Here is a 285,029-nt window from a genome sequence, read left to right as displayed (position 1 = left end):
GAGGAGGAGAGGGAAAGGTAGTGAAGCAAGACAAAGGCAGCCCAAAATCTGTGGCATTTGAGATGACGGTCCATAAGGTGAGGAGGGCAATGGGGCTGACTTGGACACCGAAAATGTTCCATTATGTTCCAATTACCCCTTGAAGATGACTGGTTGCCACAGAACTGGATCCAGTCCTGACAATCAGCTCTGTGGAACATCGGGGAAACGAAAAGGAGGTAAAAGGATTTAGAGGCTGGTTCCTGAAGTAGTTTTTAATGTAGAGCTATGCAGATTCAACTAAAAACAGGGAGTACACTTTGATTGCACCCATGAAAGTGTCAAATGTAGACACTTAATGCTGACATATGCCTCTAAATGCAAGGATAGTTTGTTAAACCAGCACTACCACCATTTGACAATGTTTGGAGTTGCTAACTAGGGACTGTAAACTGGTATGTTGCTCTTATAATGCCCCTCGGCCTTGGCAAAGGAGAGATGTAGGGGGAGGAAGAAAAGACTCAGATCATGGCTGTTGGATGTTGGCCGTCACTTCTCTGTGTTTGCGTCACATGACTGGCTCTCTCATTATGCCCCAAAATAGATTTATTTTTGTGCATGCATGTCTATTTATAGCCCTTAGTGCAACATTGATGTCTGATCTTTATTTCTCCACCTTACTTCCCAAGCCAGTTTGCCTCCTGTTCCTCTTTCCCCCCCCAATTTGTCTGTCTTTTAAACTCCCCGTTTTTCTCCAACACAAGACACATCAGATTTGGTTTGGGAGTGCATGGCTCAAAAGTATGTATTTGTGTAGTTCTGTGTGTGTTTTGGGGTTGTATATTTTTCATAAATGGAATCTATCTCACATAGGTTCTTTGAGGTAATAAAACGGTAATAAAAGTGTAAAATAAAAATATATTGATCACGAATAACTTTTTATTTCCAGATAAGTTGGTATGGGGAGAGATTAAAGAGAGAGGGGGAGACAGACAGAGAAAGGGAGAAAGGGAGGTGGAACATGATGGAAAATATTGGGCCCTGCAAAAATCCAAACCCGCAGCTGGCTTTTTCAAAACTCCTTCGTCTCCAGCCCGGCCCTGGCTTGCTGTGAGTGTGTGTGTGTGTGTGTTAGTATGCATGTGTGTGTATGTCTCTGTCGGCTTTGTCCCTCAAAGAGCTTTTTTTCTCTCTCTCCCTTTCTCTTTTTTTCCCGGAGAAAGAGGCTGGCGCCAGCAGTCTGGAACAAGCCTGACAGGATTTGAATTATAGAAGCAGAGCGGGAGAAGGAGGTGAAGAGACAGAGGGAGAAAAACGGGGGAGGGGCGGTGTAGTTGTGTGTGTCAATTTGTGTGTGTGTATGTGGTAGAACACAGCATCGAAATTGTTGTTTTTTCAAAAGCATAAACCAAAATGTGAGTGATTATTATTGATGGTATTCTCATTTCTTGTGAGGTTTACCTTCTCAATTACAATAGGATTAATAGAGTATAATAATTGAAAAGGGCATACAGTTTGTTAATGACTATTGTTTTGGTGCCCAAATGATTGTTTCACAAGTAGGGATCAGTGAAAGGAATCTTTACAAATTATCAAGACTTTAAAACCGCTTAAGGGATTCAGGAGGCAAAAGCATGGGGCCAAATGTGGAAGCTCCAGTTATTTCTGCTACAGTGTTCAGTAGGAGTTGCATTGGAGTTCCAACAAGTGAACAACTGAACAAATGACTGTGGACTTTTCTCAAAGGTGTTCAAAAAGTACACATTCAGACTTCCAATATAAAAAAGAACTCTTGTATAAAGAACTACACACAAATCTAACCACGTTTGGCAAGATAATCAAAACTAATCAGTCTATTTTTTCCATATGTTTTGTATGTGGAATTATCTAATCACTGGATAATTTCTAGCCCTTGTGGTGTCCCCCATGCTACAATTGCTTAAGTATGTAAGAGGTAATCGGTCAGAGGCATACTCTCATTCCCAGTTCCATGCCATGGTTGGTGAAACAGAACACACCACTCCAACTGCAACCAACAGGTTCTGACATTTGAGTATTGGGCTGTATCAGTTAAAAAATGTTTGTGCAGGCATTAACCAATGGGGTGGACACACTGCACCAACAGTTTGTCTGCTATTCATTAAAACAAACCGAGTAAAACTCTTCAAAAAGTATTTCTTTCTGTGGTCTTGCCTTCAGCACTCTGAGAAGAAGAAACCTTTATTGATCATGTGATTGACACACACATGCGTGCAAGGAGTGGCAACACAAACACACACTTAGACACAAACACACACTTACACACACACATGCTTGACAATCCACCGCTGAAATATCATCTGTGCTTTTCTCCCGTCCTCGTGTCCTTCCTCCGAGGGCAGCCAGGAGCAGCGAGCGCTCACATCAAGGCAAATGTGGGCCAAGTCCCGTTGCTCCCCATGTCCTGACCATGGACATGGGCAGGAGAGTGATCTTGTTTGCCAGTATCATAGAATGGAGATCTGTTGGTGTGATCTCTCAGCTGTTTGAGAAGTCTGTCTGAGCCACAGTTCAAATTGGTGCTGCAAAGCTTTACATAACAAATGCTGTATCTAAACATTTTGAGCTGTCTTTTCCATTAAAACAGGACCCAAGTGCCAGGCTAGCCTTGACTACAAAAAACAAATACATCGCCAGCAGGCCTACTGACATTCCATATTGTTTTTTGGCTAACCACCAGATGAGCGTGTGCCTTAAAAAGATATTCAAAAGTTTTACATTCAATGGTCTGTAACATCTGAAGACATGCATACCTTCTATACATTGATGGGATGGAGATTGGAACTGCAATTGAGAAGTGCCTTATGCTTTATGTGATCATCTTACCATCTCAAAGCACTTCACAGTAAGAACATGATCAAGTTTTTCTTTTCCCTAGTCTCTGTGCCTATTGAAGTAATGTAGCTCGACATCAAAATAGTTAGTGTTATGGGATATAATAGTTTGTATTTTCTCTACAGCACTACATGAATATATACATATATTTAGTTATGTACGACCCAACATAAAAAAAACTCACAGTTGGTTCTCAATCTTTATTGATCTAGTAATTTTGTATCTTTGTGGGGTAGGAGGAAGTCGAAACAGATGCAAGGCAAAGGATGTTCCCAGATTAGACGTTTGGAACGCAGCACAACTCGTAGCCTAGCGACATGGTCTGGTTGTCAGGGACTCACAAAAACAGTTTGGTGCTGGTAGTGAACAAGAAGGAAAGAAGAGAGGGAGAGAGGGAAAGAGGGAGTGAACTGGGACAGAACAGCATGTGCTTGCATGAAGAAAAAAAACACAGTGTTCCTGTATGCATTTGGATGTGTGTGAGTGTGTGTGCGCTTGTTAGAGACGCCCTGGACCAGAAGTGATTCCAAATGTTGAGTTTTGACTTAACTCGGCACACAGACCAAAGACAAAAAAGCAGACAAAGATATGAGGAGAGGAGAAGCAGACATGAGTAACAAGAAAGAGAGAAACAGACGGGAGTAGCAAGAAAAAGAAAGAGAACAGAAAAACTTAAAACAGAAAACACGGGAGCAAGAGAACAGATGTAGAGAAGAAACAAGAGAGTGAAGTAGAAGCACTTCATATTCTTAAGAAAGTAACAGACAAAAATAGTAAAAACTGTATTGGGTATGAGAAAGAGAAAAAAAGGTTTTGACTTGCAAATTACTGCAAAAAGACCTTCAACAACATGGAACAACATAAACAAGAGGAATTGAAAATATTTAGAAATGGCTACCATGTTGCGTGTGTTATTTTCAAACTGTCATGCGGTCAGTCTCAATATAAATGTGTTTTATTCTTTGTTATACCTAACAACTTTGACCCTGACTATTTATGCTATTGATTGCTTTATACTAGAAGTCAGAACTGCCCTGGTAGTCCTGTATCAACCAATAACATCTGTTCCAATAAAAAGGGGTTAATTGTCTTTCTGACTCCTTCCCCCAATCCCTGGGTACCGCACCTGGTTGAACCAGCTGTCTCTCTCACCTGGTTGAACCAGCTGTCTCTCTCACCTGGTCTCAGAGGACCTCCAATGTGGTTTCTGATGGTTTGTGGTTTCTGACACGCACACACACACACGCACACGCACACACGTTTGTATGGCTATTCTTGTGAGAACTCACTATTCAGTCCGATTCCAAATCCTGTTTTGCCGAACCCCTTACCTTAACCCATATCCTAACTTTAACCCATAGGGGGGGAACACGGGGAACACAATGCATAAATTCAATAGAGTTATATGCTGTGTATTAAAGTATTCAGAACTTCCTGGCCCCACAAACAGTAAATCTCTGGCATTGAAGCATTAGACTCAGAGCATTATACGGTATACTCACTTCCAACACATGCAAACACACACACACACACAAACCCACACACACACACACGCAAACACACACACTCTCACACACAGACACACACACCACTGGAGTCTTTCCATAAACATACTGCATTAAGGTGCTTGAGGTCAAGTACTCAATACGTTTTTTACTAGCTTAGCCCTTAATGGCCCTGTTGATTTTTGTCTTGTTATTTGCCTGATTGGGTCTATGAAGTGATTTTAACCAGGTCTCTATACATGAAAATTAAGTCTTCACCTCCAACAGCGAACAATGGTGAATGGGAAATTAAATATTAGTTAAACATTAACTTAAATACCACTGTCCTGTGACTTACATTACATGATATTAGTGACATTGACACTGGACATGACATTCAATTCTGAGCCATTCAATGAATCAGACTGGATAGAATACCAAATTGTGTAAATAACATACTTTTTAAATCATACTTTTTATTTGGGATGAAACCAACATTTGGTATTTAGTGGTGTTGTTTACAATCTGTGAGGAGAAACAAGATTTCAGGGTCTGCTCGACTGTAAGGTCAAAAGTTCAGCTTCATGGACGTGAATCAGTGATGGACTGTTGGCTGGCATAATCTTCCCTGCTTCCATCCTTTCTCTCTCTCCCTCGCATACCCCCCCACCACAATCCTTCCTCCCTTTGACAGTTGACCATCTCAAGCGGGAGTGGGAGTAAGCGGGTGGATGGTCGGTGTTGGTGAGGGGGAGGTTTTGTATGGTATAATCTGCCACCGTACTCGTACCATGAAAACCAGTGAATCATGCTGAAGTTGGACTAAAAGTGTGTCTGGTTGTTTACCACCCGGAAGAAGAACCTTTGACAATCACAACACACACACACCCGTGACCTTGTTGCACAGACGGTCACACTCACACACGTCTAAGGACTGTAGTTTCTTATAGTCCACCGGTTGTACACCATCCAACATAAATTAATGAGATTTTCAGATTTTCAGTTTTCTTTTCTTCCTCATATTCTTGGGTATTTGGCTGTACTTTATCTTTCTATGTCTAATTAGCTTAAATAAACAAACTCCAACAAAACAGATGAAACAGTTGTCCACAAGGACGACATTTTGTGCTGTTTGGCAACAAGACTTTTGTGATTGACGCCAGGCTTTTAACAGGAGTGTTAAAATGTATATTACCTTGACTGTGAACACAGATAGGTCGGTGGATAAGGAACCCGCTAGTTCTATAATGAATAGCAGAGTGGGGGAGGTTGCAGTGCACATCTTACAAGGGGGAGGAATACACACACAAGCACACACATACTGTACCTACCCACCCACCCTCTTCCTGTAAACACAATAACGCCTCACATGATGCATCATGTGACCGGACATGGAGGCTATGATGCATCACGTGACAGCACATAGAGGCTATGATGCATCACGTGACAGCACATAGAGGCTATGATGCATCACGTGACAGCACATAGAGGCTATGATGCATCACGTGACAGCACATAGAGGCTATGATGCATCACTTGACAGCACATAGAGGCTATGATGCATCACTTGACAGCACATAGAGGCTATGATGCATCATGTGACAGCACATAGAGGCTATGATGCATCACGTGACAGCACAGAAAGGCTATGATGCATCACGTGACAGCACATAGAGGATATGATGCGTCACATGACAGCACATAGAGGCTATGATGCATCACTTGACAGCACATAGAGGCTATGATGCATCATGTGACAGCACATAGAGGCTATGATGCATCACTTGACAGCACATAGAGGCTATGATGCATCATGTGACAGCACATAGAGGCTATGATGCATCATGTGACAGCACATAGAGGCTATGATGTGTCATGTGACAGCACATGGACGGCCGGGCAGTATTTACTTGTATCAGAAATCCTCTTTGTTCATACAGATGAAGGTTATTTGTTTTAGTTTTTTTTCATGTTTTTGATACTGTAATTTTCAAATGTATTATTCAGTGTCATCATACGTTTACTGCATCTTCCTGGCAACCGTCTGTCAGATATATTCCAGAAAGATATAGGAAATGTTGATCTGTGTTCACAGAATGTAGTTGTGTGGATAGAATAGAATAGAATATCTTTATTTTGTCATTGCACAAGTACAATGAAATTGAGGTAGCAGCTCTCAGACTCAGTGCAGTTGAAAAGTATCAATAAAAAGTAAAGACTCGATAGCCGTATCTGGAATGGATGAGTGGAGCCAGGTCTCTTATCAGCAGAATGCAACAGTCCTGTACAAGTCAGTTTGCTGCCATCTGTAGCTTCACAGCTCATCCATTTTATTCACGATGGATATCGTAAATAAAATACAGTATGTGCATTGTGTTTGTGCTTGTTTTATTAACTCTTACTTCATAGTGAATACACAGGAGAAGAGGAGATAATATCTAATATTAATGTGTACATTTCAGAATGAAAGTCTTGGAGTAATTTTCATTTCCATTTCACCTCTTTGACATTTAACGGTAGCTGTTGGTGGGCGTGATTCTCATGGTGAGGAGAGAAGAGGAAGAGGGACAAAGAGGAGAGAAGGAGAGACAGCAAGATGAGATGTACTGGGACATTGAGGGGGTGAGAGAGGGAGGGAATACATTTTTTCCTGGTGAAGTCACAAAGTCTGCGGTAATAGTAGTGTCTTTCTCACACACACACATATCCTTGTGTGTCAGTTTGTGATGTGGAAAAGGAGAGAGAGAGGGAGAGAGAGAGAGAAAGTAAGTTGAAAAGTGTGAGTGGCTCAAACGATTGGAGAATTAAGTGAGAAAGAAATAGTCTAAGGAAATAAGATAGATGCCAATGGATAGAGAGAAAACGTAGAAAGAGATGGTGACAGAATTGAAGAGAGATGAAAAATGGAAGACTGAAAGAAACAGTAAAAAGTGGAGATTGTATTGCTGGAATGCATGCTATCTTAAGGAGGTGGAGTACAGAGGTAAACCCAGACAAAAAAAGAAAAAGTAGATAGGCCAAATAGACTTGAGGAGTAGGTGGAGTAGGCATTCAAAGCCACTATGTGTGAACATTTTTCAATTTTCATTCATTTTCTGTAGTGGAGCGGACTTCTGAACAAATAGTTTTCTCGTCTTTTATAAACAAAATAGGGGCATTGTTTTCTTGGGGACAGTAAGCTCAGTATTGTGTATATTTGTTATTCTTGGGTTTGTTCAAAACACTTTCATAGGGTATCTTCTTATGTCTGAGTCAAAGGCTAGTCTGTTTCTGTTCTGCCTCAGATATTTAGTAGGGGAGTCCCACAACCTGTTCCCTACAGTGCTTCCTAAAAGGGAAAACAGGGGGGAGAGAAGAGACTGAGAGAAAGGGATGTTGCATTGGATAACCCTGCTCAGTAAACCCTCAATGTAGCTTTCAGCTCTCCCTCGTTCACTGTGCCTCATGTTCTTCCTCTCTCACTCTCTATTTTCCTCCCTGTCTGATCCTACTCCTCTATCTCTGTGTTTTGGATGGCAACGTGGTGAATCCCTCAAAGCACCGGCAGAGGCAGGCGTTTAAGCGTTGTCCGTAATTGCCTCAGTCTAGACACTGTCTGGAATGGGGGAGAACAGACACACACACTGAGGGGGTGATGGGGGTGATGGGGGTGATGGGGGAGGGGGGGTTGGGGTTTTAACTTATTTTCAATTGAGATCATTTTGAATTGCTTTAGAACAGAACTACAGAATTCGTTGTGGAGTTATATTTAGTTGTGCATAGTAAGGAAAAGTGTTTTTTGGTCGACTTGGATATCTCTCATTGCAGCTTCACACCTGTCCTGTGTATTTACAACTACAGCCAGTACCTGTATGCATGTATCAGTGAGATATGGCGCTATGGCACCCGTCATGAACATAGGGAACTCTAATTGAAATGATTGTTATGATCATATTAATGAACCTTGTCACTTGTGTTTCAAAGAACAAACTCAAATTCACCTCTAACCCACAGCGACACGGGTAAATACTTCACTAGTTCTTTTACTGATAAGGATGAATTGCTAATACAAAATTACCATCTGATTTTTCATTTGTTAAAATACCTCTTTTTTCTATTTTCTTTTTACAAGAAATGCATTTCTATCATACTCCCACTCCCCTTTGGAAGTAACAAGATTTCTTAACATGTCTTAACTGCGCATAGTGATACGCAAAATAGTTTTATTTCTTTATACAAAAAACTTGACTGTAGTGCTTAGCTGCTTAAATTCCCTAATTAGTCCCAGGGTGAAACACAATTTCATCACCTCAAAGAAGGGGGCTGATATTAGCCAATAAAATTCATTCATAAAAATCATTAAAAAAAATATAGAAGCCTACAGTGAAGAAATCATGGAAATCAAAGTTATCCACTTTGCTGGGTTTTTACACTAAATAGCTTCGTGAAGGCCCTTTGACCTTTTGTTCAATCTTGTGCTGCTAATGTAACTTGATTTTGGTACTGAAGCAAGCTTGTCTACAAAGGGAGATGGAGATGTTATCCTTCAGTATGCATGGAGATGGAGATGTTATCCTTCAGTATACATGGAGATGGAGATGTTATCCTTCAGTATGCATGGATATTCATCTAGAGATCCACCAGGTGTTTTGGGATGTACAGTACATGATCTTTGTTTATGCATTGCATTGTAGTTACATTATGAGTTCAGGTGCCAACAGTGTTTGCGATTCGCATGCGATTGCGATTAGATGATGAAAATATTAGCAGTCAGATATCCCAAATTTTGAATGCAGATTGAAGAAAATATAAGCAAAAAGTACATTATAGGTGTACAGGTTTGTGAACAGCATGAAATATTTATTTGGTAAAAAAAAAGGAATGTTTTGGGATTCATAAATGGAATGAAGTATGTGGCCTCCTAACAGTCTGGTAAGGATCATAAAGAACAGAGGAAAACTGAGATAAATAGTAACGGAAGATTTGAAATGATCTGCATGGGGAGGCATCAAGAAACAAGGGAAACAGAGAGAGGAACACAAACTACAACAGCAGTGGACCTTTTCCTTCTATAGTACTAGTAACTAGTAAGTGTCTAGTAATCTCTCTGTACGGTATCTTTCTTTCTCTCTCCCAGTTGACTCTCAAACTCAACAACACATTCAGATGGAGAATAGATTTATTTGCCGATGATTACAAACCACCTCCATTCTCTCTTTCACTTCCCATTACAACCCTTTAACAAATCTCATATCTATCTATGTATTTGCTTTGCGCACACACACACACTTATACATCCATGTAGAGACACAAGCATTTGAATAGATATGAATACCAAAACACACACACTGACTGATGTGCACACAAACACACACAAAAATGTTTATGCTCCCACGGTCACAAATGCACGGACACACAGACATACACACACACCTCGACACACATAAAACTGTCCCGTTTCACACAACCTTCTCTGTCCCAAAGCTATCCTCACAGAAAACCTTTTCATTTTACAGATAGAGAGAAAGAGAGGGTGAGAGAAGGGAAGGCCGAAAGAAAAAAAAGGGATGGGGTGGGGGCATTGCGGGGGAGGGAGAGTGAGGGATGGGAGGGGGGGTTTAGACAGCATTGTAAGGATGGAGCGCAACTCGATACTCTCGCATGCTGAATATTCCCCCAGAGGGCTTTTTCCATTACCCGAGCACAGCAGAATGGTAGTCGTTTAGTTGAGCTGTCTCTCTCTCTCTCTCTCTCTCTCTCTCTCTCTCTCTCTCTCTCTCTCTCTCTCTCTCTCTCTCTCTCTCTCTCTCACTCTCTCTCTATCTCTTTCTCTCTCTCTTTCTTTCTGTGAACCCTCACCATTTCCCCCCACTCCCTGCCTCCCTCTCTCTCCCCCTCTTTCCCCTATCCCTCCTCCCCCTCCTGTCTCTCCTCTCCACGCTCCCTCCTTGTGCCGTGTTTTTCCATAGGCACATTGTGTAAATGTAACCTTTCGTGAGGCCCCTCCCCCCAGGAAGTTTGCTGGCCCCTTTGCTGCCAGGAAATATGAAAAACTGGCAGGCTGCCCATTTAATCGGCAAACAGAGAGAGAGATGGAGGGAGGACGAAGGTAGGGAGGGAGAGCAGAGTGAAGGTGAGGTGGAAGAGAAGGAAATGTTGCAGCCGCACTACTGTAGATAATTTTTATGTGGATGTTCTCCCAGGCACTGACAGGCAGCACACTGCGATCATTGAAGGCAGGGACAGAATACATACACACACATACACACACACACACACACACATGCATTCACACAGCATGTATTTCTTCTCATGAATTGGACACACCCTTCTCAACTATTTCATACACTCCCAGGCACACAAGTAGCCACTACCATCGATACTGCTTGGATGGGGAAGTGACAAGCATGTTCCACAGCCTCAGTCCGTTGTCAGGGGTGATGACTTGATTATAAAAATGTCCACGTCACAAATTTGCTGGTACACAAGCAACTCTTGGCCAGCTCGTACACAAAGGCTACCGGAGGTTTGATTAGCCACCAAGCTAGCATTGTCGTTGTGTCATAAAACAGCCACAAATCACCAATAACTGCTGAATGTTATTAATAATGGCTCTCGGATTGTTTACTCCACCTCATCATCTGTCAAGGGCACCTTGGACTGTTTCTCACCACCTAACAAAATACAAATCAGTGTTTTCCTTTTGGAAAAAAAACTCTTGGGGCTGTCTCTTTAAGGTTTCTTGCTTCAAATGTACTAACAAATACACAGTCACATTTCTCTCTTGGTAATATGTTCAAGTAACTAACTTTAGTGTGTTAGTCTGATGCCCAAAGGGAGTGTGTGTTCATGTGTGTGTATGTGTGTGTGTGTGTGTGTGTGTGTGTGTGTGTGTGTGTGTGTGTGTGTGTGTGTGTGTGTATGTGTGTGTGTGTGTGTGTGTGTGTGTATGTCTGTATGTCTAAATGTATTATAAAGTACATTTGTGGGATTATGACTGCAGCAGATGTAGAAAGCTTTATCAATGTGTATATACTGCATGTGGACTTGTGTGTGGTAGCAAATATTTGCAGAGGTATATTTTACGTATGTGGATGTGTATTTGGAACTATGAACAAGCCTGACAAGGCTTCAGAGCATAGACCGGGCAGACTGAAGAGTGTTAGTCATCATCCCCCTTTGCACCCACCCACACACACTCATACACATGCATATGGACATTCAGGCAAACACACCCCTGCACTCACACGGTCCTAAAGGTGGTTTTCCAGTCAGTAAGCTAAGACTTTACTTTTACAGGCTCCACAGTAGACAGGGTTTGTATTAGCAGACGCTGCAATTTACGTGTATGGGAGTGGAGGGAGGGAGGAGGAGAATAGACAAAGTGCATTTACCTGCAGTGCCACCTGGTGGATATGTTGAACAAATAACATGTACTGACTGTCAATGTGGGAACAAGTGTTTAGCACCTCCATTGGAGAAATAATATGTTTTGAAAAAAGGATGTGGAGAATTAAGGAAATATATTTTAACTAGCAAGTTGCTGCTTTATAAATCCGACCATGTTGTTTAATTTCTATCATACGGTCTCAAGACATGTAGTTTTCCAGTGCCTACTTTCACCGGTCAATGTAAAGTTGCCTGTCTCTAAAATTACCCCCAAAACATACACATCCAATATGCATCCAAACAACCCCCCATATCCCAGACGTGTACTTCCTGGAAGCTCAATGTTCCAAATGACGCATTTCCTCTTTGTTGCCAGGCAATGGATATGGGGGTGAGTGGAACATGCACCAGACAAGCAGAAGAATGGTGAACCTAAAGGGAAGTGGAATAATACTGGAGTGTGTGTGTGTGTGTGTGTGTGTGTTTGTGTGTGATAGCACGCTTTCTCCAATTGTTCTGGTGCACCATTGTGCAACAGAGTGTCTCCTTTTAAAGGGTTAACAGTAAGTCATGCCAGTTAAGAACAATGTCAGATCATACTGCTTTCAACCATCATTACTAAACAAGAACCAAGGCCCTTAATTGCCCTCTTTGAGATTTGAGACAGATTACTATTGCTAGTGATCATGGTGGATGAACATGCATCTGATATCAACACTTTTTGGAATTTGTGCTGTGGATAAAATCACTTCAACCAACGGCAGTTGAATACAAATCCATTGTTCTCACATTCTACCACTCCACTTGCTACCTCATAGATCTGGTCATTGCACTCTTCCCTATTACCATTTTACTTTGTTCACATTTTATACCGGTTTGCAAGCCATTGTTATTGTTACTTTTGGTTAGGTGCCAACTCATTGGATCTGTACTATTGCAGTGCACAATGACAATAAGTTGAATTGAGTCTTATTTAATTAAAAGGATGATGGCATTAGGTACTAATAGCAGTCTTACAAACTTGCAGTCTGGGTTGTGTGGTAGTTGCTTACCTACCTCTTGCGTACTGCTTGGTCATGGTGCTGTTGTTAAACATACAGATCTGAATGGGGATGTTTCCAAGCCTAATTGGACACAGTAAGGACTGGGCATGTTGCTATCTAGGTTGGTTACCACATCATTCCTAAATCCTATAAATACATAAAATACACAGACACAGATGCAACAATGGTTTGTCGTGGGAGGGTGAGGTAATCTTACTATGTTGTCATAGCTATGAGAACCACATCATCAATTTGTACTGGACACAGACACACACACAAACACAAAGGCACTCAGTCATCTCTCTCCCTCCCTCCCTCTCTCATACACACATACTCATTTCAGCTAATATACGTGACTCACCTCCACCTGAACAGAGCAGATAACCCCTCCCCCTTTCTCTTTTGTCAGAATCAGAAACGGCTTTATTCCCCAAGTACGTTTGCACAAACAAGGAATTGACTATGGCAGGAAGGTGCACCCATACAGAATAACCTGCAATCACCATGTATGTACTGTAACAGCTCTCCTTGCAAGGCACGGAGGGTGACTGGAAGAAAGCAGGCGACAGGCTATGTTAAGGAACCAGTAGGACAATAGAAATCGCTCACAGTGCATACACACACAAGGCAACACATACACAGCAACGCACACACACATACCTATGATTAGTTCATTGGTGTGTTTGAGTGTGCTTGTTCACATCTGGAACAAAAGGCTAAGCTCTGCTGCTCTATAATGAAGGAATGGAAATGGATCAGACCCCATGTTGTGTCCGCAATATATGAGGGTCGATAGTTCCATCCCCAATAGGTGAGCAGGTGGTGGAGGGTTGGGAAGGGCTGGGGGTTTGGGGCTTGGCTGTCTGTGGGGGTGGGGGTGGGGGACCTATGTGATTGTGTAAACACACACACACCCTCACACCAGCCCCTATTTGTCAATTGCAGTCTGTGAACGGGCTGGGGTTGCAGGGTGGCTACACCCCCCGCCACAACCACTCCAACCCCCAAGCTGCTTTTACAGACACGTAGTGGGGGGAAGGCTTTTTTTGTGGGTGTTGAGGGGGTAGGGCAGGGGGACGTTAGCAGCGGGGGTAGTAGGGCAACTAGGGCAGCAGAGGGAGAGCGAATGGGGGTGGGCCTATGGATGGGGAGGGGGAAAGGGTAGCAGGGTGGGGGTTATATTTAAATTCCTGCTTTGTTCCCTAAAAACCCCATGCCCCCCAACACATGCACTCTTTCTAGACCCTTATCTTTCTCCCTCCCCAGCCCCCTCTTGGCTCTCCCTCTCTCCCGAGGAAAGAGAGAGAAAAGCCAGGCGGGTAGGACAGGGCGGTCAAGGCAAAAGGGTGGAGGAGGGAGAACGAAAGGGAGAGAGAGAAAGTTCTAGAGAAACAGGGAGAGGACACAGCGATTGCCATAGGTAATGAGAGAGAGAGGAAAGAGAGGAACGGAAGAGAAGAGACATAGGAAGAGCAAAAGACAGAATGAGAACAGGAGTGAGAAGGTTCCGGGGAGAATGATAGATTATAAAGAGAGAGAAGGAAAAGGGGGTGCTTTGGAGGGATGGGTCTATAGCGTCTGCATCCTGTCTAGAGACCAGAATGGGATTATTCTTTGGACCAGGGGACAAATGTACTCCTGAATGGATAGATCTACAAACTCATGGAATAGAGAGATATAAAAAGGTGTAGATAAGCAGGTATAAAGACATAAAAGATAGGCAAGTTGAGAAATGAAATAGTTGAACAAGGAAGACAGAATAAAAAAGAGAATTTTAGAATTTTGTCATTTTATAGATTGTAAGAGAAGAGCATCAATCTACAAAACAAATACATTAGACTGTCCTGTGTCTTCTTCCTTTAGCACACCATATCTTTTTATCCACTGAAAACAGAATGTATTAGCTTAAATCATAAAAAAATGTAGGCCTATCACAATAACTTTCACAGTAACTATGCCACCAATCAAAGGATGAAGCAATACTACTTAGTGAAAGCAATCTTGGGTAATGGAGTTCTTAGGAGATACACAAGTACCACAGTTGGTTCTAGGGTACATGAGGCTTACGGACTAGCAGGGTGTGCGCTGTTGTGGGTATGATACCACGTAGAGTGCATGTGACCAGTTAGGAATGGCCTGGAGAGCTGCAAACACACACATTCCCTCCCTCCCCCACATACACACTCAAGCTGTTTCGCTCCCTCTAGATGGGTGTGTGTATTTTTGTGGATCTTCTTAGGCTGCCCTCTGTTGATTATCAACAGTCCAGGGCACTGTGAGAAGAAAACTGCTAGATAGAAAGATGGAGAGAAGGAGAGACAGGAAAAGAGTAGAAAAGACAGGAAAGAAACGATATAAGGGATGGAGAAGAGATGATGACAAGGGAGGGAGAAAGAAAGAGGGAGAGAGAGAGAGAGAGAAAGAGGTGGAAAGCAAGAAAGAGAGACAGAGAAAAAGGAAAGGAGAACATGTTCATAGATGGGCAATGAGAGAAAGGTGAGAGATAGTGACAGAGCGAAAGAGAGAGAGATGAGTTGCTGTTTCATAGACACAGTCCCTGCAGCCATGCACAGGCTAAAATTCATTAAAATTAGTTTCTCTTCAGGGTACACACACATACTCACCACATCATTGGCGCAGGAATTCACAGTTCTATTACCCTACTTAGAGGATAATAGTACACAATGTAGTCTAAGTTTCTGAAATCTGTCAACTATATACTGATTTTCTGTAAAACATCTGTAAAATGTCATTGAGGTAAGAGATAACATGGACAATTTCTCACCACAGGATAACGTTATCTTATTTCTCCATGGAAATGTAGCAGTACGTTTTGTAATTACTAAACAGTAGCTATAATGGACTTAATCATGGCCATGCTAAGACAAAGCCAAAACATTTAGTCCTAGAAAAGAGTGAGGTCTACAGCTTTCACTTGCGCTTATAAGAAAGATGTGCCAATTAATTTATTTTTCTTTTGGTGAACAAACATAACTGATTCAACACTTAAAGAAAAGTATTCCAACATAATTCAAAGTTGGTTTGATGAGGATGAATAGTAAGGAGAAAGTTTGCTTTCATTGACTTCAGTCACTTCTGTCATTCTTTTTTTACCTGCTGCGCAGTGCCACCTGGTGTGACATGGAAGAATAACAGATCATAAAAATGACAGGTATCATTATTCTGCCATGAGGAAACTACAACACATGTACTTCCTGCATTTATGAATAGAAAGACATACTACCCTACTTAATATTACAGTACCTTCAACTATGACTATTTGCACAACATTTGTATGGTTCTTTATTTCAGAGTGGTTTTAATTTTAATTTGGTCATGTAACTTACAAACAACTATCTTGAAGAACAAGTTTCTCTGATTAAAATAACATCAACAGAAGGTGCTATGTAGTTTTGTCCCCATTGTATGACTATCTGTCCACACATACTACCTCAATACATAGGCTACCATGCCAAGTGCACTTATCCAGTTTGTTGTACACCACACCAGATGTAAACTTTACTGTGAAGCATTAGAAGAATGTTTGGTGATACTGTGTGAGCGTGTGCTGTGTTCATTTTATTTTTTACATTAATGCTGCATGTGAATTGGTGTTTATTTATGGATCCCGATGGTATTTACTCATACCAACGGGCTCCAGGTCAAAAGAAATTCACTGTCTTTCTTTATGCACCAGTATAAAATTATTAGCGCTGCCGCGATAGCATCTACTTCACTCTTCTGCTCTCCCCTCCCTGTACCCAATTACCGACACATTTATCCCTCAGCCTCCCCAAGCCTATACTGACGCCAACAGAACCTGCAGCCTCTTTGAGTTACAGCAGCTGCTTGTGGGTGGCTGTGGAATTGGTACAGCTGAAAGCAGGAATGAAGGGAGCAAGGATGAGAGAGGGAGAATGACAGGCAGAATAAGAGAAGAGAGGAAAAAATGGGAAGGGGGGGGGAGAAGGGGGAGGAGAAAGAATGGAGATAGGTAGAGGGAGCTCGGAGTCATGTGGAGGGGAGGAGGGGAATTAGGAAGAGGAGTGACAGGTGGAATAAGAGAATGATCGAGGAAGGGAGAGGAGGGAGAGAACAGGGGATGGTGTGGGGGAGGCAAAGAGTAGAGAAGGGTTGGACAATAAAGAGTGATGCAAGCATGGGGAGCCGGTATATAGATGAGAAGGAGGGAGAAGAAGGAGATGGGTGAGAAAGAAAGGACTGAATCAACCGAGAGAGAGAGAGAGAGAGAGAGAGAGAGAGAGAGAGAGAGAGAGAGAGAGGAGAGAGAGAGAGAGAGGGAGAGAGAGAGAGAGAGAGAGAGAGAGAGGGGGAGAGACACAGAGAGAGAGAGAGGAGAGAGAGAGAGAGAGAGAGAGAGAGAGAGAGAGAGAGAGAGAGAGAGAGAGAGAGAGAGAGACGGTGCAGACAGAAAGAGAGAGTGGGTAGATGGCGAGGAAAAATACAGAAAGGGATGGTGGAAGAGGAGAGAGAGAATGACAGAGAAGAGAGAAAGACGAGGTAAGGCTGAGAGATATCATGAGATGGTAGAAGTAGAGAGAGAGAGAGAAAGAGAGTGAGAGACAAACAGAGAAGAGAAAGGAGAGCGAAGGAGCAAATGAAAAAGAGTAGGAATCAGCAAATGGGAGTTTGCAGTCCCCTAGCTTGGGGGTGAAGGGGGAGGGCAAGAGAGAGATCAATAACTAATTTCAGTCCTGAGCCGCAGTCAGACTGTTTTCCAATAAGCCTAGGACATAACGAGTTAGTTTGAATAGCTGTATAGTCCTCCTCGCCTCCCTTTCTCCTCTCCCCTCCTCCCTCCCCGACTCTGTCTCCCCAGACCCCAGCTACCTCTTGCAGCAGGATCAATACAAACGCAGGCCTCGACTCTGAAACTAGACGCATGGGTCTCGCCTACCTGCACTGCCTCCTAAGAGGCAGGCATCCACTGAGTAGACCTCTCCGACACTACAATGTTTAATCCAAGTTGGTTGTGAATAGTAGTAAGTGGTTTTTGCCATCAGCAATAGAGGGCTAAAGAGGTTCTGTTGTGTGTCATGGCCCAGTATCATTAGAAACACATACTAATCTGACGCTTGTGTATGTTAAGATTTCATCAGCATTGGGAGGCCAAACCTATATATTGAGTTTAATGGGCGGTGAGTTTTCCATCACTCATGATGACGAAATATATTAATGTGTACAAGAGCTAAACATGCTTCACAAAGTGGTAGGTTGTGTCTTAATCTTATATGATCTACTATCGCTAACCCTAGTTTAGGGTTTGTAAGGGCTAAGGTGCCCCATAGTCCCCCCCCCCCCCCCCCCCAAATCAACCTTTTAATTGTGTCAATTGAACACACACTCGTCCGTGCATCCATCTGCTACTCTGTGCCAGCGAATCGGTCTAATCCTCTAGAGACAAGAGGGCAAGGCATGGTGCCAGGCCCTTGCCAGCCACTGTGAGGCTCCCAGTGCCCAGAGAGAGAGAGAGAGAGAGCCAGCTGGGGTGCCTGGCATTAGGGGCACAAGCTCAAGAGGAGTCGGAGACCAGCCAGGATTGTGTCTCCATTGGCTCCATTCTGAAATGAAATCCTTTCCACTTAGATGCAGACCGACTTGCTCCCCAAATCAAGTGTTTATGTTACATGCTGAGAGAGTAGTTGGTGGTTTTTAATCTTTCCAGTGGGAGTACCAAACGTTTACTGAATTTGTCTTTATAAAAAGGTTTCTGGAGTTGAATGGAATGACTCACCAAGATAATTAAATTAATTTTGCCCATCATAGTTTTCCTATATTTCAGTATAGTATTATATAATTCTGATTGACTCACTTTCCCATTGCATTGATCAGTTAATAATGATAATAAAAAAGTTATGGGAATTTGATTGAGATACACAATAATGCTTGAATGATCACCCAGAAAGTTATGACAATTGTCTGACTACTATGCCTGTTCAGTGGAAATTTCCACCAACTGAAGCAGCAGAACACCACTACCTGGAACAAACAAAAGCTCTGTAGAAAAAATGATTCCTTCAGGTAATCGGTCATTCAACATAACAAGACAGTTCAAAGCATGGGCTCGTCTTAAAATTCAACCAATCCAGTCATGTCAGATGATTTAAAAAATAAAAGGAGGAAGAAAAGATTCAGTATTTAAGCAGGGCCACCATCTTTGATTTTTTTTTTTTTTTTGATTGGGCTGGAGGAGAAGAGTACGGGGGGGTTGTCAAAAGTGGGGGGACAAGGGGGTTAGGAGGAGGGGCAGGAATGTGGATCAGACACAGACGTTGCCAGAAACCTTGGGGCATCATGTCTGTCTGGGAACATGCTGGCATTCTCCCACCCTACTCTGTATTTACCATAACAAAATGGCCCATAGAAAAGGAGGTTGGAGCTTGTGCTCATCCGTTACAGACATGTTGAATTGACATGAAGCTACACAGGGAGGTCATGAAGCTACACAGGGAGGTCATGAAGCTACACAGGGAGGTCATGAAGCTACACATGGAGGTCATGAAGCTACACAGGGAGGTCATGAAGCTACACAGGGAGGTCATGAAGCTACACAGGGAGGTCATGAAGCTACACAGGGAGGTCATGAAGCTACACAGGGAGGTCATGAAGCTACACAGGGAGGTCATGAAGCTACACAGGGAGGTCATGAAGCTACACAGGGAGGTCATGAAGCTACACAGGGAGGTCATGAAGCTACACAGGGAGGTCATGAAGCTACACAGGGAGGTCATGAAGCTACACAGGGAGGTCATGAAGCTACACAGGGAGGTCATGAAGCTACACATGGAGGTCACAGGCTCAGGAAACTATCAACTTGGGGTTGTTTGCATTGCGCAACAGCTTTACAGCAATGTGTCTAAGATAACCAGGATGCTAGCCATCGTGAAGTGCTAGAAATGTACCTTTGTTGAAAATGGTAGAAGATGTCCACCCCAATTATACTGTTTTTTTTATTAATTGTTTTACCTTAGAATTTCAGCGGTTTGGCAAGATTGTTTTCAATACGTAAGAAAATCTCATTTGTACTTTCCTTATTGAGAAGTTGCTTTTGTGAAGGGTGTTTGTGCTACATCTTAGCAAAGGCTTTGCCAAGATAAGGTCACCTCAAAGAGGCGTTATTATTCAATCTTTAACAGCTGATACATCAGAAAGAAGTCTTTTGGCATAGTCTATTCCACTTTCCATCACACACTACACAAATACAGCTCCCAACCTTTGATTACAATAAGCCACAATACTGGAGCATTTAGAAGCAAGGACCCTTGTCAAGTGCCTAAGGCCAAGAAAAGGTAAAGGAACAGACAATGGCTGCACTTCTATTCCCATACTGAATTTATGAATTTCACACTGAACACAGAAATCAAACTAATAACCTGTGTTCAGTTCAGGGTTGTGGCATTCTTATGAGAGTATGTGTGTGTGTGTGTGTGTGTGTGGGGGGGGGGGGGGGGTTGAGGGAAATAGCTCAAAATACAGGAGTTTCAGCAGCTGCCCTAGATCAATTCCTCCTTCACTGCCTCATTCACCAGAAGTAGGTTAGCCATCTACAGCAAAATAAGTCTATTTTGCTGTGGAAAAGCCATTCCTTTCCCCTCTCTTTTTGGGGAAAATAAGAATGACTGTTTTTCTCCATACAGTACCTCAAGTTGTGGTAAAATTATGGTCCTCCTCTTGCACTATAGTTTTCTTCTCTACCTTTCTTTCTCTTCTTGGCTTTCTCAAGCTAGCTGTCTTGCTGCAGTCGTGCAGGGGGGCTACTGAGTGGGAGTTTGCCTCCCTGAAATATTAATGAGAAAATGGGCCATGCATTTTTAACCATGCACCAGCCACCACTGAGGCCCCAGCTCTCAGCGCTCTCCAATCTCTCTCTCCTTCGCTCTCTCTGTCTCCCCTCTCTATCTGAGCCTCTGTGTCTTCTTTCATTTTGTCTTCCCTCTTTCTCTGTACTTGTGCTCCAGCTCTTCTCTCCTCATCTATCTATCTTTCTACATTTCTATCTATCCATCTATCTATCTAATCACTGTAGCATGAAGATTATTAAATGGTCAAAAAAGATTGACATTACCCAGTAGACCTGTACCTGCGTAAAGTAGATGTGTATGTGTTAAGGGGCATGGATCTGGTGCATATTATCAAAAAGGAAGTCAATGACATGCAACCAAAATCCCTAACCTTACCATCCCACTGACCTATATATCTCTCCTCTCCATTTCTTTCCTTTTTTCTCCCTCTTACCCCTACTTCCAGTTCACCACTCTCTTATGCCTCCCTTCATTATTTATTTCTCACACTTCCTCTTCTTTCTGCCAACTATCCATTTCTGCTCTCTCTTCGGATTTAAGTCCCCGGTCCTTCATGAACCTGGTTCTTCTTCATTCATTCTCCAGCTCCTAAATCCAATCTCTTTCTAAAGAGTGTGAACTGACAAGCTTCACGAAGGATGTTTTTAGCAGAACAAAATAGCACAGGAGCAGAAGTGATGGTTTGAAAGAAGGGTCAAATCCCAATAAAGTGAAAGGCAACTGAAAAGGTAACAAAAAAAGCTCTTCCTGGTTAGGGTTTGTCTTCCTGGGATTGAGTTCTCTCTGTCCTCCTCTGTCACTCCACGCTACGCCAACATCAGTGCCATTCCTGGCCCCAGAAGAACACAAAAACATAATCAGGGTGTTGCAATGCACTGATGTTGGCCTTCACCAGTGGCCAGCATATGACCAGGGAAGTAATGGCCTTCTATGACCCTTTCCAATTTTGGCTTTGGCTTGTTGGGTGTCTGCCTTGTCATGCCCATGGGGCACCATCATAGACCCAAGCCACCACACACCCTCCTCCTTAGCTCGAAGCAGTCATGGGAAGCGTCGGCCACGGGACAATCCTACAGACCATAAACTGCCTATAATATCCCACCAATCCTAGTCATTATTTAACCTGTTTCTTTGTTTGCAACCAGGGCTAGGTCGCTATGGCTTCCACCTACTGGGACCAGGGTTTGAAATTTCCCGCCCCGAATGCAAATCCCAGGTGTGCCCATCTGCCTCCTGCCTGGCTGGGTGATATTTCTTTGGGTTGGCGGTCAAGCCTGAACTCCTCAGGGCCTCCAACACTGCCTTCAGGTGGGTTAGGTGAATCTCCCAACCCATGCTGTGGACAATGCACAATGTTGTCAAGGAAGGCGGCTGCGTATCTGCGATAGGTCCAGAGTATCTTATCCATCAGCCTCTGGAGGATGTCCAGGTCTGCATTTAAACCATAAGGATGAACCTGGTACAGGAAACAATTGAGGATGCACTCTTCTCTTTGGCCTAGGGAGTCAAGGGAACTTTCCAGTATCCTTTAGCAAGGTCCAATGTGCTGATGGATCTGTCGCTATCCCATGGGATAGGCATCAAACAATGATATCTCATTCGGCTTCCGGAAATCATTGCATTCTACCATCCACCTTAGGGAGTTTAGCAATGGGATTCCTTGATTACTCTGAAGGTCAGCATTTTCAACACTCTTTCTTCCTCTTAGATGGCTTTCCTGTGGGCTTCCAGGATCTGGTAGCTCCTTTATCTCCTGTTGGGGTTCTGTGACAAAGTCATGAGCTCTCTGCATGGTCTTTCTTGGACTGTGAAGACATCTGTGTTGGTTCACCAGGTCTTTCAGGTCTTGACAACCAATTACAAAGCCCTTTGACACATCAAGTCCACAGACAAATTATAAAACAAATCTGTGGGGAAGTCTTTAAGGTACACATGACAACAGCCGATTCAGCAACTCTTACTGTGAGAAATATACGTTGAGTACCTACCTTTGAGTACCTAACTACAATATGTTTACTTTAAATTTGATTCCAAACATTTCTAAATTACCCGTCATATAATTAAAGCGGTTAAGTATTTTGCTACCCATGCTAGGATTATTTTGATGACTAAGATTTCAAAAATTTTAAGAACAATGGAGCGATTTTTTGGCTGCACTGTTGTGGATCTATGTTAGTTGGCCCACTAGCAAGTGTTTCCCAGTCAATAAGAACAATTCAGAAGCTATGGTACTGAGATGGATAGCCAGCTAGTTACATTGAAAAAAGGATTACATGGCTGTTATTCATCCAATGCATTACTTGACACTCTAACAACTAAAAATAATTAGTTCATGTATACCAACTCAAGCTTTACATTTTATGCTGTGGTTGAATCTTTTATTTTGATTTGTATTTAAGAGGCCTGAGGGAGTGCAAGTGTAACGTTCTTAATTCAGTGCCTTAGAAAATATTTCAAGAAAACCTATTGATGTAAAAATCATGTGAAATACACAGAAATATGTGTATCAGTTGGCGGAGGTAGTTCTGGCATGGCACTCGGGCTGCGAGTCACGTCGCCAGCTGATGTCACTCATGCAATCAACTGCAGGTGTGCTAATTGAAGGTCCAGGCCTTCCCCTTCAGAGGACTTGAATACTGCATGCATTCACCTGACACACATACTCATACATCATGTGTTGCTGTGTATCTGCATATTGTGCAATTGCTGCCACCCATCCCCAGCTACACAATACTGTCTTCTGTATTGTCACTACATGATGTTGTCAATGATCTGTGAAGCAGAAATGACAGAAATGCTAATGCTAAAACTAGCTAGTAGTTTTAGCAACTAGCTAGCTAGTACACACTAGTTACAGTAGCCAGTGTTAAAAGTAAAAGTAAGTATGGATACGTTGTCCTTCCTCTCCCCCCCCCCCACGGTATCCCTTCTTCCTTTCTTCCTCACCTGTCAGTCTCCCTACGAAAAGATCCATACCTCTTCTTCTGTTTCCTTTTGTCTTCTTCTCCATTCCACAACTCTTTCTGATATTTATTCCTCCACTCCTTCTGTTTCTTGTCTATCAGTTTCTCTCATTTACACCTTTGTTTACACTTTCTGGATCTATTAATTTCTCCCTGGTTTAATTGTGTTTTTCTCTTTTACTCCACTCTCTCATTTATCTCTTCTGACTAGTCAGCAGTTTCTTTCCCCCTTAACATCTCTCTCTCTCTCTTCGTCACCCCTCTCCCCTCCACACATCCCCCCACGAACACACACACACCTGTGCCTACATTTCTTTATCTCTATCCCCTGTTCATTTCACCTCTCACCCTTTTCTCCATCCATATCTCTTTCAGCCTTCTCATCCTCTCCCATACCTTCCTACTTCACAACCATTACCTCTCCCTTTTCTCTATTTCTCTGTGTGTACACCTCTCTCTCTCTGTCTGTCTCTCTATCTCCCTCAACCATCCTCTCCCTTCATCTTATTTTCTCTCCTCCCTCTTTCATTGTTTGGGCTGTAATCAGAATGTGCTGGGTAGATTGGAGCAGACAGGAAAGTGGAGCATGTGCTCAGTCCAGCCTCTCTGCCTCTGCCTGTGACCTAGAAAACAAGAGCTTCAAGCCTCAGAGAGCGAGAGAGAGAAAAAGAGAGAGAGAGAGAGAGAGAGAGAGAGAGAGAGAGAGGGTATGGTAGGGGCAAGGAGGGACTGAGGAAAAGAGGGGGCAAGAATAGATAAAAAGTCACTGGACATGGCATTTAAAAAATTTGGAATGGAATCCAACAATTATAATTATACAACAAACTTCATGAGCTGTATACAGAATTACTAAACATCTTTACCATTTTATCAATTTAATTTCATAATTATGATATGTTTATTAGGCTGGTATAGATTTACGACTGAATAATAGCAAGCTTTATAAAAAATAAACAGTGGTCACTAGAAAAAAAAAAAAAAAGAAATGGTGTAAGAGTGCATTGGGGCAAAGCAGAGAAATCAGGGGAGAAAGAGAAAATGAAAGAGAGAGCTAAAGAAATGGGTTAGACAAGCATGCTGGGTTGAGGGTGGGGTTGAGAGATTGTATAACACTCTGTCCTATTTAATCCTGTAAACACACACACAAGCGTACTCACACACTATTCTCACACAAACCTGACTAGACATTGATCTTGAATGCACCAAATAACGGTTTTAATAAGTTGTGTTCAAGAGCAAATGTTGCAAATTCATGCCACATAAATAGATGTTCAGTTAAAAATGTCACTTAACATTTAGTGCAGCAATTAGGAACTTCACAGTTTATATAATTCGTTATCTTTAGTAACAATATATAATCATGAACACAAAATAAAAATTAAATAACACACCTAAGGGACGTAATCATGATTTAATTAAGGCTCAAAAAAGCACAATTATCACAAGAAAGCCGTTACTGTGATTATTGATACAGCCGGATGGCTGTAGTGACGACCACCGAACAGTCAAAGGTACCATAGGTTAAAAAAAAACCTTTAAAAAAAAAGGTTGTCCTCCATCAATGTTGTGTAAGCTAACGAGGCCCTCTGAGAATTGCTTAACAACACAGACAACTCAGTGCCAGTGGAATGTGATGTCAGAGCGGCCCGAGCACTGTTTGGACTGAGTGGACCGCTACTTTCCAGCCAATTAGGTACCAGCGATCTTCTTCTGTGAGGCACCTTTGCCCATTTTGTGACACCACTGTCAATCAAACTTGAGCTGCAAGGAAAGCGCAGGATTTTGACAAGAACAGGTGCTGTGTATCATATTTTATTTGTTTTATAATGTTACCTATTGCAGATTTAAGTTGAATCCCGTTCACATGAAAAACCAAGATTAAACCTACAATACATGTTTTTGTGGTTCACACAAAATACCCCTTCAGTCAGCCACATAAGTCAGCCTGGCATGGCCTTTTCCCGTCCTCCATCCCCACCCACACATGCCATCCCCCCGTCCTCCATCCCCACCCACACACGCCATCCCCCCGTCCTCCATCCCCACCCACACACGCCATCCCCCCGTCCTCCATCCCCACCCACACACGCCATCCCCCTGTCCTCCATCCCCACCCACACACGCCATCCCCCACCCCATGGCCACCCTCCAACTACCTAAACTCACTGTCTCTCCTTCTTTGACACGCATACATGCACACACATGTCCTTCACGGATGTTTTTCTCCTCCACAAGCAAGCAGCCCTAGATACCCAGCTCTCATGTCCCACATACCTAAGATTCCTCCCCCCTTCCTCCCCCCATGCAGAACTGAGGCCAGGTCTCCACCCCCCCCCCCCCCCCCCCCCCCCGCCCCACTCAACACACACACACTGCCAGGCTATGATGTAATGCAATAGTAATGCTGCACATCAAACAATCACTAAGCATCACAAACCTGCCCAGGCCCTGTGTGTTGGGACATCTGACACACACACACACACATTGGAAGGATTGTGGTATACAGATACTGACACGGACATGCCTATACACTCCCAGACTATGACAGGAACAAAGACACACACACATCTACACACATTTACTTTTACAAATGTACCGTTGATGTTGAGTACTACCATGCATGGGCAAAGCCACAGTAACATGGTAGCTACATCAAAAAGCTAGTGAATAAACCCTGATAAAACCTGCGGGAAGGTTTGGTGGATGTACTGAGGTTAATAGTAATGAATTAAGGACCTGAGAAAACTGCACTGCTATGAGGTACAGCTTCACATTTAGGTGGAAAGAGGTCAAAGTTTTTGTTGGAGTAGGCACAATGTTAAATAATTTCCCAGGGAACTTGAGGTAGGACGAATATTTTGCTGTTCATGCTTGTACCAAATTGCCAAAAAAAAGACTGCATAGAAATTAATTTATAACACATAACATTATGAATCAATATATAAATTGTCATATTAACAATGTTGACATGCTGTTCCTTTTTCATTTTCCAAATATGGTCTGGGTTGATCATGAGAAATTGATTGATGATTAGTGATTGACGGATTATGTTTTACAAATGCACACACATGAATGCACAATATGAATGCACACTAACTAAAACAATGTACTGCACAACACCTTGTTATGGATAAAAAGTTACAGAGAGGGGAAAATGTTGAGATAATGTCTTAATATCCAGTTTAATTTCATGGTGTGTCTTAATTTTCACCGTATAATGTGAGCCCCGTAACTAGTGAACCTTCAGAGACGGCCCAGCATGGCTTTGGATGTATGTGTGGGAAGATAGAGAGAACATTCTAGACTTGCAGGCTGCTTGTGTTTGTGCTAGACTATAAATGGACATGCCGTGTGTGTCTGTGTACGTGTGTGCAAATGCTAGTGGATGGAGGATACACATTGTTAATTGTGTGTGTGTATGTGTTAGTGTGTGTTGTACACACATCTATCATTCTGTCTGTGCGTGCATGTCGGAGTGGGAGGATAGCAGTGCCTGGTGTTTCTTGCCAGCATCCTTGTGTGTGAGTACTGCTTTGCATGTTTGAGGCATGCAGGTTGTTCTCCAATGTCTGTGGGTGTATTGTCCATGAATCCATAACATAACTTGATTGGCTACATAAGTATGTATGCATGAACTATTGCAACCTATACAGAACAGTGTACATATATATATAGACAGAGAAAGAGAGATAGAGATATATTGATGCATAGACAGATATAACATATTACACATTTGAAACCCATTGATTTAGTTTCTGTAATAACAACCTTATGTTAGTGTCTGTGAAGTGTAAAGGTTGTTTAGAATTGTGGGTTGATGGTTATTGGAGGAAGGCAAGTGATGGGAAGATGTATCCAGGAGGTCGGGTCTGGGTATGGCAAAACTTCTAACTGGAGCTCAGAATGGCACCTGGAAAGCAGACAGAGAGGAAAGGAAAACATGAGATTGGGAATGGGTGTGAGGCAGAAGAAAAGTCAGCGAGGGTAAAGGAGTTGTGTGTTCTAGCATCCTTTTGTTTTTCATGTCCGATGGCTGAGCGGTGAGGGAGTCGGGCTAGTAATCTGAAGGTTGCCAGTTCGACTCCCGGTCATGCCAGCTGACGTTGTGTCCTTGGGCAAGGCACTTCACCCTACTTTCCTCGGGGGAATGTCCCTGTACTTACTGTAAGTCGCTCTGGATAAGAGCGTCTGCTAAATGACTAAATGTAAATGTAAATGTCCAACATTCGAATTATTTCCCTTTACAAACCCAAATTTGATTAGAATTTGGTCTGGGGTGGGGAATTCAATTAATATATTCTGTGCCTTGTCAGTCCTCAAATTGTCCTGTAGTCTTTTTATTTTACAAATAACTTCACATTTGGAAATACAACATTCACTCTGAGGCAATCCCGGATCTAATGTTATTGGATAGGTGAAAGCATGTACCTTTCTACTTGGCTGATACCAATCATGTTACTGTATGTCACTGCAGGTCTGGGATTTTCCGAGTTTGACAGGAAGCACTCTGCTTACTCAATCATTCTAACAGGACTATATAGAGCAGTGACAGTCACTGTGAATGTGGGTGTCATAATGTGTAATTTCCTTGCATTTTAACAGAGCTACCTAATTTGCTATTATATTTTGTCAGGAAAAGGTTGTTGATGAGGAGGACTGTAACATTGCAGTATGTCATGGTTCAGGCTGTATCTTCAACCAACAGAGTAAAGTCATAACCTTGAAGTATTACACTGCCCTCCCCTGGCCCAAAGTTTAATGTATCTTTAAAATATTGGAGAACATGCAGTATATATCATAATCATATATATATCATATATATATATATATGATATATATATTTTAAAGAAAACTCAAATGTTCATGTTTTCATTGAGCTTATTTTATTTCAAATGCTAAACAGTACAGATAATAGTCCTTCTTGTTTATGTAATCTAGTGTTGGATAGAACCTGCTAGTTTAAAGTCTGTGTCCCAGTCTCCCAGACACAGGCTTTAAAACCAAAGGGATCTTTTTTTATTTTATGTCTGTCTCCAAGTTTGAACCAAGTTATAATCTCTATTCAGCCAAAAGCTTTTGTCAGACTTTATTTACGATTTAAGATAATTTTACAGTCAAATTCACTAAAAACTGGTCAAACCAATCTTAAGTGGGCTACATATTAACTGTTGAGTTTATATTCATCTTAAAATAAAGGTACTCTAACTTAACTCATTCACCTGATTCAGCTTCCAAGTTGGGGTGGAATAGACAACTGTTGATACTTTCAGCTTTAAGTGATTGTGTACTGAGCCCAATAGACAGAACTCCCCCCCCCCCCCCCCCCCCCCCCCCCCCCCACACACACAGAATACCAACAATCAAAGCACAACATTGCCATCTATAGGTGGGATCTCAGAATGGAACTGATCTTGTTCTTATCCGTAAGCAACCGTCTTGTTTCAGTACCAGCTATTGCCTCACATAACGCCAGCTCTCTGACTTGCATTCCAACACACTCAGTTTTTAAATGCCATCTTCCACAATATTACGGATATGACAGACAGTTAAGAAATGTTCTCATCACACTCGAGACATTCATATGCATTCCTTCTTTTGTTCTGTGTGCTTACATATGTTATTCTTCACAGAGATACTGTGCAATCTTAACACATCTGCTGCCATCTGAACAAATAAGATTGACAATAATGCTGTTAAGGGTTTAAATCCATGGTCTAAGTTACAGTTACCACAATTTTTGCATTGAATTAGATCTCGGTTTGAGCCATTTTTGGAAAAAGATTGTATATTATGCTTCACCGATCAACACCAGAATCTTTGTAACCTCAATACAAGTGAAAAGGATGAATGTTGTGTGAAGGTTTTCCATTTCCCAACCTGTTACTCTGCAATCGCACCCACAGTCCTTTACATTTCACTTTGAGTGGCTTGCAGTTGCCTCCCCTCCTCTAATTGGACAGTCTCCAGATCTTCCAGCAACATGATTGTCGGCGGTCATTGTAATGAGTTTTTTATAGGTGCGAGAGACAAATAACTGTGGCACTACTTCATGCCTATTTCAAGCACCCCATTGACAGTCACAGTTGAGCAGGTATCATTTGAGCTATATTTCTTCAATATTTCCCATCTCAATTCAATGCAGTAATTGGTCATTCCCTTGGCTTTGAAAAATAATGACTAATATTTCAAATTCATATGACGTTCCATATTATGGAACGTGGATTTAAATGGGGTTGTGAGATCATGGGTTTGAGACACAGTGATTTATATGTGTAGAATTTTATCCCTCATATAAACTTTAACATTAATAACATAAATCGAGTCAGATGAGGGTCAGTGATAGGCATGTTTTCATGTGTACATTGTCACATTTGTTTGTGTAAGCATGTGTGTTATGTAAGTGGCCTTCACTATGTGTCCCCTAGTTTGACCTCCAACTCCCCTTTCCCGAAATAGCGATTCACCCATTGTGATGCAGACCCACCTATGATTACATACAGTACATACAAACAGACACACACATGCACACACAACCTCCGCAGTGTGTTCTCCTAGCTGAACTCCAATGCATGTGAAATGCATTATTGTTAGTGTTGCTACCGAAGAGCTTGCCGGGTGTGTAGGCTTTTCCTCATTCCCAACACCACAAAACAAGCTGCTTACAAAGAATCGAGATCCCAGTAAATTACTTCTGGTGTATTTGGCCTTGTCTCTTGCTCTGGGCAAGAGGCGTTATGGAAGTGACGTGGAACAACTGGGAAAACTGGGTTTTAAATTTGGCAGAGACACGATAAACTGAGAAGAACAACAGCAGTGATTGGGAGCTAGTTGATAGCTAATGCTAGGCTCAAAGGGTGTTTGTTTATAGTTTCTCTATTTATCTATACATTATTTTATGTGACATTAACACCCACTTTTTTCAACAGAAGCAGGGCTTTACTGTATGTCTACAGTATTCATGTATAGTATGACTTGTCTTCATACAGTGATGAATGATAAAGGCCAATCTATCTACTGCATACTGTTTTAAAGAAAGCTTATAGTTATGTAGAATGTTGACTTTTTGTTCCCAATGCATTCCAATATTTGCCCTTACCCCAACAAACTACATAAAGTTACATGAAGTAGAAAGCCTAATTTAATCCTAACCGTAATGATGACTCCCAGGAGTTGAATGCAAAACCTGAATTGCCATTGATTAAGGCTATCAAATAATCAGTTTGTCTGTGTTTCTATTAGTTGTGTATAATATAACATAAAAATATAAAAAAAATGCAACTCAATGTGCATATTTGTAAAGATTTGTTTTCCGTTTGTAATATGCATTTTGCAAAAGATCAGAAACCATCTCAACTGTTTTGAGAGAATCTTGCTTTCATCCTCATTCTTGGTCAAGCATAATAACCATGATGTGGCCTTGGACAAGTCAATCAATCATGTTTGGACATCTGGCAGTCAAAGTAATGCAGTGCCAGAACCAATCCCCAAAATGTGAGAAAGTGTACATTTAGTCTGCAACAACAAACAGCAGAGAAAGAACACGCTCATAGTGGACAGGAGGTTGACAGGAGAACAGAGGGGCAGTGGAACAGTGGAATGTAGTGAAACAGAGTGAGAGGGGGAAGTGTAGAGCTCTCTCTGTAATTGCTGACTAGGGGCTGTCTGAAAAGTGTTGATTTTCTTTCAACTTCACCTGCTGTTTTGTAATCCTAAACTAGTGAGGGAGTGTCAGGGAGGCAGGGACATGTCAGATTTGGTATTGACTGGACTGGCATAAACCTCATCAGCCAGTGAGTCATTAGTGATCTTTGTTAACAGCTCCTCAGAACAGAGAGGCAAAGGAGGAGAGGACAGAGGAGATGAGGAGAGAAGAGAATAAATTATGTGGGACATGATTGTCATTTGAGAGAGGAAAAGGAATTTATAAAACAAGCTGGATTATAAATATTGTATGAACAATAAAGGGTAACACTTTACATTCAAGTTACATTACACTAATTTTGAGTTTAGTTAAGTACGTTATTCAGAATGATAAACAGCCACTGATCACTACGACGACCTTACTTTGCTGGAAAGGAAATTACGTTGAATGTGTTTCCGGGATGCTTTCAGTGGAAGGCACGGATGGCACAAAAAGCACATTTTTTAAATGTATGACATGATCAAGGTGTATATTATTTAGAAGTGAAACATATTCTTTCTCGAGGTAAGTTGTCGCCTCTCTTTTCTGTGTTAAGGTTTCCTGTGGTAGGACGTGTCTGTCTGTCTGATATGGTTTAGGCACTTGAAATCCTAGCCTACCGGCTAACTAGTCTGTTAGCACGTGCAACTTCTTATCCAGCGTCAGTTTTCGTAGACTATTCTGTTGATGCATCGTACAGAAATGTCTAAGGAAATAAGATGTCTAAGATATACAAAGTATTGTTGTTAGCTCGTTCGTAAGTTTGCTGTTAAGTTCGCTTGTTATTGGTAGCTTTTGACATCTTAATGAGTTGTGGCCAGTTGAACTGAAAAGTTGATTTTATTAAACAAGCCAATGTGTAAAAAAGAAGCTAAATTAAATCACTGTCATGCCTCAACTTTACCCTGGTGCTAGTCACAAGATGAGCGTAGTTCTGTACTAGGGCCAAGTAGGGGCAGAATTGGCTGTTACATACTTAGCAGGTGATTATGAATGGCATCCAGCCCATCCTGACCTAGGGTCAGGTTACACATAGTTTCCTTAGGTTTCTTTGGGAAGGCAAAATATAGAGTGACCAAAGTTTAGTGCAGCAAGCCTAGAGAGCTTTTACTTACACATTTTCTCTATGCAACTATCTGCATGAACAATATTAAACCTATACAGTACTTGTTTGGGGTAGTTAGTCAAAAGCATACACATCCAACCTAAACAGTGAAAGGTAGCTTCATCTTGTATAAGAGAAGTTTTATTTTCAATTTAGGTTTATTTACCCAAGACATTTGTGCTATTCAGATAAGATGAGTGACATTGTGGAGAATGAGACCATATTCTACGCCAAGGCAGAGGAGTATTGGAAGGATGTGGCGCCAACCGTGGACGGGATGCTTGGAGGCTATGGCAGCATCTCTAATATAGACCTCAATGGCTCTAAGACGTTTCTGCAGAAGTTCCTTGGCGTAAGGCATTCCCTCACATCAACTGAAACACATTGAAATGTACGTGGGATAAAAAATAAAAATAAAGTTATGGTAGCATCTAGTATAAATCTAGTATAGTTTCAGAGCCTTAATGAATCCCACAAGCCAGCTCATGTGTACTGGCTTTATGTTTAATGAGGATAGTCTACAAAGTACATTGTACTTGATTACCAATTGCAGAATCTGCCTTTTGAAGAACACAAACCTTTTCAAATGTGAGTTGCCGATAAATCAGCATGTCATGAGGCAACTTACGCTACTCATCCACTATCCGATCTACCCTTGCTTTAAAAGGAGGGTGAAGGAAAAACTGGCATGGGCTGTGCCCTGGACTGCGGTGCCGGCATCGGGCGGATCACCAAGCGCCTGTTGTTGCCTCTGTTCCGCTCGGTAGACTTGGTGGACGTGACGCAGGAGTTTCTTGATAAGGCCAAGGTATACCTGGGTGATCAAGACGGCAAACGGGTGGAGAATTACTTCTGCTGTGGCCTGCAGGATTTTGTCCCGCAGGATGGACGTTATGATGTCATTTGGATCCAGTGGGTAATCGGTAAGTCTTAAACAAGGACAGCAAGTGGTATTTGAAACTGCTTGTGGGTGAAACAAATGGGTTTGAGCCACTATGTTGATTTGGTAGTGGTTAAATGATTAGACAAGCATCGAGTGATGTTTTTGTATTAAAATATATACAATAGATCATATAATATAAACATCCTAGTAAATCTGTTCTCCTCTGCTACCTCTCAGGCCACTTGACTGACGATCACCTGGTGGAGTTCCTGCGGCGTTGCCGGGGTGGCCTGCGGCCCAACGGGCTGATCGTAGTCAAGGACAATGTGGCGTACGAGGGTGTGGTGCCCGATGAGGTGGACAGCAGTGTGTGCCGGGACCTGGCCCTCCTGCGGAGTTTGGTGGGCCGTTCAGGCCTGCACATTGTCCACGAAGAACAGCAAATGAACTTCCCCAAGGAGATCTACCAGGTCCACATGCTGGCCCTTAGATAGGGGCTGTGGTACTGAGACTCAAGGGAGGATGGAGGGTTTATTGTGTATGTTGATTCTCACTCTTTGCTAGCCTTTAGGATCTTTGTGTCAGCCGAATGGGAAAGGATTGGATGAGTTCAGAATTATGTAATGCAGATGAGATGACTTAAAACTAAAGGTCTCATAGAAATTGCTTTATTGCCCTCACTGGCTATCCCATCCGGTCCTTTCAGTTCTACACAAGTGCCAAAGGTCAAGGACCTACTGTAGCATTGAGCCAAAAGGATGGATGGTGATGCCAAATGCTGCTTTCGACACGTCCATGGAAGATGATTGCATCCAACCTCCAATAGCCCAGAGTTGGACTGTCCTGCCTAGTGGCTGTGTGTTTTGTCTACTTGTATTTAAGTAAGGTTTTAGGACATCACTATATTTAAGACTTGTATGTATGCATTGTGAGACTTCTGGAAGACCATGAATTGTAGGCATCAACTCCACATTTCAAGTCAAACATGTTGCTGGTTTGCCAGTGCTTGTTATGGAGTGTATTAAACAAGTGGCCATTGGTCCTTTTTATATTCCTGTTTTGATCATATTTACACATATTTGACCATTTTACATCCCATTTCTGAGATTCAGCCGTTATCTTGACTTTGTTAGGTATCTTGCTGTTGAATGCTTATAACATGATTGTTTTTGAAAGGCAGGAGTGAATTAAATATATATTTACAGAAATATAATCAGTGTTGTGTATATTTTATCGTTGAGTTTAGATTTAAACTGACATAAATTTACCTCTGCATTTTCTGATCTGACCTACTAGTTCATTACTGTTGTACAATATTGATCACAAACATTTCTAAAGGCTTAAATTGGCACAATAAATAACTGCATAATTGAATTGCATAAACTAGGCAATTATTTACACAAATGTACATACAGCATGGTCATGTCATACTACACGTTATACAAAGCAGCAAATATGTCCTAATATTCAGATCCTTTCAACCATGCAGCTCACAATTAACTAGAAATATTAATTTTGTCAATCAAAATCTGAAAAATATTAAAATCTGAAAAAGTGTTATTTTATGGGTAGTCCATAATTTCACACCTGGTTAAAGTATAAGAAATGTTATAGAAGTGGGCCATGAGGGGTATAGATAATTTAGTTGTGTTTGGCAGTTAAAGAAGTTACTTTTGAACTTTTATCTGCTTGAAATAAAGTATTCAAACATTCAAAATACTCTTAAAGTACTCCAATAAACAGTGGATATCACAACTCTTCACAGCCTTTCAAAACAATCCCCTTTGTCAACATTTTAAGGTTGGCAAAACCTAATTTGCAAAATGTAGTAAGCATACACAAGACCAATGTTGTTTTGCCATACAATAATGCTACTATTGCCAATTAAGGTAGATAGGATCCCCAATCTGAACACAGTGGTCAGGAAATTAGGACCAGGTTTCTCTCTGGAGACGGCCTGCTTTCTCCATGGCAACCAGCATCTGTTCAGCCTCCTCTGAGGACACACCCCCTTCGCTCTGAAAGACCATCTTCAATGCGTCACATACGCTTGATGGCATCTGTTTGGCATTGCTGCGAGAGGGACATAGTGGAAGGTCATCTATACATCCATAGTATCGCTAGGTAACACTGGATAGGTTGGCATGCCCACGAAGGACTGATTTCTTCTATTGAAAAGTTACCAGTGCAATTGAACTCAACTCAAATCACAGACTAAGTGTTTGATACCATTATATGTGCTGCCAGTAATACTTTCTTACGGACGTATGTACATAAACCACATACCACAATTTTAATCATTTTGACTTTGTACGCCACGTCAATGGATTTGACATAACTATCACTTGAATATGTTATAGTAAACAGCTAAAATTAGAAAACTTATATGGACCTAACTGTATAGGCTCACCCAGCAATGTAAAAGTAGGCATTCTTATTGGCAATCAGATCCCACAGAAGTTTGGCCTGGTCCTTGACACGATGTTGTACATAAATCTTGTCCTCCTGAAGACAAAAAGGTTAAGTTGAGTTGACAGTAACCATGACATAACTGAAGGACACATGATGTGTGCGTGCGTGTTTGATTAACCTGGTCTCTTGAAAATGCAGTGAACAAAGTGAGGTGCCCGGCCCTTTCCATCTCCTCCCATTCAGTGCGACAGTAGAAATCTTTGTACTCGGACCGGCAGCCAAAAAACAACACATTAACTGAAACCAAGAGGAGGGAGAGGACATTTAGCTTACATAAGTAAGCACATACCCCTTTTACATCTTTACAAATACTACTTACATTTGTCTCGAAAGGCTAAACGTGTACATTTGTCTCACATCTGTGAATCACTTTCAGACATCCTTTCCATCAGGGGAAGATAAACAATGGAGTTGGGTGTGAACAGGTTCTCTCACCTGTCCTACACTGGGCTGCCCTTTCCTGGACAGCAGACCTGAAGGGAGCCACCCCTGTCCCGGGACCAACCATTATCACAGGAGAGGCAGGGTCTTTAGGAAACTTTAGACTCCCCTTCTTCACCCACAGAGGCACGTATACGTCCCCTGAAATATGGTACAACCCAAATGTGACCACCATTAAATTGTATTGATTGCCATAATCCCAGATCACAATAAAGAAAAACGATGTCTGTAACATAAGCGTCCACCCTGCAAACCTGTAACAATATACAGTAAAGAGAATGTAGCAGCTGCAAATACTTCCTCACTGTTTAACAGACCTGACATGGGATCCAAGGAGGCCAGCCAAGAGGAACAAAGGCCTCTGCGAGGTTTCTGCATCTTGGTCTTGTAGCACACCACAGCTAGTAGGATCTGGATTATATTGGGATGCAACTGTAGGAGAAAGGGGGGGTTGTTTATTCAGTGTTTCCCCTACCATTATATTAGGGGGGCGCCCCGCCCCCCCAACGGCACCCCCCAAAGCTGTAAACCTAGGGGAAACACTGTTATTGATTATTTATTAGGAACTTTAACTTTAAGTTTTACCCCAGGTATGACTGTTTATTGGTACAAAAGCGACTTTGTGTAAAAGTGTAGCACAAAGAGCATAAAGAGTAGCAAAAGCTGATTCAACTCCAGCTGCACCTTTTGGGAAGAGGCGATGGAGAATGAGCGAGGCTGGATCTCAGGGAACAGGTCCAATAGGTAGTCTGGCTTTAGCTCTGCAGTAGTGTGAGGGAAGTCTGTTAAAACCTGCCATGGAGAGAAAATAAATATAAAAAAATAACTATGCTGCTCTCTCAAAAGCCCTCTCTCTCGTATATATTATACACACACACACATGCGCACACACACACACAATACATACAACAATGGTGGTGGTGTTGCATGTCAGGTGTGTAATATGCTTTCGACAGACACCTCTAGAGCAGTGCGCCGGGGCCTGTTGCAGTAGCCATGTAGTTCATCCTGACCCTGGGCGGAGCTAAACTCAGTCAGCTTCTCAAGCTCCAGCTCGTTAGTGGCAAAGGTGGTCAGCTGCTCAAAGAAGGAGCGTCGTGGCACGGCGGCAATGTCCAGGAAGTTCTCAACAAGGTAGCGCACCGTGCAGGGCTGGGGAATCTGGGACGGGACCGGGGCTGGAGGAGTGGAGAGAAGGGAAGGTTGAATTACAATCTTCGTAGAGCAAGAGAGTAAACTCATTAAAGGCTCATCAAAAAGTGTGTTGAGTTTCTTAGCATTGTATGTACAGTGTATCAATGTTTCTTTCAGGATAAGCTTTCCAGGTCAGCTTCAACTTCAATCATGACACACGCACACACCTGAACTGTCATCTGTTGGGACAAGTGTAAACTGGGTGTCAGGGTTCAGTCTTAGTAGCTGACAAAACTGTTCTACATCCTCAACGGCATTACAGGGACGCATCATCACCACGTCACCAGCTGTGAACCTGAAACATGCACACAAGGACACACGCACATGCACACATGGACCTTGGTGTGGCCAACACAATGCAGTCCAGAATGTTTTATAGCTGCATAGTCTCAATTCAAACTCAGAGCCCAATGTATGTCACATTACTGAATTGTTTACCTTAAAAGACAAAACCATTTAAAGAGTGTTGATATCAGTCAGAGTGGCACATTTTGCATCCATGCAGTCAAGGCTACTCACTCTATATTCGAGCCTGTTATGTCAAACTCCATGTGCCGGACATCTTGAAAATGAGAGGTGTGGGTCACTCTCAGATTAGACACCATCCTAGCCGGGAAGGGGTTAGACTGAGAAGGTGTGGTCTCATTCTCTGGCATCCTCAGCCTGTCAGAGGCCTTCTCTATAGAATTTCCCAGTAAACGGAAAACGTATCTTGGGGGGAGCCTGCAAAACAGTGTGTGGATTGAGAGATGGAGTAATGTAGAATCAGGGGAAGAAAACCTCAAATTAATTAATTTGAATGAGTTTGTTGCTCTTCTTGAGGAAGAAGGCTGGGTCAATTGTCAGGTACAAAAACCTATACTAATGTCGAGACAAAAAAATAATATATATATATATATATTTGAGACGGTAAATATACTCAAAATATACTAGTATATACACAGTAATGGTCAACCTGACTTACGGCTCACTGTCGCTGAGCTGTCTGGTACCGGTGGGAAGAGGATAAAGGGCGAGAACCTTCTCCCAGAACGATATGAGCCAGGGGTCGATCACACCGTTTGCACTGTTGAACACAAGACATCCATATAATTCAGTGATAAGCATTTTTTTTTTTGCATTAGCTAAACTCTGCAATCCGATTTCTGGTTTACCTAAAGGCCAACATCTCTATCCCATGGTTTGTCACTTACCCCAAATCATGTTGGTCATCCGCCAACCCCACAGGCAGTAACACATTGGCCCCCAGCTGCAAAAGTCGCTTATAAAGCTTCTTAGCTACAAAGTTGAACCTTCAAATGAAAGGAAAAAAACAACATGTCTCCATCATTCACACACAGGGCTTTTCTTACTTATTGAATGTTGGTCTTCAATTCCGAATTAAGCGTCCAAACAGACATCTAGTCTTGTGTGTGTGTGTGTGTCCCTCCTTCTAGTGCCAATGTACAAGTGTAGGAAGTGGGTTATCGCTGTGTATGCTCGGTATGTCAGTCTCACTTGGAATATGATGAGTCTCCCAGACCCAGCACAGCACAGTCAAGGCGACATAGAGAACCAGCTGGAAGTGATTTCCTAAACAGGAACCGCCAGAAATTCTTTATGGTAAAAATAAATAGGTAATTTTAAATGATTATCACAATTAATAAAACAATGCATCTGTCTAATAAGCATACAGAAATGTCAAGGTTTTCACAACCTGTACCTTCATATTGTCTGGAGGATCACCTTCGCCAGAAGTAGAGCACACAAAGACAACCAGAGACTCAGAGATGAGGTTGCACTGTAAATTTTCCAGATTTGACAGAGTTAATAGCATTCATAGTAATTACACAAACCAAAACAAATCTATCCATGTGAGTTTGCTTTTCACCCCTTGGGAAATGTATACCCTGAATTGATTAGTACCTAGTAAACTGGCTGGCTAATGAGTATACCTGTTCATTGCACAATAGCATACTCATGTAATACACTAAGACAGTATTTATCTTTTCAACTGACCACACTGTAACTGTCGAGAGCTTCCACTCTGACTAGCATCCGCCTTCTGAGCGCCTGTCGACCAATCCGTTCTGCTGTGTCCTGAGAAGTTCCAGTCTGGCTCCCATAGAGTATCAGTAGAGACGAGGTCGACATTCTGACGGAGAAAGACACTTCTGAGACAGCAGTTCACTCAGCTCATAATATATTACAAAGCGTATAATATGTACAACATGTAGATTAATTGTGAACTATCCACCAAAGTTATAAGGAAACATGACAGACCACATGACAGCTAGACTGTCAACAGACAAGGCTGAAAAGGCTAGGTGTCTAATCCGTGTCTTAATTGCAATAGGAACTGTTTAATCGCGTTGGATCTTTAGCCATTTATGACAGAAATGAAATATAATGAACATCTAACGAATCTGCGAGTAAGAAACCCATTGAAATCAATGAACAGGTTAGACACAGCACAGTGAACAATATATCACAGGAACCTAGCCAGCAGGCCGTCAAGACCAACTTGCTTTCAGAAGTCAGAAACTAGATACACTGGGGTATCTCATATTGCATATATAATTAAGAAAATATAATAGACAATATATTTAGATGTAGGCTAGCTACCTGATAACCTGTTGAGCCCCCACCAAATTCAAGTGGTACACAGGCAGTTTGCTAATCAAGCGATGAGAAATACCTCGTTTTTTGGTTTTGAGGCAGACGACGCTTGACAGTGTATTACTGCCCTCCGCAGGTAAGGGGGTCACATTACAGTATGGCGATAGAGTTGGGTAGCCAACGGTGTAGACCTGGAGAGTTCAGTATGCTGATCCTACATGGGGAGGCTGACGCCAAGCCTGGCGAACTCACCACATATTCAATTGGATTCCCAGCGCCTGCTGGTTAAAAAAGAAGACCCTGCTGCCCTGGCCTCCCTACTTTAGTACAGAATGCGAGCCTGAGCCACTCACTACCTTCCTGAATCCACAAACAACGTCGTCCATCATGCCTCTTCCATAGATGATTTTAGGTACACTTTTTCTTATGTTTTATTTCACAATAATACATGAAAATGAAATCTGATCAACTCATTCATCTACACTATGAAGTTTACCATGATGAAATTGGTTGGAAAAATTGAAGCAAAGACATGGAATGGGGAAAGCACATTTATTTTCCTATAGCAGGTTTTCACATCACACAAATAATATAGCCTACTACTGAAGAAAGGTGTCAACAACATTTAGTTTTTTATATCTTGCCATAACATCTTCATCAGAGTGATATAATAGCAAATAACAATTGTGAAAGGAACTGATTTTTTTATAACCAAATTAATAAAACTCATGACATATACAGGGCTATTTTTAGAGTAGATAAAATGTAGATGTACTCAGCATTTAAGGCATATCATAGTCTGATGGTTAACACAGGAATGCATGATTCATGCATTCATGATTTCCATTCATGTCGTAAAGAAAAATAGGTCATTTAACACTGTCTGTTTGTGCAGTGCTTCAATAATTCAACAATTAGTTTAAATTTCAGCATACTGTGATAAATAAATGCATATACAATACAGTACATATGTGTGGTAATAAGTGATAATGCACAAGATACAAGCTCAGGAAAGATAACTGTATGTATGTGTGAGAAAGATAGTGTGGTACTGGTTGGGTTTGGTTGACATTACGCCATCTTATATATATAAACAAATTACCCGCCTCCTCTCTCCCTTCCATCTCCCTCATCAACTGCCTTCAAGATATCAGAAACTGGATGAACATAAACCTTCTCAAACTCAACAGCAAAAAGGCAGAGGTCATTCTCATCAGCGCCAAATCCACACTCTCCAAACAGCAAAACTTCTGCATCACCATTGATGACTTTCCCAGTTTATATATTTGATCTGTCCCCTGATTTTAGGCTTGTTTTTTTTTTACCTCCACTGTTTTGAACCTATACAGGCTCATTTTCTGTAAGATGTCCTTGTGGCCTGAAAGGCACCCCCAAAATAAAATGTATTATTATTTTTCATATTCTTGGACTTGAAAGTAACATTCAGAATAAGACACATTTACATGACCACATAAAAAATAAATAATAATCTACCATATTTCACAATTAACACTATTCAATGGATTGCAATCCTGCATCTATTTTTACACAGATTGTTCTTTGTCGACATTACATACAATATTAATGTCCGTTATTTCCTGCCGCATGCCAAGTTATGAATGACTAAGCGCACTTGAATAGTGACAGATTGAAAAGTGCATACAAATAGGTTAGCGACTGACCAACGATATAGACAAAGCATTAAAGGGTGCAGCGTTAGATGTGACAGACACACATACACACTTTCATTTTCGACTGAAGGTGTGGTAGGATTAATGGGGAAAAGGCACGCTACAGTTAGGTCCAGGTTTGTGACCTAGGCATAAAACAGTCAAACAGATGCCAAATAGTCACAAGACTCTATCCCTTTGAAGTCATAAATTAATCAAAATTGCATCCAACAAAACTAATGGATCCACTGATATGCTACGTGGCCAAAAGTATGTGGACACCTGCTCAGTATGTGGACACCTGCTGATGGAACATCTCATTCCAAAATCCTGAGCATTCATATGGAGATGGTGCCCCATTTTACTGCTCTGACAACCTCCACTCTCCTGGGAAGGCTGTTGGGACTTGAAGTTGGGCACGGATGCTGGCCGGTTAGACATAAAAAGGCAGCTCTAGCAGGGCAGAAATGGACAAACTGACATGATGGAAAGGGAGCATCCTATGATGGTTCCACATTCTACCGTCTAGATTGCTTGGCAGTGTCCTTAATTTTGTACATTGGTCAGCAATGGATGAATCTAGAATAGCTGAATCCACTAAGTTGAAGGGGTGTCCAGATCTACTTTTGGTCATTAAAGTGTCTTGATGTTCTATAGAGCAACCAAAGTAAGTACCCCTTATTTGACCACCATTGGAGTTTGGCATTAACCAGTGATTTGGTTCACGATGATGAAAGATCTTTTAACCAAGGGGTAGAAGAATATCCTCTCAAGCTCTCCCCTCTCTCTTCACATTCTCTCTCGTTCATCCCTCTTTCCTCATCCTATTTAATACTAGATCACAGAGCGACTACAAACAGTCATGCATAAATTATTGTTGTATTTGGAGAGAAAGAGTTAATAAGGTTACATGGTATAAGTCATGTAATATAATAAAAGTGCATCCATTAAGCAGATGCTTTTATCTAAAGTGATCGGCAGTCACTGACCTACACCCAGATTCCAAAATTTTGTAGTATATTATTCAAAGGGATTCTCAACAGGTGAAATCTAACTACTAGGTATATTTATAGTGATATATTTTCTGATGCCCCTAATTTAGGCTGGCACGTGACTGTCAACATACGATTCAGACCGACTTCTTATGCCATATTCTCACTACGCAATCTTTTTACAGCACTATGAAACAGACCAATTCATAGTGTCTGTTATATGGATTACAAAGTTCAGAAAATTCATCATCTTTCTAACCTGTCCAGGTCCATGGATGTTTCAAACGTCCTGCACAGTGGCTTTTCTGTTTATGACACAAAAATGACGAGCATATTGTGCCACAACCACCCATGTCTGTAGAGTTACGTGTAAAGTGTGCAAATGCGTAGTCTTGACGGATCATATTTGAATGTGTACCTGTCGGGTTCAGTGCCATCAGCATCGTTAGCGGGCCCTGGAGGAACCTAACTGTGATAAATGCGTACCCGCTGGGAGATGTTACTGCGACACAGAGGGCAGTTCTGGATGGCTTGGTTGCACGTCTGGCAACAGCAGACATGGCCGCAGGGCAGAAAGATGACCCGAGACTGGAGGAAGAGAGAGAAAGAGAAAGGATGAGACATAATAAAGTGTTAACAACTAGCCCGAAACACTAGTAGTGGACGCAGCTGTGGACTCTTGAGCTTGAAACACGGGCCAGTATGTGTATGCATCTTCCATGTGCACGTTTCAGTATATATGGTGAGACCCCCCCCCCCCCAACACCAACCCACCCAAACACACACACCGTACCTCACTCTCCATGCAGACCACACACTCTGAGCTGCCTGGTGCGTCCACAGGACAGGGGGCTGAGGGGGTAACAGGGGTCCCAGGGGTGCCGGGAGTCAAGGGAGGGGTGGGGGTCTGGGTGGGTGCCCGGGGGAGGGGAGGGGACGGTCCAGGCTCGTCCTCAAGTTGGACTGTCTTGGAGGCGCCTGCATGAAGACACAGATGAGGTTGTAAGGATTCATTATATTTAATATTTGGACGTCCACATCACCAGAGGAACAACAGTGTGTGTAAAAAGATTGTATTGACCTTCAGGGGGTGTGGCAGGCTGCTCTCTGACCCAGTTTAGAAGAGCTTTCTGGACTCCCACCTCACTGATGCCCAGCTGTCAACAATACAGTGAGGTTGTTTATCTCATTCCATTGTTTCATTCGTTCATGCATGCGCTTAAACAAGTTCATTCAGAAAGTACGGCATATGTCTACACACCCATTCTACTACTTAAAATAAGCACCACACCTGTGGTGCTGCTCATTCTGTCGTTATCTCGGTGCCAACACTAACGTACACACACAAATACAGGTACTCGTGACAGGAAGCATGCTCTCAAACACACACCCACCTTAGTGAGGTCTCTGTCGGTCATGTGGCGCAAGGCCTCTGCGGTGACTCTGTGGTGGGCCATGATGGGGAGGTAGTGCTGGGCTGACAGCTTGTACAACAGCGTCACCAACCCCTTCTCTACACCCGCCTCCTGGTTTAGGAAGAGAGAGTAAGGGAGGTAGAGAGAAAAAGATTGAGAGAGTGGATGAGAGACAGGGTGAGAGAGAGAGAGAGAGAGAGAGAGAGAGAGAGAGAGAGAGAGAGAGAGAGAGGGGGGGGGGGGGGGGGGGGGGTGAGTGGAGTAGACAAAGAAGATGGTATCATTCAGTCTGCTGGAGTGAGCGTGGAGGGAGGGAGCCTATGAGAAGGGCTGGTAAGAGATGGTGGACTATTGAGCACCTGCAAGCGCAGTGACAGAGGTTTGGTGTCCAGCAGTCTCTGATATTGGATCATCCAGTAGTTCTGCTGATTTGACTCGCTCTTCTTCTCCATCTCTGCCTAAAAGACACAGACACACACACACACATAATAGGGGGTTGGGGTGGACACAGGTCTCCCCTGAAGATATAGAAATGGGTTCAGTGGTGCTTGGTTCAGTCTCATTCCCAATGTAGAAATGCTGACCCCAGGTGACTCACCAGAACATGCTGGAGCTCCACCTCTCGTTGGTCCTTTTGTTTGAGCAGCTGCTGGAGCAGGTCACTGAGAGCAGAGCGTTGATCTGACAACACCTCCTGAACACACACACCCACCTCTTTAAGAACAACCTGTGCATATTTCAAAAACATCTCTCTCCTATCGATGTGATACCGAATAAAGCAGCAAAATGTGCTGGTTTTAATTACTTTTATCAGTTAAAGGACTAGTTTGATAGACAAAGACTGAGGCTCAGCCTGTGACCAATAAAACATTTGAATGGACATTGACTGTATGGATTCTCTTTCCTCCTTCTCCACCCCCCCCCCCCCCCCCCCATCTCCCTCTTTTTTTTTTCCTCACAATGGCGTGAAATGTTCTCATGGCGTAATAATGCGTAATAATAACAAAGGCAAATCTTGAATACAAAAAGGGGCACATTCAGGGTAAATGACGTGATGGATGAGGATTTTTGTTTTCAGCTATTTGTCTCCACACAAACATACCTGCAGGTTGTCAGTGTCCAGAGTGCGTCGCTTGACCTCCAGTTTAGTCACTCGCATTAGCTCACCTTCTATTAGCCTGATCTAAAGACAGAGATAACATGGGGTTTGGGTGAAAAGCGATTAACTGAACTGGACTGAGTTTGTCTTCTGCTACAGCTGATTAAATAAAAGCTGCTTATTTCATGATAATTTTCTCTACATAACTCCACAGTTTGCTTAAGTTCCTCAGCTATACGTGGAACAAATATATTATCTCCCCATGTACCACAAGATCTTGGTTAATCCTGTTCAGGTTTTTGCTTGGAATAACTACCTTTTAGTGATACATTTTATTATATGTTTGAATTTATATAGTCAGATATTCTTTCAATATTCATTTTTTTGTAGACCTTATTTCCTGAAAACCTATTGGAGGTATTCTTCCATATTTATAGCTGATAAAATGAATTTAAAGTCAGATAAATTAACTTGATACAATGGTGTGTCAATCACACCGGTGTAAACAAAAGAAATTCAAAGAAGCTAATTGGATGAAAGGGGCAAAGGGGGTAGTAGGGGATTGGCTGTCTCGTGGCTAAGCAACGAGGTGAAAATGACATGGTAGAGGATGTGCATGGCTGATTTGGTCTGAGTTTCATAGTCCCATTAGAAACCTCAGGGTATTTGCTTTCTCTACCCATCAAATGAGACAGGAAACTGGAGCACTGAGGCCACAGTTTACCTCACCCGACAGCCACTGAACAGCCTTCGAAAAGGGAAAACTGAGGTCAACTAAACGCACATGAAATATTCGTGGGTTTTAGTGGCGCTAAAATCAATTCAACCGAGACTGATAGGGATTTGTTTGTGTTGATGTTTTTTTTCAGAGTATTTTAGAAATGAGTGTGTGTCAGCTGTCCGGTGTACCTGCTGGCGGATGTAGCCGTGCACGCTGTCCTTCTGAAGCTGCAGGGCCTGGAAGGCCGTCTTCTGCACCTCCTGCTGCAGAGGGCCACAAAGAGCAACGTTCAATACCCAGCAGAGATGGAACGGAGGATCCTAAAGGGATATGTTACCATGCTCCTCTTTTATGTTGGCTAACGGTCGCGGGTGTCTTTTTTGTCGCAGGTGTTGACTGCTATATACAGCCTGGTCGTCGTTTGAGGTTTTATTCTCATTTTTTATGTTTGAGGCTCTGCGTTTGTGTGTAGGCATACATGTACACAAATGTGAACGTATTTGTGCCGGAGTGTGTTGTGTATCTGTGTGTGCGTGCAGTGTGGGGTGGGTATGTAGTCACCTCCTGAAGGATGTGGGAAATGGCTTTTGATTTGTCAAGCTGTTGGAGCGAGAGCACAAGATCACACTTCCTGTCCTGATTTTCCATACTACAAAAGAAGAGACAGAGAGACAAATTAGTGCATGCTCACTAGCAATGACATGTTAGTCTCTAGGCAGCAAACTTAGTCTACTGGCATAGAGAGGCTGTGGACACAAACAGTTATGCTGCATGCATGCCTGTGTGTGAGTGTGTGTGTGATCTGACCTCCTGCAGGCTTCTGTGACCATGCTCTGTCTGCGCGAATCGCTTGCCTGCTGTAACAGACGCACGGAGCAGCTCTCTGATAGCATCTTCTGCATGGCCACTGGAGGGAATGAGGGAGGAAGATAAGAGAGGTCAAAAGCAAGTGAAAAAGAGATGGGGGCACAGGGGGCGGTGACAAGGTCAGAGGTTAAGAGAGGATTGGGGGAGACACAAGATAATAGAGAAAGAAAAAGTCCAGCCTCTGCCACACAACAGAACTAGTAAGTTTACCTGCCACTTCCTTCCTCCTCAGACAATCAGATTCTTCCTGAGTAATAGCAGCCAGGTACTCCATACGCATCCTGTAGTTAGGGGGGGTAAATATTATTCCATCCTTTCAAGGACTTTAAAATGGTAATTTCCTCATGGTGACAGCCATAGTGGTGCAATGACAAAAAGTAATTTCTTTAGCGTTTACTTTGAGTGGTATCATATTACTATACTGCCAATCACTAATGCAAGCTCTCCCAGTTACCGATTCTCCTCCAAGGATTGGAGAAACTCTGCACTCTTGATCTGCCTGGAACAGAATACACACACAAGACATTAGTCAAATAGCACAGAAAGTCATTTAAATTACAATTACATTGTTTGTGTACTGTTTTATGTTTGATTTCTCTACTTTTATCTATATTGTTTAGGCTTCATTCTTCAGCAATTATTATTTTTACCTCCTGTACAGCACTTTGGTCAACCATGGTTGTTTTCAAACGTGCTCTATAAATAAATATTGACTGATTGTTTGATTGATATGTGCAATACCATAGCACGCACACAACACACTGTGTGCACACAAACACATTACCCTCACCGCTTGTTATCGAGTAGCAGGTTACTGATGCGGCTAATGACATCTGTCTCAGCTTGCCTGACTTTTCCCAGAATCCTTTGCCTTTCCGCCTCCTGGGACCTCTGCTGCAAGGATACGCCCATCTCAAGACGCTCCTGTTCCTGCAGGGAGGGAGAAAAGGGGGTTGGACAGACTTTGGTGTAACCGTTTCTTTTGGGAGACAAAACATCAAAAGGTGAAAGCTTGAATCCAATACTACTGTTAGTCATGTTTAACCACTGATTTTGAACATAAAGATGGCAAACATCAACTCACGCCTTCAACTTTGTGTATTATGTGTGTGTGTGTGTCTGTTGGTATACCTGACGGACTGACTGTAGGATGCCCTCCTTCTGATTATTATTCATCAACAGTAGGTAAGTGTGTTCTTTTTGCTTCTCTTGCAGCTCACGCTCAAAGGCAAGCTTCTCCTGCTGCTTCTCCTGCTGTGTGTGTGTGTGTATGTGTGTGTGTGTGTAGGAGTGTGTGTGTGTGTGTGTGTGTGTATGGGGGGGTGTGACAGGAGACAGAGACAGGGAGAGAGATTGGGCAAGTAATCTTGGTTGGCAACCATTTTAAAAATACATCGAACATGGATCCAATTTGAATCATTTTTCTATCCTTTCTTGGAAATTACAGAAGTGGTCCAATCCATGTAAAGGAGCAAAGTATTTAACCTATTCAGTCATGATAAGATTAGAGATACTCTAAAGAAAAAGAGGTAGGAAAGGTTACATTTATCAATATTCAAACACAGCCTGGTAAACCGTACAGACCTCTTGAGCTCGCGTTCTGTTTCAGTCCCTAGATCTGTCTGGTCTATCTACTATAAGCTGTTCTAATATCATATAGTGTGTTGAGTTAATGTTAATGCCTCCCCCGACTGGGTAAAAATGAGCTTCCTGAGCCATGCAAAGGCAAAGCAGACGGTTCCACTACAGCATACCTGAATCGCCCCGGTTAAGCTAAGCATGTTTGCACTTACTAAGCATGCTAGCGACTACTGGTATGTGCACAACTGCATAGAGTATATTTATTTTTAAATTGTATTTAATTCAGCATAATAATAAAGGAAGTGAAACAAAACTTGAGCTCAGATACAGGTCTGGATGCCATTTCATGAAAAGAAAGTCTCTCTTCCTGTACCTTTCTCTTCTCGTAGTCGTTGAACTTGCTCTGTAAAACACAGAGGGGAGGAGAAGTAATTAGATTTGATTCAACTTTATTGTCATTGCACAGATTACAAGTACTGAGATAACCAAATGTTGTTAGCATCTAACCAGTAATCTGCCATAGGCTATCATTACTTTTGATGTTTAATGAGATTACTCCTGTCATGCTGTCCTAGGTAAATAAATTACATTTGAAGCCAAATAGAGAGTGTGAAATACTGTGTGAGAGAGAAAAGTGAGTGAAAGACAACAAAAGTCAAGTATTGGAGTGACTAGTTGAGTTAACCAACCTGCCAGGCCAGGTCCAGACCATCCACAGTGTCAGAGTTCTGGTTTCCACAGTCATTTTCCAGTACAGGCAGCAGGTACTGAGACGGCGGAGAGTATTCTTCTCCCAATTCTAAAATGCAAATGTGTGAAGAAGTCCATTGTGTTCCATTAAGTAGAATGTGTAAGCATTTAACCGTATTCAAAATGTAGGTAATACAATTAATTTATTAATAACTACAGATAATACATATAATAACTAACCACTTTAGATTAAGCTTAAATTATGTAGCAGAAAATGAAAGTGATTTTCATTGCTTTCCTAAATCAGCTAACCAGATAATCCTAACTCCATTCTTTCTTGAAAATGTCCCAGGTTTATTTGCAATATGTAAACAACAGTTCAGAGAGAACAGCTTGACTGACCAGTGCAGAGGAATTGTTGGATGTCTGCCGTTCCCCTGATACACACTGAGGCAGGAGGATAGGACATCCCTGCAGCATCCAGCGTCAGGCTCTGACATGGAACACAAGCAAATACACACACATCCCCCCACAGCTGTTACTTAAAGTTATAAAGTATTAGTAATAAAACAAGGCAACTCCCTTGGATAAACAAACAAACACACACTTCCAGAGTACGGACGCGGGCCAGGATCTGAGGCAGCTCCCTTATGGTGTTCTCACTGATGTCCATATTACGCAGGCTGCTCATTTGTCCAACAGAGATGGGCAACTCACTGAGGTGGTTTCCTGTACAGACAAGCAGTGAGCAAAACCTTTCAACACCAACACACAGCCGCACATTTAAAATACAAAATGGTTCCATTTCTCCCTAGAATAATTGTGAACTGTGTTTTCTACAAAAGTTGACTCAGAACGGCTTCCAGGCCCTATTTTCTTATTTAGTTGCAAATTGTTACTTACAACATACTGGAACGCAGGTCTCTAAATAAGTGAAAGACATCAGTATAGCCTGGATACTGTACACCAAGCCAACAATCAGATCCCTCACCTTTAACGTTGAGCGTTTGCAGAAAACGGAGATCCCCAATGCCCTCCGGCAGGGCCTTCAACAGATTATTCTCCACATTAAGCACCTGGGAGGACAAAATGCCCAACCACGAGTGTCATTTACCCATGAAGATCCTTTTATTTTGTGTTAACTGTTAATATTTATAGTTCCATGTCAAGTGCAGTCTTGTTGATTAACAATGTAGAATGCAGAATACATTTAAGAACCATGTATAAAATGGAAGTATCTGTATATTTAATACCATGCCTACCACTGCTGTAAAACATTTACTGTTGCTATATTAATTAAACTTTTATTTTACTATTAAACGTGTTTGAAAAAATTAAACAATGGTATAAAAAATTACGGCAAAAATGTGTGGGGTATTTTGTGTAAATAAACAGCAAACAATCCAATGCCTATTTAACAAAGTCTATAATAAAACAAAATGTGGAAAAAGTTCAGGGGTCTGAATAATGCAGATGGCATTGTACCTGTAGGGATGACAGTTGACCAATATCATGAGGCAGAGAGGTCAGCTGATTATCATGTAAATCTAAGACCTGAAAGAAAGAGAGGGGGGGTGTGAGCGAGAGAAGGGAAAACATTTGGTTATTCACATACTATCAAGCACTTAAAAGCCTTTTACATGGCTCAGTCATTCTAAATAATACCCTCCTTTTGAGTTTCTCTACATAGATGGTGGCTGATTAAAACAAATCTGAATGCACTGTAAATAATGTGACATATAGTTTAATATGTCCTTTTTTCGATTATTTACTTTGTTGTGTTTTATTGTATGAAACTGTGGTTTGGCCTCTTTGACACAGTTTAACACTTTACCTACCTTTAGGGTTGCAAGAGAGTTGATGCAGCAGCCTTTTGGCACCAGAGATTTCAGCTCATTGCCATGGAGAATAAAGACCTGGGTTGGGAATAAGATCACAGTGATGTCAGTGCCTATTGCCTTATTAATATGATGCTTTTGTTCAGACTTGCCACCATGGAATTGCATGCCTAGAGGAAAAAATGATATTATCTTGTCTCAACATTTATTTTTACCCGTACAGAATGTCTGCAGCTGCAACTAATCTGTAATGTCTACATATTGTCTAGAAGTTGTAACTGCACAGGACAGTACCTTTCATTAACACGTTGCTATATTTACCCATCCCATCTTGAAAGAGATTTCAAAGAACATACCTTCTTCTGTAGCACCTTGCATATGGAGATGGCACTACTAGGAACCTGCAAAGGATACCCAAGCCATTATTGTTACTCTTTTGTCCAAGTAATTTAGTTTATTATTATTATTCTGAAAGACAAATATGATGTTACCTGGCAGGGGGCAATACCTTTTTTCACTTAAAACATGCAGGCTTCATTACATTGCACACAACAACCAAATGAAACTTCTGTGAATTATTGGTCCTTTTTTTTTTTTCTTCTGACTCCTTTTCTTTCCAACCAAATGATATGTGAAAATGCACAACAAACAACCTAAAGGTTCATAGAGGGGGAAAATACATTTTAACAGCACTGTGTGTACATAACAGAAGCAGGACTCACCTCAGAGAGTTCACAAATTGAGATGTCAAGAATGTCATCAGCCCCTGCTGCTTTAGACTGTCAACAATTGGAAGACAAAGGTATTTTTAGAACATAGAAAGATAAACCAGCACCCACACACATTTTCACTCTTCATTTCAATCTCTCTCTGTCACACACATACACACCAGAGTTATCTGGTACTCCAGACGTTTTTTGGAGTCCTCGCTTGGTTTCCTCTTTCTAAAGAATAGAGGCATTTTTACATCCGCCTGATCCACTGGCGGGCTTTATGTGTCTGTCAGCCTGTCTTGGTCGGCTCCCTTTCCTTTGACGGTCAGTTCTGCTTAGGTTTAGAAAATGTCATGGAAGTTTTCTCACCAATACTGTAGATAAAGAATAACAACACAGCAAAATTAAGGTTTGTGTTACCATTGCCATTAGCCTATACTCTTTTCGCTGGTAGGCCTAGGCTATAACGTTTTAATTTTTTTCTGGAGCCATCCTAATAGTCATTTGACTACAATGCATCACATTAGCTACATAATTGAAATAGCCTAGATGCTAGCAAGCAGCACATTCTTCATGTTTTTCATGTCTTCGTGATATTGAAAACAAGTGGTCGTGTAGCCAGTATGTTGGCTCACGGCGTTCAAACAGATTTGGTGATACATGTGTTTGTAATCACAAACTGTCCGCATGCAAACATTTCTATAAGGCTACAGACAGTACAGTAGAGGTAATTTATAATTTTTTAAGCAAAGAGATTGACAACCTGGGAAGATAACTAGCTATCTTGTTTAATTTGTAAACGTTGGCTCGTGGAATATTATATATCTAGCTAGATTCTAGACTAACTATCTGGTCTAATCTGTTTTACCAACCTTGGATGTCTCTTGACAGGAATGATGATAGGACGTTGTGTTTAGAAGCACGTCGAATACATTGACATTCAACCAAGCGTTTTATGATGACAATTATAACTAGCAAAATAGTTAGCTTATACCATCACGATATTATTATGGTTATTCTAAATATTTATAAACCACTATTGTTTGTTCCAAAACTTCTTCCAACTTCTCTCTTTGATAGCTAGGCTAACAACAACTGTACCACTACCCGGAAACTAAGAAACATGTTCCAGACGCAGGAGGAGACGAAGAAGGGAGGAGACGGGTTAGGTACTAGGTAAGCTGATGTACAGTACAGTAGGCTACCTATGCGGCAGAAGGGGAAAGCTAAATCAAATTTCCTGTTGATTGCTTCCAAATTTAAAAATAAATATCACGAAATTAATATATATGTTATTTTTTACAATTTAAACCCACTGTATGCCCCATCAAAATGGGTGAGAAGCAAACTAGCAGGACTAAGCTACATGGGATTTTAACGTCGTTTTACTATTAGCTAACAGTTGGTGGCGGTAATGCCCCAATAACGTTGAATGTCGTTATGCAACACCATAGAATAAGAAGTAACAGACGAAATCTCGCGTGACTTTCCGTTCTTATATTACCAATTATGTCCCTCCATCTTTCCTTTCTTTTTCACTTTAACGGTGAAGGTGCAACAGTAATCGGTCGTCCCGAATCCGGGTTCATCCGACACCCTCACTTATTCAAGCTGAACTGAACTCAATTTCTACAAATCCAACATGCCTCCCAAATTCGATCCCACCGAGATTAAAGTTGGTATGTGTGGAATCTACTGTATAATAGCTTGTGTTTCAGGTCGCGTCGCAAAATGGAGACGGTTCTTAGTTTTGGGAATCCATCGTCATCCTTTTTTTGGAATGTGTTCCATGTTTTTTTGTTGTTCTGGTAGTATTTGTAAGCCAGTGATACTGGTAACGTTCCAGCTATCCCAACATGCTGTCATCCACGTGGTGCTCCTAAGTTTAGACTGAAAGCATCATGCGTGGAGACTTGAGTCTCCGAGACTTTTCGAAGACTGAAATAACCAAATGCATATTTAACTTTTCGGTTTGCAGTTATTTGTTTAATATACATAATTCAACTTACATTGTAAATTGGCTTAAGGCATGGATCCATATATACCATCATGACTAGACTATAGAAAATATGTAAGTTGCGGGCATCGTTTAGTCCTGTGTCCTACTGTAAGCCTGAGGCATAAAGGACCTGTAATGAGTAGTATCTGTTGAAAATATTACCTATACTAACTATATTTGTTGTGATTGAGAGGGAGCATTGTATTGAAGTTATAAAACGATTTCTACTAAGTGCAGTTTTAGAAAATGTGTTTCCTCATTGACAAAATACAGCACGTAGAGTGAGTATGCTACTGTTTATTGTAATCCAGAACATGGATTGTTTGTTAGCTGTGTGTCTGTCTATGCACAATAGTGTTGTCAAGGAATCATTTAAAGAATTTATTTTGACAGTGTACATGAGGTGCACAGGAGGAGAAGTTGGAGCCACTTCAGCGCTGGCCCCCAAAATTGGACCACTTGGTCTGGTAAGTGAGAGATATTCAGGAGATTGTAAGATCAATGTTCACCAGCCTCCTGCCACTATGCCTGTCATTTTTTGTGAATTGAGTATAGTCCAGTGGAAGCTAAGACGGAACCAGCTCTAGGAAGCAGGTCTGCCCACACTAATGGGCAACTCTGTGCCGGAAGGTCTGGAACATCAACCACTTAAGTACTAATATCAGTCAGGTTTATTGCCAAGTGAGTTACACAAACAAGAAATTTGCTGTGGTGGGTTGGTGCATAAAATGGAGGTAGAGATATGGGAAACAAGTACTAAAAGATAAATATTGTGAAATAAAGACTTGCATTTAAATTGTTCACCATAAATTTGAAGTTATGTTTATATTGGTCACATATTAAAACCAATAAGATTCAGTATGCCGGAATTGTACTTGGGTCTTAATGAATGATGTCCATTTTCTTATGATTTTCTTCCTGCTGTGCTCTAGTCTCCCAAAAAGGTTGGTGATGACATTGCCAAGGCAACTGGTGACTGGAAAGGCCTGAGGATTACAGTCAAGCTGACCATCCAGAACAGACAGGCTGCAGTATGTCTCAAATATTCTTGCTCGTTAAAATCCCTTTTAGCTTGAAGAAATTTTCAGCCTTCTGGTCTCAACATATTTTTCTGGTGTAGGTTGAAGTGGTACCCTCTGCTTCGGCCCTGATCATCAAGGCCCTGAAGGAGCCTCCTCGTGACAGGAAGAAGGTTAAGAACAGTAAGTCACCCTAAAGTTCGGTCAGTAGGAACCACCAGTTTTAGTTGCTGTGAGGAGTCTTTTATGGATCAACTTGCATTGCCTCCCGCCACTAGGCTCGTCTGCTTTGAGTGATTGAGTTTAGTCCAGTGGAGGCTAAGAGAAACCCAGCCTTAGGAAACAGGGCTGCCCAATCAGTGGGCAACTCTGTGCCGCAAAGGTCTGGAACACTTAACAAATGTAGATGACCTGTGTCCACTTGCTAACTAGTGTTAGTTCAGAATGTCTAGCACCCATCCAAGCAATTCTTATTTTTCCAGTTAAGCACAGTGGCAGTGTCACTTTCGACGAGATCGTGGGCATTGCCCGTGTGATGAGGAACCGCTCTATTGCCAGGGAGCTCTCTGGTAAGACCCCTGTCATTGTTGGCACATCAGTCATTTATACAGTAGTCTTCAACCCTGGCCTTACATGTTTTAGATGTTAACCTGTTCCAACACACCCGATTCAAAGGAATGTTTGCTATCAGTCTTCTGCTGAGCTTCATAATCACCCATTCCTTAGAATCAGGTGTGTTGGAGCAGGGAAACATGGTAAAACATACAGGGCAGGGAGTGCCTGAGGACCAGGGTTGAAGACTAGTGGTCTAATGCATGAGGGGACAATTGGCAATTCTAGGCTGAAGCTCTTCAACCATACATTGGTGTTAATTGCTTTTGTTTTATTCTCAGGAACCATCAAAGAGATTCTCGGTACAGCCCAGTCTGTGGGTTGCACAATTGATGGCCGCCCTCCCCATGATGTCATTGATGACATCAACAGTGGAAAAGTGGAGTGCCCATCAGAGTAACATCAAATGAATAAAGTTTTTCTAAAATGAAGTGCAAGTTGTTTTGCATAATTCTAAGGTGATGCTTTATTTAATATGATAATGGTTCAGTAAATACTTAGAGGGTGTCTAGGAGTTTACCCGTGTACATTGTGCGGTAGACAATTGACTGTTAAAAAACTAACATTTAATTAACATTTTTATTGAAAAAGAAATTGCATATTATATGCTACAAGTACAAATGTATTTCAAATTGGTATGTACATCAAAGTCAACTAAGCCCTGTGGCAAAGTTAATTGTCCAAAACTTGAAGCCTTTGGTTTGACCAGGTGGTCCATAAGGTCAGTTTAACCATTTTCCCTGAACTGAGTATTTCCAAATGAGCCATCTCTGAGAAACATTGGTAAACCCATTTTTTTGGCAACCATTTTCCAAAACTTGCATTTGTACCACTTAAGTGAAAAATATAGATTGACAGGCTAAACTTAATTGAACAAGTCAGACATGACCCAATTGTCCTTGCCTACATAAACTTTTGTAGGGACTTAAGCCCATCCCGTTAGTGGTGCAGGTTCTGTCCCTTGCCTAATAAGTTGTCTCATTAGCTGTAGCAATAGTTTACGGACATCTGGTACTTATGGAAAACTATGGTATACAGAAAATGTGCACTTAAATGATTTCAACCAATACTTCATCACTGCTGGTTGCCAGTCTTCAGTTTTCAACTTCTTCTGCTTCATTCTCAGCTTCCTGCTCTTCATCCATGTGCTCTTCATCATCCTCCTCTTCCCTACTCTTGTCATGCTCCTCCGTGTCAGTCTTTTTCTCCTTGTCCTTGCGCTTCTGTTCTGATGCTTCTTTCTTTCCCTTCAGACCCTTCTTGTGAGCTGCATTTGAATATTATTTTTTTAATGTTGAGTAGCAGGTATGCACAGGACTGGCCTCTACAAATGGCAACTTATCAACACAAGAAGCGTAACCCCCTAAGTACCTAAATGGTACACTTCAAACCCAGCTAACTAGAAGTCACAAAGTGAAAAATTAAGTTGTTTGATTAATTAAGTTATGTTGATGTGTCAAGAATCCTTTGAAACACTCACCCTCCAAAGCTTCACGCAGAGGCTGTAAAAAGCGTTCAAACTCCATCTCCTCCATTGCTGCCATTACGTCCCCCGCATTTAGAGTTTTCCTCTTTGCTTTCATAGCAAAATTGTTTGCACTGTAAATGGAGAAACAAATGTTCAACAAAACGTTTATGCATTCATGGATATGCTACATTTTGTCAAAATATATTGTCACTGTTTGATGAGGCACTTTTTGTTACCATGATGTCGCATACAGGACGAACACACTAGCAGCTTGAGAGATGGCTCGTCTGGCTTCTTTAGACACATTTACTCCGTCTGGAAGCTGTTCAAAGGAGTAGCGTGGGTACCATCAACCAAACAAGATACAGACTGTACATAAGACAGCTAGCTAGCTAGCCACCACGGCACACAAGTTGTCAGTGATGCCACATGTATTTGTTGCAGGCTCATTGCTCATAGGTTGAAGAAAGGCTTCACATGTATAGATGCTACGTTTTGGGACCTTACACGTACCGACTACAATCAAAGTGAACTCACCGCTTCCTTGATAATGCGGGTAATGACGGCGTTGGGAAGATTGAGGTCTTCGGGTCTCTCTGCCATCGTGTTTCAGTGTACTGTATAATGCCTCGAAAAAACTCAGTTGAAGTTACAGCCTCTGTAAAAAGCTTACAAATTGATAGCTAGTTACGAGCCAATTTGCCCGTAAAGGGTTTTTGTGCTAGCTATAGTAGCCTATAAGCTCGACCTCGTACTAGTATATACTACTTCACAGCATTAGCAAATCAGAAAACCCCTTGAAAATAAATATGAACCTTATTTTAGCCGATGCCAGTCTGCTGCAGTTACAATATGCATTCAGTTGTTTAAACAACCAATTGAAACACAAACCAAAATGTTGGGTTTGGCTATCAAATTCTGACAGTCTGTTGGATTTGTTTATTATAGCTCGTTCCCGCGAAGCTTCTAACCATGTGGCTGTTCTTTTTTACGTGACGTTTAACGACGGTTGGCCACAAACAAACAGTTAGTCGCCACCTACTGGGTTGGAGTGTGATCCCGAGTGTCTCGAACCTCGTAAACCTGTGTAGAGTTTACATTTAGTCATTTAGAGTTGCAATCTTGTAATTTAATCCGTTTGAGATTTAATTCATTTACCCTTGATATTGTTATGGCCGTTCATTCTATGACCTATGGAACTAGTTTGTTGTTGTACCAAGAGTTCCCCGTGCGTTTGAGTGGAATTCCAGATCTTGTCTTTTCAAATTTAGCCACAAGATGTCACACTATACAAATAGTTTAGCCTACATGAGATTAAATGTGAGGTTTAAGCGACATAGACTAGCACTAATCTATGGTTATGTACAAATGTATGTGTGCAATCAGCCCAAATAAAGCCCAAAACCAGTGAACAAGTGGTGTACATAAAGACGCCGACAATCACAGAATTCTCAACTCAAAGTGCATCTATGGTCAAAGAGGTCAAAATGAAGACCCGCCCCACAACCCCAAACATGCTCCATCGAATGCATCCTGTAAATTTGAACCATATTAATGCATGTGAAGCTGTTATTATAAAAGTGAGACCAGATTTTAGGAGGCTAGAAAAAATACTTTTTGTAGGCTATAAATTAGGCAAATTATGTCAACTTGCTCTACTGGAATATCTAATATCTAAGTTTTTATTCCATTCGCTTAAGGTTATGTAGAATGTTCAGGTTAAAGTTCATGAGCTAGTGAATGTGAGAAGGACGCTCAAATCTGTCCTGGTGGACACCAGTAGGCTATTTTAATTGAGAGCGCTAGCGACTATTTCGGCGCTTATTTAAACTGGCTCCACTGTATTTCTGGGGGCTGAACCTCATCCACGTCACAGGAGGAGTGAGTTAAATGTGTAAGGAGGAGTAGCAATAGCTTTCCACACAGACGGAGAGCGTTATGTCCGTAAGGAAGTCGTGAACTCGTTTGCCGCAACATCAAAATTCATTATAGGCTACAATACAAATCTATTTAAAAATGATTATATTTAGGCCTAATATGTAATGCTCATTGTTTTTTTTAAGCTGGAAGTCTTGAAGTCTGTTTAGACTACCTTAGTGCGAAGAAAAGCAAAAGGAAGAAAAGGTTAGGCTACTTTCTGGAATAGGATAGTTTGCATTCTTTTCATTTGGAATACACAACGGCTTAGTTGTTACACCCAGACATTTTTAATCATCTGTCGTTGAACTTGGCAAGAACACACGTCTCGTGGTAGTGCGCACCAGTGTCAAGATCATTTCTCCGCGGTGGCTTCTCAGACACTAGCACAACGGCAAGGTGAGCGATTTGGAATTAACATGCTGCATCACGTAGCTTTTTACTTTTCTCAATTAAGATGTTTCTCGAATTCTGCACTACACAGTGTAAAACTGGCGCTTTAGATAGGTCTCGAGCTGTTGCCTCCAGTTTCTAATACAATTCTTCCCATGCTACACTGGAAAGCGGGCTACCAACCTAATTGCGTTTTTTCTTTACAGAAACGGGACGTGACTCACTTTTACGACTCAAATGCAAAATTTATTTGGGGTTGTAATGTCGTTACATGGAGCTACAATATATTGTCCAAATTCAAGTCCTTACATTGCGGAGTTGTGAGCTTGTTAAACAGACCCGGTGTAATGGAAAAAAATCGATGAGTGTAGCCAACTGAGCACGTTATTTTGATAGGATGTTTTGCTAGCCTGTGACGGTGCCAAGTGGGTCTGGTCATATAGTTGTACTTTTGGTACCATACCACTTCTGACTGCACCATGCTGTAAAATGTTTTCTTTACAGTAGTTTTTCTTTTAGCACAAGTAATAGTTGCTAAATGACTAAATCTGCTAAATTACTAAATGTAATAGGAAATAAGATCGGACCAATCCTCCTTTGGGAGAAATGTGGACTTGTTGATGCACATCAATTGATGCAGAAGTATGTACAACTATGCTATACGAAATGTTTTAGGTGATATGCTACATTTGATGAAACATGTCATTGTATTTACCAGAACAATTAAGTTATTCATTGGGGAAGACTTATACACTTCGGTTTGGTGAGTGAACCATCATTTGGTCTGTCAACCTGAAACCTCATGCAATCCATCAGTCTCTTGTCTGACAGCGACGGTATTGTGTTCCTCCTCATTAGCTTTTGTTTTTAACGGTTATTTCATCAATCAGTCTATTACCAGAGCAGAACAGAGCCATCCCTTCAATTCAAGTAACCTTTGTTTGGGCTGGTAATTAATTAATTATGGATGTAAAGGGCTTATTATAAGCTTATTACAAAATCCAAACCCACTGAAGTTCATCAGTAATAGTTCATCAGAAGTAGTTTATCAATAGTGTAAGAGTCGCTGTGGCAGACTAAACTTGAAACTTATGTGGACAAAAATGACTCCCTTCTTGATGTCACCCGTACATGCAAACACTTGCACATTCTTCCAAACTTTCAGCCACAGTTTATAGTCAGTTAATGGGCTCCTATTTATTTATTTTTCTTCCTGGCATGATTTCATAGACATTAAAACTAATTTAATGCCTTGCATTCATAAAGCCAAGATGGTTTTCTGCCAGCAAAGGCTCTGTGTATAGTGATACAGTTTGGTTTCAACATTACATTTTTAAACATAATTCTGCACGAACCGATAAGGAAGAACAGCAAGTCCTTAAAACCTTCTAAAATATGTAGTCCTCTTGTGTTTTCGGCAACGTGAAGGATAAGATTGCATGGGTATTGTATAGGATCATGTAATTGTTCAGGCTTTTCTCACCAACAATAAAACATAGGATTAGCATTTCTTTGTTTTTTACCTTGTCATATAAAAGTTATTTGGTAACTCTGAGCACAGGCTGGTTGTTGGTCCTGCAGGTGTGCTACACTATTTGCATTCAATGTGCTGCCGCAACTTGTCTCAGGCATGGTTTGGAATGCTGAAAGTGAAGTTTCGATACATAACTTAAGCACTTTGTTTTAGGTGGCACCTGGCTGCTACAGGACAGCAGTCAGGCCTCTGCATGTAGACTTAAAGGGTACCCATCCCAATATAAAAGTTTCTTTTTGTGTACACAATTAACTTCAGATTAATCATATTTAGCAGAAAGCTCTGATTCATTTGGGTTGAACTTGGTCCACTGTGACTGTCATGAAAAGTGTTGTGATCTGTTCAGGGTGTCAAGGGAATCAAACTGGTCTGAATTGCCACTGACCTAGTAAAAGGCCTGAGGCATAGAACTTGCCAGAGGGAGGGAGAGAACTGAAATAAACGGAAGGTCAGATTTGAGCCTCTGTTCCCCAGTTTGTACCAGAATTCGTTGTAACTTTCTTTTTTTGTGATGGTGGAGGCTTGTGTAATGAGAGTATAGGCTTAGTAATTGATTTCACACACCTAATACACTGCCAAAGGATTCTAGTTTGAGACAGGAAGTGGAGGGGAAAACACAGGCACGTAGCGGCTCTTGTGCTACATAATGGCTTCATTGGGCTAACATTATAGACCTTTTTTATAGCTGTATGCTATGATGGTTGCCCACGGTTCTGTTGCAACATTTGTTTCTATAAAACCATTGCAGCTACCCTTGCGTTTATTTGTTCCACCTGTTTTGTTTATCCTTTGCTGTAAACATATTACTTTTTGTATGATTTGCATTTTAAGGTCCTAAACACACTTCATAACTCCAAGCATACCTGAATATTGTCTTAACAGCTGCAGCACTTTCCCCCAGGACCTTCTAGTTGACCCTGACCAGGGGAAAGCACACTTCCTGGTGATATCTATAGTCTGATGGTAAAGGACCTGCATTGAAGTCCTTCTCCCCAACCAGCATGCCTGCTTGCTGGTTGGGGAGAAGCTTGTGGCTGTGCCAACCTCTGCCAATGCATGGTTGACCTTCCCCAATCAGTGGCCAAGCTGATGATTTTTATACTCCCTGAACTCAACCGGGGCATCTCCATTCTGGTGCCTGTTTCTTACCCCAATAGAAGAAACTGAAAGAGGAAGCAGCTGATTACTGTCTCAGTCTGTTGCCATCTGCTTCTAGACGTAAGACCTCTATTTCCTCTGCCATATTTTACTTTGAGATTTTAGGCAACAACCTTCCTTTGTCCATTGATCTTGCAGGGTTTAGTGGTTCTTCAACATCCACAAAAGGGTTAGTCTTGGGGGGGTAAAGGGATGTGGAAACCATGCCAGTGCTAGAACGTATGTTGCTTATAATTCAGAAAGATGTACTCTGGTTATGGTTTCCACATAAAAATCGACACAAGTTGGCGAGACTCAGCCCTTTTCATTCCAAGAGGGGGTGACAGTTGTAGACCGCAGGCAAACATTCCTACAAGGATGGAACCTCCGTAGCATAATCTATGCCCGCCCAGTTTGTAACTTCAATGTACAACTCACTGATTCTTCTTTGGCCAAGGTTCCTGAGGTAGCAACTTGGTGTCCTGCGTGGTGCTTGGGAGAGAAGAGGGGTCTGTCCAGCTTTGCAATGACCCCCTCTTAAGGAACTCCTTGATTGAAGCCAGGTGTCGATGTGGATAGCGAGCCGGCTGCGGTCAAGCAGTTGCTGGATTTGAGTGTGTAATGGGAAGGGCACTTGTGAAGCTAAATATGCCATCACCACAAAATTAATAGCACTGGAGGACAAATTGCAATGCTGCTGTTAATTTGGAAAATAAAATCCAGTCCCCTGCAATTATTTACTGTTGTTGTTGGCCGTAATTATGAATCATGGAACCCACTGCAAAGCAGCTGAGCTGAATCCGCGAAGAGTGGAGTGCTTGTATGGTTCTACTTTGCGTGATTCGAGAGGAATATTATCACCAGCTGTGTTTGAAATCTGTTACTTTTTGCTGTGGAAAAACGGGATAGTGTGCATATGTGTATACGTACTGTCAATGAGTGCAGCAAGAGTAGAATGTATGTCAGTGTAGTTTGTCAGTGTGCTGCCCCTTTAAAAATATGTCTCTGGATCACAATCATTTTAGCATTCCAAGCTCATTTCCAGTATTTAAATAATCAAAACTATAAACAATTTGTTTCAACAAATGAGTAGAAATGACTTGGGTTAAGGATCATTTTACACTTGTTAGCAACGTATTCATGGTGGGTACAAGTGCATGAACGTAAACAAATGAGTCTTGCCTACAGGACCATTGCAACACAACACCCACCTAAACTCGGAACACCAAAAAACATGCATTGAGAGACTAACATTCCACAACATCAAAGGTTATTTGCTGCTGAGCCCAAATAGATTTCCTTTCTGGACTGTGAGGAGGCTTGAGTGATACGTGTAAAGGTTACTGTAGGACATCTTCCATCCAGAGTAGCCGTTGCCTGGAAGGTGCATAGTTTTAAGGGGAACTTGTCTAAGCCCTAATGCCAGAGGGGGTCCCACTCTTAAAGCCAACTGATAAGGCATGGTGCCAAATGGGAATCCAAGTCCTTCCTGTCTGTCGGACTTCTCTGTCACCCACGGTCCTGCTGTGTGGTATGATATGGTATGGCATGGATTTGTGCGGGATAAGTGATAATAACACGGATGACTGAGAGGCAGTCCTCCTTAACATTCCCAAGGAAGCTCCAATTTCCTGGACTTTCCTGACTTTTGGGGGAGTTAAAGCGCATGTGTATTTGTTTATTTCACATCCTTTATAAGAAAGGCTTGTGACTAGGTTAATTGGTCCTATTCTGTCATAACATGTTCTATGTGATATAAATGTTATAGCTATGTATTAAAACCTTCGCTCGAAATGAGAACGAATGCTTATTTAGGCCAATAATTTCTCTCATTGTCATCAGACTGCCTGTAAGCCATTGAAATGACTGTTACCGACAAGTGTCTCATAACCCTTAATATCAGGTGCTATGCCCATCTTAGAACCATTGGAGAAGCTCAATGTCAGAAGGCTATAAACCCAAGTAAATCTATACGTGTCCCCTGTCACTAAACATCATGTTTATCCCTTCTTTCTTCCGCCTTCAGGCCAGCAATGGTAAACAGCCGGGTGGAGGCGTCGGCTGTGTCAGTGACAGGGGGCGGGGTGGCAGGGCGGCAGTGTGCCGGCTGCGGGGGCCGCATCGCAGACCGCTTCCTGCTTTTCTCCATGGAGCGCTACTGGCACACACGTTGCCTCAAGTGCTCATGTTGCCATGCCCATCTGGGCGAGATCGGCAGCACCTGCTACAGCAAAGGGGGCATGATCCTCTGCAAGAATGACTACATCAGGTGAGAAGACTGGTGGGAGACGGGGTGTTAACAATATGGCTTATTGTATAGCTCCACCTCTCCTTCTGGAAACCCAGGTGGTAGAGAAACGGAACGCAATGGAAAAAGCAGGGAAGACTGTTCGTATTTTATTATCCAATCTGGTTCTGGGGTGGGAAGATCAGCAAGAGAACAGTGACACTTCGTAGAATTATATAAATTTGCTTTTTGACCTGGATATGTTTTTAAAGAGCAATATCTTTGGAACAGAATAGGAAAGAGAAAGTAAAGGCACTTAAAATTGGAAGTCCTGGAGATCATCTCTCAAACTATTAACTGCCTATTAACTCCTCTAACACTTTCCAAACTTTGTTTTGGTGTGACTGAGAACTATGTGTGGGAATGTCAAGTACAGTTATACAAAGAAAGAAGTTTTATCTTGAAAGAGATATGTTAGTTAGTTTGAGGAAACTGACTTAATCTCCTGAAATCCGTGTGTTAACATCTTCACTGCAATGTTGGGGCTCTACTTAATGCTATAAGTCTAGGCTAGTTAAGTAGGTGTGTGTAAGCACATGTTCTCATTGGTCTTCTGTGTGTTTGTGTGGTGCATCTATTTTACAATCATTTGCTGAGCCTGAACCTGAAGGAGGTGTGTGTGTGTTCAAATGTGCTTATTGGTTCTGTGTGCTTGGTTTTTGTAGGGCAACACAGACTGATATACAACTGGTGCAACATAGGCAGAGGACTGTGTGGGTGCCCTTGCTGGCAATGCCTGGGCGGGCACCCTCCAGGGCAAATATTGGGCTTGATCCAGTGCCGTCTGGAAGCCCACAACCCAATAATGCTTGTACAGAATTCTGCTGAGAGCCACGCATACTGGGCACTCTGTATGTTAGTAATGATAATACACTGTAGGGAGAATGAGAGAAACACTTTAGCATTGGAATAAACAGAGCTCTTTCACTCAGGCACGGCCGGTAAGTGTGGCGAATCTAGCAATTCTGGCTTGAGTTCAAAAGGATTCAAACACCCCCTCCCTTCAAAGCCACTCCCCCAAAACACATGAATGCGCTGCCTGACTACTGCCAGGAAGTAGGTAGGTAGACAGACAAGTAGCTCGTCCAATCATTGCATTTGTCTGAATGCCGTCCAGTCATTAAGTTTGGTCTGAACTAAATGATTGGACATGTTTATTACAAACCTGTGATGCCCAATGAATTTTAGATTTATGGTTGCTATCAGGATGTAGCAAAAAGTGCATCTTGACAACATTACCAACCCAGCCTCTAAGATGCAATATGGCTGTCAAAATATGTTATTCTAAATTAGATGTGTAAAATGTCAGTTTGGCAAATGTCTCCAGTCAAGACATCAACTGACGTCAGTGTAAAAGAGCCGAGTATCTTATCTGTCCCAGTTGCAAATGTAAACGGTGTCCTTCATAGCATTGAGAGTGATAATGGCCTGCAATTCACAACACAATATGTATATCACTGGTAGCCTAAAGAGTTGTAATCATTGCCAGGTGTTGTTGAGGCAAGGGGGTAGGAAGGAAGAGAGGGAGAAAATGGGGGTAGGAAGGGAGAGGGAGAAAACAGGGGTAAGAAAGAAGAGAGAGGGAGAAAACAGGGGTAAGAAAGAAGAGAGAGGGAGAAAACAGGGGTAAGAAAGAAGAGAGAGGGAGAAAACAGGGGTAAGAAAGAAGAGAGAGGGAGAAAACAGGGCTCATTGGGCACTCTTATACAGTTACTGTTTGGATTGAGATCAGGGACACTGATATGGAGAGTGTGTGGGTGTGTGTCTGGAAGGCTGCAATCAAACCGGTCTGGTAGGTGTCATGAGGAACAGCAATAAGGAGAGCTTAAGAATGGAAGAGAGGCTTCCTATTAAACACAAATCTACAGTTCAAAAGCATTCCAAATAAAGAGCGGGGGAGAGGGCTATTTGTGTTTGTTGTTTAAGGCATCATGAGTTTAAGAGAAGAGCAAACTTGTGAACATGTACAATACAGCTGTATTCTACATCCACCAAATGTGTAACTCTTGTCCATAACATCTAAGTCACATATATTCTGACCACAACCACCTCACATGCCTCTCATTTGCTGAAACCAGAAACAGTTAGGATAATTGTTGTCCCTTCAGATGGTTTAAAGGGGAAGTCAGCTATTGGGCATAACCTTTCAGCCAGAAAATTGTCTTCTCACTTATAGAAAGGGAGGTCAGTTTTATGTACTTTGTTCTTTGGTGTACACGTGCTGTACCCAAAGGGGCTCAACAAATTATAATAGAGGTCTGATTCTGAATCGGTAGGTGGAAAAAATGCTAATGTATTCGTCCCTGAAGTGTTCGCATTGGAGGTTCTTGCCCTATTCTGACCTGAGTCTTTTTGGGTTCAACCGCAGACTGTTTGGGCATAGCGGGGCTTGCAGTGCCTGTGGGCAGTCCATCCCTGCCAGTGAGATGGTGATGCGGGCACAGGGAAACGTCTACCATCTTAAGGTGAGTTCTATTTCAATTGAGGAGCTATTGTACTATGAACCTTCAATCCCCTTGTGCATATCCAGGACCATTTTACACTGTCTGAGATTGCAGTATGGTTGTGGGAATGTTCATGAAAGTGGACACCATTTGTTAGTGCCACACACAGTTCACACACGGTTCATGTGTTTGTTCTGGTGTGTGCTTTTGTGTCAGTCAATAATTTGTTCTCCATCCCTTTCTTCATCCTCATCTCCCTTTCCCCCTCATATCCCTCTACAGTGTTTCTCCTGTGCCACTTGTAGGAACCGCCTCGTTCCTGGTGACCGATTCCACTATGTGAACGGCACCATTTTCTGCGAACATGATCGTCCGGGGGGAGGGCTCCTCAGCAGTCACCTGGCACCGCTGCAGGGCAATGCCATGATGCCTGACCAGAAAGTGAGGCTAGGGCCAGGATTTGAGCTTCCTATCCATCTGAATCAAGATTAAAATGAATCCAAATGCATAAAGTATGTATTCTCTAAATACTCATTTCATTATTTCACTCCTAGGTGTGCTGAAGAAGATGATGAATTAAGCAACATGTGCCTTCTCCTCCTCCTACTTTCTTTTCTCCACCTGGCAATGTATCCTGCATCATCTATCCATCCTTTTATCCAGGCTGTTGTCTGTGCACATTACTGACACTGATACAAGTGTCAAAGCCTTTCTCAGTACAATCAAGTTCCCAGTCAAGGGAATAGGAAAGAAGGGAAGGGGAAGATTACATTGATTTAGTCAAGTTAAACCAGTGTCTAATTTTGGCCAAACAATGATGGTAGACTTATTAAGAAGAAGTGGCTTACCTGGAAAGGACTGGCAAATGTCTATTCATGGAGCCATCTTGCATAATGGGCCACCTTGACCTATCCTGCCTGCTTGTGCACAGGGATCAATAGAGGACATGGGGGTCTGCTACGATAACTTATATATCAGAAAGACTGCATTCAAATCAAGACATCACAGAAGAAGATTCCAGATGTTGGTCAAAGGCAGGAGGTGATGTGGCTGTACAGTAGATTGTCATTGGATGTGTCTTGCACTCTAAATGGTGCTGGATCTGCCAAGTGAATGTAGTAAAATCTCCTCATTGTACATCCAACCTGCTTTCAAAAATGGACTGTACAAATATAATAACTTTGGGATACTCAAACAGAGGATTCTGAAATTGATTTGTGCTGTGAGTTATTTCTAGATTGTCTTTTTAAAATTTGTGTGATCGTTTTTGGGGTGATTATAGAATTCTAAAATTATGATTATAAAAATGTTATTGGTTATCACAACAATGGAAAAGTGTTTTAGGTTTGAGGCTCAAAACATAAACCTCTATAAACTGCGCGTCTCTCAAACAAAGGAGCGCCCCACATACCAAATGAACACAGTGGTTTGGGTTTTATGTTGATGTATGCATTTGTGCTCGTCTTTGAAAAGGTGTTTCTTTCCGTGGGATGTCTCTTGCTGCCGTGATCCATGGATCTAAATGTTCTCTTTCTGTCAGTGCGGTTTGAACCGGTCTCTTTCTGTCAGTGCGGTTTGAACCGGTCTCTTTCTGTCAGTGCGGTTTGAACTGGTCTGTTTCTGTCAGTGCGGTTTGAACCGGTCTGTTTCTAAACTGGTCAAAGAAACAGAAAAGGGACTTTTGAATGAACTATTATAACTGTACAAATATTTTTATTCAATTGCATTGTGTTATATGGTTAAACGATGTGTGCATAGCATTGTAGGTACAGGCCCCATTTCAAATGCTGTAAAGCAGCTATATTGAGACAAAAGTACTTTCTAAATAACTAATAATCATGATATTGCCAGCCACTTGTCTCGTATTTCTAACTGTTATTTGAAAATATTTCCCTGATGCTCAGCGATTAGGGTTTAGGAGAGTGAGTGGATGTGTAGCAAGGTGTGACAAATGGTCCTTTCAAACTGAAATGTAGCTTCGGGTAAGGGAAAGCCAGAAGCACTCAGACAAACATGGCCGATTAGCCTTTGAAATTCCATTCTTAAGGGTAATCTGGTGAGCAGGGCTAATTAAAAGGGAGGGACCCCTTTCCTATTTCCAAGTAGAAATCTTCATTGTGAAGCTATACTTAACTGCACTGAAAAGTTGAGAAGGGGAAAAAAAACAAAGAATTAAGTGAACTTCTATTTTTTGCTATTGTATAACCAAACCTTCCTAGTGTCTCTCGTCACATCTTAAAGGCTTCTACTTCATGGCATGCTGTAATTGTTTTTTGGCACTAATCCTACTGCAGCTCTTATTTATTTAATTAGCTAATTAAACAACTCTTTTTAGCCATGGTGATGTCTGAATATCACAAGGTGTTTTTTTTTTTCAAATCTTTTTATGATCCTTATTTATTTGTATACTTCTTTTTATTATAATAATTATTATGCTAAAGAGAAATTAAAACCAAACAGTGCAAAAGTACAAAGAGGTTAAGGCAAAACGGTTCACTTAACCAACTGTATCTTCAGATTGTGTCCCCAGAAAGCTCTGTGGTGTCTCTTCATCATAATTGGGCCAATGAAGGTACACACCCAAATTAATAACTATTTAGTGTCAGGGTTTAAATTATGTATTGCTGAGTGGTTTGGGATGAACCTATTTCCCTGGTTATGAACTGGTAATGCTAACCTAAACTTTCTAAAAAAACTCTTTGTTGTGCCATAATGAAGGTATTTTTATAATTTGGTGTTAGTTTTCCCCCGTGTGACCTGTCACTTGTTCCACCCTACCACTGACAGATCAGGATTGAGTCTGAGAACCAGTCTAACAATGTATTCATTCTCTGTTAGATTCAGAGCACTTTGAAGAAGAAAGGTTCAAGGTTATTGTCAATGTAAAGAAAGAAATCTCCAAGCCTGCTATGCATACTGCAGTGTACTTGTTGTAACAGTGTATTGGTCAAACTCATGTTTGGTCACTCATCCTCATATTTCCTCTAAGTGTAATACATGGTTATGGTGGACAACACACTGGTTTGTGTAGATATGGGTCCATATAGTCTCAAGCCAGCCAGGATTGTGGAACAGTTTGGTAACAGCTGGTACGAAGGACCACGGAAGCACTCAGTGGAGCACCACTGTGGGACTAACCTGCTGCTGGAGGTGCTCCGTATTCAGCATTCAGTAGAGCAACCCTCACACCTTATACACAGTGCCAGCTGGATGCCAGCCCATGCGCATAAATGCTGATATGTTATCAATAATTGTTTGACAAGTTTGTCATTTTGAAAAGCATCAGACAAATTAATTAACGTATGCAAATAACCTTAATTGCAATCATCTCCATATTTTGATAAGTAGAAGGGGGAGGGAGTCTTCCAATCCTACTCTGGTGGTGCAAGTTATACTTTGAATTCAAACCAATCAAGCCTCATCTACATATAACTAATTAGTAGTTCTCTCAAATATCTCCCAAGAACTATTTTGCTTTTTTGACAGAAAAAAGTTTAAGATGCACAAACTTCACAGTAGGGTTCGTTTCTTTTATTTCCCCCCTCCTCCATTTCACTAATTAATCAAATTAACACATGCAAATTGGTGTAATTGCATTGTTTTGTCACCTCATGTTGTGTGAAGAAAAGAAAATTGTGCAGGCAACCTAACAGCCCAGATATTTTTACCAAGTGCCAGGAAGAGAAAGATGCCACTGATATGCCACTCACTGCAGGGGTTTGGCTATAGTGAGGATGCCATTAGGCTGGGCTCATGGGTTGGTGTCCTAGGAGTAGGTTTAAGGTAAAATAGGTAAGACAAAACAAATGTTGCGTCCCCAATAAACATGTTCTGTAAGCTAATGAGGTCCTCAGAGTTGTTCAGCAACACAGACAGCTCAGTGCCAAATTTGTGGAGCAGCCTGCTACTTTCCAGCCAATTATGTTCCAGCAATCTTGTTCCAGCCAATCGCCTTCGGCGAGACAATGTGAAACCACTGTCGATCAAACTTAAGTTGTAGGAAAGTTAACACAAGAATTGGGGGCGCTGCTTTTCATATTTGAATTCATTTTATCATGTTACATATTGTAGCTTGAAACTCAAGATGACAAATAAAACAGTAAATTGGAAAACTACATTGGGGTGTGTTGACATACAATTGACTTCAATGTTCCTGGAACCTTCCTACTTTTGGATGTTCTGTGTAGCACCAATAGCGTGATGATTATATTGTCGACCAGATGGTGAGTTGGCAACTCCTCCTGGTGAAGCCAGAAAGAAACTTCTCCAAACTCATTTAAGATAAGATATTGTCACATGTTACATTGATCATGTATGGTACAAATCAAGCAAAATACAATTCATTGAATGGGGAGTAGAACTTAGAGCAAGGCAAGGCCCAGAAGTGGGCCTTGCTACTAACTAGCCTACTTGGCTTGAATATTTTTCAAAATCACAGGGGTTTGCGTTCTCCAGTCCAGGTGCAGCTGGGCTTTGTCTTTACCCTATTGCTTCATCTCCATTTGTAACAGGTGTTTGGCAGCAGTGGTGGAGCTGGGGATGTGTGCCAAACAACTCAAAAAGTAGTCCTAAAGAGACCCTCATCTGTTGATAGGATTGAACATTTAATTTTCTTTTTCGATTTTTAATTCTGCAGCAAACACAGCTCGACCTTGCAAGGAAGCAGCTGGATTGCACAGACTTAATATAGCCACCCCTCCCCTAGTCCTACCCCCCCTTTTGATGTTGACGGAAAACAAACGAGGTAGTGAAAGAGTAAAGTTGCGAGGTGTTGTTGGCAACCAACTCAGATGAATCAGCCCTCATTAACTTGAGTCATGGGCCCAGTCTGAGGACAGACTAAACCTTTAAAGCTTGTGAAGGGAGCAGGCTTCTTGCTTGTCAAGAACCAAGACCACATAGTGCGAGGCTAAAAGTGTCAGGGATAGATCAAAAAGATTTGTGTCAGAGGCAATGTTTTGGTCAATGATAAAACATCTTCTGACTGTAAGGGTTTAAAACTAATTTGTAAATGTGGGTTATTCTTTGCTAAGGCCTTTCTCTTGTTTTCAGTTGATATGGCTAGGGTTATCAAGTGCCCATATCCATACACAAGTGCACCATGGTGATAAGGCACATAATAGGACGCTGCAATATTGGTGGAGCTACTGGGGCGTGGGTGGGGGTAGCAATTCCGTCCAATCACAGTGCTTTGAATAATTAAACTGATCAACTTAATTAGCTCAATTAAGTTGATTTGACCACGGAGCCTGGCCATATGGTGTGAGGAAACAAAAGAGGGGGGAACTAATTAAAAGTAAAATAATGAGGATTTTAATTAACTGGTTCCCCAGACGTCAGCAAGCGAGGCTGTGGAGTCGTAATTAAAGATGCTGTAGTGCTGGCAACATTCTCTCCCTCCCTGTCTTAATAACGGCAAGGGCTCCATCCATCTAATTAAATCTGTAAATGAATTAGCAACATTGAGGGTCCCTGCTTGATTTTACACCCCACCTCCCACACTGCACTTCCCAAATAACTACGTAGACACACACCGCCAAATGTTCATCCCAACACATAAAATATACAGTACACGCGCATAATGTACACAGGTGTAACACACATACTGACATACTCATTAAATTAATGATTACTGATACACTGTCCCAGGGCTACGCAGTTACTATTGCATCCTAAATGTTTACATACAGTTGAAAGTAGGACAATTGGTTTAGAGGGAAAAGATGTGTTTGTCTCTGCTAAGGGCAGTTTGTCTCACATCCACCTCCCAGAAGGACAAGCAGTTCTTTCAACTTAACTTCCATATTGGCAAAACAAGCATGAGTATTGTTTCCAAAGACAAAGAAGGATAAGAAATATAAGTGCTAAGGGTGGTGTCTGCATACAGCAGCATATCTTTACTGCACTATGATTGAGGTCCTCGGGTGCATTTTTCTTTTTATAGTACCTTCCTCCATCTTGTGGAATCATATAACTTCAATGTGAATAAGAACAAATTCTCGATACTGGTAAACCGCATTACAACCAGGTTTTAAACCACCATATTCATTGCCTTGGTGTGGGAATTCAAATTAGTATTAGGAGTTGCTCTCCACTATTTGGACCCTGACACATGTTGTCTCCAATAGTCCCTGTGGGCCTGGTTCCAGTCCTACCCAGTCCTACCCCCAACCACAGTCTACCTCTTTTCTTTATCTCTCCCTGGAGGACACACCGTCTGCACCCTATCCCCCATTTCAATGGGAAATGGGATATGTAAGACTAATTAACAGAAATCACACAGACTGACATGGATGTAATTTGCATATTAAATTAATTGGCTGCTGCTGAAATGTGGTAAGAGGTTATATACAAATTGAACATGGAGGTGTGTATTAATCTCTTGAAATATTGTTGGCTTATGTCTTAATTTTACACCGACATATGTCTGGTCAATATAGGTGTCACAGAATAGGTAGAGCAGTGTTGGGTGGAGGTGTCGGTAGGGATTTATTTATTTACATATTCAAATGTAGGCAGTTCATAATGTAATTTAGCCTAGTTCAGGACGTTTGAATACTAACTTATTCTCTAAATATTACCTTCATGGTTAATGAGTTATTGCTTATTCTGCTGTCCATATTTTTGTCCAATGTTAATATGACAAACAAAAGTTCATGATTGACAGAGAAATGTCTGTAAGCAGCCATTAATTTGGAGTAAATTGGAACAGAAGAATGGTTACTGTAGCCTTTTAATTCCCAGATGCATGCAGCCTTCAGCCATCTAGGGTTGCTGGAAATAGTCTGGAGATGTCCTGGGCTTAACATTAAAAGACACCTTTCGATCAGACAAACTTGCTTCACACCTGCTGTTATCTCCAATCGTTAGCTTTGTTTACCTCGGGTGTGCAGCAGTGGCATCGCCAGCCATTTTTGCCGGGGCTGCAGCCCAGAACCTTTTGAGTATAGCCACGAATGTCATTGTAATATCTCAACAAAATAAAACAATGTGTGGGATGTGTGAACTTTTGTAACATGCTGTCACAGTCTGTCAAAATAAATGTATATATAAATGACTTGACTATTTATCCATAAAACAAGCTCAAGACATGCAACATGAACGCCTGTTTTTGTTGTTGCAAAGTTGTAATTGGCGCATGGAAGGACGCACACAAGGAAGCAAGTGATGACAATCAGTAAGGTTTGAATTCAAATATTTTCCACTCATCTGAAGAATAGAATATACAACCATATGCTACGTGTGTACCACTGGACTTCACTAGAAAACTTGTATGGTCACAGCAGTTAACATCCCTATCCCTACTTCTGCATCTGACCTGGGGTGAGGTATGCCCATCCTAGCCAGTAGGGGGATCACAACTGGTTCTAGTGGAGGTAGCCTCCGTGCAGCAAGCCCCAGGTCAGTTTCTACGTAACTGTAGTTTTTCAGTTGTTAGTCAAGTTTCATTTGAGGTCACCATAGTGGGTGTATTACCAAAATATTGTCTTGACTTGACATGAGTGCTCAGTACAAATGGGGCGAACTTACTCTGTCTTTCCAAACTTGACATGGGTAAACTTGATCTAAATGTATAACTGTTTTTCTAGAATAGACAAGAGTATGTTAACAGAGTATGAGTATGAAGGGGAAATTTACTTAATGTTGATCTATAGAAGTTGGAGGGAGGATTGTTGAGAAATGTTTTATTACTTTATTGGCCTTGGCCTTCAGAATGTTTTGTTGAGGAAAGTTGGGCATGTTGAGAATATTGCATTTGCCTTGAACAGCCGTGCCTTATTTCACGTTTATTTGGATGTAGAAATGGATGTAGGGAATGGTAAAATGGGAGGCCACCTGCCCTCTCAGCAGGCTGTGGGAATGTCTGACACAGGCCTAACCCACCACGCCACCCCTGGCTGCAAGGGAGTTTGTTAGCTGGAAAAATCCCTGCTAATTACACCCGCTCCTTTCACCAGGGTCACACTCACACGCTGTTTGCTTGAATGACAACAACTCGCATCCCCTTTGCAAAGAATTAAGTACAAAAACTCAAATGGGGTAGCATCAAGGAACATTGATTTAAGAGATATAAGGGGATACCCATATTGAGTGTATTTTACTAATCAGCCTGAACTAGCCTAGATCACGTTGGACCATAACGTTCCTTTCCTGCTAAATGCTAAAGGAACCAGCTGTATCTACCTTTTAGTGTTGTTTTTTTGCGTGTCCTCTTTGAGCCTCTCCCTCCCCCCTCTGCCAGGACTGAGGCTAGGGGCCAGGCTGCCTCTCAGTGGGCTCGCCAGGAACACGGGCCTTCATTAGCACTCTGTAATTAGGAACAGATGCAATTTACAGCACGGGGCCCTAGACACACACACATGCGCACACATTCTTCTCCTAGCTCCAGCACACACGCATTCCCTTAAAACACACACACACACACACACACTTTTTAACAATACAGGCTGGATTTATATATAGCAAGCCTAAGCCTGTGCATAAGGCAAAGGCACACACTCAGAACCCCTCATACTTTTTAATACACTGTGCTTCTATGTCTCCCCATTCCACTTCCTTATCTGCCACACACTACACTTTTAAGAATCACTCTTAATCACACACACAGTTAGGAGCCATATGTGTAATTAAGAAAACTTCCAAATTGATTAGACTGAGCTGTTGTCCCAATGCTATGGTCCCTCCCTCCCGCCTCCAATTCCCCCCCCCCCCCCCCTCCTCTCTCTTCACACAGTCTCTTCCTCCTCTCATGTCGCTCCACAGTAGGAATGCTTCTGAAGATCCCAAAGCCCCTGAGAAATGATGTTCCAGTTAACAATAACATAGTTACATTTTGCATTGATCTACGGTGCTTATGTTTTCATATGCTATGTCTGTGCTGCTTCACGACAGCTGTCTGTACAGAAGATTCAGCGCATGTCTGTGTTTGACAGAGACTGAATGTGTGTGTTCGTGTTTGAGAATGAAAAACAGTGTGTGTGGTCGGGTGGTAATGTTTGCTTCAGCAGAAGCAGACACCCCTGTGGGAATACTACAGACATTTCAGGGATGCTATCATTTTTATTTTATTTTTTTGCTCCAAATGAACCTGACTCTCAATCTGATTAGTGGATTAAACATTGTTGACTGATTGTGATGATCATGTTGGTACTCAAAATCGATCATTTGAAATCGGTCAAGGCCAACAAACACACATGGCCACACATATACCTGTTAAATATAAAGTGTAAAAAAACTGCTTTTTTATCTAATAAAGGCTTTACACATGCTCACCCACCCAATACTAAACACATTGCTCACTGTTATGGCATGTGCTATGGAAAAGATGATGCACAAAAGAAGATTAAAAAGTCTGTAAGAACACAGAAACTGGAGGAAACTGGGCTGAGATAAGAGTTTCCATGATTTCTTCACATGTTACATATAATCCACCAAGCGTGGTCTGTTTGATTAGATTTCATGTCATGTTTACTGAAAATGAATCTGACAACACCTACAACAGTCTAGCAACAACCATTTCTCATTGCTGGTTTAGATTGAACACCTTTATTATTGGAAAACCAGAAAAAACAAGCTCTAAATTTAGTGGCCGTTTTTTTCTCAGAGAGAAAATGTGTTTAAACTTTTAAACCTCCTTATTGTAATTTTATCATAGAACTTGGTGTGGGGTATGTATTTTGCTAAGATTTCTTTTGCCTCTTTTACTAACATGGCCTCTATCATTATTAACATACGTTGCTGTCCTACACCCTTTTTCTTCTTACTCTCCCCCCATCCTGCCCATGTCCCTCTCTAACCCCCCACTCTGCAAATCCCTTGTAAGAGTGCAGAGCACAATATCACTAATTGCCCAGTTAAAGTCGACACAGAGCTTTCAAGCCATAGGACTCTAATTAGGCACCTAAAATAAAAGAAGGGTGAGGGGGAAATTACATTTCCCTACATAGGGGGAAATGTGTTGGCAGCTTGGGGAATGTTTTAATGAGGAGGAGGTAGCTAGAGCCCAGAATAACCGTGGAGTCATTTGTTATTGTTGTCCTGGGCACTATGGTGAGAGAAGGCAACTATTGCCGGAAGTGGACAAGGACACGAACACATAATTTTTCCATTTAACCCTCTCTCCCACACACACACAAATATTTGCACATTGTGTACTGTATAGTAATTTAGATGTATGGAGGGGAATACAGTACAGTGGCATTCCTTGTTTGCCTCATTAAGTTCAAACGAGTCAATTAGGCAACATTCACGCATTTATTGTTAGGATTTAGCCTTGATTAGCGTTTGCAAAGAGATCTAAATATAACCACATTTCTCGATTCATCTATATTATAATGCAAGAAATCTCTCTGTGTGTTTCTGTCTGTCTGTGCAAGTTTTATAGTGGGATTTTAGTGCAACGATTGTTTAACGACTTGCTCGAGAATGGAGAAGTGTGCAAAGTTATCATTTGGCAGGTGTCCGTTGAACCCAAAGACGTGCAACTTTCTAAAAGTGGACCATGTATGCTCCAACAGGCTGGAGAGGAGAAAGATGACAAGATACGGTATATTGCTACAGTTGTTCTCTCTCACACACACACACATCAATATACTAACCCTTTAAGAAAGTGGTTTGGTTCTTGTTTTTTATTCGTGCCTTGATTTTCTACATGGACCACTAAAGAGCCTAAAATGATTCTAGTTCTCTGAGAGTGTTTGAGAATATAAACTTAAGTGCCGCACAATGTCTTCATGTAGACCAAATGACTTGGCAAGATTGTGAAATGAGTCATCACTAATCTTCAACCCTTTTTTAAATCAAGCATAAGACAAATAAGTACGGGAGTCAGGTGGCTGAGCGGTGAGGGAGTCGGACTAGTAATCCGAAGGTTGCCAGTTCGATTCCCGGTCATGCCAACTGACGTTGTGTCCTTGGGCAAGGCACTTCACCCTACTTGCCTCGGGGGAATGTCCCTGTACTTACTGTAAGTCGCTCTGGATAAGAGCGTCTGCTAAATGACTAAATGTAAATGTAAGTACAAATCTAAATATTGACATTTGCTAACTATGTTGTGTCTATTTCAAATGCACCAGTACATGTCTGATTTCTCTCAGTAATGTCTTGCCCTATGTATTGACGAGGAAGTTATAATCTTTAGACAATGGTAGGTACCTGCTTTACAAACGATAGGGAAGAAATGTGTGGGCCATGGAATACCTGACAGTGACACAACCTCTCTGCACTGTCCTCCCTCCACCCAGAACGTGAAGGACGGCCATGCTGTTTTTGATCTGAGAGAAATAGACCATCACAGAGACTTTAGGGAGGGTGATGGAGAGAATGATTAGAGTGTAGAAAGTACGGAGAAGAAAAATCAGTCCACTTGTTCATCCATCTCTCCCGCATCCTCTCAAAATCCATCCTTCTTTTGACAAACAAAAAAACGAACCGTTATTTTATAACCTGCTCTCAAAAAGCTCTACTAGCACCCCATAATAATCCCCCTCCATTGATGCCTTGTCTGTACCACTGTGTTGTTGCATGAGTGCCTGTGTGTGAGGAGTTGAGGGATGGCAGGGGACCCTTTATTGGCACAGAATGGAAGGAAACAAGGAGGATATTCATCTGTTAACATGTGGCTTTTGTTATCAAATAGAGCAAACCACAACATGCCATATAACAGAACTCAGTTTGATATGGTCTCTGTTCTGAGCTAAATACACATGCATACACATTTAGGGACATTTAAGATAGCACATAAACGACTAAATGCCCATTTTGTGCCCCACTAGAGGCAGACCACAGGGACCAAAAGAAGCAGCTCTGCAGGCCTATGCGGGGAAGATCATTAAAGAGCTGTACTCTGCTGTCCTGGATCAGACGATCAACATTGCCTCATACACATCCTTAATCATAGAGGGAAATACAGATCAACACTGTATACGAAAACATTTCACACAAACATACACTCAGCAAGTCATAAACGTCACTTGCATACTTCATCGTTATACACACACATACATGTTCGAACCTCATGACCATCTCATCACAGACTCCTGAGAGTATCCCAATAAAACACCTGGCCTAGTGCTTTGCTACTGACTTCTCCTCAGAGGCCACACACACACACGTGCTGACACACACTCAGCCCACTTCTGCTGCTCACTTCACACATAATCCCCAAATTTCCTGGAGCATTCCAGCAGAATGGTCACCGTATTTTCCTCTTGGTGTCTTTGTATTTCTTTCCATTGCCTTTCCACAAGCATGCACATTATCTTACTCTCTCATTCACTCCATATGCTTTATCTTCTTGTATTATAACCACTACATAACCATATCCTCAATATCTGCGCTCTCTCTGTCTCTCTCTGTCTCTCTCTGTCTCTCTCTCGCTCTCTCTCTATCTCAGAGGAAAACACTCAGAGAAACGTTCCTCAAGGGAGTTCTGCATGAACATCCCAGGATTTACCACTTGTGTTACCAGCTTTCAACCATTCTATCCTCACTCAATAATGCAGGTATAAAGTATAATGTTGATACATGAAAATGGGTTGCATGTTTTTTGATCAATCAAAAATAAATGTACATGTTGGGAGAAAGCAGGTGCGGGGAATTGATGTGCAGGTCTATCACATGCTTCTAAAACCTTTTCTGTTGGCCACCCTTTAGTTTAGCTAACACAATCAGTGTATCTTTACAACATTACAGTGGCAGCGTTGTCACACAGAGGCATGGAAGACAGAGAGACAGAGAGAGACAGAGAGAGACAGAGAGAGACAGAGAGAGAGGAGTGCATTTATTTTCAGAGCAATGATGATAGGTATACAGATCATTGTGTGTTACTAAACACTGACATGTGCAAATGAACTTTAAGTGAGCACATAGGTTGGTTGCACAACAGGCCTGAGCAACCTGATAGGTCGTGAATTGACGGTTAAAGAGGAGGAATGTCATGACTACATCTGACCTTCTCTGCCACATTGTGAGTCACTTCGGATAAAAGCTCCTGATAAAGGAATACATGAAAATGTGTGTTCAGCACATAGAGAATGTTCTTTTTTGACAGTCAATAGCCAATGTTGGGATACTAGACACTTTGACACAGCAGAACAACATGAATACTGAAACTAGTGCATGAGTCTGTTTTTCGTTTACGTTTCTACTCATGCATTGTGTGTATGTTGTGTGTGCCCTTGCATTGAAATAGTTGCTGGGTGGTTTCAATAAAGCTCTTTAATTGGGCAGGTGAGGCTCTGCTTACTGTGCTGGAGCTAATTGGCTATAAATGAGTCCGTCTGGTTTCATTTGCAGCTTCGAAGCAGTTGGTGTATGTGTGTGTGAGAGAGAAAATGCATGGAGCAAAGGTAGAGGAATGAGGAGTACATCTCTAAACTTCATACTCTGTCTTTGTATTCTTATGCCCCAATGCAGTGTGTGCGTGTACCAATCTAACCAATCAAACACCTTTATACCTTTACATATTGACAGTGCAACCGAAATACCAGACCAGCAAATGCATTCAACTGATGTCAAGGGTTAAAGCCTAGTACATCTCCTAGACCTATAGGATCAACATATTATATATTCAACCTAGACCTATGGATATGGATGACATAATGAATGAGCTCATCAGTTAATTGAAGAGGGAGAAAGAGAGAGACTTGGAGCCAGAGACAGATGGAGAGACTGTACACCGGACACCTCTCTCAGAGAAGCACTGGGTAGGGAGTCAAGCAAAACAGCACGCTTCCATGCTGAAGAATTCTCCTAAAGGCTAGTGTGTGCGTTATTCATGACCTGACAAGACATAAAAAGGGAGGGAGAGAAAGTGAGTGTGTGAGAGTGAAAGGACAAAAAGAGACAAAGAGACTAAAGAGATCAAAACTGTGCAACCTATTCAGAGCCCGGTTATGTTTGTGAGGCTTGTTAATCAACACAAATGTGATTAAAGGAGTGAGCTATGCCAGTCAAGCCCAGCGGAAAAGAGCCAAAACGAACTGCCACTGTCCCATTCCCGACCTGCTGCATCACCCTCAAACTCATACACATAAAATAACTTTTGAGGACATCACAGTCCATACACTTATATGTGTGCATGTAGAAACACACCCATGTACTCGATTCAGTCTGAGTAGTTCATTTAGGCCTTTAGTCCCAAATGCAATTTCCTCCTACATTGCCCTCTAGAGGATCTACTTGCAAATACTGTATAAGATAAACTCAGTGCATGCATTGGTCTGAAATACATTCCATTCCATACATTCCTTTCCTCTCTCCTTCTGTGAGCCGATCTCAAATAGCGTTTGATAGATATATAGATGAGTGCAAATTCTAGTCTATACATAAGAATCCTTTAAACCAAACTACTAGAATTCAGTTTTAGTAGCTGTCATTTCAGCAAAGTCAGAAATCAAATTGACTGACGCCCAATTCCTTGCCATTAATAAAAAAAACACTTTTTGAGTCTGAAGTGGTATAAAAGGTAAACTAAATACCTCCAAGCTCACAGTACACCCTCACTGGACTGCAATCTCACAATGAGCTTCTGGACTTCTCAAAGAAGCCTCTGTTTGTGATCAAGGTCAAGGCAGACCACCGAGGGTCAGGATGATTAAGGAGGTTCAGTGACAGGACTTTTGTGTCCTGCCCCTCATCACTTTGTGTTCCTATTTATAGGTAAACAAGTCAAAATGTATAATATAGCAAGGAGAGGAGCTATCTGTTCTAATTAACACACATTTTACAACACCTTTCTGTAATCAATTGTTGATCAGTTTATTTACTCTTTCCTTGTGGTTCTCTGATGTCTAGAAGATTTTCTACTATAAAAAGAATTAAGTGTTATGTTCATATTTGTACAAAAAAACTAAGCAGCAAATAGGAACATGATATTTCCTGGTCTACTCATACCGTTGATGTCACAGATACAATTTCAGTAAATATAGAATTCCCACAATAACCCTCTTACCCATCTTTTCAACTTGTCATTTCCATCTTGTGATGACCATGTCATGGGAGACTGTATACTGAAGTTTTGGCCACACAACAACTCCATCTATCCATCCATCTGTCACCTCTTTAACCATACCCTCTCTTCTCCTACTCAATAGGACCACCTGCAGATGAAACCCCCTTTTCCCTCTCTTTCTGGACGTCTACTGACCTCTGGCACAAAGTCGGCTACCTAGGGGGCACTCTTTATCCAATCCTCTGCATGATAAAATCTCTTTTGACATTTCCCTTTCCTTTCTATCTGAAAGAGGCCAGCACTGACATTACAGTTAAGCGACTCAAAGGCCCTGTCAAATGGACATTTCTTATATTCAAGCTAGACCAGGTCTCGAGAGAGCCGCTGGCTGGGGGACAGTGGTATTAAGAAAAGATGACAGAAAGTGTCTGAGATTGTGAAACATATCATCCAAAAGCGGGGAAGAGCCAGACAGGTGGACACAATGTGACATCAGCTTGTCCAGTAATGTGTTACAGTAGTTTGTAGAGTTTTAATGGTGTGTTCGAGAAGTTAGCGAAACAGTACTTGCACCTACAAGTCCACATGTTCACCAACACATTTCTTTGTGTATAACCTAAGAATACCAACAATGTACCATCCTACTCACTACAGCCATGGCCTTAGAGTTTGTTCTGCACTTCCATTCAAATTGCAAAGCCCTTGGCACATGAACTCACACCACCAATGCCTTGCCATATACACCATTTGTATACAAATAATTGTAATATTTAGCAGACTCTTTTATTTAAGGCAACAACCGAAGGGTGGGGGCAGAGATCTTGGAGTGGGGGTTCAAACCTATGGCATATACAGTCAAATGCTCTGCCATTGAACTAAACCCATCCCATTTTTGGGTTGCTTGTTTTTGCACAAGTTATAATTATCTGCTGCATGGACTCCTAATTTCCTATCAATTGTAACAGGGTTTGGAGTGAATGTCTACACTAGACTAGCTGCTATCTCACTGATTTACTCAAATAAGATATCTAATTTTGAGCAACTAACACATCACAGTAAAATATACAGTACTTGTATTTCTATATGTAATCTATGCTTGCAATGGTAAATGTAAAACGTAATTTATCTCGGGGGATTTAATAAAGTAGTGGTATACATTGTACCTACATCCTTGTACTCTAGTCTTGAATCTCTGGCCAATCTCAGGTCTCAAACACTTGGCCTCTCCTTTGTGTCCTTGGCTGCCCCCTGGTGGGAAAAACACTGGTATGTTCAAATCCAGGTTATTGACTCAAAGGAACAGGCACCAAGATATGCGTAAACACTCATACCGCAAACATTGAATCAATGACTGCCAAATTGCAAGTGAGGATAGGGTTATGGTAAGCCAATGCTTTAAGGGTTAAAGGTGGCATTGTCAGGCTCAAACATCCCTTTTATGTCTGTGTCATAGTTTACCTTGGCAAGCAGGTAGTAGATTTCTGGATCAGTGCTTGAATCACACTGTATTGTCTGAAAGACTTTAAAGACACAAGTAAACCAGAACAAAATAATTGGTCAACAGACGGTGAACTGGCCTGAAATGTGTGCGAGTTGGAACTGAGAATAATTTGCTTTCAACTCAGACTTAGTGTCGACCACTTAAAATCTTTCTCCCTTCACCTCTGCAGGCAAAGTCTTGACAAATGGTGTTACAAAACTGTGTAACATTTTGTGGCTGCAGTGTTAAAATCTATATCTCAGTAACTTTCACTGGTCTTAGGGAACATCTGTCTAAACTAACAGCATTGGCATAATGGTTATGCTCCATCTAACCACAATAGAGAGGATGGATAGAGTGAACTGAATGCCCTGGTGAGCAGAGAGCTGATCAACTCCAAGTATAGTATGTGTCATTTCTATCCTCCCCCTTTCCGATGGTGGTTTTCGACGGACGTTGGCCGTGGTGTGTGTGTGTGTGTGAGAGAGAGAGACAAGACAGCAGCCCCTACCACGTCCTTCCCTCCCCTGAGACAGATGGGACGTTCCACTAGAGCTCCTTCCAACAGCAGGGGGCATAGCTGGGAGAGGGTGACTGACATGCCAGCTCCAGGGAGAGAGAGAAAGAGACGAGAGGAGAAGAAAGAAGGAACATGATAAAAGAGCTCAAGAAAGACGGCAGAGGGGGATAAGGTTGAGCAGAAATGGGGATAGGAAAAGAAACAAGTTCAAAGGGGAGCAGAGAATGAAACGGAAAGTGATAGATGGAGACACAAATGAAAACCAATTCCTCCATTATTGCAAAGGATACTCTTGAGTTGATCAGACTAACAAAAAATGTACTTGGGTAAATTGGTTTTGCTGGATATGTGATGTAAGGATGTACAGTGTTTACTTTAACAGGTCAGACACCAGTTTAACTTCTTTTTTTTTCTTTCAGCTTTGGCTTTGTACAAGACAACACACAATCATATACATGTACACATGTCAAACACATACCAAGACCCCTGCCTCTGCCTTGATGATTGACTTAACCAGCTGGTGGTGGGTTTAAAAGCCAGGGGCAAGGTGTGATTGTTCTAGTCTTCAAACTAAGGTGAGCGGCACACTATTCCCATTTTAATCTTCTGCTCCTCTAGAGTCCACCCCACAGCATGCACTGAACTGAGCACTTTGGGGGGTTTCTATTAAAATGCTGAAATGTCATTGACATAAGTATTCATACCCTTTATTCAGTAGCCTATTGACAGAAGCATTTTGTTAGCAATTACAGTTTCTTCTCGGGAATGCCTTTGCCATCGTTGTTGAAGTCATATAGACAATAAGTCATTAATGTTCATAAAGTATTAAACATAGATGATTGATAGGAAGCATCATTTGATTCTTAAGTTTGTATTTTGAAGAAAATGAAACAATCTCCATAAAATCTCAAACAACAGTCAAACAGGAGAAATATATGAAAAGGGGGGGTGCAAAAGGGAATGACGTCCTTATGGTCTGTAATGTATAGGAAGTAAATAATCAAATTAAATGAGTAATTACACATTTTGCTAGAATATGTTCATGCATAGTTTGGAGAGTCAACCTGAATCATCTGGTTTCAATATCTGGTCAGAAGTTTTGAGTTCTCAACACAGCACACATTTAGCATAGTTTTCATGCATACCGGTAGATACAAAATGAGAACACATGAAGTCTATTGGGAAGGCCTTTTTCTCGTCAGTTGACAACACTATTGTCTCTTCTAAAGTTTTAAATAAAGTATTTGGTTTATTTGGTTTTTGACTTTGCTTTAGTGTATAGATCAACACAAACGCAATGCTCAATTGTGAATGATGAGTGTTTTGAACATCATACATGCATTCAGGCATACTCACACACACACACACACACACACACACATAGGCATGCACCCCAGGATTTCGACAGCTCCGGTGTGGCGACTGTTGATTGATGAGCCCCATTCCAAATGTTTTTTCATCTAAATCAGTGGGGGCATAGCTGCCTGGTGCATTTTAATACCAAAGAAAACATTAACCCCAAACAGTCCTTCCAATGATTTCATTAGTCATCCCCTCCACTGCGAACAAACACGCCCCACATGGCTTCAGGACAGAGAGGGTAGAGATAGAGGGATGTGAGGGAAGGAGGGAGGGACAGTGAACGATGGAGGGCAGGGGGCCATTAGAGGATGATAATCTAATTTGGTGATGCCCCACTGCTCGGAAATCCCGGAAAGTTTAAGTGGAAAATGCCTTCCTTTTCATTTTATCTGGTCTGTTTACAGGGGGTATTGAACTTTCAATTGGCGTTCTTGAGGTCTCTGTATCTCTCTTCCTGCTGTTTGGTGTGACAATGTTTGTTGGTCAAAGACTAAAGGGTAAACAACATAAAAAGTTGATAGGACTGAGGTTTGAATTCCGGGTAATCTCTAGGGAGATTTAGATGTGCCAGTGGAGACGTCAGTCCTACAATCTGTGTAACAACCTACCTAACATATATAGAACTAAATAAATGAGTCGCCAAACCATGAAAGAAGATTGATACCAGTTATGACTGTATAAATCATCTCTTTATCCATGGCCACATGGACAACTGTATTTGCAATGATCTAACCCTTCTGAAAGAAGGTTCCAGATGGAATGTGTTTTCTGTCAGATGCTATTTTAAATATTTTCTACTATTGGCTCTGAGTGTTGGGTCACACCTTGTAGTCTCAATTCTGACCATGTTAACAGGGCAGAAGTCTATGATTTCATACAATGAGACTTTCACAATTAATCAACACTATTGAACCTGGGAGTCAGGTGGCTGAGCGGTAAGGGAGTCAGGCTAGTAATCTGAAGGTTACCGGTTCGATTCCCGGCTGTGCAAAATGACGTTGTGTCCTTGGGCAAGGCACTTCACCCTACTTGCCTCAGGGGGAATGTCCCCGTACTTACTGTAAATCGCTCTGGATAAGAGCGTCTGCTAAATGACTAAAAATGTAAAATGAACCTGAATTTACAAGGATGGAGTGTCAATTTAATGGCCTGCAGATGAAGGTGAGTCTGACATTTTACACTATTTTAAATCTTGAGCACTTTTTATGGGAGTTCAACCACTATGGTCACCACAGGACAGCTAAAGCAGATTCATAAAGTCTTGGCATATTTTTCCTCAAGACGTTCCTTGGACAGAGTGGAGAAAAGTCTCTGCCGTGCCGCTAATGGTTTGATACAGCCCCCTGACTGTGTTCATTTCAGTGCAAAGCCAGCTCATCCCATCCCTACTGGGGCCGTGATACAATTACACCCCCGGAACTGCAAGGGGCTTTCTGTGTCTCCGTTCTAAAGTGGGGCCAAGCCTAAAATGTTGTGTGCGCATGTGTATGTGTCTGTTGGTGGGTAGTAGGTCAGAGTGTGCAGTCTGTGTTCATTAGTGTGTGCGCATCCATTTTTATAAGTGTGTATGTGTGTGTATGCGTGCAGTACTTGGTATTGGTTGGTACATCACACACAGAGCGGAAGCTTGCACTCACTATTCATGGTTAATCAATCATCGCGACGCCTTAATGACGCCCCGCTGCTCCTCTAATGTCTTCTGGCAAGGTTGGGCTGCCGCTGGCGCAGAGCTCACGCAGGCACACATATGGCCGCCTCGAGTGAGTGACAGGACCCCTTTCGCGCGTGGCGCCCGAATGCTGGATGCCATCAGCCACGCACAGCCGCCGCCGGCTAGGAGCTGAATGGCATGAAGAAAAAAGGGGTATGGAATAGAGAGTGAAAGAGAGAGAAAGAGAGATAAGTATGTAGGGATAAAGTGGGGGAAAGGGAAGGGGAAAGTATGATCCAATTAAAATGGCAAGATAGAAAATAGCGTGTTCGACAAGAAAAATGGGAGAGAGATTAGGCAGAAAACACACACAGACAAATACAAATCTAGAAAGAGATATATATATTTAGAATTTGAAAAATGTATTAAATCCCATTAGTATTGCTTGCTTGGCTGACCTCCCCGTGTCAAAGGTAAATAGCCAAGAACCACACATGTAGGGCATCTAAAAGAAAAACTACCAACAACTTTTCTAACACTGCAAAACAGTGTTAAGTCAGTCAATTAACTATGAGTACAGAAGATCAGATCTAAAGATCAGATTTAAAATCTCCAACTCCCACAGTCAGTCACCTGTGTTTCCTTATTGACAGAGTCCTTTAACCCTGTTTGTTTTTACTTCCAAGGTTGCCAAATCATAGACATGCTATCTGAATGTCACAATGTAGTGTATGCTGTGCCTGGGGAGCTCCTGGGGCAGCAGGTCATATGGTGGAGTGCACTCACTGCCAGCCTCCTCAAGTACACACTTTCTTGATAGGAACACTCATCAGTGACTCAGATAGCATATTATACATAATAAGACAGGATCTGTAATCCGGTCACTTTTTCCTCTCTGGATGTCTCTTGTGCTCTCTCTTCCCAGGTGATTCTTCAACATCAAAGTAGCCAGATATGGCAACCACCCAGAGCACAAGATGCAACTTTCTCAGGGCTTTGAAGAACTGCGTGACTGAGCAGGCTGATGAGTTATAGGATAATGACCAGAAGGTAAGTGGTACCAACACTGCTGTCGTCAACACGGGGCTCTGCTTGCAGCAGTACTTCCAGGGGCCTATACTACAAAGCAGGATTTGGGGATATTGAAAATATAATTACAAATTGATATCAAATATAAAAAACATGCACATTTAACATGGCGGGCAAAAAAATAAATTGCAAATGTTTTCTCTTGACAAATAGTCAAATCAGGATATGCATGAATGTTTCAATTTATAGTTTAAAGTGTACTTGTAAGTACTTCAAGAAGTCTACGTCATAAATTGAAAGTCAAAGACAGCCTGCACATTGCAAACTCCAATTAAACTAACATCAAGTCAACTAACAAACATTATTATCACTAGCTGCATCACAGGCTTGGGCACCGACTCAACCATTGTGCATGTAATGACTTACGTAATAAACTAAATGTGTAGATGTTTGTGGGAGTAAAACAATTTAATAGAGAACATATATAACACGTCAATATATAATTTGACGTAAGCAATTGATAATGTAGGAAAGAGCAGACCATTTTTGACTACATAATCATTTGTATGAATGTACAGGGGCGAGTCAAGTGGCTGAGCGGTGAGGGAATCGGGCTAGTAATCCGAAGGTTTCCAGTTCGATTCCCGGTCATGCAAACTGACGATGTGTCCTTGAGCAAGGCACTTCACCCTACTTGCCTCGGGGGAATGTCCCTGTACTTACTGTAAGTCGCTCTGGATAAGAGCGTCTGCTAAATGTAAAATGTACCACCAGAGCATTGGCAATTTGTTTAAAACAATGAGAAATTGCTTTTATGATGTGCTTAATTGACTAGATGATGTGGAGGTTGTACAAGTACTTTACAAATTTCAATTGTGATGACAGAAATGTAGGTACCAAAGCCACTGAGGAAAAACACATCACTAGCTGCATCATAGGCACTGCAATATGTATCATTCCAGAAATATTTGTGTATGTCACCGACTGCATCATGGGCACTAGAAAATGTAATCTGTTTAGGACAATTACAAAGTGTTCAGATCACCGTGTTAACTGTTTTGAGAGCCCTTACCCGAGTCTGGAGAAATGTGTCAAATCAATGGAGAAAAGCTGTAATGCAACCGTACATTGAAAACTGACCCAAAGTAAGCTAAGCGCTCCTCCTATGGGAGGGAAAACGTTAGTGTTTTTCAATGCAGGCAAACATTGAGAACTTGCTATAAAGCTAAAGCATAAGGATTCTAAAAGGAGCCATACAGCTATTCTGCATATAATAACGTTTAAAATGGAATTTTGTAGCCTTCGTGTAGCCTACCAATACTGACCATAAAGCATTTTTATTAAGATAATTGTCTATAATAGAAATCGACTGGGACATATCTTCTGATAGGAGGCCAATCATTTACAATGTCTTCTGGTGTGTTGAGTTACAATCTTTCAACTTAATTTGGGTAATATCATGACGCTTCAGCCATCTTAAATTTATCTGCGATATGACAGCACCATCTACTGGATGTGAGTTGCCATTGCGTGTTGTTGCCTTACATCGTTGATGTAGAAAACCATAGTACATTTTAAGAGATGTTGAATACATGAACAGGACATTAACACTGATTTTTATTCTTAAGTAGCCGACAGCAAATCAAGGGAATAGTGGATTTGAGAGAAGTGGGCATCATGCAAGAGTCAAAGTATAACCTTTTACTGCAACAAAGTGAAGGTGAAAGTGCAGTGAAGGTGGAACAAATGGCAATCACAAGGCATTGCCATGAAAGTAGGCGTTTAATAGATATTTGGTCAAAAGAGATTATGAATGCCAAAAGTTTAATGTTAAAAAGAGAGACAGACTGACAAACACAGGAATCCTGAAGGCAAGTGGAGTACTTAGATGTGTGTTTAGACAGCTGCTCCTTTCCTTCCTCCTCAAGCCAGCTCCTCCTCTCCTTCCTCCTCAAACTCGCCCTCTTCCTCAGCGGTGGCATCCTGGTACTGCTGGTACTCAGATACCAGGTCGTTCATGTTGCTCTCAGCCTCAGTGAACTCCATCTCATCCATGCCCTCGCCAGTATACCAGTGCAGGAAGGCCTTGCGCCGAAACATAGCAGTAAACTGCTCAGAGATGCGCTTGAACAGCTCCTGAATAGCTGTGCTATTGCCGATGAAGGTGGCGGCCATCTTGAGACCACGGGGTGGGATGTCACACACAGCAGTCTTGACGTTGTTTGGGATCCACTCAACAAAATAGCTACTGTTTTTGTTCTGCACGTTCAGCATCTGCTCGTCCACCTCCTTCATGGACATGCGACCACGGAAGATAGCTGCAACGGTCAGGTAACGCCCGTGGCGAGGGTCACAGGCTGCCATCATGTTCTTGGCATCAAACATTTGCTGGGTGAGCTCAGGCACTGTCAGGGCACGATACTGTTGGCTCCCCCTGCTTGTAAGGGGGGCAAATCCTGGAATAAAGAAGTGCAAACGGGGGAAAGGTACCATGTTGACAGCCAGTTTGCGGAGGTCAGCGTTGAGCTGGCCAGGAAAACGGAGGCATGTGGTGACTCCACTCATGGTGGCAGAAACCAAGTGGTTGAGGTCGCCATATGTGGGTGTGGTAAGTTTGAGAGTGCGGAAGCAGATATCATAAAGAGCCTCATTGTCGATGCAGAAGGTCTCATCTGTATTTTCCACCAGCTGGTGGACAGAGAGAGTAGCGTTGTAGGGCTCGACCACAGTGTCTGATACTTTGGGCGAAGGTACCACACTAAATGTGTTCATGATGCGATCGGGGTACTCTTCACGTATCTTACTAACGAGTAGAGTGCCCATGCCAGAGCCAGTACCCCCACCCAGGGAGTGGGTAAGCTGGAAGCCCTGGAGACAGTCACAGCTCTCTGCCTCCTTTCTCACCACATCCAGGACTGAATCCACTAGCTCTGCCCCCTCTGTGTAATGGCCCTTGGCCCAGTTGTTTCCTGCACCACTTTGGCCTAGAGACACGACAAAGTCCTTTATGGTTAACACTTGCCACAAGGTCTAAGAATACACACATTTTCAACCAATTCATTAATATTTTGTTGTAAAAGTCTCATTGGTTTGTGAGAAAATTATCAAATGCTAAACTAAATAACATAAATCTGATGACACCAACAGAGTAAACATTGCAGACTTCTACTGGAACTATCTACTAGGGGTGTAACGATACTCAGTTAACGATTCGATACACATCACGATAATGGGTTCACGATAAGATATGCATCTAGATATGTTGAACCCCGAAAAAGTTAACAGAAATTTAACAACGTCAAGAATGTGCAATATTTCAGGATTTTATTTTAACCTCTGTATGTTAATGTGTGTGTCACTGAACAAAACTGATGATGCTTTACATGACATTTGAAGACAGAACTTCTTAAAGCAGTAAAAGTGAAGAAATTGTTGTTCAAGTTAGTTTTGTTGAAGTAACTTAAACTCAACAAAAACGGCTTTAAAGTTTGGGTTTGTTTGGGTTACTTAGTAGATGCAGAGCCCATCTATGGAGAGCCTGTCCACTCCTAAGCCCCATTGTACCGAATTTAGTTGCAGTTCCACGAGAGTTCCACTGGAGGCGATCGCCGGCATGAGGCAATGAGTGCAAACTGAATGGGAGTCTATGGAGCTAGACGGATAAATGTGTCTCTTTTGCCTGATTGTCGTTGAGAGATCTCAGATTTGATTGTAGTTTTGCAAGTTCAACATTGATTATAGGTCGAAAGTTGAATGAACGAGTACTTATGTCCTTTTGATTTCTTACAGGGTGAGTCGTTGTTGCCCATAACACGCTAGCATTCTGCTAATGGGTGCTGATTGTATGACGTCATTGACATTTTAAAAGGCTTTTTAGAACAAAAAATCGTAACACCGAGCAGTGTGTATTTTCTTTGCCTCCTCTTTCGAATGCAACATTCAAATTACTAGACAAAACATTATATCCTGAGAAGTGGATTTTTAGGGGTATGGCTCCATAGACCTCCATTCATTCTGCACTCACTGGTGAGCGCCCTCAAATGGAACCAGAGTGGAACTGCAACCAGTTCAGAACTCGGAAGTTTCCCGAGTGGCAGTTTTATCAGAAAATGTCTAATATAATTAAACAGGCTCTGCTTATATGGTTCTCCCCATATTAGACATTCTCTGGTAGGCTACTTGAATCGCACCCATTGCAAGACTTTGTCGTTACCGTTTTAAATGAGACAAAATGAGTTCAACTGAAATAGACGATGCCCCTTCCGCCCAGTCCGACGTCTAGCAGCATTTCGATTTTCCAGTCACTCGACAAGAGAACGGTATAAAAAAAAAAAAATACGAACTGTGTGTAAATACTGTAATACTGTTTTGTTTTTTTGTTGAGTGACTGGAAAACCAAAATGCTGCCAGACGTCGGACTTGAACGGGGCATCTTCTATTTCAGTTTCAGCTGAACTCCTTTTGCCCTGCTAGGCTACCCAGTTCAAGCGGTGAACGTGCAGTGCACGCGTGACGCAGGTGCAAACGGTTCGTAGTTCAAACCAAAAGGATAAAACGGATGTCATATCTAAAAAATGACTACGATAGCCTACATATTGTTACACTTTTGCACCACGACGTATTGTACCACGATATATTGTTACACCCCTACTATCTACAGTTTCTCACCAAAGACAAAGTTATCAGGTCGAAAAATCTGTCCAAATGGACCCGACCTCACGGAGTCCATGGTGCCAGGCTCCAAGTCCACCAACACTGCACGGGGAACATACTTTCCCCCTAGCAAGCCAAACAGCAACGTATGTTTTAAAAATAGGACCAGTACGAACAAAGTAACCAAATACAATTTATAATTTTTGTGTACACAATGACGTAACAAAATACCTGTTGCTTCGTTGTAGTACACATTGATTCTCTCCAACTGAAGATCGCTATCCCCGTGGTACGTTCCAGTGGGGTCAATGCCATGTTCGTCACTTATCACTTCCCAAAACTGAACAGGTGTTAGTTATTCATACTTAGTCTAAGTCAGAGTGCCAATAATTTATATAATCTTCCACAAATCCACTTACAAAGTACACCGAATATGGCTAACCGCATCCTAACAGCTATCTGGGATTGCTAGTGATGTTAGCTACTGACGTTCTATTGGTGTACTCAAGTTAGCCAAGTTCGAGCAAATTGGTTAAAATAAGATTTCCAAAACTGACCAACCTTGGCTCCAATTTGATTCCCACACTGTCCAGCCTGCAGATGTACAATTTCCCTCATTTTGATTTAAATTGGAATACAAAATATACACATCTGCCACTGCGACGAACCTCCTGTAGTACAATACTTGAAATAAAGATTACAGAGGTGTGTTGCTTTATATACCCATGCAAAGAAAGGTAATTGAAGTGATTGGATCAGTATCCTGCCAGTCACATTTTGTAGGAGGTTTCTTAGTCAGAAACTGTCAGTTCATAATTCTCATTGGCTATTAGTTACAATAAACTGTTGTCAACAGTAACAAGGACATATGTAAACATTGAAGTTCTTTCTGTGATCCGTTTGTATTATTTGTTACTAGGCACGCTACCCAACAAAGGGATCATTGAAGATCCACAGAAGATCAACTGAAATGAATAGGCCTACATACATTTGAATTAGGGAAGTAGACCAGGTGTATTCCAGAAAGCAGGTTATGCAACATAACCAAGTTAACAATGATTCACAATTTTGCAGCAACCTACTGATGTTGCTAGTAGCAACATCAGTTGCTAGTAGCAACTGTGTCAACTTACCCAGGTATATCACATAACCTGCTTTCTGGAATAGGAGGGCAAGTAGTAATCTGTACCAGCCGACAGAGTAAGAACATGCTGCTAACTGTGCCACACATGGGGTGACTCTCACACACACACACACACACACAGAGTATGAACATGGTGCTAACTGCGCCACACATGGGGTGAGACACACACACAGAAGAAATGAATTGTTCTGGCACTGCCATATTTCTGAGAATTATTTGGTTATTAGCAACTAAATAGCATGTGTTAATTTGCAATAAGAACTTGACACATAGTAGGCTATGTGACTGATATGGGACAGTGTAGCCTATTTAATCAATAACTTTATTTAGCAATATATTTTTTTAAGTGTTCATTATTACTAACCCTAACACAAAAAGTATTGGACTTTAACCCTGTCACTGTTGCTGTGGTTACTTGATCACAGGGTATTAAGGGCTCAAGAGTTTATTCTTATGCTGTGTTCACACCAAACACAAATTCGCCTCATTCAAAGGCACATTCAAGCACATTCGCGTTTGGTGTGAACACAGCATTAAAGTTCCTCAACAGAACGTTTGCCATTAGTGGTCTACATGCTGAAGGGTCGAGTACAGGCTGCAGCATGAAAAAACCCTCAAAGCAGTATGCACCATAAAATACTACTAATACACACAAGTCATACGAACGTAGGCTATTAAGTCATCAAAGGACACTGCAAACTGAAATACTTAAACATTTGCTATTCAATCTTTAAACTTACATATTAGATTGTACAGTATGGAAAGGTCAATTTTATTGTTCTAATTTGTCTCCAGATATATGGTGTTGGTATAAAAACTCCATATCAGGCCATGGCGTATTTCTTTTGTTTGTAAATAGGACCGTGACCATAGAAATAACCATAGTAACAACCAAGCATGTTGGCTGGTGGAGCAAGCAGAGCAGGTCATGTTATTATAAATACTTATTTACTAAAGGACACACAAAGACGTAAATATATATACAAATTTAAATAGCATATAACAAATATTTGTTATTGAATACCTAAAATGCCCAATTGACAGTAGTGGTATTAACAGTCTACATTAAGGTTATAGAATAGGCAACTCTTAATGATGGAGGATTGCATGTTTGAGGCTGTAGCTGTTCTCTTATACTGCAAGTTTAGCATTGTGATGCCACTAATAATATATATAAATTGTCAAAAACCGTAACACATTAAGTGGTACTGATAAAAATTCCCACTTTTGCATTACTTTTCCCAAAGGGCAGGTTTTGTGAACTGTAAAGAAAAAAGAAAATATTCTGACTAAAGTTAAGTGATATTTCACCATGGCTCACTTTGTTAGATGGATTTTTTATTTATTTAGGAGCTGTGAAGAGATCTTTAGTGAAATTTGGAAAGGGGGAGGCGGGCGTTATAAGTGAATGTTGTTAGAAGTTATCTGGGATTGCTAGTGATGTTAGCTACTGACGTTCTATTAGTGTACTCAAGTTAGCCAAGTTCGAGCAAATTGGTTAAAATAAGATTTCCAAAACTGACCAACCTTGGCTCCAATTTGATTCCCACACTGTCCAGCCTGCAGATGTACAATTTCCCTCATTTTGATTTAAATTGGAATACAAAATATACACATCTGCCACTGCGACGAACGAATGTTGTTAGAAGTGAATGCAGGCAAGAAGTGATGCTGAGTTAGTTGATGTTGGGTTGACTGAGATTACTTCTTAGTGTTTTAATGAAGACAAGAGACTTTTTTTCATGCATGCATTTAATTAACTTAATCTAACTTGTATATTTATAAAATAAATTATATACAGCAAATGATGACACAGGCCAAAAATAAATTCTTGCCTTACAATAACAAAAATATCTCTTGTGATTGAGTCAAACATCAGAGCTTATTGGCAGGTCTGATGCTCAGCCATTCAAACATTTGTTACCACCAAGCAGCGGAAAGTTTGCTCTTTGTTTTAATAGCAAATTTTCTGACTCTTCAAATGCCTTTTAAATGGGTGTAACTAGATATTGCCTCGTTGTTTATCCAGTAGTTGCTGTCCACATGGTAAATTACAAACCTCCAAGCCCTCTCTGGAGATTGCCTTTACTGTGATGAGGGTACAGAGATATAGATTGCAGATAGAGTTGAGTCTCATCTCAAACAGCCCTCGTTCTCTTTTTCTTGCCTTTCTATGTCTTTATTTGTATTTTTTGTATTTTTTTGAAGATCATACTCAGATCAGACTGGAAATCAAGGTGATGAATTGCATGTTGTCTTGCTTGTTGAGGTGGGACATCTTTAGGCTGGTGCCACAGAAGACACTTCTGTTTTGCTCTGTGACACTGATGTTTCCTCATCAGTCATACCGCCCATGCCTACAGTTGTCAGCATACAGTTACGGAACTGGAAGAGAGCAGAGAATTGGTACAGAGAATCTAAATTGGAACTATACAGTGCAATTACTAATATTCAGTATCAATATGAGAAAACTGCAAAGAACAGTGAACCATTTGGAATAGGTATTACTTTCAAGTTTTGGCTTGTGCTACCCACCTGTTTGTTCAGCAGCACATAGATAATAGGATTGAACAAGGCTGAGCTTTTGGAGAAGAAGGCAGGGATTGCCATGGACTGGGCAGTGAAGGCAACTCCCTTGTTGAAGAAGATATAAGCAGCAACACTGGCATAGGGGGTCCAAGCCACAAGGAAGCCCACCACCATCAAGATGCACATACGTGTCACTTCCTTCTCAGCTTTCTGGGTGGAGGCTGAGTCCTGCTGTGAAGCTGCAGCCTGAAATTGTGAAAAGATAAGAGTGGAGGATGACTCCATGACTGATCAACATTTAGCTTGGCATTCCATTCATCTCTCTGGACTAATTAAGAACATAATCACAAAAGTGAGTTTCAATGAGAAGCTTGTTTGCATTATTCAGTACTAAAACTGTTCTGGAAAAAGCTATTTCTATTAGTTATGAACATCCAAACATATCTTACCGCCTTGACTGTGCACACAAGGTTTCCATAAGTGAAGAAAATGACCACAACAGGAACAATGAAGTGGCAGATGAACATGTACAGGACGTAGGACTCATTGTTGTAACCTGGGGCTAGAGTGTAATAATCAGGGCCACAGGAACACTGCATGCCCTCAGGAATGTACCTGTGTAGAGAATATATCTTTACTTACAGTGCATTTCCCAACCAAGTATGTTATTGGTTAATGTAATAATTTGAACAAATATTGGCTTCATGTGTTTGTATGTAAGTACTATGTATTGTACCTTGACCAGCCAACAAGTGGGGGAGCAGCACAGGCCATTGCCATGATCCAGGTGAACGCAACTCCTGCTGCTGCATGGGTGGTTCCAAACTTGAAGCTCCCCATAGGTTTGCAGACCACAATGTATCTCTCAATGGCCAGGACTACCAATGACCACAGGGCAACTTCACCTAGAATTGAGAATGAATACAATTAAATTGCGTTTAAAATCTCAAATGATGAAATCATGTTAGTTGCAGATTTGTCAAGTCAAGAAACGTAACATGGTAGCTTGGTGAGTAGGCAATATAAGCAATGTATAGCCTCATATACAGTTTTTCTTACCTCCAAGGGTAGCCATGAAGCCCTCAATGGCACAGCCAAGTGCCCCAGCGATAAAGTAGCCATTTAGAGCAGATGTGATGGTGATGGTGAACCCAAAGCAGACCATGATCATTCCAGCCACAGCCAAGTTGACCAGGATGAAGTTGAGAGGTTGCCGGAGCTTCTTGTGCTGAGCCGTAACCAGCAGTGTCAGACCGTTGATAGGAAAGCCAAAACAGATCAAGAAAAACATGTAGACGGCAAGCAATTTGAATTGCCATGGGTCTGCCAAGTAATACTGTGTGTACTCAAAAGGACTCCTGACAAGCCCAGTCCGGTTGGACATGGGGATGTAGAAATTGTTGCCCTCCGTGCCGTTCATCTTCAGTCACTAAGGTCTGCTCTGACAGGGAACTTGCTGTCTAAGGACAATGGTGTTAATCAACTCCACAGTCTGTGTTGTCTTGGTCGTGGCTTTTATACCTTTTGGAAGCTTGCACCAATTGTCTAAATACGATTACCAGGGGATTGTAAAAAAGTTAGGCGTTAAAAGTCTGGTCCGTAATTGTGCTTAACACCGGATAGACACCCATGCTAAGCAGGGATTTATAAATTAGCCAAGCAGTAGTTTTAAAGTCAGAGGGTCAAACCCTTCAAGACCCCTTAAGTTTATTTGGACAAACCCATCTGCTAAACGATTCCAATTAAAAAATTCTGCCACTTTTAACACAAAATTAATCAAACACTCAAACAGAGACAAGACAATCATGAATCAGTCAAGATCAACCAAAGCCTTCTCAGGCTACAGACTTCATATACCTTTGGCCCGATGTGGTAGGTTCGGACCAGATGGACTCAATGCACAGAAATCAATGACCTGTCTGCCACAACAATCTTGCTATATGCAAGTACAGCACTCTGTAAAATGTACTTTAATGGTGTTTGTCTTTCCAAAATTTAATTTTGGCTTGCTGCACCTGCAGAAAAAGCTAATTTAATTTGTCACTAAAAGATCGTATCTGGAATGATGACAGTATGATCAAAGTAAATTTTTTATGAAAATCTGCCACAGGGCAGTTAAGGTAAGGTTAAGTTTCCACTGACCTAGTTCTATTCCATTCATTAGCCATCCACTGTACTGTTAATTAAGAGATTTGAGCACCAGAAAGGTGCTGTAGTACGCCATAAGCTTATTAGGTAAGTGGTTAAATAGTAAGCTTCTACGTCACTCCACCTTCTCCTGTCACTCTTTATACATTAAGGGATTTTTTCCAACTTAAAACGTTAAAGGGTTTTCTACAGGATTTGAACATGTAATGCTTATTCCATTTCACCTGGCATCCAAGTAACCTTAACGGAAGTACCAAGAACAAGGATGACTGATCTGCACTAATTAAGCACAGTAATTAGTGACACATGTGCTGCAATGCCCGCATGAGCTTGAAAACATTATGTTGTTAGTATTCTCTCTGTGGCCCTGTCCACACTAATAGGCCTACGTTTTTGTTTGAAAACGCATATTTGTATCTCCGTTTTGGCTTTCCAAAATGTGAAAACTTGCGTTGTAGTGTGAAAACTTTCGAAAACAAGAACGTATTTTTAGTCATGTGATGCAATCATGCCATTCTATACAAAAGAAGAGATTTTTTTACTACGTATCACAGTTGTTTTGGTTACTCTCCAGTTTGATTGCGTTGTTAAAGGTTAATGTCTTTGGTTGTACTTAATAATAAATGATGGAAATTACGGCTGTCAAAGCATCAAAGGGATGTAGTAGAATATAGTAGCTATTGAAGAGTAGGGTGATTTCAGGTAATGTGAGACACTTTTTGTTAAAGGCTCCAGTAGACTTACAAAAAAACTGTTAACTCACCCCAGTGGTGTTTCTGTAGGCCTAGATGGTTTTAAGGCTTAGGAACATTTTCATGTTGGAATTAAATGGGAATACACAGTTTTTTAGGAGCTACACACTTTCAAAAATAACATTACCCCCTCTTTCACTCAGGCAGCATTTTCAGATAATGTGGGACAGCTTGTGTGGTAAAGTGCGACAGTCATGGGCTGTGTCTACTACCGAGCACTTGTGCACTTCGAGCACTGACTTTCAGTGCTTAGGGCGCTTACACTTAGCCTGTCTCTGCCCTCCTACGTGCTTCCGCTCAATTTTGATTTTGCTTCTGTACTAGGTCTGGCCATTCGGTACGTAAGTCAGATTTTTCAGGTTTATTTTCAACCGGCCAATCAGCGAACAGAGGGAGTGGCTGAGAACGATTACGTTGATGTCGTGCGCTAGTTTGTGTTGTAGTTCCGTAATGGCGGCGGAGAAAGATGCGAGCGAAGCCATTCTGTCTGTTGTGGCAACACTGCCGAATATCTATAAACTAAAGCTGGAGCAAGAACAAGTTTTGCTGAGTTTTGTTGGTGGCCATGATGTTGTGGCCCTCCTCCCCACGGGGTTCGGGAACAGTTTGATTTTGCAGCTACAGCAGCTAGCTCTGTTACAGTAGTGGTGAAGGAATTTGGCGAACGCTAACGATTGGTTATGGCATATCAGAGTGGCTCTGGGCAGATCCAATAGTTTTAAACTTCAACAGAGTACCCGCCTACAAGGAAGTCAACGCTTGTCAATGGAGCAAGGCCAGACACTGGCTGTGTCTACTACCGCGCACTTGTGCACTTCGAGCACTGACTTTCAGTGCTTAGGGCGCTTACACTCACAAAACCAGCAGAATTCAGGGCACTGAAAGTACTCGGATGGCGCACTGCAAACAGTCAAAAAATGCAGTGTACAACGATGGACACTACTCGCCCTAAACGGGCGCCATATTGGCTACGTAGCGTAAGCGGAGGAGCCCTTTCGGCAGCTTTTCATTTCATTTCTAAAATAATGGCGGACGAAATGACTCGCAAGCAGATTTGAGTCTGTCACTTCCGCCTTAGATTCACAGGTGTCACAATCAGATTTGCGTCCGTCACTTCCCGCCAAGTGGTTAACTTAAGTGTTCCATTTGAGACAGCACTACTCAGCGACGGAGTGCACTACAGATGTAAGTGCACTGTACTTAGTAAAGTGCGCTGTAGTAGACACAGCCTCTCTGTACAAATGAAATGTACGAGAGTCTGGTTAGGACCAGGCTATCTTACACTGACAGAACCAGCAGAATTCAGGGCACTGAAAGTACCCGGATGGCGCACTGCAAACGGTCAAAAAATGCAGTGTACAACGATGGACACTACTCGCCCTAAACGGGCGCCATCTTGGCTACGTAGCGGAAGAGGAGGAGCCCTTTCGGCAGCTTTTCATTTCATTTCTAAAATAATGGCGAACGAAATGTCTCGAACGTCTCAAGATTTGAGTCTGTCACTTCCGCCTTAGATTCGCAGGTGATGCGAGCAGATTTGCGTCCGTCACTTCTGCCAAGTGGTTAACATAAGTGTTCCAATGAGTAAGTTACACTGTATTTACATTTACATTTAGTCATTTAGCAGACGCTCTTATCCAGAGGGACTTACAGTAAGTACAGGGACATTCCCCCCGAGGCAAGTAGGGTGAAGTGCCTTGCCCAAGGACACGTCAGTTTGCATGACCGGGAATCGAATTGGCAACCTTCGGATTACTAGCCCGATTCCCTCACCGCTCAGCCAACAGACTCCCTGGTACTGTATTGCAGTGCACTGTATTGCAGTGTACTTCGTAAAGTGTTCGGTAATAGACACAGCCATGGTCTGTCAGCCTAGTCTGCTAAAATTAATAATAATTTGTTTATATACAACAATGCTAGGTGAAAGGGTGTGACAAGATTCATTTAGTTGTGGGGTTTGACTTATACAATAGATAAGTGTAACTGATGTAAACCTTAGTGATCTGCAGTCTATATGCTAGCTATCCACTGACTAGCGTTGGGGTCACGCTTCAAGTTTGAAAGCGCTGGTTCGATGACAGTGAAAGTTGTTATTTAGTTGGGAACTTAAGTGCAGTGTGATGCATTGGTATTAAAAATGTGTGAACTGTCTAATTAAATTACTTTTATAGCATAAACAAAGCATTACTAGATGTCCCACTTTACCTGGTAATGTGGGACACATAAAAGTTTTTTTTTTGCCAACAAAGCATTATTTTACACATTTTTGTGTGTGTTTCAATAAGTGGTTAAACCCCTTCATTATGCTGCAATAGTGCTCATTGTAACTGAATTTACATTCCTTTTCCAGCCTTATCATTGAGAAATAAAATGTCATATATGCCGCTGAACTTTCAATGCGTTTTTTCTGTAGGCCTACGGACCTCCTGTCAAGCCAGATCACGCATACTCAGATGATGTCAGACACATAAAAACCACTGCATAGTGACTAGAAGTGTTGTATTTACGAGTCAAGATCAGCTCTGGTGATTGGATGTCGGAAGGAGAAACACCACATGGTAGGTGTGTGAAAGCACTTCTCGTCTGCACAGGTGTCACGAGACGACTGAATGATGTCCGGTATGGAAGGCTCCATTACCGTTAATTTGACGCCCCCCTGTGGTGACCACAGGCAATAACCGTCGATATTGAATTTATTTTAGTTTTTGGGGCCTGGTTTTCGTATCTAATCACGTGACGTTTTTTAAATAAGGAATAATACATTGATTTGCTAAACTAGCCTACAATTATGAATCCAGTATCAGGATTGGACAAAGATCAAAACAAAGGTAGCCTAAATCATACAGGTTGTACAAAAGGTTTCAGGTTTCAAATGTATTTGCCATTGGGATTCTTTGGTTCTGCTCCTCTGAACAATCAAAAATGGGATTGAAAAAGAACAAAGAAAGAGTAATTTGTGTGTTTCTCTTGGTGTGTTTCTCTGGTAGGGGAAATACATGATGGGAACGGCTTCTATAAATGAGGTCAGATGTGTGGTATAATTGCAGTTTGGAGATGGAAGTCCTATTCTGGTCCAGGTAGAAGGAGGGATTACCTGGGCTGCATCGGTTAGGAGGATTTGGCAGCAATTTGATTAAGGGTTGGAAAAGAGTGATGCTTTTTAGAATTTGACAGGATGCAACAAGTGTGTGCATTTAAATGAACAATAAAACAGTATGTTGTGCATCCATTTTACAGACTTGTCTAGAATTCTCCTGAGGTGCCACAACATCCTGAAGGGAAAATATAGTTGAGTCCCCTGCTAATGGATCTGCTAGACACACCTGTCAGACTGCTCTACCAACTGAGCTATACACCTTAGTCTGTCATTTTGCCTCTCTGCTTCCACAAGCTGCAGATGTATCCATTAATTTGCATTCACTGACATGTGAGTATGGTTTATTGGTTTAGTTATGAGGATACCAATTTGAGTTACAGTTTATTCCTTGAAGATGGGTAATTTATTGTTTGTAGTTTGACCCTTTTTGAATGGAGTGCATTGATCTTAGTCTATTTTGTTTCCTTGACAGACACCACAAGATGACACATAACTGAGTACAGTATTACTCTGCTTAAATTTTTGAATCAATAAAATACTGGATTAACTCAATACACTTTCACTGGAGCCCCTGTAGTTTCACCCAAACTACATCCGGACGGTCCTTTCCCAAACACAATACTTAATCTGTGCACGTCACCGACATTTTACTCACAGATGGCTTCACGGGCACTGTACCCTATTTATAATTCCAGGGATCTGTGTGTGTGTCACCTACTTCATCACAGGCACTGTGTGCTATCTATCTATTTTTTCGGTGTTTTTCTCACCGACATCTTAATCACCGACACTGCATGATGGGCATTGTGTACTACAAAGTACAGTTTGTGACATGACCTTTATTTTGAAAAGATAGGAAGAAATCAACCGGAAATTAGATCACACATTGAGGCTGGCTTCACCCTACTGCATAATGTAAAAAAAAGGGAAGCACCCAAATTTGGTTAAGGCTTCCTCCATGCACTTTACTGAAACCCCACGATGGTACGCTTCTCCCGCGTGCGGGAGTGGAGCTCCGTATTTGCGTTGTTCAAGCACAAGGGCTGGGCATCAAAGTTGACATTGTCATTCAACTGTTCAAGTACCAAGGCTGCTCCGCGGTTTCCAAAAATGGAATATCAGGTAAAATAGACCCCTTTGGAACTTCGTGTGGCTCGTATGCGGCATGTGATAACCAATGTGCTGATCTAGCTAACTTACGAGCTACAAGCTAACTAATTTGCAACCTGGATTTCGTTAGCCAACTTGCTAGTTTGACAAGTTTACGATAGCTGACTTGCCCCTATTCAAATGGTCAACTTTAGCCAGATGGCACGTGCAAAACGTGCTGTTGACATGTTAGCTAGCGTTAGTTGGCTTTATGAAGCAACATTACACCAGCCTCGAATTATGTTGAATCAATGTACGTTTTCTGGGTTATTTTCTCATTTTCGATCTAAACTTAAAGGTAAGCTAATTGGCTTTTTAGCTAACGTTATTTTAGAGTTGGCAACCTATTTCTTGTCATTTTGATCTAGGTAAGTTAGTAGTAAGCCACTACTAAGTAAAAACAACAATAAGTGCAAACACATGAACAGAGATATGCACATGCGATCTACATTTTTGCTTTTTAATACACTAAATATTTTCACTTCGGTAAAATAAGGTATTCTGTGTAGACCTGGAAGGAAATAAATGTAGCCTATTTTCTCCCTTTCAAATTGAGAATGAGGTTATTAAAACTGAAATGTTTGAAAGGAGAATTAACCTTGCTGTTGTTGCAATTTTTTTTTATCTCTGTGCCCCAACATTTTTTGTAAAGCCGTGCCCCCAGACGGCCTTGACCAATCCTACCTTAGCAACCGGTCACTACTTGAAGAAGGGTCTGTCAAGCTTTAGGTCATTAAGGGCGCAAAATGTCCTACGGAACAAATCCGACTGCAATTTGGGATTGCTGTTACCTGGGGTTGTATGCCTCTTTTTCCATATCATGTGCATATCTTGCTCGTTGACTTAATTTACATTTAGAATAATGTGGACAATGGACAAAACTTGAATGAACAATATTTCGAAGTACCATGATGGGCATTTTCTTGAAAATACCTTTATGGAAATTGTCCACCCCTTTGCAGCCCTATATAAAATAGTTAAACTTGTCATTGATTAAGTGACATTGTAATTGTCAAGTGAATATTAGCTGGATTAAATAACTTCAGTTGTACTTAAATTTACCAGTAACTGCATTGCAAACATGTTTTATTTAAATTCTAAACAGTATATACCATTTTGCCACCACAGGATGCTGTGTGCACCCTCAATACCTTACAAACCAATTCAAGTGCACTTGAGCAGGTGCGGCGGGAGCGGGGGAATCCCCAGCTCCAGCTCCAGGCCATGAGGGGCTTCCTGGAGCGGACTGGACTTGAGGTGAGTAAAGGACGATCCCTTTTCCACCTGGCACACCCAGCACAATGTCAACACACAATTTCAATCTATCAAGTGGTTTTTATTTGTCATTTCAATCATGTACGGTTGTACACAATGAAAAGAGACAACGTTCCTCCAGGACCATGGTGCCACATAAACAACATAGACAACAAACACTACATGAGACAGGTATTTCACGAGGTTCCTATATAAAGTGCTTGCGCAAACAGGGCAATAGGCACAGTGAGAGACAATGCAGCGCCGACCAGTACACAGGTAAAATAAGTAGTGCGTTGAGGTAGCAGTTATTAGGTAGCAGTAAGGATACTGTGGATGTAAACATACATACTTTGGCATAGTGCATTAGAATGTGCAAGGAATTGCAAGGTAAGTCTGTGTCAATGCCTTTGTTTATATAATTTTGTGTATGAGAGAAACTAAACCTCTCACTAATGGTGGCACTAAAGCTGGGCAAAAAATCTATTTTATTAATTAATTTCAAATCTATGGTTAAGGACAATGTTGAACTTGGCTAGCCTGATTGGGTACGGAACCTCCACCGCTTCCCTGAGCTTGAGTAGGCCTAAAGGATAACTGGGCATTCACATATCCAGCGATGTGTGGATTCCATACTGCAACAATGTGCTGTTAGAAGTTCAATTTGGGTGTCTTTAATCTTTGGTTGTTTACTTTTGTTAGTCATTTTTATTGTAAAAATTAAAAACAAAAATGAATAATTCCTTGTCTTTTTGTATTTGTTTGTAAGAAAAAATGATCAATGTAAAAATGTAATATCGCCCAACCTAGGTGGCACATTGTGGATATTCCTAGCCTCATCCTCAAACCTATTGAAAAATCAGTTTAATAAAAAGGCATACTCTACATTGTCTTAACAGATTAATATATAGTTTTAATCTAAATTAAGTTAAAAAAATTATTTTGTTTGGTTTCAAAGGTAGAGGATCTTGACCGTCTGAATATAATTCATGTCACTGGAACCAAGGGCAAGGTGAGCCTTTGTGTTTGTGTGCATTGCTCTTAATATTAATTGTACATGCAACTGTGCTGTGTGTGTGTGTGTATATAACCACTGTTCCTATATCATCAGGGATCAACGTGCGCTTTCACAGAGAAGATTTTGAGAGGCTACGGCTTTCGGACTGGGTTTTATAGGTATGTCTAAATCGGTATCAAATAACAATGACTCATCATACAATGTGTACTTGTAGTCGTTTGCCATTGCAATGCCATTTTCCATTTCCCCAGAGAGTTGCCGTCTTGAAAGAGAAAAACATAAAAAAAGATTCTGGCTAAAGATTGTATGTATCTCCCTGTAGTTCCCCACATTTAGTACAAGTAAGGGAGAGGATAAGAATTAATGGACAACCCATCAGCAAAGAGCTCTTCACCAAATACTTCTGGCAGGTTTATGGGCGATTGGATGAAACAAAGGTAGGCCTGGAAAAATGTCCCAGTGGTACACACTTTTTAAAAATATCATAAGAAATGTTCCAGTGATGCATAGAGAAATTAATTTGACTTTCAAAACCATAGGAATGACGAAAAGAAAGATAAATGAGTTCAATATTGAAAAGCAACCTTTAATTACATGGGACGCAAAGCATAGTATAATTAGCCAAGCAACTTTTGTACAGTGGCTTTCATTCAAATAACTTAACTATTTTAAAGGATATCTGGATCCCACAGCCACAAACTTAAGTTTAGTGAGATAATGTGGGACCTCTCGTTCCATAATGACCAGTGCATGCACATCATGTGACTGCACACTGCCGCAGCTAATAGTGCCCTGTACTTCTACCCTTCACAGGATGGTAACGGGCAGACAATGCCTGCCTATTTTCGCTTCCTCACCATCCTGGCCTTTCACATCTTCCTGCAGGAGAAGGTAGGTCATGTTCATGTATCATCCTTACTGTTGGATGCAAAATGGTTACCCCTAGTTTTATTTAGGCAGTAAGAACTTAAAGGGAATAGGAAAGTGTCCCACCCTTGACTTCCAACTCTATACACTTGGCTGGTTTGTTTTCCTGGAACACTCTACTCATCCTCATAATGTAGTCTAAAGTCACCTTTAAACTCTCCACATTGAAAATATTTACCCAATGCAACTACATGGCTCAGAAGTACTGCCTGCATTGTAGCCTTTCAATCTTGGTCTAATTATAACACAATACAGTACAATGCTTTGATTGATTTGATAATTTACTAGCTTCATTATGAGTTAAATTAACACTAACTAGTTGAGCCATCCTTGCAACCCCACGTTCCAGTGAGCCTGTTGGGCTCAGTATGTTTGGTTTTAGACCCAAAAATACAGCGACGACCTCTTGGTGACCTTACAAGTGGAAAGAAGATTGTTTCCAGGTGAATATTTTGCCATAAATTGTAGATTAGTAAGATGATACTTTTCCTCTTTTTGTCTAGGTGGATTTAGCTTTGCTGGAAGTTGGGATCGGTGGAGCCTATGACTGCACAAACATAATCAGGTAAAATGCCAAATAGGGCTGTGAGATATGACCAAAATTTCATATCCTGATAAAGATCCTTTCATATCCCGATAATGATGACATACATATCATGATATGGCACATTTTTTGTAAATTCAATGAATAAATTGTTGATATATAATGACCACATGGAGAGGCCAATTTCTTTGTAGCCCTACTTGAATAAACAACACACAAAGTTGCAGGGCTCTCAAGTCTCACACATTCGCCGCAAGACTCACACATTTCAGCCATTTCTCACGCTCTCATGCAACACCTTGCATTTATCCATACACCTGAGATGCTGTTAAAACCATTTAAAAGTCATATATCTTATATTTATGACAACATGTTAGACTACAGCTAACCTAATACCAACAGGGATTTAAGTGAAGTTGCTGTGAAGTTCCAAATATAGCCTGACCTGTGAGGAATCTGTAACTGTGAGGTCCATTATGTGCTCCTAATTTGTACCCCTTCAAATATATTAAACAGCTGCTTCTGAGATTGAATGTAGGGGAAGGTTTCTCTGGAAGTTAACTGTTACATTGCTAATGTAGAACTTTTCACTCTTATGTTGAGCAGTGGCAGCATGGACTGTGGCAAAAGAGTAGTTGAGCAGAATATAAACTGATGTCATTTGATAAATAGTATTTACATTTGTGCAACAGAAAATGCAGCAAGTCATGAAAGTCTTATACATGAGTGTTGTTTGTCATTATTATTTTGTCCTTAACTGGAATTGTTTTATTCCTAGTGATGTCTAGAGAGACTGAGAAAGAGTACTAACCCCCCCCCCCCCCCCCCCCCCCCCCCCCCCCGGTGTATGACAGGAGACCATGGGTGTGTGGCATCTCATCTTTGGGTATCGATCATACCCAGATCTTGGGGGATACCATTGAAAAGATTGCCTGGCAGAAAGGGGGCATCTTCAAGGTGATTGCGATGTTAGAAAGATAACTTTTTATTCATCATTCTGTTTTTGTGTGTAATTTGTGGTACTTTACATTTTGTTCTTTCACCCTTTTTGACCATTTTGAAAAGGGTACTGTGTGACTTCCATGTTCTCCTGTAACTATATACAAAGCAATAACATCCGACAGTACTGATGGAACACAGCAAAAAAGCTACAATCATCAAACTATAGAAACGTGTCATTAATCAAATGGTTCTCTGGACATTCCCCCAGCCAGGGGTTCCAGCCTTAACTGTGAAGCAGCCTGAAGGGCCTATGACGGTTCTAAAAGAGCGTGCCGTGGAGACTGGGGTGAGAGACTTCTGATAAATGGACAAAGCACAAAATACAGTTAGACATTGTTAGACAGACAATGTAAAAATGGAAGTATCCAGGCCTGGAAATGCCATGGAAATTAAATGTTTATGAGAAGTTAAATATTGCCTTCTCACCTTCTCATCTCAACCTCTAAAGGCAGTAATAAACTTCACGCTAAGGACTTGAGCTTTCAATCTTCCTGTTATCACATTCAAATGTTATTTTTAATGTTTTGTCTCTAACCTGCCTCCTAATGGATATAGCTTTTAAATAGTGGAGTATGTGAGTAATGAGAGCAGACATACTTGTACAAAACTGAAGTATATAGAGGCTTTTATACCCTCTGGGTTGGAGGCTTGCTCCATGTTGAGGCTGTAATTTGAAGCTCACTGAATGAACATGTAGAAAATATACATTTCTGGTGTTCAAGTCATATAAATCAAATTGTGTTGGAGCCTTCGATTTATGCAGATGGTTGTGAAAACCAAGCCAAAACATATTTATCTGGTTAGCCTGATTTAACAAACATATTTATGATGTAATAAATCAATCCCAGAGAAAGGGAAATCAATCAGATCACCAGCGATACTAATAACATAGAATTGCAAACATCTTTATATCCTTATGCTGGGTCTTGTCCCTCCTCTGTTTGGTGTGTTTCCCAGTGTCCGCTGTGGATGTGCCCAGAGCTGAATGAGTACAGAGCAGAGGCCACCCTGCGTCTGGGCCTGGCTGGGCAGCATCAGTGCTCTAATGCCTCCCTGGCCCTGCAGCTCAGCCACACCTGGTTACAGAGACGCTACTTGCCAGGTGTGTGTGTGTCTGTGTGTGTCGGATTCAAAAAGTGTGCACCTGCTTTCTTTAGTGTTTCGGTATTTTTGTGTTCCTTTTGCATGTTTTGTGAGTTACTTCCTTCATCTTTTCAAATCCTAGTTGTAGTCTGATTATGACCAACATTGTGTAGTAATTAAATCATATAGTAATCAAATCATTCAATCTTTGTTCACAACCTAACCGTTTTGTCCACCCACAGAAGATAACCTCCCATCCCTAACAAGGGAAACCACAACTGTTCCCTTGGCCTCAGCCTTCCAAATAAGCCCAATCATGGCAAAAGGTGAGTCATGCTGAATAACTCTTAAACCCTCTTTTGTAACAAACCCATACATAAACGAAAGGTGAACTCCTGTATCCAAATGTTGATGTGTCAATAAATTATGTGTTTGTGTGTTAGTGGTCAAACTCCTTCCTGCCACTCACACGTTTAACAGTGGTGGTATGAATACAGACACTAAGCTGTTATGCCCTTCAGCAGAAAGTCGTGTAAGATTCAGCTTTGAACGTACTTTCAAACTAATATTATAACCAGTGCTCGAAGTGGGCCGGTACTCACCGGTACGCAGTACCGGTGAGCACCTTTTTTTCTCCACTTCAAGCACTGATTATAACGGGCCAGAAACTTAAATCACTTGTCTATTGATTTGACTGCTGGCATTTTTATGTAGAAGTGCTCATTGCATTGTCATAGAGCACCTCTATAGTCATAGATAATAATTAGACTATCTCCTTGTAAATAACATGTTATCTTGCTATGAAATTACTATTGTCTAGCCAAGTCAACATTTGCAATGGTAGGCAGTCAATCACTGGCCACAATAAGCAATAAATGAAGTGTAGCCTAATGTAATTACATTGTGATCTGAACAACTAATCAGAAACAAACACCTTGGGTAAATACAATTGAACAAAGCAAATCGGTTATTGTAAATAGTTTAGGTACTACAGGATGGTCCTTTCCTTTGTGTCATTAAAACACTTTCTTGCTCTCCCCTCATCGCTCCACTTCTCTGGTCCACAGGACTAGCAGACACAGAGTGGCCTGGCCGCACACAGACTCTGGAGCACGGCCCTGTCACCTACTTCCTGGATGGAGCCCACACCATGCGCAGCATGCAGGCATGCGTCCACTGGTTCAGCAATGCCGCCGCTCAGCACGAGAAGAGGGCAGGGTGAGCATGGAGATTTGGAAATGTTTTTAGTATATCATGTTGATACGAATACATAACTGTGCACAGTAGCAGATTTCATTACTCTTTAGTTAAGTTTGCAGTATTCCAATCAATTTCTTCCATGGGCACTGAAGCAATGCAAACTATAAGTTCAAATACAATACACTGACCTGACTTTGAATTCCTATGTCTTGTACCCGCACAGTGGACCTGTGGTCCGAGTGCTTCTTTTCAACGCTACGGGAGAGAGAGACTGTGCAGCCATGCTGAAACTGTTGGTGGTGAGTGAACAATGTGTACCAATACTTGTGGTTCGCTTGAATTATGTCACCCTGTGTAAACCGAAAGGGGCACAGTCAAATACTTTCAAGGAGAGCTATATGAATAGATTGGAGTGATCCATCTCTTTCCAATGACATTTTCAATGTACTTTAGCCAGATTTGGTAAGGTTGCAGCTGTAATCTTTTTGCACAGCGACCAAAATGTAGTTGTGGTTGACCTATACAGACCAGCTCCACAAAATATTGACATTGAACTCTATCTTTTTGCTCATCTCTTCCTTTTTTTCCCCCACCCCTATAGCCTTGTCATTTTGACTTTGCTGTGTTCTGCCCCAACATAACTGAAGCCATAGCATCATGTAATGCAGGTAAGGCTACCATTGTCTACAATTGGGTGCGTCCATTTTAAATAGACTTAAAAATAGGCAGTACTTAAGTATGAGTAGATTTGAGAACGTGACCTGGTTCTCTCCTGGAACAAATAAAAATGTTGTTGACCATACATACATACAGCTTAAAGAGATATAACTACTACTAGATTTTTGATTCTATGTTCTCAGCATGGTGGGGATTTCCCCCCCCTCTCACACTCAGACCTTTACCCCCCCCCCCCCCCCCCCCCCCCCCCCCCCAGACCAACAGAACTTTAATGTATCTGTGGAGAACATGCTGACCCGCTGCTTGGACAACCAGCAGAGCTGGCGTATGCATACCGGCCAGGAGGAGGGGCTGAATGCTGCGGGGCTCATCCATGACCATCTCCCCCTGATGGCCAAACACAAGAGCGACACCCTTGTTTTCCCCTGCATCCTTAGCGCCCTCCAGTGGATCTGCCAGGGAAGGGACTCTGTCCTGGCAGACCCGGCCAAAATAGCCATACCAGTCAAGGACAGCATCACAGCGAAAGCATCCCCCTTACGAGAGGCCACTGGGATTCACATCCTTGTCACAGGCAGCCTCCATCTTGTAGGAGGGGTGCTGAAACACCTTGACCCTTCCGTTGCTTTGTAAAACACCATTTGAGTTTAAGTTTGCGGATTGTGTGCAAGTAGTTGGATATAAGTAGTTGCATACTTCTGGGCTTGTTCCATGTGAAAAAGCAGAATATATGCCTATAGAAGTAACATGTTTAGATGAGGTGTATGGTAGGGGTTAGTGGCATCATTGGTGGCTGTGATTTGGTTAAAATATCTAATTTAATAGACATGGCAGATAACAGTTGCCAGAGATATCGAATTTAGTCTTGTTTAATATGAATATATGATAACTATATGACCTGGCAAGTACAACTTGATGCCAAATATTTTAGCCAGAAACATACAGCTGCCTTCTGTGTATTGGAAAAATTAAGCCTCACTACTTGAAGCCAAAAACTGTTAACACTGACTTTCTTGAAGGACATTCATTGCCTCATTAAGTGGCATGATCATAAATTGCATAAGTTGTGCTTTAAAAGCTTAAACGTTTATTATAAAACTTTCACAAGCACCGCATCATTCAAATGTGTACCAATTGTAGATAAAGGCTTAGAAATTGCTCTGTTAGTAAAATACTTAACAGTTTTACTGATCTGATAAATGAAGATAATGTTAATTATTTTATCATAAGTGCTTTGTCCAAGACACGGCTGTACATACTTTCTTGAGCTGTGAGAAGGCATAGTTACTATTTATGTTTAACATGACTTATTTACACTTGGCATTAGTATGAATACCATGTTAGTGACGGTTTAAGAATGGTACGTGAGCTTCATGTATTGTAACACAGTTTTTGTTGCTTTAGAAATGTCACTGCGTCAATAGATTTGTCAGTTAAAAACAAATCAAGAATGAAGCGTAGCTTGTCATTTTGTATACTGTCTTAATATATATATTTTTTGTATGTTTGTGCAATAAATATAAAATGTATATTTACCATTTGTTGTAGAATGCGCCCGATCTTCTCAATTTCCGTAACAATTCTCTTAAGTGCTATATCTATGGCGCTGCCACTGTCTAACTGTACTCCTTAAATATTGTCTAATTTCTGGTAAAACGAAAAAGAAATGTGAGAAAGAAGCAGACAGAAGGGTTGCATTATGCATTTGAAGGTTAAACTGTCAAAATGTAAGTAGGGCCTAAGTGATGCAAGATCAGCGGTGTTTGATGGGTCCCTTAATGGCACGGGGCCCTGGGGCCGCCGCACCCACGTTATCTCCGCTACTGGGTGGAAGCGTCGGTAATATTTAGAACTCACTCCTTAAAACTCATTGCAAGTGAGAGCAGGGTGGTTCAAGCACAAGGACTGGACATCAAAGTTGACAATTGTCATTTAACTGCTCAAATATCAAAGCTGCTCCGAGTTTCCAAAAATGGAATATCAGGTAAAATAGACCCCTTTTTTAACTTTGTGTGGCTATGCGGCATGTGATAATAACCAATGTGCTGATCTATTTGCCATTCCAACGAATGGGTGACATTTGCCTGTACTAACTAAAATCAAACTTCATTTTCAGTCTTTTTTCAACACTGAATCTAATAACACGCACATTTCACTGTTCAAAATGTATATTGGTCAATCAAAGGTAACATTATTTCATTTTCGCTTTAAAGTTGCTTTATCCAAAGCGACATCCAAGAGAGAGCTTTACACAAAAAAAACTATTGGATAAATTATGGACATAACACAATTGAACTTTTAGAGAAAAACAATGTAATAACAGTAATGAACATTGCGTAACAGGAATGCATATCCGGACTGGGTGTTTGTGTGAGTGTGTGTGTGTGTATGTATGTATGTGAGTATACTTGTGTGTGTGTGTGTGTGTGTCTGTCTGTGAGTGTGCATAGCTTATGTGTGAGAGAGATTTCTGAAGGAATGTGCTTGTAGTTTGTCACAGCAAAAAAAGATGGAAAGAGATAGGAGAAACATAAAGAATGGAGGTTGAGCCCCGTCAGCATGCCATGGTGGGTGTGTCTGGCTCCTGGGTTCTCTCCATCTTCATGTACAAAACAAAAATGTTCAGTTGCAGAAACTACATCCAACTGTGTTTTAGCTACAATTCCACTCAATTAATGAAAAACACTTGCATGACCATTTCTAAAAAGCTGTCTCTAATTTGTCCTAGACTCCTCTCTCAATTTCCATGTGACGACTGCCCTTGGGGGGGGAACACAATGTTCTCAAACAAATACCAAAGGATGTCTTTGTGGGCTGGCCAGAAAAACCGGTTAACCCCAATCTTTTGCATATAACAGACCTCAACATATTTCACTTGTATCTGTGATGACACCAAGGGCCCCTCCAACACCAATCGGGGCAGCTTTCCCATGGCCCATCTCAAAAAAGTTCCACGTCCCGGCAGTGAAACAGTATATACCATTTTGCCACCACAGGATGCTCTGTGCACCCTCAATACCCTAACATTACCGGCCAGTGTACTGGAGGAGCGGCGGAGGCAGCTGCGGATGGGGGGGAATCCCCAACTCCGGCTCCAGGCCATGAGGGTGTTCCTGGAGCGGACTGGACTTGAGGTGAGTCAAGGACGATCCCTTTTACACCTGGTACACCCAGCACACTGGCAATGTCAATCTATCAAGTGGTTTTTATTTGTAATTTCAATCATGTACGGTTGTACACAATGAAAAGAGACAACATTCCTCCAGGACCATGGTGCCACATAAACAACATAGACAACAAACACTAAATGAGACAGGTATTTCACGAGGTTCCTATATAAAGTGCTTGCGCAAACGACAATAGGCACAGTGAGAGAAAGTGCAGCGCTGACCAGTACACAGGTAAAATAAATAAGTAGTGCGTTGAGGTATCAGTTATTAGGTAGCAGTAAAAATACTGTGGATGTAAACATACATACTTTGGCATAGTGCATTAGAATGTGCAAGGAATTGCAAAGTAAGTCTATGTCTATGCCTTTGTTTATATCATTTTGTGTATGAGAAAAATGTAACCTCTCACAAAAGTACGGTGGCACTAAAGCTGGCCAAAAAAACAATTTGATTAATTAGGTTTAGGACAATGTTGAACTTGAGTAGCCTGATTGGATACGGAATGGCCACCGCTTCCCTGAGCTTGAGTAGGCCTAAAGGATAACTGGGCATTCACATGTCCAGCGATGCTTTAAAGGTCCCATGGCATGAACATTTCACTTGATGAAGTTATTTAACATTAAAATGAGTTCCCCTAGCCTGCCTTTGGTCCCGCAGTGGCAAAAAACAATTATAAGTGTAAACCAAGCCCTGGGTATTCTTCACCTTTGAGAAAATGAAAGCTCAAATGGTCCGATCTAAAATTTTCCCCTTATGTCGTCTTAAGGAGAAAGGTTACCTCCCCTTTCTCTGCTTTGCCCGCCCAGAGAATTTGGCCCGCCAATGAGAAAATGAGTGACATCATGGCTTGCAAACGACCGAAACATGGCAGTTATCCCCGCCTCTCTCCTCCTCATAGCCTTTAAAGCTACAGACAAAGAAATGGCAGGCCCTAAGGAAAGCTCATTGTGGGACTGCATATAGTGGCTGTAATTCTGCACCAAGGCTGAATCTTTGGAAAGAGACTTCAGATACAGTATTAACGGACCACTAAGGCCTATACAAAAACAGCATGCCATGGGACCTAGGTGGATTCCACACTAAAACAATGTGCTGTTAGAAGTTCAATGTGGGTGTCTTTAATCTTTGGTTGTTTACTTTTGTTAGTCATTTTTATTGTTAAAATGTATTTTTTCACTGGATATTCCTAGCCTCATCCTCAAACTATTGAAAAATCAGTTTAATCAAAAGGCATACTCTACATTGTCTTCATAGATTAATATATAGTTTTAATCTAAATTAAGTAAAAAAAAAGTATTTTGTTTGGTTTCAAAGGTAGAGGATCTTGACCATCTGAATATAATTCATGTCACTGGAACCAAGGGCAAGGTGAGCCTTTGTGTTTGTGTGCATTGCTCCAAATATTAATTGTACATGCTCAAACATACATTGGAATTTTGGTATAATAATCGACCAAAATAACGTTTCCGAACCTTTTTTGAGGAGTTAAGTAATCAAATCATTCAGTCGGTTGCATTCAATCTGTATTCAGACCTAACCGTTTTGTCCACCCACAGAAGATAACCTCCCATCCCTAACAAGGGAAACCACAACTGTTCCCTTGGCCTCAGCCTTCCAATTAAGCCCAATCATGGCAAAAGGTGAGTCATGCTGAATAACCTCTCTTGTAACAAACCCATACGTGAACAAAAGATGAACTAACAGTATCCAAAAGTTGATGTGTCAATAAATTATTTAGTTTTTGTGTGTTAGTGGTCAAACTCCTTCCTGCCACTCACACGTTTAACGGTGGTGGTATGAATACAGACACTAAGCTGTTATGCCCTGCAGCAGAAAGTAGTGTAAGATTCAGTTTTGCATATACTTTAAAAACTAATATTTTAACTGACCAGAAACTTAAATCCCTTGTCCGTTGCTTTGACAGCTTGCTTGTTTATGTAGAGGTGCTCATTGCATTGTCATAAGCCTAAATAATTAGATTAGCTCCTGGCATGAAGGCAATGATTGTAAATAACATGTTATTCTTGCTATGAAATTACTGTCGTCAACACTTGAAATGGTAGGCAGTCAATCACTGGCCACAATAAGCAATACATGAAGTGTAGTCTAATGTAATTACATTGTGATCTGAACAACTAATCAGAAACAAACACCTTGGGTAAATACAATTGAACAAAGCAAATCGGTTATTGTAAATAGTTTAGGTACTACAGGATGGTCCTTTCCTTTGTCTCATTAAAACACTTTCTTGCTCTCCCCTCATCGCTCCACTTCTCTGGTCCACAGGACTAGCAGACACAGAGTGGCCTGGCCGCACACAGACTCTGGAGCACGGCCCTGTCACCTACTTCTTGGATGGAGCCCACACCATGCGCAGCATGCAGGCATGCGTCCACTGGTTCAGCAATGCCGCCGCTCAGCACGAGAAGAGGGCAGGGTGGCATGGAGATTTGGAAATGTTTTTAGTATATCATGTTGATACGAATACATAACTGTGCACAGTAGCAAATTCCATTACTCTGTAGTTAAGTTTGCAGTATTCCAATCAATTTCTTCCATGGGCACTGAAGCAATGCAAACTATAAGTTCAAATACAATACACTGGCCTGACCTTGAATTCCTATGTCTTGTACCCGCACAGTGGACCTATGGTCCGAGTGCTTCTTTTCAACGTTACAGGAGAGAGAGACTGTGCAGCCATGCTGAAACTGTTGGTGGTGAGTGAACAATGTGTACCAATACTTGTGGTTTGCTTGAATTATGTCACCCTATGTAAACCGAAAGGGGCACAGTCAAATACTTTCAAGGAGAGCCATATGAATAGATTGGAGTGATCCATCTCTTTCCAATTTAACTTTCAATGTACTTTAGCCAGATTTGGTTAGGTTGCAGCTGTAATTTTTTTGCACAGCAACCAAGATGTAGTTGTGGTTGACCTATGCAGACCAGCTATTGACATTGAACTCTATCTTTTTGCTCATCTCTTCCTTTTTTGTCTTCCATAGCCTCTCTTCCATAGCCTTGTCATTTTGACTTTGCTGTGTTCTGCCCCAACATAACTGAAGCCATAGCATCATGCAATGCAGGTAAGGCTACCATTGTCTACAATTGGGTGCGTAGGTATATGGAGGCATTCATTTGAAAACCTCATGTGATTATTTTTAAGTCAATTTAAATGGCACTATGAACTTTACAAATAGGCAGTACTTAAGTATGAGTAGATTTGAGAGTGTGAGCTGGTTCTCTCCCGGAACAAAATAAATGTTGTTGACCATACATATAAAAATATTTTCTCATGGTATAGGTTGGAGATCTGAGCTAGAGATGTAACTACTACGAAACTATCATTTGTGATTCTATGTTCTCAACATGGTGGAGATTTTTCCCTCTCTCACACTCAGACCTTTACCCCCCCAGACCAACAGAACTTTGAAGTATCTGTGGAGAACATGCTGACCCGCTGCTTGGACAACCAGCAGAGCTGGCGTATGCATACCGGCCAGGAGGAGGGGCTGAATGCTGCGGGGCTCATCCATGACCATCTCCCCCTGATGGCCAAACACAAGAGCGACACCCTTGTTTTCCCCTGCATCCTTAGCGCCCTCCAGTGGATCTGCCAGGGAAGGGACTCTGTCCTGGCAGACCCGGCCAAAATAGCCATACCAGTCAAGGACAGCATCACAGCGAAAGCATCCCCCTTACGAGAGGCCACTGGGATTCACATCCTTGTCACAGGCAGCCTCCATCTTGTAGGAGGGGTGCTGAAACACCTTGACCCTTCCGTTGCTTTGTAAAACACCATTTGAGACTTCAAGTTTGTGGATTGTGTATAAGTAGTTTGATATAAGTGGTTGCATACCTCTGGGCTTGTTCCATATGAAAAAGCAGAATCTATGCCTATGAAATAATGTTTAGATGGGGTGTATGGTAGGAGTTAGTGGCATCACTGGTGGGTTTAATTTGGTTAAAATATCAAATTTAATAGACATGGCAGATAACAGTTGCCAGAGATATCGAATTTAGTCTTGTTTAATATGAATATATGATAACGATATGACCTGGCAAGTACAACCTGATGCCAGATGTTTTAGCCAGAATCACACAGCTGCCTTCTGTGTATTGCAAACATTAAGCCTCACTCTACTTGAAGCCAAAAACAGTTTATACTGACTCTCTTCAGGGACATTCATTGCCTCATTAAGTGGCATGATCATAAATTGCATAAGATGTGCTTTAAAAGCTTCAGCGTTTATTATATATTTTTTAACTTTTATCACAAAAATGGCATCATTCAAATGTGTACCAATTGAAGATAAAGGCTTATAGCTGTTTGGTCATTTTTAGGCTCACATTCACTTTTGGGGGCTCGTCCGGGATCTTGACTGCTCGGACGTCTTGGTGGTCGGTGATTGAGGTGTGGTGTTTAGGGGTGTGAGTAAAGGACTAGCTCACTGGTTAAGTGAGGGTTGCTGGTTGTGTTGTAGCTCTGTGTGTATAGTGTCTTTGGTGTGGTGTTATTAGTGTCTAGAGTTAAGTATGGCGACATCTGCTGTTTCAGCAATTGTTGACCCTTCGTGTGAAGTACTATCAGGGATGCGTAAAGCGGACCTGTTAGTTCCATGGCCAAACCTGTTGTTTTTAGTATTTACTGACCATAATCCCTTGGTCTTCTTGAACCGAATGTACAATCAAAACCGCTTTGAGCTTTGATTTTACAGAGCTATAACATCAATATCTGTCATATTAAGGGTACTGATAACGTGGTGGCTGACACCCTGTCACGGGTGTGTGAGAAGACTTAGACTGGGGTCTGTTAAGTTAGTAATTCACACAAACCTAATGGTTTGTGTTTTTTTTGTGGGGGCGTGTTTTGTATCTTAATATTTCCAATTAGTGGTACAGTCTGTTGTGAAACAGTCCTCACTAGTAAAATACAATTATACTGATCTGACAAATGAACACAAAATAATTAACATATATCTTAAGTGCTTTGTCCAAGGGCTATACATACTGTAGCAACCCAAGGGTGGGTCGTTTTTTTTTTTTACCATGCTATCTCCTCGACTATCACCTCTGAAACTAGTCAGGGATGACCCCATCCACCTGGGGACCACCTCGTTTCAAATCCGTCACCAGAATTCAGTCTCCTGATTTTAGGTCATAGGCTACAGCAGACCTCTCGATGGATTAGACACCTCTCTTGCCTTTCTGTCTGTGGATTTTACACAAGTAGACTACAAGGTTGTACACAGTAACCCACAGTAGCCCATTCCTACGCTAAAAATGTTTTTAGGCTTTCTTGAATTGTTTGAAAATCCATATGCTGTAAACACTATCTCGTTATCTCCATCCATCCTGTTGAGACATGATTTATCCCATGGCTCAGATCAACACATAACGAAATAGATTATTTAGTAACATACATTTTCCTCCTGTGAATTTACATAACCCATAATTTTGGTGATACTTTTTGCATAAAAGTCGTTCACGCGCGCTCCCGCGGCCAGGTGATACAAATCCTGGCGGGGATAAGTAGCCGATTTGGCGCGACACTGGCAACACTGCCGTAGTACCTACAAAAAAAGTTAATCTACTGTCGGTAGGCTTTTGTAGACCTTATTTTGGACATAGACCTATCAAGGTTTGTGGTCTTGCACAATATCAGATATTTTGGTAAATAAATTAGGCCAATTTACGCGCATGCGCGTTTCACATGCAGTCTGCGCATTTGCGCAGTTCAACGAGCATCATCATGGCTCCGTTGTTGTCCAACGTGTTGCTAATGTCATACAGAAGGTTAGGAAAGCTTGTGTCGGTGATTTCCAGGAACCATTCTTCACTTACAAGTATGTTTGCGTACACAATATACGTTCAACTAGACGCATGATTATCATAAAGACAAGACATGCCATTCTGAACTGCTAACTCGTAGCCAGTACGTCACAGGCTATACCATTGCTTTAGCGTCATCATTCATGTAGCTTTTTAAAAACCTTTATCATCTAATGTGAGACATAAAGTTGTAATGGATAAATGTTGGCTGATTGTTTTCATTTAATCACATTCATTTATTCCTCCAGCTGAATTAATTGAGAACATGGATAAGAAAGCAACGTGGGACCGGTTTTACACTGAAAACCGCGGCAGAACACCAAACTTTAAGAACTTTGAGTGGTTTTTTGGTTTTGGCACAGTTCAGGACTTTATCTTGCCCTTGCTGCATTCTAAACCTGACTCAGATACTCTCTTCCAAGTATTGGATTTGGGCTGCGGAACCTCTGCCTTAGGTCTTGATATATACAATAATTCATTCTCTGCAGTGGAAGTGACCTGCGCAGATATTTCCCCAGTAGCTGTGCGCTTTATGCAAGAACAAATTAGAACCAAAGCAGCAGAACCTGGTAATCCTGATTCAAGACTGGAATTTTTAGAACTGGATTGTACAGAACTCCACCAACACTATGGCTCTGAAAGCCTAGACCTAATAATAGATAAGGGTACAACAGATGCCTTGTTGAGATCCAGGGAAGGGAGAGGCAAAGCTGATCAGGTTCTAAAGCAGTCTCTGCGCGTATTACGAAGTTCTGGGTTATATCTGCAGTTTTCGGACGAGGACCCTGACGCCAGGCTACTTTGGTTGGAAACAGTGGGTCAGGAGCTTGGGGGGGTGACTGCAGATGTATGCGTGCAAGAGGTAGGCGATTTGAGGGGAATTTGTTACTTCTGCTACCAAATCAGACCACGACATGCTGCATAGGAGCCTAGTTGGCACTACTGTGCTGAATTGGACTGTTCACATCCTGAGATCAGGAGGTGGAGGACACTTGTTTGCGATTGCTTTGTGAATGCTTTGAATGGATTTGATTAAATATCATACAACTATGCCTCTTTCCTAGTGATTTAATAAAGGGTTGTAGTCTTAACCAGGCATGTCTCATCGGTATATAGGCTAAATGAAGGCAGTCAACATAGAACAAAACACAAAATAATGTGTGATATCTGTGCAACAATATTGTCACTGTGATCAGTACTGTTTATTCATACAATCCCTTTTTATAGTGACTGCAATTTAAGTTTTATCAGGGGTGCAGCCTGGAAAATGCCTGTGTAAAAGCCAGACAAAAATAGTATTGAGCAATTACAAACTTTAGTCAACTTCACACATGACACAGAAACTATTCCAGTGTTGCTTGGAAATAGAAGCTTAAAGGAAGAAGATAGTAACATATCCCAGTGTTTGATTACATGTGTCTTGAAAAATGCCCATTGCAGGTCATCCCTTTAAACTCCCATGAAAGTTACATTTCGTTCCTTCATAAAACTTTCATAGACTTTCATAGCAAATTAGAACATATATGATTGTGATCTAAATATTATTAGCATAGGTTTAAGTATAGAGAACAAATAAAAGACTGTTGAACTTCTTGTTACTACTCAATAAACAGGCTGTAGAAGTCAGCAGGTTCTCCTTTGTTGTCTGACACTGCATCCTGACAGAACTCAGGAGGGAAGAAATCTTGAGGGTCCTCAATTCCAATGAGAATGTTGAAAAAACTGGAAATTAATACAGAATACAGATCAGACCTCTATGGATATTTACCTTTAATATACTATATCCTATTAGCTAATGGAATAATAAGATATACCACACATACACAAGAAATATAATAAAACCTTTTAAGTAGCAAATGTGTTGTAGCTTTTTGCTAAATAAATGCAGACTAACCTTGTCAATATCCATCCAGTGCGTTCTGTGTGAAATAAAGTGCTGACAGGCAAACATCCGAATTCCGTTACTGTGCTCACGTATTTCCCTGTAGACAAAAGCATCACAAGATCAACAAGAGCACAGATGTGAGAAGAGGAAGGGAGACTAAAGAACACATCATTAACTCTCATGTTCTTACCCTGTTTCATTTCTCCATACCAGCTATTGACCAGAAGACCCTCTCCTGGACCAGAGGAGCCACCCAAGATGACTTGCCCCAGCAGAGTTGCATTGTTAGGAACTTCCATAGGATGAAAGTCTGCCCTTAATTTCTCCTTCTTACAGGTGCGGTTCTGATGGTTGATCTTATAGATGACACCCTGACAAAACATTTCTTTAAAGGGGCAGCAATGCTTATCATTGTATTCCCCCCCCCCACACACATAATTCGCCTCAGATTTAGCAGAGAAACATCAGATGTTTTGAGGAGATTTGTTGATTACCTCTCTGAAGAGCAGCAGCGCATCAATCCAGAATGTCTGGTTCTGGTAAGAACCAATTTCTCTGAAGCGGATACGCTGCCCAAATGCATCATAGGTATATTTGGCACCGGCCGTCAGATCATGATGAGCCTGTGAGTAGTGAATAGGGTGGGTTACAATCTGTCATTATAAACCAATATTTGAACAACTGGTGTGGGACGAATTCTGAATTTAATTTAGAATTCTTGTGAAATGTAAATTATTTAAACACAAATACAGGAGGATGCTGCATTGGTAACCGATCTGGAGTTTAGTCGAAATTCAGTCAAATTAGTCTGATTTTTTAAATTATTTGACTCAACCATATGTATTGTACCATATACAGATATACTTAGTATATTGTGTATCCTACACTTTTTGCAGGGTACAATGTTGCAATGATATGCCATTAAAGGGGTCTTGGCACCCCCCCCCCCCCCCCCCCAAAAAAAAGGAGTCCCCTTTAGGAAACTCACCACCACAGAGAGGCTACCTGTCAGAAGAGGTGGAGATTCTAGGGGAGGAAGTTAAGAATGATTTTACTGACACAATTTGCATTAAATATGTTCTTTGACCTAAGTAAAAATAAAAAAGCCATCATATTGCATTTAAAACTGAACAGAATGAAGTTTTGACCATAAAGTATGTAATAGGTCACCTTTAACCCTTGTGTTATCTTCGGGTCTTTCTGACCCATAAGTCATTGTGACCCACCGTCGTATTGCGACAACTTTACCGCATACAAAAACAAAGTGAAGCATTTTCTTTTAACCGTGGGCTGTCTCAGACCCCCCACATTGCAAAGGTTAAAATAAAATTATTTTTATTTGTTTTTGTATTGGGTAAAATTGGGTAAACACAACGATGGTTCGTTATGAACCTTTGGGTCATGTGACCCGAAGGCAGCACAAGGGTTAAAAAAAAATAGAAAGCAGATATTTCCAATGCAAGGTGTCTCTCACACACACTTGTTTACTTACTGCAGGGGTGAGGTTTCTGAGCCAGGCAGCCCAGAACCAGAGACGAGAACAGAACAATCGTTTTCATGCTGCTTTCCAATGTTCCTCTTGTACACACAAAACAGACTAATGGAGGAATGCTTAGTCACTTCCTTATAAACAGTTGGTAACAGATACTCCAGATCCTGTACGACGATCCAGGATTTTATTGTAGCCACAGCAGACTTTAAACCTCTGCCCTATTTTCTAATGGTGTATTGCGTCGCAAAGCTTCGCTTCCCCATCACTACCTGCAGTACTCCATAATCAAATGTATTCTATTCTCGGTGTGTGCAACAAATCACGAGACAGTTGTTTGGACTTTTAGAGAAGGAGGTTTGTAAAAATTGTACTGGATCATAGGAGGATGCAAACGACTGCGTTTTGATAGCAAGACAGGTGACAGTCATATGATTTGGAGGTGGGCGAGATCTGATCCACATACCTATTAACAATGCAACATTACACAATGTTATGTTAGTCATACTCACTGAACTGGTTGTTTGAACTTCTTAGTGGCCTGTAAGTAAGAAGAAAGTGTGTTTGGTTTGAATTGTATGTGCTACTTGAATATCTATGCAAAACATGACGCATAAATCACACTGTAGGCTGGGAGACTGTCCCCCACCTCTTGCTGAAGACTTTAGTTGCTGGATGCTTGTCACACCCATTGTGTGAAGTCCATTATAGTGATGGATAAGAGTCAAGATGTGGGCAGATTGGTAGTTCTTTATAGATGATAGTTGGGTTGGGGCTATAAAACTGCATATTATCTATTTTCTTGTTCTCCTCTACTCTTTTGCCATTAACTGGACTTGGCCATGAGGTCTGGCTTTTTTGTCTTTCTCCGATTTGCATAATCACGGCAGAGTACGATTTGAAACCTTTATTCTGTAACATGCTTGGCTTATAACTGATTCAATGTTAGTAAATGTAATGTAAAGCAGAGTCAAATAACCACAACAAAATGGTTAATATTATTACACTGTCCAGTTTACTGCTATCCTTAAACAATATGGGGTATAGTTTTGGGTTTGGCCAAAATAAAAATAAAACAACAGTGCTACGGCCCCTTGTACAGTTCAAACACATTCACAATTCAGGTGAATGAACATTTGTTTAGGCTACTATCTAATGGCACTCATTTAAATATAAAGTTGACGTTTTGTAGATAAAAATATAAAGGTTTTGATGAGAATGCATTTTGAGCTAAGGTCTTCCTTGTACGTTTGATCATAGTTCAACAGGTTGGACGACATTTCATAGCAAAGTAGGCTACTGCAGGCCTAAAGGGGAATTGAAATAGCTTACACATTTGATCGTCAGCTAAACATCTGAATATGATTTGCACAATAACTTATTATTTTTATTTCTCCACTAGAGAGAAACATTTTGAAAAGAGAGAAACTGTTGAATACAATATCGGCTACTGAAAAAAACAATAGGTGAGTTCGACTTCATGCAGCGCCGGCGTCGCCTGCGGCCGCCCGCAGCCCGGCTGACCCGAAGCAGCCAATGGCATTCTCAGCTTCAAGTTAGCCGGCTGCAGCCGGCTGTCGGCGCCGCCGGCGCTGCATGAAGTCGAACGTATCTAGTGACGGGCCTACAACCCTCTTAGGCTTCCGTAGCTTATGGCTTCCGTAGAAAAACGCTTTTTTATTGTAGCGTCAAACACACACAAACAAGGATGCAGCGAGACAAAAGTGGAAACGCCGGTGCGGCTGAAAAGTATGACTTATATTCATTTATCACGCAATGTATGCATTGTTGCATAATATAATATACTCCATAAAATACTGTATTTATGTCTGCTTCAAATGTGCAGATCCGTGAAAATGATATCATGTTAACGAAACTAAATTATCATCCACAGGCCCGACCGGGAGGCCGCCATCATGTCCAAATATTACGATGGCGTTGAATTCCCTTTCTGTGACGAGTTCTCCAAATATGAGAAGCTTGCTAAAATTGGCCAAGGAACTTTTGGGTAAAATTGCCTTATTGCATGCTGTTAATGGCATGGAATACCCGTTGATAGCAACGTTAAAGCTCGCGTACACCTAATCGAGGAAGTAGATCCCCACATTTGCTTCTTCAGAAGTTGCTAGCTTGTTAGCTAATCTGTCTAGCTTGGCCCTATGTATTGATGTTACTTAGTAAGATTGGTTAGGTAACTGTACCTCGTCGTATTCTAATTGAGGCAAATATGTGTCAGTGATGAATACACGTGTTATGTCACTCGTGTTGCTAGCTTAGCGACCCATTATTTGACATTTATACGGATCAATAAACATTACCTTTCCAGTGAAGTGTTCAAAGCCAAGCACAGACAAACTGGAAAGAAGGTAGCACTGAAGAAAGTTCTAATGGAGAACGAGAAAGAAGGGGTAAGAAATAGGCTTTTGTGTTCGTTCTTGTGCTCAGGTCAAAATATTTGGCTGCTTTAGTCCATACGTTTACTCTATCTCTGTAATTACATTTGTTTGTAAAAGTCAGACACATGCATGGCCATTTTAATTTGCTGTTCATTGTTTCATCGCCATTGTTTCACATTTATTCACAGTTCCCCATCACAGCACTGAGAGAAATAAAGATTCTGCAGCTATTGAAACATGAGAATGTTGTGAATCTGATAGAGATCTGCCGTACCAAAGGTGGGTGTCATTATTGGTGCTGTTGTTACAGATGTGCAGATGACGTTTGTGGATTTATGACCTTTTGACAACTTTTATTGACAGCTTGTCTGTTAATGACCTGTGTGGTTGTGCATGGCCATTAAGTGAGGGCAGTCATGTCAATGTATTATGTGCACAAGTTTATGCAATGTATGTGATACTGAAAGTGGGAAAAGTTACATTATGTTAAAGCCTCATCAACTCTACTTCCATTTGCAGCTACACAGTTCAACCGCTACAAAGGCAGTATATACCTTGTCTTTGACTTCTGTGAGCACGACTTGGCGGGACTTTTGAGCAATGCCAATGTGAAGTTCACACTGGCTGAAATCAAGAAGGTGATGCAGATGCTGCTCAATGGGCTTTACTACATCCACAGGAACAAGGTAAACATACAAGCTGTTGTCCACTCACATTGATTTGTACTAGCTGGATCAAAGAGCTTGAAAATGGCAGTCGATAATATATATATATATATATATATATAATTCTAAAATGAGAAACACGAATATGCATGACAGTGTCTTACAATCTTTTCGATAGTAATACTTTCTCAATGCAATGTATATTAAGGTGGGTGACTCTTTTCTTCTCAACATTTACAGATCCTTCACAGAGACATGAAGGCAGCAAATGTGCTGATCACCAGAGACGGCGTTCTAAAGCTGGCAGACTTTGGCCTGGCACGAGCCTTCAGCCTGGCCAAGAACAGCCAGGGCAACCGCTACACTAACCGTGTGGTCACACTCTGGTACAGACCTCCAGAGCTGCTCTTGGGTAAGAAAGGCAGTCAGAGATGTACATACACAGAAATAATATTTGATTACATATGAATAGTTCCATAGAAAGTTAGCTTGGGGGGTAATTTCTGTAAATGGTGGACATTCCAGCAATAAGAGCCTGTGCCTAATCAGAAGGTTTGTTTTTTGGTAGGTGAGCGAGACTACGGGCCCCCCATTGACCTGTGGGGAGCAGGATGCATCATGGCAGAGATGTGGACACGGAGCCCCATCATGCAGGGCAATACAGAACAGCACCAGCTCACGCTCATCAGTCAGCTGTGTGGCTCAATCACGGCAGAGGTGAGAAGAGAACGCATGGACACAATTATGCACCATGTACACAAACATACACCAACTGTCTTGTCATACAGTCCCTAACCAGATCCATATTCCCACTCTCATCAGGTATGGCCAGGTGTGGACAAGAAATACGAGCTGTATCAGAAAATGGAGCTCCCCAAAGGCCAGAAGAGGAAAGTTAAAGACAGACTCAAAGCCTATGTGAAGGATCCCTATGCTCTGGACCTCATTGACAAACTGCTGGTGCTAGACCCTTCCCAGCGAACAGACAGCGACGATGCTCTCAACCACGACTTCTTCTGGTCCGACCCCATGCCCTCTGATCTTAAGAACATGCTCTCCACACACAACACCTCCATGTTTGAATACCTGGCCCCACCCAGACGGAGAGGTCACATGCCCCAGCAGCCAGCCAATCAAAATAGGAACCCTGCCACCACCAGCCAAACAGAGTTTGACAGGGTGTTTTGAATGAGATGGGGATTTAAAGTTGACTTGGGTCCCTTTCAATTTAAATTACTTCCTGTTGAGAAAATATTCCCTTGCTGTCTATCAGAAATCTGAAAGGTTAAACTGGACTACTCTTCACTTTGGCATCCACAATGTGAGGTAGAGCCTTCATTCTGAAAACCAACTCCTTCCCAGTACTGCTTCAAGGGCCTGAGGTTGGAGAAGGATATGCTTTTCTGGCCTGGAGTCCAGTCCCTGGTGTGAAGAAATTCTTAGAGCTGATGTATCCACTTTAGTTTGGTACTACATCCCTATGGCCTGGAAGTATTACACACAGACTTCTAATGACCCATCAGGAGACAGTGATTGCCATCCCTGAATGATAGTTTCTTCTTGTTTTTGTTCCTTTTTTACAGTTTATAATTTAGCATAATCATGGAACTGCACCAAGTATATGCCGTGTATGCAATCCTTGTTTTTTGTAGGATGGTTACACTAAATAAACTCGGATGCACAATCCCTCAGTATATAGTCACATTTTGTTATCACTTGTTTTGGTGCATTTATTGAGGCACTACAGGTTTGAATGAAAAATAATAAATGTGTGCTTAGTATAGCTAAGTAAATCTAATTTTTGTCCATTATCCAATTGCCGTTGGTCCCTTGGGAAAAAGGGGGCTATGTATTAGAGCTGTAATTCCAAAACCCTCCCTTTCATATTGGATGTGTATACCTTCAAAATGAAGGTAAGCCTATATTCATTATTCAACTGTAACTTGAATATGTTTGGGAAAACAGCCAAAATAACAAAACTTGTCAGTTTACAAATATTTATGGACATATCTGTATATACTATGTGCTTGCTGAAACTGGACATGAGTTTTACCCTGATCTGACAATAGGTGGTGCTACAATCCACTTACCAAAGTTACCCAACTCTAAAATATAGAAACTTCCAATCTAGATGAATCATGTTTATTTGGGGGTTATTATGAGTACTTGAATATTTAATTTGGTAAAAACTTGCCACACACCATCACCAGACCAATAACAAATGTGAATGGATTCTGGAACTTTCTGTGAATTTTTGACTTCCAAGCTATGTTATCAACGGGTCTTTATAGATTATAGTTACTTATCTTAACGGCTTGAATGTCACATGTTAATATAAGATACCTATCTCTATGAAAAGTATTGTTACAATTATGCTTACCAGTAATGATTAATATTTATTTTAATTTAAAAGGATAAACTAGATAAAATATCAGTATACAAGATGAAATACTACCACATCTGCTTTATCATTGCCTTTCAAGATACATAGCATGGAATCTGCTTCACACAACCTGAGCAGTCTTACATTTGACCATTATCTGATGCTGTTTGCTGTTGATTAATGTATCTAATAATGTATCTATGAAATAGCCACAGAACATGTCTGTCCTCGTCATGACCATATGTTCCTGCTGGGAACCACAGGGACATCTTGTCCTGTTGCACTATGGCTGTTCTTCTTGTGTGTTTATGAAAACACTCGTTTAACACTAACCAAGGTACAAACCAAACACAACAATCATTGGATTAATTACAAACAAAAGGGTTCCATTTCAGACACCCATCTTTCATATATTTAGACGCACTGTGGCATTGTCAGTTAATTTACTATTGTCTTCCTACATAACATCTAAACTGCAGATCCTTTAACAACCCTCTTTGAGAGGTGGCTAATTAGATGTGATTAAATCAGCGTTATCCACTCACCAGCCCGTAACTGGCTTGTCATCCAATCCCTGGGTAGATTGGGGACAAATTGCCTTGAGCTCTTATATAGGGAAAAGCGGAGGTGTGGACTTCCAAGGGTCATAACAATGGTGCTTATATGATATCAACACATGGGGGTAAGGGATTTAAACATGACCTTTTAACACAATCTGTCTGCCAATGGTTAGTAATACTGGAGGACTGTGATATTAAATAAAGATTCCTGTATGCTCCCTGTGACAATTGTAATATGATTATGAAGCAGATAAGTAGGCTCTACTTTAAAACCAAGTACACTTTTGTTTGTTTACGTTACTCTCATAGACATCCCGAAGCTGCATCGCAGACCTGAGCTGGTTGACCCCCACCATTGCCAGCAGAGGTTTAGCAGACCTTAACTGGCCTCCAGTCCTAATACAGTACACCCCTCTGAACCTTTCCACTTTGCAGCAAATAGACACATCTGCTTTGGTGATTGATATGAACAGCATGTAAAACCTTTGAAGTAAATGTTTTTGTTTGTGAACTATGTATTTTTTGCCTGATAAACCTACATAATAGAGCTTTAAAGTTGTTGTGTGTGTGTGTGTGTGTGTGTGTGTGTGTGTGTGTGTGTGTGTGTGTGTAAATTCCTGGTGGTTAATAACATTGACACAGAGTTTTGGTTTGAATCTCAGCCTAAAAAAGCACAGTGGGCCAGTTATTTAGTTTTCACACGAGCCTGTGATATCTATTCCTGATTAAAGAAGGACGAGTCAGGCAAATGCTTGACAAACACACACTTCCCTATGAATGTCAGCATGCGTCATATCTTGTTTCGGTACATTTTGCATTCAGGGAACTGAAAACAGTGAGACAATTTTTGAAAAAGAGCTGTGTAGCTCCAAATTAGGATCCCACACAGAACACTGTGTCATTGTTCTGACAGTGAGGTTTGTAATTCAACTGATATGCAACATGCCTGCGTCATTGTGTCTTTTATTTATCCTGATAATCACCTACTTTAATTATGCATGATGTACCATTAAGAAACAATCTCTATTTTGCAAGAAGTTTTGCAAAAACAAAAATAGCTAAAATGACAAAAAACTGTAAACTAAAATATCAACAAAAAACAATCCTAAATGAAAACACATTCAACTGCAAATAAATATTCCAATTAATTAACATGTTTTTGTTTAATTTGTCAATTTCCAATTTAAAATAATTCCGAAGTTTATTCCAAGGAGTTTCACCTATGGAAGAGTAGAGTCTCCTTGCCTGACCCATACATTCATAACTCAACGGGGAGTGGCCAGTAATCATACATTTTGTCCCCTGAAAAATATATGTAAATTAAGATGTTGTGTCCAATCAATGTCAACACCCCACTCCGTTTTCAGTAACAGATGCTGTCATTTGGAAGTGTATTGGTCATATAGAGTGTGGGGGCTACTCCTACTGGAAGACTGTTCAGTGTGTGTTACAGAGGGGGAAGGAGGGATTGTGACTCATTCCCTAGTTTAGGGAGGCTTGATGTAAGGAAATTAATTGATGTCTGTCTGTTGAACAATGTATCTGTTACACATAAATGTATAGAAATAAATATGTTCACACCAGATTAAGACAAACATACATAACTCTGAGGCCTATTTGATATAGCACTACTGTATACTCACTTGACACAAACACAGTCTCTTGCTGTGCCAACAACGTTGTGTGACGACAGTCGGCTGGTGGTACAATGGGTGTGGGTGAGCCCTGGGACCCAGCAGCGTGGTGGGGCCATTACTGCTCGCTAGGCTAGGTGCTGTACAGCTCAGGGATAAGCTCCGCACACACTCACAAAGAAGCCATCAGGCAGCTGAGGATGCTAATGAGACAGCTGCTAAAACCTGGACTGGACTCTACTAATACTGCTCAGAGGATCAAGTTGAGCCACCAATGGTAGTATCTCCCCCTATCCCTTTACGAAGATACATTGACAAACAATATTGGCCAAATGTTTCAGGACTTCATACATTATTTTAAGATTCTTATATGTTTACTGTATGCACCTGCCTACCAAAATAAATTCCTTGATGTGTAAACTACACACACATACAACTTTATTCTGATTCTGAATATGTTAAATCTTATGTGGCATTTTAAATGTCTTACCAACACAAAAAATACAGTTTATTTTTGTATCAATGGATTTCTAACTGATGAATCCTGGAAGCAATTCAATATTTAAGATGTGTAATCATTTGATTCAATGATTTGTCACTCATTTCCGAGCTTGATACATGCTACATTCATCACAATTGTACAATATCATAATTCCATTGTTATTTCTAGGACTGTCACTGACATAAGCATTTAAAACTAATGTTGAGGTGACTTTATCTCAACTTTCAGTATGTGTTGCTTCAATGAACAAGTGAACTCTGCTATTCTCCCCCTAGTTCATATGGAAATCACCAGAACATGTTCTGTTCCTTTCCTCCTGAAACAAGGAGGTTTATAATTATCATAAAAAGCAAATATGTGCATCTTCATGTATTTGAAGTACAAACCCCCAGAATTGGATTGAATATTACTCTTAAATATAGACTATTAGCCTTAGATATTAAATATATTTGTGAATAATCATGTTTAATGAAGATAACCCTCAACTAGGATTTCATATGAAAATGTCACATCTTTAGCAACTCAACTGACCCAATCCTTAACTGATATTGAATTAGGGTATTTGTTAAATTCCTAATTTCACAATCCAATCTATGAATATCCCAAATATGTCCCTACAATTTCACCTACATACCAAACACATTTCTCAAAATCAACATTGTTGAGAAGAATGAGCTCTAAAAGACATGAGGTTAGTTTGTGAAAGGGATGAGAATCCTCCTTCCCTCCCTCTAACCCTTCTATGACTCCATGTTTTCCTGCTCTCTCCCTCCACTCTGGTCCAGGCTCTGTCCAGGCTAATGTTGCTCTCATGAGTTACAAAGCACTGACTGCTTGTAGTATGTCAACTGCACCACACAGGGGATACACACAAGGTGCTTGCTAAACTGCAGGATGCCAAGACGGGTACTTTTTATATGATTTTTTCCTTTCTTGTATTTTCCTTGGTGTTCTTGGAGAACTTCAGGTCACCTGCTTAATGATGGAGTTTGGAAGAGTTCATTTAAATCTCAAGACGGTTTTGCTGACCATGATGATGTTCAAGTGGGGTAAGGATATTTACAAATGATCTACATTAAGTAGATTCTTGTTGTAAACTAATATTATATAGGAGTAATTTCTGAATGTGATTGAGGACTCTGGATAAAAATGGCAATAAGCTGCCAGACAAGAACAAATGCAACCGCTTGCTAGTTTGTAGCCTGTTTGTTGGCAGCTTGTAATCCCTTTTCTGAGAAAACAACAAGTTAATTGGACTGAATTAGTAAATGAAAGGATGTGAACACCGTGTACCAGTGTACGTACCAACTTCAAACAATTAGGAGGCATTTAAAGAATCCTGCACAATTTGAAAGAGAATAGGCCAACGCAAAGTTTTGCTTAGTTGCATGACAGGAGGTCAGAAATGAGTTTCAGACCAAAAATATTGATTACATTTATTTAATTCAAATGCCTCGGAAAAAATACAAAATCGGGCATAGTCTAAATTGTGCAACTTAGATCTCTTAGTCCAACACTGTTTGACAAACTTTTTATTTGCTCACACGTAACTCACACATAATAGTTTTACCTCTTCAGAAATAATTTCCCAACGACGCCAGAGCTAACTCTTTACAACAAGTGGTCCTCAACACCACCACTACACACCCCACCCACAACCCCCATTTGAAAGAGTCTCAAACAGAAGAGCTGGGGGTGGGTGTCCATTGTTGCACATAACCATGACAACGCTGCCCGGACTACGCCCGGCATTATTGGACAGGGCTCTGAAAAAAAGATTAACATTCAAGATGAATCTCTTGAAAACAACATTATTGCTTTGCTGATATGGGACCTTGTCAGATGAATATTTGCTAATTAAAGAAGAGTTGTTTAAAGCTGAAGATAAAAGCGCTCAAAGTAAAACCGTTGTTTGGGAAGTCCAGATTTTTTGGGGATAGTCTATTAATTTTGACCATTGCAAGGACACACTTTATATTTAATCATTTTAGTGGAGAAAAGCAGTGAGCAACATTTGAAGCCTTATCCCTGTCAGAGACTGCTCTGTCACAGACAGTTAACTAGCCTGTATTGGAGCCTGATGTCCTTGTCATGTTGTACATGCATAGTTACACAGGCATGCCAAAACTGAAGTCAGTGATGAAAACCCTCCACTCACAGCCTTTGAATCAAAAGGGGTTACAGAATTCACAAGGAAAGCCCAAATGATTGATTGGAAATGCAGTCTATCAAAAGAGCCCATTGATTAGAGTTAATTACCAAAGTACTGAGTTGGTGGTTGGCATCTCGTTAGCTTGGTAGCCTCCTAGCCTCCTCGTTGGACTCAGACTGTGAGACCCCCTGGTATCTGATTAGGAATGGTCACTTGCACACAGACAAATGATTATCTCTCCTTCCATTAGCTAAGGACTTTCCCCATCACATGGGTTTACAAGGGAGGAGAGAGATAAAGTGTTACTAGAACAAACAATCTTACATCTAATATCTCAGCTCCATCACACATAAACAATGCCATTCTATCACCTAGCAGTGTGTGTGTGTGTGTGTGTGTGTGCACAAGAAGGCATATGGGGGTGGTGGTTAGATTGCCAATTGTGGTCCAGAGCCAGAAAAAGAGAGTAATCAGAAAAAAAACTATTTGGCCTTTATAACCCATCTCAGTCACCCATTGACCTGTCCTCCCCCGAGGTGACCTCACAGAGAGGAGCAAACAGAAAAGGAGAGAGAAGAGATAGGTCCTGTCAGATGTCATTGGCGGTCTCTCCTGCCTTCTCTCTCTGGGTCTTGACAGTGTTATCAGATAATAAGGAGAGTGGCAAGCAGTGTCTGAGTTCCCTCAACAAGGTGAAGGCATAGGCCCTCTGTGACCGGGAGGGTAGTCAGAGATGTTGGGCAACGACATAAGCCGTTTTCTATTTGTGAAAAGATATGGCAAAAATGTAGATGACTGAACCTGGAAGACTTGTCATCGTCGTCGTCATCCACCCCACCCCCAGACATGATGCATGCTTCAGAAATCCTCTATCACGCAGGCACACTAAAACTATTTTCTTACTTTTTTTAAACGTGTTTGTCGTTTGTGATACTTATAAACTTACACCAGGGACACAGAAATATGAATCACGATTAAGTGGGTAGGCCAACCCCAGCCTCGATCTCAAGCGATTTCAACTAGAATAGAAAGATCGAGCCGTCTGGCCAAACAACTTCTCAACAGTGCAAAGTTTAAGATCGTTCTGTAATTTTGCGTAAGATAATCAATATGATTAGTTAGGCACCTGATGTGAAATGAAGCAAAATACAAAAAGAACAGTAAATGCCTATGCATACTTTTCAACCTCAATCAAAACGGATCTATAAAGATCTGTGCCCGTTGCTCATTTTAGTTATGGTTTGCCCTTCCAACCAATAAAAACAAGTGAAAATATTTCTTTAAAAGGAAATTAAAAGTTTGGCTGAGTGGTGTGTATGAAAATCTTTTGAGGCATACTTTCATTGTATTTTGTATATTGCGCTACTTTATTTCCCTGTCTTAGTGAATCTCCTAAACTCAGGACATAAAGAGGGTGTGAAAACGGGGGGCTTGCATGTACTTAAATGCACTTAAGTCTACATTTGTTTGGTTATTCCTGCACTGTAATTGGATGTAATTTTATGTGACAACCTTTATGTCCAAGAAACATTTCCCTTGGGACAAATAAAGCAATCTTGAATATTTTCTTATTTGCACAGAGTGGCAGAAAAGCTCATTTTGGGAAGCGTAGTGGTGTGTGTGTGTGTGTGTGGAGGGGGGGGGGGGGTAGGGGGGGTAGGTACGGTAGAGCAGGGATGTGTCAAGCAGCAAGGTTAGAACCTCTGCAGTCTGTCAGAGTTGTTGAGTGGAGATAAAACAGGTGTGAAAGATAGCTGTCTATTCTGGCTGCTCTGTAAGAGCTTGAGTGTGTATGTGTGTGGAAGAATTGCATTGTGCGTTTGCAAGAATGAATCAGAGTGTATAAGCTGTAATTAGTCTGAGAAGTCTGAGATCAGCCATGAAAGTCACTACAGCATGTAAACAGGTCTTCAGTTGCACATCAGGGAAAAAACCAAGCAATCAAGTAATATTATCTCTCCAGTCCTTCGAGATAGAATTGTGTTGAGGAATCGATCTGAACAAGGCTATGAAAATGCTGAAGCAATGAAAGTTGACAGCACCACAGTGGGCTCAATCAATATGAACCTGAAGAGATGTGGAACCATCAAGGCTCGTAGAGCTGTCTGTCTGGCCAAAATCAGTAACTGGGTTAGATGGGCCCACCTGAACAAGAATATGAACGTGGTCCTACTTGTGTATGTTTGTGTAACTGCTGACCAGTAGTTCTCTATGTTGGTAGCATTGCTAAGAGCTTAGAGGAGCAAAGCGATTGGCCCAAAGAGATTAGAGTAGAGAAAGGCTGTCGAGGTCAGATAGGCACTGGAAAGAAAGGACAGGGAGAGAAAAGAGATGGAGGATACCCCATTAGTTGTATGAGGATTTAGCTAAATACTTGACTTTCTTTGGAGGTTTGTAAGTGACATGTGTTTTTAAGGATTCAAAAAAGGATACAGAAAGGGTTTTCATTGCAGTGTTGTTTTTTAGCTGTGACCACGAAAATATATTGGTTTCTTGTAAATTCCAAGTTCACAACAGATTGTTGCGGCTACGTGAGTCATGAACACTTTTTTCAGGAAAAGGAAATCAGCAAAGAAAACCTATATGAACCTCCAGACCATGACCAAAGAGTGCTGTAAATGAATGTGAATGAACTTAACATTGGGAAGAATCCTGTCCCATTTCGTACCTTCCTTTCACATGCCAAGTGACCATAACTCAACCACCAAGTCTTAGTCCACACACCCCCTAATGTTTGTAGGGGTAGGTGTAGGTTTGTAGGTGGTTAATGCCATTCAGTAATCCACTGTATTGAGTGGCTTGTGGTGTGGACTGCCAAGAGGCAGGGAACCGATCAGACCAGAAATGAAAGCAACAACATGCCTTCTGGTGACCTTCAGTAATGTTTCTCCATGACTGGGCCATGTCAGGGTAGTGAGGTAAAGCAGCTTGAATTGGCATCCACCTCACATGCTCTAAAGTACATGTCCTGAGCAATAAATCTGTATCTAAAATAAGATTATGTTGTTTCCGATCCGTATTTTACCCACTGCCTTAAGTCTTTAGTTAAGTTTGTGTACAGATGGTCACAGTGTAGAGACACTCAACACACTTTACAAACTTTAGTTAAGTATAAGATATTGAAGAATGACCTGATCAATCCCAACATCCTTTACTCTGACAAGAGAGGTGGTAGAGGAGGGGAGGTCTGGGGAGGTTGTCAGCTCTCGCTAAACCCCACTACATAACTTTTAGAATTACCATGGAAACACCACTCTGCTGGACACAGGGAGGTTAGAGGGCTTGTGTGTGTTTAGGGAGGGAGGGTTCAGTCATGTGTTCATGAGTGTATTTCCCAGACTTGGGGGCAGGGTAAAAGAAACAGAGAAAGAGTAATTGCTTTGGTAGCTTTCTGGTATCTGAGGGTTTCAGGCAGCAGGTTTGTACATTTCTAATTAGTCATCTGTGTGTGGACGTTTAAGACAACTGGGTGAATCAAAACACAACAGTCACACAGCATCTTCAGGAAGCCCCCTGGAGCTTCTCTTTGAGTCAACTCTGAGGTCTGTTTCTGGACCACAACTGTGTGCATGGATGGTGTTTGCGACAAACACTCTAAGCTTGCTGAGCCATGTGCTCATCGTCTCTGGTTCAGATCAAGCTATAAGCTACATCTGTTGTGATAGAACGTTAGCTAGCTTACAATCTGCTCAGGGATTTCTCTTGCCCTGGAGGTTACAATTTGATGAAATGGTTTGTGACTAGTTGTCACCTTGCGACTCTGTTTTCCAAAGTAGCTCTTGAACCTCTTGTAATCGAGTCCAGTATAGTAAGCGTGGGTTTTGGCAATCGCATAAAGTGACTTTTTATCTCTCGCTCCTTTTGGGCTTCATTGAGATCCGCAGCTTACCACACAATGGTACTATGGTTGACTGTTGCCAATCTTGCAAGTCACCTCACTGGTAATGTGTTTGTCAGGTGACAGTGGAAGGTCCAAGGGGTGTTAACAGCTTATGTCTAAGGCCATCTGTCAGACAAAGCTATAAAAGGAGTGGCCATACACAAACTACGTGCAGGAGCTCCAAGCACTGTTGTAGGATGAGGCTGAGTGACATACTGGCTGTCCATCTTCAAGACAGGACAACCTGCAGAACTTCTCTATGCCCTGTGTTTTGCACAGCAAACATCATCTGTCTCCTCACATTCACGCCTCTCTCTCTCCCTCTCTCTAACCCTGCACACCTCCCTCCCTTCCTCCCCTGCCCTGCCCTCCCCTACTCCCCTTCATCGTTAATATCTTCTGGTTGAATGAGAATCTGGGAGCACAACACTGATCAAAGTGGGATGTGAGTCTAGAGGGGGATGGGGGGTGAATGGGGAGAAGGGGTACTGGAGTTGGCCGGATCTGTGGAATGTGGACTGATTCCACAAATGGCTTAGTCCTTTGGTTAATGGGGGGGGGGGGGGGGGGGGGATAAAGAATGGACAGAAACCCTTAACCGTGTTCTCCCTTTTCTAGGGTTTGATTCCATTCATTCTTATCCACAGACAGAGCCTCAACTGTCTGACAGTTTCCTATGATAATAGATGAATGTTCAATCCTTAATGTCAAATGTAATTTTAATTGGAATGTGTGCAACCATGCTGCCAATAAATTAGTCTGTGTTCATTCACCAGGATTTGAGGAACAAATGTAGGTCCTTGACCACATTTCTACAGGAAAAATGCAGCCAATAAGGTTTTGAATGGGAAAACTGTGGTATTAGCTCAGGTTCAGCAATGGCTAGTGACCTACAGAATGAGCTTAGCCCTGCTTGTATAGTTGTCTGCCACATGAACCTTATCTGTCAAATTTTCAAACAATTAATATCACATATCTGCTTACACAAAGGGATTTTTTGTTTTTTTGTTTGTGCATAAGCATAATAATGACTACAAAACTTTGCTTTAGATAGTTGCCTATCAATCAGTCGTTGCTCAATTGTCCTAAGGGTATTTGTTGGTTTGTTTTAATATACAGTGACTAAAAGAGGGATGGATAGAGAAAGAAAGAAAGAAAGAAAAGGAGAGTTTGTAGGGAGTTAATCATGCACTCAACATCCCTATCAAATCTGGAATCGAGTCAGTTGAGCCAAATTTGTCAATTTGGGTTGTATTTAATACACATACCAGGATGAGTGCAGCTACAGGGATATACCTTTTGTCATGGTTTACTTATTTTGAACAGGTACATTTGGACTTGGTTGACAGTATTGCATCAGTTAGTCTGTCTGCTCAACCAAAGTTCATCTTTATGTGAAGGGGCCCCATGTAGATGGTTTTATAGATATTCAACTTATCACAACCCTATTATCTTCTTGTCCACAGGAATATTTTGTTCGGCCAGTTCTGAGAAGTGCCTGTCGGGGCCTTGCCAGAACGGTGCTGCCTGTGTGGACACCATGGACGATTACGCCTGCCTCTGCAACCAGGAGGGGGTCCGCTACATGGGCAAGGACTGTGATGAACTCTATGACTCTTGCTTGTTTGCGTCTTGCGTCAACTGTACCAGCACTCCAGGCACCACGGAACATCACTGCATCTGCCCGGACGGGTTCACCGGGGTGAACTGCACTGAAGAAATCGACGAATGCCACAGCAACCCTTGCTTTGAGCCCCATTCTGAATGCATTGACCAGCTGAACAGCTACTTCTGTCGCTGTCCCTCCGGGTATGGGGGAGAAGACTGCCAGACGCACGTCACGGACTGCGTGGACAAACCATGCCAGAACAACGGGTTCTGTAAACTGTTACCTGAAGGCTATGAGTGCGAGTGTGCACCTGGTTACGAAGGGGAGCACTGCGAAGAGGATGTCGATGAGTGTATGTCCCACCCATGTCAAAATGGGGCCATTTGTATGGACGGAGACGCAGAGTACCACTGTTTCTGCGTCCCAGGTTTCCAGGGTTACAACTGTGAGATTGACATCAACGAGTGTGCTTCGCACCCTTGCGAGAACAACGGAACCTGTATTAACGAGAAGGACCGATACGAGTGCGAGTGCCTCGTAGGGTTTACAGGTAAGCCGAAGATGTGAAGACTTCCTGATATCGCTGTCCTCCCAGCGTTTCTGTTCCAGACATATTCGTTCTACAATGTCTGTTTCTTCATCAGATGGAACACGGAGGGTATTTTAAGTGCATACGAATACATGCTGATTGATAGAGGCATCTAATCTTCAGCTCAACCTGTCAGATAAGAAAGGAAAACAGCCCACCACTCCTCCCTTTCTCACACTCTCTTCTTTTCCTAGCAGGCCTGGTCCATGTCTGGGAAATGTCATTGTTATCTCCAGTTGGGGTGGGGAAGGTCACTTATAATGCATTCCTTTGTCAGTCTGATTGTGCCAGTGGGGATTACCCAGTAAAATGGGAAGACTGAGTCCATCATAGATTAAGGAAAGAGATAGTGAATGATTTTAGTGACAGTCTTGAATATTTTTTTATCTTGATATCCATTAAGTATGATACAGTGAGGATTAGCTACAATACATAGTACACAACATCACAGTGTAGCCACATCCTCTCAGGTACTTTAACCACACATCCATCACCAGGCCTGGTCCTTTCTAAATCCCTCTCATTCATCCTCTCCTTCTTTCTCCACTCCAGAGGTGAACTGTGAAGTGGAGATAAATGAATGTGAGTCGGATCCCTGCCAAAATGAAGCCACCTGCCATGACCTCATTGGCCTGTATACCTGCGAGTGTCAGCAAGGGTTTGAGGGCATTGACTGTGAGATTGACATTGACGAGTGTGCCAGCGAGCCCTGCCAAAACGGAGCAGTCTGCCATGACATGGTAGACAGGTACTGACTTAAAGCTTCTGTATTTGTCTCGTCTTACTCAAGCGAACTTGTGTCCTTGTGTGACTTCAGAACCTGTTGTTGCAGGTTTGGTAGCTAGTGTAATCCCATAGCAAAATGATACTACATATGAGCAGATGCATATCAGTGACCTACTGTAGAGACAACATAAAGCTTGGTCTGTAATATAATTAATCTGGGTTAGATCTATGATGAGCCCTGCTGATTGATTGACAAGATGTGTATAAACAAGTATTCCATTCTGTACTATACCCTGTTTATGTAACATTTATAGTCCTGTTTGCATTTAGTATTGTACATTGACAGTCCACCATTTACTACAGCTACGAGTGTGACTGCAGTGACACAGGGTTTGTTGGGAACCATTGTGAGGAGGACATCCTTGAGTGTGCTTCAGACCCTTGTCAGCACGGTGGCACCTGTTTGGAGGGAGTCAAAGAGTATACCTGTCTCTGTTGGCCAGGTACAGTAATCCATTGTACCTCTCACTCAACCTCAAAATAAAAGGGCAAACAAATACAATTGTGCAGAAGCAGCAGCTGCTTCCGAAATGCATATTTCTGTTGAGCTTAATCTGTGGAATGTTTTCAGCTCAAAGGAACCACTCAGGTAGTTCCCACTGTCATGTGTCTGATAGGTTACATGGGGGAAAACTGTGAGATCGACATCGACGAATGTGCGGAGGTGCCGTGTGAGAACGAAGGGGAGTGTTTCGAGCGTTCTGACCCCTCTCACTGGGAGACAGACTGGGAGTTCAACTTTGCAGAGGCTTCAGGCTACATATGCCAGTGTCAGCCAGGCTTTGCAGGTGAATTTCAAAAGAATTTCGAGGAAAACATATTGACTTCCAATCTTGGAACAGTGCCCTTTGTAGTAATAATAAGGTTGATATGACTTACTACTTACACACTTACTAATCAATAGGTTATGTGGATTGTTTCTTAACTTCCTCTCAGGGGAGAACTGTACTGTGAACATTGATGAGTGTGAGTCTGATCCATGCCACAATGGAGGCACTTGTGTGGACCAGGTCAACGAGTACACCTGCATGTGTGCAGACGGATTTACAGGTAAGTCCTTTCACTAAGCCTAAATATAAAAGAATGCTTTTCTGGCTTCTAAAGACCTTCTAAAGACTTCTAAAGACAGACACACCTTTGGATCCCACATCGTAATCAACCTCTGTTTTACAGGCGAAATTTGTGAAGTAAACATCGACGAGTGCGAAAGCCAGCCATGCCAGAACGGTGCCTGGTGCGAGGACGGCGTGGCAGACTTCACCTGTCACTGTCCCGAGGTGGAGCCGGATGTGCTCCCCTGGGGCGGTCACCATTGTGACGTTCAGCTCCTGGGCTGCATGGACCACGAATGCCAGAATGGCGCCACCTGCCTGCCCTGGTTTGAATACGGAGAACACACCCACACCTGTCTCTGCCCTCATGGCTTCTTCAATGACCTCTGCTCAACCCCAACCACGTTCTCCTTCTCCACTCCCGGATTTGTATTAATTGAAGTCGTTGTGGAAGAGCGCAAACGAAGGGAAGCAAAGCACCACAAGCACCACGGATCAGGTGTGAGTCTACGCTTCCGGACAACCCTGCCTGACATGCTCCTCTTCTACAGAGGGGACATGGAGAACCATCTCCTGCTTGAGCTCATAGGGGGAAGTCTTCACGCAAAGGCGTTCTCAGAGGAAGCCGAGCTGGAGGTCACGTTCCCCAGGTTGGCGAGTGACGGGGACTGGAGAGATGCCGAAGTGTGGTTGAGTGAGGAAGAGGGCTTACTATTGATCGTGAAGGGGCCAGGGTGCCACGCTGAAGGATGCACTGTAGAGGACGGTGGCACTGAAGGCCCATACTTCCATCCCTCAGAGGCTTTTACTCATGTTTATGTGGGTGGGGCTCCAAAGGAGTTTTTGGAGCTTACCATGAGTGGTGCCGGGTTCATTGGATGTATGGAGGACCTTTTCATTGACTCCAAGCCCGTCCTGCCTCAGAACCTCCAGAACAACGATGCACATGAGATGGACATTGGGTGTAGCAAGACAGAGTGGTGTGAGCAAGACCCCTGCAACAACCGTGGCCACTGTGTGGACCTGTGGACCAGCTCCCGCTGTGACTGCTACCGGCCACACTACGGCCACAGCTGCTCTGAAGGTAAGCTTTATCGACTAGACTTGTTCATACAACCAACATAATTCATACTGCTTCCTTGCATGACAAGACCACATGATCTCAACCATAAACCATCCTGTTATACCTCTGACAGAGTTCCCTGCATGGACGTACAGCCACGAGGACACCGCCAGCTACAGTGCCTATGACATCGTCGAGAGCCATGGCGCCAACTTCAGTGTCTCCTTCTTCCTCCGTTCACTCAAGCCTGACGGCCTCCTCTTCCAGCTGAGGAGGCCCAGTGAGGGTGGGGATGGCCCCATGGAGCCCTACTTCTCTGTCTACCTGGGGATGGGGAGAGTTCTCGTGAAGTCTCTGCCCGAGAGCTCTGCCTTGACAGCGCCCAGCTTCGTGACCACGGGTGACAAGCAGCTTCTGGAGGTGGAGGTCCATCACGGACAAGTTTACTTCAAACACGAGGGGCTACGCTACAGTATAGGTGTGGTGCCCGAGGTAGAGGTGCTGAGTGGGGACCTGGCGTACGTAGGTGGTCTTCCTGGGGATGATGACTCGGTGGCCTGGGGGGGACACTTTAAAGGCTGCCTGCAGGATCTGCGTCTGGACAAGGTGCATCTTGATGTGGACGCGTGGAATACTTCGCTCAACAACTCAGATGGACTGGTGTACTTACCAAGTGGGGCGGAAAACGTTGAGACCGGATGTATAAGCGATAACACCTGCGAGGTAGAACTATATTTAAATATATAACATATGCCTATGGTCAACCACCGTAACTATTTGTAATCATTCATCAGCGATGACACAGCCGTGTACTTGCTCAATGTTACAGTTTTTGTGTCAATTTTGTTTCTTGTTCATTATTTTTGCTCTTTAGGTGGAACCATGTCACAATGGAGGCGAGTGCACCATCACCTGGAATGACTTTGCATGTTCGTGTCCTGAGAGTTTTACAGGACAGACTTGCGAGACACACGTGTGGTGTGTGAGCGACCCCTGTATCATGGGGAGCCAGTGTGTGGACCTGACTGATGGATATGAATGTAAGGACAAACAATTGATTACTTTCAGCCGAATCAGTAATAAGAATTTAAACAAAAAAATTATAATCATTTCCCAACACTCTTTATTACAGTGGCAGGTATCACGTTTAATAAAAAACAATTTAAATAATCCACCTGCCCAAATTAATATAACACTGTCCTGATTGAAACTTAAAAAAGAATGAATCATCAAACCATTTTAGAGGAATAGCACTAATGTACAAAAATAATGAAAGCACCCAAATAAAAAGTCTGTTTCTTATTTTTAACCTAAAGTATTTTTGAAAACCCTCAGGTGTGTCCAACGCCACATTTGAGAATAACCCAGTGCAGTACAGCGCTGAGGGTTCCCTGGCAACCCCAGTGACCAGCGTGTACTTGGAGCTTCGTACTCGCTCAGAGAACGCTGTTCTGCTACGCGCTTCCCACGGGCCAGAGCTGCTGATGGTGGGTCTGGTGGACTCATCGGTTCAGGTGGAGATCCACAGCGGGAACAGCGTTGAAGCCCTGATGTTCTCTGGGGTGCGAAGAGTGGCAGATGGTAATTGGCACAGAGTGCATGTGTCCATGGTGGAGCCTGAGAGTGAGGCATCCCATTGGGTGATTACAGTGGACGGGATCACAGATGCCAGCAGTACCCCAGAAGTCACTGAAAGTCTTCACTTCCTGAACAAGGAGAAAGCTGTGGTGGTTCTGGCAGAGAGTTTCATTGGTTGCTTGGGCGTCGTTCGAGTGGGCGGGGTCTATCTCCCATTTTTGGACAACTTTGACCCTCCTCAGCTGACCCGCTTCCATACAATTGGAGAGGGGGAAATTCACATGGGCTGTACCAGTTCACCTGTATGCCATTTGGACGTTTGCCAGAACGGAGCAACATGCAAGGATCTCTTTAATCTCGTTGGCTGCCTATGTGCCCCGGGTTGGGAGGGAGAGCATTGTGAGGTAGACACGGACGAGTGTGTCTCCGGCCCTTGTGTTTACGGAGGCTGTAAAGATTTGCTGGCGGGTTTTGAGTGCGAGTGCCATGCTGGATATGAAGGATTGCATTGTGAAGAGAATGTGGATGACTGTAAGGAACACAAATGCCAAAACGGGGGGACTTGTGAGGACAAAGTGAACCACTACACCTGTAACTGCCCGGATGACTTCAGTGGTCCACTTTGCCAGTAAGTAATAAGTAAAGCTCACAGTTTCAGTTCACCATCCTTTTAAATTAAGTAATACTTAATATTTAACACCTGCAATTTATATATTATATATTTTAGCCCCTTTTTTTTTTAACCATGCGTCAGCTGTAAAGCTTTGTGTATATTTAATACATCATGTTCTTAATTTCCCTTCAGATGGCCCTATCCCCCTTTGCAATGCGATGATGTCCAATGTGACAACGATGGAATCTGTCATGATGGTTTGTGGGGTGCAAACTGCACCTGTATGCCAGGCTTCGAAGGGGACAGGTACGATTATTAACCCCTACAAAATATATTTCAGTTCATCATCAGCAATTTTCTCAAATGCTTCCTGTGCCTGCAGAGCAGCATGATACCTAGAAAAGAGGGACAAGTAATTAAAAATGGTCCATGACAGCTGATTTTCTATGATCAGTAAAGACTGTCATGTTTTTTATGCTCAGGTGTGAGACAGAAGTGAACGAGTGTGGCTCAAACCCCTGTCAGAACGGGGGCACCTGTCTGGATCGCCTCAACAGGTTTCTTTGTATTTGCCCTACTGGCTTCAACAGTCCAACTTGCGATACAAATGTAAGTCGTCTCAACGCCTGCGTAGTCCTATGCCGTGATTCCTTATATGCCACAAATGTATTTCCAATTACCTGTATGATATTCCATCTAAACCCTAATGAATCACATTTACATAACCTCTAAAATACCCTGTCTTCTCTTATCTCCCCACAGAAACAAGCTCAAAAAGAGCGAGTGCCCTGGCTGGTAATTGCCATACCTCTAGTCTGTCTCTGCATTCTCCTGGTGGTCATCGGCCTGACCATCATGGTGATGACTGCCCGCAAGAAACGGCAATCTGAGGGTGCCTACAGCCCCAGTTCCCAAGAAGTTGCCGGGGCACGTCTGGAGATGGACAGCATGCTCAAGGTTCCTCCAGAGGAACGCCTGATCTGATCATTGCCGTTGTCGTACATTGTCGGTTTACAGATGGATAATTATGCAAACTGATTGTAGAGCACCGCAGGCAGGTGCGCTAGACGTTGCTAGGGCAACTGACTATATGGGTCTGGCTGAAAAGGAGGGTGAGAAAGCGTGAAAAGGACTGCTGCCCTCTGCTGGTGTGGATATGTTATTGGCCCAGTGGTGCCATTTTGTTTCATCATTTTGTCTCATCTAATAAAAGAGAGGTTTGGAAAAGGTCACAACAAAGCAATGGTGTACAGAACAGGCAATGGATTTGCGATGAAACAGTGTGGGATAACAGATCTAACAGGTGGATATTCCTACATGAGACAATGGGATAAAACACTGACACCCATTACCCCACGTCAATGTCTACTTGGTTTGTTTTAATATCAGTTTCATTTAAATGCTTGCGTACTGGAAAGAAAGGATGGACACACAACCCATATTACATTTAGTCATTTAGCAGACGCTCTTATCCAGAGTAAGTACAGGGACATTCCCCCGAGGCAAGTAGGGTGAAGTGCCTTGCCCAAGGACACAAAGTCATTTGGCACGGCCGGTGATCGAACTGGCAACCTTCTGATTACTAGCCCGATTCCCTAAGCGCTCAGCCACCTGACATCCCTATGCCACTACACCTAAACTGCACTATCACACAGGGTAAGGAGCATCATTCAGCCCTAAGATCAATCTTCAGCTAAATGTGATACAGGATATAATTTTAACAGCTGCAAACACTGTGTTATTTGACACAAAATAATTCCCGTGTGGTTGATCTGTCGAGACATTTGACAATGCACCATTTTCCTAAGCGAGTTAAGTTTGTACAGATAGGATTATTTTAATGTGCAGAGACTGTATAGTTTGTGTTTTTTTGGATGCTGAAATGTATTTTATTTTAAGGTTAAATATAAACATCTCTGAAACACAGAAAGGGAGTTTGACCTATATTTGGCATGACTTTGTATGTGGCAAGCACACATTTGTTTACAAAGAGAGAATGAGACAATCTTGTATATGAGCAAACAGGATCTAAATGAATTAGCGTACTAAACAGGGAGAACGAAGATCCACACACTGGTGCTATAGATATTAGTTCAAACATCTTACATTGTTTATCTGTTCTTATTTCTTTTGTATTTTGAAAAGTATTGGAATTGAGAAATCGAAAACACTTCAAACTATTCACTAAATGTATACAATGACCACATTTTCAAAGTATACATTTAGTGTCCATACTGGTCATGCTATCAGTTTGGTCTGACACTGGAGGGACAGAATTTCATCACTAATTACTGTAAATGTTACCAAACAGAAACATATGACATATTACTTTGAGTAATAATCAATTGAAATCAAATCATAATACAACTGTATAACATAATAACAACACTCTTATTATTTTGTTTAAACTACTGAGGAAAAACTCAACATGTTTTAGTTTTGTCCCTAAATGTTGTACATGATTGTATTGTAGCACTACTATAATCACTACAATGTCTGGATTTAGCTTACTGTACACTGCAGCCATTCCACCCAATGTAATGCTGGAAATTTTACATAACTATTACCACTCCAACAGTGTTTAATTCACAAAGCAAAATAATTCAACATATGCAAAAAGTGTACAATCTAAAGTTCAGAATATTCTTTCAATAAAAACATTTTGCTGGAAAACAGGAAAAAAACAATGAATTACTAAAATGGACTCCTTTTGTAGTTGAACTATACACAATCAGGGTTATTTGTCTGAGGGGATTTGAATGTCTATTTAACTTGAGATGATCATTGCTTTACCAGCCCATATTGCAATACTTGATGGTGATTAATAAAAGAAACACAATCAGTCAAAGACTGTTAGGGATTTGTAATTGTAGTGCTCTTTTATTGTGATACACTAACGAAAAGAAACACACTGTATAATGTAACAAAAACAAATAAACAATTAAGTGCTCAATAGTTCAAAAATGATCAGATTTTGAAATGGTCAGAGTTGAAAAAAAAGGTATCGGATAAATTGTTAAATAGTTCAATGACACACAAATACTTCCAATACAGCTGATATGGATCAAACTATCTTGAAGTTTCTTGACATTAAGGCAACAACTGCAGTCTAACTGTTCAGTGATTAACTACATACCTTGCTACTGTAAGTGTGAATGAGTTTCTAAAAAACGCTTTTCTCTCAATTAATCAAAATGGGTCTTCAATGGTGAACTTGGCCCTACAAAAAATGTGAACCTAGCCTAATGATGTGTAGATATTAATGGTATATCTGCATTAATACCCAGGCATTGCAGCAGTTAGGTGTAGCAAGGTAAATACCACAATTTTTAAAAATAAAAGACAAATGAATTACTAACAGTAGGTATCATTGGGATAAATATGATTGTGTACTTTTATAATAACAATTTTATGCTGTTTAGTTGTATTTTGACACATTTGTATCTTTAAAATGGATATACAATCATACAACTTTGGGATTAGGGCCAAAACATTTAGATTATAATACTTATAAAGCGTCCTTAGTGCACACAATGATGTTTTGTGTGCTGGGAAGTACTTTTAGTGTAAGTTCTTCAGCTAGTAATGCTTCTTCATGGTGATAATAGTGAGCATGAAAATATGCTCTTTCTTGATCTCATTATGTTACTGTTGCTCGAGACACGTTTAAAAGTCTTCCCTACTGCATTTATCTTAGGTATCTGACATTTAAGAACACCCAAATGACTTTGACAGCCATGTTTTCAGAAGGTCTAGTGGCATGCACATAACTAGGTATCGCTGGTTAAGACGTATCTTAACACCCAAAAAAGGTCACAATTTTGTTCTCTGAAAACATCCTTTTTGAATTTTTTCCTCGAATACAGTGTCATCTTTCATTACCTTTTCAACATTTAGCATTAGCATGTTAGCATGTTGGAGTTCAGCTAAACCTTAGTCCCTTATCCCATGTGAGGTGGGATTAATAGCAGCCTTGGGGGGAAAAGTTTCACTTACATCACAGAAATGTTCAGTATTGTTGCGTCATGTCTGGTTCAGAGAGAAGCCCACTAGCCATGACTGTGCGGCAATAGTAGCACCCAATTCTCAGTACTGTATATATAATTTGTTTGAACACTCACAGTAACAGCCCATTGAGCAAGCAGTCAGTAACTCAGTAGAAAGTTGCTGTCCTCTGACACAGAAATAAAACACTTAAATAAGGCAAAAAAACTGACAAAGACAAGGAGGGAATACATGGGTTAAGTTTAAACATAACTTAACATGATTGCTGTTAAATTGGGTGGTTCTACCACATGGGAATATACAATCATGGGTTCTTAAGTCCCCTCTGTTGGACAAACACATTTTCACATATCCTTTTACAAGCCTAAATAAAATGTTTCCGCAAACCTTTGCAGTTAGAATCCTGTAAAATGGTTCCAACCTAGGTCCACACCCAGTTCAAAGATAAAGTTCATCATTGAGAATGAGGGGAATAAACATTTTAATTAGGTGTGTTTTTTCAACTCCGAAGAGGTACTGCTCAGCATGATGATTCAAAGGACAACTATGCTATCCATTCAAATTGCCTGATAGCTAGCTAGATACTCTACTTAGCGTTAGCATCACAGTAAAAGACACTGCTTTAGATTCCTGTGGCAGGACATTTGACCACTTGTCCTCCAGTGAAAGGAAGAGGGCATTTTTTAGGCCACCAATATTTCAACTAGAGTGCTAAGCGAACAGCTACATGAAGGCATTAACGACACATACAACTGACACAACGGGGCAGGAGCTGCGCTAGCATGTGTGCTAGTATTGTTAGCATAGGCATGTACTGAAGGAGATCGTATGGGGTCCAATTTTTAAGCGGGAGGACGATAGAGATGGTGCAAGCTCGAAAGAGAGAAAGTGAAGAAGAGATAAATGGATAGAGACAGACAGAGAGCGGCCTGAACTCAGACACTGATCATACAGAGAGAAGGACATGTCCAAGTGATTGGGACAGGGACACCTCAGAGACCAGCTTCTCGATCAGTCACCTGACTTCAGTCTCACAGACTCTTGATCCTCCTTGCTCAGCAGCAGGAGCTGGAGTGGGGGAGGAAAGCACTGCCCCCCTGGGTGGAAAGTCAGGGCAGTGGGAGGGGTTAATCAAAAGTCTCCCACCTCCTCCGTAGGTCCTCTGGCTTCTTTTTGGATGGTGTGACTGGCTTTGCAAGAATCAGCAGGTCCCCAAAGGGATCCGGAGTCTCGCGGGAGTCCACCTCAGCATTGGAGGGGTTTGGCAGTACCCTAGGGGCTGGGGTGGGGGCTGAGGGTAAGTCCAAGAGGCTGGAGAGGGTGTTGCTGCTGACGGATGAGGGGGGCAGAGGGCTGGCGGACTGGGGGAAAGCAGGCTGAAGTCTAGGGGGGAGGGTGGAGGTCCCTGCAGGGGAGGGCTGCCTGTAAAGCCCTTGAAGTGTTGACAGTGGGTTGGGGTGGGGGGACCTCTGAAAGTAGGCACCCCCTGGAGGTCCGTAGGCGCTACAGAAGGGGTTCCTGCCCATCGAGGAGGTGTAGTGTCTGTGAGTTGGGGGGTAGTGGAGCGACTGGGCAAAGGGGTTGAGGGACATTTGCGATTGGGGAGGGAAAGATGGATGGGGAAAGGGCTGCGGTGACTGGACAAGATTTGACGAGGGATTGGGAAGAGCACTGGGGTCTCCTCCCCTTTCAGCAGCAGCAGAGGGTGTCCAAGCTGTGCTGTTGAGAGGGTCCAGCAGACTAAGGAGGTCCAGATCCTCGTCATTGACCTTGGTTGGCTTCAGGAGATCACCCCCTGAAGACATCCCCAGGGCTTGGCGGAACTCCTGAGCCCCCACGGTGGTCCCCCCCTCCCCATCCCCCGATGGTTTAGAACGAGGCTGGGGAACAGGAGGTGCCAGGACCTTACCTGGCTCGGGTGTCTTCCTCCCTTGGGGCCGGGGGATGGTGATGGACCCCTGGTTGGGAGTGGTAGAGGGGTCCATCTGCTCAGGGTACACGAGGCCAAGGCTCTCGTGGCTGGCGTGCTCCTGGAGATCCAAGGGGGGCACCGAGAGAGGTCTGTCCCAATGAGAAGAGGCCCTCCCAGGTACGGCCATGTCATCCTGCCCCAAGCTCCACAGCTTGTTGTAAGGGTTGCTGTGTTTCAGTCCAGGGAGTGTGCGGGTCCGTTCATTGCCTTTAAGGTCCATGCGCTACAGAGGATGAATAAAAGGTGTAAATATTAATATACAGAAGTGTGAACTTACTATTAAACAATACTTGACCCTAAAACTGTATAAACTACCGGTTTCACACTACAACTTGTTGTAAGCCACATCATCTAATCAGAGAATAATGATAGATACTGCTCAGCCACTGAGGGTCATCTAAACATTTGAATTGTCTGTTGCAAACTGACTGTGTAAACTATTTACCGCACAATGTGACAGTCATGTACAGTATTCAGCTCTACTCTACTCTAATCTACTCTACTCAACAACCATGCACCCTCCTACCCACTCACTCAGCCTACCTGGTAGTTGAACTTTGCTTCCAGCTTCTCAGCTTCTTTAAATGTCCTCAGGTCCTCCAGGCTCTTGGCCAGGGACTGGCTCTCAGGCTCATCCTGGCAGCTGAAGATGTCTCCAAGCAGGTTGATATCTGTGAACTTCTCAGTTAAAGGACTGGGCGGCGCAGTCTGGGACTCAGCTCCAATACCTGATTCTCCCCCTTCTGTTAATTGTGCCTCCTTCAACGACCGGTAAGGCTGCGGCCTGGTGGGAAGATCATTGGGTTAGTTTTTAGTGCACGCGTATAAACACAGACGCTAACAATAACAATATCAGAGGTTCTCCAGTGCAGAAGACTTCCTACAGTGCTTTTTTGCATGGATATCTTCACTAGGGGTTGAATCCCATTCATGTTGCGTGGCTTAAACTACTGTACGTATACCTTTTGAGCAAAATGACGATCTGCTTCTGCAGTATAAACTGTAAGCATGCACTGTAAATATGTGTATACTATCAAAAAATTTGGTCATAGGTCAGAACTACAAAGACTAGACACTCTGAAATCAATCCAGCAGAGAGCCAAAAGAAAAAGTGACAGGGACACCAATCATGCATTAAGAGGGCTACGGTAATCAAGGAAAGGGAGACAGAGGATCCGCATTGGTCAGGTAAGGCTTGAGCATACTGTGGTGACCATTCGAAGGGGGCAGAGAAGAAAAAGTTCTCAGGAAAGCCGACAATGGAGTCGTCATCTGTCTGTAGCTCATCCCCAGAGGAGTCTTCTGACAGAAAGACTGTGTAGTGACGCGTGGGACGAACAGGACTGGGGGTATAACAAAGATGGAGGAAGAGAGAGGGGAGAGGACAGGGGTAAAGAGAAAGAAGGGGATGAAGGAGGAATAGACAAATAGATGGAGATGTAAGAAGAGAAGAGATGGAAGAGTGTAATAGGGGAGGAAAGATGGAGAGAGGAAAGGAAGACAGTGGATGCCACACGAGAGTGAAAAGAGAAACAGGAAAAAGAGGTAAAGAGACAAATTCATAGAAAGTTGAAGCTATATTACTTTCATTCCACAGGCAATACTCTTAGAACTGTACGTGTGAATAATAGATACATAGAAGGAAATGGACTCTGATCCACAATTTCACAATTTTCATGGGGTTGAAAGAGAAAACATTACTTGGATGAAAGTTAGTAGGCATAAGGCAAAAAAAGATACAGACCCAAATGGTCACAAGTTAACACAGGTAACATATTAATTTGTATCTCCCCTTCACTATAGAATTTACTCAGGCAAACATCCACTTCCAGTGGTGTATCCCAAACATTTTCCTAATCCTCCCTTGCTTTATTCATGAATCCTTAGCTGGACATCCCTGCAGTGTTACATGCCTTCCTTCATAAACATTAGAAAATGTTCAGAGTGAATGTGGATTGGAATATGCTGTCAGGTGTATGGTGTATGTATGTATGGAGGAGTTCTTACTGATCAGGGCTGCTCTCCACACCCACGTTGCTGCGAGGTCTCTTCACTACCAAAGGCTTTGGAGGACGAATCTGTAAGGTAGCAAAGTGTAGACATTACAAGCTCCTCTTACTTGGCATATGCTGAAAAAGGGATGAAGGAAAACATCCTTGAGCATATACATTATACACATGGAATGCAAGGAGTTATTTTCTTTTAATAAAATTCTATTGTAACAGATGTGAAAAACTATCTTGTGACAGATGAAGAACCTGATCACCCTTAACTGCCTTATGAACCAAATTTGGAAGCCACAAAAATGTATAGGTTTATGATTTGAATAGATATTAAAGCAATTAAGCTGAATAAGTGCTGGTTATTGTGATATATAGAACAGTGGCCCCTAATCAATGCATTAAATCACATTACTGTTTAATAGAAAAAATGCATTTATTGGGTATTCAGGTGATTGCAAGGATTCAAAATGTAGCCAGAACTGACTGCATTATGTACAGAAACTAGCAACATCCTGCTTACAGACATCGTTTAGGTGTTAGGTCTCTCATCTCTCTTTAAACGCATTAAAAGACCTGAGAAAACCATTGTTGTTGATCTCATATTCCAGGGCCTCCTAGTCACATGATTCCATAGACACATATGTTCTTCATATATACTAAACCCCACAGGCCTACAAATCACATAATAAAGTCGAAAGCATTGATGAGGAGGATGCTGAACATCATGAGCCTTATCCCTAGAACTGCCACCTCAGACCAGGAGGGTCAACAGAGGTCAGAGGGGTGTGTGGAGGGGTCAGAGGCCACACTCTCTCCCCACTGCTGTCACTCTGACCCAAACCACCACGCAGTTCAACTCAGCGGGAGGGGCAGGAGCAAAGGGGCTAATTAGAGGGGAGCTGTGTGTGTGTCTCTATGACACAGAATGTCTGGAGGTCTGGTCATCAGCTGGTCCTGTAGCACAGCGCTTCATTAAGACCCAGAATACAATGGTGTGGGGGTGGAATGGGGGAGGGGGGGAGAAAGGCTGCCTAATTAATCCAGAGCAGGGGTGAATGGGTTGTTGAATTCAACTTTTTTGTACTACTCTTCAAATTGGAGGTATCATGCTAATAACTAGGCAATACTTTAATTTGTGTAATATCCACAGTCTTCTGCATGTATATCATAGACAGTACTTAAGCTGTTACTCTTAAGGATGATCTCGAAAAAGCTTGATAAACAATCTTTAAAAACAGGAATACAGATTGTATGGAAATGATACTATTGCAACTCTCTTTCTCTTTGCAACATCTTGGAAAGAAAACCTCTCCAACCACAGGTTATGTATTGTATATTCATATATGAGCAGAAAGGACAGTTCCATGCTGTGATGACTGATATAGAAGCAGCGAGTCCCCAGTGAGTAGCTCCAGAGGGGTGAGAGCAGCCAGGCCAGGAGTTTAGTAGCTTTTATGGAGTAATCGGATACAGTGTCAATATTCTACAGTGCTGGTCAGTTCACGTCCAAAGGCAATTAAATTCACACACACACACAAACACGCAGACACACACACACGCACACACAATGTAGAATGACAGAGGTAAATCTCCTGTCCAGGTGAGCCCTGTAGGTCACGGTGGTGATTAGGTGGCAACGTGTTCCTCGGAAGCACAGCAACATGCTACACCTGCGACCCACACACTCCATCAGCCTCGCAGTGACAGTCAATGGCAGTCTGAGGGTGAGCGCACAGCACAGCACACACCACAACCATGGGGGCTTGGTTCCATTAAAAAAACTCCCTTTTGCCCTATTAAGAGAAAATAAACACAATAAACAAACTAAACATGGACAAACAGAAAGGAATATTCTCATATTTGAAGGCACAATGGCCCTTAAGTCACATAGGCCTCACTCATGCAATTCAGTTAAAGTTGTAAGGGCTAGATGCAAAAGGCACAAGAAAAATATAATAACGTTTTTAATGGAACCAGGCTTGGGGCTGGGGTCAGGGGTTTAGAGGTTGACACAGGTTGGTTAAGAGTGAAGAGTTCTTAGGCAGAGGGGGTTGGGAGGGAGGAAGGTGTACTCACGGGCCGGGTGCCTCGCTGGAGTTTGGGAGAAGGGGGCCGAGGGGGCCTGGGGGGCCGGGGGGGCCTGGGGGGAGGCTCTCGGAGGGGCCTGGGCTGCACCACATACACCCATACGTGCATCATAGTAGGGTGACATGATGATGACAGTAATGACGAACATTTAGACACACAGACACATACTGCATACTCCCTCTTGCACACACAAACACCACACAATGAATATGCACGCTAACTGTTACCGGTATGTGTGATTTTTTTTTGGGGTAAAGATATTTAGCTTTGAAAACACTGCATCCCTAACGTAGGTAGTGCACTTAACAGAAACACCCACTGTTCAAGTAACAGGACAGGAATATACACACCACAGCACATATGCCACTACAGTTCCTTCCCTTATTACTATTTGATTGCCAGGTCTTTCTCAACCTTCCTCACATCGACTAATTGGCACCGTGTCCCCTAACCAATCATTATGCACCTTTCAAGAACATTTTGAAAGCTCTGACGGGGGTGCATGTGTAAGAGAGTGTGTGTCCCAATTATTCAAACACGCTAATGAGACAGTGAAAAGGATGGATAGAGCTGGAGGGGTGGGGGGGGGGGCAGTACCCTTATAGAAGCTGTGCTCTCTCTCTTCCTATCTTTTCTCTTGCTATTGATGCATTGCTTTTTTCCTTCTTTCAATAGAAGAAGGAGTGGCAATGTCGTCACGAGTACCCAGAGGTGGCCGTTGCGATATAATTAACACCGTCACAGGAATGTCATGGCAGTGTCACCTTGGTAGGAGGACATGTCAGCAGCCCCTGGAGCTCTTGGTGATTCGACAGACAGCAGGGACCTACTGTCTGTGGATGACTTCTAGTTCTAGTAGTAGTGCTTTATAACCTTTAACCTTTTATGAGTGGTTCATGATATAGCCGAAAAAGTATCAATACATTTATAAATTTAATTATATTAGGGACAAAAAATAATGAAATTCAACCAATAAAAAAGTTATTTGAGAAGTCAAGGTCACTGACCTTGTAGCCGAGTGACACAGAAACGGAATGATACGAGACCCTTTCTCATCCACACCTGTCCAAAGTGCACCGTGATGGGCCGCCGATCCTCCCATGTGCGGGACGCCTCCTTCCTGTCCGTGGTGGAGGGGGGCGACCCGGCCGTGCCGTCCTCCCCGGGGCCTGTGGCTGCTGCTGACGAGTAGCCGTTCTCCGTCAGCTCCTGGAAGAGAGGAAGAGCACACCGAGGAGGTTGGCGAGGCTGCAGGAGGACGAGGGAGCTCTGGCAGTGAAAGGGGAGAGGAAGGGAGAAGGAGCGTCGGGGCTGCAGGGAGTGGAAGAGCGGTCCGGGGAGGTTGAGGGAGAAGGGTTATAAAACATGTTCATGGAAGGTAGGTAGTGGAGTTCAGTGGGGCGGGTGGGGGGATACAACGCATGTCACAAAACGAACAAGAGAAAGAAAAGAGAGGAAAGACAAAAGTAAGTCAGGGATGTAAAGGACCATAACAAGGTGAATATGGTTTATGAAGGGTCCAGGAGAAGGAGTGGAAGAGGCATTATTACAGAAGTCCAGGGTGATTGTTGAGGTTGATACATTAGAACCATTGTGGAATAGTGACAAGGTGACAGGGATAAAGGAGCGTTTTTAGTATTTAATGCAAAATGAATGCAAATACTCAACCATAAATCCCCCTACATCCATGTGTCCCATTTAGAACAATTTAATGGGAATGGTGTCTTTAAAGCTTCATTTTAAAAAGACCAAAGATGATGTTTACCTTTTGTTTGAGCCTGCTCTTGACTTCCTTTATACCCATCTTGGCGTGGTCTTTAGCCTATGGAGAAGACAGGAATACAACCATGAGCAACATATGATGTTTCGAGTTATAGTACAGTATTACCAAGCAGAAGTTACATTTCAGGGAATTTATGTTTTGTAGATCGACACAGTGGTAAGCCAATATTGGCAATCCCTGTCAATACTCGTGAGAAAATGCTTTACAATATTTGAAGCTTTGCCAATAATACTGAATAACTACAAATAATACAAAATAACTCCATTCAAACAGTGAATGCCAGTCAAAATGTACTTACAAACTTGTAGACAGTTTTCATGGCCGGGTTGGCCTTGGTCCTCACGGTGTTGAAGATTGCGCCACCTCCTTTCTGTTGTTTGAAACCAGGGGGAACACAAATGAAAGTCACAGATGTCTTTTTGCAGTTCTGTAAATTCAAGTTGTATTTGTACATAATCTCCAGAGGATTTTCTACATCTGCATATTGTATATGCTAGCCTTGTGAAACAAATGTCCCTACTTAGGGATTAACAAAGAGGTATTTTAGCAGGGCTGAGCCTCACAGTCCTCACCTTTACAGTGAACAGCCACTGGTGGTAGGTCTTGTCACTTCCTGTAGAGTGTATACAGAGGTGATGTCAAACGGTTCAAAGGTCATTGTAATGACACAGTGGACAGCCTAGTTGTAGCACGTCAAGATCAATAAAGGGGCAGAGAGAGAGAGAGTAAAATTGCGTGTGTGTTTATGACCTGCATATTCGCCCATGTTGATCTCCTCTTCAAAGTCATCACTGAAGCCCTCTCCTGCATTCAGCAGGTCCAAACGGCCATCTATAAACTTTAGAGGGCCAGAATCACTCACTGAATGATGGCACCTAAAAAGACCATGGTTGGTTACAGTGAAGTTGGTTACAATGTTTCATGTGTGTTGTGTGCCTACCTGTTTAAAGAGCTGAAGCTGGATGGCATTCTGGAGAAACTGTTTCATGGCACTGGAGCGATGGGTCACAAAGGTCTCCTCGCTGAACGTTATTGGCTCTCCCTGTCGATAGGAAAACACACGGGCTAGATGCAATGGAAGTGACACCCTGAGTTCTGCGTACAATATTTGCTCCTTTGGTAAAAATGCTGGGTGCCTGAAGGTATAACCAAGTAAATACATATTTAGGTTTACATGTTTATACATATTTGATATAACACGACTACACCTCTACTCTCCTACGCGAGACCCATGACCACTGACAAGCGTTGTCTGACAGTACACCAAGGTCAGAGCCACACAAAGATACAAGCACAGCCGATACTCACACACACACACACACACACACACACACACACACACACACACACACACACACACACACACACACACACACACACACACACACACACACACACACACACACACACACACACACACACACACACACACACACACACACACACACACACACACACAAACTATAATCTCTTGAAGCCTCTTCCAACCTCTAGATGGCAGTAGCAGGTAAGACACGCAGCAGCACAAGGAATATAAATATTGTGTCAGACACAAAAAATATTGTAGTTTACAACATCATTTTGAGTTTGGTGTATTTAGAGAGTTTCAACAGTAACAAAGCCAAATGTTTTAACTGCAAATTAATTATGTATGTGAAACATAAATTGACTATATCCCCAAAAATGTATAAACAAGGTAGATGTTGTAAAAATATAAGTATAGTTTTGATTCATGCACACAGACACGTATTCTCTCTCACACACACACACACACAAACACAAACTCAATAGGACACATTGCCACCGATATGTCAGGGTGACTACAGAATGTGTGTTTCTGTTTGCCTGTTGGTGTGGCTGCTCTTCATTTGTGGGTGTTTGTCCCTGCCTGTGTCTACGTGGGGCACTGTAGTGTGTAGTCAAGCATAGCCTAAGAGAGAGAGAGATACACACACTTATCCCTTCATATCCCCACTATCCATAGCACTGCACTTCACCATCCCCCTGGATCAAAGTAATTGGCTTTTCAGTTCTGACTTAATGACCACAAGCACTGGAACCAAGACGAGAGAGAGAGAGAGAGAGAGAGAGAGTAGACAGAGAGAAGACAGCTTGCACAAGAGAGATCGTAAGCAAAAAAAGAAAGCAGGAAGGAAGATATAAAGGAAGGGAAGTGAGAAAACAATGGCAAAAGAGAAAATAGAGCGAGTAAGGGTGGATTTGCTCTCCACGTTCCCCCCCACAGGCTGTAGAGCTACCTCCCATATGCAAAACAGAGAACAACACTTGTCGGTCACTATAACAGAAAAAGAAGACAGTCTACAGTAACAGTCTACAGTACAACATATGTATTGTGTGTTGTCTGAAATGGGTCTTTCCAGATTCCATGGTTCTACACACTTGCTACACACAGTCAGGACAGACAGATCCGGTTCACTCCAGTTGGGTTCGGTGTAAAATATTTGGGTAACATACCATACAGTTGCCAGATAGGGCGTTTACTTCAGAGGAAGTGTATGTTTGTGTTCAGGCTCCCAACATCTAGGGACAAGGGTTGAAAAATCGAAGGCATAAAGTATAGTGTCCAAAGTCTACATTGGGCCTGAGCCGGCTTAGAGGAAGTGACAGCTTGTAGATATAGACAGTGACGGCTTCCCACATGCAGTGCCGGGGAGACCAGCTGTGCCATTGTTCCAGCATGTAACCCCTTCCCTGTGGGTCCCCCCTGGTGGCAACCAGTAACCTGTGTAGATGTGTGCATGTGTGTTGGGAAGGGGGGGGTCACAGAGATCTACATCACTAATGCTATTATCCATATCCATACACACATAGGCGTATAGCACACACATACACACAAATACTAAGACACACATATACAATACCATCTATATCCTGGCCAGAATTGGTCCATGATTGACACCTTTATTTGTGTTATTCATATGGCTCCTGTCTAAAATATGTAAATGAATGGGAGTGAAGATTTTAAAATAGATGCATTGGGCAGGGGGACACAAAGATCAGACTTGTGCAAAGACATATGGCAGAATATTTGAATAATTAATCTTCAGGCAGATTTGCTTTCACTGTGCTTAGTGTTTGTGAAAATCCCTAGCTGAGCTTGCTTGCTTCCCTTAAAATCCCTAAAACAATGTCATCATGGAGCATTACCAGGGAGATATCACAGTCAGAAAGGACCATCGCTCTAATCCTCCCTTCTTCTACGGCCTATTCCTCGTCACAGCCAGAAAAGATTTCTTTCTCTTATTCAGCGTTCCCCATTACTGCATTGTTTTGAACTGCTTTACCCTCTTGGTCAATTATTCTTTCCCTTTTCTCTGTATCCAGACTGGCTGGGGATCTTACTCTACCTCTAACTCATATTATCCCCTCCCTCCCTCCCTCCCTCCCTCCCTCCCTCCCTCCCTCCCTCCCTCCCTCCCTCCCTCCCTCCCTCCCTCCCTCCCTCCCTCCCTCCCTCCCTCCCTCCCTCCCTCCCTCCCTCCCTCCCTCCCTCCCTCCCTCCCTCCCTCCCTCCCTCCCTCCCTCCCTCCCTCCCTCCCTCCCTTAAAAGTAAATGTTCTCTTTGTCATCCTTTCTCCTACTACTATTTTTCTTCCTTTCTCTATCCCTACCTTGCTGATTCCAGTACTCACAAACCTGTCTCGCTCCATCCCACCCTCTCCCCAAGACCTTACTCAGTCATCCCCTCTTAGATAACACTCACTGGTTCAATCTGCAGAGCATTCCTGTAGCTGCCAAACAGGGCGGCCTGGGTTTTGAGGAAGGCTCGTGCAACACCATCTCCTGTTGTCGTCGAAACCTTTTTCAGACGGTTCTTCAAGGACGACACCTGAGTAAAACGACAACGGCATCAGCTTCTCCAGTTTAGAGGGCAAGCACATTCGAAGGTCATCTAACAGCTTTATGATGTAAAGAAAGACAACAAAAAATGTAAATGGTTTCCTAGACTTACCCAATGATTCATCTTATGTATACGGCCAATGTAGCATGTACTCTAGATTTGTTGTATCCTGCTGTTATTTATATCCAGTCAGTCAAGTCTTGCTAGTCTGTCAATTCAGCGTTGAGCCAACAGCCCCTCTGCCAACCCACCTCCAACCCTTCCCCTTTCTCTCACCACCTGCGGCTCCTGTATCTATCTCTCCTTCCCTCGCTTTACCATTGCGTTTAATTTCTCTTTTATTTCCCTCGCTCTCTCTCCTTCCCTCTATGTCTTTTTGTCATCTGCTATCTTTTTGTGCCTGCTTGTATTGTTGGATCCTTGCATGTGTGGGTTTCTATACGTATCTGACCCACCACATCATTGGGCAGGCCTTGAAGGTCATCAAAGGGCGTCTCCAGAGTGTTGGTGTCCACATTAAGGACCACAACGTCATCGAGGGCCATCCCCCTCACCTTCTGCAGGGAGTAGATCAACAAAAAGAATATTTAGGCTCACAAACACATCAGAACACATGAGCAGACCGGCACCCAAACACACGTGCGAGCGCACACACTTGCAAACACCATGTGTGTGCGTGTGTGTGCCTGCAAGTCATTTATATGCATCCATTCAGTGCCTTCAAACACATCTTGATTTAGTATGGGCCTAAAACACTGTGCTTAGAGGCAGTTACTGGAGTACTTGCTGTTTCCATAAAAAATATGAATAAAACCTCAAAATAAAAATAACATGCCAGTTACATCACTATATGGTAAAGCACTACAGGTATATCTGGAGAATCAGAAGCATACCTCCATGAGGCTGGAATGTACTCCTATGAGGTAGGGCATAGGTGCACTGTAAAACACACATACAAACAAAGGATTAGTGTAATATATAAAACACCAACATTTGTATCAACATACATCAGCTTCATTGTTTAAGTCTCTTTTTCTGGATGTAAAATTAGGTTTGAACTTTAAGAGGTGCCTGAACACTTCTGAAAAGTCGTCTCTTACACCTTCCCTACACTACTGTACTATAAGTGTTTGAAGAACCATTACACTGTGTGGGAACAGACTGACATTTAACCTCCACTGAACTTAACTGGGCTCACATCACATGGTTGTGGATTGTATTTATTTTATTTCCTGTGGCCAGTATCATAGTTGTCTCCCATCCTATCACAGTAATACCTTTGGATGATCAGAGTTATTTCCCTAGAGGTCAATTCTTTTTTGAAAGAGAACGCTAATTCTTAACCTTGTCTATATTTCCATTATTAATATGGAAACTGTAATGTAAAAAGAAAAGAAACAGGCAGGCAGGAGATGTAGGAGAACTCATACTTATGAGGAAAGGCTGTGTGTGTCTATGGGTGCTTAGAAAACTCAGAAATATCATCAGGCAGATGGCCTTGGTAACAGGTCCTGTTCAAAGAACAAGTGTTCTACATCATGGTAGGTATGGTACTCACCAGCAGTAGTCTATGAGATGCTGAGGCAGAACAGGAATGTAAACATGTTGCCAGTACATGGGATATAACATGGCCGCCGACCCATGAACACAAGCTGTTAACTGTAGGGGCAAATAAAATAGTATTTTACATCTCCATTATATACAAAAATATTTGATGTGTGAAAAGAACATTCTTATAACTAAGTTAAATGAATTGTGATAACAGATTATCTTGCAAAGGGAAAATATCACATTGTCAGAACATCTAAGTAACAATCTGATTACAGGTGCCAAGTTTCACATTTCCAAGTGCTATAATGAGTATTCATTAAATACAAACTGATTCCATCTGTTCTTGCAACCTTCAATATAAGCTAAATAAGTAAAAGCACACACAAACAATAAATATATCACTAATAGTAGAAAGGTGAATATGGAATCAACATTTTCATATCGAAAAAACACAACTCTTGACAGGCAGACTTCTATTGTTGGCCTAACAACAAAAGCCTTGTATTACTTAATACAACAGCACTTGCCTGTTACACCAAAAACCACAACTTAAGTAACCCTTTGCCTATCCGCCTTGTGTAAAAGTCTTTCTCTCGAATCAAAGCACCGCTAAACATCCTCTCAAAATTCAACACCTTCAACGGAAATTACAACAGTAACTTCAGATTTCTTTGTCAGTTCCAATCCGTAGCAGCTCATATATCATGTGATAATCCACACAATCCTTTCGTGTGTCAGGAAATGTTGCATTGGGCGAGACGCCACCACTAATAGATTTTCACTATTGATGTGTCAATAGTGAAACAGGCAGCATAACCACCGCCTCCACCACTACCAGCAAGAATATCCAGAATAACATTGTTTTCCTCATCCCTGTAGTCAATCAAAATCATATGGATGGAGCCCAAATGAGACTTTGATCATTGAAGGGGGGAGAAGAACAACATTGTAGACCATGTTCATGTGTCCTCCTGAGGGGGAATTTTCCATCAGGAATAGGAGTAGTTGGGATAGACTCATATGTCATAATGCTGGCAAAGTTAGCTTTTGTTGCAATGTTTAGGAAAGATTCTGTGAAAGCTAGTGAATAGTCAAACAAATCTACTAGCATTAGAGATGTGGGTTTTAAGACAAGGTTCTTGCACCAAAAGAGAGGTAGGCTTCATTCTAGAATTGACAAACAGTACAGTACTGTACATAGCAACATATTCCAACTGACACATGGATAACATTTTCACAATGAACACATTCTATACACAGTACTAAGTAGAATAAAGTACAAACAAGATAGTACCGTAACCCCACACTAAAGGATTTGTGTCTGACTGTTACTGTGTACACTGTACATTACTGCTCCATTTGGACAGGCACTACAGCTGGCAATCAGTCAGGTCTAGGCACTAACAACCATGAATCAATAATGATTATACAGACAAGGACAGATTGATGAATAGAGAAGAGGAGAGATAGACATGTATAAATGAAAGTGTGGGGCGGTATGAGGGAGCGAGAGACTACAGTACTTACAGTGCTTAGTTTGCTACAGCAGATGAGGATTCGACGTTCATAAAGCATACTAGCATACAGATGAAGCATGTTATTGACATCTACGGCTACAAAATACTCTGTTAGGTTTCTCTGCAAGGAAAAACAAGGAAAAAAAACAACAGATACAAGGTTAGTTATGAAGCAGAGAGAGAACCATGACTGCATACATGTGGCACTCGAACATCATTATAGATTTATCAAATTGATCAAAGGGGCTTAGGTGATTGAACCTATTGAGATATTATTACCTATTACATGTTCAGATATTATTACCTATTACTTGTAGGGTTTGGCTGATGCAGTTAGGAATATGTTGCATATAATATATACTGTAATTACGTGTAGCCTTTTGCTGTGAGTGACCTTTGTGTGTGTGTGCTTTTGTGTCCTACAGGACAATAAAAGACAAAAGTATTAAAGACAAACCTTTCTCCTATAACCAATCTTACAGTAGGATTTGATGTCCTGGGGCAAGCAAAGTTTTCTTATTCTTATCTTTTAGTGTAAACTTGTAAATTCTTGAATTCAAATGGGTATTTTGTGTAATATGTCTTGGACTAGGGGGCCATCAATGAAAAGGCTGTTTTGAGGAAGGTTCAACAGCTCAGTGGTGGCTCACTGTTGAAATCTCTTGAGGTCTGTGCACCATACAGCATTTTCACCCAAGAAAAAGTGAATGCATGTAAATGTATGTAGATGTCTTTGCAAACAGGGGATATAAAAGGAGGTTGAGGGAAAAAAAGGACACTTACGTTTTCAGGTATGCTTGGGAGTTCCCTTGTGTCAGGCACAGTGAAGTAGGAATGCTGGAAATGGGTATAAAGAAGTTGTGGTGTCAGAGTAAAACTTAAGAGGTCAGGTTTTGTAAGCTGTAAAGGTAAACCAAAGATAAGACAAAAGGTGCAAGGCATGAGAAACAATGGAAATGATGAATGCACCTCAAATAACTAAAATAATTTACAGTTGTGGGCAGATGAATTGTTGACAAAATAAAGACACAAACAACGTTAGTCATTTGATATGTAAAACTGTGCTTACAACACTACACCTACTCCAAACACTTCTAACACACGCTCAACCCAACCTGTAGAGAAAGATGTGAAAGCACCTGAGGTGGCCTGAACATATCAAATGCCTTTCGCTTAAGGATGTGGTGATGATCAAGATATCAACCACTGAATGTGGTTCCTTCACTGAGTGTCAATGTGTACAGTGCTTACCACACTGAGATGAACAGGCACTCCAGGATCAGGGACGGTGAGTGTGTGTAACGACTCTAAAAGCTCTCGCCATTGGCTCTCCTGAAACACACACAAACATGCACACAAACATTTCACATGCAACTTGAAAGCTTGATTTCAAATGGAAGTTCAGGTGTCACAACAACATCAATTAAAAATAGGGCCCACTAATGTAATCCCTATACTGTCAGTGTGTCACCGCCAATCAAGACAGACTCTTCAACTGGCACAAGTAAATACCCAGCAAACACCTGTCAAATACCAATCACTTTAGAAAAATATGTCAAAAAAATGCGGAAATACTTTAATATTAGATGAGATGACTATCACCCAGGATATAAAGAGGAAACCGTGAAACATCTTTCTCCTTCAGAAAAACAACTTTCCTTTTAGCTAGTGTATAAAATTCATGGCATAAACACAAGTCCTATAAATTCTGATCTGAGAGAAATAGAAATTCTCCAGGATTATATACACAGGGATTCAATCATGTGATTCTTAAAACACGAAAAGACTGCAAGTTGATTACCTGTCGAGCTGGTCACATGACCTACAACTTTTGCATTTATGTGGTCTGGTCTCTAAGGGTTGTAAATGTATGTGTCCTATACAGGAGAGGCACATACCTGGGCTTTGACTGAGTAGTCAGCGAGAATGTTCAGGAGCTTGTAGAACACCTCAAACCATGGGAGATAGCTGGAAGAGACAAGCACACTTCAGACCATCACCATCTTCCTGTTCACCCACTTGTAAAGATGGTTTCACACCAGCGGAAAGTTACAAGCTGTAACCAAGAGCTCAATTTCTGCATCCAGTTACCTTTTTAATACAGCCTACTGTTTAGACTATCTTTGAGATTACATGTCAAGTCATGAATGTTTAAAGCACAGCACATGTCCATTTTATTGCATCTCAAAGCCACCGCAAAGAATGTAAACAATTGGGGAAATATCTGTCAGCAAGACTGTTCAGCTCAACATATGTGTGTGGGGTTCCTCTGCACTTCTCTCACTAACGTCTTCATCTGACAACAGCTGTGTGTGTGTGTGTGTGTGTGTTTGGGAGGGGGGTCATTTTGTCAGTGTGGACAGTGGGATCGACAATGAGAGTGAGTATCCTTGGAAGCCATCTATTCGAGAATACAGATAACAGATGGAACTTCACTCACACACACACTCCCCTTAGACTGAGGGCAACGAAGTGAGAGGGAGGGAGCAGAGAGAGAATGTGAGGGGCAGGGGGAGAGCAAAAGAGAGAGAGGTGGAGTGAGCAAATGGTAAAAGTAACAAAAACCCAGACACAGAATGAAAAGAAGAGAGCTGCCTGAAAGCAAGGAGCAGAGTCTCTCCCTCTACCTCTCCGTCCCTCTCCCTCTCTCTCTCTGGTAGTACCACACATAAAAGTCCCGCAATGTCAAAACTCTCTTTAGTCTAATTAAAATCATTTGCCATGGTAGCCACATCAACCTGCTTTGAGCTTGTCGCTTTGCCGAGTGAAAACAGGGATCGGACTGGTGCTGCTGCAGCCGAAATGCCCCTGTTCCCTTATTACGGAGACAGGTTTAACACACAGGCCTCTGGTGGGGCTAATTTGATAGGGGCCCGGGATTTATACAGACATTCATAAGTGTTTTTATACACCGCTCTCCTTTAATTGTGTCTGGCAGTTGGCTGTAAATGTGTTGTGGCCAGAGAAGGAGTGGGGGTATGGGCTTCTCATTACCAAAGCAGGCATCACAGTCTCGCTGCCCACCCTCCCCCACCGACATATCTAGCTTTCCTCCGGATCCCACCCCTGCCACCAACTGACAAGTTCTTTCTAAGGTTGATTCTATGCACACTAATGATATGGGGCTAAGTATAGTCTAATGCAGCCTTCTACAGTATATTACATCTCAGGATCACACCTCAATATTTAAATTCCAATCGATTCATTAATTAAAAGCAATAGCCAATATGTTTAACTGTCGGATCATCTTAGATCTACATTCTTAAGCTTTAGAATTCAAATACCACGTACTTATCACATTTGTTTCTTGCTAAAATCTGTTTGTCTATATACTTGTCCCTGTCAGGAAGAATTGAATTTCTGCATAAATCGGTGATCAAATGTGATCTGATTTTCAAAATTCCGAGAAAGTAGAATACGTCTCAGTCAATCGTGAATTTTAATTAACCGACTTAACTGTATTGTTTTAACTGTAGGTCGACACATGCCTAAACATGGGATCATTCCATTCTGTGCCGTGTCTAAGAAAGTATCATATTGCAAGTATATTTAGAGTGGAAATGACAGAAACTTCAAAGAAATTTGGCGAGGGCATAAAAGCATCAACAAGAGTTTTAATTGGCTGGGAGAGAGTGACTCCTGTGTGCTTCCCAGGATGGCCTTTCCGTTCAGCTCAACCTTTATTGTCTGCCTTTCCAGCCTGTAAAAAGGGCCCTGGCAAGGGAAGTGATTAAGCCAGTGTTGTGGCTGCTACTTGACACAGGTACAAATACACACACGCAGTTACAGAGTACATACAATCACACTCACGTGTTACATGTACCCATAATCTCTATGAGTCTGTCTTTATACATACACAGGTACATGCATGGCATAAAAATATTCCCACAGTGAATATTCTAACTGTAAAAACGGCCGAATGTATCCTCACTCATGATACAAAAATGCCCAGTGGAGCTCCTTAGGGGAACAGAAGTTGGCCACTCGTTGCCGTAGGGAAATCCCTTGTCAATCTCTAACAATCCATAGAGAGACCGACATTCAGTGTTCTGTTCTCAAGCAGCACCAGATAGCAGGGCCTAGAAGTGTGCCGTGCTCACATTTACATTCAAGACCTGAACTCCATTGACTGCAGGTTAAACCCCATGACCAAGTGGGCTTCCACGGTCCACATCACACCCCGTGTCCTCTCGAGGGGGAGCTGCTAGAACACACTTCTTGGTGCGCAATCCACAATTTAACCACGCCTATTCACGACATAATCCTAATCTTGTCCACTTTCCCACAATATTAAACCATGCAGAGTTCCATTTAGCCACAACCACGGCTAGCGGCTTGGCACCCATTGAGTGACAAACCAAATCGAATTTCCCCAATTGATTTCTTCCGATTGGCGCACACACATGGTGGCAGGGTGGGGTCCGTCCGTGAGCAGGTCATGGGTTCTATTAGCGATGTGAGGAGTGGGGGGTCTGGAATGGCTGAGGTTGGTATGTTGGAGATGAACAAAAGCAGGTCAGAGACCTAGTGGGGCACTAATCCCCCCAGCTCAAATGAAGAGAGAGGCCAGAGAAAGAGGCACACATTGGGGGTAATGCCATGGTCCACTGCCCCCCCCCCTCCCAACTCTTGGGGATTGTTCCAAGTCAACCATCTAGAAAATCAGAATCGGATTTTCTTTCTTTCCCATCTTGTTTGAGTCATTATTTCTTTCAGCTTTGTTTTTGGCCCGGGTTTCAGACAACGTTTTGTGTTTATGGAAGAGACAAACTGATGGTTTTCCCAAGACCATTGAAACTCTTTGTTCTTTCTGTTGATTAATAATGTCATGTTTTCTCATAAATAGATAATGTTATATTTACAGAGTTACCTTAACCTGATAACCCTCCCCCCCCTGACCAGAATTTATAAAATAAAAACTAAACTAAAAACTAAACTGCTTTCAGCCCCACTTCTTTCTTCTGAAAGAAGCCCCTACTCTGCCAGTTGGCAAGGCCTGACCAGGAAATTGTCAGTGTTGATTGAGATGAGTCCTTAGCAGCCCCTCTGGCTTTGAGAGGCTGCTCTGTCATGTCCTGCTTTGGAGAGGGGGCAGCCCACAGCTTGTTTCCAAAGGATGAAAATGGGGGCTACGCATTCCACATACTGCCAACTGTAGCTTTCCCTATATTTTCTCTCCCCAACTCTCCCTCTCTTGCTACATCCATCCCTGGAAGGGGATTAGCCGTGACTGAGATTAACAAAAGGCGTTCTGATGTCGGCGGCTCTGGCTGCTTTCCATGTCAACAGTTTGGCAAAGGTCAAAGTTCACACTAACTACATTCATTCCCAGACCACCTAACCCCCCCACCCCACTCCTTCCCTCCCCAGGCGAAAAGAGGGGGGGTTCAAAAAGCTGAACCAAGCATTCTCATACGCACTCACCCACACATCTACACACACCTCACCACTGCCACCATCTCTAATCGCCTGAGATATGTTTTAGCCCATATTTCTTTACCTTCTGCTCAACTGAAGCAAAATGGAGACTGATGGGAATGAAGGAACAAAGTGGGGGAAAGCATGATAGAGGGAGGAGGGGAAAGAATAAGACAGATGGAAATGGAAGAGCGAGAGAGAGAGAAAAGAAAGGTGACAGAAAGTAGGGCAAAAAGAAAGGGAAAACAACCCAATGAGCAAAGATCAAGTGATCAAATAAGGGTCAGGGTAAGAAATTCTATATGGCCTAATCCAATATTTCGGCGCAGCCTATGCATGTGTAACAAAGATGTGATTCCACTCATGGACTTAGATTTAGTGGCTATCCCTCTGGTAACAACAGACCCACATGACTTTAAATTGCACCACGACACATGACTGATGGACAATAGGTTCGTATCATAAACCTATTGTTTTGACTTAAAGGACGGTGACTCATTCGTTAAATCACTAAATAAAAGCTTGATTCCAAGGGATGTATCTGACAATGCTTTGAGGCCATGAATCCTTTGGGATTTGGCAAGGTGGATCATATGCAGTCAGTATGGAAGGGAGGAGACTGATGTGTGTACTATGTATACATGTCACACCTGGGACTGCCTGGAACAAGACAGCTGTGTGTATCAACAGCAGTGACAGAGAGAATAGAGAAAACTCAAATAAGAAGAGAGGCACTGAAGAGAAGAGAGAGAGAAAAGAAAGACAAACTGCAAGTTAAGCGATCATCTGTGGAAAAGATCTACTATTGACTGGAGCACATAGAAATAGTCCTAACCAACTAACGCTGTGACAAAACTGCTTCGGTCGTGGTCAACATCTGGAGAGAGGAAGTGTCTGGGGAGGTCTTCCTGGGTTTACCTACTACAGTGGGGGCAAAGCTCTCCCGCCACTATGAACATCACTATGAACATCACTATGAACATCACTATGAACATCACTATGAACATCACTATGAACATCACTATGAACAGCACTATGAACAGCACTATGAACATCACTATGAACAGCACTATGAACATCACTATGAACATCACTATGAACATCACTATGAACAGCACTCTGGACTGACCATCCATCATCCCTGTGTGGCCATTTTTTAAATGTCATTTCTCACACACAAACACACCTCCCTTTTTGGTTGTCTCTCTCGTACACACACACATCTCCTCACCTGAGGATGCAGTAACATACATCTCCTCACCTGAGGATGCAGTAACACACATCTCCTCACCTGAGGATGCAGTAACATACATCTCCTCACCTGAGGATGCAGTAACATACATCTCCTCACCTGAGGATGCAGTAACAGACATCTCCTCACCTGAGGATGCAGTAACATACATCTCCTCACCTGAGGATGCAGTAACAGACATCTCCTCACCTGAGGATGCAGTAACAGACATCTCCTCACCTGAGGATGCAGTAACAGACATCTCCTCACCTGAGGATGCAGTAACATACATCTCCTCACCTGAGGATGCAGTAACAGACATCTCCTCACCTGAGGATGCAGTAACAGACATCTCCTCACCTGAGGATGCAGTAACATACATCTCCTCACCTGAGGATGCAGTAACAGACATCTCCTCACCTGAGGATGCAGTAGCAGCTGTGTGCCCCTGAGGAGAGGCGGCAGAAGCCAAACCGCTGCTTGCTCTCGATGTCCGTCAGCACAAACGTGAAGTTCTGCCCGACCTGACTCACCGACAGACTGTGGACGAAAACATGCACACACAAAAGAGAAATGTATGTATTGCACAGACATATTGAAGGGAGGACATGTTCTCATTCAGTTAGTCTCATGACTAAAATGACTAAATGTAAATGTATGCTAAACAAGAAAAAACAGTTCCCCTGTTGTGTAAAAAGAATGTAGGCAGTATACTGTTCCAAATGAGTCCTAGTCTCTCAGGTCCAATTTTAAATTTGTATATCAAGAAAGGCAGTCAGAGATAATGGATGCTGACTACCACTCCAACCAATACAAAACTAAACAACAAAGGCAATTTGAGAATCTGGGACACTGTGGGCAAGCATATATGGTAGAAAAATAAAAAAGAGGTCATCTCAATTTATATATATTTTCTTCTAGAATGGGCACGGCTGAATCTAGGATGGGGCAGAAGCAGATAATGTCATGAGATGATGGCATGGCCAGGGTCACAGAGTGATAGGCCTGTCTCCCAGATCACAGATAGCTTTAGAAGCCCTGCGGGCAGCCTCTCATGTGAAGAGCGGATACAGTAATGCAGTATATGTGTGTGTGTGTGAGCAAGAGTGAGAGATGCTCTACTATGAACCGAGTTGCTGGATGATCCGTATAAGTATGCATGTTTCTGTGTGTGTTGTTGTGTCACACCATGTCTAGCCTGAGGCTACTGGCACTGGAGCAGTCTCCCAGAGCATGGGCCAGCGCCAAGAGGAGGGGCCAAGATGCAAAAGAAAAGGCCCAACAGCTTCAAGTGTTTCCACCCTTCTTTGTACATTATTTCCCACCGCCCATCCACCCTTTCTTCCTCCTCCATCGCATTCGTCACTGAATCTGATCTTGACCCTCAGTGACTTAAGTGGCCACAATTCCCAGGCAGTACTCCAACACTCCTGTAGATGGCGATCGCAAATCAGAAAGCCAGCGTTGGAAGGTGGTGCACATTAAATCCTTATGCGCGCGTGACAGGCGATGGGAACAACCGCCTACTTTTTAGATGTGATACTTCGCAGACTTTAAACAGATCTTGTTCCATGGTATGGAAACAGAACCCGTGCACTGTGTAGCGCCGATTCTCTGGAACTTCAAATTGTTAACATAGGGGTGTCGGCAGAGTCACCAGCTGGGTTTGGTAAATCACACTTTAATTGGAGGTTGGGGTGGAGAGGGGGTTGGGGTTTAAGCTCTCTAGAAAGCTCCTGGAGAACACAGCAGCCAGCTATGGAGGCCTTACAAACAACCAGGAGACAAATGTGCGCCTGGGTGTGTTGGAGGCCTTACCTGTCGGCACTGAATGGAAAGCAGAACTTCGGGACGGTCTGTAGAGTTTCCTGTGGGGTGGGGGGGGGGGACAAAACCAAAAAGAACATGAGATTGGGAGACTGACAGGGAGAAAGAGTGAGAGAGAATGAAAGAGGGAAAGTCATTCATAAATCCAAAGGGGCAGATAAAAACGAGGTATTAACTTCCTCATGTCATACAACAGGGCGTTGCCCGGAGCGACGGAAGACAGATGACAGAAGGGTGAGAAAAGGAGGCGGAAGTGAAGGAATTAGAATCTATAAAGACAAACAGGAGGGAGGTGGGAAGACAGAGAGAGGGATAAAGGGAATGCAGTAGAGAAGGAGATGGTGATGTTGGAAGCGGTATTAAGAGAGATATATATACTGTGATGTTTTCTCATCAGTACATTCAGTACGTTTATTCCTTAAGCACCAATACATGTGTTCTAGCTATTGTCTTTTGTGTCTGTCCACATATAGCTTGTGTGTTCATGTTCTTATCTCCATATTGTGTGTGGTGATAACAGGGCCCTCAGGGAGTGGGAGATGCCCTAACATATGGGGAACAGGGAGCAGGCGGCGGGATCCCCGGGGACCTGCGAGAAACTGGTAAGCAGGGACTGAGTGAGAAAGCTGGCGGGTGCATATATATCTACACAAGGGTAGACTGGTGGAGGGGGGGGGGGGGGGGGGGTCACAAGGGGTACTGTGACTGGGAAGGGGGGCAGCCTAGATGGCTATGCCTGCCTGCCTGCCTTCCTGCCTGCCTTCCTGTCTGGCTGTCTGGCTGCCTGCCCACTACATTGGGATTACTGGACAGGAAGAGGAAAAGAGGAAGAAACTGAGTTGAGGAAGAGGAAATTAGAGATATAGAAAAGAACGAACTAAAGGGGAGGGGAAGTGGCAAACTAGTGAGAGAAACACAGTGGCCAACAACAAGCACTTTTGGGTTCCATATGGCTGGCTTGCTGGCTGGCTAGGGACAGTTGGAGGAAGGAGGTGAGGGCAACATGGGCTTCGAGTCATGCCTAACCACAGGGCTCCCTGCAGGGCTACTACAACCATTTAGAAGCCCTCAAAGGCACCAGAGGGACCAGAATGCTGGTAAGCAGCAGCAGGCTTCATGTCTGGAATCCCAGAGGACTCCATGTACCACAGGTGCACACACACACACACACACACACACACATTACCCAGTGGTTGCCAGAGCACCAGAAGACAGTGACTCAGTGGAGGTTAGTGGGCGAGGCCCTCATGTCCCACGAAGCTTGGGAGGCCAGGGAGTCACAATGGGACTGGAGCAGGTGGTGAAAAGGTGTTGTTAAGAGGAAGAGAACAACAGCACATCTGACTGTTGAAGGGGAGGAGGACACTGGAGCTGATGAAACTATTGTTTCAAAACACGCTTCACACGCTTACATCTGCCCAAAGCTTTGACCAAAGCTATTAAAATGTTTTCGGAATCTGCATCCATTCCTGTCATCCATGAATTCAAGATTGAAGAAAACTTTGCTTGAATGCTTATTTACCAAGTTTGTTCTTATCTCTTAGGAATACTATTAAGGTCACAATTCCGAACGGTTTTGAACAGTGTTTCGACAAGATGCCCTAAAAAAAACAAAGTGAAACCATGTAGCTTTATCTCAGCCAATAACATCATGAAGCAATAATTCCACTCCATTCCAATACCAGAGAACATTCTGGCGTAGACGTTGATACGCTTTCTTGTTGAAATCTGTCAATTATTCCACTCCTCAAATTCACTGTGTTAACATAGTTATAATTGACTTGAAGTCCATGCTCCGATCACTTGTGGTGGGGGTAGAGGGAGAGCTGGACTAACCTTAAGTCTGCCCAGCCCAGTTTGGCCACGTATAATTGGGTCCAAGAATAGGTACCCTGAAGAGCAGAGGAACACTCTCTGCACCTCTCTCTCGTTCTCTAACACACACTCAGGACTCAGACACCGGCACCAAACACACGCAGTTCTGTGGCCCGCTATGTTCCCAGGCGGGTTTAACACGACATATCTTCTTTGGTCAAATGCAAAATCATCATTTCAACTGTATTTGAACTGTGTTTTCCTAAGACCACAAGCCAAAACCCAAACTTGGAGTCAATCTCTTAACAGCTTCTCAGTTACCTTTTGAGATGCCGAGAATATTAAATCAGAGATTACGCATGAGGTGAAAGACGAAGCAAAAGGTCGGATGTCTTTAAGGAATTACATTTGAATTGCGACTCAGCACATGACCATGGAGTTAATATATGTACACATTTATCAAAATCCTTGGCATAAATCATAAAAACAAGGGTTAATGTATGCAAATCCGGAGGGGTTAAAGAACAAGCAATTATGGAGCGTGTCTCTTTCCTCTCTGTTTTATTGTCTGTCTTTTGAATCCATACAAACGAGGGGGGGGGGGTTCTGGAAGGGGGGTTCTGGAGGGGATGAAGAGACGAAGGCAGAGGGGTATTGCCGGGCCCAGAGCATGCATATTCAATAGGGCGGGAACAAAGCAAAAAAAAAAAAAAGGGGTGAATTTACATTGGATTGTGTGTGGCCAACTTCAATATGTACTGGTCCTCACAAGGACACGTAAAGAGAGAAGCCAGGGAAGTGAATGTAGAAGCATGGCAGATGTGAATACGTTGACAAACATGTTCCTGAAGGGGTGGCACCTCTGGATACATAATCCGAAAGCATGAATAGGGTTACCCCGGGGCCACGACTAAAAACAAGTAGCCACGTTCTTTCGACATTTAAAATAATACTAGCTTTTTGGTAAGTGCAACTCGTCAAGACTCCATTTCTGCTGTTATGTCATCAGCCAGACAAAGCTGAAAAAAAACCTTTACTTGTTCCATCCCCACTGAGGACACAAGGGCATACAAGGTGACAGGGGGAAAAGGTTCCAGAGGGAGGGAAAGGGAGAGAACAGCCCCCATTAAAGCCACTTTCAGGCCAGCTTCAGAAGTAACTGGAAGATGAACCCCAATAGAAGGACTTTCATTGTTTGAAGTGGAAAGACGAAGGTAGCATAGCGTGTCTGGTGTTCTCTGTCTAAGCATGGGAAGGTCTATACTGTAAACAGCCAGCTGTGCATCTCCTGTTCACTGGTAAACCAAGAAGTTGTGGATGATATTTTCCTCACGTGGATGAAGATGACTCGGATTAAAAAAAATATGACTGCGAAGGAGGCTCTCCTCAACAGTGTGTCTTTAACTTTCTCAGCCACAGTGCAGACTTCCATCTGATCCCTCTCCCGTTGTGCCACTAGTCCCTCCCTTCCTCTCCCGCTCCAGATGCTTAACTGTTGCCTTCATCCACAACAGTGCTGGCGCCATATGTGCAGCCAGGTGTCCCTTGTAGCTGACGCCAAGCCACGCTAAGGTGAGCCACAATTAAGAGATACTAGGCCAGGAGCGTAAAAAAAACAGCAGGGAAACTAGCATCCCCATTATCTCCACTCAGGATGAAGACAAAATAGCAGCAGCAGGTTCTCACACCCTTCCCCCTCCCACTTGGGTTTACTGGCAGTTGGGATTAAATTCTGGGTTCTGGTAGAGATTGCAAAGTGCAGATCTCAGAAATCTCAAATAACTCAAGCACACCTCTAATGTTTATATTGAGGGAGTCTTTATAGAACAACAGATCTTGGTTGGTTCTTCGGGGAGGATGGTGAAAGCTTTGTCGAAAGACACTGAAAAAGAGAAAGACATTGAAAGCACTCATCTGACAAGGCCAGAGGACATCCAAGTGGTGAAAACCAAATCAGAAAATGTCATGCCGTTTGTGTGTGTGTGTGAATATTCCAAAACCATTTCACGTAGTTTTAACTTTTTACCTCTATTAGGTATAGGTCACATTTGAATATCCTCTCATTAAAAAAGAACAACACTTCAGTCTTCCTGCATGGGAGGTAAAGTAATCCATTGGCATGCCGCATCGAACACATCAAAGGTGCCAGCAAAAAAATAATTTCTCTACATTATACAGAAAAAGTACATCTGTCGCATTCATTTGGGAAAAACAGGCTGCAGCTGCCTAGTTTAAAGGATTCAAAGGGTAGGTGTCACTGGGACATAGCTGTGTCAGAGATGATGGGGAAAGAAAGGTGGAAGAGAAACTCTTGGACCCTTTGAGCAAAAGAATGAGATAAAATAAAGGAAGTGAAATTCCACTCATTACGCAGTCACTTTGTATCAAACTGCTTTTTACATTTACGATAACATTCCTTGTACCAACAAGGAGACAGAGAATCTATCGGTCAATGGGACAAAGGATGAGGAAGCTAATGAGACATGCCAATTTATCCTCTTCTTACATACATGCTTTTTGTGTCAGAAAAATACTAGCTTTTTTCTTTTCTTTGTGCATCTCATATGGGAATTTTAATGAACAACAGACATGCATTGAAGCATCTGCACGAAACCCTTCCTCTCTGTTGAAGCAGACTGCTATATGAGGTCAGATACTTCCTCTCTGTTGAAGCAGACTGGTATATGAGGTCAGATTCTTCTTTGGGATCCTCCCCCAACCTTTGAAGAAATGCATTGGGGCTCTGCCAGCATTTCAGATATCCCAAAAACTCCAAGGAGTTCCACTGCACTGAACTTGCTATGCATGCTATTCTGTGGCCTAGAATAGGTTGTGGTGTGTGTAGTAGTCTTGGCGGTTGGGCAGGGGGGCACATCATTACAATAACACGGATAAGAACACAACTTGTACCAGTTACCCTTTTGCTTATCCAATTTTGTCCCATTTCCCTCTTTGGTTAATTTCTCTAGCCGTCTCCTGAGCCTTGCTCCTTTGTAAACCTTAAAGGGTTCACATGAGACTGCGCAGATTATTTTTGGCATTGCAGTCCAGGGTTTGTTAATGGGTGTCACATTAAGGCTAGTTTGAGAGTCTGTGTCACAAATTGCAGGGAACCTTTGCTCTTAAATTTCACATGCACACAACTATAATTTAGCGCAATCTTTAATCTCAAACCAATAGATTTTCAGTACAGACTTCCTTTAAAGATATATATATATATACTGTATATAATAATAATAGCTAAAATACAGTAAAGGCTGATATGTGTACAGTATATCTGAGCTGTAGCCTACATGAGAATCACCCAGGAAAATCTATGTTTAATTACATTTATCAAGGAAATTTATGTCGGCCATAGCAAACTTTTGCTTTTCATATGCATGCCCGAAAAGGGGGAGGGGCGTGTAGCGTGGTATCATAATTTCATTCATTTAATTCTAGAGCAATCCAAGGCCTGTAATTGAATACAAGATTCTTCAATGTACAAAACAAAGGGGGGCCTGCATGCAACATTCACTAACTACAAAGGATGTTTCTACTCCTCTGTATCAAATAATTGGACAGGAGACAAAACAGAAAAAAAGAGACATGGGGGGTTTGTATTTGAGGTTGTGCTTGGAATAAACAAGAATGGGTTATTATTGCATATGTGTGTGAGTGTGTTTGTGGTATTTGCTCGGTTAATAAAATAGACAATTTGTTTAAGTTATTACTTTGGAGACCAATGTGAATGGGAATTCAGGTCAATACATTGATTGAAACTGCCTTTCTGCTTGAGAGATGAAAGCCATTTCAAAGAATTCGGGGATAATGAATTGGAATGTATTTCAAGTACATTCTTTGAGTCAACCATAACCAAATAGTGAGGCTACGGTTTTTTTTGTAAATAGGTTAAGGTCCTTGCAAAGATTGGACAGATCAGGGAAGCATTTGGCTACTGTGACTTGCGGTTGCAATTACACAAATGGACACACACTCCAACAACTGAAAACTAACCAACAAAAATTTACACTGCAACAACCAACTGATTTGAAATGTGTATCAAACCAGAAAAATATATGTAAGTAAACAATGTATGTAAATATCTGTACTGTAAGCAATCAATCAAGAAACAGTTTTGGGGGGGAAAAGTGTAATAATTATTTTCTTGTTCTCTCATTGTAGAACACTGCACTAAAATCTTTTCTTTTCCCCCTTTGCCTTTTTTCAGCAGTTTGTCCCATAAGGACAGTACACAGCTACACTCACAGTAAGGATATATTGTCCTGTTTACTTGATGCAGGTGGAAAATAAACCGGCTGGCCCCATCTCCCATATGCTTTTATAAAAAGATACCCCAAATGGCAAGCATTTATGGATAAAGGGCAGATGCATGCACATACAAGACAAATCAAACAGAAATAATCGAAATGTAGGATACCAGCAGTGAGTGGGAAAATGAAGGGGTTAAAGCTAAAGGCATTAGAATTGTTTTGTTATCAAGATGGAAAAGAGAAAGTTGGGAAGAAAGAGAAAGAAAGAGAGAAAAAGGAAAGAAGGAGGGTGTTAATTATGCATTCCAAACCTGGTCGATGTAGTCCTCTGGGAATCGCCTCCGCACCTCCGGATCTGTAAATAATTGACAGATAATATTAATTGGCTTTGGATTAGTGAGCAGGAAGAGTAGAGAGCATTAATATTTGATCTGAGGATGATAGGGACCCTGGCAGGGGATCCGAGGAGGGCAGCTGAGGCTGCCTGCCTGATTAGGGGCCAGAGAAGGTGTTACTCTCTCTCTCACCCTTCTCTTTCTGCAACAACTATTCTCCTCCTACCCCCACATCTCACTCTTTCTCTTGAAAGGAGACCGAAAAGAGGTTCGATAGGTAAAAAGATGTGGGTAAAAAAAAAAAAAGGAGAGAAGTGGGTTATTGACCAGCTCTTTTGGCACGGGTGCTTTTCAGGAGCGAGTCCGACAAGGGACACACGCAAAACATCCCTGTTTGTAACGCCTGTAAGTATCAGAGGTACTGAACGTCACCAAGCCTGCTTGTTGATGAATGATACGAAGGTGCAAGGAGTTGGGGATACTGCCAAAGAAGCAGCTAGCGCTTCAGCCAACTCCTACTGATTGCTTACAAACATGAAAAAACATACCTTTAAAAGGGATAATGAATCAAATCTAGTCAGTCTGAAGCAAGTTTTCAATTTGCTTCACTTATTTCCCATTATGAGTTCATTTGCAATAAAACTCATAAAATGTAAATGTTACAGGCGCTGCGTAAATTAAATACGCATTTATCATCATTGTTTTAAGTATCTTAACATACAGTCCCATACCATGGTCAAAAAACAGTCCATTGAGAGGGGGAGTCAATGGTCAACATATCCACAAGAGCACCGGCATGGTGACCTGTGTTTTAAAGTAAGGCTGTGGATGAGCAGATTCCCCTAAGGTGAATAGACAATGAGTTACAGAAGAAGTGTAAGGTACAGCCTGCTGTTTTGCAGGCCATTAAAAGTGAATCGCCGTCAGAATGAGGTCAAAGTTGCTAACAGGACCCTTTAGCTTCCAAGGCTTAGCACACAAATATGCTCAGCACTTATTCAGTACATGACAAGGATACTAAAGCGAGTGTAGTTGTACACGGTCAACACACCATGGATACCCACCCTTGACAGTGGATTAGTAGCCATGCAATATGTATCGTGAGTACAACTTAAGCAGAAGACAATTTACAATTGCTTATGACAGCAGACACATAAGTCAAAATCAATCCCTGAAGGACAAAGACAAGTGCTCTGCTCACAAAATGTAAAATGCATTTCCAAACCACTCTGGAGTGAGTAGCTGTATTTGGTGCCTGTTCAGATCACTGTCAGATCAAAGGACAGCTTAGGTTCACCAGGACTGGCCCTTTCTCCAAAGCGCTACTCACCACCAGAGTTCTGAGGACTTACTTTCCTCCTTCCTTGGAGGGAAATCAAGATGTCATGTGATGTCAAGAAGGACAACAAAGGGTGATCTGAGAGACATCCAGACACAAAGCAGCTTGAGGGACAACATACCCCTGAGAATGTTGGGATAGTTACATACATATGTAGTTTACAATAGTGTCCTTTCAAAACACTTTGCAGGTGCATGCTGATAGGCGAAGATGTACTAAGTTTTAGGATTTAACTGCTGTCCTGACAGCCTGGTAGATGGTTTCAATTGACCATCTTTGAACACCAAATCAATGTGTACTGGAAGTAAAAGATAACTGAAAACAGTACAGCGCAGATGGGATAGCATCTATTACCACATCATTTCAAAATGTTTTCCTATTTCTCAATTCTTGTTTCCTGGATGATTAATGACAGCCCTTCTCCTCCCTCACCTCCTCTTCCTCCCTCCCTCACCTCCTCCTCCTCCTCTTCCTCCTTGTGCATCCGTCTCCACCCCCCTCCTCCCCTCCTCGCTGTGCATGATCCCTTCTCCTCTCAACCAAAAATGGAGAGCTCTTAGTACAGGTCTGTGTTGGGGGTGGTAACTAAGGAGGACCCCAGAGACCCAAAAGATTGGGGGGGAGGGTGTGAGGGATCTGTTCCATGATCAGGGCCTGATCCCCCTGGGCTCCGGGAGCAAGCAGGCTGTGTTAACTCCACAAATTGAGTCAACAGAGGACTGCTGACCTTGCTTGCATGCAGGTAACAATTCCCGGAATACTATGAGATATAATGGCTCCACTTAAATTGCAGGTATCTGTTCCAAAAAGAAACTGCAGGCTTGTGGCCAGGGTTTCAGCTACGTTTGAGTGTCAGTGTTTCCCCTACCATTATATCAGGGGGGCTCCCTGCCTCCCCAACACCCCCCCCCCCCTCCTGGAAGGTGAAGTAAAAATTATTTTTGATATATATATATATATGTAGCGCCCAATCACAAAATAAGTCATTTAAGGTTACCTTTCCTATAAAACAGGTCTATAGCTTGCTTTTATTCAACAAACTAAATGGCCTTATGTTATTTATCTTATTTACACGACGGGTTAACCCTAACCACTACAGATAGTTGATTAACTTTTATTTATCTAATAGAAACACACATCTAAAAACATTGTAACCAAGCCAGTATTTTCATAATACAGACATGATCATATTAAATGTCTTTGTAAAAGAAGTTTGCTCCAGCATCCTTTATGTCTTGGTGTGTACAGAATACATACAAATCCTCTTCTATATGAACATACTAGACAGTGTACTAAAAAGACAACAACAAATTATCAACAGTGAATGAGATGAATGCAAAATACAACATTATTTAGACAGCTTTATTCATTGTAACATAATGATCTCAACTGATTTGCAATTTGAGCAAATCTTGTAGTTTATTACAATGAATGACGCCTTCTGTTCAAACTGAAAGTGACAAATGGAGATGAAATGAGAGAACTCTCATTGCAACGCACTGCTTGTTTAACCTGAAATAAATAACTGCCCCTTATTTTTCAAGAGTGGCATAAAACTTCCTTCCACTTTGCTGAGCGTTTCCTCTTGGGGGCCCTCTCAAAGACGGAAGACTGGAGGGGACGGCAGGGGAAAGAGAGAGGATGACTTGGTGACAGATCCCTGGAGTGCCGCTTCAGCTCTACTGTGGCCCGGCCAACCTGGCGACAGTTGCCAGGCAACATGTTCTGAACGAGGTGCAGGGGCAGCTGCTAGCACTGTCTCTGGTGCTAGGTTCGTTAGTGTATGAGCGTGGTTGGGGCGGTCGGCTGGGTCGAGAGGACCTCTGGTGTAGTTTCAACGACTGCAGAACCCACATTACATGGCAACAACAACCTCGCCCTCACCTTCCACCGTTATAGAGGTTATGTCTTTCGTCTAGCCCTGCGGGAGACTGCAAACACAGACTATATTCCTCCGAGTCCCACTCTCCTAGTCTGTTTTGTGTGTGTGTGCGTGTGTGTGTGTGTGCGTGTTTGTGGAGGGGAGGGGGCTGTGGGAGGACATACTGTAAGTTGGGAGTCTGGACTTGAGGGAGCGAAGGTGTGAACCACCAGATACCTCCCGTCCTCATTTCTCCTCAATATTCACCTAGGCAAAAAAGTAGCAGACAGTGTGCCAACATATTCGGTCTAAATGGGCCAACATGATAAGACTATGGCATACTGGTTGATCCTGAGTAGCCCCATTAAGTTAATGTCATGGTGTCAGTTTTCTGAGCAAAATATGACACATCCGTCATTTTTTGCCTTTTGGGTGTTATCCCATATACCATCCCGGCATCCTTGCTTGCCAAAGCAACAGAGTTGGCAGAAGGGGATAAAGAAGCAGGAACCCTCACTCCAGCTCTGATATCTTCCGGACGACATCTTGAAGAGCCGGTGAAAAGAAGTTATGCAAAATGACTAATAGTGAGGGGAATGCCTTGGGTCAGCTGACAACAGAAACACCAGTTTATCCAAGTTACAGATTCCTGTTCTATTCTTTCTTGTTCTGAAACGTCAGCTATGTGTAAAAACAGAGTTGGTGAGGTCCTCGAAACACATCACGTTTGTGTTGCCATGTCATCCAACTTCTCACAGGAAGTGCTAGTGTGAATGTATAGAATAGTTTCCTGTGCTAAAGGTCATTTGCCTCAGGATGGACAATGGGTCCCATTCTTACAAGGACTCACTGTTGTCTCCCCTAACTAAGAAAATAGTTAAAAGTTAAAGACATAACAAACCCTGCCTACTCCAATGACTGTGATTATCAGTCTACCTTTCTGTTCAGGTTGAGATGAACCAGTGAGCTGTTGTATCTGGTATGCCCCTTCACTTGCACAGCATCTAACTGACGCTTTGACAAGAGGCTGGACAAAAGAGTACACCTGTTCTCTCCCTTCTGTCCCTCTGTGTAAATACTTTCACAAACGTTCTTGCCTATTGTTTTCCAGGTTAGAGGCTACATTTAAAGTCCTACTGCCTCCTCCCCTCCCTTCCTCGTCGTTTCTCTCTCTTCCAGAACCCTCTCCTGTAAAGCTGTCATTGCAGGGCCTGCATTTACATGGATTAAGTCCCTTTCACTAAGGATGAAAAGAAGCGGTTTGCTGTAAAAGCCTGTGCTGGTGCTAGTTAGCTACCTCGCAAGAGTGGCCACGATTAACACTGCTTGAATTGCAATCCTCTCTCATCCCTGAAGACAATGTCCTATTGTGTCTCTTTGGGAAAGAAGCAGTGTCACACTGTTGTTCACTGTGATTCACATGGCAAACTATACAGCTGTACCTTAGACAGGGCATAAAAGTACATTCAAAAAGGTCAAATATACTATGCAACCCCCCCCCCCCAATTAATAACTGGTATTGTATTAAAATGTAATTTATATGGTCATAGTAAAAACAAAAAAAGAAGGATTTCTATGGAAACAATACGAGTGGTTCCTGGAAAGGGGCCACAGCTTTGCACTGCTGTGTGTATGTCCAGAGCCAATGGATAAAGATGTCAAAATACGTTTTTTTGCCAAAGGAAAGCTCCTGAGTGGGGTGTGTGAGAGGGAGGGGGTAAAGGGATAGACTGAGCAGATCAGTCACGAGTCGGCAGTGCTTCCACACTGCCTGGCCTTGGCATGAGGGTTTGCTCTAGCTTCTTTCTGCTCAATAAAGCGCTCAAGAGCAAATGAGCACAGTCTTTTAGCTGAAGGAGCCAGGAACTTTGCAAACAAAACATGATTAATCCCCCTCCACCGCTCTGTGCCTAGGGGCCATCAAGTGTGTGTGTGTGTGTGGAGCTACTTGTGCTTCCGTGTGTATCTTCTCTATCATAAAATAGCTAGCTTCCACCATTGGGACAGGGGCCACGAGCTAACAAGAGAACGAAAAACAAACAAATGGGCCGAAGTTATGCAGAACACATTGATGGTCAGCTGTAGGGACTGTGTGCCATGCGAGGGGTACTACACTGTGGGATCACTTTGATTGCATCAGTGCAAATTGGACAAATTGGGATTGGAGGCGAAATGTTGTTAGAGCCTGTCGATACAGCCCAGGCCAATACTACATATGTCGACCGATCGTTTTTCAACACTATGACGAACCCTAAACCCCTTTCTTCTGTTCCTGTTTCAGGCATATGAGGTGACCAAAAGGCAATAATTGCAACACACATTATTTTCTTGATGACAGATTTATCAATTTTTTTCTCGAATGTGACTATATTTCGGATATTACGAAACTGTGATTTTTTTTTAACACTTTTTACTCATCTTTGCCAGGGATGCCAATAATTCCAGAGTTGACTGTATAATACAGCCTAATTAAAATGCACTTCACACACAGAAGCACTGTCGCTGTCAATCAGACACCAGGCCCCACCCCCTGTCTGTGAATTTAGGACAATGGAACAGCTGTGTGTAAGGGGATACAGTAAACACACCCCATGCAGCCCCGAGATGGTTCCTCATTTCTGACACAGGAATACATAACACAAGCTCAGTTGAAAGTTTGTGTTCACAATGGCCCATCAATGGCCCATCAATGACATGGATAGTCAGTGTTACATTTATTTTTATTTTTTTTACAAAAAAGTGTGTGGCTCATAAAAGACCATTACAAAAGTAACACGCAATAGTAATATTGCTGCAACGGAAATCTTATGGCTATTATGACTAACTTCTGACTGACTTTAACCTCAGGAGCAGCGTTCAATATCCCCTAAAGCATCGGGTATCAGAGGGTATCTTTACATAGAGGGGCATGTAAATACAGTGGATTAGTGAAACTCACATCCACTTTACATTATTGCCCAATACCCAGCCAATGTTTACTTCTGTGTGTGGCTGGAAAAGGATACTTCAGGAAAATCATTAAAATGTTACGGAAATATTGAATGTTTGACACACAGTAACACCTAATAACACATCCTTTGTATTCAAATCTATTCACCATTCAACTTTGATTCCATTTGCAACATATAAACAGTTAGGGTATTATTCACATAACCATTACCATCTATCTAATAATGCCAGGAATCTGTGTGTGTGTGTCTGTATGGTTTTATAAAGGGATTTTAAGGGCAACAAGTTTCCCACGATTATCTCGAGAACCTCTAATGTTGCAGGTGTCCATTTCAGAACCCAAGGGAGTGCCGCGTTTGACGTTCTTTGGATAAGCGCTTCGACATCCTCAAAAAATAATTTGCTGCCAGTTTCGGGATGGAACTCTTTTAGCTGGAACTATACATAGCATTGAGCTGCACTGTCGGCTACACTAAGGGGATGGGGCTACATAGGGCCTACGTTTTTGGGGGTATACTGTTATTTACATCAATACAGCCAGTTGAGCAGTGCTGACTGCTGGCATAACATTTAATGAGCGTCTTTCGATGGGTTTAATGGATATGGATGAAATGCTGGCTAGATAACAGAAAAACAAGTGGATACTTTAATTCACTATAGATCTGTGAATTGTGTTACATGAATTAATGCGTTTACTTTTGCAAAACCTCTACTTGCACATTACAAATGTGCACAAGCTCCAATTTAACTGACACCAAATCAACTAACCAACAATATAATCACCAACTGCATCACGGGCATGCACTATATATAATTCCAGAAATCTGTGTGAGTCACTGATATCCTTCAGCTCTGTGCCCTATCTATAACTCCAGCTCTGTGCCCTATCTATAACTCCAGGAATCTGTCTTTGTGTGTGTCACCGACATCTTTATCCCTGACTGCATAACGGACACTGAGCACTAGTACATAAAATGACACATGCCATGTTATCAGTTGTAAGAAACTTACCAGTTCCTACTGTTCCGGGGTGAGTCACTTCCACATAGACTTCGAAAGTGGACTGGGGGCTTTCCCTGAAACAAGAGGACTGAGCTTAGAGAGGTGCTCAAATTGATTGGAATAAAATGTTCTGTACAACAAATTAATAAATTATAAGGAGGCTTGTTGCCATTTATGATGAGGATAGTAGATTATTTTTTAAATAATAAAAAAGAAAAACTTTAATTGTGGAAAATTTGATTCTTTCTCAGCAGTAAGTGCCTTATTTAATCATGTTGGGGTCAGCACCATAGACATATATATATGTCTATGGTCAGCACAAACATAGCTTATTGTTTTAGGGCCTAGGCCTATATAAAGTCATAAAAGATCATGGAGAGTTTCGGTAGATCACAAGTAGTGAAAAGGAAAACCCCAACATAGGCCCCAAAACACTGGAGAGGACTCCATTACCTACCCTGTACTCAACATCTAGCCTACTGTGTCCAGTGTTATTGTAGAATTGTAAGTCTATTAACATGCTCAGGAGTGGGACTGGTTTTCATCCTTGTGGGACTACAGAGAAGACTCCAGAGGGAAAGTTGAACAGACAGGAACACTTTCAACTCACACCAATGGAAAACATTCTACGTTCATCCCCACATCATAAAATATTTCCCCAATAGTAGTGATGTTCTATAATAACCAATAGCGGTGATGTTTTGTAATAACATTCTAAAAAATATGATGACCACCTGATGTTATTGTCCCCGATAATTAAAACATGCCCATCTATCCAAATGTGGTTCAACTTAGAAGTGGTTCACTTAAGTAACAAGAGAGGAGAGAGTGGCAAGAGGACAAGAAGTGTGGCATCTGGTATCTGTAATGTTTTATATCACGTTTGTTGTTTTGCAGACCATTTAAACTATGTCATGCAGTCAAGAGCTGGTAAAGCACAGCAATTATGACTTAAAACCACCTTCCACAGTGCTTCTAGCTTTAAATCAAGCCCATGAGGAGATTAGCATGGATAGCTAACAAATTCAGTGTTATGTTTATGAAGGGTTATTTGGAAATGTGCAATAAAGAAATCACCTGACCAAGCTCATGCACTGGTAGACTTTGGTGGGCCAGTACAGTGAATATTGCAGTGGGACTCAGTAGTATCACCTAAGATAGCCTAACCATTTAACTCATTTAAAACTCTGATAAACAATTCCCACGCCCTAAGTTCATGTTGGGGTTACCTTCTTGTTTAGGCTAGGCTACATTGCAGAGCACATAGGCAACTGTGAGAGCCACATGGACAAAAAGGCAACACATTCAAAATAGTAGACTACAGTAATGCCTACATCAGACCAGAGAAACTTCATATTAGCTCAACCCCAACATAGCTTATTACTAAATAAATATGTATGTTGCGTGGTTGGTTACATCCATGAAGGCCAAGTCTAACACAATTGCAGCGAAGATCAAGACTGCATTCGAAACACAATATCAACACCCACACATTTAAGATCCTACTTTGCAGTACATGTACCACACAAAAGGATATTAAATATCTTACATATTCTGATCCAAATGCATGTAGGTATGTCAATGTAAAACAAAAGGACAAGAATTCTCTATCTGAATGAGCGAAGACCCCAATGTTTACATTTGCTTTCCTGACTATAGGCACCGCTTCGAGGTTATAAACCCGACACAGACGCGTGTTCTTAAACATGTGTTCGCTGTGGCGCAAGCATTATTATCTTCTCAATTGATTGGTAAATATTACAATTAATTTTCCATTGAGGGGGATTGAGTAAGAAGTCGTTCAGTATGTTGCAACAAGTCGGGCCTTGTCTGTATCTTACCAAAGGACTCACTTAAAGAATGTAGTCACGTTGTCATGTCAAGGGAAATGCAGAAATAAATTACTCTTACTTGATACGAGACCCCATCTTTATTTCACACTTTATCCAAGTCTAGCTTTGTAAATATGGGGCGTTGACCCGTTTTCGGTGGTTATTTTTCTGGTAACCTGTCAGACAGTCCTGCATATCGCCATGGTCTCGATGCGCAGATCACGCACCTCTTGTTGCATTATGGGAGTCGTAGTTCTCTTGCCGAAAACAATAGGTCTGACCAGGCAGAGTATGTTCTTAAATAACTACACGGACCAAAATGCTTCTTCTCGACTTCGTTAACATCCCATGATGCGGGAGAAAGGAACCGTTTTATTTGCTACTGCCTCGGATGATAACCAACGCACACACAATACATCTTTGCACCACGACTTGTACATTATTGCAACAAATCGGCTGTGTGTGAACGGCGAAGTCTTACAGCTCATTTTAAACTATCACAGTGTTATTTCCACATCTGTCATAATCTTTTCAAGTTGATGGTTGATTAATTCACTGGCCAAGAATAGATTTTGGAGTGCGAATCTACAGGAAGGTAGCTCTCCAGGAACATGATTTGAAAGCCCAATCTAGTTTATTGTTACATCTAGCTGTACAGGTACAAAATGACGCAACAAAACGCTTTTATCTTTAGACATAGAATATTCTCTTCAGCAGTGACAGAAGAAGGGGAGTTTGGGCTCAGGGCTGCACAATGTCCCTTATGATGTGAAGCCTGTGTGATGTTTCTTTAAGACAGTTTATTGAGACAGTTTATTGAAAGAGCAAGATGAGGTTCAGACATTTAGATATATTCTTTAGCACTTCCTTGAATCCAAATGAGATTGGAGCAGTGGTTGGCCATCAACGATGAACAGAGGCCAAGTCAAAGTGCTTGCTTCTCTCCAAGGGCCAGGGGAGAAATCTGTTCAGCATGCTTTGATATATATTTGTTTTTGTTTTGTTTTTTTTGGGGGGGGGAGGAAACATGTAAGCTTGAGAACATGCAAACTCCAAACAGAAAGGTCACAGGAGATAGCTCACCTGAGTCCCAAGTGGGAATCGAACCCAGGACCTTCTTGGTGTGCCATCCACACACTTCCTAAAGCCACTGTATGCCCTTTATTTATTTATTTTAGAGATATATAATATTTAATCGTAATTGTTTACCAAAGGGTATCCATGCTGTGTTCTTTGTTATCTTGGAATAACCCTCTTTCTCTTTTTAATGTGGTATTAGTAGCCTATGAAACATGTATTACTGGTGCAATGTTAGACTCGCACAATGCCAACCTGTTCAGGCCAGGATTCAGTAGTTCAGTAGGTGGTTCTGTACATTTTCTGTATTTCAACTTCTCTCAAACACACAAACACACTAAAACACAGTGAAGAAAAATAGCCTTTGCCAAGTGAGGATTTGGTTAAAGGCAGAGCAATGTAAAAACTGGGAAGAGCAATTGCAAGTAAGCCTATCTGAGTTTTTGATATAGCCAACCAAAAACCACACACGCACACACACACACACTTGTGTACACACTTGAGGAATACACAACAACACATCGTTTGGATGTATGAATGAACATATGCTTTGCCAGTCTTGGCAGTGCTCTCTTGCCTCTGGCAGGCGACTCCAAGCCTGTCAAAGTAGAAACATTGGACATCCTTTATGGTATGATGTGTACAAAACGTACAGCCTCCAACAAGGACACACGTGCTTGACACGGGTAGCCTACTCTTTACCTATTTTAACTAGAGCAAACAATTAGCCTACTTCATAGCCATGGGCTTATCTAGCCTTATTTTGGGGTGTCTGGAGCCCCCCCAAACGTTTCATTAGCCCCATATTTTAAATCTAAATTTGTTAATTTCTCTTGCTAAAACCCACTACAGGACACTATTTAAAAGGATATTTTCAAAAATTTCTTCTGGGGGAACATGCCCCAGACCCCCCTAGTTTTGCTGGGTCACAGGAAAAATAATAGGTTTTATCTAGGGGCTTAGCCCCCCCAAAAGTGGGAACCTAGATTTGCCCCTGTTCATAGCATATTTTGTGATCTTCGCCTCTTTTCTGAGACAAAACCCATTCGTCTAAATTGGATATTGACTGTAGCCTACTCCATATGTAGCCTGAGGCCTACTCCATACTCCATATTGCATGATTAAACTGTAGCCTAAATCTCAAATATAGGCTAATAACAACGATTAGTGAAGAGAACATGAAAATCTTAATTGTTACTATGGAAGATTAGCCTACCTTGTATTACAAAAAGACTGGCCAACGCATGCATACAGGGCTCCTCCCTGAAATGAGTCTGCAGGTTTGGATGACTGAGATTATGATTAGGCTACTGTAAACGTTAGGCTACAAAAAGTAAGTCTAACATTAGGCTATATCACAAAGCAATATATTAGGCTATATAGCCTATTCTTATTCTCATTAATGGCCTATTTCATACAGTCTAGGCGGTTCATTTAGCCTACTTAGCCTACCTAATTATAAATTGAGTTTTTACTAATACACCGATTAGCCTAACTTTTCCAATTTGGTTATTTATTGGATAGGCCTACCATATAAAATGGCCTTACGTCGACAAATTAATACATGTGAAATACTAACTTTCCAGTGCAATGGGCAATAGTCTTTAGTTGGCCTGGGACCTACATGAATTAATCTTGAGGTAGGCCTATTATTTAGCCTAGCACAGAAGCCTGTTAATGCGAGGTCAGGCCGACGGAGCTGTGTCACCTGCGGCCAAGCCTAGTTTTTCTTTGATGGATTTAAATCACTAGCCAAGTTTTGCGACGGGGCTGGTCCATCATTATGAGTAGGCAAGTGTATCATATGTCACTGTCATGGTTGGCGAACAGATGGTGCTTGAATCAGTGGATGACGTTGCTTAGATGTCCAGTAAGGTAACTGAGGACCTGTGATTGGTTCGCCTCATGTCACTTTGGCTTTATTAAGATGGATCGCGTTCGTCTGTCAAGATTCATCTTTGAACATACTCTTCTGTTGAAAATTGCTTGGCAATTTCTTTTTATTGTAAACAAGTCATGACTAAAATATTATAAGTAGGCCTTAAACCAAATTACGAGTTTGCATTTTTGCAGTAAGCTAAAGGCTACATTGGAATTTAGGAGAAGCAATTCAAATCCCTACAGATGTAAAAGTTGAACCGTGTCAGATGATTGATGATACAAATATATTAGTGATGTTTGCAAACCAAGAAGTTTAAGGGCTCCTTGACGAACACTTCCTTGTACGAAAGATGGAGAGTGCAGGGATCATACCGAGAAGTTCGTAACGATGCTCAGGGAGTTTTGACAAGACAGTTGTAGGCTACAGTTCTAACCAATAGTCAACTCCGCATTCAAAATAACACACTCTCATTCAGACACACTCTACTTACACAAGGAGGCGGTGCGCGTGGATCAGGATAGGTTTCTCACAATTAAAGAGGAATTTGTTTTTGTTTCGTTGACACGTCCAATTCTCGAGGAGGACATAGGCCTACGTCAGGTATGTTGTAGCCTATTATTGCTGCGGATTAAACATTCGACCCTGCTGGCGGGGCTATTCTAGCATCACTTGAGAGAATAGCCTTCCTTTCCCTGAATTCCGAGTCGACACTTTCGGATCAATCTCAAGAGTGGAGCCAAGCTGCCAGAAGTCTGCCGGGTGTAGTTTGGGATTTTCTGTCGGTTTTGGAATACTAGGGATTTTTCCATAATATGCACGCTGAATAGCCTAATCTAAACAGTGCCGATGTCCTAGTCTACAAATTCAGAAATATTTGAGAACATTTTCCTATCGTCAATTTTCTGGTATGTTTTTATCATAACAATTCCTTGTTTATGAATTGTTTTGTATTTTTTTCCAACGTATAGGCTAGATGCATATAAAAAATATTTTCAACAATCGCTTAACCGAAAAGTTGGTTTTAGGCTATTGATAGGCTTATCCTTAATTGTCTGGATTTTTTAATGAATAATTTGGAGAGAAAAAAACATTGCTATAGCTATGTGTTAAAACCTATTGAAGTTGAGATGTAGCCTGAAGTGATGTTATTGTTGTTCCCTGGGCCTGGTTGCTGAGATACTTTACCACTGGCAAATACGCTAAAGACCGTGACTTTTACTACCTTAATCAAACGATCCATGCACTTCTGATAGCACTTCTGATTACTTGCTTACTTTCTTCAGGCTTATGCACTGTGTAGGTCATGTTTCTTTGGTTAAAAGCGTTTGGTAACATGATGTCAATGTAAACAATTGTAGGTTATTCAGTGTAAACCTGTTTGCAGATAGAAGGGAGAATTAGCACCCCTATACCAGCGATGCTATTCCATAGTCTCTCCGGGAGCGAGATGCAGGGGGTCATCGATGAAATGGACCGGAGAACGAAGAGCGATACCACTGCAATCAGTTCAGCTATAGACATGGGAGAAACTGAGGCGGTGCGTAAACTCCTTCGAAGAAAATCCCACGATGGCCAAATATAAATATGATAAAACACTGATTTAGGAAGACAACAAAAAACTGACGTTGTGGCCAAATGTGTTAATTGGTTATGAAAAGTGGTTTCTTATTGAACTAAAATTAAGTTTACGTTCTCCAATCTAGACGGACTATAGGGCTTGATTAGATAATTTCGATAGTATTTCATGTTGCAGAAATAGCCTGAATAAAACATCTAGGCCTAGCCTACATATTTGTTTTTATTTGTTTATTTGGATATGGCCTATATATCCCAAAATGGGTCTTTCATAATGTTTTGTTCTCTATTACATACAATTGTCCAACCTCATTTTAAAAAGTGTAATTATATGTGCATTGTAGTAGGCCAAACTTGATTGTGACATTTTCCTACCACTATGATGTTAACTATAGGCATTGGTGTCAACTATCTGTAGGAATTTGACTGATAACCGAATGCCTAATTATTTGTAGGCTATCCCCCCAAAACCTAGTGTCTGATCAGGCCTTAAAATGGACAAGTTATAGGCCATGCAGTCCACAGGGTAGGCCTACTAAATATGAAGAAAAATGTATGTGTAAAGCATTTGGTAGCCAAGGCTATAGGTCTGTCGTTAAACAATTTGTTCCTTTACTTCTCTAGAATGGGACCTCCATCAATTGCGACCGTGTTTCACTCTGCGCAGGCTGCGGGGAGAAGATTTTGGACCGCTACTACTTGCTAGCGGTGGACAAACAGTGGCACATGCGATGTCTCAAGTGCTGCGAGTGCAAACTGAACCTAGAGTCTGAGCTGACCTGTTTCAGTAAAGATGGGGGCATATATTGCAAAGACGATTACTATAGGTAGGCTAATACTGCATGCTCCAAAAGCCAAAATGTTGCAAACTGCTTTTGCATTACAGCCTATCGCGTTTAGGCAAATCCTTGATTATCATGTTCCCATCCCAGACTTGGCCTACTTTCATACCAGTTAGATTAAATTGTCATTAATATGCCATACTGTGCATTTCATTAAAAAAAATGCTATAGGTCTATACTTTAATTATTCCCCAAATGTGGGAATAATATAAAAATGAGGTCCCAAATAGCCTATTAACCAGATTAAAAGCAGATACAATGTTTGACCTCCGTCGATAAGCGATGACAATATAGGTTTTTATATCTTAAAATCCACGGTAAAAATCTTCTGTATCTAAATTCTTTACGTGTTTCGGTGTTTGTTGTCATGCTATCTTCTCCCAAGCAGGAGGTTTTCGGTCCAGAGATGCGCCCGATGTCATCTCGGAATTTCGGCGTCAGAGATGGTTATGCGGGCGAAAGACCTGGTATACCACTTGAACTGTTTCACATGCACCTCCTGCCACAAAATCCTTACGACCGGAGACCACTTCGGGATGCGGGACAGTCTTGTATACTGCCATCTCCACTTTGAAACTATAATACAAGGGGAATATCAAGCTCATTTGAATTGCGGGGATGAAGCCTCGGGCAAAGAACTTGGTGCCAGCACTGCAAACTCGCTGGGAATACCATACTATAACAGCGTCGGAATGGTGCTTAAAGGGAGACCCAGAAAGAGGAAAAGTCCCGGACCTAGATCTGATTTGGCAGCTTATAACGCAGGTAAGAATGGTCTTCTATTGTTTAACACTGTTAACTGTTTTGTACTTTTCTCTCAGGTTTTTCAAATTTATTAAGAAGAATTTGGCTATTTGTTGCTGTGGGCCTACTGAAAAAATATATAATTGCAGTACGGTAACAAGATAAACCAAATTACAGATACACGCCATATGTTTTGCATAAAAGTTCTTAGTTAAGGCAGTAATTGGCCAGTTCATGTTCATGTATGCTAATACTTTGAATGGGCTGTATTTGATCAAAAGTGGATTTTTGATACCAGTCCACAACGTTTTTGGAAGCACAACTGGCTCCAAAAACGTAATGTAAACGTAATGGCTCAGATGGGGGCTGGGACTCAAAATGAGGGGGGGGGGGGGGGGGGGGGTGACGGGGACTCCTTTATTTTGGTGACCCCCCCACACACACACTCACACACTCACACACACACACACAAATTAATTTCAGTTAACTCGGTTTCTAGGTCGGCAAATCATCGTTGAATAGCTTGTAGAACACCTGTGCGGAGTCCTGAAAAATGCTCCCTTGTGAGGATGGAGATAATACCTTTGACAGTTTGGTTTATGTTAGCCTTTTATAAGAACTAAGCTAGTTGTTAAATGCAAGTGCATCAGACTCCAGTGCAGCTGGAGACACAAAAAATGTAATGTAAATGTCTTGGTAAGTTTAAAGGGTTGCTACTATGAGTTTAATAATTATGTAATGATTATCATCATCTTGCTTCATAACCAATAAAAAGAAGAACAGTAAACCATGGCCCTAGTGGGAAAAAATCTGCTGGCAGGATCTTTAGGTTGTGATATTAGAAAAGGATAAAGCCAAATACAATTTGGTGAGACGAGATAAAAATGTTTCAGTTGCAATTATTTAATAATTTAATAAACATGGAAGTTTCAGCATGAAAGAATAAAAAGTCCTCCACTGAATGTAATTCAGAAGATTGTATTCTTGAGCCATTTTACTTTGTGTAGCCAGTACTCTGGATATTTAAAAAGCATAAATTAAACAGTAACAATATTCCTCTGTTGTTTTACATGCAGCCACTCTTACGCTTTTAAGTTTAAGTAAGAGTTTAAGTTTTCCAATGTTCTTAACATCTGTTGACTTATTCAGATAGTCAACATAAAAAATCTGCACAACCATTCTTCAAATATAAAAAATGTAAGTTCATCCTTTACTCAAAATCTATCAATTTTGGCATCCAATAAAACAATTGTTTGCCTTTTGCCTAGGTTATCAACATTGGTAACAACTGTGTAATCAAAACACTGATATTATGACAGACGTTATGTTTTTCATACCTAAAAGTACTTTAAAAAAATCCAAGTTAATTTGGAAAGAAATGTTTGATTGACCAGAAACCACAATAATTGCACTGTAAGGTAAATTATTTTATGTTATGCTTGAATGGCTATGTCAAGGTTTGTGCTCAGAGCAGGGGGATTTGTCACAAGTATTTTTGAATATGTTTCAAATGCTAGAAATCATACTTGAAATGCTTGTAAAGTGAAAACTACCACTGATATGGCACACATAGTCATTTAGTCTTTAATGTATTTGTTAAGTGTATACAGTCAGCAAAAAAGGGTATTTATGGTAATGTAAGAGTATTTTATCAGTAACAAACTACATTTCCAACTATTTCTTAAAAATAAATGATCTACTTTTAGGCAAAATCTTACTTTCTTAATTCAATACTGTGATCAGATATTGAAATTCACATACATTTAGACCTACACAATTTATCAGCTTAGTCTAAAGCCCTTTAAGTTATATTGATGGGTATATTAGTAATCTTCAAAGTTTAATTGACAGATTGTTTTTCATGGTTATAGAGCGTTGGTTTGTGCAGTATATGAATGGAATGGGATATGTACCATTTGACATTATAAACCTGACTATATGGACTTATGTCTGTACATTATTTAAATATGGTTAGATATAGTATTTGTGCTTTTGAGAACAGTTGAAGCTGAGCAGAGACTGTGATCTTTTCATTCCGTCACAATAATTTTTAATACCCTGCAATTACATTTAAAGTCATCATCTAACCATAACCCTAACCCAAAATATATGACAACATGTCTTGTGTAGGTTACTGTATAACTTACTTCCTGAATCACAAGTTTAACTATGCAATCACAAGTACTGTAGTCTAACCTGTGTGTGCCGTTATGCCCCTTCTAGTGTTGAGCTGTAATGAGAATGAAGGAGACCCCTTGGACCGCAACTCACACTACTCATCCAGCCAGAAGTCAAAGCGCATGCGAACCTCCTTCAAACACCACCAGCTGAGAACTATGAAGTCATACTTCGCCATCAACCACAACCCTGATGCCAAGGACCTCAAGCAGCTAGCGCAGAAGACAGGCCTCACCAAACGGGTCCTGCAGGTAAGAAAGGCTAACTTAAACTCAACACAGAGTCTTTGAAGGCATAACGCGCAGAAAATCTTATAAGCATATAAACAATTGCAGGATGCAGACACATGCAAAAAAAATCACTCCAAAGTTCACTCCATACTGAGAGATTGTTATAAGGTTACGTATTAGGTTACATGTGTGGCTAACTTACATAATTGTTTATGTACCTACTTTGTTGAGGTTCCTTTTACGGACTTTACTTTGAGTTTAAGGTTTGATAGTAACTCCAAAGCTCCTCCCACAGTGGGATTCTCAAACTAGCTACAACACATTGATTGGCAAACAAGGGACTTCTCAGCGCAAAAATAATCTGTGTGCCCTGATGTTAATGACCCTTAAGATTCTAATAAATCCATCCCTTTCTCCAAGTGTTACATGGAATGTCTACCGGCAAGAACACTAGTGAAAATATGTTGCTAGACTATATCTTTCAAAGAGGGGAAACGAACATGGACAGACGATGTAATGAGTGATCAAATCAAAACTTTGTTGTTTTTGTCAGTATTTTTTATATTGTCATCAGGGGTCCAGATTTCCTGTTGTTGTTTATGAATGTTGTTATTCCTCCAGCAATTACAGGCTAACAGCTCTGTGATGAGAGCTAGAGAGCATAAACTGAGTAAACCCCCATACCATGGGTGTAGTGCATCAATCAGCCCATAGGAGGTTCTATACTTGGGCAAATAATCTAAAAGGCTAAACCCTATTGACCTGTGTAATCGGAAATTCAAGACAGATTTAAACAAATATAACGCCAAAGTGGGTAAACAAATATCTGAGCTGTAGTAGAGAGTAACACAAGAAAAATTACACCAAAAAAATATAAAAACATCTCTCTCTAACACTCTTATTCTCTGTCTATCTTAGTCTCTCCCCATAAGCCTTCCTATGGTCTGTGTTACATTTACATTTAGTCATTTAGCAGACGCTCTTATCCAGAGCGACTTCAACCTTCTGATTAGTAGCCCGACTCCCTCACCGCTCAGCCACCTGACTCCCGTTAGTTACTATTGTTTCTCTATCCTCTGCAGGTTTGGTTCCAGAATGCCCGCGCTAAGTTCAGACGAAACCTCCTACGCCAGGAGAGCACAGGAGGGGACATGGCATCAGGCGATTCCACTCTGTTGGAGGAATCGCCCTCTGGACCCCCATCTGAGCTCTCCAACGCCTCCATGAGCCCATCTAGCACCCCGACAACCCTGACGGATCTGACCAGCCCCTCTATACCATCAGTGAACCCCATACTGACTGCTGTTAGAGGGGTCATGGACACTCATGACTCAATGAGCCCCTCTCAAACAACCCTTACCAGCCTTTTCTGATGTCACACTCCGCACCCCTCTCCTCCCCTTCATCAGCTTTCTGAGACACCAAGAGATGGCAAAGGAAGATTTGAGACTTATCATCCTCCCACTGAACAATAGGTTTCTCCTATCAGTTTTAGCATCTTCTAATAGTGAAATCTAAAGCCTTATGATGCAGTCATGGGATTTCCAATAGCTGAATATATTTGTTCCCAATTTTATGTGATACCACCTCCCACTTTCCCTGCCCTCACTATTCTTTGTCAAACTCGACTTGTCCTGAGAAGGCTACTTCAACTGAAACTCCGAAGACTAAGAATGTTGGAGAATAGTGGCACTGCAGATGCAAAGCAAAGCAACACGTTTTTCCAGAAAATGGTGTGCCTTATACATTTTACATCCATTAAGAATCCCTGTTGTCACAAATCTGATAGGCTTCTATCATAGGTTACACATATCTATTATCTTATTTAGGGCCTAAACACTTAAATATTTTTGTCTACAATAGAAAACTGGTGTAGTACAATGCACTACAAGGACAATTAATGAATAATTAATGGTAAAAATCTGTAGGTGTATAAGCTTGTTGCTAGTAGTGTGTTAATGCACATTGGGGAAATTGTTTCAAAATACTTCCATTACTGCAGTTATTTCAGTTAACAACATAAACAGACACAAGGCAGATGATGTAGGGATCTTACATCTTTGACATGTTGAATACGTTTGCAATTCCAATTTGAATATGTAAGTAGTTGATGAGTGTAGATAGATGCTACAACATGACTGGATTAAATGCTTTGAAATGATCAAAGTGGTTGGAGGACTGTATTTCATGTTGGGTCTATGCGAGTCAAATTTTTTACAACATGTAGCTGCATTTCAATATGTGTTAAAGATGGCAATTGTATCTTCTATCCCAGGCTCACACTATGCTGTTGACACACACACACACACACACACACCGTGCTTACCTCAGTCCTATTTAGATGCCAATCAAACGCAGACTGCATTAGGCAGTACTTTCTGAAAAGATGTGAATGCTTATGGCTGTGTATGGTTGTGAAAATGGTCATGTGTGCATTGCATAACACTATACCACAGAATGATGATCATACACAGAAAATCTAAATAATTGGGTTTAGAGCATGGGTGTATTTAATGACCTTACCCACTGTTCAAGGAAAAGTAGACCCCAACCTAAACCATTAGCTGGTTTTGTACATTGCACGTTTATGGAATATGTGTGTGACCACTGATGTTGGTGAAATGAGGACAAATCAGGGATTTGTGTTGTTGTTGGGTACATTTACTTTTCATGGAAAATAGTACTTTGAGTGTTCTAGTATGGAAAATCCAGCTGCCTTCCTTTTGACTGTGACCTGGATGACAAGGGTACTCCAACCAATACTTCTGTGTTTTGGTCAGCTGCTTTTAGGGATTCCACACCTCCTTTCCTACCAGGTTGTGGGGACTCCCTTTCCCCTTGTAAAGGTCCCTTTTTGGATGTTCTTAAGTCTTCATCTCTTTAAAAACAAAATACTAAACAAAACTTTGACTTTGTCCTTTTTGTTTGTTTAGCTGTCATTGTGCACCTGATACTGTTGTCATGCAGATTATCTAACATTCAGAGTTGTTTCTTTGTGTAAACAACTGAAACAAATTGATCATTTGTAATTAGGGAATATCCTGTTTCACCAATTTCACCAGAGATTGAGAGTATGAACAAACATCCTAATTATAAAATAGAAGTTTGTTAAGAGCATGTTTCTCTGTGTGTTGATTGTCACCTGGTACCTACGCCATGCAGAGCAACTGAATCAAATGACTGAGGTCTGAAGAATGTTATTCTAAAAAAGTGTAATAAATAACATTCGTAAATGTGCATTTCTTTAAATAAGGCCTCAAAACAATTATATAACACGAGACAAAAATATCAAGTCATTCGCACTGGCTTGTGTTCTTGGTCAGCACATGGCGACACCTGTCGGTGTGAGTGCTGTACAAAGCATTTGTAGACATGACATTATGTTTAAGAAATGAGATACAGGTTTCAATAAAGTGTTACGCCTGCTTTCAACACCTGGTTAGTTTCACCAAGACTCATGTCGGCATACTGCAAGGCCAGAGACAAAAATCGACAGCTGTGTAGAAATACAGGTAGATGATAGATGTTTAAATAAACACCTTCAATAAAAAAGTCTAGTGTCCGAAGGTGCAGTCCAACCAAACTGCAGATTAGTTGTATCCTCTTTGTCTTTAGTCAGCTGGTGTTTCCAACTGATTTTAGGAATCACATAATTCAGTCTTCTGTTATCACAAATGCACTACTGACAAACTTAAATGCTGACCTATATTCCGTTGATAACAATTATTTTGGGGGCCATGGAGCCACTTGACCAAGAGGGAATAAGATGGTAGGGTAAAATCACAAGTGCCAAATTGGATGTTAAACTGACCAGGTTTTCTGACCCTTCTGTCCGTGCGATGACTTTAAAATGAGGCAGACGGAGGGCTTTGACTGACATAGAAACCACCACATAGCCTGTGGCCCTCAAACACAGCATTACTCTCCGCCATGCTTTATTCATGTCAACTACGACACACAAAGTGCATATTTACACACATGAAGTCAGACATGCAGGCAGGCCAACTGCAGTAGCCCATCTACACCCGTCCTCGTGGCCCACCACATCACTCAAGCAGGCATCAAAACACCCTCCGGTCACACTCAATGGAGTCTGGAATTCCTCTACAAGTCAGTGTGTATCTGTGTGTGTGTGTGTGTGTGTATGTGTGTGTGTGCAGATCTGAGATCACAGCACATTTACTGAACGCCCCCATCGTTTTAATATTCCCCTCCAGGCCATCAAGGTAGATCACTGTCTGCTAGCCGCAAGCGACTGTGCAATGTGACACCCCTGTCCCGCCCTACCTCTCCGCTGCACACAGCACCCTCACCCAGTGTGTTAGGGAAAGATCTGTCATGCAAGATACAAGGCTCTCCTCCTCTACCCCTCAATACCTTCACTAAGAATCAGGGGCCTAGAGCAGTGATGTGAAATTTGGACGGGGCTCGATGTCTCACTAATGTCCCCAGTCACTGAGGGTGAGTGAAGAGGACCTGAGGGGAGTTGTTTGATAGAGATGGATGAGATGATGGATGAGGTGAAGAGGGAGGACACTTGGACATGGCAACTTAACTACGTGACAAACAAGCCATGTGTAATATGCTGGTGGACATCTATAACAAGGGGAAAATATTATATATTTCCAAGAATGATGCCAGTTTGCCAGCTTCAACCAACGCAAGCACACCTCACCATTTCCACAGAAATTGTACACTCTCTAGTTGTGGTTGCAATGTTTGGATTTATGAGGTGACTGTGGATGTTGAAAAGAGGGGTTATGTGGTCGTTTTTCCAAACAACTACATGGGAAAATATGAAGCAAAGCCATGAGATTTGGCAGCAAAGGACACATTTACAAAACAACTGCATAATCAGATAATTTTATGATGTGTTAATAGAAGTCTCTGACTGTTTAAAAAAATAAGCAAAATAAGTAAGCAGCAATTAAGGTCAGTGTAAAGAAAACTACATAATAGAAAAAAGAATAAGTATTGGGTGGGATCTTAACATTATTGACATCACCATACTAAATTTAATAGATTCAAATAATTTTAACATGTATGCCAAACCAAAGACAAAACAAAGCAATCATGACCTATTGACTTACAACATAATATTACAATATTGTTTTACATAATAACAATGATTTATTATTAAAAATAAACTAAGCCATAAAGAATAACATTCATGTCCCATTTCCTTGATCCTGCTGTATATGTGAAGAAACAAAGTTACGATTGCAATAAGATAATTTTGTCATAACTACATAACTACATATCATTGTATATCCGTCCCTTTCGCTCTGGCAGACGCAGACAGAGCCTGAAGCCATTCACAACATCACAACAACAATGCTTTGTGTTCTGACTGATTAGTTTGGGGTAAAAGGAGGAGGCAAGGGCAGGAGAGGGGTGTGAGTAAAGATGTGTATGTGTTTGGGGGGGGTTGGGGTTAAATCAGGTTCAGGCCCCACCATGGAGTCACTAAGCCTGGCCATACCAGTTCCAGGTCGTTAGCCAAAACCAACTCAATGACATAAGGAAAAAGCGGGTACCATAAATCCATAAATGATAATGTGACCCTTTTTTTTGGACGATAGTGTGTTGTTTTTTGTCAAAAAACTTGACTGGCCTGCTCAGATCCTTGATCTACACACCATCAAACACATTTGGGATAACTTCTAACGTCATCTGCAAGCCAGGTCAACCAACATCCACACCCAACTTCCCTAACATTCTTGTGGCTGAATGGAGCTAGCTTTAAAAATAGCTTCTTCTCTCCTCCATAGACACATCTCTTACAACACATTACCTTAACCCAACTATACAAATGTGTGTGTGCTGTGTTAACATTGGGAAAAAGCCAGCAGCAATTACCATTAAGGAGAGAGAAAGAGAGAGAGAGAGAGACATAGAGAGGGAAAACTAGGGTTGTATGCACTTCAAAAAGTCTGCAGCCTGGGTATTTAGCCGGCCAGTTAGGGATGATTAGGACTCTCGTCCTCTGAAGCCCCTGAGCTTTCCTTTGACCCCTAAGTGCTTAATTTGAGACTCAAAGACTTTGTTTATTGGGAAGAAATCAATTTCTTCTACCTTTAAAAAAAAATTGTGTGAGAAGTACCATCGCATAACACCGTCCGGAGGGACAGAATAAGAATGATAAATCGTTTTTTTGACAAGCCGCCAAAGGTTTTTTAATTCGGAGCTGTCACATCAATGCCATTCTCTGAGTCTGGATGGGTACCCCAGACTTTGGATATGGAGCGACCCCTAGCACGAGGATAAGGTTTCAATACTGATAATTACATTTAATTAGGGTTATGGGAATCAAAATTCCTTTAATGGGATGTCCCCTTGTCTCTAAGGATGCTGATACTTAGTAGCAAGGCCGTAGCCATGGAGTCAACATTGGGGGGGACGAAATCTTCTGGGGAGTCTGAGGGTCCCTCACCCCCGAAAACCTAAAACCTTGTATTTTTTTCAGACAGCGTGCGTGGTTGCCTGTCGTAGCGTAGCACATTTATATTTCATTTATATTTTTAGATCAATATATTGGGGGGACAGTTTGACCAGATTTGAATAAATCTGGATAAAAATCTCCAACATTTGTTTTTGAACCTTCTTTTAAACATATGGACATTTCTAACATCTGATTTAACGTAAAGAAAATTGTTCAGTTTGTTCAGAAAATGTATTCTTTATAAAGACAGTAGGGTTGCTTTTCATTTTAAGGCTTTCTTTAGTAATAAGTCACTCTAGTTGCCAAGAGGTGTGGATTTTGGCTCGAGAATTACGTTTGAGCTGTGTTTAAATGACCTCTACTGGTCAATGCGATGTACAACATCTCTATGTTCCAGAGATAAAGTCCTCTTGCCAGTAGAATACCACTGAGTAGAAAAGAGAGGTAATTTTATTCAGAGGTGATATTTGCAACTTTATGCAGCTTCATTCTATTTTTATTTAAATTTGTATCTTATTTCGGTGCATTCTAAATAGTGTATTGTTAATTGTACTGAATGACAACTGACAACATGCAACTGAATCATACAAGATTATAAAAATCCCTTTGTTAAAGTATTTAGATTATATCATTATCTTGATAGTCTTTATTACATAAAATAAAATAATTCCAACTTAAATGATTAATCACAACAAATGAATAGTTTACATTGCATGCATATGAACATTTAACATAACATATGTAACTTTATTCTAACAAAGGAGAACATTTTATACAAATAAGTGTTTGTCATCAAAGTGTGGCTGAGACAAACTACATCTGAATGAATCTTTTATCTATAATCAAAAGTAATTGGATGTATGTCAGGATGATCAATGGTGAATATTTGATGCGAACATCTGGGAAAGAATGTAAAAAGACATTGAAGGCCTGTTATATCCTGATCTGACAAGAGGAACCTCCCAGTCCAACAGCTGTGTAGCAGCCCCTGAATGTATAATCATACATTGGCCTGGCAACTCAATATTAAGTATCTTGGTGATGAATGATATTGGCAACTGTTTAGAACGTTTTTTTTTTAAGTTTTATGTATGTAGCATGATACAGAAACTCATATAACTTATATCAAATATTAGATCACTTTGTCTAACATTGCATGTCACTGTTCCTGTTCACATGAGAGTTTATCTCTATGGATATAAAGATGGCGATAGTGAGCTATTTATAATATCCCTTGTGCTGCCTTCAGGTCATTGTGACCCACCGTTATGGTGCAAAAGGTGGGTCACAATGACCCGAAGGCAGCACAAGGGTTAAGAAAATACTGAACCACATTAATATTTACCAGCTATAGATATTGTTATACTACAGATAAGATTAGATTGAACTTTATTTACCCCAATTCAGGAAAGCTATAGCTACTTTCATGACTGAGGTTGATTACTACTTAATCGGACAATCAATGAAGCTTTCTAGCCTAGTTCTGGACAGTTTTTTATTTATTTTTTTAACTAAAATTTTAGTGAAGACAACCATGTTCTACCTTGTTTTGAACCAATCATCCAGCCATTGGTCCTGGTCAGAATTCAAGGTGCATGATGGTCCAGCAGGGAGGCCTATTGGTAAACAAATTGTTCACATTAATATGGGGTATTTTCTATGTAGGTGCCAAGAGTTGTTATGAGAGGTGATTATTGAGGCCAGGGAGGTTGATTTCACAAAAGTTCAAGTACGTAATATTCTTGGGTGTTTTCAAAATGAGGGCCAACATTTATTTATGTTTGTTACACATATTAGTACTCTGAAGTGGCCTTTAGATGTACTGTAGGTGCTTCTGATTAGCATTGGCAATATTTCTTCAGTGGACAGTATGGGAAAGTAAAGAAAGTAAAATAACATTGCATACAAAACTGTGTAACAAAGTTGGATTCCAAAATCCCATTGCCTAGTTGGAAGTACTTTCCAATGCAACCATGGGAAAAACATGTCAGACAAAAATTCAGTCTGATTCTGATAACTTAGTAAAGTGCCTTTTTCATTCTTACTGTACATTGCCTACTCTTAGTGTACAGGGTGAGCAGCCCATCATGGGCAGTAATTCATCAGACAAACAATGAACAAGTGTCAACTTGTTGAACCGCTCAGAAACTATGATGTGGGTCTGTTACAGCCTTATGCTTACCAAGGATGGACAGATTGGATAGTTTTCAGCCACCTGTGAACCTATGCAATTAAAAGAATAAACTTATTGTACACTTCTAACGTTAAGCACATACTTTATTTTCCACATAATCTACCATATACAGTAGTCAATCAATAGATGTATAGCAAAACATCTATTACTGGCTCATCTTAAGTGTTTCATGTTAATCCTATTTGTGTAGTGTGGTCTGTGTGACATGCTTTATACAGGACCATGCCTGCAATGCCTGCCTGTGTGGATAGACAGACACATAAATAGACAAAGATGTCAGTCCTTGAAAATAATTGAATTCAATATTCAGAACCTTTGCTATGAAGTGAACTGACAATGTTTCTACAACTTTATTGCTAACTGATTCAGCCTATATAAGCAAAAACAAATGAAGTGTTCACACTCAAAATATAACTACAGCTGTGTAGTTGTACAAATGTACATTTGACATTCTTGGACGTTGCATTAAGAGTGAAAACACGTATTTTAACCCATCACTTGTCATTAGTTTTTGCTTTTGCTTTGTGATAGCTATACAATTTACTATAAAACGTTATCCTCATATATCTATGCAATATTATTATTTATATTTCTCCATGGCAATAAATAGTGCATTGAGGTTTACTATTTTCTTTAGGCCTACAAAAATACAATGTCGTACACATGCAGTTGATTGCCTGCTGAAAGCCACGAGCGTTTCTCCTTGAGTTTAACTTTTACAGTTTCTCCTCCCACTGAAGGAATTGTCTGTAGTAAATTCAGTTCGCATGAGTGGCCTGCGTGGCATGCAACAGTAAAACAAGTTTAAGAGAGATATATGAACTTTGGATCTGTTGAAGGGCCGGGTGGGGGGGTAATAGGCTACAACACGGACTAATGAAACTCTTGTTTACATATTCCATATTGAAAACTTCCCCGTGAAAAGGATATTATTCGAATTCAGGTAACGTACACAAACATGTTCAATTGCCTGCTTCAATTATTTATTTTATAAACACAGGCTAGTTGGACACAGTTACGAAGTGCACGTCTCATTTTGGTCGTACGGAGTTGCCAACGATACCGTCTCCACTGTAAAGTTAGGAAGGTTTTGTTAAGAATAATTTAAATCTAGATAAGAATAGAAACAGCGACGCGGATCCGAACAACTTGAGAAATCGTCAAACCTCAGACAAAAACAAGGTTGGTACAGTTTGGTTGCATTTTGAGGTCGTAAGAATTGGGAAACGAATGTTTACGTTCTTACAAAAGCAACAAGTACAGCAGAATGGAAACGTTTTACATGCACAGTTACAAGCCATTGGACAACCTTGTATGGTAGCAAATAATTGAAACAATTCTATGAATTTGTTCATACTAATTTAAACAAAACGCAGCAGCTTATCAAACATCAAAAGTTCAAACAAACTACATGGAGCTGTAAAGTGAAATTCCCTATCATATAATGTATTATCACATGTACATCCTATATTTCCATGCATGTTTATAATTGGTGCTAGTTGTCATTGTGATTGTGTTTTTATCAAATGTTTGTGCAACATACAACTGCATTGCAATGTCACTGGGTATTGTTACCATCACAAATGCTCAAAGAATATCATGGATCAAAACAGGAAATCATGAGTGACTGACTCATATGTATCAAAGTATGTCTGGTGATGGTATACCATTCAGATTCAACAGATTGGTTCAATGCCATCATACAAGAACTGGGTTTGGTGCCGCCTATGGGGTTCCGACTCAATCGGTTTCTCCAGTAGCTCACAGGTAAAACAGAATACAAGGAGGCTCCAGATCCCAGAACACCTAAGGTTGTTTCTCATGGGAATGCATAATAACATGGCATATCACCTTCTCTAGTCACTATGATCAAATACATGTGTGATCTTAGGTGTTGATGTATAAGAGGCTGAAAACGTGGTCAGCGTGTAGTGAACATTGAGGTTGAATTGCGTCACAGAGATGTTTTGTAGACATCTCTGTGACGCAATGATCAATGATATGGTGATATAAATGAACTTGACACACTTGCTGAGGTGAAACTAGAACAGAGGCTGAATACCAATGAGGATTGGGTGGTTGGAGGGGTGATGCCTAGAGATTTTTAGGATGCCATAGCATGGCATACCAGACCAAATGCCATGCAAATAATTGTCATAGGTAATCTGCACTGGTGAGCTAGTTCCTTGCACATTGTAAATATCTACAACCACCATCATGTAGCCATCTAGAGTAGTCCCTCTCTCTGTCTGAATGGAGCTAGGATTTTTGTCTCTTTGGTGACAGTTTGGCTATTAGTGAAATGAGCTAGTATGTGCTCGACAAGCCAAGCCACAAGTGTACAGATTCTTTCTAATGACAACTTACAACAACAATAGGCCCAGTGTAGGCAAGTAGTCAACGTCTCCTCACTCTGCACTTGTCAAGATCATCCGGAGAAATTAAATTGTAGTTCTGAGTGGAATGTTTAGGTGTAACCAAGTTGAATTGGTTAAGTTTACTCTTCATCGTAGCTGGCTGAAGTGTTGTTTATGAGAGGTGGTTGTTGCGTGTGTGAGTCTGGAGTAGCCCAGTTTGATCCCCAGTGTTGGCAAGGGGGAGGAAAAGTTTACTCACAACAAGCATGTCTATCTACTCATGTAGATAGACCAAGGGTGCAAATCAAAAATATTTTTTTTGGATCAACTAACCAAAATCTCCCTTGTGCCTAAAGCAGAACAGACCCATCCTCCTGGGTCATTCATAGAAACCAGGCTCTGGACGAAAGGCATCCACATTACCAGACGCAACGCAGCTGTCACCCATAATACTATATACATGCAAAGTGAACCATTCGAAGACCCAATTTAGACACAGCCATCGGCTTGTATTTTTAGTCCATTTCGCCCATACTTAACTCATGGCTATCTTGGACCTCTTTGGTAATCTGATATCTCTCCCCTTACAATCCTCCAGTCTGTGGTTTATTGACAAAATGGCCCGAAACACTCAAAACATATTGTGTTGTGTGGTGGCAGTCAAAATTATGTCTCTGCTCTTGGTGAATGGTCTCACATGAAAAATACCCATCTTGTAAATCCTCCTGTGATAGACGACTGCCCAAAACTCCATAATTTCATGTGGTCAAGTCACAATCATAAGCGCTTGCTTTACCTGTTCCATTCTCAATGAAGAATGGGTAGTCAGGTGGCTGAGCGGAATCAGGCTATTAATCTGAAGGTTGCCAGTTCGATTTCCGGCCGTGCCAAATGACGTTGTGTCCTTGGGCAAGGCACTTCACCCTACTTGCCTCAGGGGGAATATCCCTGTACTTACTGTAAGTCGCTCTGGATAAGAGCGTCTGCTAAATGACTAAATGTAAATGAAAAGTGTTCTTTATCACTCAAGATGTCAAAAGTGTTAATTATATTGATTCGACTGATCATTGTTGAAGGAGATAAATCTATGTAATCTCTGGTCACAGACACAGACTATGTAGGCCTATGTTTGGTAGCTTGAACCAATCCTGTGCTAACACCTACTCTATAGATAACAGTTGGCATCAAGAATAATTAAAGAATGTAATGGTTCAAAATGTGAAATCATTGGTTGTTACTCCAACGGCTTACTGGTAAAGCAGAATACAAAGAGGCCCAGAACCTCCATGGTTATTTCTTCAGAGTAAAAGTGTGTTTTGCTCATCAAGTAAGACCATTTTGAATGCGCGATCACATGTTCTACTTCACTTAAATCAAAATACAAGACAATTCAGGGTGGCAGTTAGAGAAACTGGCAAAATCATTGTAATTCCTAGAATTTACACTCCCTTCCCCTCCCCTTTTCTCCCCCTTAAAACTTTCCCAAGCATACTTTTGAGACTTGGTGTGCACCAAGAGCGGTTTTCCATTGCTGAAGGGAGAAGGGGAAACAGCTGCATGGGCTGAAGCTGACACAATGTCACATATTAGTGTCACTAGTGCAAGCTTATTCTGTAGCTTAAAGCTGTTCTCCTTTCAAACACAATAGTCAGTTTTCAGTGGGGATGAAAGGAGGAAATGGAAAAGCACCCTGATGACATGATTGTTTGTCGATGTATTATTTATATTTGATTAGTTAAGGAAAGAATGGGAGACTACAGATGGCACCTCCTTGAAGGCGATTCTATTTTGTATTGCTCCCCCTCAACGACTTGGCCCTCAGCCTACCCAGGATAGAAACCACTCCAAATGACTCCAGTCATGTTGTTCTGTCAGACTTCTGAGAGATGCTAGGAAGAGAACAGCTAAATATCTTTGATTGAAAATACAAAACTGCATCTGAAGAAAGTTTACCAATCATGTGTTTATTCCCATTAAGTCATCAACTCAGTTAAGGGGTTGTGATATCCATATAAAAACACTGTGCCCTGCTACACATACATCTCCTTCAACATGCTCTGGTAGCCATTTAGAACTTGTTAACGGCTATTGGTTCAGTTGGAGGGTTAGAATGTAGTTAAGTTCTCTGTGTGTTGGCAAAGCTCCAGTATAACCACATAGGGCTGACTCATCAAAGATGGAGGGAAGGGACAAGAGGAAAGGAAGAAGGAGGGGAAGACTAGTTGAATGTAAAATAATGCTTTTTCATTTTCGGAAAGACAGAGTGGTAGTTATTCACCAGTTTAGGATCCACTATCAGTCTCTGCAAGAATAGATGTTGTTCCATTCTGTGCTTGACAAACACTCACAGCTATCAGTGAATGTATGAGGGCAAAGAACAAGAAAAGCATCAGTTAAAGAAGTTAAACACTGACAGATCTGTGAGAGGGTCATGACTAGTGTCCCTTTTTCTATCAGCTCTGTGTGTGGCCCTGCGCTGCCCTATCGGTAATTGAGATTTAGGTCAGTACCAGCCTATTGGCAGCAAATATCAGGCCAGTGCCTTTAACTGGTTTAATCAGTGAGAATGGTGGTTTGCTGTACATGGTCAACAAGGAGTGGCCCCCATTAAGGCTAAACCCTTCTTAAAATCTGCCCATCTACCCTACCCCATCTATTTGATGTGGGAGCTGTCAATCACCCCCACCCCCCCAACCATTTCCCCCATAAGGCCTGTTATGTTATACATGGGGATGGGAAGGGCTAAGCTTATGTGTGTGTCAGATTAGGAGTGCTATGTGTAATTAAGCCAGTTGTTAGAAGCATGTGTCACTATGCCTCGCACAGCCACTGGTCTTTGTGTGAGTCATTCTGTATATCTGTCTGTTTATCAAAGGTCACATTGACTGTAGCAACCATTCTTCTAGCAACAGTGTATGCCCGCTCATGTGTCTGTTCCTCAAACGCATTTACAGTTTGCCTTTTCTATGGCCATGTGGCTGGGTGTGCCTCGCTGTGAGAGTCTGCCTGTGGTGGGTGCTTCTGTTACAAGGTAGTGAAAACAGGCTGGATCTTCTTTTAGTGGAAGGTAGGAGAGCTCCCAGAATGCCCATTGCACTGCTGCGCCTCCTGCATGGCACTGAGTCGATCGTTCTGTTTATCCCATTTGTTGGGATATGTCCAAAAAGTCACAGGCATGTATGTGTGTCCACAGGAGTAAGCAAAGTAATATGAGTACATACTGTAGCATATGTTCTGTGGTACGTGTGTGTGGTGGATCTAGATTAGTATCTGGAAACGCTGATTCGTAGTGAATCATCTCTAGGAAACAATCATGTCTCGAGAGCGGTCGAAACTGCCTTTACAAAGAATAATATCGAGAAAATAATGGAAACATGAGAGGGTGTGGGGGGGGGACCCATTTACACCCCACACTGCTGCAGCACCCCCTCTCTGCTGCACCTCCTTCAAGGGTTTAGTCTACTTTCTCACATCTTCACATAACGGCTATTATACAACTAATAATCTGGAGCATTTTAAAGCACCTTTCTCCAATTTAGTTATAGGCTCCCCACTGATGAAACAGCCAGCCAATGAACAACCTAATCTCTGAGCCACCGCAGCACGGGCTTGCTTACTACTCGGTCTCAAACTACGAGAGATCCTTTGCAGTTGTGCGGTTTCTAAGACCACTCTGAAGCTCTGTGCTTGGCGCTGTCATTTGTGCTCAAATGTAATTGGAAACACTGAAAGATACGAGAGACACTCCTACCCTCCCTCGTCTCTCTAGTCATCGTTTACGAATAAAACAAGATGAATACGCAGAGAAAAAAGATAGACTTTCCTCCCCATCTGTCTCTGATATGCCTAACTCTACGAGAGGGATGTCTGGCAATCATCTGACTTAGGCAGACTTTAACAAGATCCATGTGGAACTGTTTCCTGCTCAATGGTGGCTGTGTGAGCCCATAGAGGGCAGATGTGTGTGTCAGTTTTTGGAGAGTAGCTGTGCAGTCGTGACTGTTGACATTGTGTATGGCGATACGAGGGAATGTGTGTGTCTGTGTGTTCTTGCGCATAGGCACGTTAACAGTTTTGATGCATGAAGGATCAAGCGTGCACCACTTGGCGAAAAAACTCAAGTTCAAAGTTCAAATCGCTTCTACATTTCATAAGTTACATGACTTCATGACACTGTCAAGAACAGTAACAACAAATTTCAAGAGACGTTATATAGCTTCTTTTGAAGGTAGTATAGTAGTTAGTGGTACTGTATTATACTACTTGACTTTATGGTTTCCCAGTATGTCTCCTAGAAGTAGCAACCGTCTGGGTGGACATACTGAATCAAATGATGAAGTTGCTTATCAAAGAAATCTCCCTCTCTTTCATTTTGACTGCTAATTATGCTGTTATGTCATGTTATAATGTGTGTGCTTAAAATCACTATGGTAATGTGGTTAGGAGATGATGTTTCTGTCAAAGGCAGTGTAACTTCAGGCCTGAGGTAAAACCCCACACAAAACTGGAATGCGTGTGCCATTCTGTGAATGGTTTCAGTCTTGAACCATCCACCTCTCAATTGTCGTCATCCACCAACCTCAAGCCAAACCACTGCATGCAATGTATCTCAGAACAAACAGCAGAATTCTGAACATATTTACACTGCATAACAATTGACAAAATACTGTAATTGCTTCCTCCTATTTAATCACTTTTTACATAATAAAATCTTTAGGACTTTATTTTGCTTCCTTCAAGTCAGCCCACTGTAGTCGGAGAATAGATCAGTGCATTTCTGCCCTATGAATGTCAACAGAGGAATACAATAGCTGGCATACCAGAAGGCAGGGTTCCAGAATAGATAAATGTGTGTGCACTGTAGAATCTAGTGTCCTTGCAGATCTAGTTGCCAAGAAACGTGTGCGTGCGTGTGTATGTTTGTGTGTGTGTGTGGAACAAAAAACGTAGTTACTTTTTTATCGTAGCAGTTTTATTTCCTAAGAAGTTTGTGGATGTGCATGCGTGTATGTTAAGCTGCCTGCTGGAAAGGATGTGAGGGTGCACTAACCTCATGGTGGCTAGAGGGGAAACAGGAAAGGGAAGTGATGGCTATCACAATTAGTTTTGTTGGTTTGCAGCAGAGCAAGAAACTTTAGTAAGGGAGTCAGTTGGCTGAGCGGTGAGGGAGTCGGGCTAGTAATCCGAAGGTTGCCAGTTCGATTCCCGGTCTTGCCAACTGACGTTGTGTCCTTGGGCAAGGCACTTCACCCTACTTGCCTCGGGGGAATGTCCCTGTACTTACTGTAAGTCGCTCTGGATAAGAGCGTCTGCTAAATGACTAAATGTAAATGTAAATGTAGTAAACAAAGATGTCATATTACAAAACTTAATTCTATCTCTCAACTTGACAGAGTAAGGATTGGAATGACTGGAATGGAAGGCTTGGAATGAATAGAAGTCATCATTGAACTAGCAAGAAGTCCCAGCTTGAAGGTTCTGGTACTACCAGGTGCTGTTAGCAAGATATTTTTAGTAACATTTATGAACCACTGAAAACTGCACCTGCAAATGAGTTCAATATATTACCTCTAAAAACCTTTCACATGGAACTTGGATATTGTGGAACCTCATGGTTTAGTTATCTGACATTATAGCCCTGTTATACCCCATGGTATAATGTCTGATTGAAGTTACACACAGCCCGCACACAAACAAAAAGAAGCATGCCCTCATACACATACTATACTTCATACACAAATGAAGAGTTGCACTTGACTAAAACACTGTGTCTCTCCTGCAGTGGTGAGGTGGCCTGCTTGGTATGCCACCATGGAGGCACAGAATAGCCCACACCAGCACAACTTAGACAACTACAACAAACTATACAAGATACCTGGACAAGAAGATCAGGTGAGGACAAGGCCTTAAGTGTGTGTGTGTGTACTGTTTGCTTTGATATTTAGACAATTAATTAAAATGCTGCTGTAATAATTAACAATAAAATTGCCTTGGACACAAGACACATTTTTCATTTCTAAGAAGATCTGACGGGAGACAAGAGATTCCTTAGAGGCCAGAGCACACAGTGACGCCGTTTAGCATTCAGTAGAAGGTTTGGGGAAAATCTTGGCAGTATTGCCAAGAACACATGGTCACGGCTTGTCATTACATAAACCCCTTGTTTATTTAGCATTCTGACATGCATTTGCCACCCATCACATTCCAAATACCAAAACATTGGGAGCAGCTGAGGTTTCAGTATGACATCTGCATCACCAGGGTAACTTCTGGCCTGTCCAGTCCAAAAGCAGACTGTTGCTGTTTCTGTCAACACCACCAAGAACTGATAGAATCCCCTCCACACTCTCTGTTGTTCCTAGAGGGGCCTTGGAAACAGCACAGGAAACAAGAATTACGTCACACTGCAGCCAGCACAGTCTGTGGGCATGGCACAAAGACTAGACTCACGAAAAATCTCATTTAATCTCAGTCTGTAATATTGGTTCATAAGAGCTTTTTAAGGGTGGGAAGAAGGAAGAGGGAGGAGAAGGCAGACAGTCTTTTAATCACTGTTAATTGACGGGTCATGACAGCTTCATGCAAAAAACTAAAGTGAAGGCGCTCATAGGGCAGTTTGTGGAGAACGTCCCCTACCTCCTGGCCACCCATGTCAGTGCGGACCCAGCCGGGGTGCAGAGAGCAGCACAGAATTCCCTCTGGCTCCAGGTCATAGGCTACACATCTGCTCACCATGTTCAGGGCAGCCTTTTATGGTCAGCAAGACAGATGCATCAATGTGCAGGTGGTCAATACAAAAACAATTATGGCATAGTATATATTGGACAATCAAGGTTGCAGGCTAATGCAATGAAGTAAATGGTTGATTACCAATTTCACTGAAGACAAATTACTTTATTAATATTTGCAGGTTTTTCTGGGGAAATTTACAAATGGATCAATATGTTGATTAGGTGTCAATCCTAAAAAAGGAACATTAGGATCACATAATGAAGTGAGTAGGCACCACACCTTGGATGCACGATAAGGGTAGCATCTGTATTCAGCCCCGTCTTCCCAAGTGTGTTGAATGGAGCCCAGGCAAGAGGAAATGTTGACCACAGCCGCCCTTCCAATCCCAAAGCCAGTTGTCTGCTTTGCTGCTTTCCTCAGCAGGGGCAGAAAAGCCTTGACAGATATGTAACATTTACGTTTATAGAATTGCATACATTTAGCGTCACATCTGAGTTTTTCTGGTAGTTTGAGGGCCCAACTAGCTTTGTTACCCAATAACTCCCCCTTTAAATGTACAAAATGTCTTTCAGTAGGAGATTCTTTTTGTGCCAGATCTTACCTGTATTATCATCAGCGGTGCCACAGTGTTGATCTGGTAGTTTAACATCATGGTGTCTGCAGTGACCTCCTCTAGGGAATCTCTCAGGTTGATTCCAGCATTGTTAATCAGACAGTTAAGTCCTTTCTCCCCAACAAGAGATGATGTGCACTGAACTGCTTGAAATATTGCCTGCTGATCAATGACATCTGCAAGAAAATATGATCATTTGTTTAGGTTAGTTTTGATTAGAATGTCCACAAAGCTACTCATTAAAGATTAAAACTATATTTTACCTAGTTTCACAATGTGGATACTGCAATTTTTACTCGCCAACTCCTGCAATTCCTAAAAAAAATAATTAAAATAACATATTTAAGATGACATACAACATCTTGTATCCATGAGAGATATTGCAGTATATCTCAGTTAAACTGTCCCATCTTCATTACCCCAGCCCGTCCGGGATCCCTCACTGTGGCAATAATGACCTCTGGTGTAAACTTGCCATTTACCAAAGCCTTGACCAACTGCAGACCAATACCACGATTGGCACCAGTTACCAGCACTGTTCGACACTTCTCCCACTGCCCGTCCATGACCTACACATCTCCCTCAGAAACTAGGACTGCTTTTATAGCCCTCATGATGAGGTCCAAGAGCAGGGATATAGCTAATCACAAGACAATTTGAAAGTTGAGCGTGTTGCCTTGTGCTCTACCACTAGATGTGCCTTAGGCTCAAACCTTTGAACCTTTTTGAATCTGAACACCAGCAACTGATGTACATATTTCACAACTACTTTGGTAATCTTGAGAAGGAGAGCAATATTTGGAGCCAATCTGCAAAAGACATACCAACACTTACAGGACTACACACGCACAAAGTTAGGGCAGGCCGAGTAAAAGTACACAGACACATTATAGCATGTCACTATTTTGATTTTAACATGGTTTTCTGTATGTCCTCTCCACTCAGAGAAACATGCCAAGCTACCAGTACTGCTGCACACTGGCCAACTTCCGTATCGAAAAGAAGATCGGTAGGGGCCAGTTCAGTGAAGTGTACAAGGCCACCTACCTGCTGGAGGGACACCAGGTAGCACTGAAGAAAGTCCAGGTACTAGATAGTGAACGTGTCATTGGGCATCTATCTAATGGGTGTGTCTCTCTGCTGTAATTGGTCAATTATCTGAGCGGTAAGGGGGTTCTTGTCACAACGATCAGAGATAAAAAATAATAATAAAAAAGTCACCTTTGTACAATATTGTGTTAACCAATGAATGAGTAGATGGATATGGATGCATTGCAATTTCTAGTGTTTCTAACGCATGGCACCCAACTCAACTGTACACTTGAGACAACGTCATTGTCTTTGTTTTCTGTAGATCTTTGAGATGATGGATGCTAAGGCGCGTCAGGACTGCATCAAGGAGATTGATCTGCTGAAAGTATGTCATTACGGCCACCAGCCCAGAATCTTCCCTGCTTCCTCATAAACCCAGATCAACCAGCAGTCACACGTTCACATACTCAGTGTTGATTAGGAAGGAGCTTAAAAGAGGGTGTTTGTCAAAAATGGTTAAACATGTGTGCTGTATGATGGTGTCTTGTGTGTGCGGAAGGTTGTGGTGTGTGTGAGTTCGGTATATATAATAATGTATAGTTATTTGTAAATTAGCACACACACTCATGCGTGTTTGCCTTTATAAAGTGCTTGGAAAGGTAGAATGCCCGAACAATTGTGAGAGGAAGGCGGAGTTATAGAGAAGGGGTAGTGACCTCCACCTCACCCTCCCTGTCAGTTTCTCAATCCCGCCCACCTGTCAGGGTCGCTTCGTGTTAACGAGCAAATTAAATCAGGCTCGCCCCATCTGCCGCAAGTTCCACCCTTCCACTGACTGGCAGCTCGGCTGGCAGTTGTCTTTTTCTTCTTTCTTTTACAAGTGACATTAGTTCACAGGTCACTTTTTGATAAGGGGACACGTTCATTGTCATTATCAGTGGTAGAGACTCCGGAGACATTTGTTTTTTGTGTCAGCGAGTCAGCGAGGCGGTAAAGAGGAGTTTATGACAGGACTTGAAAGGTGCATCTGGTGGTCGAGGACCCCTGTCAAGATGGAGGCAGTCCTGTTACCTAACGAGTACCTCACAGCCCTAGACCAGGTGTCCTGATGGAAAAGTAGGGCATGTGCTCACACAAAACCATTTACCATCCACACGTTCATTGTTTTTAACACCATAGATCGTTTCTGTGGCCGCAGACAAACATACTGTTCATTTTACTGTGACAAACATATAGGTTTGTCACAGTAGACAGGTAGGAACTTCTACACTGTTATTCACTCAGTCCCCCTCTTTCTCAACAATAATATTCACCACATGCAGTAGCTTTGTGCACCAACGCATATTTGGAAACATGCAGAAACTCATACCTAAACGTAATTATTGCTTGCACAAAATAGACATAGAAACATGTATACTAAATGTTACTCAAAAACGTTTAGACAATGTAATTTATTCTACCTTGTCTGCACTTATTTGCCCATACAAGTTAAAACATGCAAGCATACACAGCCTGGGACTGTGTGTCTCTGTCCTGCCTGCAGTGTGTGCTGCAGGGGATTTACAGTAAGAGCTTCGCAAGAATGTGTGATGATCCTGGTTAATATAGTCATCAGAATTTCACAATCAGACGTGCCTTTGCTTGTATTTTCTCACCATGCCACGTTACAATGTACAATACAAGTACTTTTTCAACATACAGTGCAAACACAGTGCTTCTAAAACCAAAGTAGAAGGAGACCTAACATGCTCCTGAACCATAATGGTTTTCTGTTCTGCAAGTAGAACAAGCAGATGCCAGTAGAATCTCCTCAGAGATTCAGAGATCCCTGTCTGTCCCACTGTGTTTGATAAATGTTTTATTACTTAATACTTCTTTGAATCCATTTCACAGACAGTGTAATTTCATTGACTGGATACTGCAAGTAATATATTTATATGAGTAAACTAAACAGAGAATTAAAGTTCAGAGCTGAATCCATGTATATTCTCCCCTCTCTCTCCTTCTGTCTCTCTTTCTGTCTCTCTTTCTGTCTCTCTCTCTCTGTGGTCACTTGCAGCAGTTGAACCACCCTAACGTGATAAAGTACCTGGACTCCTTCATCGAAGACAACGAACTTAACATTGTTTTGGAGCTGGCCGATGCTGGTGACCTCTCTCAGATGATAAAGGTCAGAGGTCATGCCCCACATTCCCACCATGCGACAGTGAAGGACAGGACCAGGAGTGTGTATCTATCAGTTGGAACTAAAATATATATTTATAAGTATATATAAGATCTGTATGTATACAGTTGTTCTTCTATGGATTCTCTCTTTCTGTTTCCTCTCTGGTTTCTTTCTGTCTCCTCCCTACTTCTCTCCATGTCTTTCTTTTCAGTTTTTTGAGCAGCTTACCAAATCACTTACTTTCCACACATTCCTTTGTGTTCGTTCCCATGTTCTTTCTTGTCACCTGTTTTTTCCTGTGTTTCCTCTGTCCAATCCCTCTGATCCCTACCTAAACCATAATGTCTGTCTCTGTCCACTAATATCCTGCTGGTGGCAGAGTTATCATTAAAACATATTTCCCCTCAAAAACATGAAGAAATGTAGAGAAAAAACATGCGAAAATACAAGCAGTGTTTTGGTCACAACTTTCTGCAGTTTATAAGCAATATTAGTCTTAATTAGCTGCTTGGCTCTGTTCATGGGTAATTCATACCTACAGTAGTTAGGCAGCAGCCCCCTGAAGTGGATTGTAATTAACGACTGAAACAGAGGCAACAAAAGGGTGAAATGGTAACTCCAAGAGTAATAATTCAGTTAGCGTGTTGATGTAAGACAGCCACCTCAGTAAACTGTAGATTTTTTTACCATTCTTTTTTACTCTTTCTCCTTACAGTACTTCAAGAAAAAGCGACGGCTGATTCCAGAGAGGACAATATGGAAATATTTTGTCCAGCTGTGCAGTGCCCTGGAGCACATGCATTCCCGCAGAGTAATGCACCGTGGTAAACAACCTTTCTTCCACTGCTGCTCCTCCTGTTCACACTCACCTAATGTTTCTCCTTTTTCCACAACTCAGTATATGTCTTACAACCTATTGTGTGTCTCACGTATTTTCATTCAGTACCTTTGTCCACAATTTCATTCATGTCCACATTCGCTCACATTCCCCTGTCCCCTTTCACCCTCACTCTCCTTCACATCGTTCTTTTTCTTTGATTCCTACCTCCTTTCCGCTCACTCCCTACTGCCTGCTTACTTAATCCCCCCTCACTCCCTTCCTTTCCTCTTTTAATGTCCTCTCTACCCCATGCCCTGGTCAGTCATCCAATGCCCTCTTATGGTTCCACAACGTGTGTCTGTGAGTGGAGCTGTCATGACAGTGGTCTGCCACGCTGCTTAGTCTCAGGCTCTCACAGGAAAGAGACCGGGTCATTGGCAGGGCAAACATTAGCACCGGCCAGAAGTGACACACACAGATCTCACAACTGAAGGAGTCACATACATACGTTCACAACCCCCCCCCCCCCCCCCCAACACACAGACACACACACACACACACACACACTCACACCACACTTGAAACAAGCAAACAAACAAACACACGTACACAAAGAATCTTGATTGCCAAGACTCTGAACTCTGAATGACATGAATACAAGGTTACCTTGTATGGGAGTGGGAGACAAGTTGCTTTAGCCTTTGTCCAATGGACAAGGTGAAAGTAGCCTGAACGCTCTGACTGTTAGTGTGTGTGTGTGATTTGTTTGTCCTCTCTCCGCTCCAGACATCAAACCAGCCAATGTGTTCATCACAGCCACTGGAGAGGTGAAGCTGGGAGACCTGGGACTGGGACGCTTCTTCAGCTCCAAGACCACTGCAGCCCACTCACTAGGTAATACATACTGCAGCCCACTCACTAGGTAATACATACTGCAGCCCACTCACTAGGTAATACATACTGCAGCCCACTCACTAGGTAATACATACTGCAGCCCACTCACTAGGTAATACATACTGCAGCCCACTCACTAGGTAATACATACTGCAGCCCACTCACTAGGTAATACATACTGCAGCCCACTCACTAGGTAATACATACTGCAGCCCACTCACTAGGTAATACATACTGCAGCCCACTCACTAGGTAATACATACTGCAGCCCACTCACTAGGTAATACATACTGCAGCCCACTCACTAGGTAATACATACTGCAGCCCACTCACTAGGTAATATATACTGCAGCCCACTCACCAGGTAATACATACTGCAGCCCACTCACCAGGTAATACATACTGCAGCCCACTCACTAGGTAATACATACTGCAGCCCACTCACCAGGTAATACACACTGCAGCCCACTCACTAGGTAATACACACTGCAGCCCACTCACTAGGTAATACACACTGCAGCCCACTCACTAGGTAATACACACTGCAGCCCACTCACCAGGTAATACATACTGCAGCCCACTCACTAGGTAATACATACTGCAGCCCACTCACTAGGTAATACACACTGCAGCCCACTCACTAGGTAATACACACTGCAGCCCACTCACTAGGTAATACACACTGCAGCCCACTCACTAGGTAATACACACTGCAGCCCACTCACCAGGTAATACACACTGCAGCCCACTCACTAGGTAATACACACTGCAGCCCACTCACTAGGTAATACATACTGCAGCCCACTCACCAGGTAATACATACTGCAGCCCACTCACTAGGTAATACATACTGCAGCCCACTCACTAGGTAATACATACTGCAGCCCACTCACTAGGTAATACATACTGCAGCCCACTCACTAGGTAATACATACTGCAGCCCACTCACTAGGTAATACATACTGCAGCCCACTCACTAGGTAATACATACTGCAGCCCACTCACTAGGTAATACATACTGCAGCCCACTCACTAGGTAATACATACTGCAGCCCACTCACCAGGTAATACATACTGCAGCCCACTCACCAGGTAATACATACTGCAGCCCACTCACTAGGTAATACATACTGCAGCCCACTCACTAGGTAATACATACTGCAGCCCACTCACCAGGTAATACATACTGCAGCCCACTCACTAGGTAATACACACTGCAGCCCACTCACCAGGTAATACATACTGCAGCCCACTCACCAGGTAATACATACTGCAGCCCACTCACTAGGTAATACATACTGCAGCCCACTCACCAGGTAATACATACTGCAGCCCACTCACTAGGTAATACATACTGCAGCCCACTCACCAGGTAATACACACTGCAGCCCACTCACTAGGTAATACATACTGCAGCCCACTCACCAGGTAATACATACTGCAGCCCACTCACCAGGTAATACATACTGCAGCCCACTCACCAGGTAATACATACTGCAGCCCACTCACCAGGTAATACATACTGCAGCCCACTCACCAGGTAATACATACTGCAGCCCACTCACTAGGTAATACACACTGCAGCCCACTCACTAGGTAATACACACTGCAGCCCACTCACCAGGTAATACATACTGCAGCCCACTCACTAGGTAAGGTTTGTTTTCTTCAAGAAGCCCATGATTCTGTGGGTCTGCTGTCAGACAGACAGATGCACGTCACTTCATGACCATAGCCAACAATGGACATACAAATGAAAAATAATAAAAAATATTCTGTGCACTATCAGAATGTACTTTACTGGTTGTCTTATATACAATCATAACTTCCTGCCTTCTTTCTCTATTCTCCCATTATAGTCTAGTACAAAATAATTTTGATGAATGTATTAGACAGATCCACATTTTTTTTTTGACACAGTGGGTACGCCGTACTACATGTCACCAGAGAGGATCCATGAGAATGGCTACAATTTCAAGTCTGACATCTGGTCTCTGGGATGTCTGTTGTATGAGGTAGGCCCACTGTGGTTTCCACGATCACTACATAAACCTGTCAAATACTATATATATTCAAATGTAATGAGCTTATACAGTGTAATGTACAGTGTTATGGAGCTGCAAGACTTCATAAAGGAAACCAAATAGAATATGTAAGCACTGTTTTACTGTGAAACACTAATACTGTGAGACATGTCTCTGTTCCCCCTCTCAACTCCTGATAAATCTTTTTCTAATGTAAGAACATGGAAAAACTGTCCTAGCTCAGGTCTAAAGCATGCTGTCTCTAAAATACGCGGATGTCTACGTGGAAGTTCTATGTGATTTCTGTTTACTCTTTGTATGTGTGTTTGTATATCAAATAAACATATTTTCATATGTGTATGTGTGAGAGATAGACAGATAGATAGATAGAGAGTTGGAGAACCATCTTATCAACACAACTCATGCAGTTCCATTTTCTGAATGTCTATTCATCAGCCACAGATACTAAACTGTCTTCCACAATGACTCCCTTAGTCTGTAATGGGCTTGACATTCAGTCTGGTTATAGCCCTGGGGTTACAGTCTTTGTGCCGTCTAGGGTAGGAGTCTGAATGACTGGCTTTATTCCCCTTTCACGTCCATGGATGTCTCAGCAGTCCACAACATAGAATGTCAATATATCTTCTTTTTCTTCCTCTTTCTCCCTATGCCGCACAATCCAGGATGTTGTCCTGTTCATCCTTCACTCGTTTTACTGTATCTTCCTCTCCCTACTCATCTTTTCAGAAAGCTTCTACAGAAAATTGCCCAATTGATCTTGTTTTCTCTCCTCTCTCTCTCAGGTTTGCTATGGAACTATTTTAAAACACATCCTTTTTGTATATATATTTCTTCCCTTTAAAACCATTCCCTCCCAACACTAAGTTAGTAAGTAAGAGTCTTGCCATCTACTCAATTGATAGACTGAGCCCTGAATCACTCTCTTCTTCCCTACTGCCTTGAATATAAATCAGGTTTCATATTTACAATAATATCCTGTGAATGGATTCATTTGATCGGGAGTAAGGCATCAGCAAAGCTTTGACTATTATGGTTAGCATTAGGGTCTTGCATCTATAGGGAACTTAGATGTAATCATACTATTTACACAGACATCTTGTTTACCGATCAGATACCTCCATAGCGACGGTTGGAGCGTACAAAACTGCAATTTCCATAGCACCAACTCTGCTTCCAATTGTTTTTCCTGACTCTTCTTTTCTCTCTATACTCACCAAAGTGTGTGTGTCAGAGCCACTCTCTCTGTTCCCTCTGCTTATTTGGTGTTGGCAGATTATGCAGATCATATATCTTCCCAAGTAAACCTTAGACTGCATTATTGTCTGTGCTTGGAGAAAAGGAATGAAAACGTAAGAATGTAAATATTTCTGAATTGCTTAAGGTTTTTCTTAGAAGTCGTCATACTAATGCAACAGTAGCTTGTCGTGGCACTTGACAAGAGGCCAAATTCTTTCTCTTATACTTACATTTAAGAGTGTATGCCCTTTAAATTTCAGACCTAGACAATTCTTTTTTCTCTCTGTGTGTTTAGATGGCTGCGTTGCACAGTCCATTCTACGGGGACAAGATGAACCTTCTCTCTTTGTGCCAGAAGATCGAGCAATGTGACTATCCTCCACTACCACCCGACCAATACTCTGCAAAGGTAAAAGCTACCCACGACAGTCTCCCTCCCCTAGCTCCTTTTCAGTAAGGTCATTTATGCTTCATTCTATTGAGACTATTGTGTAACGTGGTCTTCTGCTGGCTGAAGCTTGCTAATTACTGGCAGTATGATCTGGCATAACAAGGTCCTACAATACACAAATAATACAAATAATGACAGGATTATATCACTGGTGAAAATCTTGCAACCAACTTAAGCTATGAAGGCACCAATGGAATGCACTGTAAACTTTTAGAGATGTTTTCTTCCTGTCCTTGTAGATTCAGATGACTCATTACATTTTAGTTTAAAGGTTCCTCTGTTCCAACTTCAGTCATTGAAAGAGCATATGGATCAAGTCTTGGCCCCTCATCTTTTCAGTGGCACACTTGCCCTCATCTTGTTTTGAATCTCTTCTTCCCTTGTTTTCCTCAACGATTTAAGTAACAGGCCCATGTGACAGGCTGCTTTGGCGTGTAAAGGTCAGGACTCAAACGGCTCATGTAGCCATTCAGTGCGCCACGCCAGAAAATCAGGTTTAATGACAAGCATGGGACGTGCAGACACACAGAAGTGTTTTTCACCAACTCTGATTGACTTCAGATAGTTTCTTTCTCCGAACGGCTGATGGAACATGGCACTGACTGAAACTTTTCTCGTAGGCATCGCTAATCGACACTTCCACAGCTGACAGAGACAGCCATTGTAATCCCAATATTATGCCATGGGCCGAAATGCCAAAATGTCATGTGATAAAAAGGTCATGGAGTCACAGCTTTCTGAATACTGGTCTTTACGTGTGTGACTCAGCTGCACACTTCGCCTTCAAGACTCTGGGGCCTATGTCAGGGAGTCAAATGGCTGAGCGGTTTGGGAATCGGGCTATTAATCAGAAGGTTGCCGGTTCGATTCCCAGCCGCCAAAATTACGTTGTGTCCTTGGGCAAGGCCCTTCACCCTACTTTCCTCGGGGAATGTCCCTGTACTTACTGTAAGTCACTCTGGATAAAAGCGGCTGCTAAATGATTAAATGTAAATGTATGTGTGGAGTGGTTCAGAGGAGGAGTGGTGATCTACAACAGTTGTGACTTTTGAATGCATCGACAAGCCGGAACCTTGATCTGTACAAATATTTCGAGAGGCTCGATACCTAAAGCCACATTGGAAGTCTGCTGGTCATAAATCTAAACTACAGCATGTCCAAAACGGTGTACTTGGTTTTCAATTCATATTAATAACACAATGGTTAACTTTTTATGACATTCAAGATTCAGAGACATGTAGAATCAAAGCCAGAGCATTCACAGTGAAATTGTGCAAAGGAAAGCACTTTACTTTGTTTTCTGTGAGATCCTTTAATGATCAAAGGAGGACAAGAAATAGTGTAAAGTAAAAGTTTACTGGTTTTCGTTGACATGTACTAAAGTGACGACTAAAGTGATGCCATAGCAACAATAACCCTGTTCAAACTCTGCCAACAGCTGCGAGACTTGGTCAGCATGTGCATCAACCCTGAGCCAGATGAACGTCCAGACATCATCTTTGTTCTGCAGATTGCCAAACAGATGCAGCTGTGGACTGCCAGCACCTGAATATAAGTTTATCCCTCCATCTGGGTCTCCATTCTGTCAACTGGTCTATGACTCCAGCCTTTGCTGGTCTCACTGGAACCTGTACTTCCAGCCTATGTCTCTCAGTGATTGAGACACGGGGCCATCAAGGAGACCATAAAGAGAGCTGCTTGGGATTTGTTGTCAAAAGCCTGTGGAGTCTCTACTGCTATGGTGATCACAGCAAACAGCTTTTTCAGGCCAAGTGTCACAGTAATTTGAGGAAGTGATGGTAGTGATTTCTAGCAAGAGAAAGAGTATCGTAGCACTAACATGACGTCACAGGGGGTACATCATCACGGTGGACTTTTTGATTTGACAGGGATTGCATTCCAAATCGATTCCCTGTCTCACAGGTTAATTGTGTGCTTTCTCACATTTTTGTATGCTATGTAGTGAAGGTGTGGATAAAAAAGAACTTTTTTCCTTTTTGAGATTTGTTTGCTAGTCTTGTATTTAGAAATAATGCTCCTTTTTACATGCGTCAAATACCTCAGACATATATTGCATATGTTTTGTGTACAGTGTTGATTGTGACCCAAAGGATATTGTATCGCAACCTTTGTGTCCCAGGTCACAAGTTACTTATGTGCAACAACAAAAGACATAAACTGAGGACACTGGTTTGAGATGGTATTTTCCATCTCAAGTATCTCGGAGATTGTTTAACCTGCCATGTCATTTCCCAATGCTGAATCAACATAAGCAATGTAGAAAGCTTTTCAAATATTAGTCTGACTTAAATTTGGGATTCAATCCCCGTTTTAATAACTGGTGAGAGGGGCCTTGTTGATGCTTTTTGAAACTATATTTTACCAGTATTTTCTCTACATAGCAATGCAGTTGACTGTCCATTTACAGCTTGATTTGGAGAATGTAGATATAGAAATCAAACCAGACAAGTTTGAACTGTGAAATTGTGAAACAGTGGAAAGTGCCTTAATAATGAAAACATTAAAAGACAAATTTTATATATTGAGTTTCCTTGATCATTGGATGTTTTAATCGAGACAATAAGAATTGAGTCCAGCTTTCTTTGTTTTAGATAATTCTGTACTAAAGTGCTAACTTAAATACACTATGTTTATTCAGGGTTCCTGCAGGTTTCAGTAAGTCAAATTTAAGACCTTTTTAAGACCATAAAGATGGAAATTTAAGACATACATGACGCATTACCAAAAAGATATCAAATCAAAGAAATTCTTCTTTTTTTTATGTCAATTGAAATTTTTAAAAATCATTGAAAAATCATTCATTTAATTTACAGATAAAGCAATCACATTAGTAACCTAATTTAATTTCATTCAGCACTAAGTACTAGGGGTGGGGGAAAAAATCAGTTTCAGTCTTCTAGCAATTACATTTTTTATTTTAATGTAAGCATAATTTAAATTATAACAAAGGCTTACACCATAACGACCTGGACTCAAAACCAGCAGAGCCTAGTGCCAGCAACACCCAGATCCCTGTAACTACAGCGCACTCGCCAACTGTCCAGATCCCCTCTCCCAACTGTCTTTCCAGGTACCCAACTATCCCACCAGGAAAGGCTCAACCAAGAGTCTAAAAAGAAACTTACCTTTTATCTGTTTTATTTATAAGTCGAAGAGCAAAAATTGAGTTGTAAGAAAATCCTTCAGACAGATTTGAACACAAGACCCCTCAAATGGTTGCCCACATCCTTAACCACTGAGCTATCAGGGATCATGACAATCTCCAGTCAACATTTAAATTTGACATTGAACTATCTAGTTGTAACAACCTGCAGAGTTGGGGTGTCAGAAAACCAGAAGAAAGCAGGGCTCCCCTGTTAACTCACTGGGTTAGGGTGCATGCAGTGGGAATTATACAATGATAATCGGGGAGGTAAGCTTCTTCTCCAGCAGTACACTTCAGACAAATGTTTCTTTAACAAATTTTATTGATCCAATTATTGCCATGAAAGCATATCCAAACTGAATTCTTTACAACTGAAAAACTGGAATATTTTATTGTAAACCATGGAAAAACATGCCACAACAGCTCTGCTAAGGAGAGGGGGGGGGGGAGACAACAAAGACCACAGGAGAACGAATTAGTGCTTTAAGAAGTGTCCATAGTCTGTACAGTCTCTTCCACCAGGTCCAGGGGGATCACAGACTTTGTCAGAACTCCAGTTGTTCCTCTCTTGTACTTGTAGTTACCAGTTCTGATGGAAGTAAAAATGAGTTTTTTTATTTTTATTTTTTATTTTACATAATTCCTTGAGAGAATCAGTACAAACCATGCAAATTAGTTGTTATGTGTGAAATACAACACAGGGAATGTTGGGCAAGAGGGCCACAATGCATTCCCAGGGTCAGTGGGTTAGCGTTCACCTGAGTACAGGTGGGGTAAGGAAAACTAATAGGTAATCTACTTCTTTCAACACACACCCAGGTTTACTTACTCCAACAAGGCATCAAGCTCATCTAGTCTAAACAAAACAGGCCAAAGGTATAAGTGTTAATTTAATGAATACTTGTCCTGGCATTTAAAGATGAGTAGACAGCTATTAGATGTCGCAATGCTGTTATTTATCAACTCGAGTGCACTGGGATTTGAGGCCAACTTCTAATCATGCACATGCCTGTGGCTTTACTGCCTTAAAAGTGTGCGTGGGTTTACAATTCACATGCGTAAAATTGATTTAGTACAAGTACAGTACAGGGCATTGAGCACTGTTGATAAGAACCCTACTAAGACAAGTGGAAACTATTAGTGCTGTAGTCAGAGGGGACTTGTGTGAGGCTACATTACCGAGAACAAAAAAAAAATTGTGTCTACAGTAGCACTCATGGATCCAAAGAGGACCAGTCGATCAGTGAGTCTTACCTGACACCCTTCAGGTTGGCCTGGTCGTGAGGCCTGATGTAGTCCACCTTGCCCTTGGTGATGACGCACAAGTCAATGTTGCTACCAGAGCCCAAGTCGTTGAAGATACCTGCTGCAATGGCGTCCCGGACCAGCCGCTTGGCATCGTCCTCCTGGGAAGGACGACAGGAGACACTTGTGGTCATCATCTCCACCAACCACATTTCAACAAAAAGATTTATCTGGATTAATACAAAATGCTGTCTTGCAGCAGTTTCTGCATGAATGGGCCCCTATCCAGTCAGTCGCACACACACACATGCCTGTGCCAAGATCAACAGTGTTGGAGAGACAGACTACATTACCATTTGACCACCAAGGGCTCCCCCTGTTGGCTATCTATAGAAACTGCTGGCTATCGATAGAAACTGCTTTTTTCGTCTTTTTCGAGCTCTAAATCATTCTGTGATCTAGCCTGTCACTAATTGGGCACCTTACCTGCAGGTGTACATGGCTGAGTGAACACAAAACAACCTCTGCAAATTTCTAATATTGTATTAGAAAGAGCGAGCGGGAAAAGGCTTTGATAGCACTTTATAATGCTTTATAGCGTCTTTGTGGGATTTAGAGTTTTAGCATGTACATTTGTGAGGAGGAGTGGGATACAGAAATATAAACAGTTTATAGATGCTTGGTACAGAACAGTTTAATGGTGGTCCATAAGGGTATTGTAGTCCCCAAAAAAGTCTCAAGAAGGTTCTTAATTCAAGATCTTTATGGTTAACAGAGTTAAGTATGAGACTGGTCTTGTTTAGAGAAGGGGCTTTAAAAGTTCTGTCATCAAGACACTAACTTTCTCTATTATCTTTAATCCGTCTAAATGTTGAGATGTGTGCAGCAGGTCAAACTCACCTCCATATCAGGCTTGTAGCGGTCCTCAAACACGGCCATGGCGGCCAGAGACCCAGAGCCTAGACGATAGAGAAAGTCCAACGGTCAAGGGATGGGACACGACATGCAACCAACACTGATCTCTGAAAACAGTGTAACACTGGGTATAGCTCAGTGGTACAGAATTTGACAGCAGGTTCAAACTCCTGCAAATCGTTGTAGAGAAAAGGGTCTGCCAAATGAACTAACATTTTATTATTATTAAAAAGCTGCATGAAGGAGAAATTAAGTGGTAATTCCATCCAGTCAATTCAGGAAGTATTGGTATCCTAGATACCAGCAGGCTCAGAGACCAAGCTCCTGAAGGATCTCTATGGATCTCTCAAGCCATTTCAGAACCACGGTGTGATTGGAGCAGTGTTTGGGAATCTCAAACAGCCTTGCCTTGTCTGAAGTGCTAGGCCCAGTTCTTAAAACATCTTTCCATTTATCTTTCCCACTGCAATTTTGGCAGAAGCGTGAAATATTTAATTTGGGACAGCTTTTCATTTTTATTTTATTCAAATACATATTGTGGTGATATAAGTAGTAAAAGGAACTGGTGTGACACAGATTATTCTCTAGTGACGGCAGCAGTACTGAACATTTGACTTCATACAAACAAGACAAACGTGTTGTGTAACTCACCCATGGTGACGTAGGGAAGCTTATCGGTGGAGCCGTGGGGGTATATGCTGTAGAGGTGAGGGCCATTGCAGTCTACTCCACCCAGAACCAGGGCTGCACCTATGTAGCCCTGGTATCTGAATGGAAAGTTGTGGAAAAGCTAACAGTTATCACAGGGCAGTTGAATTGCATTAAGTGAGACAGTCTTGATTCATTTTTATCAAGAAGATGTCTTTGTTGAGAATTATAATGGGTATTGATTCAATTACGTTTCCTGAACTTAACAATGCTATGGTTTTGTAAGTGATAGCCTACACAAATTACACAACTTGTAATGGGAACTACACCAATACTGCCCAGCGAAACATCTAGACAGCTTACATGAAACACTTTCAGAAACGAAATACAGTAATTGCGGGTGCTAGAAGCCCGTTGTATTCAGGCTCTACATTATGAAGGACATTTATCAAATAGCTAGCAACGTTGAAGTCCCTGAGTTTCCCTCTTCCAAAACTAACTCTGCTATTTGATTCCAACAAAGAGCATACTTCCTCTTGGATGAATTAGATGAACCCACGATGACCTGCATGATGTTCAAAGAAGTTGCTACTATGCCTGGATTTTCCTCTATTTAGGACTCAAACTGCGTTCAAATCTCAATCTTGACTTGTTCCATCACACCGGCTAGGCCAGTAGGACACCTTTCTTTTACATATGTCAGGCAGTTTTTTGGTCATTTTATAGAATGATTACTGACCCATCTTATGGCCTCTTACATGAGGACATAAGAACCAGTCCATACCATAATTTAATTGATCTTGAGGTGGGGGCAACGTTGCATTAACAGGGGTCTCCAACTCCGGTCCTGGAGAGCTACCATCCTGTAGGTTTTCACTTCAACTGCAAATAATGTAGCCTCATTCAGCTCATCATCCAGCTAATTAGTAGAATCAGGTGTGCTGAATTGAGGTTGAAGTGAAAACAGTCTGGATGGTAGCTCTCCAGTAACAGGGTTGGAGACCCCTGCATTATACTGTATACTACTATACACTAGATGAACTAGGTATATTTGAGAAAAACTAACAGACATCTTAACAATATGGGAGTTGAACTTCATGAGTTAACATGAGCATGTATGAGATGCAATCTCAATTAGGGAGTGCCATTCTAGGTGTCCTAATATTTAGATTTAATTATTGCTGAGTATGGCAAACTCACCTAAAGAGCATTTGCTTGAGCATGCGGTTGGCCGTGGCCACACGAGGCAGCCTGGCCGTGGACAGGGAGTGCAGCTCAAGGTTGGAGGAGATGATCTGGGTGGTCATCTCAGTGTCGGCGGCTGTACCAGCACCACAGCAACTGGACACAGTGAGTAAAGGGCGTGTACACACAATTATGTTCCCACCTATGTCTATACAGTTACATTTTAACAGAAAGGTTCAAGCTATGTTTAAACGTACTAGATGTTGGGGGAAATGTAGTGGATCTTGGAACAGTTCTTATCTGCCACAATCATGCCCTCTGTGGCTCTGGTGTCCGCTCCCAGAACAACCCCATCCTGAAAAGAGAACAGAATGGTGACTGGTTTAAGGAAATGGTTTGGACAAAAATTATAGGTCCATAAGTTTAGACACTTGGGTTATCAATTCCACAAAATTGGAACAAAACCATGTGAAAAGATACGTCAAGAAAGTTGTACAAATACATAAAAGGAACCGCATGCTATAAAATTAATAATATTCTTGATGTAGTGTTTCAACAGTATTTTACCTTAAACACAATACCACAGATGGTAGTTCCTGTTTTGCGGGCCGCTGGTGTGCTAGATCCTAATTTGGTCATCTCAGCCTCCAAAACAGCATTTCTGAAAAATATTTGACATTTTATTAATTGAGTTGATGCTTTTATCCAAAGCGACATAGTTAACAAAATAAACGCAATGTTAGTGACGTCCAGTTCAGCCAATTAAGGTATGGTTCTTTAACCCATTATGCCAAAGGGAAAATTTGTTGCACAGCCAGCGCACGATCTATTTGTATTCAGTGTTACCAGTGTCGCTGGTTATGAATCTGAATAATAATAATTTAAAACAAAATATTGCCACTATCGTCAAACTAGCTACTGTACAGGTTGCCGGTAATGACTTAACGCTACTAGTACAAGTCCAGACGCAGGGAGGTAGAGCTAATGATAGGCTATTCGCTGATAATTAACTGTAGAGCTGCCTCAAATTGTGAAATGATTTTTATTTTGTTATATTCACTTTAATTCAAATAACCTGTGGCTCTAGTCCCTATCTTACTGAGACTAGTTAAGCTCAAATGAAAAACAGTTAGACTAGCTCTAGCTATAACTAAAACTAGTTCAAGTTACTGCTCACGTTATAAACGCGTTAGACCCGTTAGCTCTAGAAAGCAGCTATGCTACAGTTGTATTGCTCAGATTGGCTGTTACTTTGCAATATTCTTTCCAGAATAACAAATATAAAATGTTGGTTACCTTGACTTTACCTGTTTCTCAATTTAAAATACATTTTGTAATTCATTTAACAATGGGCTTAAGTTTGCACTCACACTCATGCCATGGAAATGCCTGAGTCATTCAAGCAGGCCCAACGATGAACAACAATCAAATACATCGCAAATCTAATACAACTTTTGTGGAACCTTTAAGTTCCGCTATAAATACATGTTGAACCGAATGGAGACACATCCATTTTAATTCACATCTATCTCTTACCTCTTGCAATTTTCGAAACTGAAACCTCCGAACTGGGGCTGGCATACTGACAGAGTCGCCATTTTTTCGGTACTATTTTCTATTTCCGGGAGAAGTACGCCGTTTATTGTTTCGTCAAAATGTGCCATGCATTTCCAGTTGTCAGAATAAGAGCATAGTCTGAAATATGTCAGAACTTGAATGGTGGCGGTAATTTATTTAAATTTAAATTTATCAGAATAAAGAGTGCAAAGCATTGACATTGTCAGTGGCACCAGAAGCAAGGCATAATGACTTATTTAAAAATGAAAAGCTAAGTAGTAGCCTATCTCAGACAGACTAACAATCAATATTAAAGGATTCAAAAAGATGCAATAATTTAAAAGCTTTAACCAGGCTATTAAGTAGACCAAGCATCAAAACTGTAGATGGCGTCACGTTAGTTTCTTTGGCAAGTGGTCAGTGGCATTGAATCTCAAAACCGAGTTTTGGTCAGCGCCGTAAACTACCGGCTTGTCCGGTCTTGCGCATTAGAGTGTCTCGATGTGCTCCTGACTCAATGATAGGTCGATGCCATCTTTAACAAAGGCAAAAATAGGGTGCTAGTTTCCTCTTTGGATTAGTTCAAAACGAATTAGTCTTTTGCCAAACAATGAAAAGTCATTATTTTGAGCCAAGTTCGAGAACAGAAAAAAACATATTGGGGAAGATAGTTTAGGAGGGCCTATGTAGAAAAAATAAAGTTTACAGTACACATTTGTAAATGATTGGTTGGTAAATTCAACATAAAAACGATGCTGAGAGAAGCTGCAGTTTACAGCCCAGTCTTTATATTTTGCTCTGTGGTTAGCCTACTGTGTGCAGTCTGATGAGGATTGGTCAACATTTATCAGATGTTTAAAAAACTGTTGATACCAATTATTTTAGTCATTATGGGGCGTTGTGTGTGGACTGATGACACAAAAACATTTAAGACATTTTTGAGTAAGGCAGTAATGTAACGAAATGTGGAAGAAGTGAAGGGGGTTGAATGCTCTTCATGCACTGTGTGTTAACAGTCTGTATGCCTCTTTTCTGCTTTCATCTTGATTGACAACCCCCCTTAACTATGAGGACATGGATGGTTGTCATGGAGATAGAATCCAATATAAAGACTCAATTTCTGTTAGTGAACACCTCCCCCAATTATATATACAAACACATGCTCACAATCAAACACAAACACTGATTTAAAGCTTCTTAACTGCTGTGCATTGGAATCATTAGATTTCTTTTATAGGAGGAATTCCTCCACCATTTTTGGAGTGACTGGTTCACTTAGCCAGGTGGAATAAATGTAATGCCCAGTAGTGAGTGGATGTGCACTATATTTTTGCTTTACTTATGCACAACAGTAAGTGTAGGGTACAGTTTATATACAGATGTGGGAATGACATTGGTTCCCATCTTAGTTTCTCAATTCATCTGTCCAACACCTGCAAGCATAGATTTGGAACAGGCATTCTGTACTAAACACTAGGCTCAGTATACAATTGAGCTTTAAGAAAAGGAAACAAGACAAATTGAGACTGTATTTACATTATAACTGGAAATTCTTTGAATACACTTACATCTTTTTCAAAACAAACACACAAAAAACTTTGTTAATCATGTTAAAATGCCATGGAAGCGTTGTTTAGGCCTGTCTGACCATGTGAAGAATGGTCAATCTAGAAACGCTCTGTCTTGTGGCCCCAGAAGAGTGTTAAACAAAGCAAAAAGCACAAATAAATAACCCTGTATCCACCCAAGTGCTTCACTCCATACAACACTGTATGTGTAGTATTGTTGCAAAAAATCCCCAAAGGAAAGCAAGGCTGGGAGCTTTTTTAACAGTGTCTGAAGGTGGACAGTATGCATAAATGTCACCACCACAAAAGTGTATAACCATCCCTACATATTTCCAACCCAATCCCTAACGTTGTGGCGTTCTATTGAAACAACTAAAACAACTATTTTAGATATTGTTTGGCCTGAAAAGAATACAAAATGAATTTGTATAAGCCAATAATTGAATTAATGATGGTGATGGGTCAGACACACTGACACAGATACCCATTTGCACTGATAACTGTATTGTTTGGTCATATGTGTTTAAGTCATGTGGCTCACATCATTAATTAATACAGGTTATAAATGAGAAGAGTACATTGCAATCTGTGCACAATCATCCCAGAACAAGTATCCTTCTGCCTCTTGCTCCCACAGAGCACAGCAGAAGTAGTACCATTGTGGAAGCAATACAATTCTACCATAACATTCCATAAAGAAAGCTGAGACATTTTCCTCCTACATTTATTGTACACTGTATTGTCTTCTTTGTATCAATCTGATTTCTTATGTTGCTAGAACCCCCCCCCTCTCTCACACACACACACCCTCATGGACCCAATCTAGGAGGGGGGGGGGGTTATGCATACTCCCTGTGTACTCTCTTCCCCACGTCTCCTCTCTCTCCTACACATTTAATTAACAAGCTTGACCTGGCCTCTTGGCCCAGGTGCTTGTTATTTTTTTTTGTTTTTTTTTATTTATTGCAGAGGAATACAGACCAGCTATCTGAGATAAACAGACTGGAGATATCTTTAGGATGGTATTTGCTCCCCGCACAAATGCCAAACACCAAATGTGTGTTTACGATTGTGGTGCTACGACATTTTTTCTTCTCTTCTTTTTAAATGCCTTAAGGAGATGATTACATGGAGGTTTGAACTGGTCTAGAGAGGTTGTGTGAAATATTTTTAATTTTGTGGACTGATGTAGACAGACATTGAGGAAAAGTAACTAATAGCTGATTTGGGGTACCATTTGTTAGCAGAAATTGGTTTAACATTAAGCAACATGAACATAGAATAGGTTATTGCAGATGATTTTATGATTTTTTGGCTTGTCTATAAAGATGAGTTCTACAAACTGGAAATTAAAGGTCAAACAAACTCCAACTATTATCCACTCTATAATTTTTTTCCATTTGAACCTGAGAAACTGTCCATGTGGGTAAATTGAGCAGTTGGAAACAATGTTCTCCAAGTCAACACTTTCAGGGCTGACTTGTAATAAGTAACACACAGACATTGTCACCAAACCTTGTGTCAGATTGTCTCTCATGCGGTCACAGTGTCCCAGCTACACCAACACCTCCCAGGTGCACAGGAAGTGGATTTTGCTAAGGTACAGTAGAGCCTCTGACAACAGTGAATCACACTACATCACACTGCTGTATCAGTCAAGCATTCAAGTTTGATTTAAATGTAATATGACACACATAATTCACAGTTCCTGAGTCTTTTTTAATTGGTATGGTAGTGCAGTGCCTTACATGTCCTGGGTTTGGTTCTTGCATGTGACACTGTGCGGTGCTCAGGTGGGCTATTCTGGCCTTTCTATGTACACTTTGCATGTTCTTTCCATGCTCACATGGGCTTATTCGCAAACAACCTCATTATGAAAACATATAGAACAGGTTCCCCTGTAGCTCACCGGATAAGTGCACGTATCATGTCGGCTGAGGCCATACCGCAGTGGCCTAGGTTCAAATCCCTTTGCTGCATGTCTTCCCCTCTCTCTCCCAGCCTTTCTTGTCACACTCCTAAACTGTCCAATTAAGCATGAAAAACGAAAAAAATATTTTGTACAAAAACATGTACAAAAGATTGCTATCCTGCCCATGTCCCTGGCATGGACTCCTAGCTGCCCTGGGAGGAATGACAGATAGGACGAAAGCAGAGACACATTTCTCTACTGGACGCCCTGGCATGCGTTTGTATGTTTTGCCACTCACTGCATGTGTGTTTGCGACATTTGTGAGATGAATAAAGGATTCTTCTCCTCCTTCTTTAGAGCTGAACGGCAGAGAAAATAATGTTTTTTAGGACATGATGAGAAACAGAATACATTTGTGTCAATAACACTGATCCAAAAGGAAGGTGTTGTGAAAGCCTTAGGGTTGTGGAGTAATCCTACACCGAAGTGCATCACCGTTGTCCTGGTGACCTGGGTAATGTTGTGCCATGGACAGAATCTGTGCCAACCGGGTGCCAGCTGGATGGTCGAGGTCGCTTTGAAAAACCCTCATTCCATATCAGGAGTATTGGATCAAATAGAGCTTGCCAAATCAAAACATACAGAGGGCTTCCCATTGACTCATTGCGTAATTAAAGGGGAGTGGGCAAAACAGAGGGTTTAAATGTTATTAGAGAGATCTCAGTGTGGGATAGAAAAGAGTTACCGCATTTGAACATAATCCAGGAAGTGTGTCAAGGGGATCATCTCTTATCACACTAATCACTCTTCGCTCATCCTTATAATTTTTTTGAATCTCTTGATCTTTGTACAATGGATGTGTAGGGTAAATGTAGGTGAGGTCATAGCTAACTGCTGTCTACTAATGGTGCTTTTCCACTGTGACTTTGACAGAGTCTTAGACTTTTCCACCACTGAAGAACAACCCCAAAAAGTCACAAGAATTATTTACTTAAGACAATCAAAATACAAGTTTATAAAGAATCCACTGGGGTTTTGAAAAAAATAAAATAATTAGGACCTTAGTGATTGGTGAAAGATTTTTTGTCTGGCTGGTTGTATGAGCTCCTAAAGCTTAAATGTGAATTTACAAAATGTTTGAAAAGTTTGCAAGAAGATTATTATTGTAATATATATACACTCTAAGTATGTCAACAATAACACTGATGTTGACCTAGACTTTTCATATAGTGTCAGGTAAAAAAATCTAAAATAAAGTACCTATATTTCATATGTATATGTACAACCCTGAGTATTATGTACAACAATAAGTCATTTTAAGTCTAAATCATTCTTAAATGCATTGACTTTCTGAAGTCTGTGACACATCATCCTCTGGTTTCCTACCTAGGAAATAACTGTGAGACATTTACATAATTCTATAAACACCATAACAGGTATCCCATTCCATTAGTACATTTAAATGTATATTGTTTTACAATATATTAAGGATTAGTCATCCAACTTCCAGGTTTCTATAAAATGACGAAACATGTTTTATTTATTTTCTTTTTATTTACAGTGCAACCATTTTTCCTTCTAAGTTATAGGTGTCAGACATGACCACATGAACAGCCTCTGGGAACACTGAGTTCCAAAACTGCAGGTCAGTAGAAATTGGTGTTTTGGCATTATTATTTGTGTGTGTGTTTGTGTGTGTGTGTACACATTTGACCTGTAGTCACAACAGCTTGTCGAGTTCCCCAATTACAAACTGGACAGGTCTTACAAGCACACACCATCACAACTAAAATGCTTTTCTTTGAGAATGAAAAAGGATAAAATACAGAATACCACATACCTCACTCCAACACGTGTACACACACACTCACACAATTGACAATAATCAACACAGATGGGACTTTTGGAAAGACACAGAATGAGAAGGTATACAGGAAAAAGGAAAGAACACGTTTCTCTTTCAGTCAACCTTCAAATGTTGCACCTGAACGGGAAAGAGAGGGAGAGAGAAAGTCGGCAAGCAATTAAGCAGAGAGCATCCTTTATCACTCTGTCATTGTGCCTGTTTGAACTCGAGGGAGAGTGGGAGGAAAAGCATGTGTGTGTATGTGTGTGCATAGTGGTTGGGTTTGTGGGGGGGGTCTAGCACTGGGAGCAGGTGTTTGAGTGGCTAGAGTTCTTGGTGCCTGAAAGCAGCAATCCCCTGGCGGAGACAATGGAACCCTTTAACTGGGCTTCCTGACAGCATAAACCAGGCTGTTGGCCCAACAACATGGTGGCCTGAAGGACCACTCCAAAGTCATTATTTAGCTGCTTGATGTGAAAGGTCTTCCTCCAATCAAGCTTTGAAGAACATGTGTCAGGTCAGGAAAACTTTTTAACAATATATATCAGTCACAGTTTCAATAAACAAGGATCAATCTTTAAAAAAGAATATATATAAAACTATTTTATTCATACATAACACAAGTTTAAATCTTTTTGAGTTCCATAAACTAACCCTGTGTCTTTGAGTGATTCAATAAAAAATAAATTGACAGTTTTGATAGTGATGGTTTTGTGGATTCAGCTTTGCTTTGATGCAAGTAAACAATTTGAAGGTGTCAGATAATGTTTTTAGGAAATGTATAGATTTCTAAATTGTCAATAAAGTGTGGAATGTCCATCCATCCGTCTTCATCCACACATGGAGGGTGGTGTAGCGGTGGTGACAGGCTAAGCAGGGGATTCCAGACCTCCACCGGCTCCTTTCAACACAGGAGCAGCGGCTTCCCCCGGAACATTGAATATGGAACTTTGAGAATCTTTTTTATTTTAACTCCACAATTGTAACAAAGTTGCAAAACAGACAAAAGTTTTATTCTTAACTGATTGATTTACATTTACATTTATGCATTTAGCAGATGCTTTTATCCAAAGCGACTTCCAAGAGAAAGCTGATTTGTGTATTTGATGATTCAATCACATTTTGGCCGCCAAGCTTTTATAAACATTGCCATCACTAGTGTAGAACTGCAGACTATTAAAAAATAAATTGAGGCAGGGCTGTCATGTACTTCATTGTCACATCACTAAGGAAGATTCAGAGACTGTGTCTTAATTCACCATGTTTAAGTTTTCAAATATCTATAGACATTTATTTAACCTTCGACCTCAAGGTAAACACACACAGTTTCAAGGTTTTAATACTTCCTTTTGCATATGATTATACATGTGCAAAGTAAGGAGTACTATAGAAATAGCACATAAAGTGATTTTTTAAGCACATACTGTGTAAGAGAAATAGGAACTGCATATTTAATTTTCTCTAGTTGACATTATCACCTTATTACATTCCTCTTTTTTTATCATCTGGTTTAAACTGGAAAAAGGAATATCTACCTTGCCTACCCTGACTTCGTGTTGTTGTGATTAATCGACTCTGTCCATCCAGCTAGCCTTTTGTTAATCACATCATTCACTTCATTGCACTTCATAACCCTACTGAGGCAGTATGTGATATTTTATTAATTGAAACCCAAGCCGTTTAAGTCGTTGAATTTCTTATCACCCTGTGTCATTTAATTGAACAATGGCATATTAAAAAGCAAGCCTTATCAAATACATTAATGATGGGTATCAACTTATTCACTACTCTCAAGGTTGAAGGCTGCATCCTTCAACTGAATCCTAAAAGTATAGAAAATACTCAGTTACAATAGTGTAAAGGGGTGTATTTAGTTTAACACTGATTTTGTGACCTTTTGTTCTGTTATTCTTGTACATTGAATACATCTAAATACATTGAAATTAAATTGAATTTATGTTTTATGATCTTTTGAAACATCTTGGCACATTTTATTACTACTTAACTTAAATACATTGATATGCATGGCTGAAACGTTTATAAACTGAAACTTCTTTTTTTTCACAAGGCATCTAAAGCCTTCACCTGCAGAACATATCATAATGAACTCCAGAGGGATTCATAAACAAACCAATGTCTCTGCAGTATTTTGTTCGTTTTTAATGCCTTTTTCAAATGACAGTCGTACCCTACGAGCACCGTGGAGGCAGAAAAGGGCATTATATGCTTTACTTTATTTGGACACGGTACAGTATGAAGAGGTAAGATACGAAAAAAGGCAGTTACAGGTGAGAGTTGCCAGATAAATAATGGAATTGCCATCTGAAACATCTTACCATTCACCGCTGTCTCTGCCATCTGTGGTGGAGATGCATGGAGGACTGAGAAATGTAGTGATACATGTCATGCAAAAGGAAATGTATAAATAAAGTGTTTTATTAAGCACAAGTTTGTACAAACACGTCGACAGAACACGATAGTAATTGTGTATAAGTAACATGTTGGGGCAGGCGATTTATGCGTCCTGTGTTTTCCAGAAACGACACCTACCCAAAATAAAGATTTTTTTCTCCAAAATCTTATACCAGAATTGCATGTTTATCCCTAACATTCTCTCAATAATTGTTGTCCCAATCTTAATTTTACACACTTGGAGTCAAACAAATCATAATAATGTATTTAATAATTCATCAATAATTTATTTGTATGAATTTGAAACACTTACAGTTACACAATACAAACAATACAAACAAAACTAACACAATCATAATATCCTAGGTTGGTATACTGTGCAGACAAAAAAGAAACAGAAATGTGATTCCAGTGTCACCACAATCGAGGATTGCACACAGCACTCCATTTATCCAGGATGCATTATTAGCATCATACAGTGTACTGAAATTCAGATAAATATAGGACTATGGTGTCAATGGACCAAATGTAAAAAATAATAAAAGTGAGACATTTCTTACTTTCATATGCATACAGTATATTATTATATTTCTCCTAACCACATTGCTTCTAGAATAGTGTCACAATTTGTGGCAACAAATTGTACCTTACCTTCATTTAATGTGGTTCTAAAATTGCACTTCACTGATTTGCAAAGGAAACTTAACAAAACAACAAAGAAGCTCCTTCAGGTTATCAAGTATGCTAGTTATTCAAAATCCTATGATAAAATTCAAAAAAATTTATATTTCTGAAAACATTCCAAGATAACCGATTACATAATCCATTATGTAACAATGTTTCAAATGTCTCAATTCACATTCATTCTTCAACATGGCATTTGTATTATGTTTACAAATCATGACTGTTAGAACCTTTCAGGTTCATGCTCAATTCAGAGATTTTTGTTACATGGCTGATGGAGTATCATCTTTTGTTAATGCTGTATACCCACACACCATTAGCCTCTACTGTTGCAATACTTTAGTTTATATTTTTGCACAACTATTTTATTCATCACCTAAAAACACAATAAAATGCATTTTAGCTCTGGATTTCTTTGCGGTTTACAGTGTACAGTGTAAACATGTAAAATGTACTGAAATACTCTGTAGCTGCAATATAGTTTGAATATGGAACAATTAATTTATTTTATGTACACACTGTGATTACATATTTTGAGGCACTCATGTACACTTCCATTTCTTTTCAATTTTTTTTGCCCAAAATGTATACAAAATAGAAAATTAAGAAATGTTTAAATGCATTTCTACACTTAACTACTAAATTCAACCAAATTCAAATTATATAACAAACATTTTCAGCTTCAAATGTCATCTAAGATTTTCCCATGTGTCTGTGTGTGTGCTGGCCAACTCACTATTGAAACATTTTTAGTTTTTTACACCATTCTATCTATAGAAATGAAGAGCAGAGAGGGTGAAGAGAGTGGTTTGCACAGTAAAAGAGATGTTAAACTGGAAATGTCTTTAAGTTGCATACCGCAAATATATTGTAGGACAGGAATGAAAGCAATCCGAACCAGTCTAAAGCAATAAACTGTAGTGATAACCCACGGCACAATGCCTAAGCTAGCCAGCTTAAAGTTGGCTCTGTGATGTGTTTAATTTACACACGCACACACACACAAAGGCAAACACAGTCCCTCTCGCAACACAAACATTCTCGCTTTTACACAGACAACATTTGAGCAACACTGACACCCCATGTGATCTCCCCCCCCCCCTCCTCACCCTCATGCCCTCTTGGCATGCAGCATCTCAATGAGAAGGTTGTTACAGGGAACCTCTCCACTCAGGTGCTTGTAACACAGGTAGTCTTCTGCCTGGATGCTGAGCAAGCGCAGCTCACTGAGTCGCAGTAGCAGTTGGCTGAATTTGTCCAGGTACTGTGGATAAGCACACAGCGTGTACTCTAGCAGAGCCCCATTCACCTGTTCCTGAACACTCTCAACAAATGACTGGTTCTCCAGAAGCTTTACATCTGTGGGAAGGAATGAGAGAGAAGGGGCTTGAGGATGGTAAAATGATGCGGTATATTGTATATGGTCAGTAGTTAATATATAGAACGCTCAAACAAATATACGAGAAAAATGTACGTGTGTTACACATAAACATACTGACACACTCACTGTGGGTATATCTGAGGACCAAAAATTCTGAATGTCTAACATTAGGCATGCTTGTAGAAAGACAATAGTTTCCCATCTACATTGATGAGTTCCCATTGAGGGGAGCAGGAGCCCTATATAAGCCTCAAAGGTTGAAGCGAAAATTGCCTTGGAAAATAAACAGTGCTAAATAATAAATAAAATAAAACAAGAACGTGAAGGGGATCGAAGAAGGAGAATGGAAGAATAGTGACAGACTACCTGACTTGGGTGAGGCAGACGAGAGATCCACATGAGCACCTCCAAACCCCACGCAAACATCCATATTCTGCGCAATGCAAGAGGCTTCAAGCACTCTCATTATTAAAAGCAGCTTTTGTTCACATTGGTTTAGCACTAAATTGCTACCGCTTAAGGGAATGCCGACGATAAAAGGGCCATTTTCCTCTCTCCGAGAGCTACAGACTCTCTGTGTGTCTATCAGGACCATCAACTGATGGTAGGGTCAATCCATTAAGCTTCTATTGAGCATGGTTCAGAACAAGGGCTCCTATCGTTTCCTTTGTAAACACAACTCTATTCAGAGTGGCCCCTGATTCGAATTAAGCCCATTACCTGTGCAAAAATCTTTTCTCTATTTAGAGTAAATCATTAAGCTTTTTACAATAAAAGTGACAAAGCACCAATGTGCCAACTCCCAATAACATACATTTGAGTCAATGCAGTATCACACTCAAATTAATTGCTCTGGATCTGAATCAAATGGAAGGACTTCATGATGGGGGTTTTTAATGTAATGAATGGGAACGGTTTAAAGGCTATTGCTAAAGAATTTCTCTGTGCAGTGAACACATCACAGCCTAAACTCTCTGCAGCAGTTTGCTTGTTATATCTTAAGAACTTGGTTGGGAAACTGAAAATCTGCCATTTCATTTCTTCAAGTAACAAATATTAAGATTTGAATCTTCCTCTGAAGTCAAACCATTATTCAATGACATGTTAGCCTTCAGATTGTAAAACATGAGTGAAGCTTGTGCAAATAGATACAGTATATCTAAGTTATACAGGTTACATAAATCTACTTACCAGGATTGAAGAGGATGAGGAACTTTAAGCAGGCCAGTTCTCGGCGGTCAACCTGTAAGCTCTGCAGTTTCTCCACCAGCTCCTGTCCCCTCTGGACCAGACTGCTGAGTGTGGCTCCAGCCTGGTAAGCTATGGACACAAGCTCTACCTGATATACAGAAATATAGTCAGAAAGATCCGGAACCTGTATGTGTTTAGCTGGAACATGTATGTGTGCAGCTAAGCTAAAAAAAGTTAGATTGTAATAGTTAGGGAATAGTTTGCTGATCTGTGCCATAACACAATAGTTCATATAGCAGTATAATTATAGAATCATTCTAATCATACATTGGTAATGCATTGTATTTTTTTGGAGATATATATCAAATATCCATGGTATTACATGTGTAGAGATGATGATGATGCTGAGGATGATAGTTGCACCTGAACTCACCTCCTGTCCGGTGACCAGAAGAACACTTCCCCCTTTTCCATGATGGACTTGTCTGGAGATGAAATCTAACACTAATAGCTCACTCCAGCAGTTGTGAAGAAGCTTCATCTGGTCTCCAACCTGAAGGCAAAGCAAATGATGAAAAACCTTTAGAAATGTTCTTTGCCCTCTGATCTGCTGTGATCCATGTGGCAGAGTTGTAGTCTGACTTGTATTCAGATGTAGTAAAATACTAGTGGTTCATCAACCATAGACCTATTGTAGGTGTATTTTCCAGGACACAACTTCATCTTCAAACTACAGTCTTAAAGGTCAGTGGCATGTTCCATATTAGTCCTCACGTATCATGCTCATCCCTCATTAGCATCAGATTTGCTTATGGCTAAAACATTCATTTTCAAACTATTTGCTTGACTAGTCAAATGCTGTCCAACTTACATACTCTTATGCAGAACCTGTTTCTGACTTCCTATGAATGAGCCTTAAAATAACACTTGATCTTAATTTGACACAATTTAATTGTAACAATGTTGTAGTTGCATATGAACTGCAATGGAATTATGTGGTATAACAGCAGCACATGTTATTATATTAGACATTATTAGATTAAAGGTTAAAAGGATTTTTAGAACAGTTACATATATTATTGTATTTTTCTCTCACAAGATGGTTATTACTCATTTTTTTGTGAAAATCGACATTGTGAGGCTGCTAAGCAACCAGGCCACTTGTGGATGTGATAAAAGACAACCATTTTATCTACAGCTTCTACAGGATAGGACTTATCTCATTATAGAAATGTTTCCATGTCAATGGCTCGTACAAACGCTCAAAAAAACATGACTGTTGATAACATCAGAGAGATGTAAACATGCATACCTATGACAACAGAAGCCCACAGACATGGCCTCTTGCCTCATGGTTGCAAAAAAGAGTGTCCAATTGATTCACAAATAACTGTCAGTCTTGCTCCATGGTTGCATATAGGGTTATTTTTCTGTCAATCTGTCTTTTATGGTAGATGTTTAAGCGAGATTTGGGGTCTCACTTCTGTACACAAATGTGAGTGCAGGTGTATAAACAGTTTATATTTGTCTAATTCTATACTTTGGTGAGATAAGTTAATATAGTCATTAACTTTTTTTTACCTTTATCTCAGATACTCTTATACCAGATCTTTGTAATATAACCTTTTCGTACATTTTCAAATTTCCCCTGGGGTAAATGTAACATAGGTCACTAAAGAGTCTTATTTGATTGTAAACGAATGAACACAGGCACACATGCACACACACCTGTCTGATGTGGATGAAAGACACAAAGACCTGGAAACAACCCATCAACACATTCTTTTAGAGAGTAAATATTGTCCCATAAACTATCACAAATACACCAGGTAAACATGGACAAAACATGGCAGCATGCTAGCAGTTATGATTCATGGTGATAAAAAACAACTTTGATGTCGAATTTCTATCTAGAATGTGAGTCACAAAGTTTGAAGCTGAAACAGCACCAGAACCTTGCATCAAGAATCTGTCTATGCCCATGAGCTATGTTAATTTTGTAAACCTTTTGTTGAACCTTGTTCTTGCCTAATAGTCTAGAATATGTGTCACCTTTAAGAAGTATTAGCTATGATTGAAAGTGATGAAAGATAGATAATACTTTTGCTTGATAAATTGCTAGAAAAAGCATTCTTACAACTGAACCTAAAAAGAAAATACTTTCTGTCCTGTCCACACAAAAATACCCAAACACACTGAATAGGCAATCCAGAATTCAAATTCCACTCGTATCTATTTCATGGAATGTCTTTTGCACCAGCTCAAATAGCTGATTGGGGAATTTGGCAGTAGGCTTATTTTTCGCAATTCACTGGTTTTAATGTTTCTTTCGGTGAGTTGACAGTGAAACACACCATACCAGTATGTTGTGATGGTTGATTACACCTGTTACAGTTCATTATAGTACAGATAATTAGCTAATCCTCCAACTGTTTGTGTGAAATGTTTTCAATTTAGCCTAATGTCTTATTCTACAATAAATATAACCAATATGCAATTTCAATTCACATCTCAAGCTTGTGGAATTTAAGTCGAGATGCATTTTTGCAATAACTTCATGTCTGCTTTGGATTATAGCTAGGATATTCTAACTATTCAATTCACAATAAATGAATATTTCTATTGACTGCATTTTTTCACTATCGGCAATCAGGATTCCTAAAATTTTTGTATAAATATATCTAGTTGACATTGCACTGTTTATGTACATCTTCATTGTATATTTACGTCAATATTATTGCATTAGTGCAACTGTATTGCACATGCCAAGTAGGAGCAAATGATGTAACTGATCAGAAGTAGAAAACAAGATATGGTTTATCTATAGTTACATCACTATTTAACAGATAGTTGGTATTGTTACATTAATACATGAACATCCCTTGAATATTTAGACAGGATTATCATATCTTGATTTTAACTCGTAGTTTATGAACCAGTTAAACAGTGTATCATTGTTAACAACAGACCCATGCCAAACCACAATGTCTCATTAGCGTGTGAAGGTAATTGTGGGTGCTAAGCTGATTAGCAATTCACCTCCCTCAGTTGATATTTGACAAACCTGAATTAGTATTAGCTTGCTCTGAAAGTACATATGAGGGGTACATTAATATACTAAAGTTTATTCCGTTATTTGACGTGATTTTTTTTTGGTTAAGTCAAGTTAAGTTAATTTAAGTTACGTTAATGTATGTTATGTATCTCACTGCTGAGTTGCTTTTCAGGTTAAAATAAAAGCAGTTGTTTGACTGGCGTTGTGACATCTCACTTCTACCTGTCAACATGTTTTCATCATGTTTGACACCTCAGAAGGGAGGAAGTCGCAATCAAACATGCAGGTCTATGTGTAAACTGGTAAATGTTTACAGAGTTTAGGTTGTGTTTCTACATACGTGTGTATGTGTATGTGTGTGTGTGTGTGAGTGTGTGAGAGAGAGAGAGAGAGAGAGAGAGAGAGAGAGAGAGAGAGAGAGAGAGAGAGAGAGAGAGAGAAAAGTCTTGAAAACGCATGTACAGCTATGAGAATAGTGAGTTAGGCTCATAAGATCCCATGTGTTTCACAAATTATTATTTTAATGTATATTATTGTCCAGTAGCACAACTACAAAATACCACAACTACAATAGGAAGTAACAAACAGTCATACAAATGACCAGTATAATCATAGTCAATTGCACCCACAAATGTCCCTTCAAATTAATTACCTAAAACACAAAGACTTGTTCTGAGGCAAAGTATTGTCACATGAAAAAAAAACACATTAAGCCCGTAGGATTCCTCATAAGAACAACAAAGACAAACTCTCTCAGATATTCAAGATGGTTGGATGTCCTACCTTGAGCTCCTTGAAGAAGATGCAGCTGCGGGCCCACTCCACGACAGAGAACAGCGTCTGGTCGGCCATGAGACACATGACACTGAAGGTACTGGCCCTCTCCATCTTCCCTCTGCTGCTCTGCTCCTGCTGGAGATGGGCAGCAATCTTACTCTGCACCTGCAGCTCATCAGGGTCACAGCGTGAGATCTCCAGCACCATCTGAGGCACCCCAACAGCCTGAGGTGAGCCTGGTACTGAGTACACCTGGTCAGGGTAAACGCAGCCCCCCACCACCGAGTCTGGAGAACGTGTATATTGATCCGGGTATTCTGACTTTATCACCCGGTTGGGGAAGGAGCTGTACTGGTAATAAACTGGTTGGGAGGCGTTGTTGGGCACTGGTACCCCCAGTGATGGAGGTCCATAGAGGTTGCGGTTGTAGTCTGTTGGGGGGAGGGAGGTGGGGGTGGTCTGGATAATGCCCTTGGGCAACGGGTGCAGTGCTGGTAGGCTGCTGGTGAAGCTGTAGTCCACCTGACTGGTGGAAACCAGAGGGGTGCTGGTCTCCATCTTGAGGCTGCCGGCTCGTATTAAAGCCTTTTTTTGCTGCTTAAGGGCCCGGTCACGCTTGTACATGGGGCCAAATTTATTCCTGCCACCTCTCATTCGGTCTGCACGAACCGCTGAAAGATGAGGTTGAAGAAATTATTAGTCAACTGACAGCTGTCTCATTGCTTCCCTTTTCATCACAATCAGTCTTGACTTGTGACAATATGAGAAGTCTTTGTGTATTACTGTCCTGTAACAAATGCAACATTATTATTTCAGTGTTGTTCATACCATTTAAATTAAAATTAATCTTCCAATCATTTTTGCCATGACTTTCCAAAACGTTATTATTGAAAACATTGTGAACATGACTTTCAAACAATATAAACAAAAAGGAGAAATGTTCCATTAACGATTTTAAGACAAAATTTGAAAACACAAATCGAGGCTTTTATTAAATGATGAAATTCAAGAATCTCGAAATAGCCTTATACAGAAAAGTATCCTATATGTTTATTTAGGCTACTTATTAAAGTGTTTGGCTACTTCAGATCTGAGCAAGTTACACAATGAAGCCTATATATACCACGTGCAAAGGGCTGTCAATAAAATGAGAATAATATGAGCATTTCCCACCTTCTAATCGCATTCCAACACTTAAACATTTCTGGAATCGACAAAATGGACACCGTTTCCTTTGAGTTTTGTTAATTTTACAATTCTGATTCTCTGCACATGTGTACCTCTTATTGTTTTGAACAGTCCTTTTAAAAAAGCCCTGTGAATGAAAGAACACATCGATATTACAAAACAATGTTTGAATATCTGAAATTATTCAATTATTCAATTTTGTATTTGGAAGAATCGAAATAGTTACCACGATATATTTAGGATTAAGTCGTGTCTATTTGGAAAACGACTAAAGCACACAGCTTACCTTACAACTCTCACAAGTTAATAGACCATAATGGTATCCCGACACCTTATCATCACAAACAGGACATAGTTCTTCCAAATCAACATCATAACTGTACTCCATTCCGTTCAACGGAACACCTGTAAATAAGAATACAAATATTTATTTATCAAATGCACGTGATTGTAAATCCAGTCAATATATATATATAGGCCTATATTTTTTAAATTAAAATACCAATCGTTCCAAAACAAAATTGTGCTGTGTTTTTATTTTAGAAAGATTTACCATTATCAAAGATAAACCTTCAGAAACTTTGAATTAAAGAAATCATACCCGCAAGTCCCCCAGCGCTCTCCTCTAGGTGATGACTGTAATTTTCGGCGTCTGTTTGGATATTCATTCAGGACTAATGCAAATAAAGCGGTTAGGATGCTGTAGAAATTGCTTATAAACGGGGATGCCACGAAGGTTAAACGTTAACCGAGTAACTGGAAAACGAGCAGCGCCGTACACTTTGTCACCGACACCATGTGCACTGACTTGCTTTCCTCATATTTAGAGATTCAAAAGGATGGATGGGAGGGTCTTATTAGAGTGCCAATGACCATGTCATGCCAATGAGTGCCAGAAGACGCCTCCCTGGTTAATTGTCCCTACTGCATAGAATGTGTTTATCATTGTGGTTGTGGTGGTTGTGGTGGGTCATCTGTAGGCTACAGGTAGGCTACAGAACGTTTCTTTCCCCCACATTATAAAGTATTTAATATCTCATTCAAATTACGCCACGCGGAATGTTATCATAGCCCATTATTGACAGTTACATAGCTTATATGACATATACAAATTGTTGTTTAAATGCTACAAATAAAACCGCCGGACGAATAAGTCTAAAGAGTTCTTTTTTATTCATTAGGCCCATGTCAAAAAAACACACAAAAAACGTTGCATCACGAATAATTATACTTACACTAAATTGTATCCTACAACACCTACAACTTGGCTATAATTTCCTCATGGGATCACTGAAATATATATAGTTGTACACTTATAATGTAGGCCTATTTATTGCAGATTATGGACAACATCTCACATAGGAATTTGCCACCCTCAACCTTCCCACTTGCTAAAGACAATGAATATTCAGAAAGTAGGCTATATAAGTATAAGCATAGGCTGCCAAAGGACTCTAGCCAAAATTAGATGCTTGCTGCCTTATGATTTTCAACATAGCTAAATATTATCATGATAATATCCTTGAATTTAGTTTAATGCTTGCATGCATATATAGGCTAGGATTCGTTTTAGTTATGCGTACACTACACAAAAATACCCTTTCCAACAAAGAAACGTTGGTTTCAATATTTTCAGTTCTCTCATTCTTTTTCTCACCTGTCACACGATCAATTTGCTCTTGTCCTTGGGTGCAGGCCATCAAATCCTATACTTATGTAAGACCAACCACCTAGTGAATTTAGGAATTAAAGATGTTTTATGCTACAATAACAAAATGTTTTTCCACACATAAACTATGAACTATTGAATATAGCACAATGTCAGAATGAGTTCCAGGAAGGTAAAACCGTTCTCAAAGCCAAAAATAATCTAGGTATGAAAGGTTCATTTTCAGGGGGTTTCTGTTGTTACAAATGATATTGTAAACATCATTCTACCTTTTTACATACAATGTAGTCTATATAAAGGCCATCTATGGATTTTTGCCCCCTTGGCCTATTGTGTACTACTCGATAGCCACATTAGTGTTATGACGTTCTGATTATGCTCAAAATGTTAACTTAAATTAAATATCCATGCAACTATACACATCCATAAGTTATTGTTGCATAAAATGCAAAATAATGACAAAACATGCAGCTTGGACAATAAACCACGCACCGGCCCGCCTCTCACGGACACTGGGTTCTTTTAAATAGAGGGTTCAATACAATGTTATTAGATTGACACATACATATGCTAATAATAGCCCAGTCTCATTGGTAGCTTATGTGCTATAGTCATTATCGTCATTAAAATAGACAACACCTTTGCTTTGATCTTTTAGTCAATAAGTGTATCCCTAACTCCATATCTTTATTATTAGACGAATAATAAAAGTGATCATCTTTCTAAATCTAACAGGCCTACATAAAAGAGCAATAGCAGGCCATATGTAAATTAAGCAAACAGAAATTTGATCATCCGTTTACTTTTAACTAGGCAACTTCAGTTACAAATGTGATGAGATTTCAATTTAATGCGACTGAGGCGTAAATGCTGTGTCTGTCAATGACGTAGTGTTTTTGCAGAATAAAGGCTAAAAGGCAGGAGAGTAAGCCCTTGTTTCACTGGGTGTTCCTGTTTTAAAAACATCACAATTCAAAACAAGCCACGAGATCACGTCAAAGGCTGTGCTTTATCCAGTGCAGCACAGGTCTGTGCAAACCTTTGAACGCACCATTGATAGCTGGAGACCTATTCCGTAGGGACAACTGGCTACAGTAATTTCATTAAAAAAGGAAGCCGTCATACCAAAGATAACAGCTTATGGGCTGATGTTTCATATACATTGCATGCATTGTTTGGGAATATAGAATTGGTTTTAGTCGACACTGTTTTAGGCAATAGAGAAATTGAACAGCTGCCTATACGATAAAGTCCCCTTCACCAAACTGCTCTTTATACACTTCAACAAAAGACAGACAAAGAGAGGTTTTGACAAGGTCTTCCTCGTCCTCCTATCAGAGTCACTGAGGAGTGAATTAAATATGTTTCCACTTCTTTTTAAGGCTATTCTTTTATTGTTTTCACCACAGAACATTACATTTTGATGTAGGACAATATAGCCAGCCAGGTATGCAGAGGACAACAGCAGGTTAATCCCACACATTTCAAACTTGGAACAGAAATTTGATTTGATGCCTTCTTATCAGATAACAATCTTTAATCTTTTTAGTGGAATTGTTTGCACATTTATGTGTCAGAAGAAGTGTGTTGCAGCATACAACATAAACACTTGTAATTAACACTCACATAATCGTGTCCCAATCTTAAACCTTAAAGTATGTTCTTAATTAATCCCAACCTATTAAATATGCACATGTGACTTGATGTAACTTCAGCCACAGTGAAGCGCTGCAGAGTAATCAATCTGAGATTAAATAACTGGATACTTGGTCACACTTGTAATGGTTGTAAGCCTAACTGCTGGTGCCAGCAAGGCTCAAGTCGAAATGTCCACCACTAAATGTTGTCCTCTGTCTCTGGTGGATGCGAACTGGCTCCCACCCAGTTAGCTAGCTTGCTTCAATGACCTTGAGGCTGAAACAGCCACAACCTCATGGGCCTCAAACACCACAGTTTGCTTTTCGTGTCAGAATATATAATTCATTTGACTATTATCTTTACACTGCCTATCATTTGTACTTCCCTAATACTTTCTAACATAAAATGACATATTGTGCAGAAACCTGGACAAATTGAATTACTTTGCTATTGTAAGGTAGTGTTCTTTCTTATTCTTTGTTTTCTTTGTTTTTACCCACCTTCTTGTAAACCTTTTACGGATCCAGGTTACAGTTTTTCTAGGTTACATTCTGGGTTCTCCATTGTCTATGTTCAGTGTGGTTGTTCATTTTGGTTGATGAGTTTCACCTGCCGCTTGTTAGAGCACTCTATTTATCCAGTTCAGTTTCCCATGTTCTTTGTGGGGTATTGTTTTGTGTCTACGCAACATACTAAGCCTTCTTTCCGAGTAACCTAGATAGCAATGACATGTTTTGACCTTGTAGCTGATTTTTTGGCCAACCAAGTACCTTTTCCTAGTTTTTGCCTGCAGCTTTGCTCTGGGTTTTTGTACATATCTGCCTTGATATTCAGTCTGATTGACTCAGATTTTGCCTTGCCCTTTTGTACTTTTGCCTTGGATTTTCCTGCTACTAAAATAAATGACGCGCACTGCGTAAGGAACCATCCTCCTGCCTACCCTGTGTTCATTAAAGCTACTTGCTCCAAGGTCGTAAAATCTTGGCATGCCAGCCCTCCATTGCAATAAACATGAAAACAAACTTTTGACTGAATGACAAAACTGTCTACTGCCTCTACTATGGACAAAAATGTCCATAGTAGAGGCAGAGATGTTGATTAATAATAAGTGTGCTTTGAGGAATTAATGTTTTAGCGAGGGTTCAAAAAAATAATTCCCAATGTGGAATGTCTTCAAAAACATTGATTCAACAGGTACGTACAATGTAGAACAGGTGCTGGTGGGAATGAATATTCGTTTTCACAAAGAATCTACCTAGATGTAACTCTCTCTTAGGTGATGTTTTTCTTTACTCTTACATTGAAAATGAAAACACTTGTGCACAAAATACCTGTGAAAGCCTCCATCATAAACAATCAGCCTGTTTGGGATTTGAACAGACTTGTGTTTTCACACTAAAGATTTATACTATTTTGAATGCTTTTTCATCCAACACCCCCCATACTCAATCATACACACACAAAAATCCCTACTCCGTTCTCTTTGTCATACACACACACAATCATGCACTCACGCACATGCACGTACTGTTCTCCTTTTCTCTCTCTTCCACACACACACAGTTGTACTCCAACCCTCAAATCTTCTGACCCTGAACAATTTCACTCAATCTTGTGTGCTCCGAGTCCAGGACTATCCCTCCCTCTGCTTCTGCCCTTTTAAACCCTTGTTGCCGTCAGATGCAACCTTGTTTTGCAGCATTCTTGGCATGTTGCTTCCAACATCCCCCAAAAGCCCCGCCCCCCTCGCACCACAATTGGACGCTGCATGTGTGGCACGCCAGGGTTACCCTCCATGGCAAGGATACCAGCCCTGCTGTCCCTGAGATGGGGCAGGCGTGACGTTGGTTAGCTTCACCTCGGACTGCGTCATAAACCTTGAAACAGAATAAATGTGCTTTTACAATTGTGTTTACGTGACTGTTTCAACTCCTGTTATGTTTCCATCCTTAGCCAACACAACTGTAGATAATCCAGAATGCAGCAGTTAGAAGTTTAACCAAAACTACAAACATGTATTTGTGTGGACCAGAGCATGCAGATCAGGGGTCCCTGAGGACCAGGCCCAGAGCATGCAGATCAGGGGTCCCTGAGGACCAGGCCCAGAGCATGCAGATCAGGGGTCCCTGAGGACTAGGCCCAGAGCATGCAGATCAGGGGTCCCTGAGGACCAGGCCCAGAGCATGCAGATCAGGGGGTCCCTGAGGACCAGGCCCAGAGCATGCAGATCAGGGGGTCCCTGAGGACCAGGCCCAGAGCATGCAGAGCAGGGAGTCCCTGAGGACCAGGCCCAGAGCATGCAGATCAGGGGTCCCTGAGGACCAGGCCCAGAGCATGCAGAGCAGGGGGTCCCTGAGGACCAGGCCCAGAGCATGCAGATCAGGGGTCCCTGAGGACCAGGCCCAGAGCATGCAGATCAGGGGTTTGAGAACCACTGACTTAGCCCATCAGAGTCAGGCGTGCCTCAACCAGACACTCCCCTACGGTTGACATAATCAAGTCTAGAATGAAAACTGACCTCTTCTCCCATGTCTTCACGACTAACAAAGCAGTTTTTAAAATACAATTAATCTATTTCTTTAAAATTGTTTATGTACCTCTGTAAAGCACAATTGCCATTGTGTGTGGAAATCTGCTTTACAAATAAACTTGCCTTGCCTTGACTAGTCACAAAGGTACATTATGAGGAGTCTCAAATATGTTTAAATAGTGTACAGATCTTTTTTCTCCCAGTGTAAATGTAAGCTATTTTGATAACATATCACCCTTGTAAGTAATTAGATGGATGTTTATAGCTCCAATCAACTCTGTGTGTCGCTGTATTTATTTCAATTGAGCCCCAACTTTACCTTTTACTCTACAACCAAGCACAAATGCAGAAACACACATAAATACACATTTGATGTGTGACATTAAAATCCAGTTGTAGTCATAAGATCCATCTTCATCTTGGAACCTGTAATGAGCAATACTAGATAGCAGATGGCCTCCAGACCTTAAGGCTCTCAAACCCTACAAAATAATGAACTATACCTATTTATTGTTCTGTAGGATTGACCAAAACCTGTTAGTGTTGGGTGTTGGTGTCCCAAGCAAATAGTCATAGAACAAAAATCTGACGTTGAGTGTTGAGTGGGAATTACATTTTGATTATATGGGAGTTGCATTTTGAAATTGTTGATGATAGTGCTATGCAAGCTAGCACAAATACTATTGTGCTATGCAAGCTAGAACAAATACTATAGTATTTGAAAGCATTTTGGCCCAAGTCTAACTTCTGAAAATGCTGACTCTAATGTGTTTGTATTGAACAAATCCTACACATTTCCCCCTTCTGCATCACACATCTGTCTCCTTAGCTGACATTCTTAAGCTGATACTAATGTACAAACAGGTCTGACATAGCAAACCAACATAAAATCATCATGCCCTCACTACCAAGGTTTACTGTAGGAGTAGATCCTGTTTTTCTTTTGACATCAGCCAGGAGAAACTGCTATAGTTATTCTGTCCATGAAGCACTATTATCATTATTTGAGTTTGGTTTGCTACATGTATAGTTATTTTTTAGTCAATTAAATATTACATACTGTCCCAGAATAGACTCCAGTGTGACCCAGATCTAAATTCTAAGAGACCCTTGTTTTGGATAAAAATAGTTGCAGTCAATCAGGTGTCACAAGAGACCTTGGCATTTTATATCTCTTTTTCTAGCTCTATGCAGCTGTAGATCATAGTGACGTTGTCTTTGACCATGGTTCTGTATTTTGATTTGACACTGCATGGGAAGTCCTCATTTGTCCATAACCTAAATAGGTGACTGTATATGAGAGATGGAAGCTAAAAACAGCACCCTTTCTCTTTCTTGCTCACAGGAAGGGAGGAGCCAGAGGCAGGATGCTGCTGTCGCACGGCAAACAGGCTCCCTTAATTTATTGCGATGACTTTGCTCTTTTTTTGCCGCTTCTCAAGTGGTTGAGTCAACGACGCTATCGCTGGGTAGATATTACACAGTGTTTACACTAATAGGTCTCCTGTGACCTCAACTTTCGTCAATATTCGCAAGGACTATTCTTACAGGGTTTAAAATAAGCTCTGATGGGTGATCAGCCTTTGTTTGACCAGGCCAAATGCCATCTTGAAGTACTGGTGAACTAGCAGGGATGCAGAGGGTCATGGACACATCAAGTGGGACACTTAAGTCTTTGCTGAGATGGCAACTCCAATCCCAGTTCCAAACCCAAATTCACAATATATTACATGACAACCATTGATGCAGGGGAAATGTAGGTTTCAGTAACGCCAAGTGACCGGAGTACACAGGAAATTGGGAAGTTATGTGTACAAACAGGGGAAACCACACTTTTTTCTAGTGTAAGCACTGTGTTGTTAATTATGCACGCATTTGAAATCTCAGGTTATATAATCAATTATATTAATTTGACATGATTCATGTTTGTCCTGTACTGTTGTCTGGTGTAAAATCTATATATCAGATTATCTAGTGGTAGAGAATAACTATAGTCACATTTTGTACAAGGATTGTGGTTTTAAGACCTGACTAGAATGTGACAACTTATCTCAAACAGACTTTAAAAGGACACGTTGACCATGCATACCAACCTTGTCACCGCCATGGAAGCCGCACATAAAATCATTGCTGACCCTCACCTCTTTGTGTCAGATTGTGAAATTATTGTATTTTCCATTTGACCACATTGAAAATTTGAAACAAAACGTAGGAATGTAGAAATAGACTAAAAACACTGTGAAACTGCATCAAACATATTTTATTCTAGGAGTACATTGTGCATGGTACAACAATGGTCTGAACTCAACCATTTCACTTCCCTGAGTGGCCATGGGACTTGAAAACTATAACATAACTGACAAACAGAGAGAGCCTCCCTACAGTAACTGCTAACTGGCATTACTCACAAAGAATCCATGCAATATCTACAGCTCCGAGGCGACTACACCTTTTTTCAACTACATGACTGGGCCAAACCATAGACTTAAAACCTACAATAACAACAAAAACTCTTTCTGTTCGAGTAATACAGAATTCTTACACAATGAAGCATTTCTTATCAAACAAGACAAACAATCCATACAGAACATTTAAATTCAAATAAAACTAACAGTGTGAGACATGGTGAAATGTGACGTATACAAACACATTTGCTGAATAAGGTTTCCTCAAGAACTATATGAACAAACAAGGCTGACAGAGTTGGTTAAGATGGAGACATTTCTAGACCTGAGCTAAATGCCGAACAATGAGCTCTGACTAAGAACCTAAAAACCAAAGCATATCAAACATCAACAATCACAGTAACACACTGTAACTTTGGCACAGTAACTTTTCTTATATCATTGTCTGGTGCAAAATATGTAAACATTCAAGAGATATAACATATATTTTGAAAACTATTTGGAATGTTTTATGGGGGAGGGCAATTGTAATGGTCAAGTGACAGGCCTTATTTGCCATGTGTATAGGACACCAAATAATACAAGGAGTCCAACCAGTTGCAAAGACATTGAGACCTCAAGTGTCATAATTTTTGACAGAAAATGTAAAGAATTGACTTGTAATACTGTTTAAACACACACACAGAATACCACACTTCCCTTTAATAGATAGAAAAAGAGATTCCCAAAAGCAAGACGGCTACTGAAAGGGACTCCTAAACATGATTCCCGAGTAACTCCTGAGTACAACAAACTCTCATTTACCCTGTTAAGAACACCAATTTGTGCGACCCAAAGTAATGTTGGCTCTAACCTTTTTGTTGGCACATAAAGATTTAACAATAGCTGTGTTTTATCAAAGAGCAGTGTACACAGCATACTACATGTCCTTTTTGCATTTATTCGTTATTATATATCCACTCCTACCCACACCTAGGCTGAGACAGTATGCATCATTCCCTTCTGATCTCCTCGGCATCTACAGATACGTCTGCAATAGAGATCAACTACAGTACAACAGCCTGGACCAATTACCCAGTCAGTTGATTGATTGAAATGCAAGAAATGCAAGTAAATGCCAAACTCTGTAGATAATACACCTAAAATATAACATAATCTCTTCCCTTCACTTGCATAATAAGACAGAAAATACAGACATGCAGATTCACGCGCATGTTGATATTAATGCCTCTAATAGAGAGGGCAAAAGAAAAAATCGAAGAAATAAACTCATGTGATGTTGAAGATGTGTTTAAGAAGACATGTCCATTCTGGACATCATCTGGCCTTGAACAGTATAGCAAACCATGTTACATGTATTTTATAATACAAAATGTGGCAGATGCTGTGTTAATAATACAAATGAATAGTGATGTTGTCTTCACCAATACAGAACATACACTTGATCAACTGGGAACCCCAAATATATTTTTTCTACAAATGAAATGGGAAGATAGCTACATTGCTAAGGATCAACACACTTGTAAATTACACTTACGCTTCGAAACAATTATTGGTTAATTTTGTGTAGCCTATTTGCAGGTGTGTGGCATGTTCCTTGCATAGATGAAAATACATTCAGATCTGTCATGTCATAAATACATTTAGGAAAAACATTCACGTTGCACATTACATTCATAAAGGGGCAAATAGGATTGGGGAGAGGAAGTTCCTGTCCTTTGCGGCTTGCCTTCAGGTGACCAGTTGGGTTTTCAGCAGACAGTGACAGGCCTGTTGTGCAAGGTAGTGTCCCTCCTCAGAGCTTGAGGCTTGATCTGCAGGAGTGCAGCACTGCCTTAAACAGTAGGGGGAGTTGTTCCAGTGGGAAATACACCAGTTTTCCTGGATGGACGAAGCATGGAGGAAACAACAAGAGCACTGAATTAAGAATCCAGCGCCACTCTTTGCAACTCCTATTTTATGAACGAACAGATATTCATCCCAATATTTCCCACACAACCCAACAGTATCTCTTGAGGCATACTGACCTGCGATGCAACGTATTTCTGGGAGGCACATCATGATCTCAGTGAAGCGTTTAGGTTGTTGTGGGTACTTGCACTCCATTAAGTCTTGGCACACATACCAGTAGCGCTTGTTAAGCTGTTCAAGCTGGGAAACGTTAATGAGGCCCCGGATATCTGATAAAATAATATTCAAAAGAGACATTATAAAAAAAATGGTAAACTTCTATTCCATTGAAGAGAGATGGCTGTCAAACACTGCAAAATAACAATACAGTATGCTGTTAAAGTGTTTTCTCAATCTAGGATGGATGCAGTGTATGAGTGATATTGAGAGTCAAACATACCTTGGTTGAGGAAGTTGATGGCTTTCATGCAGGCATATTCCTCGTTGCTAACATTCAGCTGATGGAACTTGTGGAACAGGTAAATCAATCTCTCCATTACATCCATTCCATCTTCACTAAACCTGGCAGGATAGACAGAAACAGAGTAATTATGAATTCATTATGTTAGTGACTTCCTTGAGCCATGAGCTATTTGATCGGCACCAGAATTATACTAGCCCCAGGGTCTAAAACCATGATTGCCTCAAACCCCCAAACTCTGGTTAAACTTCGTACTCTTTCAATTGGTCATCCAAGGGTGAGTATTTAGCGGTGACGGCTGCCAGGTCTCCAAAGATCTGTGCGCTGTATATGGTGAAGCTGGAGAGCAAGATGAGCTCCTGCCAGGTGGCACTGAGCAGGCGGGTGCAGTCCTCGATGGACAGCTCACAGAAGAAGGGGAGCTGCTTGATCCAAGAGATCTGACGGAACAGCAGCTCATCTGCCAGACGGCACAGCAGGGCAAAAAGCTCCACCTGGGTCACCCCGTACCTGGGTGAGATGTCGTGAGAGGAAGTGGAGAAGACAAAGGTGAGCTGGTTCTCAGAAGTGAGAGGATTTTCCAGCTAGCAAACTAAAAAGGTTAATGGTTACCGGTCTTTAGGGCTTTCCAAGGAAAATGCTCAATCAAACAATCAAACACCACCAAAATACAGCAATGGTGCTGAAAACAACTTTAAAACAACCTTCCAGCAACAGGAGCTGTGTGTCATGGAGACTCACCCAGCGTTTATCAGCATGGGGGTGCCCAGGGGCGCCAGGTCTTCAGCAGCCATCAGCTGTGACACCAGGGTCTGGGATTTGGGATACAGGCTGCGAGCAGGACTGGGAAAAGGGCCAGACTGTTCCATGTACCCAAAAAGGTGCGGCAGAGACTGGTAGTGCAAGGGCACAAGGGTGCCAATATACTGTTCCTGGTAGGTAGCATTGTAGCTGCTGATGTCCATTGATCGACTGCAAAGAAATAAATGAATACATTGAAATTACCTTAAGGTGTCTTCAGAAAAGACACAACATCAGGTCCTCATACATACTAGCGAGAATTGAGCAATCATTCATCTGTTGGGTGAGTGAGCTGGTGACCCAGAGAGAAAGTCATACAGGGAGAGTTGACCCTAAGTGTTAAGGACAGCATTTGTGGCACAGCAGCTTTTCAAATGGCTGTCGTTTCTGCGGCAACAAACCCAGCGAAAAAGCAGAAGCGAAAAGAAACACAATTCTTCAAATTCTTGCATGTAAGTGCATTTCTATCCAGAACAAGATCATTTAGAATGTTGAGGAGAGTTACAATACATTATCTCTAAACATGAAAGGTTAAATCCAACTATACTATTTTCTGTTGTAATATACTGAAGACAATATCTTATCTCTAGTACATTCCATGTGCTGTGCTGTCATGGCAAAGTGTCTGGAGCTCACCTGGATGACAGAGTGGACACTGGGGAAGGATGGTTGACCTCAGAGACACCGTTGTCGGGGGAACTCTGCTCGCTGTCCATGTTGTCTCCCCAAGAGTGTTCTGGAATATGGTTGTCTTCCTTAAATTCTTGGCCTGTCATAATGCGTTCAATTTCTTGGTGTGAAATCTGTAGGAAACAAACAAGCTGGAAAGTGAGGTCACTATCCATATTCCTTTGGCAATTGACACACCTTACCAATGTTAACTACACTGATTTGGCACAAATTACTTCTATTCAAAGCATCCTTGACTTTACCATGTATTCACTCTTAATAAATCCTATTCAACAAAAAATCTGTGACTATGGAGAATGAGTCACCAGCAGCTCAACAGTTCACATTGCTTTGATTAGATATAGTGTTGAACAATTGTATTCACTCCGGAACACTGACTAACAGCTCAACAAAGCCTAGTATCCAATTGTAAGATAACATAACAATGAATGTGGTTTTCAAATAAATGTATATGATTAATTGACATTGTTTCAATATTTCATATTGCATAAATACTTTGTTTTGATGGATTGTTTAGGGAGAGTCAATGCTGAAAATCACAATCTATGACCTACTCATTTCAATATTTATGGAGATGGTCAAGTTTTGAGATAATGACATATTTTGGCCCAACTACACAGCACTTTGAAAAACTGTCTCTGTCTCCATCTCAAAACTGTCTCTGTCTCTCTGTCTCCATCCCCCCCCCCTCTTATTTAGTATGTGTAGACAATATATCAATACATATATTGTTCCATAGAAATAACATGCATTAACATGTTATGATTTATTGATGACACATACAGAATATACCCCTTTCAAATTAATTGTAATGAATGACTCTCCTCTGTGAAGGCGTCCTAACCTTAGTCGCCTGAAAGACAGCCGACAACTTTGTGGAGGTGTTTTCATATCTACCTGAGCAAAATTTTAATTTTGCTTAATGAGTTAACCTCACATCTATTATGAGATACACGCATGGGTCAGTGAGCTGTGTTTTGAAAGGGCCCATTTCAATCTCTAGTGCAAGATATAGAGGCAGGAGCTCCCAAAATCAGAATGCTCTTGCATAATCATTTAATATGCAAAGAATGTTATCTAAAACCTTTTTGCCAGATACACGTCAATAGAAACTGTGAGGTATTTCAAGTATTATTGAATGTCACAGCAATTTCTTTATGAAAAAAAGGTATGAAAAACGTGAGAAGATTTGATTAAATGGAATATCAGTCAATATAAATGTACAATCAATGTCAATAAGTAGGTAGTATAGTTTGGGAACTTGTTTCAAGTGTCTGTTGAAAGTAATCTCAATATATACAAGGTATTTGAGGCTGTATTTTGAGGCAAACACTCCAACAGAACACCTGACAAGCATGTAACATAAATATCGACTTTCTAAAGCAAAAACAATTTTTCGGCACTGACAGGGAAGGTCTCCTCTCAGGGAAGGTTTTTCAAGCACTGACAAAAATCTGTACAAAAAAACATTTTTCATTGTGTACCTGAATTTAAAAAACTGAATGTTGAGAGCTCTTAAGGGTTGGTTGCAATAAATAAATAAATACATAAGTATATGTAGCAGTGACCTTTGAGCCAATAGAGCTCAACCTGTATGCAGCCTTCAAAGACTGCAAGGTTGACAGCACTCCTTCCTGCCCTTAAACTATTGATCTAGTGTTGTCAGCTGGACATACTTGCATAGACGGTGTGTCCAGTAGGACAAAGCATGGTAAAGCATTAAGATAAAAGTATAGTACCTGGAATATATATTTGTATTCATTCAAAGTACGTGGATGCTAAACATACCTGAATAGGCCCAATGGTTTTATTTCTCCCTCCTGGCATCCCATCCTCCCTGATTGCTGTATGGAGGTAATTAATGTTACAAAAGCTATACAAATCAAGTAAAATGCAAGGACACATTTCATGTAGATTAGTATTCATTTCCATTCCATTATAAAGTGGACTATAGGCTGTTTGGCAACCTCCCCATAGCAATAAGTTGTACACACACAAGATTTTCCCTCTCTCTAGGCCATGCAATAGATGTATCCATTGATGTAGTGAACACCCCTGATGTAGTGAACACCCCCGCACCCCAAATACTTATAAAAAGGCTCAAGACGCACTTGTTCCGGGAGTACAACGGTACTTAGGAACGGTTCGCTTGACCCGATGTTAGTTTCCTCAAGGACCACAATGACTCTTGCTTAGAGACTTGTTGCTCTTGTGGTTAGTGGTAACTGATTTAAATTTTTGGTTCTCGCTGTGATATATTGTTTTATTACTGTTGCTTGCTTTTTCCCACAGGTACACTTGCACTTATAGCTGTTCATGTTGTTTGGTTGTGACTTGTTTAACTACATGCTCTTATGGTTCTTCCCTTTGGCACTTACTTTGGTTGTTCACAATGTGTGCTTCATGTTTTGGCTACTCGCGATGTTTTTTGGCTATCTTGTTGTTATGATCAGTGACCTATGCACTTTGTAAAGCTCTCTCTTGGAAGTCGCTTTGGATAAAAGCGTCTGCTAAATGAATAAATGTAAAATGTAAATGTAAAAATGATGAACTATCAAGGTAAAAGCCTTTGACTAGCAAACTTAAAAGTATTTGCACAGGCCAGAGGTTCTCCGACTGTAACGCTAGTGGTATGTGGAGCTCACCATGGTGGAACCAATGACAGTTACTTATTTATTTTTACAGTAAAAGTATTTATTTTTAGATTAATAACTAGGCAAGAACACATTCTTGTTTCGGCAATGCAAGGTACATTCTTTTAGCAATAGGTGTTTCCATTGCTTAGACAAACCATGTAAATATTCTTCACCAGCTAATATGCTGAAAGTTTGAACCACTTTGCCCCGCCCCATAATTTTAGTTTGTTTATTTCCTAATAACAGTATTCCTGTCAGAGTTTCATTAAAGACTTATAATTTTACTTGTGAGGTAGGAATTTGTGTCAGTTCTTAAACAGAAGCAAGAGAGGAAATTTGTTTTTACAAGGTACCTTTAAATGACTGTATAGTTTTGGATTGCACAACCTGTCAAAGGGACATGGCGCCCTCTCTTGGCAGGAGATTCACAAGAAAAAGAAACTAATTTATAAAGCACGTACTGTATTCTTTCTTTTTTAAATATAAAATGATTGCCATATGTTTTTTTCTTATCCAAAATAAAATGTAAAACATATTAGTAAGGTAGCACTACAAAGCTTCACATTGATAATCTCTGCAATTTGAAACTGGCCTTCATCTAACTAGTATAGAAGCAGGATTCAGATCCTAACATCATATTTACATGAACTCATACCAACTGAAATAAATGTGATTGTAACAGATGGGTTTGTTCTTTTATGACAGGCCTTGTTGGAAAACGAAAATGTTCAATATATTTTAGATGTCTTTAGGACAGGGCAGCCCATCAGACAAGGAGTTTGGAGCTGTTACTTGTCATGTCTGCCTTTAGGGGTCACTGCAGGAACTTTCATCAGCTCAGACCATGACATACTAGGGTCTTAGAGATATGGTAGGAATTTACACATACTTGTGGAATGGAACAATTGTTTGACGTTTTTGAAAAGGTTAACCATGTTGGTTCAAATGCAGTCACAAGCTATACTTCTAATGAGGACTGCTAGTCTTGGATTAGAGTGCGTTCTTTATTCAATTCCCTTGGAGTCACCCCCATTTCATAAACAGGCCCATCTTATTTTCAAGAAAACAGAAATACTGTGTGCATCATAGCCATTAAAAACCTCACAGAGTACACAACTAAAGTGGATTATCTGCACAAACTGTTAAAGGTGTTGAAACTGAATACTTGCTGGTGTTCGTCATGCTTGTAATGCCATTAAGATCTGATAAAGCCCTGAGGTTTTGGTCTAATTCCAGTTTCTGCCTCAGGGGCTGGATGAACCAGCGTGTTTGGACCTCCTCCCCTCTCAAGCATGCAGGATGCATAGCAATATATTTGCATATCAGAAATCAAAGAAAACATTTAGCTTCCTTTTTCTTGGGCTCTGCAAATGACTCTTGTTATCTTCTTATCTTAAGCTGGGATCAAAGACAGACTGGTAAATAAAGAATAACAAAGGAGATGAAGAACCAGTTCTACATTGTCTTCAAGGATCTCGATAAGGATAAGTTCGTTCATGGCGTCTTGAATTTAAAATTGTTAATAACCCCCGTGTGTAAAAATTTAATCTCTGCGACAGTCACAATCTTCTTGCAGTTTAGCACAATAATCACAGTAACTGATGCTAATGTTACAGTGTCTATGGCATGAAGTCGGAAAGGAAGTCTTACGCGACCATGCAACTGAAAAGACGTGAAAAACGTTGCCACTGCGCTCTTTAGTTGAAATCACAACTGTTATCATTTGAGCAATAAAAAGAAATAGGGCAGATGGAGGACATACCAATGATGAGAACATGGAGGACCAGTGGGCTTGACATGCGGTGTCACTTTCAATAGGTCACCACGACATGAATGTCAACTTGAGTTAGATCTGTACAAACAAGCGATTGGGCAGCGGGCTTTGGTGTCACCCAATCACCTTGATAGAATGGAACTGAAATTGATGTTAACAGGCTCTCCCAGGTACATAGGACTATAGTCTTCCAGGTAACAGCCTGCCAGCCTTTGTTATTGTCCTTATCATTATTATCACCGTCATCCCTGCTGGCCTAATGGTACTTTTTCCCACTAGTGTTTCCATGTGCATCTCCAGATGAGGTCCTCTCAAATTCAGTCCTCTGTCTTTCATTCCATCCTCACATCTCTTCACCTGTCTGTCTCCATCTCCCTCCAAATCTGTACCCTCTTGTCAATCTCTTCATTTGAATCTCACTGTGTTTTTCGGCAGATCCCATCCTACATACACAAAGCCTCTCTCTTTCTCCTGTAGGCAATGATTAGGAGAATGTTCACATGGGCAGTCAATGCTGTAGTTGGAAATGTGATTTTTTCAAAGAGAGCTACTAAAGTTTGAAGCCAGTTTGATAACTAGTACTGATAACTATCTGGGAACTAGTTGCAAATGAATGTCAAACGTCGATGTTGTGGTGCATTACTGTAAGAGCTGAAGGAGATGCACAGTGGGGAAGACCTGAAAGGACTGAATAGAATAAACTTAGTCTGTTCTTCAACATATACGAATGTTTAAGATGAGGTATTCTAATGCAGAGAAATCTACACATTTAACTGACAATTTTAAGTTACAACTAGTCTCAATCTCCCTGACGTGTGCCCTTGAAATAGACAATTCTTTCCTCAGATTAGAGTAAGTATCTAATTGCCCTTCAAACGATTGCTTTTTGATCGCCTACAATTGCCGTTCTATAAACAGATAAATGTAAATACTAAATACAAAGCCCGAATCAGAAATATGAAGGTTGTGAAGGATTGTTCGAAGTTAATGATCACACAGCTTCACAAAAACTGATGGCACCCTTGTTTGGCCCATTCTTGCTTAGCCTATTATATTAAAACAATTTGGGTGCACATTTGATACCGTTTGCACGTATATGTACCTTTGCGGTTCATGCCCATCTGAAGACACTTGAGAAGGCGGCAGTACTGGCAGCGGTTGCGCTGCTTGCGTGACATCTCGCAGTTCTTGTCTCGGCTGCAGCGGTAGACGCGCTTGTTGCAGATGCTGCGCTTGAAGAAGCCCTTGCAGCCCTCGCAGGAGATGATGCCGTAGTGCAGGCCTGTGGCGCGGTCACCACAGATGAGGCAGGAGCGCGAGTCAGCCTGGCCACCTGAAGGAAGGAAAGAAGGAAGGAAGGAAGGAAGGAAGGAAGGAAGGAAGGAAGGAAGGAAGGAAGGAAGAGAAATATGTTACATTTCAGGGTCTAAGTCAAATTAAATTAAATGCATTTTGATCAATCAACTGTTTACTAATGAATCTGATATAATTGTGTTCGAGAAACATACAGAGAACAAAAACTATGGAAAACACATTGATTCCATTTCAATATTTCATGTTACAAATTGTAACATTATTAACACATGTTGTCAGTGGATGAGCAAGGTCTGAAGTCTCTACATGTTTTACTTTCATTATATAAGGTTACTATGATAACCTATATTAGTTATACACTATTTTCTTCCACATGTTTTGTATTTTCTCTCCATAAATTGAAGTCATTTATGAACTGTGCTAGTCTTTCCTAAAGGGAGACACACAACTGTCAGACCATTACACCAAGATGAACTGTATGAGCTAACTGTGTGTTGTGTTTATCAAACACACACAGCTTTCACAGTTAGAACAGCACTTCCAACAACATACACTCAATAACAGGATTCAAACTGTAGTCTCAAACGGCCAATCTACTGTAGAAAAGCTGCTGTTCTGTTCTGGAGATCTTTCTTTAATCCGCTTATAAGCAGTTGTGCCCTCTGAGACCAAATACAAATCTGAACCTGGGTGCATATTTCATTAAATGTGGTTACCAAATCATTTGTATAAATAGACAGTGATATATTGTGTTCATAACTATGTAACTTGTGCACTGCAAATAAGTGTTTTGGTGTGTTTCACGACCATGACATTGCATCACTGTTTCAGCTGCACGGGTCTGCTGTGCCTCCACTCTCCCAGGTGTCTCTATCTTACATTCACCATTTTGTGCCAAGTGGAGTTGCATGGCTGGGAGCGGTGGGGGGCTGTCACCTCCGATAGGATGCTTGTGTCCCTACTGTGTGCTGACAGAATCGGGCTGAGGAACCAGTTGAATACCACGATGCCTGTGGCATCTCACCCTGCTTTCGGCATCAAGAGCAGGACATAAGAGGGAAGAAGATCAACATTTTAAAAAGCCATGCTGTCTTCTATTTGTTATTTTATTTTTACAATCCTAAAGATGATCTTGGCTGCTTCCACATATTATTATCTGAATTTGTTAGGCTGCTGACAAGTATTTATTCATTCTCTACTCCTTCGTAAGGCTAGGAGAAGTAAGTGCTGTTCTAACTGTGAAAGCATGCACAGAGGGGTCATTTCTCTGTCTACTGTAGGAACTGCAAGGTGTCAACAAATGCATTAACATTTTAACTATGAGCTTTTGCCTGTCTTCAGCCTTCGCAAACAATTGTATGTTTGTTTTGCTTAGGACCACCAACCCATTGGATGTCCATTTTTGGAGCGTGAGGTGGGCTGGATTTCAAGGTTTTCTCTGCAAACACTTTCAGTGGTTACGATTCCTCATTTTCACAAAAATAACTGGCACCTACACTTATCATGCAAAACAGTCGCTATTTTGGAGTGTGGTGGGGGTGTGGGTGAGAGGAGTTAATGGGAACCACTTGCGAGGTGTGGTTCCTGTGTGGTGGAATGAGGATTTAGGAGGTGAAAGTTGTACTTGAGCAAATCTAAGTTTTACTGAAGTTGTAAAACCTGAAAGCAGGATGAGCATGGTGCTCAGTTGGTTTTTCATATGTATTTCAATCATTCTGTGTACCGTGTGGAAGTGATAGAGTGTGTGTTGTACTGTAAGCATACTCATACCCGGCGCGCACACACGCAGACAGCATCAAGATTCATCAACTGATGACTGTGGGGCGTGTAGGAGCACTACGTGAGTCAAGCTCCCTTCAAATCCCTACACTCACCACGTTCTGGCCTCCCAAGGGTCGAGGATCTGGCACGGACATGTCATTTTCCTAATACATATAATACGTCTTCAAACCAGGTCAAGATGACTCCACTGTCATCTGCCCAGGATGTAAAGAGGGGATTTAAATCTCTTGAAAACTATTCTTATGACCTTCTATCTTAAATAAAAAAAACTGGGGAAGGATGTGACACTACAGCTTATTTGACAATCTGCTGAGAAGGATTTTAAGAATGACACCAATCCAAAAATAGGTTCACTTATAATCCTGCAGCAAGACTAACTGGATGAAATGAATGAACAACTTTCTTTTCAGGACAACAGCTTACTGTAGCTAGTCCGCACACTTTGGCCTAGTTTTACCCCATGTCTGTATTTATTTGTCCATTTGACAAGCCAATGGATTCTTTCTCATTTTTATTTCATTTATTTTGGGAGGATGAACAGTTCTGTTTTAGGTATGGAAATATATGTATAGCTGGCTTGTGCGCCTGTATCACACACATCATAGTACTTCACGTTCTTCGAGGATGAGGAGCTCAGAAAAGAAGAACTATAAGTGCTTGTGAAATCTTTAACAGAATAATCCCCGAACCTCCAACATTAAAATCCTCCAAGCATCAAGTCAGGAATTAAAGCCCAGGCCTTTTGCCTCTTTTTACTCAACCTGCACATCTCTGTAGCAGAAGAATGAGCTCAATCTGAGAACCTCCACCATCCATTCATCAATGTTTCCCATCCTCCATCTCACTGCGAGGGTTGTGGGCGTTATAGATACAAAAAAAGAACATACTTTGCACGAGTAAACACATAAACACTTATATCCCTCTATAGAAGCTGTACTGAACTGTTCTGTCATTTCTATGTGGCGCAAAGGGTTAAAAAAAGACAGCTGAAATAAAATTAAAAAGCCTGCATTGGCAAAAAGCGAGAGTCAAAGCAGATGGAAGTAGAAAAAAAAGTGTGTGTGTATTTTGTGAGTGTGTGTGACATATGGCATAAGAGCAGTGTGTGTGAGTTCAGAGCAGAGACAAAGCAAAATGGCACAACCCTGCAATGATTATGATATCGGCGAAACATGGCTGCCAATCCTCTTACTTGCAGGTCAGTGAGCTGTTAAATAGGACAGAGTTTCTGCCTAGGTCTCTGGAGGGCAAGAGAGTGTGTGTGTTGAGGCATAACGGGGCAAGCTCACATACTGTAGGGATGGTCTCAGCTGCAATGCTATGGGCCTAACACACAGGGGACACCTACAGCCGGTGTGTGTGTGTGTGTGTGTGTGTGTGCACGTGTGTGTGTGCACGTGTGTGTGTGTGTCAAAGGGCATGATCCTAAAAACAGTAGACACAATGCATACATTCCTCTTACCAGATATGTGATTCATGTCTGTCCACTAAAATGTTTCAAGACTTCTCTACTTGCAGAAACAAGTAAGTGACTGGATAGGAGTAAGCCCCCAACAAAGGAATGCCAGCTCTGTCAGTTAACCGTGACCCCACCCGCATTTGGCCAAGTCTTTACTACCATAGCTGCTTGTGCTGCTTCTGTACCCTCGGTTTCAATCCCATATTAATGTTGAAGCAGTTATAGGCAGTTGTATGTATGTATTTCCTTGTCATTTAGACAAATATGCATCTAATTGCATTGCTAAATCTGTTAAAGTGAGTTTGTACAAAATATAGAACTGTACTAAATGTATTCTTAATAGTTGTTCATCTGACAATATCATTTTTTTACCAGCAACATTTTCACGCTGAAATTGACATTTGAAGCATATCTAGCTGTGTTGAACTGACTTGCAAAGGTCAGGATCCAAACTGAGCTGCTAATCTATATCAATATGTACCAAAGCATTTTTTGCATCCTAGTAAAGTAAGTGCAACTACAATGACAAAAAAGAACAAATACTGACTGTATAGTGTAAAAGGGTGTCACAATAGAGCTGGTGCTGCTTTGAAGGGACAAATGGTGTCAATACCAATGAGGTATGTGTCTGTGTGTGTGTGCCTCTGGCTCGATTATCTTGAGAACAGGTCATTTTTTTCTACCCATTAGGAGGTCAACTTGCTACCAGCAGGTACTGCACTTATGGTTAAGGTGAGCCCTCTCTGTAGAAACATCTGATTAGGTAGCAAAGAATGGCAGAACATCGGACACTGTTTAAAGTTAGCCAGGTGTATTTCTCATGACCTAAGAATGTGCAGTGTCAAGTGTTGATGTTTGGTTAGTGGTTTGCAAGAAACACTAAGCACTGGAGCCGTGGATCTCATGAAAATGGGCACTGCAATAACCAACAATGGGCACTTCACTAGTTCACTTCAACTAGTGCACAGTGCCCGTGATGCACACAGCGATTAAGATGTTGGTGAGACACACACACACACAGATTCCTGAGCAAGCAACTTTATAATCACATGATAATGTCCGACCCTGCTTCTTGCAAACTAAAAGGGGAAAAATGTGCATTTTAGTTTGAAGCTCAACCTTGTGACGTCATTATACACCAAGTGAGAGACTACAGCCAGAGTGCAGGTGTGTGTTTGTGTGTGTGTGTGTGTGTGTGTGTGTGTGTGAGAGAGAGAGAGAGACAGAGAGAGACAGAGAGAGAGTAAGAGAGAGGGCTACTAGTGTTGGTCTTGGTGGGGTCAACGTAAGGCCTCATGACAGCTGTGTTAAATCACTTCACTAGGGTGTGAGAAGTCACAATGCTTGCACTCAACCTCATCTTGAACTCCACGTCAGTTTTACGGCCCTCCCCTCCCCCATGAGTCCTGTTAAAGGCCACATTGTTTTCCATGGGGTCAGTCCCGGTGCCATTCCAAACTTTAAAGCAATCAGGAAATGCAACTCGGGCATTTTAAGGGGTGGGGGTGGCGGGGTTAGGGGGGAGGAGATGTAGAGCTCAATGGATTGCTGGTTTTTCTTTTTTACAAAAAACAGCTGTTAGTCCACAATTCTCTCAAGTTCTGTCCTTCTAACCATCAGTAACTACATATCTTTTGGGGGGGATTCTGATTTAGGGAAAGGTCTGTGTAACGTGAGCTGTCTACTCACTGCCTGTGGGCGAAAGAAACTGTGCTGTCTTTAGAGGTAATGAAACTGAGGTTTACCGCCTCAGATGAAATTTGTACTTGAGGATTTGAATCATACAGAATGACTGTAAACCAAAAGCAGAATGAAAACAATGGGTACAAAATATCCATCCACTTATATTGTACCACAAGGCTCATTGTGAAACAAAGGATGTCAAGCTTTTTCGCAGTGTGTTAGATCTCCATCCCCCCTGGGACGAGAAAGAAGTGCCTTTACATCTTATTAAGACAGCTTGAATGTCTTGTTAGTTTCAGCTCATTAACAGGTCAGCTGCATTTAGTTGAAAAGTATTTTAAGGGCAGGCCTGTCAACATACTATTAAGGAACTATCAACATTTAAAAATGTTGTCAAATGTAATTTGGGTTGATGGGATACAACATAATATAAACAGCGCTTTCCTTTCCCATACTGCCTACATTCCCGACATTGGTAAATTATAATAAATAGCAAATGTATGCTTACCTTCAGGCATATTATTTCTGCACAGTCCAGCTAAAGAATTAGGGTGTACAGGATATAACGAGTGTTTCAAAAATAGCTTTTAACCAAGGCTTTCAATTGATTTATCTGTGTACAATCTCTCCCTGAAAGCTTTACCTGTGGTCCCTGTTTACAACTGACACAATACATTCCAGAATGATCTTATCGATGGTTCTCTGGGGAATCTGATGGACAGCAATCATTCAAAGAGACTTACAAAATATATATGACATGCACACCAAGCACCTGCATTTGCCTGTTTAGAAGAGTAGCCTAGTTCTGCTTATGTGAAGCGAAAGAGGAAGACAAATATATACCATATATCAAGAAATTAGGAAAGCTAAGAGCTGCACTCGGCTTTGGCAGACAGACATAAGCATTGCGCACACTCATGCAGTACATCTACCATACTAAAATACCACACTCATGCAGTACATCTACCATACTTCTGCAAACAAGGATTGATGTAGAAAGGGAGGCAACACGTTTCACTTTGGCAGTGAAATGAAGTGAATCAAGTTAAAGAGGAATATAAGTGAGTGAGTCAGCAAATAAAAAGACACAGTCAGTAACAATTGATTTGATCATCTCATTTCATTAACCTTTATATTCTGAACATATATGCAAGACTGAGGCCTCTTTTAACAGTTTAACAAGTTGAGAAGGGGGAGAGTATTGTGAAGAAAGGGTAAAGGGAGGTTGGCACAGCTGTACGTTCCAATGATTCTTAAGACGATTTTAATGTGCTCTGTGGAGCCAGGGCGACCCCTCATCGCACACACCCCACACGTGCACACACACCCCACATGTGCACACACACCCCACACGTGCAAACACACCCACACGTGCACACACACACACACTCATGCCACCACATACTGCTTACATTGCCATTACAAAAACCTTTTCCAGATGGGCTCAACAGACCAAAACAACCAAATCCCAAAAAGTTCCCCTTCCATCCACTCTCTCTCTCTCTCTCTCTCTCTCTCTCTCTCTCTCTCTCTCTCTCTCTCTCTCTCTCTCTCTCTCTCTCTCTCTCTCTCTCTCTCTCTCTCTCTCTCTCTCTGAAACACAGAACATAGTGTCTCAACTGTTTGACTGGATGCTGTTAAGTGTACATAAAACACCTAATGCTGTCAAATCTGCTGTAATTCATCAATAGGAAATTGACATTGACAATCTCTGTGAAACAAGACTGGTCCTTGCAAAACTTGCATTACCTAATACATGTATGCACATTCACATATGTCCATGCACACCCAAACAGACACTCACTCATGTAATTGGACAGAAATGTGTAATTGGACAGACATTTCCAGCTGAATTTCTTGACAGAACCTTCCTAATGTTAAGGATTATTATTGTAATAATAATATTACATTGGATACAAGCAGCAGACATGATTACCGCATGTCCCAGCAGCACAATTGAATGAAAGGGTTATTACTTGGGACCCCAACCCTTACCTTCCCATGTATCCATTGCATACTGGTCCTTATCTCCCAATGGTCATCTGGAAACCATCCACACAGGTAGTGTATGTCCACTCACTCACTCTTCACTGTACACGCAAAGTCCACTGTAAGAGATTAGACCTCATGACCTTTGCATTTCTCCCTATCTGTCTTTCTATCTATCCCCTCTCTAACTCTTATTTCCTGTGTCCTCTGTCCAGTTCCACTGGGATCTCTGCGGCTCTTTCACCTCCTGGTTGCTGTCCATGGATAGCCCGCAAAAGTGAGGAGGCGGTTTACAGGCCAGTTTGTCATGTGACCTCCGGACACAAGCCATTGGGGTCATGGCTCAGGCCATAGCATCATGGGGAGGGGCAGAGTGTGTGTTGTGAAAGTGGGTGTATGGATGGTGGTTATCTGAGTGGAACTGATAGCCTTTTTTCCCCGGCTGTTAAAACAATGCCCCACCTCCAACCAAATTCTTCTGTTCCCCTCCCCCATGCCTAACTTCCCTACTTCTTTTGCACACACGAGTGTGTGTGTCTGTTTTATAACACACTTACATACAAAAACACATCTTTAAAATGAGGCCCAAGATACTGCTGAGTTTATATAATACAATTTGTGAATTTTAGATGATCGAAGTAGGTGAGACGATGACAAGTTCTAAATTGTCAAGACACACACAATACTACAATGAGGATGTTACTACCACCAGATGTTACTACGACAGCAGATTAGCAGAGATATAGACAGCATCTGGTTAACAAAAAAACCTTGCTTTCTCTGTGCAACTTTTATAACTGAAACTAAATCCAGATAACATTTGAAATAACTGTTTTGTGTTTCTTTCTTAGACAGCACATTACTTTTACACAACGAGTGGGTCATTGTGAATATTTAATTTGATCCAACTCTCAATATTTATTTTATTTTATTATCAGAATTCAGATCAATTTAGGTTTGCAAGGAAACCAAATTCTCAAAATGTCTCACCATAATAGCTTTTCCTAAGGAATTATCAGGGTGTCCGTCTGCATCACATACTGCCAATTTAGTTCTTTATTTTTCACAGCAGCCATCTTGTCTATGGCTCAACTAGGTTCATGCAGGGGTGTCGATGCATCACATGTCCCACTGTGGAATGTTTGCTCGCTTGTTTAGTGCCACAAATGACACAGCATCCATACCCACAGGCCACACTTGACCTTTGACATGCTGTGACCCTAAGATCTTTGGCGTCTCTCGACAATGACACAAACAACTGAAAGGTTTGACCTTTAAAGTGGATACCATGGATGTTCAATAAAAAAAGTGGCAAAAAAACAAAACAGCAAAATGGCTGCCAAAATGAGACACTTTGAGCTTCACTTCCTACTCTTCCACATGTTTTCACCTTGATAACTACCATTTGTTTTGTCCTGCTCCCTTTCCTTCTTTAAATGTCTACAATGATATGAAGGGAAAAAGGAGTATAAAAAAACAAGCAGTGAAGATGTATTTTCTCCAGTTTAGGAAACTGCACAATGATGTTCTGCACACTGGTCTGCTGAAAAAAACAAGGGCTTGGTGATGTTTTTTTCATCTCAGTTTCAAGAAGAGCTAGAAAGTAACACGAAACAGAGTAAGCTGTGTGCCAAACTACTCAAAGTGGCCTAGGCTGGGTTCACCCAAACTATTTATTTGTTTCATAGTTTTGTAATAATAATGATAATAGTTTAACAATTCCCTCCATTAATCATCCTTGATTACAATGGTTCCGCTCAAAACTGGTGGACAAGCAGATTGGTTCACTATGATTGCACCAAGTTTCCAGGAATCCTGATTGGAACAGGTCAAAGAACCAGAGCTAGATTGGTGGAAAAGGGCTGAACGAGGACTATTTGCCTGTATATGATTCTGAATTGACTCTGAACATGCACTGTGGTAATTCTGCCTTAAGAGGGCGACACACTGCTTCCACCACTCAAGGTAGACCTCAGAGACACACAGCTGTCTTGCACTGCCAGGCAGTAAACCTATTCAATGTACCAATATAAAAAAAATTATGCTCAAACAAAACACGTAAGGTTGGATAAAAAATAAAAAAAAGCCTGCCAAATAAATAGGACAGATTACTTACGTTCCGACAAACAAGGTCACATCAAGGCATTTCTAATCATACAATGCCGTTTTTTTTTAACATAATTAACATTATCTCCTAAGGGGAATTAATCTCAGTCCGACTGTGAAGCTAATTTACATAACAAACAAGGACTTTTCTTTCGTTAGCGATAGAATGGGCGGAGACATGAACATCATAGGAGATAAAGATCTGATGAAAAAAAGGCCAAGGGTATTTGTTAGGCTTGATGAACTATGGATATATTTGGTTGCCAATGGTTATCCAGGCCATTACGAGGTCAATTTCTAAGGATATAGGGAGAAGAGACATAAGTGGTTCTCTAGAGACACGGACTGGGCTGTTTTCAAAGGTTTTCACATCATCATCGATGGCAGAAACTCTCCTACTTCCTTTATATTGCTGTAGCGTTTCCTCCCCCTCTCTGTTTGTCTCTCTTAGACAAACAGAGTACCTTTGGTACAAGCCCACCTAGAATGCTGTGTCTATTTTGAGAATCTTGATTTAACAATGAAACACATGCAGACACGCCTACTACATCCTTATGCATACTACATCCTCATGTACAATACTTATTCAGGAACACATGTAACACTTCTCTACACACTCTCAATTGACCCCTCTAATCTCACATCTCCCTCCTTGCCACAGTGAGATGTTGATATGCTGCCTCAACCTCTCATATTCCATCACTTAAATTCAAAAAACACCCATCTCTCTCGCTCCTATCTTCCCTCTCTCTTCTTTCTCTCTTCCCTTCTGAGACATTCCATCCTGGAAAGGGTTCTCACCCTAACCCTGGCTGCATTCTCTCGCCCTTTTCACCATGCCTCATATTGGCCTTGTGTTTGGTGGGGCAGCCATCTTGTCTTTATCCCTTATATTTTAAGAGACTCATGCCTAGTTCCCTTTTTTGTCTCTCTCTCTCTTCAACCTGCCACAATCATAATGACAAACTTCTTAGACAAGGGGCAACATACAGTACTGTTTTTTCTCATTTTCTTTTTTTGTGACCCTCTCTCCTTCCCTCAGCGAGGTTGTGTGTGTGTGTGTGTGTGTGTGTGTGTGTGTGTGTGTACAGTAGGTGTGTCATGGTATTTAGCTAGTGCACACAGTTTAAGTACATGTATGAATTTTAAGTTTAAGTATAAGTATGAATTTATGCACTCTCTCAAGTCTCACGTATTTGCCGTGAGACTCACGCATTTCAGCCATTTCTCACGCTCTCACGCAACATCTTGTATTTCTCACGCATTATTTACAACCATTTCTCACGCTGAGGGATAATAAGGGATCATTTGTCCCGCTATGTACAATTAATGGACGAGGCGCAGGCATACTGAGATGACAGTTGTCTTGAGTTATACAGAGCAAAAAGCCATTCCAAAAACATCACCAGCCCCCTAGTCTTATGGTTTAGAGTCAGTTGACTCTTTAATTAATCATCTTATTCCAATCCTCTGTCATACATCCTTCTTTAAGCCATCCCAAACCGTTCATGCGTTCCCATTTAACTCCTTGCTTGTTTCCTATTGTATTCATCGCTAACTCCTTTCACTTATAACTCATCTGATATAATTGTTCTTGGTGATTTTCTACCATGGAGTTTTGTCTTTATTCCAATCGTCTTGTTCAACTTCCATCTTGATTGCTCTCTATACCTCCTCTCTTCTCCTTTACATCCTTTTGCTCTTCTCACCTCCCCCAACTTGCCTTCTTTACATTTCTCCTCTACCCCCCCCCCCCCCCTCCTTTCTCATCTCTCCTCCTTCATGTTCCAGAACTGTCACATAGCATTAGTGTGCAAGAGCGCTCAGCCCCTGCAGAAATAACAGACGCAGTACTGGCTGCTGCTGCACAGCCCCATTCTCCTGCTCCAGTTAGCTTTGGACAAAAAAGTCCCTGGTTCGCTCAGCTTGGGAAGGATGCCCACATTATTGTATTCATGCCGGGCTCCCTGGTTACACAAGAGTGCCCTACTAAACTCAAGTGTCCTTTGGCAGGGCTGTTACACTGTAGATGCTAGCTTGTGCATTAGCCTACGTGATGGGGAGATGAATTAGCCAACATAAAACTCTATGCAGGATCTTTATACACACATCTTGTTCCAAATTATTATGCAAAATATATTTTTGTTTGTTTTTCCTAGACAGTCAGTATAATTACTGCTTGTTTTTAATCCTCGACAATTACATGACAATGTGGATGTTACAATATGTTGTTACAAATAATCATGCAGAATGCGGTTTGAAAACATTCACTGAACTCAAAACAACTATCTATCACGTGCTACATGGACTGATCATTAAAAAACACAATAAAACCTTTTTCATAAACAATTTACAGTTCAAGTACAACTCTCTCATCCATTGAACTTGTAAGCCCATGTATAGTTTCTGCCTTTCATTTGAGGATGCCAGTTTGCCTCACTAAGATGCTGTTTGGAACTGCTGCCACCCACCCTCACAGATCCTTCTTTTAAAGATGATCCACAGGTGCTCAGTAGGGTTGAGGTCAGAGGTCAGGGGATGATGGTGGACTCACTTTTTCTCATTTTACGCCTATAGTTACCAAGGAGTCAACGGTGTTTTTTTCGCAGCATGTGATGGTGTGTTGTCCTGCATGTAAATACACAAATTGCACGATTCTTCCTATCCTATGGGAGAAAATGGTTGGTTAGCAACTCCACATATCTTGCCGAGGTCATTTTGACACCCTCAGGGACTGTAAGGGGACCTACCATCTCACTTCCAAATATTCCAGCCCAAATCTCCACTCCACCACCTCCTTGCCGGCGTCACAGACTTGTTGGAACAGGGTGGCCATTCACCAACCACCCGGAACTCCATCCATCTGGACCACAGCATTCATCTGTGAATAAAACTACTTGAAAATGTGTCTTCATGTATTTCAGAGCCCACGGAAAACGTTTCTCTTTGGGAGCTTTGATCAGGGGTGGCCGAAATGCAGCTTTACGCCCAACTGCCAGCCTCCGGAGGATTCTGCAACGAGAGGTACTCCAGAGACACCAACAGCTTCAAATACCTGTTTGCCGCTCAACAGTGGCCTCCCTTTATCACTAATTTGTCTGACTCCTTAATTCAAACCAAACCTAAATAAACATTTTAAAAAGTAAAAGAGTACCTGTAGAAGCAGCCCAGCCCCAACAATTGTTGAAAAGAAGCGTAAAGCAGCGTAACTAGCTGTTTGGAGTTTTGGGAGCTATCCCCAGAAAGGGCAATACTGACACAATGAACAGGTTGAGGGAGATGGCTTGGCAAAGAATTGCTGACTCCAACCCGGCTACAGTGTTTAAAACAAGACTTAAAAGATTTAAAACAAGACTAACAAGATCTCCCAAGTTACCTCACAAAGCAGATTTATTTAACTGGAAATCTGTGTGTGCGTGTGTGTGTGTGTGTGTACAATGAGAGAGAAAGCATCATTATGTTTAAATGCTGTGCTTCATTATAAAGGGCCTTTGGATAACAAGAAATGCAACACTGCCCTGTTATCAGGGCCTGAAACCTCTTCATCAAACACTACTTGGCCCATTGACTCTCCAGCCCCCTTCCTCATTGGTCAGGAGAGCAGAAGACTTGAAAGTCTTGGAAAAAATGTGAAAGTCAGTGGTTCATTGTATAAAGAACAAGATGCGTAGTCAAACGCAGATATCCTAATGTTAGGGCTGTCATTGGTGTCAAACGAATTACCATCAAATTAATCAGTCTTATAAATTATTTTGGAATTCAATATATCGTATTATCATTTACTATGCTAAATAAATTTAAGAAGATCCATGCTCAATACAGACAATACAGTTGGAGTAACAGTGGCTGTGTGTGAGACATTGAGAGACAGAAGGCATGTGTATGACAAAATGTGGGATGGATGGACGTGAGTATGCTGTGAATATGTGAGATAAATTAATGCTTGAGCATTCTGAGTGTTTCTGTGTTAATGTACAGTATGTGTTTGAGCAAAGAATGAGGAATGTGGGTCCAACCCAGTCATGCATGTGGAACTGTCCTTTTCAGTGCTGTTGAGTGGAGAGAGCAGGAGGGTTAAACTGAGACAAGCATGGGCCCTGTTGATTTAATTCACTTTAATCATATCCCAGCCCCATAGGGACTGTCCTCGTCAGAGGACACAGTTCACCAAGCACACACACACACACGCACACACAAACATACACACAGACTCAGCCTGCAATCTATAAGTTAAAAGGCAAAAATTAAACAGAAGGTCATGAGCTGAGCTGTGGAGCGTGGTCAGCATGCCCACACACACGTGCAGCCAGCACTGAGCTAAGAATAATCCAGCCTTAAAAGGGGCAGTGATGAGGAGAACATTTGGAACAAACCAGAGAAAAAGATAGGCACAAATTGAATTAGGCCACAGCTGTGTAGGTCTGTGGGCTAAAACATAGACTCAATATGTCATGGAAAATTAAATCAGGAATGCCACACTCTCTGGCTGCTCTGCAGTGGAAATGCACGGGGCAATTTTCTGGGGAGGTCAAACAGTTCTGGTGGGGCGTAAGGATGGTGATGTATGCAGGTTTGTGTGCGTGTGTGTTTATTTGGGAACGCTTGTGAGCTTGTTTATCCATTCGTGAATGTATTTGGTACAGGCAATTTGTGTATTTTTGTTTCCTGCTGAGCATTTCAGAAACACCGTCGAAACTATTGAGCTGTGAAATGATGTGCAACAATGGGAATAACATTAACAGTAAAATTAAAAGAGGGAGGGAAGGAGAATTAGAGGAGTGGAAATAAAAGGGGGTAGGTTAAGCATTAGTGTGCCCTGTACTGTGCACTCATTGGTCTAATGCTGATATGAAGTTTACAGCGGGCTTGCAATCTGTCTATACTCACAAGGTAAGAATCTGGACAGTAATCATTTGCATAGGTTTCACTTAAGTAATGCATTTTTGTTTAACATTTCCAAATGTATTTTCTCAAGGCTAATCATTTCAAACTGACATGCAGTAGCGTCTAAACTGATGGTCACACGGTTCCAGTGGAGACGGACAGAACTTTCCTCCACACAACAATGCATGAGAAGATTTGAAATGACCTTACTGCTCTGACTTAATTGTTCAACTATGTAAACTATGTAAAATTGTAAACTGTCAACTATGTCACTTGGAAGATCTTTATTGACATTAGCCTCCATGGCCTCTCTATTCAATGGAAGAGATATTAGTGCAGCTTCTCCCTTGACTTGTCTCACTCCCTCCTTTCCATGTCATTTCGCCCCCTATTCCCCCCCGTTCTTTCTCATCATGTCTCACCCGATCTACAATTCAGGAAGAACGTTCTAACAAATTCCAGGAGTGTGTGTGTGTGTGTGTGTGTGTGTCTGGGGAGGGGAGTGAGTGAACGAATGAGTAAAGGAGAAGGGGAGAGAGTGTCTGCAAACTTGTGTTACTCCAGTCCCAAATCATGACTAAGCAGTACATTTCCACGGACAGTTAAGCAGCACTGAAATAGCAGGTGTCATCGTTCCTTATTCGTCTCGCGGTAATGACAAGTACATGTGAGAAAAAGCTGAACAAATGAATTTGAATAACAGACATTTCACACTGGGAACAATGTCTAGCAGAGCACAGGCAGCTATGAGAGTGGTAGATGGAGGGCATGCTTTAAGAACTAAAACAACTGTAACACAACAGAAGTTGAAGAGGAAATATGCAGTGAAAATACAAGAGGGAGGAGGTGTGGAGGCAACATGACAAAAGAGAGATAGGGGAGGGAAGAAAAGGTAGGAATCACCAGAATTTCAATTTTTCAACAGAAATTCTATTTTTCAGAATGATAAAAACAATCTAGTTCAGTGTCAGCGAGCTAAAAATACACATTTCCTACTCAGCGAAGCCAGAACCCCCAAACAGCTTCAATAATTCAGGTCCATCTGAGAGGGACTGAGTGCAATCCCATGTCCCTCTCTTGCACAGTCATCAAGGGACGGCCAGTACGTCCTTAGCTGGGGTACATGATGCTAATGACTCAATGCTAATGGCTCAAGACAGCATGGCCATAGTCAATACCATTCAAAGTTCCAAAGCATTTTTAAACGTATTATGTAGTTTGACAAACATCTATTGTCTTGCTTTAGCACATTATTTGGGGTAAAACAAAATATCTAGATTTGACAAATTTGTTAGGCTGTTTACATTTTTTAACATATTTAAACTGGTCAATTATTCATTTGAACATTTGATTTCTCACTGAGCTTGATACTGCAGATGGGAATGAGAATTATTAATCGTGTTTCAGAGAATTGTGGCTTGCACTGGCAGGTATGAAGAAACACAGAGGTGTGTAAGAAAGTGCATGTTGACATACTGTGCACTGCAATTTCCTCACGTAATTAGTTTTCTTGCTCATTGTTATGATGTCTTCATCATGCCAAATGTAATGCAGTTGAGAAGTGATTTCCTACAGTGTCCTCTGTAGTCACATTATTCTCCCCCTCCCCCTCGCTAACTTGCTTTCTCCTGGAAGGGTGGTGTGACGCAGGGATGAAAGCAAAGCTTACTCAGCCTAAAGTCTCCTGACCTACTCAGAGCATGGCATAGCTCTGATAAGGGATGACAGGGCTGTCACTCTCATAGGTCAAGAGCATAATCTGTGGCGTTTTTATCCTGTATAGTGTAAAGCATTTGAACTGTTTTGTCTATGAAAAGTCTTCAAAGTATGATTCTTGAAGCGAAATGAAGCAAAAAACAACAAAAGCCTAATCTTGGTTACTCTCCAGTTAAGAAAGCTGTGGGGACATATTCTTCTCCATGTCATAGTGGAATTTGCCTGTCCTTCCCCGCAAAGAAAAGGCAGAGAGTTCAAAGAGGAGTAAAGGAGAAGCTAATCACTCCCCTCACTCCTTTGCGGTGGCACGCTCCCTAGGCTACACAATAAAGCTAAGATCCTTTCATGGCCGCCCTGTGGGTATGCTCTTTCCAAGCAGAGATGGGGGGGAGGGGGGGGGGGGGGGGGGTTTGGTACACCAATCCACTAAAGTATCAAACCAAGCATGTAAGCAGAAGGAGTAGGAAGGTAGAGGGATAGGATTAGTATACAGTAGCAAGGAGCACCCCCCCTCTCTCTCTCTTTCTGTCTCTCACACACACACACGCACATATAAGTGCATATCTGCGGAAAGTCATCGACCTCGTTCCATAAAGTCCCATTTCAAATGTTTTTTAAACACATACTGGCACGAGGCGGTTGTGGGATGACCTACTTATTTTCCCCATCACCGCGATTAGGGGTGAGTGGGGGGGCGGCGTGAGCGGGAAGTGGGGGGCAGGGGGACGTACTTCCCAAGGCTTGCTCCAGGAGGTGCGTGTGTTATCTAAGAGGACAGTGATGGGCAGACCCCCACTGTCATGTGTGATTAAAGACACTCTGACAGATTCCTGTGACTGTGTAACCACAGCCTCTCGCACCCCTACGTAGTCTCTCCTGACCCCCATTTCAATATTTCCATGATGCTTTTGCTCATGTAACATACCTACGTACCGTGTAACTGCATCTACATGTATATGATGAAGAAAAAGAATGGACAAATTCCCCCCAACTCACAGATATATGGCGAGCAAGTGTAAACTTGAAATTCAGCTAGGTAGGGATATGTGTAAGGAAAACATGTTTGTTTTTTGCGGAGAGACATACTGTATACAGAGACAAGCCCAGCTTTCACAAAAGCCTGTCTTTGTAATCACACACCCACACATACACAAATATGATCACGTGTGAAAACAGATTCCCATATATATCAAAATCTTGACCAAAAACTGTTACCCTGCATAATGATATCCATGCAATTGAATACTACATAATTGTTTTACTTCAATGTCTCTCTTCCACACCCTGTGGGTTACTCGGATAAATTCAAGATTGGTCTAAAATGGAAAAGGCTGCAAGTTCATTCTCTACGTTACGCAAGGAAAAAAGGGTGCAAGTAGACTAACCCTTCAAGGTTTCAAACTATTAATTGGTTTAACCCCATGGGTGTGGTAGACCTTAGAGGAGAAGCTTTCAAGTCCACACAATCTGTAAAAGACAATTCACTCAAACAGACCACTGAAATACTCCCTCCCTCATTTCCTTCCATCACTGTTCATGGGATCTAATCTATTTAGTATAACATAATACAACAACCACAGCAAATTCCAGGAAATAACAACTCGATGCAGCATAATTATTTATGATTTACCTATATTCCAAATCCCGGGAATGCAGGAATGATCAGCACATGCGAGTTTCAATATACAGCCTATATATATAATCTATGATTCCATCAAGTCTCCATGGTGGAATCATGTGTGAAAAAGAGATTTGGCAGCCTTCCATCCCTCCAGCCATCGCTCTACCCAGACAGAGACACACATGGCTGTTAAGCAGCCTAGAACAGAGCTAACGAGTCAAGCACAGAAAGGGCAGAGTGCAGTTTGAAGAGATCGCAAGAACATCGCCAAGAACATGTGCGTTCTTTTTCTTCTGAACCGACTAATCAGCGCAACTTGGAAGAGTAAAGCAGAACGGGCCGAATTCTCTGAGAGCACAACTCAGCTGTCACATACCTTCAGCCTCAGCGTGACTAACGAGCAACTTGACCATCGCTGTCAAATTAATTTGACGCCCCTCCAACAACTCTCTGCACACCCCCAGGATCATCTGCAAACAATGTATATACTCGGCACATTCCATATCATGTTGATGCCATACACTGTTTTATACTTCACAAGGTTCTCGCTACAAATGATCAGAGGACAGTGCGTTTATTTCTGCTTGTGTGTGGTCTGTTTTTAAGTGTTACTCGGTATCAGAAGCGAATCCCAGTGTCTGGTTTCGTATGGGATTGCTTTCAAATACTCTACGTTACTCTACTCCCAAGTTATGTAGATAATTATAGAGTAGACAATTATGGCATATTGTAAGTGCAGAAGAAAATAAAGGACAATCTGCAAACAATTCCATATATATGTATATGTTTATATAATTAATTTGAGCATTTAAAATATGAAATTACAATTACATAGATGTCAGGAGAGAATATGTATGTTTTTCAGGACAATATATGACCATTTTGTAAAATTCTGGCGTCATCCAAGCATTGCAAGCATGATACTGTAGCACAGAGCATCAGTCTTGTGCAGTGTTGGATACACCAGCCGCAAAGAAAACAGCAGTTCCCAATTCTGAACTTTTACATAAATTCTCTGAGTGCTAAGCCTGCAACTGAGGTATTTACTGTCCTGTGTGTGTCTCAGTTTGTGTTTGTTCGAGATAAAACATTTTCAGTATGTCTGTTTAGGTCCCTATATGTAAATGCTCCATGGTGCTCTCAGTGGGGATACAGTGGAGGAAGAACTGCCAGTAAGATTGACAGAAAGATGATGTGTGAGATCAAATCTGGAGTTGAGCTGATTAGCATCAGCCTCACTCAAGCGCACAAGCATATTTACGTGATTCTGATATTTTACCATACACAAACAAACCATCTTTTACACAAAAACACAGTCTTATTCTGCACACACATGCAGGCAATGCATACTTACAGACACAGATCTAACACAATTCCTCTATAAGTCAAACTTGGAGTATGCAACATTGACAGGGAACAGGACTTTGTTATGTCCCACCTCCTGATTGCAGGCAGCCAGACACCCAAACAGTCACCCTTCTCTAGCTCTGTAGGCTGTAAAGAGACTCGTTTTTCAGAGATTCCTACCTCAGCCAATCAGAGAGCCGCAGACCCCCAGGCTTCCAGGGGCTTAGCCAATAGAGAGTTTCACTTCTCTCCACATAGACGTATTTTCTCCTGTCCATCAAGTGGGTCATATATAGTTCAATTCAAATAGAGTAGACAAGGCTGGGTGGAAGCGTGGAGATGTTCAATACCTCGTCTAGCCTGTGTGTGTGTGTGTTTGTGTGTGTCCGTCTCACAGTGTGTGTGAGTGTTTTTCTCCTTGTATTTTTTTCTCCTGAACTGCCGATTAGCCATGGACCGACCTAATGGCAGAGTTCCTGTTGGGGAAGCTGGAGAACGTGTGAACAGGAGATCAGAGCCAGAGAGAGAGAAAAAGACTAAGAGACACAAAAGAGGGAGGGAGAAAAGAAAACACGAATTCTCTTCAATTCCAGTCAAACTTTTTTCACAAGAGCAACTTAGTGGCAGTCATCCTCCCCACCTCGGTGGTTGACACTTATTTTTTTTATTTTTTTATTCTCTTTTCCTTTTTTTATATCTCCCTCCGGCTTATTTGATTTCTTAACAGATTAGCCCTTTTTCAAGAAAGCCACCTCCCCCCTGGCGCATGACACAGGGAAGAAGTTTTGTGGGACTTAATTCTTTCTTTGTTGGGTAAGCGTGTCTTTCTTTCCAATCCCCTTTTTTACTCTATTGTCTTTACAGGGTATGTAGTGGTGATGTGCCGTGTCTTAGTAATTCCAACTTCCAAATATTTAAATTTTGCTATTTTTCTCTGTTTCACTTCTGCACTAATTGCAGTTTCAATGTGCATCCATGTCATTTTCGAGCTTTCGTCACAGTGGTTGGAAGATAAGTCAGATCTTTTGGTTTTAGTTTAGTGGCAGGAAGAGGGAAATGTCACAGATGTTGTCAATGCCACCGGCAGCAGGGGAAGGTTGTTTCTTGTGCTACAATCGGCGGCACTGGGCACACACTGTCACTAGTTCATTTGCAAGCACAGGCACAAGCACAGGAACAGGCACAGGCACAGGCAAGCACAGGACTTCAAATAAGTAATTTTCCTTTCTCAAGATGAGAGGAGCTGCAATCTGTGGTTGTTGGTAGTAGAGACAGAGAGGTAATGGGGTGGGAGTGCCTGTCTCGGCTTTAACCCTCAGGGGCACTCATAGTCCTCGATGGAAAAGAAGGCGAGAGAGACAGAGAAGCAGGGGGCCCACTTGACCCAGCCCAGGCTCACCAGCCAGCCAGAAAGA

The 285,029-nt window shown here is 41.4% G+C and overlaps 20 protein-coding genes and 2 non-coding genes across 37 annotated transcripts; 11 read left to right on the top strand and 11 right to left on the bottom strand.

The window, feature by feature from the left end:
• The first annotated feature begins 31,639 nt into the window (after positions 1 to 31,639).
• ntmt1 (N-terminal Xaa-Pro-Lys N-methyltransferase 1) lies at positions 31,640 to 34,416 on the top strand. The gene is made up of 4 exons (XM_067250778.1): positions 31,640 to 31,740; positions 32,509 to 32,672; positions 32,988 to 33,243; positions 33,441 to 34,416. Exons 2-4 carry the CDS (start codon positions 32,514 to 32,516, stop codon positions 33,695 to 33,697), a joined length of 672 nt encoding a protein of 223 aa, XP_067106879.1. The 5' UTR covers positions 31,640 to 31,740; positions 32,509 to 32,513; the 3' UTR covers positions 33,698 to 34,416.
• Positions 34,417 to 34,420: 4 nt separating this feature from the next.
• On the bottom strand, positions 34,421 to 39,979 carry ndor1 (NADPH dependent diflavin oxidoreductase 1). Of its 2 annotated transcripts, none has more exons than XM_067250776.1 (15): positions 39,915 to 39,979; positions 39,309 to 39,444; positions 39,013 to 39,090; positions 38,808 to 38,905; positions 38,504 to 38,602; positions 38,275 to 38,376; positions 37,830 to 38,033; positions 37,478 to 37,605; positions 37,077 to 37,294; positions 36,801 to 36,908; positions 36,434 to 36,548; positions 36,111 to 36,257; positions 35,794 to 35,912; positions 35,614 to 35,708; positions 34,421 to 35,276 (listed from the first exon to the last, which is right to left on the bottom strand). In XM_067250776.1, the coding sequence occupies exons 2-15, from the start codon at positions 39,441 to 39,443 to the stop codon at positions 35,132 to 35,134; spliced, it is 1,791 nt and encodes a 596-aa protein (XP_067106877.1). In that variant the 5' UTR covers position 39,444; positions 39,915 to 39,979; the 3' UTR covers positions 34,421 to 35,131. The 2 variants fall into 2 exon arrangements, with proteins under 2 accessions (XP_067106877.1, XP_067106878.1); XM_067250777.1 differs by having other exon boundaries at positions 39,309 to 39,463; positions 39,915 to 39,940.
• A 466-nt stretch (positions 39,980 to 40,445) lies between these two features.
• lrsam1 (leucine rich repeat and sterile alpha motif containing 1) lies at positions 40,446 to 52,643 on the bottom strand. Of its 3 annotated transcripts, none has more exons than XM_067250875.1 (25): positions 52,367 to 52,642; positions 51,671 to 51,868; positions 51,504 to 51,560; positions 51,138 to 51,182; positions 50,782 to 50,859; positions 50,429 to 50,497; positions 49,935 to 50,019; positions 49,551 to 49,672; positions 49,346 to 49,436; positions 48,943 to 49,052; positions 48,627 to 48,656; positions 47,804 to 47,926; positions 47,463 to 47,602; positions 47,127 to 47,171; positions 46,883 to 46,953; positions 46,613 to 46,712; positions 46,367 to 46,454; positions 45,994 to 46,068; positions 45,088 to 45,168; positions 44,584 to 44,679; positions 44,345 to 44,443; positions 43,965 to 44,096; positions 43,652 to 43,727; positions 43,364 to 43,548; positions 40,446 to 43,158 (listed from the first exon to the last, which is right to left on the bottom strand). In XM_067250875.1, the coding sequence occupies exons 2-25, from the start codon at positions 51,740 to 51,742 to the stop codon at positions 43,036 to 43,038; spliced, it is 2,193 nt and encodes a 730-aa protein (XP_067106976.1). In that variant the 5' UTR covers positions 51,743 to 51,868; positions 52,367 to 52,642; the 3' UTR covers positions 40,446 to 43,035. The 3 variants fall into 3 exon arrangements, 2 of the variants coding, with proteins under 2 accessions (XP_067106976.1, XP_067106977.1); XM_067250876.1 differs by having other exon boundaries at positions 47,804 to 47,923; XR_010878246.1 differs by lacking the exon at positions 43,652 to 43,727 and having other exon boundaries at positions 43,020 to 43,158; positions 52,367 to 52,643.
• Positions 52,644 to 53,032: 389 nt separating this feature from the next.
• On the top strand, positions 53,033 to 55,555 carry rpl12 (ribosomal protein L12). Its single transcript, XM_067250743.1, has 6 exons — positions 53,033 to 53,173; positions 53,887 to 53,960; positions 54,426 to 54,524; positions 54,614 to 54,695; positions 54,995 to 55,081; positions 55,406 to 55,555. The coding sequence occupies exons 1-6, from the start codon at positions 53,137 to 53,139 to the stop codon at positions 55,522 to 55,524; spliced, it is 498 nt and encodes a 165-aa protein (XP_067106844.1). The 5' UTR covers positions 53,033 to 53,136; the 3' UTR covers positions 55,525 to 55,555.
• On the top strand, positions 54,009 to 54,136 carry LOC136957068 (small nucleolar RNA SNORA65). Its single transcript, XR_010878271.1, has one exon. It is a non-coding gene; the product is annotated as a small nucleolar RNA SNORA65 (small nucleolar RNA).
• LOC136957067 (small nucleolar RNA SNORA65) lies at positions 54,780 to 54,907 on the top strand. The gene has a single exon (XR_010878270.1). It is a non-coding gene; the product is annotated as a small nucleolar RNA SNORA65 (small nucleolar RNA).
• Positions 55,556 to 55,583: 28 nt separating the features above from the next.
• Positions 55,584 to 57,558, bottom strand: pole3 (polymerase (DNA directed), epsilon 3 (p17 subunit)). Its single transcript, XM_067250744.1, has 4 exons — positions 57,130 to 57,558; positions 56,829 to 56,914; positions 56,605 to 56,723; positions 55,584 to 56,391 (listed from the first exon to the last, which is right to left on the bottom strand). Exons 1-4 carry the CDS (start codon positions 57,193 to 57,195, stop codon positions 56,219 to 56,221), a joined length of 444 nt encoding a protein of 147 aa, XP_067106845.1. The 5' UTR covers positions 57,196 to 57,558; the 3' UTR covers positions 55,584 to 56,218.
• A 975-nt stretch (positions 57,559 to 58,533) lies between these two features.
• On the top strand, positions 58,534 to 70,396 carry lmo4a (LIM domain only 4a). Its single transcript, XM_067250891.1, has 5 exons — positions 58,534 to 58,908; positions 63,600 to 63,842; positions 66,229 to 66,325; positions 66,587 to 66,745; positions 66,859 to 70,396. The coding sequence occupies exons 2-5, from the start codon at positions 63,607 to 63,609 to the stop codon at positions 66,865 to 66,867; spliced, it is 501 nt and encodes a 166-aa protein (XP_067106992.1). The 5' UTR covers positions 58,534 to 58,908; positions 63,600 to 63,606; the 3' UTR covers positions 66,868 to 70,396.
• Positions 70,397 to 89,062: 18,666 nt separating this feature from the next.
• On the bottom strand, positions 89,063 to 94,712 carry zgc:55461 (beta-tubulin family protein). 5 transcript variants are annotated; one of them, XM_067249969.1, is made up of 4 exons: positions 94,624 to 94,712; positions 92,184 to 92,292; positions 91,968 to 92,078; positions 89,063 to 90,283 (listed from the first exon to the last, which is right to left on the bottom strand). In XM_067249969.1, exons 1-4 carry the CDS (start codon positions 94,678 to 94,680, stop codon positions 89,223 to 89,225), a joined length of 1,338 nt encoding a protein of 445 aa, XP_067106070.1. In that variant the 5' UTR covers positions 94,681 to 94,712; the 3' UTR covers positions 89,063 to 89,222. The 5 variants fall into 5 exon arrangements, with proteins under 5 accessions (XP_067106070.1, XP_067106066.1, XP_067106067.1 ...); XM_067249965.1 differs by lacking the exon at positions 94,624 to 94,712 and adding an exon at positions 92,514 to 92,632; XM_067249966.1 differs by lacking the exons at positions 91,968 to 92,078; positions 94,624 to 94,712 and adding an exon at positions 92,514 to 92,632.
• A 664-nt stretch (positions 94,713 to 95,376) lies between these two features.
• On the bottom strand, positions 95,377 to 97,045 carry LOC136956991 (green-sensitive opsin-2-like). The gene is made up of 5 exons (XM_067251076.1): positions 96,685 to 97,045; positions 96,362 to 96,530; positions 96,075 to 96,240; positions 95,632 to 95,871; positions 95,377 to 95,481 (listed from the first exon to the last, which is right to left on the bottom strand). The coding sequence occupies exons 1-5, from the start codon at positions 97,043 to 97,045 to the stop codon at positions 95,377 to 95,379; spliced, it is 1,041 nt and encodes a 346-aa protein (XP_067107177.1).
• Positions 97,046 to 102,603: 5,558 nt separating this feature from the next.
• fpgs (folylpolyglutamate synthase) lies at positions 102,604 to 112,432 on the top strand. Of its 3 annotated transcripts, none has more exons than XM_067249806.1 (15): positions 102,604 to 102,744; positions 103,900 to 104,028; positions 104,984 to 105,037; positions 105,137 to 105,201; positions 105,366 to 105,480; positions 105,857 to 105,934; positions 106,474 to 106,535; positions 107,369 to 107,471; positions 107,725 to 107,802; positions 108,474 to 108,618; positions 108,845 to 108,925; positions 109,667 to 109,817; positions 110,023 to 110,098; positions 110,401 to 110,467; positions 110,734 to 112,432. In XM_067249806.1, exons 1-15 carry the CDS (start codon positions 102,604 to 102,606, stop codon positions 111,108 to 111,110), a joined length of 1,722 nt encoding a protein of 573 aa, XP_067105907.1. In that variant the 3' UTR covers positions 111,111 to 112,432. The 3 variants fall into 3 exon arrangements, with proteins under 3 accessions (XP_067105907.1, XP_067105906.1, XP_067105908.1); XM_067249805.1 differs by having other exon boundaries at positions 108,842 to 108,925; XM_067249807.1 differs by lacking the exons at positions 102,604 to 102,744; positions 103,900 to 104,028 and adding an exon at positions 104,078 to 104,217 and having other exon boundaries at positions 108,842 to 108,925.
• Positions 112,433 to 119,388: 6,956 nt separating this feature from the next.
• Positions 119,389 to 120,529, top strand: cskmt (citrate synthase lysine methyltransferase). The gene is made up of 2 exons (XM_067249808.1): positions 119,389 to 119,493; positions 119,728 to 120,529. The coding sequence occupies exons 1-2, from the start codon at positions 119,400 to 119,402 to the stop codon at positions 120,402 to 120,404; spliced, it is 771 nt and encodes a 256-aa protein (XP_067105909.1). The 5' UTR covers positions 119,389 to 119,399; the 3' UTR covers positions 120,405 to 120,529.
• A 128-nt stretch (positions 120,530 to 120,657) lies between these two features.
• epdl1 (ependymin-like 1) lies at positions 120,658 to 123,017 on the bottom strand. The gene is made up of 6 exons (XM_067249809.1): positions 122,857 to 123,017; positions 122,353 to 122,390; positions 121,859 to 121,987; positions 121,555 to 121,735; positions 121,374 to 121,461; positions 120,658 to 121,201 (listed from the first exon to the last, which is right to left on the bottom strand). Exons 1-6 carry the CDS (start codon positions 122,921 to 122,923, stop codon positions 121,078 to 121,080), a joined length of 627 nt encoding a protein of 208 aa, XP_067105910.1. The 5' UTR covers positions 122,924 to 123,017; the 3' UTR covers positions 120,658 to 121,077.
• Positions 123,018 to 124,541: 1,524 nt separating this feature from the next.
• cdk9 (cyclin-dependent kinase 9 (CDC2-related kinase)) lies at positions 124,542 to 127,616 on the top strand. The gene is made up of 8 exons (XM_067250427.1): positions 124,542 to 124,602; positions 124,748 to 124,861; positions 125,180 to 125,261; positions 125,438 to 125,528; positions 125,769 to 125,935; positions 126,155 to 126,326; positions 126,483 to 126,631; positions 126,737 to 127,616. The coding sequence occupies exons 1-8, from the start codon at positions 124,562 to 124,564 to the stop codon at positions 127,100 to 127,102; spliced, it is 1,182 nt and encodes a 393-aa protein (XP_067106528.1). The 5' UTR covers positions 124,542 to 124,561; the 3' UTR covers positions 127,103 to 127,616.
• Positions 127,617 to 131,975: 4,359 nt separating this feature from the next.
• On the top strand, positions 131,976 to 145,299 carry crb2a (crumbs cell polarity complex component 2a). The gene is made up of 13 exons (XM_067250894.1): positions 131,976 to 132,042; positions 138,492 to 139,184; positions 139,776 to 139,971; positions 140,313 to 140,452; positions 140,627 to 140,797; positions 140,946 to 141,059; positions 141,183 to 142,145; positions 142,258 to 142,847; positions 142,999 to 143,164; positions 143,460 to 144,330; positions 144,508 to 144,621; positions 144,798 to 144,924; positions 145,078 to 145,299. Exons 1-13 carry the CDS (start codon positions 131,976 to 131,978, stop codon positions 145,297 to 145,299), a joined length of 4,434 nt encoding a protein of 1,477 aa, XP_067106995.1.
• A 1,643-nt stretch (positions 145,300 to 146,942) lies between these two features.
• On the bottom strand, positions 146,943 to 187,174 carry dennd1a (DENN/MADD domain containing 1A). Of its 5 annotated transcripts, XM_067250129.1 has the most exons (24): positions 187,038 to 187,174; positions 185,136 to 185,200; positions 177,952 to 177,995; positions 171,564 to 171,613; positions 170,166 to 170,285; positions 164,995 to 165,064; positions 164,348 to 164,428; positions 163,880 to 163,933; positions 163,107 to 163,217; positions 161,587 to 161,687; positions 160,922 to 160,967; positions 160,484 to 160,585; positions 159,891 to 160,016; positions 157,107 to 157,208; positions 156,917 to 157,004; positions 156,739 to 156,779; positions 156,465 to 156,536; positions 156,149 to 156,205; positions 155,446 to 155,592; positions 154,372 to 154,464; positions 152,300 to 152,370; positions 151,498 to 151,635; positions 150,836 to 151,076; positions 146,943 to 150,515 (listed from the first exon to the last, which is right to left on the bottom strand). In XM_067250129.1, exons 1-24 carry the CDS (start codon positions 187,052 to 187,054, stop codon positions 149,448 to 149,450), a joined length of 3,105 nt encoding a protein of 1,034 aa, XP_067106230.1. In that variant the 5' UTR covers positions 187,055 to 187,174; the 3' UTR covers positions 146,943 to 149,447. The 5 variants fall into 5 exon arrangements, with proteins under 5 accessions (XP_067106230.1, XP_067106226.1, XP_067106227.1 ...); XM_067250125.1 differs by lacking the exon at positions 154,372 to 154,464; XM_067250126.1 differs by lacking the exons at positions 151,498 to 151,635; positions 154,372 to 154,464.
• A 4,160-nt stretch (positions 187,175 to 191,334) lies between these two features.
• On the top strand, positions 191,335 to 196,859 carry LOC136956735 (LIM/homeobox protein Lhx2-like). Of its 2 annotated transcripts, none has more exons than XM_067250713.1 (5): positions 191,335 to 191,454; positions 192,117 to 192,319; positions 192,723 to 193,099; positions 195,302 to 195,507; positions 196,569 to 196,859. In XM_067250713.1, the coding sequence occupies exons 1-5, from the start codon at positions 191,335 to 191,337 to the stop codon at positions 196,857 to 196,859; spliced, it is 1,197 nt and encodes a 398-aa protein (XP_067106814.1). The 2 variants fall into 2 exon arrangements, with proteins under 2 accessions (XP_067106814.1, XP_067106813.1); XM_067250712.1 differs by having other exon boundaries at positions 192,723 to 193,108.
• Positions 196,860 to 204,998: 8,139 nt separating this feature from the next.
• On the top strand, positions 204,999 to 225,016 carry LOC136956543 (serine/threonine-protein kinase Nek6-like). Of its 2 annotated transcripts, XM_067250455.1 has the most exons (11): positions 205,046 to 205,065; positions 211,873 to 211,970; positions 212,262 to 212,371; positions 214,770 to 214,910; positions 215,179 to 215,241; positions 216,916 to 217,026; positions 217,739 to 217,847; positions 218,630 to 218,737; positions 220,658 to 220,752; positions 222,314 to 222,427; positions 223,908 to 225,016. In XM_067250455.1, exons 3-11 carry the CDS (start codon positions 212,291 to 212,293, stop codon positions 224,016 to 224,018), a joined length of 933 nt encoding a protein of 310 aa, XP_067106556.1. In that variant the 5' UTR covers positions 205,046 to 205,065; positions 211,873 to 211,970; positions 212,262 to 212,290; the 3' UTR covers positions 224,019 to 225,016. The 2 variants fall into 2 exon arrangements, with proteins under 2 accessions (XP_067106557.1, XP_067106556.1); XM_067250456.1 differs by lacking the exon at positions 211,873 to 211,970 and having other exon boundaries at positions 204,999 to 205,065.
• LOC136956279 (C-signal-like) lies at positions 212,734 to 214,390 on the bottom strand. The gene is made up of 6 exons (XM_067250171.1): positions 214,244 to 214,390; positions 214,088 to 214,139; positions 213,813 to 214,000; positions 213,491 to 213,646; positions 213,116 to 213,226; positions 212,734 to 212,847 (listed from the first exon to the last, which is right to left on the bottom strand). Exons 1-6 carry the CDS (start codon positions 214,388 to 214,390, stop codon positions 212,734 to 212,736), a joined length of 768 nt encoding a protein of 255 aa, XP_067106272.1.
• Positions 225,017 to 225,939: 923 nt separating the features above from the next.
• Positions 225,940 to 231,261, bottom strand: psmb7 (proteasome 20S subunit beta 7). The gene is made up of 8 exons (XM_067250643.1): positions 231,165 to 231,261; positions 230,196 to 230,289; positions 229,886 to 229,983; positions 229,644 to 229,784; positions 228,447 to 228,562; positions 227,781 to 227,839; positions 226,890 to 227,041; positions 225,940 to 226,224 (listed from the first exon to the last, which is right to left on the bottom strand). The coding sequence occupies exons 1-8, from the start codon at positions 231,224 to 231,226 to the stop codon at positions 226,119 to 226,121; spliced, it is 828 nt and encodes a 275-aa protein (XP_067106744.1). The 5' UTR covers positions 231,227 to 231,261; the 3' UTR covers positions 225,940 to 226,118.
• A 9,457-nt stretch (positions 231,262 to 240,718) lies between these two features.
• LOC136956081 (steroidogenic factor 1-like) lies at positions 240,719 to 247,867 on the bottom strand. The gene is made up of 7 exons (XM_067249905.1): positions 247,801 to 247,867; positions 247,486 to 247,604; positions 247,185 to 247,326; positions 246,018 to 246,682; positions 242,613 to 242,732; positions 242,180 to 242,327; positions 240,719 to 240,966 (listed from the first exon to the last, which is right to left on the bottom strand). Exons 1-7 carry the CDS (start codon positions 247,865 to 247,867, stop codon positions 240,719 to 240,721), a joined length of 1,509 nt encoding a protein of 502 aa, XP_067106006.1.
• A 9,369-nt stretch (positions 247,868 to 257,236) lies between these two features.
• Positions 257,237 to 271,962, bottom strand: LOC136956083 (nuclear receptor subfamily 6 group A member 1-A-like). The gene is made up of 9 exons (XM_067249906.1): positions 271,947 to 271,962; positions 264,816 to 265,046; positions 261,092 to 261,147; positions 259,250 to 259,416; positions 258,554 to 258,784; positions 258,068 to 258,322; positions 257,792 to 257,913; positions 257,469 to 257,621; positions 257,237 to 257,322 (listed from the first exon to the last, which is right to left on the bottom strand). The coding sequence occupies exons 1-9, from the start codon at positions 271,960 to 271,962 to the stop codon at positions 257,237 to 257,239; spliced, it is 1,317 nt and encodes a 438-aa protein (XP_067106007.1).
• Between the last annotated feature and the right edge of the window lie 13,067 nt (positions 271,963 to 285,029).

Source organism: Osmerus mordax, chromosome 14, assembly GCF_038355195.1.
Source record: "Osmerus mordax isolate fOsmMor3 chromosome 14, fOsmMor3.pri, whole genome shotgun sequence".
Classification (NCBI taxonomy): Eukaryota; Metazoa; Chordata; class Actinopteri; order Osmeriformes; family Osmeridae; genus Osmerus; species Osmerus mordax.
This window is presented reverse-complemented; position numbering and strand designations above follow the sequence as displayed.

Coding starts and splice junctions, on each gene's coding strand:
- ntmt1 (XM_067250778.1), top strand. CDS start 32,514: ATGAGTGACATTGTGGAGAATGAGACCATATTCTACGCCAAGGCAGAG. Junction 32,673..32,987: donor TTCTGCAGAAGTTCCTTGGC/GTAAGGCATTCC, acceptor TTGCTTTAAAAG/GAGGGTGAAGGAAAAACTGG. Junction 33,244..33,440: donor TTGGATCCAGTGGGTAATCG/GTAAGTCTTAAA, acceptor GCTACCTCTCAG/GCCACTTGACTGACGATCAC.
- ndor1 (XM_067250776.1), bottom strand. CDS start 39,443: ATGTCGACCTCGTCTCTACTGATACTCTATGGGAGCCAGACTGGAACT. Junction 39,091..39,308: donor CTCTCGACAGTTACAGTGTG/GTCAGTTGAAAA, acceptor GAAAATTTACAG/TGCAACCTCATCTCTGAGTC. Junction 38,034..38,274: donor CAGCTCAGCGACAGTGAGCC/GTAAGTCAGGTT, acceptor ACTGTTTTGCAG/GCTCCCCCCAAGATACGTTT.
- lrsam1 (XM_067250875.1), bottom strand. CDS start 51,742: ATGCCTCTATTCTTTAGAAAGAGGAAACCAAGCGAGGACTCCAAAAAA. Junction 46,954..47,126: donor CAATCCTTGGAGGAGAATCG/GTAACTGGGAGA, acceptor CCCTAACTACAG/GATGCGTATGGAGTACCTGG. Junction 43,549..43,651: donor GCCTGCCACACCCCCTGAAG/GTCAATACAATC, acceptor GTCTTCATGCAG/GCGCCTCCAAGACAGTCCAA.
- rpl12 (XM_067250743.1), top strand. CDS start 53,137: ATGCCTCCCAAATTCGATCCCACCGAGATTAAAGTTG. Junction 53,961..54,425: donor AAATTGGACCACTTGGTCTG/GTAAGTGAGAGA, acceptor GCTGTGCTCTAG/TCTCCCAAAAAGGTTGGTGA. Junction 54,696..54,994: donor CAGGAAGAAGGTTAAGAACA/GTAAGTCACCCT, acceptor TTATTTTTCCAG/TTAAGCACAGTGGCAGTGTC.
- pole3 (XM_067250744.1), bottom strand. CDS start 57,195: ATGGCAGAGAGACCCGAAGACCTCAATCTTCCCAACGCCGTCATTACC. Junction 56,724..56,828: donor GTCCTGTATGCGACATCATG/GTAACAAAAAGT, acceptor CTCCATTTACAG/TGCAAACAATTTTGCTATGA. Junction 56,392..56,604: donor TCTGCGTGAAGCTTTGGAGG/GTGAGTGTTTCA, acceptor ATTCAAATGCAG/CTCACAAGAAGGGTCTGAAG.
- lmo4a (XM_067250891.1), top strand. CDS start 63,607: ATGGTAAACAGCCGGGTGGAGGCGTCGGCTGTGTCAGTGACAGGGGGC. Junction 63,843..66,228: donor TGCAAGAATGACTACATCAG/GTGAGAAGACTG, acceptor GTTCAACCGCAG/ACTGTTTGGGCATAGCGGGG. Junction 66,326..66,586: donor GAAACGTCTACCATCTTAAG/GTGAGTTCTATT, acceptor ATCCCTCTACAG/TGTTTCTCCTGTGCCACTTG.
- zgc:55461 (XM_067249969.1), bottom strand. CDS start 94,680: ATGAGGGAAATTGTACATCTGCAGGCTGGACAGTGTGGGAATCAAATT. Junction 92,079..92,183: donor GTACTACAACGAAGCAACAG/GTATTTTGTTAC, acceptor TTGGCTTGCTAG/GGGGAAAGTATGTTCCCCGT. Junction 90,284..91,967: donor ACCTGATAACTTTGTCTTTG/GTGAGAAACTGT, acceptor TCGTGTCTCTAG/GCCAAAGTGGTGCAGGAAAC.
- LOC136956991 (XM_067251076.1), bottom strand. CDS start 97,045: ATGAACGGCACGGAGGGCAACAATTTCTACATCCCCATGTCCAACCGG. Junction 96,531..96,684: donor CTTCATGGCTACCCTTGGAG/GTAAGAAAAACT, acceptor TCTCAATTCTAG/GTGAAGTTGCCCTGTGGTCA. Junction 95,872..96,074: donor TTGTGTGCACAGTCAAGGCG/GTAAGATATGTT, acceptor TCACAATTTCAG/GCTGCAGCTTCACAGCAGGA.
- fpgs (XM_067249805.1), top strand. CDS start 102,604: ATGGTACGCTTCTCCCGCGTGCGGGAGTGGAGCTCCGTATTTGCGTTG. Junction 105,481..105,856: donor GGCGATTGGATGAAACAAAG/GTAGGCCTGGAA, acceptor TACCCTTCACAG/GATGGTAACGGGCAGACAAT. Junction 107,472..107,724: donor AGAAAGGGGGCATCTTCAAG/GTGATTGCGATG, acceptor ACATTCCCCCAG/CCAGGGGTTCCAGCCTTAAC.
- cskmt (XM_067249808.1), top strand. CDS start 119,400: ATGGCTCCGTTGTTGTCCAACGTGTTGCTAATGTCATACAGAAGGTTA. Junction 119,494..119,727: donor GAACCATTCTTCACTTACAA/GTATGTTTGCGT, acceptor TTATTCCTCCAG/CTGAATTAATTGAGAACATG.
- epdl1 (XM_067249809.1), bottom strand. CDS start 122,923: ATGAAAACGATTGTTCTGTTCTCGTCTCTGGTTCTGGGCTGCCTGGCT. Junction 121,736..121,858: donor CGCTGCTGCTCTTCAGAGAG/GTAATCAACAAA, acceptor ATGTTTTGTCAG/GGTGTCATCTATAAGATCAA. Junction 121,462..121,554: donor GTATGGAGAAATGAAACAGG/GTAAGAACATGA, acceptor TTTTGTCTACAG/GGAAATACGTGAGCACAGTA.
- cdk9 (XM_067250427.1), top strand. CDS start 124,562: ATGCAGCGAGACAAAAGTGGAAACGCCGGTGCGGCTGAAAA. Junction 124,862..125,179: donor ATTGGCCAAGGAACTTTTGG/GTAAAATTGCCT, acceptor TTACCTTTCCAG/TGAAGTGTTCAAAGCCAAGC. Junction 125,936..126,154: donor ACTACATCCACAGGAACAAG/GTAAACATACAA, acceptor CAACATTTACAG/ATCCTTCACAGAGACATGAA.
- crb2a (XM_067250894.1), top strand. CDS start 131,976: ATGGAGTTTGGAAGAGTTCATTTAAATCTCAAGACGGTTTTGCTGACC. Junction 139,185..139,775: donor GTGCCTCGTAGGGTTTACAG/GTAAGCCGAAGA, acceptor TCTCCACTCCAG/AGGTGAACTGTGAAGTGGAG. Junction 144,331..144,507: donor TTCAGTGGTCCACTTTGCCA/GTAAGTAATAAG, acceptor ATTTCCCTTCAG/ATGGCCCTATCCCCCTTTGC.
- dennd1a (XM_067250129.1), bottom strand. Junction 160,017..160,483: donor AAGGCCTGCCCAATGATGTG/GTGGGTCAGATA, acceptor CGTTTTACTCAG/GTGTCGTCCTTGAAGAACCG. Junction 151,077..151,497: donor CCCTTCGAATGGTCACCACA/GTATGCTCAAGC, acceptor TCTTCCCACCAG/GCCGCAGCCTTACCGGTCGT.
- LOC136956735 (XM_067250712.1), top strand. CDS start 191,335: ATGCTATTCCATAGTCTCTCCGGGAGCGAGATGCAGGGGGTCATCGAT. Junction 191,455..192,116: donor ACATGGGAGAAACTGAGGCG/GTGCGTAAACTC, acceptor TTACTTCTCTAG/AATGGGACCTCCATCAATTG. Junction 192,320..192,722: donor TGCAAAGACGATTACTATAG/GTAGGCTAATAC, acceptor TCTCCCAAGCAG/GAGGTTTTCGGTCCAGAGAT.
- LOC136956543 (XM_067250456.1), top strand. CDS start 212,291: ATGGAGGCACAGAATAGCCCACACCAGCACAACTTAGACAACTACAAC. Junction 212,372..214,769: donor TACCTGGACAAGAAGATCAG/GTGAGGACAAGG, acceptor CTCTCCACTCAG/AGAAACATGCCAAGCTACCA. Junction 217,848..218,629: donor CCGCAGAGTAATGCACCGTG/GTAAACAACCTT, acceptor TCTCCGCTCCAG/ACATCAAACCAGCCAATGTG.
- LOC136956279 (XM_067250171.1), bottom strand. CDS start 214,390: ATGGACGGGCAGTGGGAGAAGTGTCGAACAGTGCTGGTAACTGGTGCC. Junction 214,140..214,243: donor GGGATCCCGGACGGGCTGGG/GTAATGAAGATG, acceptor TATTTTTTTTAG/GAATTGCAGGAGTTGGCGAG. Junction 212,848..213,115: donor CTGACATGGGTGGCCAGGAG/GTAGGGGACGTT, acceptor GCTGTTTCCAAG/GCCCCTCTAGGAACAACAGA.
- psmb7 (XM_067250643.1), bottom strand. CDS start 231,226: ATGGCGACTCTGTCAGTATGCCAGCCCCAGTTCGGAGGTTTCAGTTTC. Junction 230,290..231,164: donor AGTTTCGAAAATTGCAAGAG/GTAAGAGATAGA, acceptor AATATTTTTCAG/AAATGCTGTTTTGGAGGCTG. Junction 229,984..230,195: donor TCTGTGGTATTGTGTTTAAG/GTAAAATACTGT, acceptor TTCTCTTTTCAG/GATGGGGTTGTTCTGGGAGC.
- LOC136956081 (XM_067249905.1), bottom strand. CDS start 247,867: ATGAATATCCAAACAGACGCCGAAAATTACAGTCATCACCTAGAGGAG. Junction 242,733..246,017: donor TCTTCTTCAAGGAGCTCAAG/GTAGGACATCCA, acceptor CTTTGCCTTCAG/GTTGGAGACCAGATGAAGCT. Junction 240,967..242,179: donor CCTCATCCTCTTCAATCCTG/GTAAGTAGATTT, acceptor TCCTTCCCACAG/ATGTAAAGCTTCTGGAGAAC.
- LOC136956083 (XM_067249906.1), bottom strand. Junction 261,148..264,815: donor GATGGGCATGAACCGCAAAG/GTACATATACGT, acceptor ACCTCCATACAG/CAATCAGGGAGGATGGGATG. Junction 258,785..259,249: donor GTGTCCACTCTGTCATCCAG/GTGAGCTCCAGA, acceptor ATTTCTTTGCAG/TCGATCAATGGACATCAGCA.